Genomic DNA, 240,000 nt, shown 5'->3' on the forward strand with positions numbered 1-240,000 from the left:
TTACAACCGTGGCTGCCTCTGAAACACAGCTTCTGTGTGCTCTCAGGAAACACATCCCAGACGATTTCACCTCAGTGATGCTGGTCTCTTCTTATTCATCACTAATTTCTTAGCTCCAGTCGACCACCAGCCGTTATCCCAGTATCATAAGGTTTCACTTTCGTAGTTATGTATTAATATCTGTGTATTAATATTAATTGCTGGTTCTTCAGCCTCGGCTAACTAGAACCACAGACACTTTTTAGTTGTTTTTATTGAGCTGCATTTTTCTCCACTCCCCTCCCTTCCTCTCCCCTCCCCTTCTACCCTCTTCCATAGTCCTCATTCTCCCAATTTACTCAGGAGATCTTGTCTTTTACTACTTCCCATGTAGATTAGATCCATGTATGTCTCTCTTAGGGTCCTCTCTGTTGTCTAGGTTCTCTGGGATTGTGATTTGTAGGCTGGTTTTCTATGCTCTACGTCTAGAAGCCACTTAGGAGTGAGTACGTATGATATTTGTCTTTCTGGGTCTGGGTTCCCTCACTCAGTGTGATGCAGAACCACAGATTCTTAATTCAAAATAACAAATGGCTGTGGTAGTCTTTAATCTTCGCTCTGAAACTCCACAAGCCAGGCCTCCATGCGCTGCGCTGCTCTCAGAGTTTCTATCTTCCCCGTTCCCACAGAACATCCCACAGAGCTCTTAACTCTCCATGGCTCTCCTAGCCCAAAGTTCCAAAGTCCTCCCACATCCTCCCCAGAACAAGGTCAGGCCTGTCCCAGCAAAACCCCCACACCATGACCGAAAGGCAAGTTGGGGAGCGTGGTAGTTTAAATAGAATTGTCCCCCATCATCTCATAGGGAGTGGCTCTATTAGGAGATGTGGCTTTGTTGGAGTGGGTGTGGTCTTATCAGAGGAAGTGTGTCACTGTGGGGCTGAGTGTTGAGGTTTCCTATGCTCAGGATATTGCCCCAGTGTCTCAGTCAACTCCTGTTGTCTGCAAGATGTACATGACTCCCAGCTACTCCTCCAGTACCACGTCTGTCTGCCTGCTCCCATGCTTCCCGCTATGATAATGGACTGAACCTCTGAAACTGTAAGTAAGCCCCCTCGATACGTTGTTTTACTTATATGAGTTACCATGGTGATGGTGTCTTTTCACAGCAATAGAAACCCTAACTAAGACAGGGAGGAAAGGGTTTATTTGACTTGCACTTCTAGATCAAGTCCATCGTCGGAGGAAGTCAGAACAGGAATTCAAGCAGTCCTGGAACCTGGAGGCAGGAGCGGAGGCAGAGGCCATGGAGGAGAGCTGCTTACTGCTGGCTCAGTTGGCCAGAACCACTAGCCCAAGGATGGCACCACCCACCATGCGCTGGGCCCTCCCCAAATGAGCACTAACTGGGAAAATGCCTTATAGCTGGCTCTCATGGTGGGGGTGTCTCCTCAACTGAGGCTCCTCTCTGGTGACTCTCACTTGCATCAAGTTGACAGAAAACCAGCCAGTACAGAAGTCATGTGAAGGAGAGAATGCCCAGGGAACTCAGTGTAAGAAGTGACAAGAAGAAAGGAGAGAGAGAAGCCGTAGGAAGTGGCAGAGAGGGATTAAGACAAGCATAACCCCCAGAGTCTCTTTGGTAATCTCCCAGAAGTGGCTACACACCCCGCTTCTCTTCCCAACTGTCTCCAGGAACCTACAGAGTTCCGTCCATGGCCGGAACTGGGGCTGGGGAAACCACGGACTGGGCTGTCTCCTGTCACTCCTCCAATGCTTATGCTGCCCCGTGCCAATTTTTCAAATGTTTGAAATGCTCCGCTTTGTCTCCCCCTAGTCCCTCCAGCCTGATTGTTTTCTTTTAAAGCGCTCATTTCTTTCCCATTTCATTTTCTTTCATCTGCAGCCTGCTATTAAGGTTGCTTTCCCCACAGCTATTTTGACACCAAAGCAGCTTAAGCTATTCTCTTAATTAGCTGTGATATATACACAGCGCCCAACAACCCCACACCGTGACCTTCTTTCCACTTATCTCCCTTGGCTCCCCACACAGAAGAGGGAGTGCTCCCTCTACATGCCCTTCTCTTTCTTCCTTCTGGTTCCCACAGCGCCTCCTACCAGATCTTTCTATTCATGGTCAGGACACTGCTGAGCTGCCCAGTGACCACAAAGGCCAGAGCTACACTGCAGAGCAAGGCACTGGCTCCATGAAGGCCCTAGGAGATGATATTCTGCAGTGTTCCTAGGCTGGTGCCTAGCCCAGTTGTCATCAGAGAGGCTTCAGCCAGCAAACAGAAGAAACAGTTGCAGATCCACAGGCAAACATTGGGCCGAGTTTAGGAAAACCTGTGTAAGATGGGGAAAGGATTGTCAGAGCCAGAGGGGTCAAGGACACCACAAGAAAACCCACAGAATCAACTAACCTGGGCTCATAGGGGCTCACAGAGGCTGAGCCAACAACCAGGGAGCCTGTATGGCTCTGATATAGGCCTCTACATATATGTGATAGTTATGAAGCTTGTTCTTCTTGTGGAACCCATAACAGTGGGAGCAGGGGCTGTCCCTGACTCTGTGCCTGCTTTTGGAACTGTATTCCTGGGTTACCTCCAGGCTTCATAGGAGAGGAGGTGCCTTGTCTCACTGTGACTTGATATGCCGTTACTGGTGGATATCCATGGGAGGCCTGCCCTTTTCTGAATAGAAATGGAGGCTGGAGGAGAAAAGGGAGAAGGGCCTGGGGTGGGGGCTATAGTTGCAACATAAAAAAATAACAATAATAAAATACAAAAAAAGTTCATGTTAGAATGCACACAGAGATGTGCAGCAGTCAGGAGCAGTTGTTCCCATTAGAACGTACACAGGGACATTGAGCAGTGGTAAGCAGTGGTCACCGAATTCAAGTTAGGCTTTCTTTGAGAGTTAACAACCTCAGATGAACTAAGAAGCCTCATACACAGGGGACAAAGAACTAAGACAGCAAATGCAAGCCCCAAATCCCAGCTCAATTTAAAAAAAAAAAAAAAAAAGGCGAGCTGGAAGAGTCGACACCTGGCCAGGGGTAGTTGGGAAGATAAGGTTCCCTAACAATGAGCAACTCAGAATTAAGACAAAATTCCACAGTGTGTGTAAGCCATGTGGAGGCAGAGTATTGACCTCATGGAATCTGAGGGTCTTAGATTCTTCCACTGCCTCCTAAAGACACATACACATGTGCGCATGCACACACACACACATACGCGCATGCATGTGCGCACATATGAACACACCAGTAGACCCTTCCACAGGCTGGCCAATTAACTTGGGATTTTTGTAACAGACTGGCACAGCCCAGAATCAGGGAAAAGAAGAAGCAGAAAGAGACAACAAGATGCCACACTGTCTCCATGCCCCACCTCCTTTCTTGGTGGTAACAGAACACAAGAACTCCTCGTTGCCTTATTCCAAGCACCCCCTAACCTAAAACAGCAAGCAGGCAGACAGTGGCTTGGCTTTCCCTGGTGAAAAGGTTGGTTTGGAATCACCTAGGAGACACGCCTCAGTGTGTGTCTGTTAGGGTCCCCAGAGAGGTTGAACTGAGTAGGATAACCCACCCTAAATGATTCACGCCCCCATGGGCCAGGGATCTGGATTAAATTAAAAGGAGAGATAAAGAAAGACAGATGGAGAGAGGCAGACAGACATGGGGGGCAGGAGATGGAGAGAGACAGACAGACTCGTGGGTGGGGAAGAGGGGAGAGAGAGCAGCAGCATCTTTCTCTGCTTCTTGACTGCAGATACAGTGTGACCAGCTGCCTCCACACTTGATGGGCAGATAAGTGTGACCAGCTGTCTGCTGCTCTCCACAGGTGATGGACAGTGCCCTCTGAAACCCCGATAAACTAACTCCTCCTTTGGTTAATTCCTCTCTAGACCCAAACAAACATGAGGGTGCTTCCGAGGCTAACACTGCTACAAGATCTTGCATTGCAGGGGGGTGACACCCGGCTTATTTATGTGGGCCTGCTCGGTGCTCCACAGCGTGCACAAACGTGGTGTCTCACAGCACCACTGGGGACATCAACCCACTGCCCTTTAACATACTGAGGATGTCAGCACGTGGTTCACAGTGTGACCAGAAGTGGCTTGTGGAATTCCTGTCATTTGTCCTAAGAACGGTTTCTGTAGGTGGCGGCTCTGGCCCTGTCTGCTCCTCAAAAGCACCAATTCCCACAGGGAAGCGTCAACTCTCGCCTGGACATCAGAGTACTGGAAATTCACACTCCTCATCCTGGCCCTGATTCTCACGCTCTGCCACACCCTCTGCCCTTTCCAATAGAACTTGGACAATACCCAACTCTCTCCTCAAACATGCTTTGGGCTTTGCTCCAAAGTTACTGATTTAGAAAAACATGTCTTAGATGACTTGTACTCTATCGAGGAAGACAAACATAAAGAAACATTAATAAGTGGCAAGGATTCAAAAAGGAAACAGGTTGAAGTGAAAGGGCGTAGGGGTGAGAAGAGGGTCTCCCGCTTCTGCAGAGGGCTCAGGGAAGGCCTTGCTCGAGGGTCTGAAGAGATGCCAGCTTGATTGCTTGATTGACACCTAGCAGACAACATTCCAGAAAGAGAAAAGCTTGCCTGCATAGGCCCCAGGTGGAAATGTAGTTACAGATTAGCAAGCAAACCAGAAGGCCATGTGCAGAGATGCTGTCAGGAGGGGCAGAAGGTATGTGGAGATGTCATCCAAAGGGACATTGTAGAGTTCAGAGAGCTGGAGACCACATCCGGTAGGGAGATATGAGCCATGCAGCAGACGGGGCTTTAACTCCAGAATGGTGGCAATCAGCGTGAGCTATAAGCAACGGAGAATGACCCGTGGGGAAGTTAGGAGGCTCCGCCAAGAGAAAGCGGACAGTGATGAAGACAGTGATGCTAGTGGATGAGGGAAGAGAAAGCCCGGACCTCACTCTACAGGGAGCCTCACCCTCTACCCTTCTCTCCACTGGTGCCCAGAGCCTTCACTTCGTTCTCCAGCTCGCTCGCTCACTCTCTCTCTCTCTCTCTCTCTCTCTCTCTCTCGCTCTCGCTCTCGCTCTCTCTCTCTCTCTCTCCACTCTATGATTCTGCACTTCTTAAGACAATGAATTCATTTCATGTATGTCTATGGTCCCAGAATCTAACCCAGTGCTTAGGCAGGGAACACATTCCCATAAAATGAACATTTCCATTCTTACAGTGTGTGTTAGATGTTAGAGAGGCGACCACGATGGTCCATGCCCTGGAGAACATAGCCCTGGAAATTTGTGCCACTCTAGGGTAGTTATGAAGTCTGTACTTGCCATTTTGCTGGGGCTCGAATCTAAGTTTCTTGTGTAGACAGGTAGGTAAGAAAACAACATTTCCCTGATGATTGAGCCACAATCCAAAATAAACACTTAATTTTTCTCTTTTTCCTCTCATTTCTGCCCACTCACATAGTTGGGTGTCCACACTGAAAGTCAATAATTAATTATAAGATGAAATCTCTGCCTTCATCAGACTTATGTTTTAGGAGGGAGACGTCAACTATCATAAAATGCAATCAAGGGAAACAAGATACCCATAAAGATAGAAGAAGGAGGCTACATAGTTCCTGAAGCTGTCAATGTAGGATAACATTTAAATCATAAATTTACATAATTTTTTTAATTTAAGAACAAATATCACACGATTATCTCAACAGATATAAAACCTAGACTTGGCAAAATACAACACTGCAAAATTATTTTTTTAAAAAAATTAACAGATTAGGAATAGAAAAAGACTTCCTGAACATAGTAATAAAAAGCCTCTATAAAACAAAACTACTTAGCATCATATTTAATGGTCCAGCAAATGGGTGTTTTCCTCCTAAGGTGAGAAGTAACGGAAGGATGCCCACTCCTGCCAGTTTTGTACAGTATTATATCAGATTGCTAAAGAGGACAGAAAAGGAAACAAGAATAGCCCAGCCTGTGAAGGAAGAGCTGAAACTGTTTGCAGATGGAATGTCTTCTATGTAGAAATCCCTAAGGAGTCCAACACCAGCAACAACAAAAACTAGCAAGCCAGCTCAGCCATGTTACAGAACGTAACAATTCTGTTTCCACATGCTAGTAATAAACAACCCAAAACCTGAAAATTAAGAATACAAGTTCATTTATGGTAGCATCAAAAGAGATAAAAGTGGCATCCAGAAGAATGAAATGCTTAGGGACAAGTTTAATACGTATGAAACTTACACTCTGAAATTTTTATTTGAAAGAAATGAAGACCTAACTCCACCAAAAGGCATGCCCTGTTCATGAATCAGATGGTATTTTTATGATGGTAAGACTTCCCCCAGCCACATACAGATTTTGATGCAATTTCTTCATACTCCCAGCTGGTTTCATTTTAGAAACTGACAGGTTGATCTGAAAAATCCCCCATGTAAATGAAAAACACCCAGAATCTCCTAAGTTCTTGAAGCATGAGAGTCAATTTAGAGGAAACGCTTCCTGATTCCAAAACTTGCCACCAACGTTATCAAGATAAATCATTTATGCCCAAGAATGTGCACATAGTTTGGAAGAGAACTGAGATCCAAAAACAAATCCATACATTCATGGTCAAATAATTCTTGATAAGAATCTAAGACGGCCCAATTGGGGGAAAGCTGTCATTTCAACAGATAGTGTGTCAGTGCTGGGGCACACACTAACCTGTGAGGGTGCAGGCCAAGGAGTGAAATTTGATTCTTCCTCACACCATATGCAAAAATTAAATCAAAAGGATAGAATATCTACACACAAGAGACAGAGACCTATATAACCCTTAGGAGAGAATGCAAGAATAAATAGTCACAATATTGCATTATGACATTAAATGCCATTAAATTATGACATAAAATACACAAGCAATAAAAGAAAAGATCAATTTTGAACTTCCGTAAACTCTTTTGGCTTCAAAGGACGTGAGAGACAACCCATAAAAGGGATTAAGTAGTTGTGAACCTCTTCTCACGCAGAATTTACATTTTAAATATATAAAAATGTGCTAAATTTCTTAAAAACCAGAAAGCGTAATTCCAGAAAGAGCTGAAATCCAGGTGAGTGTGGCGATGCAGATGCCTGAGGGTTTGAGGCCAGCCTGATCTACAGAGCAAGCCCCAGGCCAGCCAGGGCTACAAGGGAGAGCCTGTAAAACAAAGCTGCACAAACAAGCAAAGAAGATCAGCAAACGGCTGACTGACGTGTTACGCGATGACTAGACATGAGGAAAATGGGCGCACAGATGCCGCCTCGCATGGCATCTTGGGCTGAACGACTGTAGTCAAAGAGTCAGCTGATAAATGTCAGAATAGGAGTAAAAGTATCAGGAGATTCATGCTGGCTGTGGCTGACACAGCTACTCTGGAAAATCATCAATAACCTCCTCAGAAGGTCAGATGTAGAGTCATCATTTGGCCTAACAATTCTCTTCCTTAATAGATGCCCAAGAGAAATGTTCATTCGGAGATGTATAGATGGATTTTTAGAGCTTCATTATTCTTAATTTCCAAAATGTAGGACCAACTTATATAGCTATCAACTGACGAAGGAACAAATAACCTGCGGCCTATCTAGTCAACAAAACAGTATTCAGGTTACATCTACACAAAGATGAATCTTGGCAATACTAAGCGGAAGAAACCACACACAAAAGACCATTATATGAAATGTCCAGAAGATGCAAGCATGTGCTGAGTGTTGGTGTCTCTGTTACTATCTATTGCTGTGAAGAGACACCATGCCCAAGGCAACTCTTGCAAAGGAACCATTTAACTGGGGGCTTGTTTACAATTTCAGAGGATTATGAACCACATGGCAGGAAACGTGGCGGCAGGCATAGTGCTGGACCGTAGCTGAGAACTGACATCCTGGTCCACAGGCAACAGGCAGAGTGAGAGAGACACGGGTCCTAGCATGGGCTTTTGAAACCTCAAAGCCCACTCCTAGTGACACACTTCCTCCAACAAAGCCACTTTCTGATCCTTCCCAAATAGTCCCAGTCGCTGTGACTAAGCCTTCAAATATATGAGCCTATGGGGGCCATTCTCATTCAAACCACAAAAGCTAAGAGGCATGGAGTTTCTTCCTGGGTGATTAAAACTTCTAAGACTAACTGTAGTGATTCTTTCTCAGTTCTGGATATACTAAGAAATCATTGAATTGCACACTTTAAATTGACTGATTGTGTTTTATGCAAATTATATTTCAATGAAATTTATTACAAAAACAAAGGAACAAAGGAAGTGAAGAGAGCTAATGGAATCAGAATTCCAAAAGCAGAAGGGAAATTCAGCCAGAGGCAGACTTGAGAGAATAATTCTCCCAATCTTATAAACAGTTTCAATCTACGGGTTCAGGAAACTCAAGCAAACCCAAGAAGGAACAGTGCACAAACAAATGCCCTCGAGTCATGACTTAGTGAAGACACACAAGACCAAAGACAGGACGCAAAACCAGAAAAACCGCCAAAGGGAAATGACCAAGAAAACGAGGGCACAGAGAGCTGAGTGCGGGCGGAATGCCGAGGGCGCAGGGAGCTGAGTGCTGCCGAGGGCGCAGAGAGCTGAGTGTGGACGGAATGCCGAGGCCCACGCACACACCAGAGGCGGCTCCTGGAGTCTATATCTGAAGAACTCGAAACAAATGTAAGAGAGATTTTGGCACTGGAATCAAGGCCTGAATTTTGATGTTGCTGTTTTGTTTGTTTGTTTTTCAAGACAGGGTTTCTCTGTGTATCCCTGGCTGTCCTGGAACTCACTCGTAGACCAGGTTGGCCTTGGACTCACAGAGATCTGCCTGCCTCTGCCTCCCAAGTGCTGAGATTAAAGGCGTGTGACACCACTGCCAGGCTCTAAATTTTTTAAAGATTTATTTTGTGTATATTAGTCTTTCCTTGCATACACAGGAGCCTACAGAGGCCAAAAGAGGGCATCAGATCTTTGGCAACTAAGGTTACAGAGTGTTGTGCCATGTGGGTGCTGGGAACTGAGCCCAGGCCCTCCACAAAAGCAGCCAGTGTCTTTAAACACATGAACATGTGCACATACACACACCTGCACATACACACACATGCACATACACACACCTGCACATACACACACCTGCACATACACACACCTGCACATACACACACATGCACACAGCACACACTCCACACTACACACCCCCACACACCTCATACACACACACGCACTCATACACAGAAGGCTTGTATTCACATGCTTGCCTAGATGAACTCCGGGTCACTAAGTTCTCGTCTGTAGCACAGGGATGTCTGCTGCATCCCCGACAGCATGTGCACTAAAGGTCTTCACTGCCTGCAAGGAACGAGAGAGCTTGATACGAACTCTTTCCCAGCTACCCCGTGACACTGAACAGTTACGGTGTGTTCTGAAGGACAAGGCAGGCTGGGGTGTGTGTACGAAGAAGAGGACGTGGGGTAGGCATATGCGCTGTTTGTCTGAACTGCCTTTGGAGGGATTTATAAGAGATTGGTAATAACCATTACTCTGGGGGAAGACAGAAGTATGTATCTATAAAACAGGGACAGTCTGAAATGTTTAGAACATTTAAAATCTAAACAACAAAAGTTCTAGAGAAAAATATGTTGCAATACACTTTTTTAATTTTGCAGTTTTCATTATCCTAAAGCATCTTTAAAGCATGGCACAATATGAAAACACCATAAAAGAACAAACTGGAAAACGTAAATAGCCAAGCATTTAAGGACTCTGTTTAATATATAAATATATAACTCTACCTTCCATACATTTTAAGTTTTATATGTTTCTATATTTCATATACTCAAAAAAAATAAAGTTATATACTTTTACCCTCTGAGGTTACAGGGTCCTCAAAACACCCCCAGCACTCCCTGCTTTACCAAGCACTGGAACCCGTCAGTTCCTCTGGCTGCAGAGCGTCTCAGCCTGCGGCCCACCCACGCCCACCGCAGGGACTTTTGGGAGGAAGGTCTCGGGGTGGAGCCTGACATTCATGTCACTCCCAGGCTCCTAACACCATGGGGAACATGCCCATCACCCATTCTGGACTCTATGTCTTCTGTTGTGTGACTATCCACAGTTTGGGGGTTCACCCCAAAGTGATGCAGGTGAGAACGTTTTAATCAAACAAACCTGAGCAGCCCCAGGAGGCAGACGACTGTGTGTGGTGCTGCCCCTGGTTCTGGACCAGCTCAGCAAACAGCTTGTGGGGATTGCTGGTAAGGTTTTACCAGCAGCCTCTTTAGGGATTCTAGAAGAACATAAGGGGCTGGAGAGATGGTTCAGTGGTCAAGAACACTGACTGCTCTTCCAGATGGACCTGGGTTCAATTCAGTTCCAGCACCCACGTGGCAGCTCACATCTGTCTGTAACTCCAAGATCTGACACCCTCGCACAGACATATATGCCAGCAGAACACCAATGTACATAAGATAAGAATAAATAAGTTATTTTTAAAAGAAAAGGGGGAAAGGCTGTCGGGGAGAGCACGGGGTGGAAGAAATGAGAAACGGGAGGAGAGAGAGAGAGAGAGAGAGAGAGAGAGAGTCAGGAGCACAGGATGTTACCAAAAAGGAAGAAAGACTTTGTAATTTGATCTTATTGTTTAAACAATGGCTACCCAGAATCCACAGACCATCATGACTACATGAATCCCACGGTTGGGGAGGACGGGAAGAGATGTTCACCGACATGGGAGTCTCTTCGGGGTGGACTGAGGCACCAAGCAGGCAGAGCAGACATGACTGGAATAAGCCCCGGTTTTCCTGGTTTTTCTTGTGTATTTTGATTCAGATTGGGGCTTCTGTGTCACACTTTACATAGCCGCTTGCAGATCCGTGTGAGAGCTCCCTCCAGCTCCAGTGGCTAAGTTATTTTTCTCTTCAGAGGCTGTGGGGCGCTCCCTCTCTGTCACCCCTCTCCCTTGCACAGGCAGCACGCACATATCCCCAAGGCCAGCCCTTCGGGCACGTGCAGCAAAGCTCACCCAAGCACTCAGACTCTGACAGCTAATAAACTGCCAGCTCTCCCCACAGATAACAATTCTTCATAGCTTATTTTCAAAACACTTGAACTCTATAATGTATGCTCAGCCAGCTACAAGGAATTACAGAAAATTGATACACTCTTCAATACCAAGAAGCGGCCATTGTTCTTGGTCTGGTTGTTTATGGGCCGTCGCAGCTGCAGGGCACAGGAGGAGAAGCTGCAAAATTGAGGGCAATGTTCAAGGGGCTTGGAGCGCCAGACAGCTGAGGAGTGCTCTGAGCCGCATAAAGACCGGCCGCAATGTAATCGCCGGCACCAGCATGGAGGTGTCGTGGCTGGAAATGAAGGCCAGATGCAGCATTCTGCGTGGGAGATGAGGCCATTCAATCCACTTTGGCGCCTCTTTTTCTTCTGAAGATAATTTCTCAGATCCCAGAATGTCAGAGCTAAAAGGAGTCAAAATCAAGTTCGTCTTTTCTAATCTTCTCGCTTACAAGCAAACCACAAAAACAATTTTTAAGAAAGACTAAGACCCAGAAAGGTGAGGGAGATGACCGAGGCTGAGGCGCCAGTTTCTGGCCCTAATTCAGGACTTGTTTTGTTTTGGACACCCACACCCCGCTCCCAGTGCTTACTCTAATACCCTGTCTGCTCCAGTTCTACCGGTGTCTGTGTGTCCTTGAATAGACTAACTGCCTTCCTGTGTCCCAGCGACTGAAGAGAGAGGGGTGCTTAATACCTCTGTGTGGCAGTCCATGAAGGAATCAAATGAGGTTCTTGTGGAGTGCCTCGCACCATGCCTGGCTCACGGCATCCTAGTCATGGAAAGCCTTGGCATTGTTGCCAGCGCTACCATCGCTGTATCTCCGCCACCTGTGCAGAGGCTGGGCATTAGAGTCTCGGGATACCCCGGAAAGACAACGTTCTAAAGCAGCTGTGCCCCTTGGAACTTCTGGGGACACTGACCTCGCCGCCCTTAGGACGCGCATGTGTGGAAGCCAACACAAGTACCTCTCCCACACGGACATCAAACACCCGGGAAGGAAACTGAACACTCTCATCATCCGCAAAATCCAGACTGAGTAATGAAGCCATCAGCACACTAAAATTATGCATCTTGCAGTTCCAACCTGCCTGTCGCTTATAATTGCTTTTAAAAAGAAATCCCAATTTTTGCTAATCCTCTAACCTGATTAATGAAGCACAATGAATGTTTTAGGATTAATGAACATGTTCCTATGAAAGAAGAGACAAATTTTACCAAGAATGCCCGGGAGATAAAAGAATGAAGGCCTTTGGAGGAAAAATACTAAAAGACAAGATTAACTGAACACAAGAAAGACGCTGTCTTAAACGGCCGTGTCCCAGGCAGCAGCCTAGCCTGTCCTTTCTCCTGGGGACAAACCAGAGGCTTGACTCCTCTGCAATGCGATCAGCCCTTCGTGCTTCTGAATTGGGATCAGATTGTCACTCTCAGTCATTAAGTCTGGAATTACAGCCAGCCAATTCAAAAGCTCTTGGTTAAAAAGCTCATTACAGGAGTGAGATAGAAGGGGGTGTGCCCAGCTTTTACAGAAATCAGAGGAGGTCAAAAGAGATGAAAACCTGTGGGTGGGAACCAGGCCACCCCACACCCATCATTCCGCATGTACCCTGGGACCCATCTGAAGGCCCATATCAAACTCCCACCCTGACCCTCACTGTTCCTTCTCTGGAGACGTTATTCCTCTAGTAGCAAATCTTCCCATGGGCCCACAAGAGGCCACACAGAGAGAGGGAAGAGGGCATTTGTACCTTGCCATGAATGCATGTGGTTCTACCAAAGCTTCGTACCAGTGAGATCATTGGGTAGGCATTCTGGATTAAAGATGAAGAAATCGGCTCCCCAAGAGCCCTAACATCTGCCCCAAGTGTCTCTTCTCCTCCCAGACACTCATAGTTCCTTGCACACGGCCCAGATTTACCAGCCTGTGGATTCCCGTGGAAAAGGCGGCACCCGGCCAAGGAGTCCCATATGCTGAGTGGGAGCCCCATATACACAACCAGAACAAACATCCTGAGAGCCCCACAGTGTCGCCAGATTTCTGCGCAGCTTCCACAGCCCACTTACCTCAGCCCTCCATTCCTCCTAGAAGGAGCCTACAGTACAGAGAACAAGCCACACGTCAGAGGATTTAGGGATGTGTCTGGCCCCGTTGTTAACTTCCTTTTCCTGACATCAATACCAACAGAGACAGCAGCCACCATCTGGGGACCCCACAGCCTGTGGAGTAGAATCCTTAGGCTCCCCAGGCCCTGCCTCTTGTACTCTGCTCTGGGGTACCACGCTGTCCCAGTTTTGCAGATTAGAGAGCTGGTTGTCAGAGCCCGAGTCTCTGATCTGATGGTCTGTCATGGGTAAGCGACAAGAATCAACTCGGAGCCCTTCCGACCCAACAGCTTGCACTATTAACGGTTTGCCCCAGGACCTGGCGCTGTGCCTGCTGTTCACAACGTGGATGTTGATAAGTTAGTGTGCCCATATGGCACAAGGACAGGAAGCCCTTCAAGGGCAGTGTGGCAGGGCATCCTGAGCTCTGAAAAGAAACGTGTGCCTACAGCCATCCTGCTATAAAGAAGGCAGGTCCTGAACAACTCGCTGGGAAAGGGGCCACCACCCTTGCCAAGAGCAGAAAGTGACAGGAAACACAGGGTGGGGAGAACTTGCTAGTTAATCTGTGGTTTATTTGTTTGTTTGTTTTTGTGAGAGTCAGTTTATCACAGGATGAAATTTTACTTTTCAAAAATTACAAGGAAACACTCCCCAGACAAGCCCTTTCAAAGGAGACTAGGGTAGGGGTCCCAGCCAAGGGACAAACTTCCGTCCATCCTACTTAGCAGACAGCTTTGAAAACCTACTGTGCGCTGTACTGTGTGCCGGTCTCTTTGAGGAAATATTATCCTGGAGACTTCATGCTATAGGAGCGGAGGAACTCCAAAACAACCTTATGCAGCTAACAGCCGCAGCTGCAGCACGAGGGAAAGGTGAACTCATTCCTGTAACAAATTCACATTTAATAAAGCAAATGGAGCCGGGCGGCGGTGGCACACGCCTTTAATTCCACCTTTCAGGAGGCAGAGACAAGAGGATCTCTGAGTTCAAGACCAGCCTGGTCTAAAGAGTGAGCTTCAAGACAGCCAGGGTGGTTACACAGAGAAACCCTGTCTCAAACAAACAAACAAACAAACAAATAAAGCAGCGAGGTGTAGTTTGCTGGGGTCATGGCAGGCCTGACTGGGACTCTTAAGCAGAATCATTAACCACGTGCAGGAATTCACCAAGCCAGCAGAGGGCAGAGGTGTGAAGGTATTGTAGGACATTGTCCTTGACACACTTGCTTACTCCCTTCTCAGTGTCCCCAGCTCCTTTTTCAGGCCACCTAATGCCACAGTGGCCTGATTCTGCTCAGCTCCTGACCCTGGCTAGGGAAACCAACAAGGCTTAGGCAGACTGTTTTCAAGTTAACTCGAACTTTGACCTTGTGTCTCCCTCCAGGGCTACTTCTGGGCTGGGAACTGGCACCCTGGTACCACTGGACTTGGTGGCATCAATCAAGTTAAACCAGGCCACTGGTCCTGAGGTCAGTCCCCACCCCCACCCCCCCACCCCCTCCTCCAGCTCCAGGGTTCTTCCCAGACTGCGCCAAGACAACAATCCAACTGCCTTATTAGCAGCAGCCACTTTTCACCCTGACAAAGTTAAAACTCCAGGGCACAAACTGGGTAAAGCAGCTCCTGTAGCCAGGGTCTGCATCTCATCATAGTGTATGCATAACTGCCTGAAAGCTAGCAGAGCCTCTCGGGCAGGGGCGGGTCTCGCCCAGCTGAGAAAACTTCCCTTCGGAGGAGTGAAGCAGCCCCAGGGCCCCCCTTTCAAAAATGCACAAGTATCTTGGGTTTATTTCAGGGACTAAATGACTCTGAGCAAGAATCTACTTCCTCCTGCTCCCAGTGGGGCCCTGAAGAGTAAAAATGATAGAACAGTTTGCTCCAGCAATCTGAAAAGACTGCAGCAATACACCCCGAAAGCACCCCCAGAGATAAAAGAGGAAGATTAAATAATTCGAAGATAATTTCTTCCATGAAAAGAATAATGTTGCCATCAAAATGAAAACCCTTGTAATAAAACCAAATTATTCTGAGACCATGGGAGTGCTCTGCCTCTCCTGCTCCTGGCAGGCAGCTCTTCTGTGGGACCCAAGCTGAGTTCATCAGCACCCAGTGTATACTGGAGCCCTGGGCCTGCAGGTGCCCCGAATGCCATCTGCGGTCATGACCAGGTAACACAGCGACCTGGTCTGAAATCCAGCGCCAGTCCAGTGGCCCAGCACAGGTGTTTGCTCCAGGGTCCAGAGCTAATATCATGTGCTACAGTTGTGTGCAGGGGTCCGATATTAATAACAACAGAGAACCTGGACAATGACAAGGAGGTCAGAACCAGTCTCTGGGGCCCCAAGGAAATCAGACATCCAGGGTCAAGAACAGCGGTATCGCTTTCTCTTTCTCCCAGCTGGGCTCTGCTCTGGACGGCAGCCCTTTTTCATTTGACCTGCAGTCTACACATAAATAGGACCAGAGGCAAATCTCTGTGTTGTGGGGGCCCAGAGAACAGAGAGCAGGAAAAGACATAGCCAGATTTAGAGAGGTGTGGAGAAAGAGCTCAACCACACGCAGTTAAAATCTGTTAAACCAGGGGCTCCACAGCTAGACGGAACTGAGCAGAGGGGGAATGGCCACACAGAGAAACACAGGTTCTCTTAGCTCAGCAAATCATGAAGGCCGGTGTTTGGGCTTTATTCTTCTCTCTGCCTAAGGGTACCCTTGAGATAACCTGCGCTACCACACAGGCACGTACAGTAGATGTTTTTCTGTTTGTTCGTGGTACTAGGATGGTGTAGGCGGGTCTTCTTTCCATGTGTTGCTTTCATTGGTCAAATAAAAAGACTGCCTTGGCCTTTTGATAGGACGGCAGCTTAGATAGGTGGAGTAGACAGAACAGAATGCTGGGAGAAAGGAGGCAGAGACAGAGAGCCACCCGCCATGAAGCTGCCAGGTCAGACATGCTGAATCTTTCCCAGTAAGCCACGAGCTTGTGGTGACATACAGATTATTAGAAATGGGTTGAATCAAGATGTGAGAAATAGCCAAAAAGAGGCTAGAACTAATGGGCCAGGCAGTGTTTAAATGAATACAGTTTCTGTGTAATTATTTCGGGGTTAAGCTAGCCAAGCAGCAGGAAGCAGCCCACTGCTCCTCATTACAACACTAGGGAACAAATTCAGACATCTACACACAGAAGTAAGTGCTCCACCACTGAGCTACACCACACTGTGTAGAATTTGAAACCCTCAAGAAAAGACAGCCCTAAATGGAACTATTGACTCGGGGCCATCCCCCCAGGGCAAGGTCTGCAGGCAGAAGAAACCAGCAGGTGTGGGCAGCGCCAGGATCCAGAATGCCCGGCTTAGGGGCATCTCTTCCTCTAGGCACAGAGCATAACATCAATTTCCTTGTTTCATGATATTCACTCATTTACAGAACCTCATTGAAGACACCAGTCAGCCCCAGGTTCAAATCCTAATATTGTCATTCACTAGCTGCACAATTATCAGAAGGTCTCCTGACCACTCTGGCCACTTCATCAACTGGGAGGAGGATATGTAACACCCAGTCCTCAAGACCACTGTGGGAGCAAACAAATTAACCCAGATAAATATGTCACCATCCAGAAGAATGACAGCTTTGCAACAGGAATGCAAGAACCAGGGATCGTGAGGTTTGCATATTTAAGTCACATAGCGGGGTTGGCTCTGGTGGACAAGTAAGAAATGTCTTTAAGCCCAAAGACAGCACTCACATCAAATATCTTTGCATAAAGAGGGGGAAGCTTCTAGAATCTCCTTGCAATCTGGGAAGGACAATAATACCTTTTATGTGAAAAAAAAAAAAAAAGCTCGGGGAAAGACAGGTTGGCAGTAAGCCTCCCCGTAATACGCTCATGCTACTTTTCCAGACTTGAAAGCAAACTGCAGATTTTACACCATTCTAGCGAAGGCACAGATTATCTCACTTTTCACACTTTGGACAGCTGTGGCATGCTACCATCCTCTGTCCAGCTCACCAATCAGGAGTACCAGACAAACACACTGTATTATATTTGCCTCAGACAAAGGAACCCCAGGGCTAATGAGTAAAACCAATTCAGTGAATCGGCTTAGTCTCTGAAGCCCATTCTAGCGGAGTGGCGAGGTTTACCTTGTGCCTTGTCCTACAGGAGCCAGTAGCCCAATGGTACAGTTCGTTAGTGGTGTCTGCCTGGGACCCAGGACAGGGTACCAAGGCTCTCTTTGTGCACTTCTGATACTTAGGAGAACCAGTGGTGGTAACCAGTTCTGCTCTGTGGTAAAGAAAGAAGGATGGGGGTCCTGGAGGGAGACGCTGTGGCAGGAGTCGGCCTGTCCAGTGATTAGACTGCTCAGAAGGGAACCGAACTGCAGCATCCATGCACACCTGGGATGTGATGAACGACGCCATAACAAACGAGCTACCTTGGATACAGCCGTCCTGGGGGACTCCTCTGAAACACAGCAGATGCCGCAACAGGTTATGCTAGCGAGAATGAAGCATTGTTAATTGGCAGACTTCCAGAACGTCCCTGTGAGGAAAGGAGAGACCCGATGGGGCTGATGTAAAATAAGGACAGGGACCTGTCAGAGGGAACTGTTAAGAATGCGCCTTGCTCTTGCCAAGGACCTGGGTTCGTTTTCCAGCGTCTGAGATGGTGGCTCACAAGCATCCATATCCGAGAACGGCCTAAGACGATTACTTCAGCTTTTGAATAAGACTAAATTTACCAGAGTGGACTAAAATTGAAGTGTTTTTCCTACCACTTGGCAGCAAGTGGGAGGCTTGTGAGGAAAATCATCACATCTAGAGAGCCCCAGACAGCATTCTGTCCCCTCATACCACTCCACCCCATTTCCATGCCTGCCACACATGCACAACATCTGCAGAATTCTCAAAACCCAGAGAATTGAAAACTACTCTGTTCTCATTCCAAAGGCAAGGCAATGGAGACAGAAAGGCCACGCCCAAAGCCACAACAGCAGGACAGCTGTGGGCTGCACAGATAGACCCCCAGAAGCCGCTGACCAGCTACTCCTCGGTCCTTTCCCCACAAAGCTATCGCTCTCTTCCTCACACTCTGGTACCCTTTGCTTCCCCCCTTTGAACTGTGCCTGGGCACTCAGCCTAGGACAGGTGCAGCTGCTGGGGATGTTGACTCTGACAGACAGGGACATTCTGCGTGGCTGGCACTGATGGCCTCTTTGGCTGAGGGTGACCCCTCAGACCACAGTACATAAGCAAAGTCACTCCATGGGTGGGTTTTTCTAAAGTCTGACAGAACACAGCACAGTGTGTCTTTCTAGGAATTCGTTCTGTCCCCTGCTAAATGACCCCCATTCAAACAACTCCCACCACTCTCCATGTGGAGGAAAATCTGCCAAAGGCAACAAGACAAATTTACCTGGCAACCTTGGGTGTGGGGCACCAGGGAAACACTGACACGGGGCCTTGGGAACAACAAGCCTGGGGAGCAGACGACATTGGTGTCAACAACAGTGTGCTGGCTTCTCCATCACCGACAGCAAAGTGCTTCGTGTGGAGGCTTAGAGGCAAACAGCCATTAGACAGAGTCTCCATCAACCCTGGCTTCCATTTATTGGAATCCATAACTCTCTTCCTGCCATCAAGGGAATGCATTTAGGTGTGGGAACAGTTGACAGGAAACTGAAATATTGATGTCTATGATTCTTTTATAAATAAGATGCCCTCTGATACTAGATTTTTAGTACAAACAAATTGTCAATGCATAAGCAAAAATATGTGTCTGAAAACAAAATTCTGTTAATCCATTAGGTCCCTGCAACCGCAGGAGAGGATTCTTGCCCAAAGTTCCTGGTATTATGGAGCCTTCAGCAAGTGCAATGGGAACCTCTTACTTGAGTGTGACACTTTCTTTTCTTTGTATTTGTGCATGTTATATGTGTGTATGGTGTGGTGTGTGTGTGTACACATGTGTGTGCATATGTGTGTAGTGCATGTGTTTGTGTACATGTAAACATATGTACATGTATGGAGAGGCCTGAAGTTGCTTTTGGGTATCTTCCTAAATTACACTCTTCCCTTAGTTTTTGAGATCTCTCATCAGACCTTAAGCTCTTTGATTTGATAAACTCTGGGAATCCCCTTTTCCCACCACTCCCCAGATCTGGGAATTACAGACGTGAGTTGCCGCACCTGTTTTGTTTTTTGTTTTGTTTTGTTTTGTTTTTTCATGAGGATCCAAACTCAGGTCCTAATGTTTGTGCAGCAGGTACTTTATGGACTGAGCCATCTTCTCTTGCCTCTGGTAACCACTAGTCTACCTTCTGTCTCAATGGCCTTGCCCACTAAGACTTTTCATGTAAACAGAATCATACAATATAGCTTCTTTCACTTAGCACAGTTACAAACTTAACCTATTGCCATAGTCCATTTGTGTAACTATATCCAACACCACATGAGAAGGTTGTGATGGCTATTCTTGGTTGTCAACTTGGCCACATCTGTAATTATTAAAACGCAAGTGGCTGGGTACACCTTTGAGGAATTTCTTTTTTTTTTTTTCTGAAATCATCTCAAGTGGGAAGACCCACTTCTAATCCAGATCTTTTGAGGGGGCAAAATCCACCTTTAATCTGGGCCACACCCTCTGCTAGCAGCCTCTGTAAAGGACACGGGAGAAAGGAGCCTGCTGTCTGCCTGCTTACTCTTGCTCTAGTAGCAAACCCATTTCTTCATTGGCATTGGAGCCTACTTCTTCAGGATTCTGGCATCTACTGCAGACCAGCGGAGACATCCAGCCTCCTGGACTGAGCAGCAACTAGATTCTTGGCCCTTCCATTAGTGAACAACTACTAGATTCTTGGCCCTTCAGTGGGTAAACAGACATTGTTGGGTTAACTGAACCACCCCAACTGGAATCCATTCTAATAAATTCATTCATGTGTGTATGGTCTGTGTGTGTGTGTGTGTGTGTGTATGTGTGTGTGTGTGTGTGTGTGTGTGTGTAACTATATAATCAGTTTTGTTTCTCTACAGAACCCTAACTAGTCCAGATTTGGGAATAGAAGCGGTTCTAGATCAACAAAGTACAATGATGAATTTTTTTTATAGATTTTATTGAGCTCTACATTTTTCTCTGTTCCCCTCCCTTCTTCTCTCCTCCCCTTCAACCCTCTCCCATGGTTCCCATGCTCCCAATTTACTCAGGAGATCTTGTCTTTTTCTACTACCCATGTAGATTAGATCCATGTATGTCTCTATTAGGGTTCTCATTGTTGTCTAGGTTCTCTGGGATTGTGATTTGTGGGCTGGTTTTCTTTGTTTTATGTCTAAAGGCCACTTAGGAGTGAGTGCATATGATAATTGTCTTTCTGGGTCTGGGTTTCCTCCATAGACTTTCCAATTTGACAACCCCTAAAGTTACTGAAATTTCTCCAGTTGCTGAAACCTCTCCTGGGAGCTTGGGGAATACTGAGAGCCCACGGTGGGAACTGTGTTACAGACTTAAGGAGATGGAAGCACTTGATCATCCTGACTCACCAATCGTGAGAGGCCACAGATTCAGTGACTCTGTGTACAGAACTTTCAACAGTTTGTGGGAAAGTGACGGTGTTGGCTGGCTCCTCCAAGCATCTCTAGGCAAACTGACCAAGGAAAAGTTGAGCACCGTGTCAGTATTAACCAGGTTCTAGCATCTCAGAGAGTGGAGAGAGACAATAATTAACTCAGTGATAAAACTGACCAGCTCCAAATGAGCATAAACAGTCTAAAGGGTTTTTGTTGTTTTGTTTTGTTTTGTTTTTTGAGACAAGGTTTCTCTGTGTAGCCCTGGCTGTTCTGGAACTCACTCCATAGATCAGGTTGGCCTTGAACTGAGACATCCACCTGCCTCTGACTGCTGAGTGCTGGGACTAACGATGTGTGCCACCACCACCAGACTCAGACTAAAGCTTTCAAGTATGCCCTAGAAGAGAGTCTTCTCTCCAGCAGTCACAGAGCTCAAGTTTCAGAAAATCAAGCCAAAGTCCTCGTTATAAGGTTGGCTGAATTACAGTAAAAATTCAAATCCTTGCCTTGGGGGTTGTCAGTGGTTAAAGCAGGAGCATTCATTGGTAAAGGAAGGGGTCCTCTAACAGGAGGGGGATGTGGGGCAGGACCCCACTGGAACTGCTAACTTCGAACCCACAGATCCTCCAGGGTTCACCGCAGCTGAGGAAGCAGCCTCTCCATCCTCAGCAAATGCACTCACACCCAACACCTGGAATGTTACGTTTTTTTCATCTTTAACTAAGGGAATTCACCCTTTATTGTCTACTAAATGAGCAATGACTTTTTCTGAAGGCAATGCCAAGCAAGACAGTACTGATGTCCCCTAGGGCCCAGCACTGGTTGCCTCTAGACCTATCACTAGACTTAAGGCCAAGCAGGCTGCTGGGAGAGAGGTAGGAAGCATAGCTCACGAGGAGGTATTCGACACTACTAAAGAGTTTAATGAGTTTGCTAATTCATTCAAGTGGAAGTCTGGGGAATGTGTGTAAAATGGGTTTTAAGGGTGTGAAATAACAGTGGGGGGGGACATAAAACTAGATCGGGCTGAGTTTATTGAGACGGGACCACTAAGTAGAGATTCTAAGTTTAATGTGGAAACTCTCACGGTTTTAAATTTAAAAAAAAAAAAAGTTGGTTTGAAAAAGGGGTTTGTTGAGCATGTATCTAAAGATGGCCTGCCGCAAAGGAGTTGAAGGGCCTGATATCCCTTGGCTCAATGGGATTTTAATGCTCAGGAAAATCGCAACGCTAGAGCGGGCACACTGGGTATACCCTAATCCCCCACTATGGGAAGGCCCAAAAGACACACCCTTCACTAATCCTATAAGATGTAGAGTGGTGAGGGGGCACCAGCACATCTGAAGAGCTTTGTTGTCACCCTCTTTGTGCCAGTCCTTAGGGATGGAGAAACTGATGCTTGGTTGGACGAATTGAATGCAATGGGTTTAATTGGGCCCCAAGCAGCAAGGGCCAGGTAGCAGCACTGAAATCACAAAGGCAAGGTGATCAGAGTTATTGTGATAGGTGCGTAGACAAAGCAATGTCCATAATGGCCTGACCCATAATGGGCAGCACAAGCAAAGTGGTTTTTATAGTGGCAAGACTCGTACAGACCTTTGGTGCTGACTAATCAATCACGGTGTTTCCAGGCATGAAATCGATAAAAAGCCCACTGCGTTTTTTTGTTTGATCTGTATAAGTGGAAAAAGTCTCAAAGAAATAAGAGAAAGGCCACATTGGATCATGGCAAAAGGGAATCTTGGCCTATGAACCAATTTCAAGATGAGCCAGTTTTCAGACCCAGAATGGCCAAGTTCCCTTGAGGAAAGGCCTTGATAAAATCAATACCTAGGGGTTTTGCTGCTCGCCTTTCTCCAGTCCTTCCTCAGAGGTAACTGTTCACTGGAGGAGAGGGAACTCTCAGGCTTTCCAAGGTCTGTTCGATACTGCTTCTGAACTGACACTGATTCTGGGAGATCCCAAGAAACACTGTGGCCCTCCAGTTAAAGTAGGGCCTTACAGAGGCCAGCTGATTAATGAGGTTTTGCTTGAAGTCCAGCTCACAGAAAATCTAGTGTCTCCTCAAACTCATCCTCTCGTTATTTCCCCCATCCCAGAATGTATAATTGGGGTAGACATACTTAGAACTTGGCAGAATTCTCACACTGGTTCCCTGACCTGTGCAGTGTGGGCTATTTATTGTTGGAAAGGTCAAATGGAAGCCTTTAATAGTTGCCTCTGCCAGGGAAAATAGTGAATCAAAACCAGCATCCATCCCTGGAGGAACTGCAGAAATTAGTGCCACCATCAAGGACTTGAAAGATTTAGGGGTGGTGGTTCCCATCACATCTCCCTTTAACTCTCCTATCTGGTCAGAGCATAAGACAGGTGGATTGTGGAGAATGACAGTTGACTATCAAAAACTCAATCAAGCAATGACTCCAATTGCAGCTGCTGTGCCAGAGATGATATCTTTACTTGAGCAGATTAGCACATCTCCTGGTGCATGGTATACAGCTATTGATCTAGCAAGTTCCCTTTTCTTTGGTACCTGTCCCTAAGGACCACCAGAAGCAATTTGCTTTTTGTTTGCAAGGCCAGCATCACACCTTTACAGTTTTACCTTACACATATATTAACTCTCCAGCCCTGTGCCATCTCTTGGTTTGAAGAGATTTTTATCTGATATCTCTCCCACCTAATACCACATTGGTACACTATATTGATGACATTATGCTGATTGAACCAAGTGAGCAGGATGTAGAAATCACTTTGGACTTGTTGGTAACCCTTAAGTGCATCAGAGGTTAGGAAATGAATCCAACCAAAAGTCAAGGGCCTTCTACCTCAGTGACATTCTTAAGAGTCCAGTGGTGTGGGGCACAGAGAGATATTCCTTCTAAGGTGAAGAATAAGTTTTATCACCTGGTCCCTCCCTCCAACAAGAAAGAAGCTCACTCTTTAGCGGACCTGTCTATTCTTGAGAAAGCAGCATCTGGAGAGGACCTTCGCCCGTGTCCTCCCTGGTGGGACAGAAAGGACATGACAGCCTTCAGTCTTTCCATAACAGCCACACTAATGCATCCATGAGGGTGGAGCACAAATTGCCTTCCTGTTGGCCTCACCTCCCACACCTTTGCCTTGGGGCTAAATTTATACTTCTAAGTGTGTGTGTGCATGTACACATGTGTGTGGGACTACATGTGCCTGTACCTGCATGCATGTGCGGAATGAAGCCAGAGGAAGACTCATGCTTCCTCCTTTATCACACTCTGCTTAGTCCCTTCTGATAGGTTGTCTTGCTGAACCTGGAACTCACCATTTTTTAACATAATTTTTTATTGATTCTTTGAGAATTTCACATCATGTACCCCAATTCCACACATTTTCCAGTCCCTCCATATCTGCCCTTCACTGCTCTGATGTTTTCCCACAAATTTTACTAATAATAATAACAAAAATAATAAAAACAACAACAATTAAAAAATCCTGTCCTCCTCTGGGCTGTTGTCTGAGTTTCTGTCCTGCCCAGTTCCCGCAGTCGTTATGTCCCAAAGAAAATCACAGAAGTCTATATAAGTTATAAGCTGATTGGCCCATTAGCTCAGGCTTCTTATTAACTCTTATAACTTATATTAACCCATTATTCTACTATGTGTTAGCCACATGGCTCAGTACCTTTTTTTTCAGTGGGGCAGGTCACATCTTCCTTCTTCAGTGTCTGTACAGGACTGGGGAGGAATGGACTTTCTCCTTCCCAGAATTCTCCTGTTCTCTTTGACCCACCTCTACTTCCTGTCTGGTTGTCCTGCCTATACTTCCTGCCTGGCTACTGGCCAATCAGCATTTATTTAAAACATAATTGACAGAATACAGAATTGTCCCACACCACTGGGTTTTATATTACCGTTCACAGACCAGGCAGCTTTACCAGAGGCCAAGCTGGTCCTAGGAACCCCAGGTAAGGCTGCCCACTGCCCTCCAACACTCCTTAAAACTCATCCAACAAACCCAGAATACATCCCCTCCCCTGTGTTCCAACTCCTGTTGTGGAATAAAATATTTGTTTAACTATGTAAATATGTGTTCCATTTGTTTATTTTGAAGAATAATTGTTTGACTATGCAAGGATATGTTGATTTGTTTAATTATGTAAGCATGTGTTACTTTTGTTGATGCTGCATTTACTTAACTATGTAAAGATGTGTTGTTGTTTCACCTTGCCTGCCTAAGGCACCTAATTAGTCTAATAAAAAGCTTAACAGTCCAGAGCTAGGCAGAGGAGAGATAGTAAGGTCTGGCAGCCAAAGAGAAAAGGAGAAGCAGCCAGGAAGCCCTGGGCCAGACAGGAGGGAAGCAGGATGGGCATTATGTAGATGAGGTAAACGGGACTTGGGCAACACACAGATTACTAGAAATGGGTAATTTTAAGTTTAAAAAAAAAATGCTAGCTAGAAACAAGCCTAAGCTAAGGCCAAACATTCATGATTAATAAGTTCCCATGTCATGATTTGGGGCCTGGAGCTCCAAGAAAGCCAGTTACATATTCCTACAACTTTAGAAGATGACTTGAGGTCAGGCCAGATCTAGGAACCTTAGGCCTCAGAACCCCAGTGAAGACACCCTACTAGATCTAAAGACCTAAGTCACCAAAACCCTTGATCACTTAGGCTAGAAGACCAGAGCAGAAACAGAAACAGAAACCAAGGACCAAACACCCATCCAGCAGAAACAAATGCAGGAGTCAACACCTAGACTTAAAATCATCCCAAACCCAGAAGCCTAAACACCAGTGGAAAAATACAACCAGTAACAGAAAGAGCAAATGGCACCACCAGAACACAGATCTCCTACAACAGCAAGGCAAAACTTTCCAATGCAGATGAAGTAAAAAAAAAAAAAAAACCAACCTTAAAAATAACTTTATGAAGAAGATAGAGATCCTTAAAGAGGAAGTAAAAAAATCCCTTAAAGCAAAAAAATTGAAGAAAATCAATAATTCCCTCAAAGAATGCCAAGAAATCCAAGGTGGGAAAGCACAAACAGGTGAGTGAAATGGTGAAAGACCCAAAAATGGAAATAGAAGCAATAAACACACACACACACACACACACACAAATTGAGGAACTTTTGGAAGTGGAAAATCTGGGTAAGCAAACAGGAACTACAGATGCATGATGTGGGAAGTCCTTCTGTATATGTGTTGCTTTTATTGGTTGATGAATAAAGCTGTTTCAGCCAATGACTTAGCAGAATAAAGTTAGGTGGGAAATCTGGACAGAAAAATAGAGAGAGTAGGCAGAGTCAGGGAGACACCATGTAGTTGCCAAAGGAGATAGACTCCAGAACCTACTGGTAAGCCACAGCCTCATGCTGATACACAGATTAATAGAAATGGGTTAATTTAATATCTAAGACTTAGTTAATAAGACACCTAAGCTAATAGTCCAAGCAGTATTGTAATTAATGTAGTTTCTGTGTGATTATTCGGGTCTGGGCAGCCAAAAACCAATGAGCAGTCTCTGCTTACAAACTGTGTGCCATGGGTCAACTACATCCACATAAAACCTGGGAGAGCTTGGGAAGGAATTCTAGACACAAAAGAACAGAGTTAAGCACAGCTTCTTGGGAGCAGCATTTTCTCGGGTGGGCTCTGTTTGCTAGGGACAAGCACAGAGGCGTGATTCCTTTAAGAGAAGGCTTCCTGACTCAGCATTAGCAGCAAAACTGCATGGCTTCCTGGTTCAAGCTGGTGCAGTTATGGGGCACTTAAATGGGATCCGCGAGCAGCATGTTACAAATTGCTTAATGGTGTTATAGACCCGTTGTATCCCTGGAGCTGGGGCAGTGGGTATGGCTCACAGAGGCAGTAAACATGCCTCTGCCATGTTGGACTGGGCAGAGCAAACAGGTAGGGATTTGGAGCTGGTCCCATTTAGCATTTAAAAAAATAAAAAAGTGCACCTGGCCAGAAAATGATTACAGATACACAATAAATGTTTACAAATGTTTGTTTTCATTTAAAGGGGGATATGATATAGAGATGAATACTTTGCATTGGTATAAGTCATCCCAGGGTCTGGCACATACTGACCAACTCAGCTACCCCCCAGACCCACATTCAGTGGTGGTTGTCGGGGTGGGTTAACTCAAAGCACTGGATGTGGGCCTGGGGGGTAGCTGAGTTGGTCAGTCTGGGTCTCCACTGGGATTGCCGCCCCCCAGGCGAGAGGGGGAAGCCAGCTCTCCTATGCCAACACTATCAGGGTCAGCTCTCCCTAGGCAGTGGTAAGGGGTGGGGCCGGCTCCCTCAGAGCTGGGGTCATCAGGGTCAGGTCTCCCAGGGAGGGTGGCAGTTCAGACTTCACAGTTGGAATGGCTCCAGGTGGTAACACAGACAACGATATCAACACAGACTCCAGCTGTCACAGGTCCACAGACCCAGACATGGCTCTCAGCAGCAGCTTGGGCCTGGACACCAACATGGCCCCAGAGGACAACACAGACCACCAGATCTGCATGGCCCCAGTGGCGTCATGGCCCTTGGACACCAACATGGCCCCAGGAGACAGCACAGACCTCGGGCATCCGTGTGATCTTTGGTGGTAACAAGGGCCACAGATGTTAACACACATCCAGCTGTGGTAGGACCACAGACCCAGACGTGGTCCTCAGAAGCAGCCTGGACCTGGATGTCAACATGGTCCCAGGTGGCATTGTCATGACTCCAGCAGCAACATGACCCTTGGCACCAACATGGCCCCAGGGGGTAGCCCAGACCCCAGGCATCCTCTGGTCTTCAGTAGAAACAGGAGCCACAGACATCAACGCAGACCCTAGCTATGACAGGGCCACGGATCCAGACATGGCCCTCAGGGCTTGCTGTTTTTAAGCTAGGCTGGCAGCCAGCAAGCTCCTGGGATCCTCCTGTCTCCACCCCACCCCATCCCTGCTTCACACTGGAGTTACAGACGTGTGTGGTCATATCTGATTTTTTATGTGGGTGCGTGAACTCAGGTGCTAGTGTTTGCACAGCCCCAGCCCCTGGGGATTGTATTTCCAATACATGCTTTTGCCACACCCAGATCATAGATTGCATCAATGAAATGAAGCATTTCACAATATTATTCAATATGTTTAAAAACAGTTCATATGGCTGGGCAAAAATTGCTTATCTATTCATCAGCTGAAGGGCATGTAGTCTGTTGTTTTTACAACTCTCTTGAGCTATTAAGAAATAATGTTGCATGGGCATGGTGGCCCACCTTTAATCCCAGGGGCATGGTGATGCACACCCTTGATCCCAGGGGCATGGTAGCACACACCTTTAATACCAGAGGCATGGTGGCATACACCTTTAACCCCAGGGACATGGTGGCACACACCTTTAATCCCAGGGGCACGGTGGTGCACACCTTTAATCCCAGCACTCCAGAGGCAGAAAGAGGCAAATCTCGAGGCCAACCTGGTCTGCATAGTGAGCTCCAGGATAATCAGAGCTACACAGAGAGACCCAATCTCAAAAAAAAAAGTAAATAAATATTTAATAAATAAAGTTACTATAAAAGTTCATGTACAAGTTTTTGTTTGTGTGTATGTGTTATTTTCTTAAGCTTTTTTTTTTTATAAGACAAACTCTCACCGTGTGACCCTGGCTGGCCTGTAACTAGATTCCCAGAGCTCCACCTGCCTCTGCCTCCCAGGTGCTGATAATTAAGAAATACACCACCACACCCAGTTTTCTAGACAAGCTTTTGTGTGGTGTGTCTTCTGTCCTTGGAAGCAAGACTGCTGGGCAATATTGTAATTCTACATTTAAGTTTCAAGGAACAGCCTGGCTGGTCCCAGAGAAAACACACCGTGGCTGGGTCCCACTGGCCACAGATGAAGGATCTGCTCTCACAGGCCTTTGTCAGTCCTTCTTACTGTCCTCGGTTGGTCGTAGCTGTTCTGGTGGCAGCAGAGCTTCCTGCTGGGCTTCCTGTCGCATTTACCTGCTGGTTCCTGGTGCAGACCAGGCTTCAGTGTGTGTATTGGTCATTCACATGTTTGCTTTGGGAACGTATCTGCTCGAGTCAGCTGCCCATTTAAAACATCTGGTTATTTATTGTTACACATTACATCTGGTTATTTATTGTTACACATTTTTCATGTTCTCTGATGCTCAGCTCTCATCAAGTATATGATTTGCAGATATTTTTGCCCACTCTGTGAGCTGTTGTTCTCATCTGAAGCCCCCCCCCCCTTTTTGTTCTGAGGTCCAATTTTCTTCTGTGTTTTTTTTTGGGCGAATCTCAGATAGGAAAGGCCCAAGACCTTTGGCCCTAGGATGTTTCTCACTACTGCTGTGTCTTCGCATGTTTCAGGAACACAAACTATTGGTCCCATGTGTCAAAGCAATACTGAAAGGCCACCCAGCTGCACAGCTCCCCGCAGGATGGCTGAGCCTCTCTGCAGCCATGCTGTGGCTCTGCCTCTCAATCTCATTCTCTTCCCCGGAGGCTCTGCCTGGACCTGAGTGGAGCTCTGGGGTGTCAACTTGACTACCTCTAGAAATAACTAGAACCCAAAACACTGGATACACCTGCGAGGGATTTTTTCTTTCTTCATTTTAAAAACCACTTCTGGATCTCTGGATCTTTTGAGGTAGGAAGATTTCTGGGCCATACGTTCTACCAACGGCCTACATAAAGGAGATGGAAGAAGGATGCTCCCTCCCTTTGCCTGCTGGCGCTCACTCTGGCTGGCATGTCCGTTCCTTGACTAGCATTCTTCACCGGCATTAGCGCCTGCTTCTTCGAGATTCTGCTGTACACTGAAGACCAGCTGAGACATCCAGCCAGTCATTGGAGGACCAGCAGCCCACAGCCTGTAAGTCACTCCAGTAACCCCCTCTGCAGCTGGCCATGTTGGAGGGGCAGCAGATGGTAACTGACTTCAGGGGATCGGCCCACTGGGAAACAAAACCCTGATGTGGGAATCTCAGACAGACAAGACCCGAGACCCTTGGCCCCAGGATGTTTCTTGCTACTGCTGCGTCTTTGTATGTTTGCTGCTGCCATTTGTCTTGTGGTCTGAATGGGTGTGGGGAAGATCCCCACTGCCCTTAAAGCAGTACGACCATCACATGGAAATATCTTGTTCTACTGGGCATTTTTACCTGTGGATAACTATGAAAATGATTTCCTCCGAAAGTGTACTGTTTAACTGGAGCAATGATTTTATACAATGATAGTATCAATTTAAATAAGGTTTTGATGATTGAGGATTTTTAATAAATGTAGTAAGAAATTATAATAGAGGTTAGTTTAGTGGGAAAATTAACACAGGCAAAGGTCAGATAAAATGCTGCTCCCACCTCTGGTAAGGCAAAGGCTGCCAAGGATAAACAGTAAAACAAGGAAATGTCGCACAGCGAGAGCACGTGGGCTTCTATGGAGGAGCCGTACAGACTGGGACTTATGCTAGTGATTAAGAAAGACAATTGAGTCCCAGTAGCCCAGCTGGCTTAAATTCTTTTCATCTTAATGTTGAGAGATGTGTTCACAGGTTTCAGGTGAATCATAGCTGAAATAAAACTTTGAAAATAAGGTTAGACTAAGATGTTTTTCTCAAATAGCTTTGAGGTGAAAAACCCAAGAAGACAATCTTAAGTTTTCGAAAGACACATAGCTGAGCAAGGGACTTGTTAGGGTCAGGGAACAAAAACAAAGCAGCCCAATTATTGTCCGCTGACTGCCTTTCTTTCTCCCTAGGAGGGGATGGCGATTAATTCCTTGTGTCCATTTCTGCCCTCAGCTTCCTGATGTAAAACTGCTGATGAGCAGGTGTGCACCCCGAGGATTTAACATAGGGCTGGCTGATTCTTTTCATATATAAAAGTTAGATTTGTGGTTCTTCTAAGATTTCATATAAGGCTACCTTTTCAAATAAGTAATAAAATTATTGGCCCTTTCCTTGTAACTGCAAAATGCAGCCTGCCAGCAAAAGAGCTGACTGAGAAAAATACCTTGTTTACTCACACTCTGTTCATCTATCACAAGTTGCTTGGCCATGAATGCATGGGGTTCTTGGGACAACTTTTCACCTATAAGATGCAAAATGTTCAATCATGTGAGGGATATGGAAAACATGCTGTTTTACTTGCGTTCAATGTAATCATTCATTTAAAAAATAGAATGTAACCACATTGTAATTTGTATATTTCTTGAAATATTTTGCTGGGGTACATAAGCTGTAAGGAAAAAAATAAAGTTAGTTAGAAGGAAAACAAGAATGAGAAAGGAAAAGCACCAGGATAGATGTAGAGGAAAAATAAGGATAAGAATAAAAACAGAAGTCAGAAGGAAATCATCAAGAGTGGTGTGTGTGTGTGTGTGTGTGTGTGTGTGTGTGTGTGTGTGTGTGTGTGTTTTCCTTCATTCTCCTGGTAAAGTCTTAGTTCACCGACTCCATGGGTCCCCGTGAAGCCCTGTGCTACTGCAGGCTGGTACTCGAGGTAATGATAATCCTGTCTATATGTGGGTTCCATCTTTCAGCTCTGTTGCTCTAGAGTGCCCTGACTAACACAAGCTCTTAGGACCTCACCATTAGCCACTCATGTTCCCCACAGCCCTCAGAGAGCACCGCCTGCTGCTGGTTTCACAGCGTACCCTGACATAGCCCTTTTCCAGCTTCCTTTCTCTGCATATCCCCTTAAACCTCAAGAGTCAGCCGGGCTGAACTAGTTCTTATTTCTCGCCTCTCTCTAGCCTTTGTATTTGCCATTTCTTCCTCCTCTCTACTCAGAATTCCACCCTCCTCTTCCCTTAGGACACCCTGCAAACTCCATGGACCGCCCTCCTCCTCCCTTCCCAGCATTCCACCCACCTCTTCTCCAGGACGCCCACCACCGTCATTTGCACACACACACCCTTGCACACACACCCTGCACACTCCCCAACCTCACGCTCATCATGCGGCTTCAATGCCTTATTTACTGCGCTGTCTCCCCAGCTCCACTGAGCCTAGGACAACATAGACTCTGCCATTTAAGTCGCATTTCCAGAGCAGGCACTTCACGGCACATATACATCACAGAAGTAGCCCAGAGAAGGCAGCGACCGACTGCACATTGCTGCTCTTCACGGGCCTTCGGAGTGGCCCAGAGTCTTCAGGCCCGGTGGGAGAGTTCCGCTGGAGTCACACAGATCTCCAGGGTCCTTCATCCACCCAACTCACTTCTCCCCAGAGCTCTGTAGTCTTCCCAGAGGCAGCTGTTTCAGGCAGATTCAGGCAGAAGATGTCACGAGGAGCCACTAGAAACCGAGCCACCTTTGCAGGACGTGTGTGGGGCCTCATTTGGCTGCTTAGAGATGGTTTTATGGGCCTCCTTATCAGAATTTTGCAGCAGCCGCCAGCACCAGGACAGCGGGTCCCTTAGTTAATCATCCTAACAGGAGGCCAGGTCACATTAAAGTGATGGATTCTATAGCTAGAAAATGCATTTGGAATCCCTTGTGGGGCCTCAGCCATGCCCTCTGCCCCCTTATTGCAGACCTAAGCCACCGCAGGAAGAAGGATTGTGGGAAGACCTAGGATGGTGGGAAGGCCCTCGAGGAAACTGAGCATTCATTCCTTGGTGTGGCTCCCTCCCCCGGGGTGACACTGTGCTGAGCTGTCTGCCTAGGGTGCGCTGCTCTTCCGTCCAGGTAGCACGGACATCTTGGTGAGCCAGAATGAGCACCTGCATGTATAATGTCATGTGGCCGTCACTAGAATACTACAGCTTTCAGCTGCCACCATCCTCCCTACAGGATACAAAGCAAAGCCCGACCCCTTCCTCCCTGCTCCCTGTCTGGAGAAGAGACCTCATCTGGGAAGAACGGCGTAGGACAGCACCCTGGTAAGAGGCTGTCCACATCTCTATTGTGACTGGCTTCAGTTTAGCTCGGAGCAGGACGCCCGTCGGGCTACCATGAAATGCAAGGGTGTTCTAGAAGGCTGGAGGACCCATAACTGGAGAAAATTGCCTCCAAGAGGCAAAAACCAAACCTCAGCCACCTCCACTTTCCAGTTGTGACTCAGATTTATGGTGCCGCACAGATGGGTCATTCTTGAGATAAAGGTCCTAGATCTTGCTGCTGACAGGGCCCCTCAATCAGTGCTTCAGGGAAACTTCCAGTGCTGATAAATGAGCTGTCTCCAAGCTCCAGCCTCAGGCCCAGAAGGTCTCCATTGCTCAGGGTTTCTCATTTATCCTGCAAAAGGGACACACTCTCTTGATGCCAAGAAGAGCCAGCGAGATGGCAGAATTGGGGCTCTGAGAAGTCCCCCCGCCTCACCTTCCTGTGCTGCGTCCCTTCAGCCGAGAACACAGGAAACATCATTCTCACTAGTGACAAGGAGCCCAGGATTTACTCGGTGCCCAGACAGAATAACCTTCAGGGAGGATGCCAGAGGCCAAGACAGCAAAGTCCAAGGGGGTCAGTAGAGAGGAAACCACACAGTTTTAAGAGGCAGGTGGCCAGCAAGTCTATTGACAGCGCTAAATGCCTGCCTAATACCAATTCTCTCTCTCTCTCTCTCTCTCTCTCTCTCTCTCTCTCTCTCTCGCCCAGGCTGAACTCTGAGTTTGCCGTCTACCTCACTTGCATGTGCAACAGTGCAAGAGCTATCTGTTGTTACTCCACTGGGGTTTCTAGGGAAGTGTTGTTGGTATAGACCCTGCCCCTTCCACCCCTCGGACTGTTTCTTTTCTATGCCTGTTTTCTAATATGAAAACAGCCATAGGGCATCTACCCTGCAACATGCTAAAAATGGAAAAACGAACCAAAGGATCTGAGAAGTGATAGCAGAATGGAACAACTGTTCCAGCCCCAGAATTGAACCCCTGGGCTTGCGGTTCTACAAGCAAAATAACCCACTCCTTAGTTAAGCCCCTGGAGCGCTGTCGCAAAGAGCCAAGCACAGTCCTGTTTGGTAGTGAAGGCTCTTCTGAGAATCCAAGCAAATGGCGTTGCCTCTCAAAGCTGCATTCCGTTTGTGTAAAGGAGACAACAAAGAATAAACGCCAGTAGCGCATCACACACTGCGCGCAGGCGCCTTGAGGAGCCCTCGGCACTTGTCATCCACCGCATCAAGAATGCAACCACCATATACAGCAAGCAGAGACGGTGCATGCAAGAATACCTATGCCCATTGCCTCACAAGACGTCCGTGAGGATCCAGGGAACCCTGGACTAAATAATGTAACCCCGCTCCTCGAGTGCTTCCAAAGCCCTGTTTCTGAGTTACCCGTCAAGGACTGGATGAAGATGAACGTGTGAATACTTGATCCTTGATCCTAGCCAAGAGGACTGGAAACCATGAGAGGCAAGTCTGGTGAGGGTAGGAACCTCATGCCTACTCAGAAGGAAGAATCACACCACGGCAGGAATGGATAGAGAAGCCAAGCGGGGACACGTGGCAGCCTGCTGCCCTGCTGCCTGGCAAGCAGCCTCTCCAGGAAGCCCGTTTGTGCCCACACATCGGTGAGGTCAAGCATGGTGCTCTAGTCCTGCCCTGCCTCGTATTGGGAGGTGTAGAAAGCTGCATACTTGCCCCAGATGGATATCACTGAGAACAGCCTGTGAAGGGTGTTCACATCACATCACGGCCTCCAGGGTGGGTGATCTCACGGGCTTGAAGGGAGGTGCGGAACTGGAGGAAGCAGTGGACACAGAATTGGGCAGCTCTGCCACAAAAGAGAAACACCAGGGCCACAGGATTTCCTGTCAAATCTGCACTGGTCATGACCCAGAAAGCCACAGGGTGGAAAGGTGTGGGTTCATAGCCATAGAGTACAAATAATCTCATCTGATGCCTTACATTTTATTCACTTAACATGCGTGGGCATTTTGCCTGCATGTATGTATGTGCACTACGCACATGCAGTACCCAAGGAGGCCAAAGGGGGGCGTAAATCCCCTGGGTCTGTAGTTAGAGTCATGAGCCTCCATGTGAGTGCCTAGAATCCAACCCTGGTCCTCTGGAAGAGCACCCAGTGTTTTTAACCACGGAGTCATCTCTCCAGCCCCTTGAAAAAAAAGTTTTAAGAAATCCAAGTGGTTCCAGGTGAAACCAAGTCTTTCCAGACGGCCTCACTGGGCCTCCGGCAAAATTGAAGCCTGGCCAGCCACGGTCCAGAGATAGACAATTTGTCCCCCTTCTGTGTGCCTCACCCCTCCTGCACACCCCCAGCACCTCAGGCTCACACACAGCATACATGGGCATATGTGGGCATACATGGGCATACACAACCATCCTGCAGGAGACTCTGCCTCCTAGTCTGAAGGTTGTGCTGCCACAGCTGCTCCTAGGGCCTGAAGAGTCTGCTTCTCCACCTCAGGGAGCTTTCAGTTTCAGTTTCTCCAAGGTCACCAGCAGGTGTTTCCCCTGTATCTCACAGATTGAGGGCTGACTGAGCAGCAAGAGACTGACCCAAAGGTACCTGACCCCTTTGTAGACATGAGGCTTTGAATGTGTCTCTGCTGCTCCGAAAGCTTTATCTGCATCATCACACTGGTCAATCTCCATGGTTTTAAGAAATGGTTCTAGCTCCCTCTGGTCCCCTTCTCCCTGGCCCTCAGTCCTGCTGGACCTTACCTTAGTTTGGGTTTCTATTGCTGTGAAGAGACACCATGACCACAGCAACCCACATAAAGGAAAACATTCGTTGGAGCTTACAGTTTCAACTGTTTAGTCCATCATCTTCATGGCAGGACATGGTAGCGTGCAGGCAGGCACGGTCCTGGAGAAGGAGCTGAGAGTTCTTCATCTTGATCTGCAGGCAACAGGAAGTGAACTGTGTGCCACACTGGGCATAGATTGAGTATACAAGACCTCAAAGCCTGCCTCCACAGGGACACACTTCCTCCAACAAGGCCACACCTACTTCAAGACCACACCTACTTCAAGGCCACACCTACTTCAACAAGGCTGTACCTCCTAATAGTGTCACTCCCTACAGGCCAAGCATTCAAACACATGAGTCTATGGGGGTCATACTGTTGAAGCAAGCTGCTTGTTGGTTCCCGGCAGTTCAGACCCAAAATAATTACATAGAAACTATATTGTTTACAATACTGTTTAGCCAATAGCCTAAGTATATTTCTGACTAACTCTTACATACTAATTTAACCCATCTCCATTAATCTGTGCATCACCACAAGGTCGTGGCCTACCAACAAGATTTCAGTGTGTCTGTCTCCAGCGGGGCTACATGGCTTCTCTCTGACTCTGCCCTTCTTTCTCCCAGCATTCATTTTAGTTTTCCCCACCTATCTCTATTCCCTGTGCAGGCCCAAGACAATTTTTCTATTAACCAATCGTATTCACATCATACAGAGGGGAATCCAACACCACATACCTATTCAGACCACCACAGTCCCCTTCTCCCATATTTTTAGGGAAGTGATAACTCCTCTCTGGCTCTGTGTGTGTCTCACTCTCTGTTTTGTGTCTTCAGAAAAGGACAAGGAACCCTCATTTTACAAACAAGAAGACAAAGAGGGCATGTGAATTCCAACAAGTAACAAAGCCATGTGCAGGGCCTCCTCCTAGCTGGGGACAGTGGGCAAGAAATCAATGTCTCCCTGGGAGTTTGGAGAAGTTTCTGAGGTCCAGGCATTGATGACCCCCACTTCTCCGAAGAGCACCTACCAAACACAGTCACCAGCCTTGTGACAAAACTCAGCAGGCAGCCTCAGAAGGGTGGGGGAACTGGTTCTCCTCTCAAGGGTCTGACAATTAACCCTTGTGGTGCTGTGAATTAGCAGAGAAATACAAAGTCACCTGCCTCTTCAAAGTAGGCACGGCACACAGTGACTGCACAATAAATGCTAACCTCTGCCTTACGATTCCCCTTCAGACACGTGCATTCCCGTTTGGGCCTCTACCCCCAAGGGACATTAAGTTCCTGTTCATGACTCAGAGGGCTGTGTTGAGACTCAACCTCCTAACTTCCACTCATCCTCAAGGGGTAAAAGAAGGGAGACCAGAGCAGAAGCCAGGAGGAAGGAGTGTGGGGTAGAGGGCCAGCGTCACCCGAGTCCAATTTTCTGGCTTTCCCTCCATCCTTACAGTCTGTCCAAGCGCCAAGGACGCACTGGACCCCGGATGCCTATTTGTTACCTCTTATGAGGCAGAGCCCCTGGCAATCTGAAGAGACCTAGAACCGTGTGGTCTTTTCCCAGAGGGACATTTGCGTCAGCAGGCAGATGGCTATGAGAGATCGCCACCAAGCTAAGCATTCCACACGCCTGGGATACAGTTCAGCTTTCAGGAGTGATGTCAGAACAGTCAGCCACCGCCGCCTCCAGCCCCAGATCCCAGCAACCACCCCGTCATCATCCACACCAACCCTTCTAGAGGGACTGCCTCCTCTAGACCTCTCGAAAGGGCTCCGTGGGCCTGCACTGTGCTGGGGCCAGGTGACAGACGTCAGAGGGTTCGAGGCCTTGTGCAGCAGGTTCTGAAGGGAAACTTCCATCTGATTGTGTGTGGGGAGGAGTCTCCCCTTTATATACTCGAGACAGAAGAAATGTTACGCAGTGAAAATGAAGCCGAGGATGTTTGCGCAGTTCCGCTTTTATTGAAATGCCACGTACAGTTTGGGGAACTGGAATGGGATCCTATTAAAGTAACACATTTGGGGGAATGTTTTTCGGCTTTCGCTGTATTGATCACATGACCAGTGTTCTTTTACAAGATATACAGTCCCTGACATTCATGCAGAAAACAGCAGATCAGACAGACCATGGGCCTGTGCCAGTGTCGGATGATGACTCATGTCAAGCCCAGGCCAGGACATCCACACATACACAGTCTGTGTCTTGAGTTTTCTTTCAAAGAAAGTATTTTACACATCATATACAAATTAAACAAGAAGTCCAACAAAGGTCCTTTATTACCACCAAAAGGAGGGAAATCATTTACAGTCTAATAACCAAAGGCAAGAACAGCACAGGGCCCATTAATCCCTGCAGATGCCACAGCCCCGTGCATTCCTGCCGTGGCTGCCGCTACATCCAGGAGTCACTGAATCCCGTGGTAAAGGCTGCACAGGGCCTCTAAGGCTGTGATTGCCCACACAGAAGAAGCCTCTCTGTCCCCGTATGTTGGAAGTGCGGCTGGATTCTCTGCTTGGTCAGTAGATAAACAATATGACTGAACATGGGGAGTCTAAGCAGTGCAAACACACACATGGGGAAAAACAGCCCTACTGAAACCACCCATGGGACCACTTCCTTGCTTCTATGCATCAGAGCCTTGGACACTCTGTCCAGCTGAATGAGTTTGCTCAGCCTCCCAGCTTGATCCAACCAGGTGCAAACAGGAAGAAGGCAGTTTAAATGGCACCTATCCCAAAAATAATAAATTAAGATTTAAAAAAAGAGAAACAAGAGTCCTAAGACAGATAAATGCACAGAACAGAGTCTGGAATGGAGACAGCTCAGGAAAAAATCAGTGTGAGCATCTGTTAAGCACATTCTTCCCAGAGGTCATGAGGGACCCCCCTTCCTAAGTACAGAGAACGCAAACTTCCCAAAGAGACAGGATCCAGCCACAGAGGCCTCGAGTACTAGAAACCTCCAAAAACCAGGAGACGATAGAGAATAAGCCAGGTCTGCCGGGTCCGGACAGCCTAGGGAATGGCCCAGGGGATGAGGGCCAACCCAGCCCCAACCCTGCAGATTCAAAATCACAAAGAGATAGGAGATATAGACAGACAAGTGCTGAGTCAGGTTGTCCATTAGTCCTAGAAACTGAAAGGCAGAGCCCCATGGCTGTGCCTTGGAGTCCCACGGTCTCCCTGAAACGCTACGAACCTGGAGCTATGGACAGAGGCGTCTGAGAGGCGAGAAACCAAACAAGGAGCGCTACAGGTGCACATTGTCAGGGTGAGCGACACACGGAATAGCATCTCATTATTGTGCACAATAGAAAGCGATTCAAATATCATGAAAAATTATCTATAAAAATATCTACAGTAAAGCTTTAGCTTGAAAAAGCTGCAGCTTCGATTTTACAAAATAAAAAGGCAATCTTTGAAAGGATCTGGCTCAGAGGTATACAAACATTACACAACAGATATCAAAGTGGAACAACTCGAAGAAAGCATCTGAGGGGATATTGCAACTGGTTTGTCATGAGACAGAATTAAGAACTCTTATTGCATAGCAGAAAAATGAGGTCACTTCATTTGCATAATACTGCCATGATTTTAGATGGAGATGCTATTGGGTACTTAGGAGAAGTAGCTTCAGGATTCAGAAACTGACTTCTACGTTGTCCGAATTAGCATCCAAGTGGTGTCTGGGCTGCTTCTGACCTTGGGTCTCGATTCCATTTGGCCACTGCAGTCAGATTTTAGATGGAGCCCTGGCACGGCTGTGCTCACAAGCAGTGGCAGCTGCTCTGACAGGGGGAGGGGGGGAGGGTAACCCGCCACATGACTAACACCGACTTGAAAGTGAATCTGAATTGCCCACCGTGGGGAGACGTCGACCTGATGCCTGAGGATGGAGCAACACGAGTCTCGGGGTGGCATCTGTGGGCAGCTAGGACAGATTGGCTTTTTGGTGATGACGTGCCAGTGTTCTAGTCCCCAGGAGAAAGGACGCCCGAGGGTGAAATGAGCGGAACCCTTAGCAGCTTTGCCTGCAAAAGCAGGGCTCTGCAGGAAGGGAGACTGAAGGTAGGGCCAACGACAGCGGAAACGACAGCGGAAACGCCAGCAGAAACCGCAGCTGACCAGCTTCCATGGAAGGGGGGATTCTCTCCAGGAAGAGACTCACCTTGACCCCTAAATATAAAAGTCTAAGTTCTTGGTGCGAGTGGGGGAGGAGGTGGGGTTACCTTTCACCTGAAATGGAGTGCTGATACAAACAGCAGATTTGACTCTGGTCCCCAACCTTATCTTCACGGCTCGCACCTCAAACAAGTCCCCAGACTTCCCTGGAGAGGGAGAAAGGGGATCAGGGGTGCATTCTACCCCCTTTCTAGGAGGGGGCAGGCAGAACTTCCCGGAAACCAGGACATCTGCCAAGAAACGTTTGCATTCCTTGGGAGACATTTCTTCTGGATCCCCCAAAGCTGGGTCTCCTAGCTACTGACTATCCTAAGGCTACTAACTATCTGGGTGTTGTGCTGCCTAACTTCTGCTTAGCATTAGAAAGGAAGATTTTACTCTTATGAAAGAGCGCACACTAAAGGCTCAGTAAATACGCAGTGGTCACCTCGCTGGAGAAGCTGGCTTCCAAACTCAAAGGGCAGGAGGTGCCATCCCCCTGTGTGTGTGCTTTGAAGAGCCTACTTATAGCAGAAGCCCAACATTTGAGTTCACAAAGTCCCATGGTCTCCTCTACATAGATTCTGACTTCAGGAGGCCAAAACTCCACGCCCTGGGTGTGAGACTGCTCTCTAGACACAAAGTCTCTCCTCCTCTGAGAGCAAAAACTCTGATACAAGCAATTTTCTAGCTTAGGAAGAGTTCAAACGACTTTGAGGTTCTTTGTGTGTAAGGGGAGGGTGGGTGTGTGCAGAGACCAGAGATCAGACTTTGATGTCCGTCCTCAGGAGCCACACAACCTGTTTTGAGATGCACTGTCCCTGGGTTGCTGGTCAGCCTAGGCTGGCTGTCCCCAAGCCTCAGATACCAGCCTTTCTCCGCCTTCCCAGTTTTGAGATTGTAGGTGCATGTTGCTGTACCTGGATTTTTTTTACACCAGTGCTAGAGACCAAACTCATGCTTGTGTAGCAAACGCGTCCCCCCACCCCTTACTGTGTGCTTCCATGCACCTCCAAACACCACCCCAGGGGCTTGACATTACACTCTGAGACATTTTGCTCTGTGGCTGAGCAAAACTTTCCTCAGTTGCTTTCATTTTTAAAATACAGGTGTCTTTGAGGAATATCTCCAGTCCTGGACCCACTACCTTCTCCTCCACAAAGGGGAGAATGAGAAGGGATGTTGGGGAGGCTGAGGAACAGATATGGACCTTGAAGCACGAGAAAGGGAAGACAGATATAAACAGCCCTGACTATTTCACAAAGTGCCGAAGGTCAGATCCAGCCATTCACGTCCCTCTGAGTTACATGTGGTCCCACCTAACACGGGGGCAAGCCTATCTCTGGGTTTAGTGGTAGGGTGACCTTTTACTTATCATCCGCATGAGAACTGATACCATGAATAAGTAAGCCTACATAACAAGCATAATAAATAGGATTGGTGCCCTGTGAACACTCAGAAGCAGGGTCCCTGTCTGAGACCTCTGTGGGTGGGAACAAATCCATACCACTTTGGTTTTTCTGTGTTTTGTTTTGCTTTTTTTTTGTCTGTTTCTCCCCAGTGTTCTATTTAGGGCTTCTCTGAAGAGTTTGTTTCCCTGCTGAAAAGACACAAAATCTTCCAAACCTGGAATCCATGACATCAAAGACTAGGGGCCAAGATGTGAGGACAAAACAGTTCTCATCCACTTCCTGGAGTGAGTGCAGCAGAGGAGGAGTGACTGGTAATGGCCAGAAGAGGCTGCACCCCAGAGGTGCATGGAGGATGCAGGGCAGCTCTGGGGAAGCCCCAGTTCATCCACACGGCTGCAGTAGTCAAGGCATGATCCCAGACGTGGTTGAAGGGCTGCTTTTGCCTAGTTCTGCCTGGACCCCAAAAGGCAGCAGCTTCAGTAGTCGAGGGTCCTCGTGGGACGAGCGCAGAAGACATTGGTAGGTGTTTTAGCATCGTGAAAGATCAGTAGTAAAGAAATCCAGTAGACACTCAGACAGCCCCAGCCCTCACTGAAATGTTCCTACACACACAAACACAAACGCATGGATGCATGTGCACGGGCACACACACACTTCAAGGTTCTCCATTGTCCTGTAGAAACACACACACACTTCAAGGTTCTCGCCATTGTCCTGAAGAAACACACACACGGACACGGACACGCACACACATACACACACACTTCAAGGTTCTCGCCATTGTCCTATAGAAACACACACACGGACACAGACACGCACACACACACACACGCAAAAAGCCCAAGGAGCTTTTGTGGGGCTGTCAGAAACACAGCTGTTTAGGGCAGAAACCAAAGCACCTCGGAGCAGAAGGTGGACCGTCAGTGTCCACACTGAGAGGGACAAGGCTGGCCCACTAAGACAACGAGGGTGGTTCTCAAATCACTGCAGAGCCTCCCAGTTAATCTCATCAGTTGTCATGGTCCCGCCGCTCCGTGCTCCGGTCACAGGTAGTGCCCGCTCCTTCCTCCACCTCCTGGCAGTGGGAGTCTGGGTCACAAAGATCTGTGAATCACAGCCACACCTGACACGGAAGGGAAAGAAAGTCACCATCTACGCTTCTCCGAAGTTAATCAGAGTCCCAGCGGGTCCAGGAATCTGCCATACCCTGTCACAGCCCGTGGAAGGGTCACATGCTATCGCTGCCAGGAGCTGGCTGTTTCCACTCTGACAGCCACATCCTGGTGGGACATTGAATCCATGAGCATGATCTCAAACAGCACATGCCAGCAGACACACCCAACTCCTCTTCCTGACCATGGCACCCAGCTTAATACCCCCCACATCCCCCACTGAGGACCCAGAGACATCTGTTCCAAATCGGTATCATTTCCTGGAGAAGCAATGGCTGATACAGGTCGACTTTGCTACTTTTAGAAATCACTGGGATGAACTATGAAGAACAATACACCAACTCCATGGGAAGAAGGAAAAAGAAACTCCAATCCAAGCCTTGCCCAGAGGCGATCTGTACCGTGGTCTTCAGTGAGTTTCTTCACACCTGCAGGCTACTTCTCACATTGCTCGCTGTCATGGAACTGAGACCCTCATCCAGCGCTCAGTTCCCAACTGGATAAACTTTCCAAACATGCACTGTGTGTCACTGCTTTTGTTAAACTTAACCACACTGAGGTCCTAACTCTGAAAATCCATGTGTCACCCAAGTTTCACCGTAGTCCACTGAGACCATCTGGAAGATATTAGAGGCTGAAGAAGCCAACATCCCTTCTGCACACTGTTCTCCACTATACACACCAGCGAGTGACACACTCGGCCTGCTAGACGGCTTCCCAAATGCCCTGTCGCCTGGTCCTAGCCAATGAGACTGGAAGGCAAGCCTTCTGGGGTGTGACGGCAGCTTGTCCACTTCTGCTGCCTGGGACCACACACCTCCTTCCTGGTGGAAATCAGCACCAGGCAGGGTTCTGGAACCTGCTACTAAATAATAACTCAGAAAGTGTCATGCAAATGGATGGAATTAGAAAACGCTATCCTGAGTGAGGTAACCCAGACCCAAAAGGATGAATATGGTATGTACTCACTCATCGTGGATACTAGCTATAAACAAAGAATATTGAGCCTATAGCTCATAATCCTAGAGTAGCTAAGTAATAAGGTGAACCCTAAGAAAAATATACATACCTGGAAAGTGGAAACAGACAAAATTGAGAGTGTGTGTGTGGTGGGGGGGGGAGAAAGGAGGGCGGAAGGGGAAGAGAAGGGGAGAGGAGAGGGGTGAGAAGAACTTGAGGGAATGAGACAGTTGAGAAGGAGGAAGGACAGAGATGAGAGCAAGGAAAGAGATATCGTGATTGAAGGAGTCATGATAGGGTTAGCAAGAAACCTGGGTCTAGAGAAATTCCCAGGAATCCACAAGGATGACCACAGCTAAGACCCTAAGCAATAGAGGAAAGGGGGCCCAATCTTGACTTGCCCTGTAACCAGACTGATGAGTATCTTAAATATCACCATAGAACCTTCATCCAGCAACTGATGGAAACAGAGGCAGAGACTCACATCAGAGCCCTGGACTGAGGTCCCAAGGTCCAGTTGAAGAGTGGGAGGAATGAGAATATGAGCAAAGAGGTCAAGACCATGATGGTTCACTCACTGAAACAGTCTACCTGAGCTAATGGGAGCTCACCAACTCCAGCCAGACCAGGAAGGAACAAGCATAGGACCAAACTAGTCCCTCTGAATGCGGCTGACAGTTGCATGCCTGGGGCAGACTGAGGGGCCATTGGCAGTGGCACCAAGATTTATCCCTACTGCATGTCCTGGCTTTTTGGAAACCTATTCTCTTTGAATGATACCTTGCTCAGCCTAGATATAGTAGGGAGGGCCTTGGACCTTCCCCAAAGCAATGTGCCTTACCCTCTCTGAGGATTGGATGGGGTGGGGTAGGAGGGTATGTGGAGGGAATGGGAGGAGAAGAGAGAGTGGGAACTTGGATTGATATGTATAATGAAAAAAATAGTTTGTTTTCTTTTAAAAAATAAAAATAAGAAATAAAGTGCCCACAAGTGAACAAGTTTGCTAGAAGGTTTTTTTTTTCCCTGTTCTGTCTTTGGGGGTTTATTTTGTTTTTCAAGACTGAGTTTCTCTGTGTAGTATTAGCTGTCCTAGAACTCACTCTGTAGACCAGGCTGGCCCTCAAGCTCAGAGGCCCATGAAGCACGACTAATAAAAACTCAGAGAGAGAAATTGGGGTTCAATTTGAAGATCCAAAAACCAAAGCCTGGTTTCTATAAGCAACTAGTGTGGCTACTGGTATTAAAGGTGTGTGTCACCACTGCCTGGTCTGTAAGGCTGGCCAGTGGGGTTGATTTACTCTCTGATCTTTAAGCAAGCTTTATTTATTAAAATACAAATGAAATGCCACTACAGGCCCACCTGCCTCTGCTTCCCGAGGGCTGGGATTAAAAGCGTACGCCACCACTGCCTGGCTTGGAGATTTATTTTAACATGCTCCTATAGCTATAAAATACTCTGACTGATGGTGAGGTTAAGGAAACACAAATTAAAGAATAGGAGGACACGCCATCATGGACACTTTGCTTGAGATACCCATTCCCTCTTCATCCCTGGCTAAAGAGCCTGGAGGCAGGCGGAACTTGGCTCCAGACCAAAAGCTACCACCTGGCCTTGGCAGCCTCTCCTGTGTCTCAGACATCTCTCTCACTGAGCAATACCTGCTAAAAAGCAGGCTCTCATGGTGTTTTCATGTAGTGTTTTTCATATGAGCCTATTTTATTAAGAAAGCAATATGCTCTCATTATGGAAAATGCAGAAGAAAAAAGGAGAAACCTTTATTCCCTCAAAGAGAACAACCATCATCTCTTCAGTCCTTTCCAGCTTCTAATAATAATCGGAACGTGCTAACTCGTGGTGGCTCACGCCAGACAGGCTCCATGCCACAAACCATACATACGGTATCATGGTATCACGTTGCAGTCTCTGAAAGGCCCTCGGAGGCCCAATCTAATTTTATCTCCATTTTCCAACTGAGCCAATGGAGGTTCGGTCAGGCTGAATGCGTCGCCCAGAGACCCAAGGCTTGTGGCAGATCTGAGAATTCAACATCCAAGCCCTCCAAGCTCCCTCTCCTCCGGGATAGGACCTGAGCACTGGGCACCCTCGGGCACATACAGTGTGAGTCCTCCTCAAACCCAGCATGTCAAGCACAAGCATTTTCTCCAGACATTAAAAACAAAGGAGGTGGGGATGAGCTGGGAGGAGTTGGGGGAGGGAAAATCAGAATCAGAATATACCTACAGTATGAAAAAAATCTATTTTCAATTTTTAAAAAGAAAAATATACCCACTGAATTCCATACAATATTTAATTATTTCACTAATGTCAATTCATTAAATACTATCATTTTCGGGAGAGGGGGAGATGCTATTATAAGCAATGCCCTGATAAGGTATGTCTGCCTTAATAACACATTCACTTGGTCCATTGGTTTGAGCACAAAATGGCCCGATTGTCTCCTTCCCACCAGTTCTGAGTAGGCAGACAGTGGTGCAAGGCTTTGAAGTATTCAGCAGATCTGTGAAATCCTGATGGGTTCTACTCAGCCCACCCACTTCTCATTAACACAGAGGTGGAGCCGGAGGATCCCACCCACTTCCTCAACCTACAAAACAACCTGTCCCCTCTGTAGTTTCAGAAAGAAAAGGTGCTGATCTTCAAGAGCACGGGGTTGTTCTGGCGTCCAATGCTTCCAATGTCTTAGTGGAGGAAAATGTAACAGGGTGAGAAAGACTTAGAGGAAGGGACGGCGAAAGAGACACATGGCAGAGGGGAAGGGTGACGGAGCCCTTGGCACCCGCAGGACACCTGGACAAGATGAAACAGCTGACAGCTGACCTTTCCCGTGGGAAACAAGAGTAAGAGGAGGGGCACTGGGGCCAAGGTGTACCTGACACGAGATAACGAGTTTTTAATACTTGGAATAATTAGCGGATGGCACACAGTGTGTGCTCGGTAAATAAACATTAAGTCCACATGGAGCTGAATGTTCAGGCCAGACATAAGAAGCTGGGCTTGTATTTCTCCTCTTCAGAGGATCCCTGACCAATAGCAACTCACGGCCCTGCACTGCACTGAACTTGGTACTGCCTCCTACAAGAAAGAGCCTCTACACCAGTCTGCCCCTTCTCCCCCACCCAAGTCTATCCCTTACACGCCAGTCTGCCCATTACCCCCCAGTCTATTACCCCCAGTCTGCCCGTTACCCCCCCAGTCTACCCATCATCCTAGTCTACCCATTACCCTTCAGTCTGCCCATTACCCCCAGTCTATTACTCCCCAGTCTGCCCATTGCTCCCAGTATGCCAATTACTCCCCAGTCTGTCCTTTACCCCCCAGTCTATTACCCCCCGGGTCTACCTATTACCTCCCAGTCTGCCCATTACCCCCCAGTCTATTACTCCCCGGGTCTACCCATTACCCCCCCCCAGTCTACCCATTACTCCCCCAGCCCCTTTACTCAGCCTGAGCAGGGACAGTAGAAGGGGCGTGGCTTAGTTAGAAGTCAGACCTACACTTGAACTCTGACTTTGGTGCATGCTTGTTAGCAATGTGGCTGACCTTTGGTGATCGCTTACAGTCCCACAACTCAGCTGCAAAATTGAGGATGAAGTCCCATTCAGCCCGAGGGCTGTCGGGAAGGTGAGAGGGAACACACACACCGTACCTACTACACTGGCTCACAGCTCAGGGAGGGGTTAGAGTTGGTACAGAACATGGTCCCTGCAGGCTCTCCGGTTAAAGGAGAGGTGCTAGAAGCTCTAGGAGGTGGAGGGAGCGAGTAGCAGGAGGTATGCCACCGAAGGGGTCTCAGATACACACATATACATACACATACACACGCGCATACACACATTCGTCCCTCTCAGGAAGTTGTCACAACAAGAAGATAATACCTAACATCAGAAGTACACAACAGTCGGCGGTGCTGGCGCTTGCCTACAATCGCAGCACAGCCTGGTCTACAAAAGCTAGTTCCGGGACAGGCACCAAAGCTACAGAGAAACCTTGTCTAAAAAAAAAAAAAAAAATGGTGCACAATAAAAGGCAGCTTGTGTGTGAGATTGTGACCAGCCATTCTTACAGCCATTCAGTCCTGAAGCACCCCATTCACAGTTCACGGGAATCCTGTATAAGCATCTGGTGTTTCCCATCTGTGCAGACAGGTCGACCCGACCTAATGTCTAATGAGCAAGAACTGTGTTCTCCCATTCACATGGTGCCAGGCATGGCCAAGGCAGGTCATGGCTCAGGTTCATGGGAAATGACCCCCTGGAATATGACATAAAGTCTTCTGCACGGCTACATCCAGGTTCATGGGGGGAAGTGCTAATTCGCAGCATCTATCCTGGGCACACAGTGAGGATAAAATTGCCTGCAGCCCTGCAGGAGGTACTCCCTTCCCGGCTAAGCCAGCACATCCCCCATGCTCTTCCTGCCCTTGGTGTGGTGGTTCCTGGAACAGGACCCCACTGACCTGCGTAGCTCCTTCCGGTGCTCATGTTGGCTGGCAGCAGCGTCCACTTGTCAGTGACGGGGTTGTAGTATTCCACGGAAGCCAGGTTGCAGGACCCATCATCCCCTCCAACCACATACAGGAGCCCGTTGACTGCACAGACCCCTGGAAACCAAGCAGAAGTCACAGGGTCAGTGGGAGTACCCGAGACCAGGACCCACGGGCAGCTGATGCCCGAGCCCTGCAGCCTCTTTCTCCAGTTTCTGTAGCCCAGCAGAGATGCCACTTGGAGGTCTGAGTCCACTCAATGGAGGACCATGCTGGGCACAGCTACTGGGCTCTGAGTGTCCCCTTTCTATGGAGGCCGCTGCTCTCACTGGGGAGCTTTTATTACTATGTGGTCCTACAGATGCTCCTGCTGTGTCCCCTCCCCCAGCTGCTGCCACATTATAGAGTGAGCATTGTGGGTTCTCCCTGTGGAAACATTATAGAGACATGGCACAGGTCTCCCTGCGGGAACATTGCCTGTGGGTCATGCAGCCCTCCCTGTCAGCCTGAACTAGGGAAGAGACAGGATTCCACACACTCCTATATCTCTGCACCCTCATTCTTCCCAGCTGAGCCACATGTTGCGTCCACCCCATATGCTGCTAGTGGCTGTGCCCATAACCCCTCTTAAGATGAGCGTCTGAATCCACACACATCTGGATTCAACTCAGGCTGAGGCTCCTTTCTCATTCTTATCTCCGAGTGAGCTTGTTTGATGGCAGGGTCTCATGAAGCAGGACAGAGGAGCAGGGAGATGTCATTTGTATTCAAGACCTTAAAACACATAGTCTAGTAGATAGTGTTTGTTTCTGTTTTTGTTTTTTATATAAACACGTTTATTGCTGATGCTGTTAGGAGTAGTAACTAGCAATGTTGATTAAAGATACTCTCAATACCACTGAGAGCATGGAGTGTGCTGCCTTCCTGCCTGGGTGTGCACAGATGCACATGTACAGAAAACGTATAGGTTCTTCCCCTGTCCCAAGATTCTACTTTTGGCTTTTTCTTCTGGAGAAATCACCTTAACTGTGTACATTGACTCAACTACAAGAATCATTTATAGCAACTACAGCATTATGAGTAGCATGGAAAATGAAGTATTCAATAATTAATTGTGTAAATTATGATATAGCCATGTTAAATGAGAGCATGAAGATACAAGATACACTTAGTGCTGTAATTAGACGCTGATGAGGAATGGAAAAGCAAGTTTTAAAGTAGTACTGTGGTAAGATCCATATGTTATTAAACAAATAACATCTATGTGTGAGTGTTTATACATGCCCATGTCTATAACTGAATTCATAGACTGCAGGCAGACTTGCCTTACAGGCTCTGTAATTCCTTGCTCGTGTGGCTGAAGGCCAAATGCCAGCGTGCATCACAACAGGCTCAGGCAGCGAGCCAAGTGGTAATGCCCCTCTGTTTAAGCCTCCGACAAGACAGTCACACTGAGTTTAGCAAACAGGTAACGTGAGAATAAAGGAGCAAGTCTACCTGGCAGCGCCTTCCCGTCAGTCCGGCTGGGTGCGCCAGTGAAGCTGACCTACCCTTTCCCAGAGCAAAGGAGCCCAGAGCAAGGTCAGCACTGCAGGGTACAACTCAAAACAAGGTCGTAGGAGGAAACAGCTTGGCCGGGCTGTCAGGCCCCAGGACACGTGACCCTGAGTGCGCTGGATTGTTCCTATAGGAAGGATTCAAAGGGACACGGGGACAGGGGACACAAGGACGACAGTAAAGGAAGAAGGACACTGGAGGGTTAGGTAGGGTCTGGTTCCCCTGCCGTGAAGGAACTTGGACCCTGTGAAGTACAAGGCCATTTCAGTCTGGCACTGGCCGAGAAACAGCACCACCGTCTGGCTTGGGCCCACACAGCTACAAGGCTACAGGCCTAGCCATCGACAGGGCCCTGGGGAATCTAGGCATCAACCTCCACCAGGGAGAAGGGATGGTTCTGAGTCTCGGGGTGGAGTGGGGGTCCTATGGCCAGCCTTTGGGGTTCAGGTTCTCCCTCCTCCTAATGCTGAGCCTATGGGGCAAATGGCCTCTCTTACGTTCAGGACACAGGCTCAGCTCCAGACTCTAGCAACCCTGCCCCTCTCCCATCATCCAGAGCAATCACCTCCGGGGAGGAAAGCATTGTGGCCCTGAGAGGAGAGGAAAGAAGTCGTGTTACCTGCGTTACGACGGCACATGTTCATGTCTGCCACCTGCTTCCAGGTGTTTGTCCCGGGATCGTAAACCTCGACACTCTTCCTCACCAAGGGCCCGTCGTGTCCCCCGGTGGCATACAGCTGTCCGCTGAGCACCCCAACGCCTGAAAGACAGAGCACATGGTCCCAGACTCGGGCCCGCTAGAAGAACCAGAAACCAAGAGGCCTGGTGTCCAGTGCTGGACAGCCATGACCAGCAGGGTGACTTGGGGGGCAAGTTCTCTCTCCCTGGACCTCAGTCCTAATGTGCAAAACAACACAATGAGATGCTTCCTGGCTCCTTATAAGGCAGGCAGCCTGGAAACACTGAGATCGATTGCCAACGTGACCCCATTTCTGCTTTTACGATGTAAATATGTGTCTGTGTACATATACACGGGGTAACAAAGAAATAAAAGAGTCAAGGATTCCACTAAGATGTGGAAAGTGGCTGTTTCTAGACAGTAAAATGATACCCGTTTCCCCCTTCCACGCCTTGTTTTCCTTCAACATCTTATTATTCCGCCTCGTAGCCACAGAGCAGGGTCACTGAGGTCACCAGTGGGGAGACATGGCTGCCAGCCTGGTCCTTCAGCCCCTCTTCTCCTCGATAGCAGAAGGCATCAGACCTCTCCGGGGGAGGAGCTGCCCAAGATGAGCAGTCCATCGCTAGGAGACAAGGAGACAGAGGCCACAGAGGAGGAAAGGGGCACCTCGTGAGAGCAGCTGACCAGGAGACTGAGACGCCTAGACCTGCACTCTGCCATCCCCTCTGGGTGACCCTTTCTCTCTGCCATTTCTGGAGGGAGGGAGTTGGGATGATTCAGAAGTCCCATGGGGACAGGCTGCATCCCTTCTGCTGGGAACTTTCTGGAAAGCTGGGGCCTTAGTCCCAGAGACACTGGTCAGAAGTCCAAAAGAGTGTCTCAGTGAATGGGATGTGCAGCTAGGTTGTGGATCCAGGGCTGGATCTGGAGAGTACAGACTTCACGAGGCTGAGAACTGCTGATGTCTCGCCCTGACCTGTTCTCCACAGCTGGTTCTCACCAGCTGCTGACGCTGGTGGTCTCTCAGCAGATACTACCTACACAGCAAGATGTCGGATCCAGCCAGTGGTTGTTGATGCAGGTCAGCCAGTGGTTCCCAGCAGTTGCCCTAAACTAGCAGCAGATGGTGCTGCTGAGCCAACAATGGCTGGCATCAGGTTGTGGGATTCAGAAAATCAGTAGGCGCCAAGCTGCTTCGCTTTCCCTTCCGGGGTCAGCAGCGGCTGGCACCTCCAGGACCCTGAAAGGCCCTGTTCCACACCATGTCCATCGCTGCTCACGCTGTCACTGCGGAGGGAGTCAGCGGTCGCCCAGCCATGCCCCAGCAGCTCTCCCACGGCCCTCACCCCTCGGCAGCCTGCTCCTAGACGCCACAGAGAGCCACGCTGGGCCTCGGGCAGCTGACACACAGAGCCTTTGGTCTCTAGATCCTTGGCTCTCACAAGCACCCACCATGACAAGCACACGGGCTCCCAGCCCTAGAGATGACATGTCCCCAACTGTTAGTATAGTGAAGCTTTGACCAAAGGAATCCGGGACAGGCTCCACAGAAAAAGGAATTTGGGGACAGGGCTCCACAGAGCTCCGAACACAAAGCTCATCTCAAGTCAAGGTCACTGCCCTCCCAGAAACAGAAGCAGCAGTTAATGACGTCATCTAGGGCCTCTAGCCAAGGATGGGCCAGGTGACTTCTGCCCCAGACACCTTCTGAGCAACTGGTGGGGAAAAGACATCGCTGTAGGCATGGCCGAAGCTGCAGGGCTCCACCATGGGTTGTATCAGGCCACGGTGTCAAGTTATCCCTGGCTCTACCAGAGGTTGTCTCAGTGCACAATGTCAGGTTGTCCCTGATTCTACCAGGGGTTATCTCAGTACACGGTGTCAGGCTGTCCCTGGTTCTACCAGGGGTTATCTCAGTGCAGGGAGCCAGGCTGTCATCCCTGGCTCCACCATGGGTGGCCTCGGTGCCCTCTGGCGGCCTGTTTCTATATACATAGGCCTTTAGCACTTGCTGTCATGCCCCAAGTCACCATACGGATTTTTAGAAGGTACAAAGAAGGTGCTAGAAGCTATAATTACTAAATGATCAGGAATAGGGGGAAATCACAGGATTTATGAATGGAAATGGTCCTTTGAGAATGAAGGCAGCCCATACATGACATGGCTGGAGTATTAAATGCCAAAGATGAGATCAAGCACACTCAGCTCTAAAGCTCAGGTTTCTGGACTTCATTCATGGGGGGCCAAGTTGTCAGGATTAGCAGAGACAGCTCCCCAAAAGAACTCCAAAAACATGCTTCTAAAATAGAATCATTCAGACTTTCAACTTCACAGCCCAACAATGTGTACACAAAACTCTTTAAAAAAAAAAATGTAAGCAGCCTAATTTTTACAGAATGCTAAGGATGGAGATATGTGAATGACATCATAATCCAGTCTCCAAGAGCAGATGGGGCCGAGGAGAGAATGTGGTTTCTCATCTCAGGAATCATGGGCCTTCCCACCAGCCCCAAACTGAGAATCAGCTCAGTCTCCAGGAGCCCCAGGAATTGTGGCCGAGGCCTTGCTTGCTCCCCCAGACGGTGAGCCTCTGGGACTGTGGAGGAGACAAAGGAGAGAGGAGGGGGCTGTTGCAGCAGCTCCTGAGTCCCTGGACTTCCCCACACGGCAGAAACAGAAAGCCGTTTGTGGAGTCATTTTCTCACCGTGTCGGAGAGGAACAAAGCAAGGGAAAGCAGGGAAAGGGACCTAGGCTTGTCTCCAGCCATAAACGCTGGGATGCTGGCTTTTAACTCCCAAGCTTCAGGCCAGCAAGCTGGGCTCATCAGGGCAGGGGCACCCGCCCTCCCTCCTGGGATGATGCCCACTGGTGGAGGACTAAAAAGCTTCACCCTGGAGAGAGAATTCTAAGCGAAAGTTTCTGATTCTGTACTTGGACAAAGTGATCCAACTCTGAGGTCGAATCAGTATCAGGAGGCCTTTTAGGACTGAGGTAAGGAGTAAGAAGACAAAGGCCTCGGCCGAGTGCACCTTGCCATCCCAGCACGAGGAGGCTGAAGCAGGAGGTTGTAAGCTTGTGGTCAGCCTGGGCTGCAGAGCGAGCTTCAGAGGATAGAGGGGGGATGTTTGTATCATAACAGCACCTGGCTCACAGAGGCCTGGACTCTCCAGAGATGAGGGTCCATGTACAAACAGAAGGGATGCCCTGGTGTGGCCAGGACTATTGGTGAGCTTGAGGTCTGCCTGGGCCATAGAACAGTTGTCTAAAACAAACAAAAACCAGCAGTAATAGAAAGACATATAAGACAGCACCCCTTCTGTACTGACCAAAGAGTCCCTGGGAAAGGCAGATCCCTGTGTGGGCACAGCTGTAGGTGTAGGGGTGGGGTTACCAAAGGAAAAGAGAAGGGGTGTGGGAAAATAAGATGAAGTTCTGTTGTTTGTGTCTAGTCCCAGCCATGAGGAAAGTAGACACTGAATGTACCCCAGTGGTCTCCCGTACCCCCAGGCCCTCACGTACCAGCGCCACTGCGTCGGGTGCTCATGTCTGCCACATATATCCACTCATTGGTGGCTGGGTTGTACTGCTCCACGGTGCTCAGGCACTGCCTGGAAGCCCCATCGTAACCCCCGACAGCATACAGCTTCCCTGGAATAGACAAAGTGACTGAGGATGGTGGCGGTGGCACTGACTTGGAGCAGCGCGGCTCGGCTGGCGCTCCGTGCTTAACCCACTGAGGTACCTTTGCCTCATTCAGAGTTCTCGGAGGACCCAGCTTGTTCTCCAAACACGGGGCGTATCCCCCTCGCATTCCTGCCTTCTATCTGCTCTGGAGCCATGAGATACTCAGAAGCGATGCTGAAGCTCTTTCTAAAAAGGGGCCCAGGTACCCAGCATCACTGCGGTTCAAAGTAGTCTTGCTTGGACTACCAGGCTAAAGCACGCGGCGCTAGAAGCTATAAGGCTCTCAGTCATGATCACACACCCAACTGTCCGGCTCTAGGCTCACAATGACAAGCAAGAAGAATATAGGAGAATATTCTTTCGTGAGAATTCGAGCCTGGCCCTGGTCACACCTCCAGAAACTCTGACTGGTAGCACAGGCAAAAGAAGGGTTCTGTGCACTCCGGGTGAGGAAGCGGGGATCTTTCTCCAGTCACCTCTGTTCCCAGAGCCATATCAGAACCCTGAAGCATCATCAACTACTTGGTTTTTTTTTTTTTTAATGTGCATTGAAGCTTTGCTTGCATCTCTGTGAGAGTGCCAAATACCCTGGAACAGGCAGGGATGAGCTGTCATGTCAGTGCTGGGAACTGAACGCAGGTCCTCTGGAAGATCAGTCAGTGCTCTTAACCACTAAGCCACCTCTCCAGCCCTTACCGACTATTTTTAAATAAAAATAAAATAACATTAAGTTCCTGTGGGAGAGTCATTCCCAGCTGAGGCTGGAGGATAGAAGTGGGGTACAAACAGAAAGGGGAAAATCTGACCTGTGTGAGAACAAGGATTCAGACACATGGGGCTTAAAGTTTATAGTCTTAGATACAATAGGAGATGGGAGAGAGGCCCTACTTCATCTATGGACATCAGATCTACAGGACACCATGACACTAGCTTCAGGGTAAATAAACACAGACATGGGCAAAGCTATTTAGCAGAATTACTCAATCAAGGATTCGGGGGTCAATATATCAGTCCCTAATACGGTGGGTACAACTAAGATTCAAAAATCCATGATTGTGTTGTTAGCTTCTCAGGTCCAAACAATGCCATAGCATCAGGGCTATTGATCCAGCAATTCCACTATCACAGGATCTTTTCTCTCTGCGTCTTTTCAATTGACGTTTTCCAAAAAGATCTCCTCCACAGCCCCTCCCCCACAAAGTCAAAGCTGACAAAGAAATACACTCAGTAACTTCTCCAGAGTGCAGGCCATGGGCACTGCGCTGGCTCTGGTGGTCCCATCTCTATAACACACCATCTATTCTGTTGAGCACATCCGTCTACACTCCAGCCCACACTGTACCTTGTCTTATGAGTGATTCTTCCAGGCAATGAGTAGTAAATTATCCTGCAATTCTTAGGGGTCACTCAGACTGCATAATCTTGGTAGTGAGGTAACAAGACGAGGAGAAAGCCGAATATCAAACCCTTGTGAGGCACAGCCCGCTCCAGCTTCTCCTCCACATTCTCTACACCTGCAGGGCAAGTTACTGAACTGCACTTCCATAAGCAAGCACAGCAGCAAAAGCCCTGGTCCCCAGCAGTATTTTAAATCTCCACCCTCAAGGCACCTCCTCTAAACTTCGACCTGGTCCCAGCTAAAACCAAGGGCCATCCAAGGTCTCTCCTGGAGTGCATTCCCTAGGGCCTGCTATTTTTAACCTCTGGTCAATTGTTTGATGTTCCTGGCTAAAGAACAAGAAGGGGAAGGAGAAGGTGACTGGACAAAGCTCTTGGATCTGGATGGCGGATCAGTTTCTTTCCCATCAAAAGAATGAGACCTTGAGAAGCAGCTCATCCTGGGAGAGGGACAGGATCCTGGCCTTGCCAAGATGGCTATGCTGGGAGGATATATCTTTAAGTGAAAATTTCAAACTACTAACAGTGTACAGGCTGAGAAGTGCGGGGAGAAAAGGCAGTCATCGTCTATGCTAGTCAGTTCTTGTCAGCTTGAAAGAGGGACCCTCAGCTGAAGAATTGCCTCCATCAGATTGGCCTATACCATGTCTGGGGATCATTTTCTTGATGGCAAACTGAGGCAGGAGGGCCCAGCCCACCATGGGTGGTGCCATCCCTAGGAAGGTGGTACTGGGTTTTATAAGAAAGCAGCCTGAGTGTGCCATGGAGAGCAAGCCAGTAAGCAGCACCCCTCCACGGTCTCAGCTTCAGTTCTTGCCTTGGGTTCCTGCTTTGGCTTTCCTTGATGGTGGACTGCGACCTATAAGCCAAATAAACCCTTCCTTTCCCAAGTTGCTTGTGGCCAGTGTTTTAGCAGAGCAAGAGAAAACAAATTAAGACACCACCTCACTGCATATTAGGCTCACGTGTGCATATATGCATGTGTACATATGGGTACCTGTGTATGTGTGTGCATGTATATGTGTGTTGGTGTACATGTATATGTCTTCATGGGTGCATGGTGCGGGAGAATTGTCTGTATTCTGTCAATTATATTTTAAATAAATGCTGATTGGCTGATAGCCAGGTGGGAAAACCAGACAGGAAGTAGAGGTGGGACAATGAGAACAGCTGCCCAGATCACGGAAGAAACAAGATATGACCTGCACTGCTGAGAAAGGTACCGAGCCATGTGGCTAACATATATTAGAATAATGGGCTGGTATACGTTATAAGAGCTTATACGAAGCCTGAGCTAATGGGCCAATCAGTTTATATCTAATGTAGAATCTCTGTGTGATTTTCTTTGGGGCTTACTGGCTGTGGGAACTGAGCAGGACAGAAACCCCATAAGCAGGCCCTCATGTTACAGGTGCAGATGAAGTATCCATGCATATCTGGATGAGCAGACATCAGTGCAGACTAATAAATCTTCTTTGATCCATCATCTCTAACACTTTAAATCAACTCATACTCTCTGCATTGGTACTGAGCTCACAAATGTGCACCCATCAGCATTTGAGGATGGTTTCCTGATCTAGATTAGGAGTCAGAAGACCTGGGTTGAGGCCTGCTCTGCTGTTTAACTGTCATAATACAAGTGCTTCATCGGCCCTCTCCGGGACTGTTTTACCAGTTGAGACCTAATTATGTTCTTCCAAAGGGCTTGGGAGAATAAGGAAGAGAAAGATGTTTTATAGATTTCTGAGTATTGTCTGGTCAGGTCTCAGGTCTCACCACTCCCTAACACCTGAGCCACACCCCACACCAAGTCTATCATGAGACCTGAGATGTGTCAGACCTGAAGAAAATGAGCCTGCCTTTCCTATTGTCCTGTTAGCATGCAACACATGAAGGTGAGCAGGGAATTAACAAGCATAACTAACTCAGACCCTTGCTTTATATGTGCACCCGACTTTATATGTTGACTCTGGGCTCCCTACTTCCTTCCCATCCCCCACTGTTAGCAAAGATACTGACAGGTGTCACTCTCCCTCACCTCTCTGCTTTCTCTCCTGACCTCCTGAAGCCCTTCTTAGCCCTCTTGAGTCTCAGCCCTCCTTGTCTGTTAACTAGAGACAGTGAGACCAAACTCAGACCAGTGACCTGGATAACGGAGCCACAATAGAAGGAGCTTCAAGCACAATGCTGGACTCAGGACAAGGCCCACAGGTTAGGGCAGGACCAACCACCACCCCACCCTCTGCTGCCTCCTTACCCTCCACAACACCCACTCCCACACTGCTCCTCCGTGTGTTCATTGGGGCCACGAAGAACCACTCATTGGTCTTGTAGCTGTAGGCTTCTACTGACGCCAGACCTAGGGAGAAGAGAATCATGAAATTCCTACAGCCATGGGTCTCACCCTGCTGTATGGGGAACAGTGAGACCAGGAAAGGGCCAAGCCGGGACTACAGACTCGATGTTCAGCCTGGTACACCTCTGCCTATCATGTGGCTATGGTAACTCCTCAGGCTATATAAGGTGACCACTGACCACCAAGGTATGACATATCGGGAATCTGGTGACAGCAAGGGGTACATCTGAAGTGCACTATAGATGCACACATTAAAATTACAGAATGGAACCTTCGATCCCAAGTAAATAGCCGAGGATGTCTCAATGAGCACCAGTCCAGATCCTTTTTCCCACGTCTTCTCCCACTTTACAAACTGGATGGCTAAAAACATACCTCCCGAGATCCCCTGCAGCTAGGCATCATTGAGCCCTAAGTAGAAACCTGGTGGGAATTTCTGGGATGGTTTTCTCATTTCTGATACAAGGTGACCCCTTCCTGCTTCTTGCTACCAAGGACACAAATATCCTAGCTGGAGATATAACCACTATGAGGTTATCATGGGGAAAGCCAAGAGGATCTTAGAGAATTTGGCCCCAATATCCATGTGCAGTCAAACCGAGTTGGGAACAGTGGCCCCTGGACTCCGTGTTTCCTCTCTGGATACAACAAAACCCCCTTCACAGCACCATAAGCAAGTCCTGCCGAAATAATCCCCAGTGCCCATCCTAGACCACACTCACTGAAGAGCCTTTTCCCTCCCTGGGGCCAAAGACTATCATGGTAATTTGGGTTGCCATCTTTGGTCATCTGCCTGACCACGTCAGTACAGATAACAATGTCTCTCCAAAGTCACAACCCACTAACAGTTCAGACTGAATGTGTATGGGCGTTCACCTCCATTTCTGTCTGTGCACCACATATGTGCGGGATCCATGGAGGCCAGAAGAGGGCAACTGAGGCATGGTTATACATGGTTGTAAGCTGTCTGCCGCATGGATGCTTGGAAAAGAATCCATGTCCTAGGGAAGAGCAGCTGGGGCTCTCTCCAGACCCCGGGTTGAAATTTTGAAGGGAGATAAAATCTGGGAGGGAGGTGCCCTCTGGGGGGCAATAGAGTGAGGTGTCCTCTGAGGGCAATAGAGTGAGGTGTCCTCTGGGGGGGGCAATAGAAAGAACAGTGGCCAGTCCGGTAACTGTGCCTGCTCAGAGCCAGGTGAATTCCCCTTAAGCCACAGGTTCTTCAACGGCTCAGTAAGGAGCTCAGTCTAGACTCCTGAGGCTCTTCCAATGGGACACTCTCCCTTTCTCTGTCTGATCCTCTGAGGAAACAGGCAACTAGGCATGGGAGAGGTGAGAAGGGGCCCTTCTGACTGTGGACCTCCTCAGAACCCACCATATCACGGAGTAGCTATGGACTCGGTCCATACGAAGGCTTGCTTCTGGAGGACGGCAGTTAAGAGTTTGGATCCTGAAGGCCCTAGAGGCCCACATTTATGCTGAAGTCTTGCCCTTGGGTAGTGGTGCTGTGGAAGTGGGGGGACCATTGGGAGAGGGTCCTTAGCCTCTGGTGGTGACGCTTGAGGCCTTCCTGTTGCTTCCTGGCTAGTGGATGTGAGCAGTTCCATGAGGCCACACTGTACCATGATGAACGGCCTCACCACAGGTCCACACAGGTCTGTGGACTTGAATCTGCTCCGCTGTAAGTCACAAGGTGTCTTTTCTGTGAAGATTACATCAGTATTTCCTGACAGTGAAGGAGAGCTCACTGATTCCAACGGGTTCATGCCTGGGGCATTGCTGCAAATGCCGGAGGCTAGCACAAGAACTGACCCAGCAAAGCCAAACCCGCCCACACTCCCTGGACCTACCGGTGCTGCCGTCAAAGCCTCCCACTGCATAGAGGAGGTCATTGAGCACCGCTGCACCCAGTGTGCTCCTGCGCTCCTGCATGCTGGCAATGGACGTCCACTGGTCCTTCACGCCGTCATATACATCCACCGTCCGCACCCGCAGAGAACCGTTAAAGCCGCCCACAGCATATACGTGGCCAGCCATGAACACCACCCCTGAAACGGGAGAAAACAAAGTGTGAGAGTCAGGAAGGGGGCCGCCTGCCCAAGCTGATGTCTGACGTCAAGGAAGCAGGTGTGCTTACCACCCACTCCCGATGGAAGACCACCTCCGGGCTCTAGGTATCTGCGAGGAACTATGGGACACTGATTTCTTCTCCTATTTGTTTCTCTAACTTTGCCTGGTTTGAGTAAACTCATGAATTGGCTTAAACCCACAAGCATGTAAGAACTGACCTCAGAGTAAACAGTCACAATGTGCTGTGTGCGCCTGCGGGTGGGAGGGGCAGGGACTCTGCAGAAGGAGCCACACAAGTCAGAGAGAAGCTGAGGAGAGGCTGCTTGGAACCCAGGAGTGGGGGGGCTGGGGCCGCTTACCTGCTCGGCATCTCCTGGAAGGAAGCTCAGCTATCTGGTCCCAGCGGCCCTCCTCAAAGTCATAGCACTCCACGCTGCGGATCGCCTTGGGCGCCTGGCCACCAACCACAATCATGACCTCCAGAAAGACAAGCACACGTTAACCAGATCCGCCTAGCACCCACGGGAGTGGGTGACCAATCTGTGGCCTATCCACGCGCTGCCTGCCAGTTTGCAGAGTTACACACAGAAAGATGCGGCCCTAGTCACTGAGGGCGGTTACATAATCACGGAAAGACAGCCAAGCACCACAGATAGGCCTGCACTTTGCAAACACGCCCTCTCTGGATAATGCCACAGTAAGGAATGCATCTAATACAATCTCAGTACGCACAAGAGGGAGGCAGAGGAGCACAAGTTTTACATTGAGACAAACAAATATATTTGAGGTGGGAAGCCCAGATTCTGGGTACATTTTTAGGATACTATATTACTCATAAATTTTTCTGAGTATCTGGACTGCAGAGGGTACCCAGTACCTGCGTAAAGAAAAAAATAACATTTTTTAAGCACTGCTTGGTGGCAGTTATCGAGATAGGTGACTGACAGCTCTGCAAGACAGTGCTCAAAGGGCTTTCGTTTCCCCTCCAAGGGGAAGGGCATAGCTAACACAGCGAGGCACACGAAGTGTGTTGTCATTTGCTTGTCAGTATTATTGACAGATGAGGGATGTAAAGAAGTTCAGAAAACACATATAAACAGCCAGAGGTCACTGTACAAGGGGAGGCAGAGCAGGCAGGGGAACCCACAGCCACCTGACCCAGAGGGGAGGCTGCCATGGCTTCTCCTCCGCATCGACGCTGCCCCCTGCATGCCGCCCTTCATTTGGGAGTCACAGAAACCACTTCAGTGGGTCGTGAGCAGAAAACATCAAATTGAACAGCACAGAAAATACACAGCCAGGGTATTGGTTTATGAAATATTTGTTCTAGTTATACACATTTGGGCATATATTTTGAATAGCAATTCATATGTGTTTCTTTTTTTATCATATGTGTTTCTGCTGCAGGGTGTGGTCAAACCAAAGGAAACCACGTTCTCACCGACCTAATGAGCTGTACTGACTCGCGGCATCCACACTCTCAAGCCATTATTCATGCTATTAAATAAATAAGAATCAAAATGGCAAAGATAACAATAGCCTTGATATTTTGATAAACTTGGGTAAACTCACACTGCCCCCACCATGATAGTACCCCTTCCTGGCATTTCCACACCCTTCTTAAGAGGTGGGGACGAGTGGAAGTCTCCGCTAGCCAACGTATGCCACGGGGTTGAGCACAGCCTGAAGCCTGTCTTGTCCACCTGCCCGTCCTCACACAAACTGCGGGGCCCCACCCTGTTTCCAGTTTAGCAAGTCCAGGATTTGTCTGAGGATCTGTTTGCAAAATGGCCCAGGAGATGCCAAGGCTCTGCTCTATAGAACTCAGGCAGTGAGAAGCATGGTTTTGACCCCTGGCCTGCGGGAATTTCTTAATGGCACGCCGTTAACAATGTCTGCCACGCTTTCTACTTCCTCACGGCGTGTTACTGAAGAGAGCTGGGGTCGTCTATGTGGCCATGTGCATTGACAGGAGTGCAAACCTCAGAGACAGGAAACACCCAGACAACAACCATTACACACTGTCAGGCGTGACACTGATTCCCTGCTGCCCGTGTCATTGGTCACTGCTCATTAGAATTGGTTTACAGGGTCTGTGACCCAAATACAGGTCACAAACTCTTCAAAGCTCAGGAGTCATTGACCTCTAATCCCTTCCAAAGCAAACCAAGAGACACAGGCCTGGCCTCACTGTGGTGCTCCCAGACCAGGACACAGGCCTCACTGTGGTGCTCCCAGACAAGGACACACAGGCCTCACTGTGGTGCTCCCAGACCAGGACACACAGGCCTCACTGTGGTGCTCCCAGACCAGGACACAGGCCTCACTGCGGTGCTCCCAAACCAGGACGCACAGGCCTCACTGCCGTGCTCCTAGACCAGGACACACAGGCCTCACTGTGGTGCTCCCAGACCAGGACACACAGGCCTTACTGCTGAACTCCCAGACCAAGACACACAGGCCTCACTGCTGAACTCCCAGACCAGGGCACACAGGCCTCACTGCTGAACTCCCAGACCAAGACACACAGGCCTCACTGTGGTGCTCCCAGACCAGGACACACAGGCCTCACTGCTGAACTCCCAGACCAGGGCACACAGGCCTCACTGCTGAACTCCCAGACTAGGGCACACAGGCCTCACTGCTGAACTCCCAGACCAAGACACACAGGCCTCACTGCTGAACTCCCAGACCAGGGCACACAGGCCTTACTGCTGAACTCCCAGACCAGGGCACACAGGCCTCACTGTGGTGCTACCAGACCAGGACACACAGGCCTCACTGCTGAACTCCCAGACCAGGGCACACAGGCCTCACTGTGGTGCTCCCAGACCAGGACACACAGGCCTCACTGCTGAACTCCCAGACCAGGGCACACAGACCTTACTGCTGAACTCCCAGATCAAGTCTTCATACCCCTCTCCTGCAAGCCTCAGTTTAGAGTCCTCAGTTTGGAGACAGCAGCACCCTTTGCAGAGAAAAGTTAGATTGTACATCTCTTACCACCACATCTTGTTTAAATGGCAGCCATGGGCAGGTCCATGGGGTTGCAGAGTAGGTAGGGGATGTTAATGTTCATGAATTCAGCTCCTTGGCAAACTCCGGACAAGGTCAACTCCCTCCTCCAGGGCGACTCTAAAGACTATGTGCCCATGAACCTCCCTAAAACGTGCCTTAAGTAGCTAACTGTCGTCTAGGTTAGCCCCAAACTCTTAGACTCAAGCAATCCTCCTGCCTCAGCCTTGTGAAACTGTAGCCACATGCCATCTCATTCTGTCCACAGGATGAGCCTGGGGAAGGATGGGGATGCAGGACTCGTAAGGAGTTGAAGTGCAGGTTCTAGGCTAACAATAATGCTCGCTGACCAGTGTGCAATCCTAAAAACTGCGATGTACTTGAAAGTCTTGCAGGTGCCCGAGGGTCCTGATCCCAGGTGTCAGTTGTCACTATGGTGAAGGTACAGTTCTGCTTACTGGAGATTTCTGGTTGATTGAACATGGGCAAGCTGAATTCCACCATGGCAGGGATGGTTATTAGGCACCTCCCAAGGAGAACACTACCACTATGGAAGGTCAAAGGGTCATTTATTTTAGTGCAGTTTCTTAGCCTGGTTTCTTAGAAGTGAACTGCCAACATAATGAGTTTTAAAATCCATGCGATGCTTGTTCACCCCCACCATCCTGCTTCCAGGAGAATCACAACAGGAATGAACACACTGGAGCAACTGGCAAACAGGACCAAGCTTTCCGGCCCATGTACGGATCAAGACTCTAACCCTGGCCACGGGGAATGTCCACTCAGGTCAGAGGAACTACCTGGGCTGTGCACACTTTCTTCATGGGGTAAGAGTAGAGTGTGTCAAACTCTCTTCCATGACAGGTGAGCTGGGCGGAAGGCAGGCCCAGCCAGTCGGTCCCTCGGGCCAGGGCAGGAAGCAAAGTCTCTCTTACCCTGGTGCGTGGGGCCGCAGGGCTAACACCAAACAATTCATCCGAAGGAAGTGTGTCCAGTAGAGTAGAAGGCTGGTCCATGCAGGTTCCTAAGCAACAGGTGCCCCGGCAAGAGCTGACGGCAAGATGCAGAAGCAATAGGGGTCTGACAGGCGGACAGCGTGAGAGCGAGGCCCAGAGAGACAGAGTAAAAGATTGGAGAGTGGGGGCTGGAAAGATGGCTCAGTGGTTAAGAGCATTGCCTGCTCTTCCAAAGGTCCTGAGTTCAATTCCCAGAAACCACATGGTGGCTCACAACCATCTTTAATGGGGTCTGATGCCCTCTTCTGGCCTGCAGGCAGACACACAGACAGAATATTGTCTACATAATAAATAAATAAATATTTAAAGAAAAAAGATTGGAGAGCCAGTGTGTGTTGGGGTCAGACACATCTCGGCTCAGCTATGAGCCCATCACTAGTCAGCTGTGGACCACAGGCAAGACTTTCCGCCATTATCTGAAAACTGGGCTGTTTCTCTCACAGTGTCTGTAGGCCTGAGGATGTCATGTACATCTTACAAGGCTTAGGGAACAGCCAGCAGCGTTGCTAGGCAAACACTGTGTTTCATTATTGACGCCTGGAGACTTTGCTAAAACGTAGAGACAACTGAAAATGTAGAGAAGAAATACATACGAGCCTTGAGTAAGAGAGGAAGGTATATGGACTCCAGGGGTCGAATGGTGAGGGTTCTCAGAACCCCAGGGTGTTCGATGGGGCATGGAATAAGGTAGAAGAAGGCAGTGCCAGTCGAGGGACGTGGGCCAGGTGTGAGGTCACCCTAGCCACCTGCTGGCAGCCTCTGCTCCTAACAGCTTTTATCTGAAAGCAGAACAGTTCAACTCAGGAGCAGGCTGCCCTCGTCCATCCCGCTGGCTTCTGTGACACTTCTAAAGGGAGGGACAGAGGCGTCTCCGGGAGTCACAGCAAAGTCTCATGCTCAGCACATTTCCAAAGGTCTCCTTTGCACCCTCCTAGAGGCTGATTTTTTTTTTCTGCTGCCATCTGTGGAGTTGGGCAATGCAGGCAGGCTCTAAGACTGAGAGACAGCCTCTGGTTGTCCATAGCAACCCAGCCTCAGGAGTGTGCTGGGCGCCAAAGGTATGGGAGCCAAGAACATGCCATTCGCTCTTCCTGCTGGAGGGTGTCAGGATGATTGCCTGTCCCCAGCTCAGGAACACTCTCCTGTCACCTGCTGCACTATCTCCAGGAGATCTAGTCCTTTCGGGGACAGGAGCTGTCGCTGGGAAGTGCATTCAGAGCCGTCGCTGGGAAGTGCCAGGGAGAGTGCGAATCCCTCTCCATCGCTCCTTTTCTCCAAGTTTGTATATCAGAAGCCTGTCTGAGCTGAAACTCTGACAGCCCAAGCCGAACTGCCTCGGAGGAACCCCGAGTAGCCCAAGGATCTCCTCCTCTGCTTCCTCAGCCATTCGCAAATTCTCTTGCCATCTCAGAGAGACTTCCCAGAGGGCAGAATTCAGGAGTCTGCCCACAGAGGACTAAAAGAGTGTAGGGGCCATGCCAGAGAGCAGTTTGGAGCTGCTCGCCCTCGGTTTAAATCTCAGCCCAACCATCCACTGGTTGTAGTTCACAAAAGGGCAGACATCTTCTGGCCCTTCTGCAAGTCCCCTGCTCCTTGTGTGTGTGCTATCTTAGGGATTTATGTCTATCAAACAAAGTAGCAAGTGCCACGGGAGGCAGCAAGCCAAGGCCTCTGTCTGAAGTATACCCCCTCACTTCCATGTGGTAGAGCCCCCCACTGGAGAAGCCAGCTACCTTGCACCGAGGCCCATGAGGCAAGAAACCAAGTCGGCCAGCGGCTGTGTGAGTGAGGTCTTCCCCAGACGAGCCTTTGGATGGCTGTCACCATGACCTCCGATTTGGCTCTACGAGAGACCAGAACCTGCACATTCCAACTAAGCCCCCCTGGAACACCTGCCCACAGAAGCTGAAAGACAGTCGATATTTGCTGTGTTGAGGCAGCAAGGAATTCGGGAACAGATCCATGGGGAGTCGGCGACGTATCCGAAGAGTCAGCTTTCCCTATCTTCAAAATGGATGGATTACGACTGTGAAAACTCTCTGTGCAGAAACCGGAGCACCTAGCCCAGCACGGAGCACCTAGCCCAGCATGGAGCACCTAGCCCAGCACTCGGCACCTTTGCTCGGGTAACTGAGAGCCCCTGGAGGGCTGTCATCCCTCACGCTGCCAGGGAGAGTCACTCAACCCTACAGAATCTCAGTGCTCTCCACCAGCATCCAGACCCATTACAAAGACCAAATAAGAGAATGAGAGCTTAGCATAAAGCACGGAGAGGCTGCCTAGCAACTGCCATGCAAGCAATGTTCTGTGTCATCATGGACATTTTGTGCGACCAGGACAATGAATGACCCAGAAAGAAGTAAGATATAAAGTACCCATCACCCTGAGCTGCCATCAGAGAATGGGGGCCAGTGTTCAGACATGAGCTCCACAGACAGTCCGCATTAACTCTGAACACTCAGCCTGGGTACCAGCCCAGAAATAAAGAAATTCCACTTATTCTACTCCATGGTACTAGAGCATCTTGGGCATTCCTTTATTATGGCACTTGGATAGCATAATTGTCCTGCACGTTTGTCTCTCCTCCCTTTACCTGGGAGTCTCTTGAAGAGTGGACAGCCACGAGACTGTGCACATCTGCAACCCACCCCCTGCTGGGCCATTGTGGAAGAACACTGAATGAATTGATTTCCACATGACAGCTGACAGCCGAGAGCAGACTGGAGTCTGAGATCTGTTTACTTCATTTAAGTGTCTTCTAGTCTCCTAGGAATGGTGGCTAGGTTCACTCAGGGTTGGACGGTTTTGTGGGCTGTGCTGAATATTCTGCAACGTGGGGTGCACATTCTTACTGCACCTGTGCAAAAACACATGCATGGGCACTGAAGGCAGTGGGAACAAATGAGAGGCGGAAAAAGTGGTCAGTGCTAAATCCCATACCGTGACTGCTTTTTTAAAACAATGTCTATCATTCACAAGAACCTTTGCTATCGGCCACCCTGTGCCAGGATCTGGGCCGTGTGCCCAGGACACCAGCAGATAATGCCTGCTGCACCAAACAGACAGCTTAGAGCAGAGTGCACACTGCAGAAGGGAACCCTAAATAGTTGGCAAAGCCTCAACTTTGGGTGCACACATGCTCCCAAAACCAGTATCCCTGTTCTTTCCAGACAAACGTTCACATCACCAACACAGCCATGAAATATCCTTCCCCATCAACTGTGTTTCCACACATGAGTGATAAACTAACAAAAGTCAGATTTCAGAAGGAAGACATTGTGGTATGAAGGATCAGCACTAAGTCTCCTAAGCACACTGCTTGTGCGAGGCCCTAGGCTACTCCCAGTACTGCCTAAAGAAAGAGAACAAATACCCATAAATAAAACTGACCACAAGCAGGCAAAAGCCATGTGTGGACAAGAGAAAACATCTCTGAGAGAAGTCACTCAGCCAAATAAACAGGGACAGACGTGTGGCAGACTGCCAGACAATTCCTGCATCGACCTAGAGATGGACTCCAACCCCGGTGAAAAGGTGCCGACTCTGAAATTTGCGGACACCACACCCAAGAACAAAACTGAGGCATCAGTCGGACCTAAGGACTTACAGTCCACAAGTGAGGTCACGTGACTCACAAAGAGCATGCAAGATGCAGAGTATAAACCCAGAAACAGGCCAGGTGTACAGCTAAAGGGGCAAGGACTGAGGGGGGAGGGTCCTCCCAACCTGTGGCATGAACATATTCTTATCAGAATAAATGAAACCTGATCATTACTTCATATAATATATTTTTTTGATCCTCCAAGAAAGAGCCATAGATTTAAACGTATAGGTTCCAACTTACAGGGGAAAAAAAGTGTAAGTTTGGGGAAGGTTGTTTGTTTTCAGCTTAAACTCAAAATAAACCACCACGGAAAGAATTTGAAACAGTCGGCACCTGCTATTCAGAGCACACTTTGGGAGACAGTGTGGAGGCCCCACAGAAAGTTAAAAATAGCTCTGACATATGATCCAGCAATCGCACTGCCTCATATATATCCAAGAAGCGTGAAACCAACTTGTCAAGAAGACACTGTCACTGTGATGAGGACTACAGCCTTGTCCGGGGTGGCTAAGCGATGACCTCAGCCTGTCCTCATGAGACAAACAGAAAGAGGGACACAATGTGCGGGATAGAATTCTCATCATTTGCAACATGTTTGAAGTCGGAGGGCCTAGCACTAGCATAACCCAGGCACAGAAGGACAGACAGAAGGACAGCTCTCACCTGCATGCAGAGTCCAAAACAGACAAACTCAGAGACAGAGTTACAGCCATTACAACAGGCAGAGGGGGAGGGAAGGTGGCTAGGGAGCTGTTAATTAAAGGGTACAACGCTTCTGTTACATGTAGAAAGGCTAATTCCAGAGCTCTGTTCTACAGCATGGTGCCCACAGTTAATAAAATGTTACATTGTTGAAAATCAGTAAGGGTAAAATTTAAATGTTCTCGCCCCCCCCCAAAAAATAAGCATATATGGTTATAATACATGTTGGTTTGCTCAGTTTTGCCATTCTATAACGTATACATACTTCAAAATATTTTAAATCACAATGTGTATGATAAACATATACAATTTTTCTTGTCAACTGAAATAGCTAATTTTTATGAATTCTACTCTTCCAAAGATACCACCCAGAAAACAGAAAGACAAGCATGGGCTGGGAGAAAAACCATAAATAGCTTAAAACTTCCAACTAAGAAACTATGCACATACCAAGCCCTGGTGCCTTTAATATAGAAAAGGCCCTTAAGATCTACCAGTAAAAATAAGCAATCTGTTAGAGACAGGGACAAAGGACACAAACAGAGAGTTCCCCCCAAAAGAAATACAAATAATGACACAAAACCGAGATTAATATCACTCAAGATCAAAGAGACACAAACAAAAATACGTCATTTAATAAAGAAATATTTAACACAGATACGTTTGCAATACAAAAACAGAAATTGCTTCAAAGACTATCAGTAGAGAGTTGTGAGGTACACGTGGTACAGACATACAACAAAGCACATGTACCCATTACAGTTCAAATGCCATGCCGGAGGAGACGCAGTTTGTGGCGTTTAGTGGGTGGGGGGAGGCAGAGAAACATAGTTCAGTCCATACGGAAGATCCCACAGACATAAAAATGTATATTTTCAGTTATTCATGAATAAATGATCAGAAATATTTCTGGAAAAAAGAAACTCAGCAGAGCAGTGGCCGCAGTGGAGGAAATCCAGGTGACTTCCACACTCCTCCTAAGTTGTGTGTATTTTTACTAATCTGCAGTAAATTTTTATTTGTGTAATTCAGGAAATATACATTTCTCCATTTAAAAAATACAGGATGGGCCAGCAAGATGGCTCAGTGGGTCAAAGTGCTTGCCACCAACTTTAACAACAGAAGTTCAACCCCAGGGTCCCACATTGTAGAAGGGAGAATGGACTCCCACCAGATGTACACACATACACACACACACACACACACACACACACACGCATGCACACACAGACACAGAGAGGTGGGGGAGGGTTGAAGAGAACGAATAATCGGATATAATAAAATAAGTTTCAGTTTAATGTTTCAACAAAACAAAAGACATTGAGGGACAGTGAGGCAGATGGCCAGAGAGACCAAGTCTCTAAGCCTGTTCTTGCACCTTCTAAGTGGACATGGGGCGGCAGGAGCAGCCAGCAAGCACACGCTCAGGTCTGCACAGGAGTAGGTGTGGTTCAGAGAGCGGATGTGGGGGAGCACGGCCCAGCTCCAACAGGGGGCTACCACACTGGCTGGGCTGACACTTGGACAAGTCATCCAACTTCTGTGAGCCTCAGTTTCCTCTGTAGGACTCAGGCTCTGTAGGGACCAGTGTTCAGGGTTGTGGAGACTTTTACATAAAATACACCCATGACACCTTGGCACAGTTGAAGTCATCTGAGAGGAAGGAACCTCAGTTGAGAAAATGCCTCTATAAGACTGGACTGTAGGCAAGCCTGTAGGACATTCCCTGAATTAGTGATTGGAGGAGGAGAACCCAGCCCATTGTGGGTGATGTCACCCCTGGACCAGTGGCCCTGGGTCCTGGGTGCTATAGGAAGCAGGCTGAGCAAGCCATGAGGAGCAAGCCTGTAAGCAGCTCCCCTCCATGGCTTCTGCATCAGCTCCCACCTCCCAGTCCCTGTCCTGTGTGAGTCCCTGTCCTAACTCCCTTCAGTGAACAGTGCTGTGGAAGTGGAAGTCACACAAACCTCCTCCTCCCCACGCTGGAGTTGGTCATGGCGTTTCATCACAACCATGGTAACCTTGACTAAGACAAGAACTTCATAAAGACTGAGCTGCTTTGTACCAGTTGACATGTTTGTGACATATGAACACACTGTATCTACCATATCCTTCATGGTCCAGAGGGATAGGGGCTGTGGTGGGATGGTGGGGGCTGCCAATCTCAGAGAAGCCAAGTAGTTAGTGTTGGGCAATATTAGCAGCTAGCTGGGTCAGTGTTAGCAGCAGGCAAGAAGGAGAGGCAGGAGTTAGCTGAGAAGAGGAGGAGGAGGACCATGGCACAGTAGGAGTCTAAACACTTTTCCTTGTAACACCCTGCTGTGTAGTCTGTGGCTAAAGTGATTCATTCCTGCCTCCCTCCCCTGCTGGGTGACTGAGACCATCCCCCACCCCACCCCCACTCCCCCACCCACTCCACCCCATCAATATGTTACCATGGTTGGTGGGAAGATTACTGCCAAGCCTGGGGACTCTAGGGACCACCTGGGCCACCTCCCTCATCCCACAGATGAGAAACATGCAGACAAGACAGAGAGAGCACCAAGCACTCAGCACCCCACTGACTACTCTGAACCACAGGATCCCCTAGCACCTTCCTGTCCACAGGTTCTCAGTTCCCCAGCTTCCTGCCCTGCTCCACTGTCTGTCGGTCCTAGCTGCCCTTCATATGGGTTCCGGGAATGAGGAAAGGCATCGGACTGGGGATGCCCTGACTCCCACAGCGCAGCACGCCCGATCCTCTGACTCCCACAGCGCAGCACGCCCGATCCTCTGCTTCTCTTGGAGCAGCACACACAGCGTGACATGGAATGGGGGGGGGGGTGTCCACCTTATTCTCAGATCTCCTGATACCACAGTGGCCACCTTGGGACTCTAAGCAAAGCAAGTTCCTAAGCAAAGCAGAGAGAAGTACCAGCGAATTCAAGAGGAGCCAACAGACTCCATCCCATGGGCCACAAATGCAATCCTGAGCCAGAAAGAACTGCAGAGACCGTGGAAGGCCTCTCCCCCTGGACAGTCCTGAGTATCGGCAGAGGCTGGGCCGGGGCTTACCTTGGGCAGGCTGACTGGGGTCCGGGGCTTGGTCCTGGGGTTCTTGATCAAGAGCCTTTGGTCAAGGGGTAGTAGATGGTACTTCATGGCTTCGATGAGGAAATCCTTACAGGTATTATTATTCTTTATCAGAGCCTCCTCCTCGACTGTCTGGGGATAAGAGTCCACAGGTGACCCTCCAGCATAGTGGGACCACGTGTCCCTAGCCTCTCCCCAGGCTGGGTCATTCCCAACACTCACTCATTCCTTTCTCTACCACACTACCCCAGACGCCAAGAAAGGCCCTCAGAGTCCCACCTCTAATCTCTGTTCTGCCACATAGAATTCCTGATCCTCGGTTTCCTCATCTACAAAACGTGCATGTCATGGGTGCAGACTCAATAGCTTCTATTTGAGGAGCTAGCCCCAAGGAAGACACGGATGAACACGACAAGGTTCCTAACCTGAGCAGCTCAAATGGAGGAAGTGGATTCACTTAGCCCTCAAGCCAGCCATGTACAAAGAAGGCCTGGCCAAGCCTGCCTGGCCCCATCAGCAGTGATGAGTGGACGTATGGCCAGGGCCATCATCTTCTGGCAGCTTTGGAGCTGGCAGGAAAAGCGGATTGAAGAAACAAGGCCCACGCCTCCAGAGACCTCTTTTTCCCAGACGTAACCTGGGTTACTTCTCCTTCCCAGTAGGGGGCAGAACTGGGCTGGGATAAACCATAAAGGGTTAGGACTAAAGAAAGTAGTCGAGGGCACCAATGCTCAGGCAGCTGGTCCCAAAGAGCTGCTTTGGCTTGAGATAGAACCCCCCCCCACCCCGGGGAGCTGGCATTCATGTTCAGCTACAGGACAGGGTGAGAAGTAGGCTTTAGACACACATGGTGATGGTGTACAGAGGTCACCAATGCCACAGAGCTGCACACTTAACAACGATTAGAATGGGGGCTGGAGAGGTGGCTCAGCGGTTAGAGCACTGGCTGCTCTCCCAGAGGACCTGGGTTCCATTCTTAGTACCCACAAGGTGGCTCACAGCTGTCCATAACCCCAGGGAATTCATTGACCTCTTCTGGCCTCCACGAGCACCAGACACACATGGTACACAAACACACATGCAGGCAAAAACATTCATACACATGAAACAGAATTTTTGATAAGAATGATGAAGTTGTGAAGCTTATGCTGTGTATTTTGTCACCGAACAGCAGAGTATCCATTTGAAGGCTGCTCTGAAATGCCTGGGAGAAGCTGAGTAACTGTAACCGAGAAGCCTGAAGGCAGCTCACTGTTGAGTGCTGGGCTGACCTCTTTCCCCGCCTCCTCCTGACCCACCATCAGGTTAAACTACTTTTAAGTTTCAGGGTCAAATAATGTTAGTGAAGCATCCTTTCCTAAAGCTCACCTCATGAGGGCGGATAAAAGTCCCCTTTAAAGGGGTGGGCAGGTAGTGGTCCACATAACCTTTCTCAGGCCATTGCCTCTCCCTTTCTATAACAAACCCGACCTTCTGTGCTAACCGGAAAAGGACGGTGTCTTTGGTAAGGTTCTGATGTGGGGCCTCGGCAGCTTCCTTAGCTCTCTGTGGAAACCGAGTCTGTGCTGGAGGCCACTCCCCCCAGGTAGTTTCCAGGGGACAGTGTGAGGTTGACAGTAACATTGATAACTCGGGCCAACTGGGGGTGGCGTGCGGCCACTAGGTGGCAGCACTGTAGGGGCTTCCAGCACACTTCTAAGTACCTGCAAAGATGTCACACAGAGAGAGCATTTCACTGACCCCTCAGGCCTGAACAACAGGGACGTGTGCACAGCCCTGCACAAGTACCCCTGGAATAAACCGTCCCTGTAGCCCCAGACATCGGTTATCAGCTAGTAGTCACCGAGCACTGTAACGGTCTTACGTGGACCATCTCTTTTTGTCCCCAAACCATCCTATCAGGGCAGCTGTTATTTTGACCAGAGACTGAGGTTCTAGCCATTAAGGGTGGCCGGGAGTGACGCCGGCAGGGTGGTGCTGCTGGCCCACTCAGTCTTCTCTCACACCCTTGTATACGAGCAAGCGCTCCTCGGGAACCGCTGAGGGCTGGCCTACTGCCTCGACAGCCTTAGAGTCACATTCGGAAGGTTTGCAAGAGAATCTAACACCATGTACAAAATAAGTCACCCTGTGTGCAAACGCGACAGAGGCTATCAAAGGTGAAGCTCATGGAAGTGTGTACTTCAGAGCCGTGTGGACGTGAATCTCCATCCTGACTCCCTGGTGCCAGAGACCCCAGATCCATCTCAGTCTCCAAGTTTCAAGGCCCAAAATTGAAAGGAAATAAAAGGGCAGGGCATAACCAAGAGGCCTGTAACCACTGACTCAAAGGGTTGCTACACGGACTAAATGAGAACACTCAAGCGCATCTGAGATTGCTTAATTATTCTTCTTCTTTTGGAGGAAACAGAACTCTGTGCATCTATGAAGAGCCAGTTTTCACAGTCCTTCTTTTGGAGGAAACAGAACTCTGTGCATCTATGAAGAGCCAGTTTTCACAGTCCTGCCCTAGTCCTCAGATTGCCTAAGAGCACAGCAGAGGCAGAATGCGGGGCATCATGAAATGATGCTCCTTTCTCTGTTCTCCCGAGAGAGAACCAGCCCATACGGAGGATGTTACAGGCTCCGTGCTGACCGCCTGCCCGGACCCTCACAGTTGCTTAGTCTTACAACAGCTCTCCACACTTAGCCCAGGGGGTTGCCGCCCTCCATCCACACAGAGACTCAGGACACGCCGCAGGCACGCCACACAACCAGTGTTCCCTCCACTCTCCTCCAACACTGACCACTCAGACACTGACCTGAACTAGGTAATCCGCAGGCACGCCACACAACCAGCATTCCCTCCACTCTCCTCCAACACTGACCACTCAGACACTGACCTGAACTAGGTAATCCCTAGGTAAGAGAGGGAGCCGGACATGCTCCATCAGCTTTGCCATGTGGTCTAAGCGGGTCTCCTTCTCATAATTGATCCATGAAATCACAGCTTCAAACACCTAGGAAGAAAAGAGAAAACTTGCAAAGAGCTGCCTCCATTCAGACACCTGGGAGGAAAACAAAATTGTCAGGCATCCACACAGGCGGTTAGTCCAAGACTTGATGTTTAGGACAAAAGTCAAAAAAGCTGTGAATACTAGCTCGCCTATCAGAGAGCACGCGTGTAGAATGCTAAGCCCGCTACCCCAGGTGTGCAATCATCATGGCTCACACTAAAGTCAGTTCTGACCGTCATTGAAGGGTACAGCTGCACAGTGCAAACTGTAAACTTTGACATGGAAAGAGTCCCAAAAGGACCAGAAGCCTTCAGCTTGGTCTTTCCTCCCTGCATTTATTTCCCAGGTGATACAGAATGATGGCAGTAAGATCGCCCTCTGCCTAATGCTGGCCGTGGTGACGAAAGGGGCACAGAATGCCAGAGAACAGAACACCCTCCTTGGACTTCTCCTTTGAGGAGAGACTTCACTTCTGTGCAAATCAAAGCTGGGAAACCGGGAACGGAAAGGAGAGACTATGATTCGCTTTGCACAGGGGTTGAGTCCAAATTCAAACTCCACGCCATCACGTACACACGGGCGGGCAAAATCCAGTCCTGACGAGGATGAACCAACCAGCAATCTCGAAATGAAGAAGTCCAGCTTTGTGGGAGGGTGGGGATGTGACAAAACCAACAAAAATGAAAATATGCACAAAGTCTTAGGTCAAAAAATAAAACCCACCCCTTCTAGAGTGAAAGTTAAAAGGCTCACTTAAATGGGCAAGAACACGTGTCCAAGTGTCAGCTGCAATACTCTTGTAGTGGGATTTTTAAAAAGAAGGACCTGAAGACCACTGAGGAAACAGTGGGTTTTGCTGTTAAGGAGAATAAAACATGGGCTGGAGAGATGGCTCAGCAGTTAAGAGTGCTTATTCTTGCAAAGGACCCAGGCAGGTTCAATGCTTAGCACCCACCTGGCAGCCCACAGCCCTCCACAACTCTAGCTCCAAGGATCTAATACTCTCTCTATAATTAATCAAATTCTACACTTACTGTGTTTATTTCAATGTTGTGCAAACTCTACCTCAATAGCAAACAGTGTTACTTTCAAAATACAGTAACAGATCTTAGCAGAGTAAATAGAACCAAGAGCGTGTGGATACTGTAGGGAGTACAAGACAGGCTCTTCTGTAAAGAAATCCACTGCCTAGTTAAGTGTGGGAGAATGACAGAATTGAGAAAACTATTTTTGCCGCACCGCCATAGTAACTGACTCAGTAGGTGCTAACATCAAAAGTTGTCTAGAAGCAAGAATTTTATTCTCAGCATTGTGCCACAGGGGACAGTCCTTACCCAGCATGTAGCACTCTCTCTCTGACAGATACAACCTTAGACTGTTGGACTAGAAGTCCAAACATCAGGAAGGAGTTGCTCCAGACACCACTCTCATAACCACAATTGATGCAAAAGCAAGAGGATTTTTATTCTGTCATGACAGGGCCCTTCATGTTCGGGATATGAAGAACATCTGATAGCTGGTACTGTCCATCTTTTAATGCAAAAAGCCACAGACACAAGGGGGGACCCTGTAGGTTGTTCTCCAGCTTATTGGATTGGCCTATTCAAGGGTCACTAGCAGTGATTGGTCTATTCCAGGGCAGGAGAATAGCTGCGTGGTCAGGTGAGATAAGGGGAGCATCTGTGGCCTTCCTGGCCTTGTTCTAGTGACCAAATCAAACATCAGGAACTGAGTCAACATCTGTGGGTTGTCTTTGCCTCAATTCACAGAATGGAGTTATGTTCGAAGATTATTCTCAAGGACACAGGAGGATGAGCAGTCCAGCATGGGACGGGGGGACAACTGTCCCGTTTCCAAGAGAGAGTGAGTATAAGGTTTTGGAAAAATGTCTTAGGGTTGAGGGGGCTTACAAATGCATTTGGAGTCTTTCAAGACAAGGATCAAGGTTATTAAATTTACTACCAGTAACAGAACAAACCTATAGATTTTTTCGTTTTTGTTTGTTTGTTTGCTTGCTTGCTTACTTGCTTACTTTTGTTTTATGAGGCAGGGTCTCTCTGTGCAGTCCTGGCTGTCCCAAGTAGACTAGGCTGACCTCGAGCTACAGAGATCCTCCCACCTCCGACTCCTGAGTGCTGGGATTAAAGGCGTGCACCACCACGCCCAGTCATTAAACCTGTATTTTATTATTATTATTATTTGTGTGTCATTCTCACAATGCAGTAACCACAGAGGCCAGAGGAGGGCATCATCTCGCAGTACTGTAGTTACAGATGGTTATGAGACACCAGCTGGATGCTGGGATTTGAACCTGGGTCCTCTGTAAGAGCAGTCAGTGCTCTTAACCACTGAGCCATCTCTCCAGTTAAGGATTTCATTTTTAAAAACAGATCAGAGCAGAACTAAAGGGCAGCATACATGTGTGGTTGTTTCACTTCTGAATGCAATAATATTATATATCTTAATATATAATATTATATATTAACCATAAACACATGAATATCATAGAAATCCTCCTTGCATGTCTTCAAAAGCATGAACTCAATAGAGGTTTGTCCCTTAGACACAGCAGTGTTTCCTGGTACATAACAGTCACTCACACGCTCTTGTCAGTGAAGGGCCAGATGACTGAGTTCAGAGAAAGCCTATGACGAGGCTGTGACACTTGGCTGGGCTGAAGTGGAAAGCCAGGCTGGGGAGGAGGGGCTGGAATCTTGGTGGGTAGCATAGAGTCAGAGTCTGGCAGAGAAGCCTGGCTTGTTTGGGGGATGTAGTAGGCGTTGCCGTGCTGCCCGGTTTGCACGCTGTCCACACCTCCTCCTTTTCCGTGTTATCTGACTGTGAACTCCTACAGGATTGAGAAGTCTGCTGTCTGACTCCTTCCTCCATTGGGGGTGATACCAAGTGACTGGGTGACAGAGCTTGGCTGAGGAACAGACTATCGGCCTCGGTAGGTAGAGCTGGGTGATGATCACCATTTTCCCCCACCAACCAGCCTAATCTTTGCTTTAAAGGTGAAAACACAAAGGCCACTCATCCAGTGCTGTGATATTTTAGGTTAGCTTTCCTTCGGTTGGACCCGCCTAACCGGCTCTGCTCAGTCGCGCTGTTAGCCTGCTCAGCTGTGAAAACCACAGCCAGTAACAGCACCAACCTCCACAGGGCCTACCCAAGCCCAAACGTCTCTTCCACTTGGGCTTCATGCTTGAAAACAAACAAGCAAGTGGATGTGCAGAGAGCTTCAGCCCTGAGTGGACTGGACGCCATCCCCCGACAGCTCTTCCCACCGAGACCTCAGAGACACCATTCTCCTGACTTCTCGCGACAAGCCAGTGAGAGCCAAGGCTCTTGAGCTCTACAGACTTAGCCAAGCCAGAACTGGAAAGAGGCAGAAGTGTGGTCCCCTCAAACCCACCTGTGATTTCCCATTTGTTTTTCCCATTAGTCCCAGCTGCCTCTCAAGTGTCTACTAGGCCTGGGTTGGCAAAGTACAGCCCACAGGCCAAATCCAGCCTGCACCTGTTTTGCAAATGAAATTTCGCTGGAACAGCGCCACGCTGGCTCAGACTCTCCAGGCTGCTTCCTACACAGCAGCAGAGATGAGAAACAACACAGGCCCTGAAATACCAGAAACTTGTACTCAGGAAAATCTACAGCTATCCCAGGGCTCCAGTCACGGGACAGGGTAACGCTTACTCGCTGACAACATTTCCATGGGTTCCTTTGCTGCTCACACTTGGGGTCTCACTCTCAAAGGAACAGGGTCATTCCCTCACTGGTGTGTGCTGCTGAACCGGTTTCTTGGATGCTATAAGAGCAAAAGAAACGAGGCAAACTTTTTACTGTTCTGGGCCCTCAATCCTTGCACATAAGCCGTCACCTGAGAACACTGGGTAAACGGCCACCCACATCCTGGTCACACAGCTGCCAAGCCTGGCTGGATCTGAACGCCTTGGGTAAAGGGGGCTGGAGGACTGAGCGCTGATGCTAGCTTCCAATGCGCAGCTTGAAAATCAAGATGGGGACTCAACAGCAATAGGTAGGCCAGGACTTCAGAGAAGTGACCCTTGCAACAGGAATCGGAGGCGAAGCTCACTAAACAATGCCAAAGCAAAAGCTAGGCTCCCGCCCATAGACCCAGTTGCTAATCAGGACTGGAGGATTCTGATCAGGGACGTCTTACAGGCATAACCTCATTTAATCCATGCAAAATTTCCAAAGGAGGAGTCACGATTCACGTGTTACAGATGACCAAATAGCCTCAGGGAGTGACAAGTTAGCAGACACCACACTGCCAGGGAGGAGACCCAGATGCAAACTCACTTCAAACCCCAGACCCCTAGTCTGAGCGCTGGGCCAAAGAGGTGCATCTCAGTCGCAGGTAGCTTAGCCCTGTGCCGGCTGCAGAGCTAGAGGCCAGGTCCTTAAGTCTGGGATCCTAACTATAGCCATCCACACTTCCCCGGGACATCAGCCCAGGGGAGGGACGGGGCAAGGGCATTTGACAAGTCTACTGACACACTTTTAAATTGGGTGCTTCTGTATACAAGAATGGTCAGGTTTTGTTTCTTTTCTTAATTTTTTTTAAATATTTTTAATGATTTATTTACTCTTATGTTAGTGCATTGCTCTTTTGTCTACATATATGTCTGTGAGGATGTCAGATCCCTGGAACTGGAGTTACAGGCAGTTGTGAGCTGCCATGTGGGTGCTCAGAATTGAACTTGGGTCCTCTGGAAGAGCAGCCAGTGCTCTTAACTGCTGGGCCATCTCTCCAGCCCTTGATTTTTTTAAATCAAAATATATTTACATCACTTTGCAACTTTCCTTTCCTCCATCCAAACCCTCCCATATTCCCCTCCTACCTCTCAAACTCATGGCCCCTTTTAGTGCGTGCACACACACACACATACATACACATAATACACAATCTACTGTGTCCATTTAGTGTTGCTTGAGTGTGTATGATTTCAGGACTGACCTAAAGCACTGCATAGAATATAGCAGGATTCCCAGGTACCTTACAGAGCTTGCTGACTATATACCACAAGACAGAGAGTGCAAGGGAATGGTTTGGGGAATGTGCTTTTTATGTCTTTGCAAACATCCAACCCTCAGCAGTGAGTTCTTGCCCCCTTCTTAACTCAGTGGCAAAGCCAGTGTGGATAACTGCGGGTGTTGGCAATGTTCCAGATCCCGCAGCTCTCTCAATTGTTCACCTTGCTTTTCTCCGCGTTTTTTTCTCATATGAAGGCGTTATACCACCCTTAGAAGTCACTCTGCCCCATTAGTAGTTCAAGATTAATTTCCTACAAATCAAAACGACTCTGAGATTTCACCTTACATCTGTCAGAAAGGCTAAGATCAAAAGCGTAAGTGATAGCTCACGCTGGCAAGAACGGGAAGCAAGGGGGACGCTCCTCTCCTCTGCTGGTGGGAGTGCGAGCTTGTGCAGCCACTCTGAAAATCAAAATCAATTTTCTCAGAAAACTGGGAATCAATCTACCTCAAGACCCAGTGATATCACTCTTGGGCATATACCCAAAGAACACAGACCTCAGAGTACAGCTGGGATTCCAACAGCTCACCCTAGGCAGGGAAGTTCACTGGCTAGTCACTGTGAAATAATGCCTTCATGGAGATCAAGCCCAGCCTTCCAGCCGCTGCAGCCCGAGTCCCATGCCTTAGCCCAGGTCCTAAGAATTCAGATGGTAGAGCCTTTAACACTAATGCCCCTGGGAGACAGCTGTTTCTCCCAGGAAACAAAGTATCACAATTAGACACTTGAAATGTATAATACAGAGAAAATATAACCTGGAGTGCATGAAAACGTACGTTTTAAGAAACCTAATCAATTTCTTTCTGATCCATGACTGAAATGAAAGCCATTCCCCCCTCAGTGTCCGTTCAGGGCCGCCTGTGAAAAGCCTTCGTTGTCTTAGGGTTTCCACTGTTGAGCTAATATACCACCAAGAGCTTCGGGAAGGGAAGGGTTAATTGCAATTTATGGCTGGTAGTCTAGCATCCAGGGAAGTCAGGGCAGGAGCTCAAGGTAGGACCCCGTAGGGTCGCTGCTTACTGGCTTGCTCCTCATGGCTTGCTTAGTCTGCTCTCTTATAGAACTCATGGCCACCTGCCGAGGGATGGCATCACCCACAGTGAGCTGGGCCCTCCCACATCAATCATCAATCAAGATAATATGCCACGGCCTTGCCCACAGGAAACATGGTGGGGCATTTTCTCAGTGGGGGATATCTCCTGTTGCTCGCTACCTTACTTTTGGAGACAGAATCAATATCTTATTGAACCAGGAACTGCCAGTTTCAGCTAGAACGCTCAGCTAGTGAGTCCCCTGGATCCTCCAGTCTCCCCTCTCCCCAGCACCAGGGTTATAAACACGCACTGGATGCCCGGCCCAGCTCCGACACAAGTGTTTTGGTATCTGAACACACGCCTGGACACGAGCACTTTACCCACTAAGCCGTCTCTCTAGTCTCAAGCAGCAGGAATTTTTAAAACAAAAACCAAATAAAGAAGAGAGAGAGAGAGAGAGATTAATACCTGCCTACCCACTAGTACCCCTGCCCCCACCTCCACCCACTCCCCCCACCTCCATCCCACTCCTCTCCTCCACCCTATCCCCCACTTTCACACGCCTGCTCTCTTCTCTGAAGGAGTACTGAAAGGAGTCCAGTCATCTGGCCTAGGGCAGGTCCAGCCTCAGCCTGCCTCCCTCACTCCTACAGGGAACATCATTTGAGCATCCTCATGGGGTCAAGAACTGGGCACAGCCCTGAGATCACTGTGGTGCCCTTGTCTCTAGGCCACACCCATAAGTCAAACCAGAGTGGGTAGTGGGAGAGCATCCCTGAACGGGCCCTGAGCCATCACCACTAACACTATCAGTGGCCACACTGGGAGTCACAACAGAATTCCTAACCGAAGCCCTGATGGGATCTTCCAGTAAAACGGTATTTTCTGTGCTCTCAGCAATTCCATGCATGGTTCACTCCTTCCAAGAACACCGCTGCAGGGTAAATCCTGCACCGCAGCTACCCACTTGTACTGATGAAAATGCTGAGCCTAGAAAGGTCTCTTCTAGTCTCTTATTCAGCAAATTCCGTGTCTCCCACGAGCCTGCTATCAATCTAGAAAACAGCCCACACCTTGGACACGTGGTGGACACATTCTAACAGAAGTTGCTTGTGTTAGCAATTAGCAGCTCTGAAGAAGTACGCTGTCTCGACCCGGACCATGTTGCATATATTGGTCATTAACAGTAAAGCACCCGTCTCCTCAGCTTCGGACAGGGCAGGTGAAGTTTTTCCAACTTTAATGTCTGAAACCTGGCTGTACTTTATAATACATTCACAAGAACCCTGTGAGCTATAGGCAAAAAAAGTAAGTGTAAAGTATAACTAGCTATCTTAACTGTTTAAGTGCGGATTCAGACAAGCCTAGGTTATGGAATTATGAATCCGGCTAAATTTCAACTTAATATCCCTAATATTACTTCAAATACATTTTTTTAAGAAACCCAACTATGAAACAAAATTGAAAGGAAAAGCTATTGTGTATGCCAGACTCCACTTATCACATCCAATGTAATTACAGGAAGTAGGAGCCACGAAATCTGGGGCACAATTTTCAAAGCACAGAGGATGGCAAACACTTGTCAGAACTTTTTGAGCTATTTAGCTCCCAGCAATCTTTGATCTACTAAGAAAAATAAGACTATGAGTTTTAGGGGCTAGAGAGGTGACTCAATGGTTAAGAGCACCTTCCGCTCTTGCATAAGACCTGGGTTGGTCTCTCAACGTCCACATGGCAGCTCACAACCATCTGTAACCCCAGTTCCAGGGGACCAAATGCCTTCTTCTGACTTCCATAGGCATTGCATGCGCGTGGCACGCAGACATGCCTGTGGATCTATGAGTTTGAGACCAGCCTGGCTTACTCCAGGTCAGCCGGGGCCACACAGTGAGAGACCTTGTCAGAAAAGGGGTGTGGAGGTAGGAGGCTAGTTAATAAGAAAATGTAGCTACTATTTTTTAAAACCTTACTATTTAAAAAAAAATATGGGTCACTGGGCAGGATTCCCAGCCCTCTCTCAACAGGGCGGGAGAGGTAGGAAGGGGTGTGGGGGAGCGAGAGGGGATTGGGAGGAGGGAAGGCAGGGTAAATAATTGAATGGAAAAATAAAAATTAAAAAAAGAAAAAAAGAAAACATATTCCCAAGAGAAAAATAACTTCTGTTTTTGAACCCAAATGATTTGAATTTCAGCCAGTAGTACAGAGATGACACTGGTTTTTATGCCTCTAAAGAGCAAACAGAATAGATTACTTCAGTTCAGTTTTTGTCTTCTGTATAAGAGGAATATGACACATAGGCTTGTATAAATTAAATAAGGAAATGGGAAATGATATTAAAAGAAAATTATACATGGAATGTAAGCCTTAAAAACGCAGCTGGTTTGTTTGGACGCTTTCAGGTGTGCCCTCTCCTTTGCAATTAGCAGAGAGGGCAGTGATTCATACCATGTATGTCACTGGTTAATATGAACTATGCATATTTTAAGGTTATGTCCTCACTTGAAGCTTTGGCATAAATCTTTTAAATAAAATCTCTAAATTAGAAAAAAAATATGGACACGGGAGCTTTACCTGCATGTGCATCTGCCTGCCACGCATGTCCCTGGAGCCTGTAAAGGCCAGAAGAGGACAGCAGATGGTTGTGAGCCACCATGTGGGTACTGGGACCCAAACCCGGGTCCTCAGAAGAAACAACCAGTGCTCTTAACTACGGAGCCCCCACACCCTCCTTTTTGATAAGCCTCGCTCTTCAACACACTAAAGCAATTAAAGGATCGCTAATATTTGTATTAGGAACTTTCCATGTCACTGCGGCCAGATTCCTGAGAAGAAATGACTGAGAGGAGGAGTAACCTAGCTGGCTCGCCGTCCGAGAGTAAGTCTGTCATGGAGGGGAAGGCACAGCAGTAGGAACAGCTAAAGCCACCGTGGCAGGAGCATGGAGCTTCTCGTGGACATCTCCGTGGACCAGGAAGCAGAGGGAAAGGAAGGCTGGCACTCAGCCGGCATTCCCTCCTCCCCACAGAAAGATGCCATCCATACTCAGGGTGTGTCTTCCCGCTCAGCTAATCCTCCCTGGGAAACCCCTCCCAGACACATCCATATACCTGCCTCACTAATGCCCTGGGACTTCTTCTTCTTCTTCTTCTTCTTCTTCTTCTTCTTCTTCTTCTTCTTCTTCTTCTTCTTCTTCTTCTTCTTCTTCTTCCTCTTCCTCTTCCTCTTCCTCTTCCTCTTCCTCCTCCTCCTCCTCCTCCTCCTCCTCCTCCTCCTCCTTCTCCTCCTCCTTCTTTTTTTTTTTTTTTTGGCAAGGCAGGGTTTCTCAGTAGCTAAGGAACCAGTCCTGGAACTAGCTCTGTAGACCAGGCTGACCTCGAACTCACCGAGATCTGCCTGCCTCTGCCTCCTGAGTGCTAGGATTAAAGGCGTGCGCCACTATTACCATCACCAGCCCACCCCTTGCCAACTCAACACCCAAACATATCAGTTTAAACCACAGCTTTCCACCCATGGCCCTGAAAGTCTCCTATCATCCCATTCATAAAGTCAAAGAGTAAACAATCCCAGCCCAAAAGAGAGGAACAGGAGGCTAGGAAAGAAGCAGCAGGGAAAAGACCGACACTTGGGGCCTCTGGCATCACAGCTGACATGAGCAGCCTCTGCCCTGCAACACTGTTGCTGCTACAGCTGTGGCCTCTCTCCAGGGTCAGCTCCACTCGGTACCTGCAGCTTGCCTCAGCCAGCGTCCTGCTTCTGGCGTCTACAGTTGGGGATCCCCATTGCAACCTTCTCAGCTTCCATTCCAAGTCTTCCCCGGTGTTCTCCAAGCTGGGAATCTGATCCTGCTATTGGTGGCCTGGCCTTGGTAGCTTTCTGGAACTTTCTTCACTTTGGTGTCTTGGATGTCTCCAAGACCAGTCTCATGCAAATGATGTCAAAGTCTGCTGCTGGCTCATGGTGGCACCTGGCCCCTTGAACAACAGCCAAGGCTCACTGCACCTCTGTTGCTGAACCTGGGAAATGCCTCTTCAGGTCGCCCTGTCTGATTGGGTTGTCTCGGTTCAGGCATTCTCTTTCTGATGTTGTTTGCTTTCAAACGCATTTTTACTGTCATACCCTGAAGCTTCCAATGGGTGGAGTATTGCTCTTAAGGCAATTTCCTACTGTCCCAATTGCAAAGTGTGGGAGGCGGGTCCTAAATGACACTACTTTTCTACAGTTGGAGCTGCTGTGCCCACACCTGCCTGGTCTGTGCTGTCTACATGTTCAGCTGCACCCATATTCCTTTCTTCACCAAGCTACACATTTTCCACATATTTCCGCTCTCTCTCTCTCTCTCTCTCTCTCTCTCTCACACACACACACACACACACACACACACACACACACACACACACACACTAAATCTAACTAAAAGCAGTGAACTGCAGCCACACCACAGCCTGAATGTTTTGCTGTCCCGGAACTGCCTCCTCCCAACAACTTAATCCATTTCCTATAAACTGAGTCCCACTCCTACGCTCAGGACACAAGCAAAAAGCAGCCAGACTCTTTGCCAGAATGGAACATGAATGCCTTACAACCTGGTTCCTCATGCAGCCCTTTTGCACCCTAAAATGTCAAGAGCACCTTTTTATTGTCTACACTTTCAGCATCAGCCTGGTTTCCTAGATCCCCAAGATCTAGCATGGCCTGCAGGGCATGCTGGGCTAAACTCACAGTGTTCTAGGGGTATGCTAGCCTGAAGCTGTAACCTCTTTCACATCCCCCAGGCTGAGTAGTTTCAAAGCCCCAGCAACCCCAGGGTCAGGTTTAGTCCAAGAATGACAAGTTTTCTTAATATCAATTTTCTGTATTAATTGCTTCCTTCATTAGAAAACAAAATGTCAGACCAGAGTCTATTTAAGAGAAAAGAGGAAAGAGGTTCATTTGGCTACAGTCTCCCGTCATGCTGAGAAGGCTGCTGGTTCCCAGCTCCACAGAACAGGAAGCAGAGAGTGAGGAAGGCTGGCACAGCCTTTTCCACCCCCCTTTGTATTCAGTCTGGAACCCAGCCCACAGGATGATGCCAGCTCATTTTCAGGGTGGATCTTCCTCTCAGCGATTCCTCCCAGGGAAGCCCTCACAGACATGCCCAAGGCATTAACACCCTACGCGTTTCTTAATCTACTCAGTAGACAAATCAACCATCACAATTCACTTTAGGACAAGCGTCCCTAAATCTGAAAGCCCTGACAATTTCCAGGGATGGGTCTTGAGCAGAATTTCATCAATGCAACCATACATATACACATGCAAAACCTGACTTTAGAAAGAGCAATTCCTCCCTAAGTACATGACAGCCACTATAAATTCATGCTTCCCTTGCCACGGGAAAGACGCAGCGGACTCAGGAGCACATTTTAGCTGTCAATCGCCTTAGCCACTCAGCCACCTTGACCTTTAACATTATCATGACTTTGTCATATTGGTTGCATCATCGTTAACAATGGTACCTCAAAATACAGAACTGTGACAATTCCGAGGCCTTAGCGGAAGTACCTGAAAAGGAAGCGGCCCCTGCACTGACACTGAGTATCCTCCGGGCTGATGGACTAGATCTTCGGCGATTAGGGAAAGGCTGAAACGTCACCGATGCAGAACCAAACTAGCTTGGGCCGTCTTAGCCTCTTCGGTTGCCGACTGGAGCTGGAGAGATGACACAGCAGTTAAAAGCATCGGCTGCCCTTCCAGGGGACCGTGGTTCGATTCCCAGCACCCACATGGTAACTCACAACTGTATAACTGCAGCTCTAGTGACTCCATTGCCCTCGCTGGCCTTTGCGGCCATTGCCTGCACACGGTGCACACACAGGAAGGCAAAACATCCCGACACATCAAATACACAAATCTTAAAAACTAAGCAAAACCAGCCACTTTGTGCCCAGCTCTGTGCGTCACCTAACACCCTTGTGACTCTTGAGTAAATTCTTCTGAAACATATAGACGGACCCCGAGTGTCTACCACCCGAAGGCTAAGGCTATTATCCACTAGCCTCTGAGGCCTACAGTACAAGCCCTCCCGCCTTGCTGCAACTGCCAACCTGATGTCCCCACCAATGTATTTGAAAAGTGTGGTGATTTATGGCTTTCTTTGTTTCGTTACTATATATATTTTTAAAGACTTCAATAAATTCCTCTGTTAGAACACAGTATTTGGGGCAACCCAGGTCCGCGTTCCTGGGCCATGGCTGCTCATGTCTGGCTCCGGGAGAAACCTCTTCTTCCTTCTGTGGTCAGAGCTGTGCTCACAAACGTCACTAACTGAGCGCCTGGAGAACAGCACTGGGTTTTCTTCTGTCCCTTCTAGTCCTCACGCCAACTCCCAGAGGAAGGTGCTCTCGGCATAGTTCCCAGGGTCACACAGACGGCAAGCAGAGACTGGGTCCAGAGACTGAATCCCGAGCCCTGGTGGTTTCCAGGGCACAGTGAAGCATCTGCCCTGGTACAGCACCTCCAGGCCTTCCACCCTGCCACAGCAAACAGACTCACTGCGCTTTCTGAGCAGGGCGAGCGTGCATGGATTCTAGAAAGCCAAGCCCCAGAAACAAGTTGGGGAAGAACTGTTTTAAATAAATAAAAGCTTACACACTCTACATCATCGTCCACTGAGGGACGCCAAGGCAGGAACTCAAACAGAGCAGGACCCTGGAGGCAGGAGCTGATACAGAGGCCATGGAGGAGCGCTGTTCACTGGCTTGCTCCCCATGACTTGCTCAGCCTGATTTCTTATAGAACCCAGGACCACCACACCTGGGGTAGCCTCATCCACAACAGGTAGGGCCCTCCCATGTCGATCACTAATTAAAATGCCCTACAGACCTGCCTGCAGCCAGATCTCATGGAGGCATTTTCCCTATTGAGGTTCCCTCCTCTCAGATGACTCTAGCTCGTGACAAGTTGACAGAAACTAGCCAGCACAGTTCATATCCTTCAGTGGTGTCAATCTGGCAGCAAAAATCCATCCAGGAGAGTCAATAGGTTTAGCAAGAATCACAAGTGTCCACCTAGCTTCTGGGGCTGCAGCAGGGAGGAGCCTGCAGCCGGGCTGGAGGCACTGTTCTCTCTGAAGGGGGTGTTTCTATGGTGCTGATGGCATCAGAGGCCCCCGAGCCCAGGGCAGCGTCTACTTTGTTGTATCGTGTACCGGTCACCTGATAGATGTCCGGTGGAGCCCGGGAGTCACAGTTCTAAGCACAGCTGTTCTCAACCAAACTTTCCTCCAGACACACACACACCGTCAGACAAACCACTGCAATATAAACACCTCTGTAAGTGTCTCTCCTTGAACGTTTCCTCAGGAAAGGGCTTGACACTTGAATGCTGAGTGGACTAAGAGGATTTGGGAAGAAAACAATTTGAGACTCTCTGGGGATGAAGAAAATACCTGAGATGCGCTTCCACAGCATTGAGAACTCCGCACTGCATCGTGGGTAAGCCTATCTCAGAGCTAAGCACAACAGAGAGGAGGAGTGTCCTGGGATACAGAAGAACCCACAGACCCCACAGATGGGAAGGGTGGAGATAGCCTTGGCTAACGCTGACTCCCTCCCGGCCACTAACTCAGACATTTTATAGAGTACATCATTCCACTCGTCCCCACAGCCTCCTGGAGGAATGTGTTGATGCCATTGTCCCCAGGGACTGGGGCTGATGCAGACAGTCAAAGCACCGCTCCCAAGATCACACAGCTGATTTGTTAATAAACTAGAGACGCGGTGTGGCCCCTGCTGGCTAACACCTGGGGTTCATGGGATTTTTACTGCCCTAGATGCAAACTCCTGGAGCAAAGAAATTCTTCCTGGTGCAGAAAGAGTCTGATCTGGGATTCTTTTCTAGAACACAGGACAGCAGCAAAGCCTGCACCAGGGCTACATCGAAGGCAGAAAGAACTAAAAGACAGAAGACGGACTTGGTGCTGGGCGTGGCCACCCGAGGGCTGTCATTGTCTCAGCGCCCGGACACTTCTTTACGGGTTCAGAGTGTAGCAGGCATTCCGTTTGTCCGGGTTCAGAAGGATTTTATTTTTAAAGTAAGATTCATGTTTTACCGGAAGGGCACAGTACCTTCTCTTCTGAAGGGACCGTCAGCTTGTCGCTGGATATCAAGAAGGGCACAGTACCTTCTCTTCTGAAGGGACCGTCAGCTTGTCGCTGGATATCAAGCTGCACACCTGGTCCAGACTCAAGCTCAGAAACTCTTCCCCCAGCATCACCTCCGGGAAGTGCTGCTCTGCTCCAAGACAAGAAGTTAGGACAACATTAGACCACGCCCAAGGTCTGTGAGCAACGCCACAGCAGCCAGCGGGAGTAGAGGCTGGAGAAAGCTAGCGGATGGGGAGAGAAAGGGGGGGGGGGACAGGGACGAACAACAGCATCCGGACTATGGAGGGAACTGGACTTTTAACTCAGAAGTGAAGGCACGGCTCGTCCTGTGTTACCTTGTCCTGAACAGCAGGCGAAAGTGGGGCAGAGAGATCTGAGTTTACATTTCGTCCACACTCTGGAGACTGACAGCCTCTCAACAAAGCCTCACTGGGACCTGCTTACATAATGGAGCTCATTTGCTGTCCGGGCACAAGTGCAGTGCCCCCGGCAGCTCAGCCACATAAAAGTGGTTCAGAGTCTCCGGAGTTCTCACAGGACATCAGCATTAGGAAGTCAGGAGGCAGCATGGCTCTTTCTAACCCCAAACCTCGCCGGTCCTATCTCGTGAGTCTCTGTGTGACAGGGATGTCCGGCTTAGTGTTCATCCAGGTAACAAGTTGGCTGCATGAACCCGGGGAACTGTCCACCGCAGCCAGCCTGGGCAGCTGTCAAGAGAAGGACAATCTGGGAACGGCTAAAGCAAGACAAATTCCACAGGCCTGGGGTCCACAGAAGAAAAGCACAGGAGACAGCTGTGGGCCGTCATCCAGAGCGCTGTGTTCACTGAAATGCTACCCACTTCAGAAAGAAGCACCTAGGTGCGGGCCTGGCTTCATCGTTTATGAGTTGTATTCTTGGGCCAATGGCATCGTTTCTGTGGTTTTCATGATGAGAGCCGATGTGGAATTGTTGTGCCAGCGTTTCCCATGTCAGCTTACCCAGACGGCATTTTCCAGTTTAGGCAGCTCCGAGACTCACGAGACCCTCCCATTAGCTCTAGGTCTCCTTCCACTTCTGCTCCCTCACCAACCCCTCACCTCGCTCCTCCTAGACTGGCAATCTCTTGGATAACTAACAGGATGCACCCCCGTTTCCCACTAGAGTTGCCCTGCCCAGTCTGGCAGATCTCTCAAACGAGATTTAGCGTCCTCCAGCCCTAGAAGGCTACTCAAAGACTGGCAAAGCTTTGTAATGCAAAAGAAAATTAGAGCATATGAAATCCCTCTCACGTTTGTTGCCTTCTAAAGAGTTGGAAAAGAATTTATTCGAATCATTAGTATTTTTAATGTGTGTATGTGTGCTTATGTGTATGTGTGCTTGTGTGCTTGTCTGTGTGTATCTGAATGTACGTATGTGTACCATATGCATGCAGGAGAGGTCAGAAGAGGGCATCAGATCCCTGGGACTAGATTTACTGTGAGTCAGTTGTGAGCCGCCATGTGGGTGCTGACGACCCACCCCAGGTCCTCTGCCAGAACAGTAAGTGCTCTGAGCCACTGAGCTACCGAGCCCCTGCTCAAATCATTTCTTACAAAACTTATTTCTAATTTTAGATTGAGAAAATGTCAGGCCTAGCAAGCTCCTAGCGAATTCCTCCCTTCACCTGGGTTACCCAAAAGTTAATACTTTATTCTTAAATAGAGATTTATGAACTTTTTTCTTTCTTTCCTCCTGGGTAGAAGGTAGCGCTGGTCAGCCTGATGACATCACTGTGGGTGTGACTGCCTACCCTGGCGCTCAGCGACGTTACCCAGGACAAACCTGGACGTCAGACTCTTGGTGAAGGGGGCAACTGCCGGTCTTGCTCCTCTGAGTCTTCAACTTTTAGGTTCCAGGGAAGCCTTACAAGGCCACGCAGCTGGCCTCTGGCCACCCACGTTTAGCTCTGGTTGCCAAAACATGACGGACAGAAAACAGAAAAGCGTGAAGAGAACAGGAGGTAAAGAAGCAAGCGTGTGCTGAGAACTCCCTATGGAACCTGAGGCCAGAAGTACCTGGGCTTGTGGGGGTTGGGTCCTGCTGCGTGTTCTTCATGGCTGGGGAAACAAGCCAGGAGTCCCCGCGATCAATGAGGACTGCTGTGGGTTGTCAGCCTAGGTCCCTCCCTGCTGCAGTGGGCTGCTTCTTTACCCTCTGAAAGCCCCCTTAGAAGGCCATCCGCCACGTGGTGTCTGGTGGGGAGGGGCACCAAGGGGAGTGAGGAACAGTGGTTTCTCATCCCAGGCTGGGATTCAGGGACCCAGGAGAAATGCAAAGGATGAGAAAAAAGAGTCCAGGATGAAGGCTAGAACCGCTTGTGGCCACCCCTGCGCCCGAGAGGACTGGACATGATGTCTATGCAAGGCCTTTATACTAACTCTACACAGAGTCTCAGGAGGCAGGTCAGGACAGACCTCTTCCCGACACTGAAGGTGTTTATGTTCAAGATGAAACTGAACTCTCACGGAGCAAGAGATGCACTTGTGCTTACAGACCAAAGAACAACACATGATTCCTGGCAGCAAATGAAGAACGCTGGAAGGATCCAGAGGAAAGTGATTCGTGCCCACGGTAACAGCACCGCATCTCGTGCCAAGATTGGAAGCAACTTTCTTCTAAGGGCCACAGAGCCCGCATGATGCTGCGCCCCTTGAGGCCTTAAAATAAGAAGGGGGAAGAAATAAAGTACACTTGAAAAAGGAAAGGGAAAGGACGGGAAGGGATAGGAGGAGAGGGGAGGGAAGGGGAAGAGGGGAGGGGAGGGGAGAAATCGAAGAAGGGAGAAGGATGGGGAGCAAAGAAGGGGGAATGGGGAGTATCCTATTTCTCTGTTCAGTCTGAGGAGACATTAGCCACAGTCTTCAGCCCAGAGTCCCCTTTCTGTTAGCTACACTTTAGAAACAACGGGCTTAAGAGACATGAGGGTGGTTCAGAGGTTAGAGCACTGACTTCTGCAGAGGACCCAGCACCCACAGGATAGCTCACAACTATCTGCACCTCCAGTTCCAGGGGACTTCACGCCCTCTTCTGGCCACTGTGGGCACTGCCTGCATGTGCTGCACAGATGGACATGCAAGCAAACAGGGTCACAATCTTTTTTTAATTTATAAAAAGAAACACGATTTAAAAAAAAATCAAGAATGATTTGTGGCACCAAACTGAGCTTCCTGGGAAGAAGGGTATCCCCAGAAGACTGTGGACCCAAGTTAATCCCTCTGCATGCCCCCTAGAAGAAAGGCGTCCTCAGAAGACGTGCCCCCGAGAAGCACCCACTCTGCCTCCTGCAGGTGTTTAACAGTTGCTTGATTTTTCTTTGCTTTGTTTTGAATCAGGTATATTTTATATATTTTTTTTATTTTGGTACTTTATATATTGTAGATTTCATTGTTGTTGCTGCTGGTTGTTTTCTGATGTCATTTTGACACAGGTCCTTGCTCTGTATCCCAGGTTGGCCATTCTCTCAATCCGCCTGTCTCAGGTTCCCAAGGGCAGGCAGGCACAGCTACGCCGGCCCCTTTAATGTACTGATGCAGGATGCAACAAAGAGCCTCGGCTAAGAGAAGGCCTCGTGGTCACTTTTTCCAGACTTTGAGCTCACTGTTGATAAAATATAACCAAAACATTTGAACTAGGTCTTACTTGAGGCTCAAAAACAATAATGAATATTAGTCTACACTGGATTCCCTAAGTTTATTGGCCCGTTCCCCATTACAGAGTCCGGCTGCGGACAGTCCGGCTCTGTCAGGGATGCCTCTCCACAGCTGTGGGGCACCCTGTGAGATGGTGGGGTGATGGTCCTGAAAGATCTCAGACATCAAATTTAATTTCACTGAATTCAGCAAACTCTATGGTCATGCGAGCATTCAGTCTTCCAAGGCTACTATTTTCTCAGTTCTTAATAGAACGGCTCATAAAAGAGTTGTGAGCCTTAAAAGAAGCAAATATCTGAAACTTGCATTTACTGAGACCCTCCCAGCACTAGGTCAGCATATGATGTTCCAAACGTGGTTTCTTCAAATATCAAGCAAACCAAGGCGATGCCTACAAACAGGCTTGCTGGCCCCAAACAATCCCAGCCTCAAACTGGGGGCCATGATTGTTAGGTTTGCTTGATCTCTCCTGTTCCCTCTCCTGTTGATTCTAACGTGCTGATTACAGAGGACTCTGGGCTGAGGACTGGGCTGAGTGGTCTCTCAAAGAGGCACCTCCAGTATAAAAACAGCAGAATCGTGGGAAAAAATAGAGAATTGTGCAGAGAACACTGAGCTCAGTCTAGCGGAGCCCCGGGCTCTGTTTCAGCCATCCTGCAACACATGCTACATGTGGCAGACCATGTTGTCAGAGGGAGATGCCACGGCCACAGTCTAGTGGAGCTCCAGGCTCTACTTTATTCATCCAGCCACATGCCACATACGGGGCCCCATGTCATCCGAGGGAAATGCCAAAGAGAGCTAGGTCTTAGAGAGGTACTCATACAGAGATAGAGAGCGTCCTGTGACCCTGGCCCAGCCCAAAAAGGGTGACCCTCCAATAATACATTACAACCTTCATTGTCATTTGTTTCCTATTTCCCTAGAAGGAATAACAGGAAGGAATTAACAGAATCAAGGGTCCTAGCCACCATTATAACGAACCAGCCCTTACTATCAATAACAAACACAGTTTGAATCCCAAGTGCTGGTGATGAAATCATTTGTGTGTGTGTCTGTCCATTTGAATGAGAATTTGTGGACAAGAGAGAGTCTTCATGTAACTTGCAGACTTTCCCCCATGCCAAACAACACATGGTGTTTACTTCAGGGTCGACAGGGCTTTCTCTGGGGGCATGGTTGGCCAGAGAAGGTTGAGTGAGATGTTTCCTAATTCTAGCTAACACTGCACTGGGAAAAAATATATATGTAGCATATATTTATATTACTATATCATATTATATGCAATACACACACACACACACACACACATATATATATATATATATATATATAGAGAGAGAGAGAGAGAGAGAGAGAGAGAGAGAGAGAGAGAATCATTTAATTTTCTCCAAAACCCTAACAAAGTGAATACCAGTCTTTCCACATTAGAGACAGAAGGAACAGAAGAATAAAGCCTGTGTCTCCTACTCAGGTTCACACAACAGTAAATGTGAAGCCAGACTTTGAAAGCAATGCCGTCTGATGACAGGAAAGCACTCTCTGGGGGTGCCTTGGTCTGGAGAGATGGCATGGAGGCGAAGAACACTGACTGCTCTTCCAGAAGGCCTGGTTCAGTTCCCAGCCCCCACATGGCAGCTCACAACTGTTGGGAACTCCAATTCCTGGGATCTGATGCCCTCTTCTGGTCCCCATGGGCACTGCTTTATCATATGAGGTCTTTCCTCTGTGCAGGGTCTGGGGAACCCATGAGGGCAAGCTCCAAATCTGCCTCATCAGAGCTGAGCTCTCAGGACCCAGCCCACTTGGTGTATCTGCAGTTATTGAATGCTCCTGCCATGTTCTTTAGGACGGCTTAGGACTCTGGCTTGGAGCCACCTCCCCAGTGAGCTCCAAGCCCAGCCTTTTCTCTTAATGGGATAAAATTAACCAGATCTTTGCTCTGGACCAACTAAGCTATGAGCTCGGGATAAAGGAACTCATAATCTATCTGTAATGTCTTTGACTTACGGAGGTGACGTGAACCCACAAACTCCAGGACCCGTGAGGAAAGTCCATGAACTGAGCTACTGGACACAGTCTCTGGGAATCCCGGCTGACACCAAAGGGCTTGAGCAGAGTCAAGCACTTGGTGGGGGAAAGGAAACTTTAAAAGAACTGCCTAGGTGCTCCCGACCCTGCCCGCCCCACCCCCCAACCCCGCTCAGTTCCTTATTGTTCTGTTTTTGAAGAGCAGAGGTCAGCTTTCCTGAGTCAGGATTTGACTTTTCAGCCCTACTGCACCTCTGCTCCAAGGAAAAACCGAGGCTTCCACAGGGAAGCAGCAGAGTCCTCCCTGACTTCTTCCCAGAAGAGGCAGAGAGTCACAGGCCCTCAGACTCCAGATATTCTTCTGCCTTTCCACAGAAGGTAGGAAATCTCCATGTAGTCTATGTTCCCTCCAAGTTATACATGTATGCTCCTCTTGCTCTTTCAAGTGTATACACACACACACACACACACACACACACACACACACACACGTATGCACACACACACACACACACACGTGCACACACACTGCCATGGGTTCTTTAAAACTGCCCAGTCATCCATGCTATTGGGGCACTGGGTCTGGGTCACAGCACGTGTTCAGAACAGAAAAGCCCCCACCACCACCATCACCTTCTCCTCTTGCCATGTTGGGTGTAGCCAGTCACAAGAAGGGTCTCATTGGGCCAGGGATTCACTTTTTAAAAAGCTTTGTAAAACTTTTCTGCCCTTGATTTAATTACTTCATTCCACCAAATGACCTAATCAATCAAAACTAGGGGGACATTTCTCTTCATGAGCACATGAAATTAAATGGCTTTTCCATCTTGTGGCTGGAGGGTTTCAGCCCAGCTTTGGCAAGTTGATGTAAACAACATACCGAAAGAATTTTAATTGCCATTGCCTTAATGAGGCCCCATTAAAATCCCCTAAACAGCTCTGCTGATGGCCCAGGCACATGACCCTCTAACTCTCAAACAACAAAGTCCTCATAACCCGGCCCTGACCTCTGAGGTTAAAGATTAAGCAGTCAGCCACAATTATGAGGGATAAGAAACAGGGTGTGCAAAACTCGACCATTTCCAGCCTCCAGCGACCCACAAGGACTGGGGCGCTGTCAGCTGAGGGCAGAGATCTGAGCAGTCAGTTGTAAGTGTAGACCTGCTCTCCTCCCACACAGAGCAAACACGACAGCATGGGGCAAAAGTCGCAGCATATCACCCTGCAAGTAAAACCGGACCCGGAGGAAGCAGGAAAGACTGCCGCAGCTGCAAGAGCCGGGGTCGTTCCAGACAGGAAACCAGACAGACTGCCGATAGAGGTGATGCTTCCCAACACGTGTGCGCACACACGTGCACACACATACGGAGTTCTCCTATCACCTGGAAGGACGGAGACTAATCAGAAAGCAAGAGCTGGCTTCTTTTCTTTTCCTTCTTTTTCTTTTAAAAGGAGAAAAACTTGACAGTGTGTATCTGTCCTCTTTCCGTGTACAGAGAATTGGAAATCACACACACACACTAGGCCAGCACCGCTATACTCGGGCCCACACACACTAGGTCAGCACTGACTGCTCTCCACAGGGCCCAGCACACACTAGGTCAGCACTGACTGCTCTCCACAGGGCCCAGCACACACTAGGTCAGCACTGACTGCTCTCCACAGGGCCCAGCACACACTAGGTCAGCACTGACTGCTCTCCACAGGGCCCAGCACACACTAGGTCAGCACTGACTGCTCTCCACAGGGCCCAGCACACTAGGCCACCACGCTATGCTCTATCTCCAGCCACATCAGTTTAAATGTAAATTTTCTTTGATCCCATTATGCTGACGAGATTATATCCTGCAAAGTACACTCCAAAAGTCTAGGCATAAGAAATGCTTACTTTACCGAAGGCCAACAAGCAGGGTGCATGCAAACAAGGCCTACAACCTAAGTTCAATCCCAAGACCACGCAGGGTCAGAGAAGAAACTGACTCCTGTGTGTTGCACTCTAACCTCTGCATGACCATGGATCCAGGAGCCCCCACCCAAAATAAAATAAATGTAAAAAGATTTAATGCTTCCTGAAGCATATTCTATAAAAGTAAAACTGGAAGCATTAATATCCATCAACAAAATACTAGTCAAGTATGGCATACCCATATCACACATACACACACATACACATCATACACACATACACATCATATAAGCACACACATACACACACACACATTAAAATGAACAGCCTTAAGAATCTAGACATGATTCTAAGTTTTTCTATTAGGTCAAATGAAAGTATAATGGGTAGGGGTTGGTGTGGTGATTCATGAGTCAAGAGCCCCGGGTGCTCTTCCAGAGGACTTGGGTCAGTACCCGGTACCCACACAGTGGCTCACAACTGCTTGTAACTCCAGTTCCAGGAGATCTAATGCCCTCTTCTGGCCTCCATTGGCACCAAGCACACACATGGTACACAGACATACATCCAAACACATAAAAAAAAATAAGATGTTAAAAATTTTAAAGTACAATGTGTGTAGAATGCATCTGTGTCCGTTAAAATACATATCCTTACGTCCTATAGCAATACCCAATATTCTCCCCTGACCCTCTCAGAAAAGGCAGCAGACTGGCGAGCTTTCAAACCTTCACTTCTGGGCAGAAAGGAAGATAGCCTACTTCATATGACAGTATATATCTATTACCAAGTTTAGTGCAATGGTATGGAAATATAACTGTGGATACAGGAAGCTGCCGGAACCTACCAAGAAGGTTTATAACCTTGGGAACACTTTCTATGTGCATGCGTGTTTGCCAGCACGTATGTCAGTGCACCACATGCCTGCCTCGTGCCCTTGAAAGTCAAAGAGAAGGCGGCATCAGATCCCCAGAACTGGAGTTAGAGGTGGCTGAGAGCCACCATGTGGATGCCGGTAACAGAACCCAGGTCCTCTGGAAGAGCAGCCAGTGCACTTAATCACTGAGCCATCTCTCCAGCCCGTGAAACATATATGTCCAATGAGAGAGATCCAAGAGGAGCACACGAAGGCCCTGCCTGGCCTCCCTCTGATGGAACCGCTCGCCGCTCATGGTCATTCAGTCTGTTTTTCTGAAACGGCCGGTGACGGCTTTTGTGTTAAAGCTGAAATAGGAACAAAGTGTTGGGGGGAAAGCAGCATTTGTTGTAAAAGCAAGAGTTTAGAGACAAGCTAGGGGTGGCAGACGAATGGATGCAGAGCCCAGCTGGCTAAAGACTAGGGAGGGGAGAAGAGGAACCCCAGACCCACCTGCCTGTGCTTCCAAATCTTAAAAAAAACCAAACTCCCTGGTGGCTCACGGAGCTACCCTGATCTGCAAACTGGAAGCTGTGGGAGGCAAGAGTTACAAACACTCTGCAATCTCATTCTCGTTTGGGGGTTGGCTGGTTGTTTGCTTTTGTTTTGGTTTTGACATGGGGTTTTATCATGTAGGCCACACTGGCCGTGAACTTACAGTGATCCTCCTGCCTCTACAGGGCTGAATCACAGGTGCAATTAAAAATAGTGAGTGTAGAAAGCAAAACAGTGTGCACAGAGGACACCTGCTAATCACCGGGAGCCCAGAATGTGTTTAACTTTCAATATCATCTACAAAGAACAATTTAACCAAAGGAAATTGGTCTTAAACAAAAAAGATCTATTTCAACCCTAAGCTCAGTTTATGCTACACATGCACACACAAATCATGCACAATCATACACATACATTCACACATACAAATTCACACATACACACTCACATACTCATATACACTCTCTCTCTCACACACACACACTAACACACACTCCCAAGACTCCTCAGACATTTCTCTGCTGGCTATTTCCCACGGGCAAATCAGCCACATTCCACTTGGCAACGAGTGAAACTTGTCTACTGTTAATTGTCTATGCTTTGTCTCCCTAACCAAATCATCACGGCTCTGCCGTAGGAACAACTTCTCAAAACCTCAGCGGGTCCTCCACAGCCCTGGTGGCCAAACCCACCAGCCCTGAGGAAACAAACGCGGGCCGACTGGCCTTACCTGCGTAGGCGTTGGCCTGCTGCAGGAGGTCGGTGCAAGTGTGCACGTCTGCGAATGCGCGGATGCCCAGGCAGTTGGTGGGGTGCAGCTGAGACTGCAGAAAGTCACAGCAGTTCTGCCGAACGTCCATGAGCTGCAGCAAGCTGGCTGCCGGGAGCAGCACCTGCAAGAGAAGGCAATAATCTGAGACTCCGGTCCCACCGCTGGGGCATGTCCCCAGTAACCGCTCTTCCCATATGTGTCTGTGATCATATATATACGCAAGGTTTTCTCACAGCTCTCCACGGCCTTCTCACTGAGTCGTCCAAACTTCCCAGCTTGCTTTGCAAACTTGCTTTCTGTTACTCTGCCCTTAAGGCCACACCCACAAGGGGTCTCAGTACCATCCTAACCTGTAAAGTCTCCCAGGGTGGTCTCCATGCCAGGACTTTAGTAAAATGCAGGTTTAGGTTCGGCAGGAAGGTGGGCTGAACCTATTCATTACTAAGAACTCAAGCGATCTTATACCTGCAGGACCAGGAACCTCACCCAGGGTGACAAAATGTGTACACATGTGCAGCACAAGTATAACACATGTGCAACACATGCAGAGGCTCCGTGTGCTTGGTTACACACTGGCGTAACCCAGAGAATTGTAAATCCTGATGCCTGGTGTCCCGTCTAAAAATCCTGATAGGTAGGTGTGGGCTCTCTGCATGGTTTCTTCTGAGATCAAAACCTTCCATCTTGGGGGAAATCTTGTTTGTTTGTTTTTTTTGTTTGTTTGTTTTTTGTTTTTGTTTTGTTTTGTTTTTTTGAGACAGGGTTTCTCTGTAGCTTTGGAGCCTGTCCTGGAATTAGCTCTTGTAGACCAGGCTGGCCTCGAACTCACAGAGATCCACCTGCTTCTGCCTCCCGAGTGCTGGGATTAAAGGCGTGCACCAATGGGGGAAATCTTGTTGAGCTACTGAAATCGAAAGAGAGGTTAAACCTCCCTCCCCAGGTTTGTCCAAGCAATAAGGACAAAGGAGAGACCCTGTCAGACAAGCTGAGCTGCCTGGAGGAAGAGGGGACCAGCTGAGCTTCCTCTCTGAGCTCTGCGCAAAGGATGCTCTCCCACCTACTGAGCTGACTACACTATGCAGTGAGCTCCAGGTTCCCAGCTTTGTGAGCTGTCACCCATGCTGGGGTGAGCTTTGCTCTTGGAGTCATTTCTGCTGCTGTAAGTTCAGCCTCACCTATATTCCTTTAAGTAACTCCAACAGAACTGACTGGCTTTACCAAGTTAGACTTTGGCGGCATTTGCGCTTTGGTCTGTTGTCAGTTCCTGTTTGGGGTGAATGGGTGTTGGTTTGCTTCTCCCCTGGAACAGCTACACAACAGGTCTGAGTTGGGCATAGCGAGATGTTTAAGGCTCCCTCCCGTGCTTCTGCAGCTAGCCAAGTCTGAGAACCACTTCCCTCCGACCTTCAGCTGTTCTCACTCAGAAAGATACTTGTTGCGCTAGCTCACTAGCTCAACCTAACTGTTGAGAGCCCATGTGCCAGGCACTGGTCAAGGCTCTAAGATTCAGCTGTAAGCAAAACAACCCAATCTTGCTTTTACGGTGCTTATCAACTGACCGAGAGGAGAGCCAAGTTTTCTTTTTAAAAGTCACAGGACACTTGCTTATTCTGCATCATGGAAAACAGGATAGCTCTTGCTTGGGTGTGTGCAAATGTTTTTCCTAGGAACCAGGGGAGACTGGATTGAGCAGGCCTGCTGGGCACCCACTGTCAAGCTTCCCAAGGCTGCCCAAACCTGTTCTCTAGATCATAAAAACAAGATAAAAGGCATACCCCCGCTCCGGACTCTGCTGTCCCACTCACTCTGAAAGAGACAGGTAGCCAAATAATTTACCAAAAAGAAACTTAGGGGAAAACCATAGAGCATTGAAAGATTCTGTAATTTGCAGAGCCCAGCACCAGTTCCTCCCAGCAATTCCCTGTTCCCAGGGAGAGAGGCTGAGCCAGACCAACTTCAGCTGTTCCCATCCACAATGGCTCACCCAGGGAGGCATGGCGGCAGGCAGGCATATCTGCGTGCTTTCTTTATTCTGGGCATCACAGATGTGTGTGTGTGTGTGTGTGTGTGTGTGTGTGTGTGTGTGTGTGTGTGTGTGTGATTGAAATTCTGGATGGATAGACAGATAGACAGACAGACAGACAGATGATAGATAGATAGATAGATAGATAGATAGATAGATAGATAGATAGATAGATAGATAGATAGCTGTAGATAATTTAAATGCTGATCTTCTCCCAGAACATCTTTGCACCCCACATCTAGACTCCCATCACCTCTACATGCTTAGGCCCAAAACAGTGTCCCACTGACCATTCCTGGGCCTTGTCCTTCCACAGGGGTAACCAACTGCCCTGGGTCAACAGGATTGGGGGATAGCACAGGACTGTGCTGTGGAAGGACGACGGTGTCCCATTCATCACCCCCTCCCAAGGGCATCAGTGGCCCACCCCGTACCACAATGTGTTGGACGGACCAGGCAACTCCTCTCCACAGACATCAGCAGCTTCCCCTTCTCCCACCTCACCGCTGCCCTCCCGCCCGCCTCCCGCCCGCTGTGTCCCCAGCAAGGCTGAGGTAAATTAGCACAGTGTCCTTGGTGTTTGCTGGCCCACTGATTAATTCCTGAAGAAAAAGATAAAAATCTCCTTCACCTCAGAGTTTTAAAACGTAGGTGAACCCAGCTACAGGCCAGATCTAACTGCAGGAGCTCCATCGCCACCACACAGCCTCTGTCCACTAAGCAGTCATAAAACTGGAAAACTCAATTAACCTGTGGGCCGCCCAGCCTGGCCATACAGATTCCAAGATCAGATTAGTTTCTGCCTGCCGGTGAGCTGAAGGTCCGTTAGCCATTCTCGCTGAATACACACTGGGAATGAAGGGCTGTACACCAGGTGGCTTCCACAGCACCCCGGCCGTTCCTCCTGCATTGTCTGACATTGTCTGACCCGGCTAGTTTCAGGATAAGTCCTAGGGGACCTCTCAGTTCTAGGCAACCTGGGACATGTATTCATGCTAGGATGGGGTTCCATCTGAACCGGTGACTTTCAAGGTGGCTGAGACTCCTCTCTCTCCCCAGACTGCATTCCCTGCCAAGCCCCAGCGAGACCTCGCCAGACACACAGATTCCGCCCTTCCCTCATTCTCTCCGGAAAGAAAGCACAGTTTAGTGATTAAGTTTCCAAGCTCATGACAAGCAGCTCAAGAAATGTAATAATAAATTATTTCCTGAGCACAAGCCTTGGTTTACCCTCTCAGCACCTAACACCTCTGCGGGCAAGCTACCCACACAGCTTTCAGTCTCCTGACTGTTCAAAAACCCACTTAGCATACAAAAACGAATGAGACTCCCACCTTGCTGTGACCCACTCCCACTTGAGCACCTTGAACTGGCGTCCCACCATGAACAGGGTTACTGATTCCTCTAAAGGCTCCTACACTCTCTGATCTCAGACTCAAAGGCCATTTTCTACACACAGAGAAGGGAAAGTGGAGGTGGTCAGAATATCAGAGGAGAGGATGGAGAGACCAAGAGATTAGCCACTTCCTATGCACTGAGACCCCATCAGACAGGGACACACGCATGCGCGCGCGCACACACACACACACACACACACACACACACACATTCCCAAGGTTAAATATGTGTGAGGTGACTGGTCAGCCCCGTCTTCCACATTTGCAGGACTTGAGTGTTTCCTCATCCCTACTTCCTGAGGCCAGCCCCATTCTCGGTTTTGAAGCAGACTGTGGGGGCAGAACCATCGGACGAACCCCTTGGCCACTGAAGGGACGGAGATGGAGCCCTGGGAAGGGAGTCAGCGGAAACTCCCTATCAGCATGGAAGATTATCCCGGGTCAAAAGTTCCTGCTTGCCTTTCCAGCCTCATTCCTAAAAGACTCTGAATGGCCCATGGTGAGGAGTTTACAGGTTCCCCTCGGGTTGCTGCAAACGGCCAGGTCTCCATTTCTCACATGTTAGGCCTGTCTTGTTTTCTCTCTCCCTCCGATAACATGAAAGCGTGGCAAAGGATATCCCGTCGCAGGCTTTGCTTCCTTTTGGAAAAACAAGAGGAAATGCCCTGCCTCAGAAAGTACCTAGTCCTGGAACAGCATCCAGGGGGTGTGGGAGGGGGCAGGGCCGGAGCACCAGGTGGCACCAAGAGAGCCTCGAAGCTGCACTCTGCACAGGCTGCGGGAGCAATGGTGCCCATTAGAGCCTGCTGAGGGGAAGGGAGAACAGAAAAGCACACACAAGGTGCGGGTGACAGGACAGCCCGGTCATCAGAGTGTCACTTTTAACTCTCCTGTCTCCACGTACTGGCCATGTGGCTGAGGACGACAGCCAGTGTTTCTCAGTCTCAACAGCACAGTGGGCCTGGTCACAGTCGTGCCATAACAGCTTGTGAGAATCAGCCAGGTGGCACGCTCATAGCAGCGAGCGCGGCCCTACACAGAGAGTGCACAGCCGCTGTCGGGTTTGATTATAATTAAACCATGCGGAGCAGAAACCAAGGCTCCAGTCACTTGCTTAAGTTCGGCACAGGCACAAAGGTTAGTCAGAGGGAGCCAGGGTCAGGTCCCCACTCCACTTACTCCCGTGTGGCCCAGGTTACTAAGTGCTTTTGTGCATCAGCTACAAACAGAGCTGGTATTGGTCTCCCATTAGGTGCTAATGAGGATGAAGTAGAGGGACCAGGTCCTAACAGCATTGTGTCAGACAGAACTGTCCTCACCTCCACCTTGGGAGAGTCACATCTCCAAGGGCCAGACTGGGAGGGAGTAAGATTTGGCTCTCAGGGCCATTCAGTCAAGCCCCAGTCCCTGACAGCCGTCCAGGGGCACTCCCAGTCTAGGGGAGGGGAGGGACACACAGACAGAAGAGGCAAGCCAGACAACCTCCTTTCCTTCAGAGTTTGGCCCAAACACTTCCTGAGTGTGGTCTGCCCTGCTTATCCCCATCAGGCAGCAGTGACGACTTCCTCCTGGACGCCTCCACCCGGGCCCCCCATCTGTGTCTGCCCACAGAGCAGCTGTTCCTTGGGGAAGCAGCCTGTCACAGCATCTTCTCTGTAGACACTGTCTGCCTGCATGGGGCAGTAGCTCAGACAACAAAAAAGGTGCTGAGTAGCCGATCAAAGGAAGGTGTACAGCCCAGCACTGAGTAGCCAATCAAATGAAGGTCTATAACCCAGCACTGAGTGGCCAATCAAATGAAGGTCTTCAGCCCAGCACTGAGTGGCCAATCAAATGAAGGTCTATAACCCAGCACTGAGTGGCCAATCAAATGAAGGTCTAGAACCCAGCACTGAGTGCCCGATAAATGAAGGTCTACAGACCTATACAAGGGAGGCAGGCTCTAACAGTCTGCGGCCCTGGGCCTTCTGCATGGTGCTTTCTACCCCTAACCACTGAGAAGATAGCCCAAAGGCCCTTCTCAGAAGAACAGCTGGGGCCTGGTCCAGGCCTCTGTCCATACCAACCATTCTGGGCACACCCCAGGAGGTATCCCAAACTATGCTCCTACTTGGGGGAGTTCCCAGACACATCTAGATCAGATGGGGTTAGCCCCACCCCGGCTCTTTACCATGGCTCCTATCCATGCCTATCTGGCCACCCAGCTACTAGTCCTCAGTCCCCATCAGCACCCGGTAACTTCTGCACGTAAGTGATGATATCACAGTTCTCTGTTCTAGGTACTAATATGCACTGTGTGCCAGGCCTCATTCTAAAGCCCGTGTCAACATTGTCACACAACTCCATCGGATTAAATGTTGTCATCATGCCCATAACGATGAAATACAAACACTGGAAAACAGGGCTCAGAGAGATCAAGTAGAGTTTGGGTCAGAACACAGTGAGTTTATGAAGACCTCTAGAATGGGTGCCCTACATGTCTACTCTGTGGAAGAGACAGAACCTCTAAAATGGGTGCCCTACATGTCTACTCTGTGGAAGAGACAGAACCTCTAAAATGGGTGCCCTACATATCTGCTCTGGAGGAGACGGAACCTCTAGAATGGGTTCTCCACACCTCTGCTCTATGGAGGGGACAGAACCCCTAGAATGGGCACCCTATACCTCCGTTCTGTGGAGGAGACGACCTCTAGAATGGGTGCCCCACACCTCTGCTCTGTGGAGGGGACTGAACTTGACTGCAGGGTGTCAGGGCCGGGGAGTGATAAGGCTCTGGGAAGTGACTGGGAAGCAAAGGGCAGGCACACAGACTGAGTGGCTTCCCCAGCACGCACAGCACGCACAGAAATAAGGGGCCTAGGAACCGGTGGCCAGAGCTGTCTCCCCATTGATCCCATAGACCTCTGCTTCCATGCCTCTGAACTGCGCATCTTCACTCTGTCCTTCTCCCACCCCCTCCTGCCTGGCCAAAGTAGTTTTTAAAAGTAATGACAAGGTCACTTTCTGCAGAGCTCTCTGGCTCTGGTATCTCCTGTCATCCGCCTTAGAATAACGTACCTGTGAGGCAAAGAGAGCAGCACTGGGTAAGATTAGAGCTGTGAAGGTTGCCATCTTACTGATTGATCCCTTATTACTTTTATTTATAAATTAATACCTAATTTCTTAATTAATACCTTAATGATAAACTATTATTTATTACTACCTCCTTGCTGTTATCATATTCCCTGTCAGGAAGCAAGGACCACAACAGAACCTTTTCTAATGATCCAAATTACACATTTTATCGTGTATAAATATATTTTGAGCCAAGCATGGTAGGCACACCTTTAATACCAGCACTTAAGAGGCAGAGGCAGGGGGATCTCTATGGATTCAAGGCCAGGCTGGTTTACACAGGGAGTTTCAGGCCAGCCAAGACAGTGAGATCCATATTTACATGTATGGGTTTATTGTAATCATTATAGTAACTGTATAAGCCAGAAGACCTTCCTGTGGCATAGCAGGCCCCTGCAGGGACAATTCAACATGCCTCACTCTCTCTGCCTACCTGTACCCTGACCCCCCCCAACAGCACCCTTCAGCCTGCCACTCATTCCACAGCCTAAACTTGAAACTTCACCCTAACAAAGGCCCTGCCCCAATCCCTTCCTTCATCCAGTGTCCCTTAGCATCCTCTCGCTGCAAGGGACTGTGCACAGATGTTTGCCTGAGGGATGTCTGTCCTTACCCCTACCCTGCAGACACCACGGGACCAGTGCTGTTATGTCTACAGTGCCCAACAAAGGGTGTGGCAGGTAACAGAAACATTGGGGCTGAGATGAAAGAACAAGCAATTACCAATTCAGTCTCTCAGACAGATCCAGCCTGGAAGTGTCTTTAAGAAGGGAAATAGGCCTCTTGCTCACTAAAGAGGTGTGAGCCTCAAGTACATAAGGTGGCTGTGCAAAAACACAACAACAACCAAAATCTAAAACTAAATAACAACAAGAACAACAAGAAAAATCTTCGAATCAAACATACTCCATTACTCTTGTTAAACAGTAAGAGCAGGAGAACGTATCCTTGTCTGTTTCACCTCGTGATCTGTGGAGGTCAAGAATGCCTCCCAGTTAGTTCCCCAACTGGAGCACAATATGGATGTCCTCTCTTGGGTCCTCTCTGCTTTCACTGACTCCTCTTTCCCAGGCTTCAGATGCCAGGTAGGACTGAGAAAGGGGGAAAGGCACACACAGTATGCCAGACCCGCACTGCCTGAGACTCCAGCCCCATGCTCAGGGCCTTCACATGACCAAAGCTAAAAGATAAGAAACATTAACAGCCTCACACCCTGCTGGGATGAAAGGGCAGCCTGGAGAGAAGGGGTCACCAAGCTTCTGGCTCCCCCTTCATAAGCTAAACACAACATGAGCTAAAAACTGACTCCCGGGTCGGGTTCATGCAAAGGTGTTATGTGGCCCAACGCTGAAAGCACAGCTACTTACACTAGACACGGGCATTTAGGGCCAGCTGGCCCACAGGTTGGCCGTGTGACCTGGGTAAAGTGGCTTAATTCTCTGCAGCTTGGTTTCCTCAATAGTGACCTCTGAGGAGCTGTGAGGGTTAAATGGCAGGATGCAGAAATGATGGGGACTGAGTGTGCGGCACAGGGGTCAGCGGCAGAGATTACCTGCACGTTCTCTTCGGTCACCTCGATTTCTGCCGTGTAGATGTAATCAATCAGCTTACTGAGAGTCTGCCCATCCACATCCTTGATTTCAATCTTCTTGGCTTTACTCTCAGACATGTCACCTAGAGTTCCCAACAAAACAGAAAGGACACAAATTTGGTACCTGTGGCCAATTTGCTTCCTGTGTTGTCCTGGAAACCACCGGAGAGAGTCGGGCACACAGACATCCAGGTCATAATGACCTTGGGTCTCAGACCACTCATAACCAACCGCAGGCATTCTGTGTTCTGCTGCCTGTTTCTGTAGACGAGGCATGGAGCAACACTTCCTGACAGCTGCATCAGGACCAGATAGGCGAGCAAACTCTTCACCGGCCCTGAAGGTGGGTGGGTCTTGGAAGAGGAATTTGCAAATACCCAAACCACCGAGACAACACGAAAAACTAGAGCTTGCTGAGTGGTGCTGACTATGGCCAAATGCTGAAGGAGGCACTTCAAATTCTTGCCTCTTCCAAACTTCACAGAATTGTGTGGTGTTTGCAATATCAGCCTCGTCTTCTAGAGAGAAAAACAAGGCCCAGAAAGGCAGCTCCTTCATCTGAAGGGCCAAGGTGGGTTCAAAGGGAGTCTGACTTGAGAATCCACAGCTTTAAACACCATGCAATCCTAAGTTCCAGAAACACAGAGAAGGAACCACAGACCATTCCTGGGAGCTATAACAAGGCCTCCCAGGAGAGAGCAAATTTATCTGGGGGTGACAGGATGAAGAAATATTCCTGAGACAGCAAAGGTGGAAAGGAGGAGTAGATGTGGGCTAGGCATACAGGAGAAAAGACCCAAGAGGATACTGAATCCAGGGACAGTGAGAGGCTGATGAAGAAGGACGCCAAATAGAAATTCCACACTAGCTCAGAACTGAGTATGATAAAGGGTTATTATTTAGGGGTGGACTCACAGATCACAGTCCTCTGCATGAACAGGGAACAGGAACCGAACCACGCCGCCAGAAGAGAGGTTGGACGTGCGCTTAACATTGGCATATATAGTACAAGAGGCCACGCCCAAGTCGGCAGGTAACTTAAAGGCTACTGGCTAAAGGAATTCCTACAGTAGGCTGGTGTGGTTGGGCATAGGGTGAAGAAGGAAGCTAGAGAGACACACAAGGCCATAGATAGTAGAGTCCTATACATCATGCTAGAGAGGCACACAGGGCCATAGATAGTAGAGCTCTATACATCGTGCTAGAGAGGCACATAGGGCCATAGATAGTAGAGCTCTATGCATCGTGCTAGAGAGGTCCGCATGGCCATAGCTGCTAGAGCCCTATACATGATACAAATGGGCTGCATCCAAAGGGTGATGCCACTGAGAAGTTCTAAACAGAGAATTGCAAGAGTAGATGGAACGTTTTCCTTGAGAATGTCATACATGAGTATTGTATTTACATCAGCTCCACCCTTCCCTCTCCCCCCACAACTCTGAGTCCAGTTAGTGCTGGTCATACGTCTATGTGCTCAGGACTGACCATTCAGGATTAGATAACCTCTCAGGGGGCTTCTCTCTGGAGAAGACTGATTCTCTCTCATCAGTCATTAACTGCCTGTAGCTCTTCACCTAGGGGTGGGGCCCTGATAGATGACATGCCAGCTGGTGTTGTCATTTGGAGGTCTTGCTTCGGTGACTACGGCATTACAGTGTTGTGGGTACAGCTCCGTGTCCTAGGCAGAAGGCACTCTCTCTCTGCAGACTTGTCCTGGTCTTCTGACTCTTACAATCCTTCTGCTTCCTCCTCCCTGATGTTTCTTGAGCCTTGGGAATAGCAGCTGTGTTCTATATGGGTATTCTATGGTCAGTTGTTACCTGCATTTAGACCAGTTGTGGGTTTCTTTGACGGACTCCAGATGGAAATTTCTGAATGAAATTCCAGATACAGGGGTGGGAGAGAGCTGCCCTGGATACGGAAAGAACAGCTGGGAGGCCCTGATAATAACCCAAGGAAGAATATGTAGCCAGGAAGCAAGAGCAATGTAGGTACCACATTCTCAGTCACAAGAGCAGACAATGCCTGTGCTGGCCTGAACCAGTCTCTTCAGCAAGGGTTGGGGACTTCAGGCAACAGAGACAGCAGAAGATCAAAACAGATGTCAATCTGACCACAGGAAAAACAGGCAGAAGCTGGTGTGAGTACACAAAGAGCCTGGTGATTGTTCTCTCTCAAATCCACGCCAGAGCCAGGAAAATCCAGTACAGCGCAGCAGGCAGGCTTCTGCCGCCCACCTCCAGCTACAGGAACACACCACCAGCCTACAGTACCCTATTCTGCCACAGCTCCAGAACTGAATGACTCTAGAACGGGGGAACAGATGTGTTGGGCTTGTCAAATCCTGCCTGCCAGTCTCCTTGTCAGACCAGCTCTGCCAGGAGCCCCTTTCCGTCTTTCCCCTCTCTGGGTACCGGGAAGGCCAATGGCTAGAACATACTGAGTCCTGGCTGGGAACAGCGGTGAGGAAGAAACAGGGGAAGGTGGCAGACTTCTCCTGCCCCGAAGATGGGGGCCCTGATCCTCCTGAGCTTATGCTAAGTCACACAAACAAAACGAGGCAGAGAAATCAGAAGTTAATGTTTCCTCTTCCAAATGGCTTAGAAGTTCACTAATTAGGGTCAAACTGGGAAGTGTATCACAAAAGATGTGAGGTTTAAGAACTTAGGCCTTAGAAATAGGATTCTGAAAGCGTAGCTGGCTGCAAGAACTCAGAGGCACACAGTCAGATCTGGGCTGACCACCCTCCCTCTGGAATCTACATGTGGGAGTCAAGTCAGGATTTTAGAACTTTGGATAAACAAATAGAAACTATTGAAATTGTATGAAAACCTCTGTGTGTGTGTTCACACACCCCTGGGCACAGGGTGGAGTGGAGTTCCACTTTCTGGGACAATAACAGTTTTAGCAGACTCTTTCAGGTTTCTGTGGCCTGCAAAAGGCAAGCAGGCCTCTCTAGACGGGGCTTCCTGAGCTGTGGATATCATCCTGCATGGCGCTCAGAATCAAGCACATGGAGAATCCACATTGTCTCTGACAGTGCTTGCTGGTGTGTGGCCATTCAGCTTTGCTGCAGCCTGAACACATGTATGCACTGAACACTGCACATGCCATCACTGCCACACCAAGAAACTGCCTGAAACACACTGGCTCAGAAAATATATTTTACGGACTGCATTATTTTTATTGTCATATAAGCTATTCAGTACCTATAGAAACATAACCATTCAAAGCTGGAAAACAAAGAATTTTAAGTATTTCCCGGCTGTCATTCCCCAGCATACACTGAAGTAGTGTATCTCTGCACTATGCTGTACTAGAATATGTAGTTTTAAAAATTGCTGTCTGGAGCAAAGGAAACTATAGCAGAGAAAAATATAGAATGGAAGAGAGTGTTCGCTAGCCATGCTTTAGACACAGGGTTAATACCTAGAACACATAATACAAAGAACTAAAGGTGGGGGGAGAGGGCTCAGTGAGTAACGCATTTGCCACATGAAGCAGATGGCCTGAGCCTGGAACCGCAGAATCCACATCAAAGCTGTCCGCCATCCCAGACACCCCTACAGGAGACGGGAGTGGGGATGGGGAACCTCTAGAAGCCGAGGCCAGCCTGAAGGGTTTCTATCCCAAACAAGGCGAAAGGGAGGAAAAAAAAAAAAAAACCCTACAAAATTAAACATACATATACACACCGTGTGAGTCAGTAAATAGGCTGGCTAATAAAGTATTTATCTAAAGTAGAAACAAAAGTGGCCAATGTTTTTAAACTGTTTGATATCATTAACTATCAGGGAAATATGTGTTAAAACTACTTTGAGATTCCATCACAACCCAGTCAGAATAACTGTTACCAGGAAAAGCAGTGACAATAAACGCTTTTGAGGATGTGTGGAAGTGTATCCACAGGTGGTAGAAGTGTGAACTGGTGGAGCCGTTTTGGTAATCGGATTTCCAAAGCATTAAAAACAGAACTGCCTGTTGACCCAACTGTATCAGTCTTGAACACACACCAAACACATTCATGCTCACTGCTGCTCTGTTCACACCGAACACATCCATGTTCACTGCTGCTCTATTCACACCAAACACATCCATGTTCACTGCTGCTCTGTTCACACCAAACACATCCATGTTCACTGCTGCTCTGTTCACACCAAACATATCCATCCATGCTCACTGCTGCTCTATTCACATCAAACACATCCATCCATATTCACTACTGCTCTGTTCACACCAAACACATCCATGCTCACTGTTGCTTTGTTCACACCAAACACATTCATGTTCACCGCTGCTCTGATCACACCGAACACATCCATGTTCACTGCTGCTTTACTAACAATATAAAGGAAATGGAGTTGGTCCAGACATCTACCAACAAACAGACACGTGGAAAATGCAGATGTGGCTCCACATTCACAATGAAATTCTATTCCGATATAAAGCAAAATGAAGTCTACCAGAAAATAATCTACTATGGACAGCAACCCAGGTTCAGAAAGACAAATATTATATATTCTCTCTTAATATGTGTATCTTAGCTTCCCCATTTTTAAAGTTTGTGTGTGTGTTTGTGTATGTTTATTTGTATGTGTGTGTTTGTGTGTATATATGTGTTTGTATGTGTATATGTGTGTTTGTATGTGTATGTGTGTGTTTGTATATGTGTGTTTGTGTGTGTTTGTATGTGTGTTTGTGTGTGTTTGTATGTGTGTTTGTGTATGTTTGTATGTGTGTTTGTGTATGTTTGTATGTGTTTGTGTGTGTATGTATGTTTGTGTGTGTTTGTATGTGTGTTTTTGTGTATGTGTGTATTTGTATGTGTGCGTGTTTGCGTGTGTGTGTATAGAGGTTGGGTATTTGTCATACAACATAAAGGGGCCACCATAAAATGGGGGTGGGGAGAAGTTGAAGACTGAGGCAAGGAAACAGAACCAGGCAGTGTGAAGGAAAGGGGGCTACTGAGTAGAAACATAAAAGCATGGGGCAGGAGGACAGGAGTGGGCAGAAGAAACAAGAACTATTTTGTTTGAAATGCCATAATACTTTGTATACTGATTAAAAATGTGTATCTTTTTAAATTTTCTGATTGAGTTTCTGACCTGAACGTTTCCTCAGGATTAACGCCACCTTCCTGGAGGACTGAGATTAAGGGAATGTGTCACCAAATCCTGTTTGAACTGTGCTGGGGTTGAATTCAAGGCTTCCTGCGTGCTAACACTCTTCCAAATGAGCTACATCCTCAGACCTATGAAGAAATTCTTTGGTATATATACAATTTTATCATGTATTAAAGATGAGAACAGAGTTTTACACTAAAGAGAAGAATGAGCATACAGTTAATCCTGAGTTTTGCAAGAGAAAAACCAGTTCAACAATTTTGAGCCCATTTGAAGTAAGCTTTAATTAGATACTGGCAGGAAGTTGAACTCTGACCAAGTCCACTCCTGGGTTCCCAGGAAATGGCGACGAGTCACATTTTGCAGAGACTTAAAAGGGACAAAACCACAGGGCTACTGTATTTCCCCTCGGATCCAATCAGGGGAACACACACATCCTGACGTACTTCCTGCCCACGTGCCCCCACCTACGTCCAATCAGAGGCAAGCTTACATCCTGACCTATTCCCAGCCCACAACCTCCCACCCACAGGTGATTAAGCACACCCAGTGCAGGTGGGTCAAACACACAGCACAAAGGGAAGATATTCTTACCGGTCCTAACTGCCAAGGGGACTCTCAGCCTACAAGGTCTGTTTTCCCCAGTTTGGTCTCCCGTAAACTCACACTGTGTGGCGTTCTCATTCGTTCTGGTCTCACATTGGAGGCTGGGATTCAGAGTTCAAGGTCATCATCGGCTACACCGTGAGTATCCACAGGCCTCATGGTCTCAAAGAGTAAGCAATAGGGGCTGGAGGGATGGCTCAGAGGTTAAGAGCACTGGATGCTCTTTCCAAAGGTCCCGAGTTCAATTCCCAGCACAACCACCTATAATGAGATCTGGTGCCCTCTTCAGGCAGGCAGGACACTGCATGAATCTTTAAAAAAAAATTAAATCTTTTAAAAGATTCTTTAAAGAAACAAATAAATAAACTTTTAAAAACTCTTTAAAAAATAAAAATAATTTCTTTAAAATAAGGTTTTCTATGATATTAGCAATTAATGTCTGTTTTATATAGCTACTTTACATTTTCAAATGCTTCATGGTCATGAGCAGAAAAGGTTTAAGGAACCCTATGCCAAGAACTTTTTCTTGCTTCTTTGGATAATTGTGAAATTTCAGTAAATAAGAAAATTACACTGTGAAAGCAAACGTCGGGCCTCCCAGCGAGGGTGCCTTCCTAAGTGTGCTCTGCGTAGGGTTCGCAAGGTGGTTCAGGGAGCAAAGGCTCCTGACCCCAAGATTGGCCATGGAGCTCACCTCCAGAGTCCACAGGTAGAGAACCAACTCTCGCAGGTTTCCTCTAGTCTTCGCACACATGCTATGATGTGTGTGTGTGAGCACACACACACACACACACACACAAACCAAATAAATAAACAGATGTTTAAAAAGAAAATTCCCGGGGCTGGAGAGATGTCTCAGAGGAGAGAGAACTGACTGCTGTTCCAGAGGTCCTGAGTTCAAATCCCAGCAACCACATGATGGCTCACACCCATCTGGTACTCAGAACACTATATACATAATAAATAAATTTAAAAAAAAAAGAAAATTCCCTTGTAGTAAACAAAGAGACGTAACTGTAGACACATAACTGTAGAAAATAATCTTGCAATTTTCTAAAATTTTCTAAGTTTACTTATCTTGTGTATGTGTGCGATGCTTGCATGCACATGTGTTGACATGTGTCTGTCATAGCACACATGTAAAGGTCGGAGGACAGTAGCTTCTCTCCTTTTACTAGTGGATTCCAGGGTTCAAACTCCTATCTTCAGGCTTGGCAGCAAGTGCCTTCACCTGCTGAGCCATTTTGCTGGCCCCAATCTTATCATTTTTTTATGGAACCATAGAAATGACTATACCAAATCAAAACTTTAATTTAAATTGGCCCTGAAAAATGGCAGTGATAAGAGCCGCTACTGTGTACTAGGCCCTCTGCTAAATGATCATCCACAGAACGTCATTTCAGCCTTGTCACAGTTTCCAGAGCTGGGCGACATGACTGCCCTTTGGCAAATCACTGAGTTGTCGTCTCAAGAATTGTTTACACACAGATGGAAAGGGCAGGGCTAGGACTTGAAGTTGGCCCAACTCTAGACTTAATCTCGATTCATGTCTAATAATAGACCCATAGCTAATAAATCCCTCCATATTTTGAACCTGAATCTACTCAACAGCTTTGATAAACGAGTTGTAAAACTTAAAACATGGGTTAAAAGTCTAAGGACAAGTTACCATAATAGTTAGCAAGTGAGGACCAAGAGGGCTGAGATCTTGTTCCGCTCCTTCCTCAGCAGCCTCGTCTCATAACAGAGGAGCTGGCGAAACAAACACCTCAGAAGTATCCCGCATGAGCTGCAGTCATTCCTGAGGGAGAGAAGCCATCCAGAGACTGTTCATTCTTGTTTCATTTTGCTTCGTAAGACAGAGTCTCATTATGTAGCCCAGGTTGGCCTTAAATTCATAATCCTCCTGCCTCAGCCTCCCAGGTACCAAGATAACAGAGTGTGCTACCACGTCAAGCTAGTAGCTTGGCCATTCTTGATTCTTCACTTATCTCTAAAAGTTTGACAAAATAGCTCTGGAAAATAGAAATACAAGCCTGGAGCTCTTTCCATCTCAGAGTGCAACCCAAAAAGAGCCTTCTCTGCTGGCTTTTCCCAGCGGGACTTTGCCAGACACCCAGAGAAACTCACTTTACATATCTTTTTGGCTCTATCTCTGATGTCATATGTTGACACTCATGTCCCATGAGGGACAGGTATTTGCTCATTCAGCTAGCACATAGCAAAAGTACAGGCTTGAGCTATAGGACATGTGGTGACCAAGTCATCCTTCTGTCCTGGAGTGAACTTAGGGAAGACAGACAGACCCTCAACACCACAATCACAAAGGGTAGTAAAGCCTAGAAGAAGGGACTCTGCTTAGAAAGACCTTTGGCGGCCAGGAACCCCTGCTCTGGACACTCTACACACATGATGAACACATGAGAGCACAATTTGCTTCCCTGGTCATAGAGTCCACTGTTCCCATTGAACTGGCCTACTTTTAAAAGCCACTGATCCAGAGGCATCATGGCTACTCAGACGGGAAGTGAAAATAAGGGGGAAAGTATTCCAGGAAGAGAGAATAGTGTGCACACACACATACACACACACACACACACACACACACAGTCCAGAAGTGAGGAAGAAAGCGGCCTTGATGGAACCACAAGAAGTTCAGTCTAGGACCAGTGAGGGGGATCAGCAGAAAAAGCGCTGACAATACCAGCCTGACAGCCTGGCTCCAGCCCTGCCACCCATGACAGAAGGAGAGAACCAACTTCCCAAACTGTCCTCCCCACATGTTCTGTGGAGCACACACACACACACACACTCATAACAAGAACAATAATGAGTTTTAGTCTAGCTAAAGCATACACGCACAGGGAATACTGAGAGAGCTAGAGAGGCTTGCAGGATGCACGGGCTAGGCTGCCTGGGTGCTCACAGACAGCATTGAGGCGTTCAGCCCTGTGTGGAGGGAGCAGAAAGCCACCCTTGCAGGTTTGAAGTCGCTGAGGGATGCATCACTGTAGCTACACCAGGTCAAGTGGTTTGAGGATGAAGAAAGAGTCTGGAAGATGGCTACCAATGAGAAAGTCCCTGCAGCAAACAGGGGAAAGAGTCTGGTGTCCCGCATTAAACGGTTTGACCTTGAAGTCTTCAGGCTCCACGTTTGGACTTTGAACTCAGTCCTCTCTCAGAACCACAGAAAGGCCCAAAGAACAGTTTCACAGCCCCTCAGACTTGAGCCCACATTCCAGATTCTACAAGCAAACTAAATGTGTACATGTCCTGCTTGACAGGTGAAAAACGGCCCAGCAGGACCAGGTGGGCAGAGACTCTACCAAGCAAGGAAGAGAAAAATCTTTAATTATCATACAATATTCAAGAAGTCTAGAAAAATCACTGGCCCATCTTCCAGACAAGTCCAATCCTATTATTAAGCAGAAAAAGGGTTGATGATGAGAAAGAAATGGTAGATTCACAGCAGGTCTCTGAAGAGCACGCTCTTAGAGGGAAGGAGTCCTTACACTGTAGAATTCCTCTTTCTCCTGTCTTGAGTGATCTCTGCTGTAGTTTAGTCCTGTGCTCTAGGCAGAAAGAAAACAGGAAGATGCTTACCCCTTACTCAATGATCCCTCACAAGAGTTAAGATGGTGTTTTTAACCCTCACCCAAGTTCTAAGACCTGCCTTGCCTATTCAGTAAACAACCTCAGGTCAAAGGCTCACTTCAGTTGTTAGCTTCACACGGCAAAAATAAATATCCTATCTGCTTCTTGAATCCTAGCTAATCCTCCGGCAGTTGGTGGCCTGAGCCATTTTACTGCCAAAGTCTACTTTCCATCTCCTGGGAAATAAGGATATTTCCTGTCCTGCCTTTATTCCTAGGCTGGGTAAGAATCAAAGGAGGTGATTGCAATGCGGAGGCTGAGACTCGGAATTCAGTAGCGCCATAGAGAGGAAGATCACCCCAACAACCAGATTCCCCGGAGCCCCATCCCTACTCTACCTGCCTAGTTAATAACAGATGGAAATACCTGGGTAGCCATACAGATCCTCACATTCTCCCTCACCACCCTTAAACACCACCACCACCACCATCACCATCAATGACACACTAGGATCCAAAGAATGGAACCAGGTTATTCCAAAGGTTTTATTTGGGTTGAAAACCCAAATATGTTTTGTTTTAGCCATTAGGTAAGAACTAAGACCCTGAGCTCACACAATCCTTAGGTCTCAGTTCCTTTGATACCGTAAAATAAGGTGTTGGGCACCAAAGACACTCCACTTGGAACTTGTTTTCTTCTTGGCAAAACTGGCCTTTAGGCAAAGAACTGCCCATGCCTTGACCACTGACAAAAATGCATGGTGTCCGGACTGAACAAGCAGGATAAGAGAAAAAAGACTGTCAAACCTTGCCGGGACAGGGTAAGATGGTTCTGAAAATTTTCCTGCCTCTGAAAATGGTCTGTCAGTTACTCTAGGCCTTAGCCAAAGTTGATTGCCCCAATGTTGCAAATAAGACTTTGGGTGATTGCCCAGGTAGCCAGTTGTCTCTGTCATTTGTTGCACATTTTTGAAGTTGCTTGATTGCATTTCCTGCTTACTCAAGTAATATTATTTCTTTTCTCAGGTCTTTGATGGAGTTAAAGACTAAATAATCATAGTTACTTTCCTCTCATAACTTAGCCAAGCCATTTCTAACATAAGACTTAGACTCCTTAAGATATGGTAACTATTTAAACATTTAGCATCTATTTCTTGTTTGATATTGTTTATGCTGGTTGTAATTCTAAGTTTTATACTTGATATTTGTTCTTATTGTATATAGTTTTGTTTTAGACTTAGAACTCTTTTATTTTAGATAAAAAGGGGAGGTACTGTGGGAGTTCCTTCAGCCAATAGCTTTTAAGATACTGGCTCACTCTGGTCATGGCCACATGTACTATATATACAGATGTAAAAGCATGCACAGCCCCTTGACTGCTGGATTTGGTTCCTGTTCCCCACTTGTGAAGAGGACTGCTGATCTGTGAATCTGCCCCTAAATAAAGAGACCTTTATTATACTCCATTCTGAGCTAGTGTGGGACTACTTTATTATAATCAAGAACAATAAGGCTTGTTTTTAATATATCTAGATGACATGTACAACAAAGACCTCTGAATAAAAACAACAGAACACAGAACACAGGTTAAAGGGCATAATAAAAAAGAGAGCAGGGAACTAGAGAGGTGACGTGCAAAGAACCCAAGTTCACTTCCCCTATCCACACTGTGCAGCCTACAACTGCCTGTACTCAGACTCCAGGGACCCACTCCTATGGCCTCTGTGGGCACCTGAATTCATGTGCGCATATCACACATAGACATGTAATTTGAAAAATAATAATGAATAAATTTCTTTTTAAAGAGAGAAAGAAAAGCTGGCCAGACTGCCAGTTCATGACAACTTTGTGGCCCTGAAGTAGGTGGAATGCACGAGAAAGTCTTAGGCATCCCACATCCACAACCAAAGAATGGGCAACCCATAGCCCCGCGGCCTCTCCACTCAATTTATGCTAAAAGCAGTAGAAGCAATTAAGCTTCTTGCTTACTCCAGACCTTTCTGCAGGCAGGAGGGATGTAGATACTCTAGCAAGCACTCAGACCTTTAATTTACATGTCTCCCTTGCTACTGTGGTGTGGGTAGGACATGGTCAGGGGTGTGGATTCACATTCGGAGCCACCACGGGATGAAACCCAGCGGCACTCAAGCCTGACTGCAAGGCCTCAGTCCCACTCCTCAGTTAAAAGGAGGCCGCTTGCTCTTTCTTTTCCTCTGAACTTGAACATGCTGAGAGAAATAGACTCCAAAGAAGCCACCTGGGCCTTTTCCTGGTGAATTTATACATTTTAAAGCCAAATCTGACAAGTAAGAACATTTTGCCACATGTGGGGATTTTTTTTTTAACCACTACCAGGTTTTAAGCAGAGCCAAGAGGTCTCACACATACAAGACCTATGTGGTGCCAATAGGAGCGCGGGCTGGGACAAGTGAAGGTCTGAATGACATCTCAACAAAGGCAAAGAGAGGAAAATCAGAAAAGCGTGAACAAACAAATAATAAAAACTATGGGCAGTAGAGCATTCAGGTGCACGTCCTTCCCAGTTGCACTCAGAGATAAGTGTTTATACAAAACACTTGAGTCTCCTGGGTCTTCAACATGAGCGTGGCTGGGCTGAAGCGATGGCCCAGTAGCTAAGAGCATCTGTGCCCAGCACCCACATGGTGGCTCACAACAATCCATAACTCTAGTCCCAAGGGATGTAAAGCTCCCTTCTACCTCTACAGGCACCAGGCACGCCATACATACATGCCGGTCAAGCACCCATTTACATAAAAGAAAACAAATGGATCTAATAGTGGATTTCTTTTAACACGCATGGCCTTTAGTCAAGCACTTCCTGTCATAGGACTCTACTCTGAGGAAATGGTTACAGGTGTAAGCAGCAGCTAAGATGCAGGTTCCCATGGAAACATCATTTGTAACAGAAAATGCTGCGAAGAACTATAATCTCTAACATATAAGGGAATGAATTTTCAGTTAGGATGGAATTTTATGAAGCTATGAAATCAGGAAACAGACATGACTTCACAGGCAGAGGAACATGTGAAGGATGGATGCTAAGTGCCGTTAATGTCTGAGCACCTGTCTACGGTGGGTGGAGCTCATTAAGCAGACACAGGCTTTTTACATCATAAAGTTGATGACTGACAAGCATCCTCAGCGGTTAGGGAAGCGTTGAGGGGGCCACGATACTGAAGAGAAGCGTAAGGTACCGGGCGTGGGTGGCAAAGGGATCTGAGTAAGTCTGGAGGAGCCACGCGAGACTCCACTAAGGCACTGATGCGTGAGTCATAATGAAGGATGGAGAGGAGCTGGGCAGAATGGAAGGGGAAAAGAAAATATTCCAGATTAACAGCAACTTTTAAATACATTTTATTAAAGCATGGCTATCCAAGTATATGTGAACCCACTTATTTTGAAAGCTGTGCTGCATATGTACATGTCTATAAATAGAACATCGGAAAGAATGGTCACCTAAATGCAGTAGTACACGGGTTTATTTTAATTTTTTTACTTTATGTTTGTTCCCATTCTCTGATCTTTATATCTGTAATCAATGCGTGTGGAAGGTATTTGGATGGGTAGGAGGAAGGGTGAATAAAAGATGAGGGGATGGACGGTCACCGGGGCATGAGGAGGGCTTGAGCAGGGAGATTTGTTCCTCTTGGTTCTCTCCTCCCTTCAGGTACTGCCGAGATCTGTCCTAGGAGCACACGCGCCCACAACTGTGTCTGCTCTCTAAGACATTTCTGCTACCCACAGGCCTGTTTGTTGGAGCCAAAAGTTTAATTCATTATATTTCTGAGCCGATTCCTCTGTCAGTGCTGAACTAACAAAACCATGCATACAAAGAGTGCCTGGCTAGGCTGCATATTGAAACTGTGGCCGAATAACTATTGGAGAGAGATAAATTCTTCCAAAATGACTAGTTGCAGGTGAAGGAAAGAGGCGGAAGGAAATAAGGCTCTTATGGCTAAAGTTTGAGGCCACTCTAAAGAGAGGACAGTGAGAGCCCCAGGTGGTGAGCACAGCTGCTCTGAAGGGAGGACGGTGAGAGCCCCAGGTGGTGAGCACAGCTGCTCTGAAGGGAGGACGGTGAGAGCCCCAGGTGGTGAGCACAGCTGCTCTGAAGGGAGGACGGTGAGAGCCCCAGGTGGTGAGCACAGCTCCTCTGAAGGGAGGACGGTGAGAGCCCCAGGTGGTGAGCACAGCTCCTCTGAAGGGAGGATGGTGAGAGCCCCAGGTGGTGAGCACAGCTCCTCTGAAGGGAGGATGGTGAGAGCCCCAGGTGGTGAGCACAGCTGCTCTGAAGGGAGGTGGTGAGCACAGTTGGTTTCCCAGGCTATATGATAAAAACCCTGCCCTGACTCAAGTGGCACAGGACACCTGGCCAACTTCAGCAGGTACACAATTCCAAACTGAGACCAACCCCTTCGTGCAATGAGCCAGGGGATGCACACACGGGGGATTCTTGCAGAACAATACCAAGGCCCTGCCAACAACCCTGTCACTCCTGCCCAGCTGAGCACCACAGTAGGGTAAACGAGACGCGACAGAGGGAAAAGGTTTGCGTTCACCACTCCGCAAGCTCAGGCTCCCTTCCTCCCTGCACTCGTCCACTGTCTTCTGTGGGCAGGGTGGACCCAACGCTGACAAGACGGGTCTCTCCAACACCTAAAGCCACTCATTAACAAAATACTTGTGCCCTGCTATGAGCATTTAAGATAGGGTGACAAGCAGGTCAAACAAGAGTCCCATCTTCACAAGAAATGAGGAGACAGGTTTAAAAAAAAACAGATGGCTATAGTTTAGTCTTTAAAAAAATAGTTATGACATAGGATGGAAAGAGCCTTGGTGTGGAGCTAAGACGATAACAAGGGCTTTTCCTGAGGGATCCGTGTGCAGGATGAGAAGCACCAGTTACATGAGGTCAGCGCACAAGTGTCGCGGACACCAGGCACCGGCCAGGTAGATATAAGAGCATAGGTGTCACACCCAGAGCAAGCCCAGGCCACTTAGGAAGCATGTGGCAGGGACACCCGAGCAGGCTGGTGTCTCACAAGCCCAGATGGCTCCCTCCGACAGCGGTCATCAGAATGCTGCACGTATACGGTCATCGCAGACAGGCAGCTCAGCCTATGGGATTCAGGGACTCAGCCCAGTTGTAACTATATGAGATCCTTAGGCAAGCTGTTCCCTGCAAACTTGGCAAAGGTGCTGGAGTTATGGCAGACCCTGGTTGTTCCTCTACCATCACATCTCCAGATGTCCACACCTTTAGAGAGATTACAGGAGAACCCTGATTCATGCCTGGGAGAAATGACCAGAACAGTCCCTGTGGGGTAGCACGGGGCCAGGAGTGAAGAAGCCAAGCCCTTCCCACTGGATGTTCTCTGCCTTGGCCCTCAGCAGGCCCAGCAGACAGCCAGAGGTCTACACTGCGGATGCACATTCCCCCACGGCTGTGATGCTGATGCTCGAGACTCATGAGTCCTTTGATTCTATCTTTGTTCCCGGTGGGGGCCCAAAGATTACATGTCCTGTTGGCCTGGCTGAGGCTGAGGCCCCCTCAAGTTCTCCATACACAAAGCTCAGAACATGGACACTCTTCAAAGCTGGTTGCACGACTCGGTCTCTCCTCCCTCCCCTCGTCCTGCTCCCCCACCTCCTGCAGCCACCCTCAGCCTTCTCCTTTGGTTGCTGCGTGCCCTCGCCATACCTGTGAACATTGCACAGAAGTAAGGGCTGCAGGCCGCCAGGACCACACGGTGGGCTTCTATCTCCACGTCTTCTGCCACAATCATCACGTCACACAGCAGCTGCTTACTGTAAGACACCAGTGAGGTGACAGAAAAGGTCACAGCATGGACACCCACCCCTGTCCCACCCAGCTCACACGCTGTCAGTATAGAGGGCGGGCACAGAGACTGTCTCTGTCTTAACACAGGCAGGGAGGAGGGCTCAATGATGTTGTCTCAGTGAGATGCCCAACACTGACCTCTTGGCCTCCACACATGTGCACACATGTGAACACACACACCAGAATCTTGCAACTGTCTTCTTAGGTGGCTGTCACCAACGTCCCACCATTAACTTATAAACGGGCTCAACATATTTAATCTTGTACCCTGGACACTAGGCTGCATACCTGTCACATAATAGATCCTACACTGTTTCAAACAAACAAATATATGGAATTAATCAATCAACAGGATGGGTAATTGAGAACTGGGCTTGGTGGCGCAAGCCTGCAATCCCAGCTACTCAGGAGACTGAGGCAGGAGGATCTCATGTTCAAGGCTACGGAGTAAGTTCAAGGCTAGCCTAGGCAATTTAATAAGACCCTGTCTCAAAACAAAAGGTAAAATAGGCCTTGGGGTATAAGCAGTGGAGGTGAACCTGCCTAGTGTATGTAACATTCTGGGTTCAGTGGAGCTGGATCCCCAACACCTCAAAAAAGGCCCAAAAAAAGGATATTTGAGCACCTTAGGGTACCACAGGACCTAGCCAATCCCAGGCCTTCTCCATCAGCCTTCCAGGTCCTTACCTCACCTTTCACTATTGTCACAGACAGCATTTGCTGAGTGAGGGACTGCCAACCACTGGTCTAAGTGCTCCCTGCAGCCTGACACCATTTCATTTAATTCTCTCTACAACGAGCTCACTGAAGTGAGGCTAATTGTAATGCCTGCATCCTGCAACGAGGGAACAGAGGCCCAGAGAAACCAATAAGTTCCTCAAAGGCCCACAAGAAAGTAGAGATGGGATTCGAAGGCACGTAACTGAATACCCAAGCTCCTTCTGTGGTACCCTGATCATCACTAGCCTCTTCCTTAAAGTGCTAGCAACGGTGAGAAGCAAGGAAGACAAGAGCATCTCAGTTTGCTCATGGGCAAGGAAGGCAAGCTCATCTCAGCTTGCCCATGTCCGGCTTCTGTCTGAGGATGCCGGATCAATGAGTCTGTCGTGGCTGCCAGATGGAAGAGAAGTTGAGCAGCTGCTGTCTCTGGGGCAGCACACTTAGTCATTGCCAATACCAATGCACTGGGTTTGTTTCTCTCAGAGAAACAGAACCATAAAGCCTGAGCCCACAGGATCTGCAGACGCTCTCCCCGGCCTTGGATAGCATTTGGCCTCTGAAGCTCAAAGAAGGGAAGAGATGCCCAAATCAGAAGGCTGAACCCTGAATACAGTTCTCTAGACTAAATACACTGCTTTCTCCGAAGTATCCCCAGGCTTCACCACTGGCTGGTACTTAGAGCCAGAAAAGACAAGGAATGGAGTGCCGGTGGTGGGGCTTCTGGGATGGGTAAGACCTTTGGGAACTAAGAAGTCAAGGCCATTGGACCTCACTCTACAGCAGGCGGCACCAACGGGAACAGAACTGACTCTGCCTTAAGTAGCCACAAGAACACGAGCAAACAAGCCTGCACCGTTTCCTTGACTGCATTAGCTGGCAAAAACACTGCGCGGCCCAGTTTTGAGATCACTCTTATCTAAAAATTCTGAGCAAGAACCAAGCCCCCAAAAGAATACACTAACATAAAAACAGCTATTTGTGATGGTATCTCAATTGTCAAAGGCCCGGGATGCCCTGGGACATGGCTGTAGGCATGCCTATGGAGGATTATCTTGGTTGGCTTAACTGAGATGGGAAAACCTGTTCTCTGTGAGCAGTGCCATTCCCTAGGCTGGGATTCTGGCCTGCATATACAGGAAGAAAGGAGCTGAGCACCATCATCCATGGTTCCTCACTCTTGACCGAGAACACAATGTAACCATCTGCCTCAAGTTCCTGGGGCTGCGACCTCCCACACACACACACACACACACACACACACACACACACACACGCATTGATGGGCAAAGCCTCAGACTGAACCCAAATGGACCTGCTGTCCTTTAGCTGCTCTTGCCAGGCATTTATCACAGCACAGAAACAGTGGCTCAGGCAGCTGTACAGATCCACAGAAAAGAGTCAGAAGGCCATAAAAACGGGCTTTTCTACTGTTTAATTATTTTATGACATTTATGATCAATTAACTTATGAGAGGGTGCATGTTCGTGTATATGTACATGCATGTACAGGTGCACACACATGTGTGCACATGCATGTGGAGGCCTAAGGTCGATGTCAGGTGTCTTTTTCATTTTCCACCTCATTTTTCAAGTTTGTTACATTTCATATTTTGCTGGGGTGGGGGGGCACACCAAGGCAAGTGTATGTACATTTGAAGGTCATTCCATGGCAAGCATATGTGTGCATGTGAAGGTCATACCATGGTAAGCATGTGCGTATGTGTGAGGGTCATGCCACAGCAAGCATGTGTGTATTGTGTGAAGATCATGTCATAGCAAGCATGTGTGTTTATGTGATCATGCCATAGTGAGCATGTGTGTACACATGAAAGTCATGCCGTGGCAAACATGTGTGTGTAAAGGTCATGTCATGGCAAGCATGTGCGTGCGTGTGAAGGTCATGCCATGGCAAGCATGTGCGTGCATGTGAAGGTAATGCCATGGCAATCATGCACGTGCACGTGAAGGTCAAAGAACAACTGACTGGAATCAGTTCTTTCCCACCACCGCATGAGCTGCTACCCACTGAGACATCTTGTGAGCTCTCCGCCTCGTTTCTGAGACAGGGTCCCTTACTGAAGCTGAAACTCAGCTCCGATTGGCTAAGCTGCCTTGCTCCAGGGTCTGTCTGCCTATCTCTGTCTCCCACCCCCGCCCTTGGCACTGAGTCTACAGACAGAAGCTGCTTCCTGGCATCTTCCTGGTGCTGAACTCAGTTCCCTGTGCAGGGCAAGCCCGTTACCCGGTGTCCCGTCTCGCCAGACCTCTCATCGGCCTTTCGTAAGTTGCCCTGACCAGTCGGCTGTGAAACAGTAGCAGTAGCCTGGAGAGAAGCTGGAGTGGAGCGGAGTGGATCGTTCCCTTGCACTGTGCACAAAAGTTACTTCTAAGTGAACCAAATATCTAAGTGTAAGAGTCGAAATATCAACCTAATGAAGGAAGACGCAGGGAAGTCAGGCTTCAGATAAACAATGGCCTTAAAGCTATCACACCAATGGCGGGTGGTGGTGGCGCATGCCTTTAATCCCAGCACTAGGAAGGCAGAGACAGGTGGATCTCTGTGAGTGTGAGAACTAGTTCCAGGACAGCCAGAACTGTAACACAGAGAAACCCTGTCTAAAAAAAAAAAAAAAGCTATGACACCAAAAACATCAATAGTACAAGAAAAAGAAAAGGATGCTGCTAATTAGGTGTCCGTGTTTAAAGCATTTGCAGTTTCAGGACATCATTGAGAAGCACGGATTTCCAACTCATAGAATGAATCTTTTTTGGCAAAACATTTATATGAAAACAGACCTATATCTAGAATATAAACCAACTCAAACTTACACCTAAATAACCAACAGAAAAATATCCTAATTTTAAAATGGAGACAAGGGATTTCAAAACGTATCTTCCTAAATAAGACATTGAAACAGCCACTGGTCACAGGACACAAAGCTCACAACAGTCACAGAATTTCAGAGTCCTCGGATATCACCTCACACCCAGACAAACGAAACCACATCTAATAACAAATATCACCAAGGAACCAGGGAATTTGGAAAAGAGCAATCGCTCTCCTGCATCCACACCCGAGAAGTGAAGACACACACCACACAGACACGGGCACTAGGAGGCAGACAGCAAGCAGCGCTCACTACACACAAAGGTCAGATGTGTGGCGGGCCCGAGGGAAACACCATTGTCCAAATGGAATAGAGTGCTGATATGCGCTGGGGCGTGGATGAACTGCCAAGACAGTGCGGCCTCACACTCCCGGAATCCCAGCACTCTGGAGATGGAGGCAAGAGGTCCAGAAACTTGAGTTTAGCCTGGGCTACAAGAGTCAAAAACCTAAAAATCGGACTGGTAGATGGCTTAGTGGGTAAAGTGCTTACCTTACAAGCAGGCCCTCAGTCCCCCAAACCCACATCACAAAATTAAAAAAGAAAAAGACTAGGTGTGGGGGACACACATTTGTAATCCCAAGCAAATCTCTCTGGGGCCCACTGGCCAGCTAGCCTGGTCTACTAGGTGAATTCCAGGTCACTGGGACCCTGTCTCTAAAAGAGCTGAATGGCTCCTGAGGAAGGACAACCTGAAGTTGTCTTTTGACCTCTAAATGCAAATACATACATACGCATGTGCACCTTACACACTTGCACCCACACATACATGCACACATGCAAGTAATAGTCATTTTACAAGAGGGCATAGAACAATCTGTAACCATGCAGTGGGTGGTGTAAACCACCAAGGGGCCCAGGTACAGTTCACTGAAAGGATGCAACCCTTAGCAAGGCCAACCAACCTTCAGCAGAGAGAGAGAGAATTCTAAACACTGGCTGGTGCCTCCACGCTTCCCACTCCCATCTCTCAGGCCTGGTCAAGGTGTGCATCTCCAGAAAGGACTAGTCTCCGGTACCCGCTCTAGGTCAGGAGCCAGAGTCCCTCCCGGGAGCTCTGCCACCCAAAAGCACCACAGTCAGAACCACACACTGAAATGCAAAGGAGGGGCAAGGCTGAGTGGTTGCCACGGCAACAGCTCCTTCTCTACCACAGAAGTAAAAAGAATAGGAAACTCAGGAGTTGTGTGATTCATAAATTGCAAAGAGCATGTGTGCAAAAGTGAGGGAGGGGAAAGCAGAGACAGTGGGAGATGTGAGCCCAGGCTCCTGGGTACTCCGGAGCAGTCCTTAGTGCCGTCTCAGCAGAGTGAAGTCTGCCTATCAGCTCGCCACTGAAGTCCTATTAAAGTCACCCGGATCAATAGCACAGGGATGCAGGCCCCATCTATAACACAGTGATGCGGGTCCTTCTGCCTGCCTTACCCATCAACCCTACTTTTTTAAGATGGTCTTCGAATACCTTGGGGCTTGATATTGCCTCTCAGTACCGGAAGAACAGAAGCTCCCCTGAGGGCCAAGGCTTTGATTCTCTTACCCACTGCCCGACATCTGCAGCCCAACACAGTGGCTGCTGTTGTCAAACTAACCGTGACAGAACAATGATGGGCCAGACCTCAGCAGTAGCTAAGGCCTTGTCACCATGGTCTTCCAGGCTGTTGAATTGACTCTCTTTCCAGGAATTGATCCTAATAGAAGTAATTGTCATGGTGCATGCATATTTAACAACCACAAGAGGTGTGCTAGTATTATTCTGAGCGTCACTTACTAACTCTTAACAATCCAGCAAGAGTGAGCACGTCACTCACCAACCAGTAACAATGTAGCAAGAGTGGTGTTATTAGCCGCCCTTCATGGCTGACAAAAGGGAGATCAGGGAGATTAAGTTGCCCCGGGCCACGTGGTTAGTACGGGCTAGAACCAGTACCGGAACCAAGTCTGTGTTTGTGAGAGGGACACACCAAAGGAAAGCCAACCACTGAGAGTGGATTTTCCCATGCAGCATGAGGAACGGTGACATCCATCAGCAGGGGATTGACTTTTTTTATAAAATGCCAAAAGTGGGAAGCCGCCCATCCATGTGATTCATGCTAGAGACAGTGAAGTAGGAAAAAAATGTTCAATGATAGAACAAGGAGAGAAATCAATCTGTAAGTATGCCAAAGAAGAGAAGGCTAAGCCCCAAAGCACTATCTATAGGTCATTAACAAAATTATGACTTTTTAAAACATTTAACCTTTATTCTTATTTTATGTATGTGGGTGTTTTGGCTGGATGTACATCTGTGCAGTATGCATGCAGTGAGTGTCTGTTGCAGCCAAAAGAGGGTGTCAGACCCTTGAAACTGGAACTACAAATGATTGTGAGCTTGGATTTGAACTCTGGTCCTCTGCAAGAGCAGCCAACACTCTAAACCACTGAGCCACCTCTATTGGTGATTTTTTGATCATCGACCTTCTCTAAATGTTCTGCTGCAATAGCTACAGCGCAGAAAGGAAGACAGAGGGCAGGCGCAACTCATGCCTACACCCAAACTAAAAGTTTCAAATATAAACAGAATGTGGTCCATTTGAACAAAGCAGAAAGAGGACAGACAAGTATTCATTTAAACCTCAGCAGAATACTGTGGTTCTCACACCGATGTTTTCCCAAACGCTAACACGAGTCTAAGTCTCAAGCACATATGGGAGTCTTTAGTCAGCCACAGCAGAGCCTTCAATATGCCTACGTGCATTCTCAAGGCCAATCGAGTTTCAGTACAAGACTCTGTTTTCCCATAGTGTCTAGAAGGAGCTAGTGTTCCTCAGACGTCAGCAGTGCCAAGCCCTAAAAGGTGAAGGAACAGTACGACTCCTGGGCAGAGTTAGACCCAAGTCAAGCAGACGCTTTTGGAGAAAGACTTGAAATACAGGAACCAGCAGGTACACCAGGGTGAATTCTAAATCTAAAAGGAAAGGGTGTCGTAGCTGGGGGTGAGGAGGGAGAATCTGCTCAGCAAACTCAGGTCTGGGGAGAAAACCCACTCTTGGATAACTGACATAATCTGTGCCCTGAGGGGCTAACTGTGGAGTTCCAACAGTGTCTAGGAAAGACCACAAAGATTCTTCAGTGATAGAAGATCTGGGTCTGTGTGCATGGCCTCCATCCTAGCACCTACGTTCCCAGACTTTCCAGGGAATCTGGCGGGAGGCCTAAACAAATTGAACAATATGTCATGTGTTGCTTAATTTAATTGTGTGTGTGTGTGTGTGTGTGTATACATGTGCGCGTGCTAAATACTGGCCATGCAAAAAGGAGAACTGAGAAAACCAACAGAGAATGAGAACCTCGGGACTGGTGAGGTGGCTCACTGGGTTACGGAGCTTGCCATGTAACCCTGACAACCTGAGCTCAGTCCCCAGAGCCCAGCTAAAGGCGAAAGGAGAGAACTGGCTGAGAGTTGTCCTCTGCCTCCCAAATGCACACTGTGACACCAATACACCCACACACAGACACACATATACACACAGATGCACACTGTAGCACAAACATGTTCCTGCACACAGACACACACAGATGCACGCTGTGACACACACAGACAATGATAGTAAAGTTCAAAAGATTTCCTAAAGGAATCAAATAGAGCGTCTGTTTAAAGACGGTCTATCCCCCACGCGGCACCCACTTCTCAGCCATGGGCCGCTTTTTCTGCCTAGAGGTCTCCTCCCTGCCCCCACCACCCTTTGTGTCTTGAACTCTTCCTTGGCCTTCAACACTCAGGTCAAGAGTCTCCTGCATGCCCAAAGTTCATTCTCATGCTTGTTTCTGCTCCACCCTTTAGAAAACAAATCTAAGTGTGTGCACCTGCGGCTGTCAGGCCTGGTACATCCTACATCCGAGCATGCCTGCTCTAAGAGGCTCTTTTCACACTCCTGACCTCGTGGCTCCTACCCACTCCTCCCAGGGCCTGGGCAGTAGCTGAGACAGGAGGAAATGCTCCCCATTGGCTTTGTACCAGAGAACACGTTCAGTGCCCAGAACCCATATCGCAAAATGCTTGCCAAACATGTACACTGGCCTTACAAACAGCCCCCATGCCCTCACCACATGGCTTGGGGGATCAGAGGCACTTTCACCTCACATCTTTACAAAGTAGACATACGTTTCAGGAGAGGTGCATTCTGCCACTTGTGTGGCGGCCTTCCCAAGCTGAACTGTCCGAGAGATGAGAGGGGGGGAGCTAACCAGTGTGTGCCGTCTGCTGTCTCATCTGCCTGTGTGTCAGTGCGCAGTCACCCCATTGTCAGCTCCCAGGCTTAGCCACAGACCTGCTCTACCCACAAATGAACGCCCCCGGTGATTAATCACTGAAATGTAGGTATTGGATAATTATAAAGGGGGAGGCTTCAGTCTCGGAATCTGAAGCGGGAGCAGAACGAGAGTGGGCCACGAAGCTGGAACTCAGCAGGTGGTGTGCCCCAATGTCTGATCTCAGCCCCTAGTGGAGCTCACCCTTCGGGTTCCATCTGAAAGGGCACAGGGAGGGTAGGAAAATACCTTCGAAGCTCATTCATGACCTTGAAGGCCTTTCCCATGTGGGCAGGGTTGACAGTGACTGTTCTCCGGCTCTCCTCCTCATCCTGGGCCTGCACCGTGGACTGAGGGCTCAGCTTGACGCTGTGAGCAGAAGACGGAGGGAAAGAGAGGTCACGTATTAGCAAGCACAGTTGTCTATCCCCCACGAGTCAACAGACGTGAGCCACCCACGAGGGGCGACTCTGTCAGCCTGTTGTCGTCACCCAAGATGGCAGTGGAGAAATACTGCAGCATTTCTGCAGGACCTTCCAGAGCACGGCGCTTTTCTCTGGAGGAAGCTGGGCTCCAGATCAGATTCTCCCACCAGGCACTGCGACTTTGTGAGAAGTCTTTATTCTCCATTCTGCCCTCTCTCCCTCCCAGAAAAGGAGCTGGTGTAAGCGTTCTAACACTTACTATGGATACGTGGATCCACTTAGCAATTAATGGGGACTAATATATGACAGGTATTATATTTCAGTTTGTGAGAAACACGATGGTAAACAAAGGCCCGTCCCTCCCAACACAAAATTCCGAGTTCAGTGAGGAGGAAAACCAAGTAACAGCCAAGCATCATATTTTGTAAAGATTGATTTATTCATGTATTTTGTGTACGAGTACTCTGTCTTCATGCACACCAGAAGAAGGAATATGATTCCATTACAGATGGCTGTGAGCCACCATGTGGGTGCTGGAAATTGGACTCAGGACCTCTGGAAGAGCAGTCAAGTGCTCTTAGCTGCTGAGCCATCTCTCCAGGCCCCAAACACCATATTTTAAGCATTTCAACTCCATAGGAACTACAGAAGCACAAAGGACCAATTCAGTGATGCCAGGGTAGAAAACAACTCCTGAAAGTAAAGGCCTGGCAGCGGAACTTAGGGATGCCAGGAACTTAAAAAGGCAGACAGCATCCCGGACAATGGGAACAACAGGCACGACCAAAGGGGAAAAGATCAAGTGTGTTCAAAGCGTCCATGGTTCATGGAAACAAGGCCACAGGAGGCAATGTTAGTTGGGGAAATTGTCCTCCTGGACCAGAGGAGGGCAGGAATGGGTTAAACAGGAAACAAATGATCACACCTATAATCTAGAAAACCCACAATGGCTCAAGTTTAGAGAACAGGGATTCACAAGCGAAAACTTTTGGGAAACCATAATTCTATTGGAGGATAGGCAGTGTGGCTGGAGAGATGGCTCAACTGTTAAGAGCACTGGCTGCTCTTCCAGAGGACGTGAGTTCAATTCCCAGCATCCACATGGTGGCCACAACTGTCTATAACTGCAGTTCTAAAGGATCAGAGCCCTCGTTTGGCTTCCGCAAGCATGCACAGCGCACAGACATGCGTGCAGGCAAAATTCCCATCTACATAAAGCAAAGTAAAAGTAAGAATTTTGAAAAGAAAACTAGGAACCTGAAGTTGATATGGGAACCACAGACTGTAAGGCCTGTGTAAACAGGCACGACCTAATAACCCATTGTCTCAACACTGTTTGCACGAAAATCAAGGTATAAAACTTTTGAGTATGTTGCAATGTCCTGGGAGTAAGAAGAGGGAATTACAAGATGACTAAGGGAAGGGTCTCTCCTCAGACAGGAGCTCCAGAGTCAAACCCAGAACCTTGGAGGGAACTGCTTAGGCCAGACTCCACTCTGCGAGTGGGAAAACAGAAATGTTCTCCTTTGTGCGGAGCTGGGAGCCTACAGTTATCCGGCCCCCCGACCTTGAAGGTGGTCCTTAGACTTCCCCCATCAAGCATCCCCCATCTGCTGCTGCCTCCCTCGCCTTGCAAACTGCTGAAGACAGAGATGCTCTATAAGAGGGTGTACCGAAGTTCTGGGAGTCTTAGAGGTACTCGTCACTACCTGAAATCCCAGACCCACGGTTTGTCTGACCCCCCACCTTGGGCTCCTACCTTCCTGGCTTTCCTGACCTCCCCCTCCCTTCACTTGAACCCGACCATGAGCTTGGGGCTGTTTGAAGTCCTTGCACAAGGAAATCAACTCAACAGAGGAAGATAAATATGGAAATACATAAAGTCAATTAGAAATATATATTCAAGCAAGCTTTAAAAAAATTCCAAAAGACTGGAGAAATGGCTCTATGGTTAAGGCTGCTCCTTCAGAGGACAGGAGTTTGAGTCCCTGAACCTATGTGGCAGCTGCCTATAACTTCAGTCTCAGGAGATCTGACATTCTCTTCTGGACTCTGCCAGTATCAGGCATGCATGTGGTATAGGGACGCATGCACACAGATGATGTGGGGGTCCTTCTGTATATGTGTTGCTTTTATTGGTTAATTAATAAAGCTGTTTCGGATAATGGCTTAGCAGAGTAAAGTCGGGTGAGAAATTTGAACAGAGATATAGAGAGAGTAGGCGGAGTCAGGGAGATGCCATGTAGCTGCCAAAGGAGAGAGACATGAGGGAAACTTACAGGTAGGCCACAGCCTCATGGCAGTACACAGATTAATAAAAATGGGTTGATTTAGGATGTAAGAGTTAGTTAATAAGAAGCCTGAGATAATAGGCTAAATAATGTTGTAAATAATATAGTTTCTGTGTGATTATTCAGGTCTAAGTAGTCAGGAAATGAACAAGCAGTCTCTTTTTATACACTCGCACACACACACACACACACACATATCTATATTAAAATATATAATTATAATTATATAATCTAATATATAATATATATATATATTAGAATATCAAGCCAGAAAATGTGGCCAGAGAGAGGAAGCAGCCGCAAAGATTAAAAGTTTGCATCCCAAGGTCAGAAGGTAAAAAGTGCAATCTTTTACTTTTGATACATAAGCTCTTCGTCTATTAGCTACTGAGTTTTATAACACAACATCAAAAGGAAATTCAAATTTTCCAATGAGTTCTACTTACTGATCCTTATTTTTCCCATTCCCTGTCATGCCACCACAGTTCACAAGATCTGTTTCTGTCTCTCTAGCCAATTGCATGAGCTCAGATTACACAAATACATTATTTCTGTAGCTTCATGATGTCTGATTTCTGACAGGCTAAGTCCTCAAGCCTTTGGCTGTTCTTGAGAAATCACCTTGTATGTCCCATCTAGTCCTTTATTCTTTCTACAACCCAGCTTCTCAAGTTCCAGGGGACACCCTGGCAGGCCTTTGATAGAGACCTCATTATAGGTCAATTTAGGTTGAACCAACATTTCTTTTAAGTTATTTCTCCCTACCCATGAACATGGGCTATCTTCTGTTTGTTTAAGCCCTTTAAATGTTTTTATTTATTTATTTTATTTATTTATTTATGTGCATGTGTGTCTACCTGAATGTACATATGTGTATTACATGCATGCAGGAGCCAACAGAGGCCAGAAGCGGATTTCAGTCCCCAGAACGAGAAATTCACAGGTGCATGGGTGACATTATAAAGGACCAATGGAGCTGGAAAGACGGCTCCGTGGTTAAGAGCGTTTACTGCTCTTGCGGAGGCCTGGAATTCAGTCCCTGGCACTCACATGGCCTCTCATAACCGACTGCAAGACTATCTGAAGATCTTATACACACATCATGCTCAATGTATATTGAAGTTTTTCTTATTATTTTATGATAGAAATTGTTCTTTATAGGTGGGTAGTGGTGGCACACATCTTTAGTCCTGGTACTCAGGAGGCAGAGGTAGGCGAATCTCAGAGTTCAAGGCCAGCCTGGTCTACAGAGTGAGCTGAAGGATAGCCAGGACTATACAGAGAAACCTTGTCTCAAAAAGAAAGAAGGAAGGAAGGAAGGAGGGAAGGAGGGAGGGAGGGAGGGAGGGAGGGAGAGAGAGAGAGAGGAAAGGGAGGAAGAAAGGAAGGAAGGACAGAGAAAGACAGAGAGAATGTTCCTTTTAGAGTATATTTGCTGATTGTTGCAATTTATGAAATATAATTACATTTACAAATTGATTTTCTAGCCAGCAGCCATACCAAATGATCTCATTGTATCAAATCATTTGCCATTGATTCAATTAAATGTTATTTATAGATAAGCTTTATATTATTAGTGTATAATGCCAGAGATGATATTCCCATTCTCTCTCTCTGTCTTTCTGTCTGTCTGTCTATGTATTGTGAGAACTCCTTCAGCCAAAAGCCTTTAAGATACCAGCCCACTTGGGGGCATGGCCTCTTATACTATAAAGGCGGATGAAAAGCTTGCGAGACCTCTCTTGGCTGCTGGATTTGGGTCCTATTCCTGGCTCACTCAGAGGACTGTGGATCTGTGAGTCTACCCCTAAATAAAGAACCCTTTATTATACTCCATTCTAAGCTAATGTGGGACTACTTTATTATAATCATCTACATCTCTATGTGTGCGTGCATGCGTGTGTGTGTGTGTGCGTGCATGCGTGTGTGTGTGTGTATGTGCGTGTGTGTGTATGTGTATGTGTGTGTGTCTGTGTGTGTGTATGTGTGTGTGTGTGTATGTGTGTGTGTGTGTATGTGTGTGTGTATGTGTGTGTGTGTGCGTGTGTGTGTGTGTGTGTGTGCGTGCGTGTGTGTGTGTGTGTGTGTGTGTGTGTATGTATGATTCTCCTGCCTCAACTTCCTGAGTAGCTGGGAGAACAGGCCTGGGCCACAAAGCCTAGTGTCTACTTTTTAAAATTATTTTAGGATTATGAGTAGGGCATTTTGTCTGCGTGTACATCTGTGTACTACAAGCTTGTACCTGGTGCCTGTGGAGACCAGAAGAGGGTATCTCAGCCCCCAGAACTGAACTTACATGTTTGTGAATCAACACACAGGGTGCTGAAATCAAAACCCAGATTCTCTAGAAGAGCAGCCAGGGCTTTTAATTACTGAGCCATTTCTCCAGCCCCTTGAGTTTTTTTTAACCAGGTTGAATACATAATTCTAACCATCTTTGTGCATCTCCTTACGGAAAGAAGTTTGGTGCTGGCTAAGATGATAAACTAATGCCAAAGAGAGAGCGATCACGAATTCCTGCCGGGGTCCTGATTTCAAAGATGTCCTCATGTTCCCCATCGCATGTGCTTATCACGGGATTTACTACATGCATTTTATGGAGTTAAGGAAACTCCCAAGTTGGGTGTGGTGGCAATTGTCCATAATCCCACCATATACCCAAACAAGAAGATTGTGAGTTCAAAGTCAGCCTGGACTAGATAGGGAGACCCTGTGTCAAAAGTGGAAGGAAGAGGAGAGGACAGTGATGATGGGGGAGAACAGTGGAGAGGGCGGGAGCGGAGGGGGAAGGAGCGGAGGAGAGAGGAGGATTCTCTTCTGTTGTTATTTAGTCTTTTAAATCATATTTATACTGCATTTTACCAAATAACCTTTCATATATAATAAAATGATGATATATAGATTTTCAGTGTGGAAAAGCCAGGATCAGAAGAGCTAATATGGATCAAATCCAGGAACCACTGAAGGTCCTAGGCAGGGAACTCATAAGTTAGAGCTCAGGGCAGCCGCTAGCTCCACTTCACAAGTGTGCAAAAGGTAGACCGAACGGGCGTGTTGGGGGAACCGACACACCCTCTGTGGTGACTCTGCCACTGCTCTTTTGCTTTCCAGCCTTCCGGAATGGTCCAGTAATAATCCATGTGCCTGCTAACGCCACACTGTTTACAAAGGGGCCTCCAATATGAGCTGCCCATAAAGTCTGACACAGCATTAACTAGCACGAGGCCTCCCTGAAAGGACAAGGACGTGCAAATGTGCCCTGCCCACCCCCAGGTGAGTCTGCTTCTTTTTGTTCCAGGCTTTCATGTGTGCTGTTAAGTCACTAGTGTGAGGTTTCTCCATAATCAATTTGAGGACTGAAATCAGTAAAATAGGAACAAAAAAAAAAAAAAGACACAGAAGAAACATTGCCAAAATCTTTTTATGAGGCTACAGTTACCCTTACACCCAAACCACACAAAGACTCATCTAAGAAAGAGAATTACAGACCAATCTCCCTCATGAACATTGATGCTAAAATACTGGCAAACCGAATCGAAGAACACATCCAAAAAAAAAAAAAATCATCCACCATGATCAAGTGGGCTTCATTCCAGAGATGCAAGGATGGCTCAATATATGAAAATTTGTCAATATAATTCACCATATAAATAAGCTTTTAAAAAAACATATAATCATCTCATTAGATGCTGAAAAAGCCTTTGGCAAAACCCAACACCCCTTCATGATAAAGGTCTTGGAGAGATCAGGGATACAAGAAATGTATCTAAAATAAAAGCAATATACAGAAAGCCAACAGTCAGCATCAAATTAAATGAAGAGAAACTCAAAGCGATTCCACTAAATCAGGAACAAGGCAAGGCTGTCCACTCTTTTCAAATCAATTCAATATAGTACTCGAAGTTCTATAAGGAATAAGACAACAAAAGGAGATCAAGGGAATACAAATTGGAAAAGAAGAAGTCAAACTTTCACTATTTGCAAATGATATGATAGTATTCGTAAGTGACCCAAAAATTCTGCCAAGGAACCCCTACAGCTGATAAATACCTTCAGCAATTTGGCAGGATACAAAATCAACTCAAAAACATCAGTAGCCCTCCTATATACATATGATAAGAGGGCTGAGAAAGAAATCAGGAAAACATCTGATATTATTATAGCCACAAATAATATAAAATATCTTAGGTGATGCCAACCAAAGAAGTAAAAGATCTATATGATAAGAACTTCAAGTCTTTGAAGAAAGAAATTGAAGAAGATATCAGAAAATGGAAAGATCTCCCATGCTTTTGGATATGTAGGATCAGAATAATAAAAATGGCAATCTTAACAAAAGCAATCTACAGATTCAATGCCGTCCCCATCAATATCCCAACACAATTCTTCACAAACCTCAAAAGAACAATATTCAACTTCATACGGAAAGACAAAAAACCCAGGGTAGCCCAAACAATCCTATACAATAAAGGAACTTTTGGAGGCATCACCATCCCTGACTTCAAGTTCGACTATAGAGCTACAGTACTGAAAATCACTTGGTATTGGCATAAAAACAGATAGGTGGACCAATGAAATTGAATCAAAGACCATGATATTAATCCACACACCTATGAACACCTGATTTTTGATAAAGAAGCTAAAATTATACAATGGAAAAAAGAAAGCATCTTAAACTAATGATGCTGGCATGACTGGATATCAACATGTAGAATAATGCAAATAGATCCATATCTATCCCCATACACAAAACTCAAGTTCAAATGGATCAAAGACCTCAACATAAATTCATCCACACTGAACATCATAGAAGAGAAAATGGAAAGAAGCTTTGAATACATGGTCACAGGAGATCACTTTCTAAATGTAATACCAGTAGCACAGACACTGAGAAAAACAGTGTAGTATGTAGTCACTCATAAGTAGATATTAGACACAAAGCAAAGAATAACCAGCCTATAATACATGACCTCAGGGAGGTTGGTAACAAGAAAAACCCTAAGAGAGACATACATGGGATTACTCTTGAAAAAAAAATGGGTTGTGGTGTGGGGGGAGAAGGGAGGGCAGAAGGGGAGGTGAGAAGGGGAGGGAAAAGGAGAACATGAGGGAACAGGATGGTTGAGATGGGGGAAGGACAGAGAGGGAGAGCAAGAAAAGAGATATCTTGATTGAGAGAGCCATTGTGGAGCTGGTGTGAAACCTGGCACCAGGAAATTCCCAGGAATTCACAAGTATGACCCCAGCTAAGACCCTAAGCAATGGTGGGGAGGGTGAACTGGTCTTCTCCCCATAATCAGATTGATGGCTGCCTTGCTTATCATCATAGAGCCTTCATCCAGGAACTGATGGAAGCAGATGCGGAGATCCACAGCCAAGCACTGGGCCAAGCTCCTGGAGTCCAGCCATAGAGAGGGAGGAGCAATAAGATGAGCAAAGAGGTCAAGACCATGATGGGGAAACCCACAGAAGCAGCTGACCTGAGCCAGTGGGAGCTCACTGACTCTAGACTGATAGTGGAAGAACCTGCATAGGACTGAACTAGGCCCTGTGAATGTGAGTGATGGTTGTGTGGCTTGGGCAGTCTGTGGGGCCACTGGCAGTGGGACCAGGATTTATCCCTAGTGCATGAACTGTCCTTTTGGAACCCATTCCCTATGGAGGGATACCTTGCTCAATCTAGATATATTAGAGAGGGCCTTGGTCCTGCCTCAAAGTGATGTGTCAGGCTTTGTTGGTTCCCCATGGGAAGCCTTACCATCTCTGAGGAGTGGATCAGGAGATGGAGTGGAGGGAACGTGGTGGAAGCAAGGGAGGAGCGAGAGGAGGGAAGGAAGTGGGAACAGGGATAGGTATGTAAATGAGAAAAGATCATTTTTTAAAAAGTAATTAATTAATTTAAAAAAAAGAGTATGCTGTGGGACAATGGTTTTACCCTGTAAAGATTTGTTTCTTGTATTTGTTTAATAAAATGCTGATTGGCCAGTAGCCAGGCAGGAAGTATAAGCAGGGTGACCAGAACAGGAGAATTCTGGGAAGAGAAAAGGCTCCGTCTGCAGTCGTCACCCAGACACAGAGGATGCAGATGAGAATGCCTCGCTGAAAAAGGTACCAAGCCACATGGCTGACACAGACAAGAATTATGGGTTAATGCAGGATGTAAGCGTTAATAAGGAGCCTGAGCTAATAGGTCAATCCGTTTATGATTAACGTAGACCTCTGTGTGTTTCTTTGGGACAAACAGCTGCGGGACCAGGTGGGACAGAAACCACAGCCAACAAGAGTAAATCAGGTCACTGACGATGAATGTACTCAGAAGGAAGAGTCACCCATGCCACTTGCTGCATGAGCTCCAACAGACTCAGAACACACCAAATTAGTCCACTTGAGCAAATACCTGGGGATCTGACCAACAATTAATTTCACCCATTAGCCTGTTTGCTATTCAGCTTACATGTGTGAGTCAACACTGACGCCCTGCAGTGAACAATTCCTTCTGCCCAAGAATGCCAAGAACTGGAGCTACAGAGATGGCTCAGAGCGAAGAGTGCTTGTTACTCTTCCAGAGGACCGGGATTGTGTTCCCAGCACACATCAGAGAGCTCACAACCGCCTGCCATGCTAGCTCCAGGGAATTTGATGCTCTCATCCGGTTTCCATGAAAGCAGAATACATATATGCATATATACACACATGCACACATGCAAACATGCACACACATAAATAAGAAAATAAAAATAAATCTTAAAAAAAAAGAAAAGAAAAACAGGCTAGGACCACATCAAGAGCTCACGGGAAGGAGTGTCACAAGCTGGCTCCCCGTATCTGTTTCTCCCAGGTGTCTGATGCCTCCATTCAAAAAGTCAGACTAAGATAGCCGAGCCTCAGACTGGGACAAACACAGATGCCCCTTCTTTCCTGAGCTGTTCGCTTGGTGTTTGGTGTTGTTTTGGACCATGACGCTGTCAGCCCACCTGACACCCCCACTTAGACGGTCCTCTTCTCAAGGCTTCCTCCAAACCACACACCACAGCCAAGCTGCTCTCCCGAAAGGTGAGTGGGGTACCGTCCTAGCCTCGCCATCCCGGGGCTCTTCCCAGTGCCAGCTGGTCTATGTATTTACCAGCCATGTGAGATCATGTCTCAAAAACGCCTAGGGCGAAATAAATCTCAAAAATCTTCAACGTAAAGTCACAATTCCTGCCTAGCATTCAGGTACCCCACAAACACACCAACCTGAGCCGAACCTGAACCACCAGCCTGACCTTACTTACTCAAACACTTAACTTCCTTCCCTTTCCCAGTATCACAACCTGCGAGTCTGTCCCATGAGGACCCCCTCAGCTTCGCATCCTCTAGGCAGCCCCTGGAATACTTCAGCCCCAACTGTTCTCTGCTTCCTAAATCCTTATTGTATTCCTAGCCTGTGACCCAACCGGTACATAGATCATGACTGTGTTTAAGTATTTTTCATTCACTTATCTAGCCAACATATTGGCAGGCAAGGACCGTGTGTCTGTGGACTGTCTGTTGTAACAAGGCCTCAAGCATTAGTAAGCCCCCAAACCTTAGCACAACTGACTCCATGATGGAAGTACCATTCAGGTCACGAAACTCAGCATGTAGACAGCACCACCTGCCAAAGTGGAAACAAAGGCCTCATCCATCAAAGCCCATAGTTGTGGAAAGTCTCTAAATATACTAACTTTGTTTTTTGGCTTCTGTAGCTAGTTCTGCTTCTGAGTAACTGCTCTCATTAACCAAAGTATTGACAACCCATGCTTTAAAGCTCACCCTGAGAGAGGTTCAGGGTTACACTGGGATCCCGAAGAGCCAGTGTACTCTCCAGCTGACTAATAAAGGCTTCCTATTGGATGAAATTCTTGTCTGAGCAGTCTGCTCTGGTGGGTCCCCACAACACTGTAAGACCGGCAACTCAGCGCACCCAGCACGGGATCGTGATGCAGCAGGCCCTTGTTGTATGTTATGGCTGGTTCTGAGCTGAAAACCTTCACCTGTCTTTACAAGAGCTGGACAATAAATCAGATGGGACTACAAGGTGTGACTATATCTCTCTGCCAACTGCAGATACCGACAGCAGAGCAGGCCTCAGGGTCGAACTAGGAACGAATACACAGAAGCCAACATTAAAATGTACATAAAAGACACACACTCACCAGGCAGTGGTGGTGCACGCCTTTAACCCCAGCACTCGGGAGGCAGAGGCAGGCGGATCTCCGTGAGTTCGAGGCCAGCCTGGTCTACAAAGTGAGTTCAGGACAGCTAAGGCTGTTACACAGAGAAACCTGTCTTGAAAAAACAGACAAATAAAAAAAAGGTATGCCCTGACTACACCTCTCTGTAGTCCGCCACTTCCCCTGCCCTCTAAATCCCAAATCCCATAGCAATGTCTTACCTTCTCCCCTACTGAAATTTCACGAAAGTGAATCCACACATATCCCAAATTGCCCCTCTCAAGCTAGTTCTTTCTGTATTCTCTATCACACAAGTCATAACCAGCAGGAACACTGCAAGCCCCTTGAGGACCCCCAGCCACCAAGTTCCGCCCACAGAGCACTCTAACTGCCTTAACTGCTTGGCACAGACCCAGTCCTATGGAGAAAAAAGCCCAAGCTCTGGACCTGAAATCCTACCAATCCCTACCCTGGAAAGTTCCACCCCCAAGAAACTCTGCATAAAATCTGTCTGCTGCTCAGTCCTCTGCTGCTTCTCCCCTGAGCAGAGGTGGCCACCCACCTGGGGTTTTCCCTCCCAATACATCGCTCGTGTGACATTTGCTGTGTAGTATGACTTTGAGGTATCCCTTGGTTCCTGGCTGCAAGGACATCCTTCCCTTCAGAACTGTATATTGGGGACGCCTCCCCACACACACATTCCTGAGCAGAGCTGTAACACTTACAAACACACTGATCCCAGACAGAAACGAGGGCATTGTCCTCGATGGCCTGCTTCAGCGCACCCTCGTCACATACAGCCGCAAGTCTACTCCCTGTCCTCCATGTCTGCTAGCCATCTTTTGCTGGTCGCTATGACTACAACCTTCCTTCCGCCTCATTTATGGCCTCACTTATCACCATCACCTCCTCCACAACGTCAGCACGGTCAAGGCATTTCGGCTTGAAGTCTCTTCCCGAGTCCTCACAGGATTCAGCATGAACCTCAGAGAACTGTCATGGTCTCTCATAACCCCATCATTGACCCGGAGACTCTTTTTGATCACAGAACTAACATACTTGCAACAACCAAAATACTCGATGCTCTTTGGTTTGGTGAAGTGTGTCTACACCACCACCTTGTCTCTCCCGGGTGTAGCTCAGTCCCAGGTCCTCACAAGTCTACCCAGAAGCCTCTCCTACCACCCTCCATCATCCGCTTCCCCATTCTCTTCCATGTTCCCATTGTACTCCGACCTTCTCTATGCTGTCTCCTGAAGAGCTCTTGTCTGTCCCCCGCACAGTGTATGCTGTTCAGTGGCTACAGAGTGGCCGGGGAAGGCGCCCAGACTGATGGCGATTATTTATTCTTCCCGTGTTATAAACTGTCGCTCCATGAGAGATCTGTCTCTTGGGATTTGGAGACAGGTATGTGCTCCTAGTGCACAGGTGTGGAGCCGTCTCCTGAGAAACACAGCAGACCTAAATGCAAAGGCTTCAATGAGAGTAATATTGGGAGCTGTGAGTTCTGAACATTTTAATATGATTTATTTATGTTATCTGATTTTAGCTAAATTGAATAACTGAACCACAAAATTCCTAAAAGTTTAGTAAAAGTGGCTGTGGCAAGTTTGACTCTGTGAGACTTTCAGCTCCATGTGAACCAAGATGTCACCTCAGTTCCATCTTCTTAACATGCAGCACATGACAGGTGCTCAACAGCGAGCCTTGGACAGGTGCTCAATAGTGAGCCTTGGACGGGTGCTCAACAGCGAGCCTTGGACGGGTGCTCAACAACGAGCCTTGGACGGGTGCTCAACAGCAAGCCTTGGATGGGTGTTCAACAGCTTGGACAGGCATCAACAGTGAGCCTTGGACAGGTGCTCAACAGTGAGCCTTGGACGGGTGCTCAACAGCGAGCCTTGGACAGGTGCTCAGCAACAAGCCTTGGGCAAATGAAGGCTACGTGGGCTGAAACTACCAACAGCTGTGTTCTTCCTGACTCCCCCCGCTCTAAAACTAAGCCTGGCTCTATCTCCTTTCATCTGATGCTCCCCCATCACTTTGGGGAGGAGGCACAGCCCAGACCCCTACATACAATGCAAAAGCAGGAAGACTGGGGGAGAGAAAAGGCCAGCAAAAGAGGGACAAGCAGATAAGTCAGTGCATACCTTGTGAGTCTTTGGTTCCCTTGTGGGGAAAAGCCAGGCAATGAGCCCAAAGGAAATCTAGGAGGCAGGTAGAAGGAGTCCCTCCAAGCAAACTATCAAGCAGGGGGTTAGAGCCCTAGAGAGCAAGGACCTCCAAACCACGGACAGCATGGAGGATCTCCCAGGGGATAAGGAGTCTGAGGTGAGGCAGCCAAAGCTTGTAGATTAACGATTCCCCTCCACAAATATTCACACAACAGAGCTCAAAAGCCTTGGCTCATGCCAGGCCTCATACATGGGGCCCAAGAATGTTATAGTCAAGCTAGCAATGAGCCAATAAAGATAGGCAAAGTTGCCTAAGGAAGGCAGAGCTACACTAAGGAAGGTCCAGCAGGACCAGACTCCATTCACTAAATTCTCTCAGCAAAGAAAGATCCTTTGGAAGGAACAAACCAAAAACTAGAAATTAGCTATAGGTCCACCTCATCTCACACTATATGGAAAAGAAGGGTACTCATGATATCACTTGGTTAAGCCATGAGACCTTAGATAAACTACATATCTAGAAAGTAACCCAGTCCTAAAGTTCGAGATAAAAATTACCACATTTTGGTGTGGAATATTTTGATCACACTCTGACACTTCTGAGATTGCCAGTAAAGTTTACTTTGAATCAGAGGATGGAGCTAGATACGAGCTGACCAAAATTAGCCATAGAGGTTTTGGAAGACGGAGGGCAGACAGAGAGACACAGGAAGTGGTAGGGAGGAGCTTAGAAGGATTCCCCACCCTTTTGGGTTGAGGAAGGAGAGAAAGAAGAGGTCACCAGTCGTTTCTCTGCCACTTCTCTAACCATTCAGGTCCTTACCCTGAGTTTTTATTGATAAAGGATAATTAGATAAACACTTCAAAATTTCGATGTCTACTTCTTGGTTGATGAGGAACTTGGCACTTGAGTACATCCAGCCACCAGAATCTAGACCTTAATAAACCCTGTTGTCCAGTAACAGCATTTACACACAAGCCACATACTCTTCCGGCAGGACCACCTTGGACTCTAGCATCAGATGCTGCTAGGAAACAGTCCACAGAGTCACACACTAGAGACGCCTCAGAAAGCTCTGAGTCCCAGGGGACAGACAATCACGGTCAGCATTTACTGGAAGTTGACTACACTAAAGGGTCTCACATCCATTATTTAGGTTTTTTTTTTCCATTATTTAGTTTTATCTTCAGAACAATAGTATGAAGCAGGAACTACTATCTCCTGAGGCGCTGAGATAGAATTTGTCCAGACAGTCCTACATAATACTAACTTTCCTGAACTTAGCAGCCCTTCACGCCAGCTAGCCACGATTCATGAATGCTGTTCGTAGCTGCTGCTACGACCCCCTCCTCCCTGACCAACTTCAAGAACAGGTGTTACTAATCACATTCCTGAAGGCCTAATTCACGACTTTCCTTAAAATCTGGATGAAAGACAAGTTATATCAAGATATTTGTACCTGTAGAATTAGCCAAGGAAGAGATACACTCACTCCCTGCCATGGGGTTTTCTGAAAGCTAAGCTTGTAGGAGGCTTGAACGGAGAGCTGAACTCTGTATACGCCAATATGACAGAGGCCCTGGTGCGAATTCACACATAAAAGGGAAAGTAGGGAGCTGGAGAGATGGCCCAATGGTTAAGAGCACTGGTTACTCTTCCAGAGGACCCAGGTTCCATTCCCAGCACCCACAGGGTTGGCTCACAATCTCAATAATGCCAGTTGCAGGAGATGTGATGGCCTCTCTGACCTCCAAGGGCAACAAGGATGTACTTGGAAGCAAAGACATGCACACACACACACACACACACACACACACACACACACTGAAAATAAGCAAGCTGTTTTTTCAAAAGGGAAAGACAGCCTAAGCTCTTCACAAATCATAGAAAGTCACATTCCAGCCTGAGATTCACTGAACTTACATAACAAGAGAAAAATCTTAGAACAAAGCATGTTCAAACTATTTTTTACATAGCTTCTCACTGGTCTGTTCAATCTAACCTACTTTAGGGTTCATCTAGAATTTTTTTTAAAAAATAGGTCATTTCCATAGTGGGATAGTATCAAATAAAACAGTCGGTTTGGAACGCACACAGAAAAAATGTTCTTGCCTGGATATGCCTCAACAATCTATCAAAGAAACTCTAAAAAGCCAAATCTTGATCTGGAAAAAAAATAAAATAAAATGTCCGCCTTTGCTGATTTTGTATCCTTTCCACTTTAAAGAAATAAAAGTTCCATCTCCAGAGGGAACTTAACTTCCGTTATTACCATCATGATGATGTGCAGGGTCTCAGGAGGTATGGGAAGACAGACATGACTCTTAGGGCCAGGGAGAGGACGAAGGGTCTGGGCCAGAGGAACTGAAGTAGAGAACAAGGCTGTGTTGCTGGCGTGCGCCCTGCGCTGTCTCACCAGCGTTACCGTTGATGCAGCCGTCAGCCTTTGGAAGAGCGGCTTTCCAGCTGTCTCCGCGGTATCCACAGTACCCCTCTCTCCACTGCTGTCAAGAGCAAACACCCAACCAACACCTTCCTCTCAGGAGCTCCTAAGGCACAACAGCAGGCTCCTGTCACTAAGAGCCAGCCAAGAAGACCGTTCCTAAGGACACGTCACAGGTGGTCACAGGGGGTCACGGCAGAGCTGTGTCTGAAAGCCTTCTCAGGCAGGAGCGCCTACCTTCCCATGACAAAACCATACAGCTTTAAGAAGAATGAGCAACCAGCTTCTCCTTGCGACATCTCTACTAAAGAATGCTCTTCTCTGCAACCACTGAAGATCTCTGTTTGGACCTTCAGGATGTGTGTGTGTGTGTGTGTCTGTCTGTGCCTGTGTGTGTGTATATGTCTCTGTGTGTGTGTGTGTGTGTGTGTGTGTGTGTGTGTGTGTGTGTGTTGTCTCTCTGTCTGTGTGTGTATATGTCTGTGCCTGCCTCTTTCTCCCTGTGTGTCTGTGCCTATGTATGTATATGTCTTTGTGTGTGTCTATCTGTTTGTATATGTCTATGTCTCTGTGTGTGGTGTCTGTGTGCATCTGTGTCTGTCTCATTCTCTGTGTTACTGTCTGTCTGTGTGCCTATGTATATGTCTGTGTGTGTGTGTGTCTGTCTGTCTGTCTCTTTATATCTCTGTATATGTCTATGTGTGTGTATCTGGTCTATCTGTCTCTGTCTGTGTGTCTGTATATGTCTGAGTCTGTGTATATGGTGTCTGTGTGTCTGTGTGTGTCTCTTTATCTCTGTGTCTGTCTGTGCCTATGTATGTATACGTCTATGTGTGTGTCTATGTGTCTCTCTATGTGTCTGTATATGTCTATGTCTGTGTGTGTGGTGTCTGTGTGTCTGTGTGTATTTGCGTGTCTCTATGTGTATGTGTGTGTGTTTGTCGGTGTGTCTATGTGTGTATTTGTGTATCTGTCTGTGTATGTGTAACATACACAACAAACTTTATCTTCTATCACGGAGCACATGGCATTGTCACACAGCTGTCCCCACTCCCCATCTCTACAGCTCACCTCCCCATTTGAAATCCCACACCTGCAAGGCAATCCCTACTCCCCTTCCTCTACCCCCTGACAACCACTTCACTTTCTGTTGCTATGAACTGAGTTTATCTTGGAAGTGGAAAATTTATTTTAATTCATCCATAGGGTTGATTTTCAAATCTAAAATAAAAACCCAACAGCAAGGGCAACTGCCATTGTAGTGTTTGAGAGAAGTGGGAGAGGAAGGAACAAAGGAGGGGAGAGGACAAGTCACCAAGAGCTGGAGCCCTTAGTGGATCAGAACCTCCATCACCTTTCTCCACTCACCAAGCCTTGGTGATCACCCATAGAGGAAGATTTAGCACCAGCAGACCTAGCAGGGAGCTGACGAGCTCGGGACGTAGCAAAGGAAGTGCAACTCCATGGGCTCTTCTTGAGGTCTTCACCTGACCTAGGAATGCCCAGCTCATGCCCACTGGGGCATCTATGTGCCACATGGCAACTGGAAACAGAGGTAAAAATAGATGTTGGCAAAACCTTAAAACATAAAATAAAACACAAGCAAGGTGAAGGCCTGTGAAGCACTCACTGTGGAGAGATCGCTTAAGTAAGGAGATGCCTGCTACGCTTTCCCTCTGTGCTCCTGTGAGAACGGTCCCACATAATCTGCTCTGGGTAGTTGATACAGGAAAATCCTAACGGCTTTGTTAGCGTCTCAGGGCGCAGCAAGCAACAGAGGGTCCAGGGATAGCAGTAGCCATACTCTAAGGACTTACTCCAACCAGAAAAAACAAAAGACAGAGCTCAGTACTGTACACAAGCTGCCCCGTTTAATCTTCACAACAACCCACGAAAAACGGTGTTATTGTTCCCTTACATATAAAAAATAGCTCAGTAAAAATACAATGCACACAAGGTCATACGGCTTGTGAAACACTTCACTTGGAGTCTGTGTTACTCCCAAGCCCACACTTTAAATTAATAGCGTTTCAAGGTAAAAAGTATTTTCTTACCCTCATGGCAAGGAAAGAAAATTATTCATAGAAATCTTTTGGCTGAAATGTTTCAATGCTTAAAAATAGCCCCAATTACGTTCAAGCAGGTTAAATGTGGAACAAGCATGAGACACGGAATGCCTCCAGTCCCTGGAGGTCGGACTCGTGACCTGGGCCAATCACTCAGCTTTCACCCTTGGCTTCCAGGAAACTTACAAACCCGAGCTGCCTCCACCTCTTCTTCGTGTCAGGGCATTGCGAGTGGAGCTGGGAATCAGTCTGATAGCCAAGGAAGTTCAATCTTTTCTCCCACCTTTTTAGTTACCAGAGTTCCTCACAAAAGTCACCAGCTAAGGTCAAGATGCAGAGACTGAGAGAAAAAGGGGATGTCTACATGGTAACCCCTCCCTCCTCAGGCCCATGGGTCTTTGTGGAAGAGGGGGAGGAAAGGGTGCAAGACTCAATGATGGTGGAGGACTTCAAGGAAACTGTGTTTTACAAGGTATCAGGGCAACTGCACACGGGAACTCACGGTAGTTATGACAGCAGACACAAGATCCGTGTAAGCTCAAGACATACAAACTCCCAATGTCCATAGTTGAGGAGATGCCAGCATCTGATGGCTGCTGGGAGGGGGAGAGTCAGGCATCCTTAGTGGTATAATACCTGGTATACTGACCACACTCCAGGGCAGGCCTCACAACCAGTAGTGGTCAGGAAACACAAACTGGTCTCGGATGGCTGGGGAGTGGGGAGTGGTAAAGGAGAGGAGGTGAGTCGTGTGGGGGTGCGGGGGGCTGTAATAGAGAGAGGGAGGAGCAAGAAGCTGAACGGCTTAAGAAGGTGAGGTTGGGGGGCTGGAGAGATGGCTCAGTGGTTAAGGGCGCTGCTTGCTCTTCCAAAGGTCCTGAGTTCGATTCCCAGCAACCACATGGTGGCTCACAACCATCTGTAATGAGATCTGGTGCCCTCTTCTGGCCTGCAGGCACACATGCAGAATACTAAGAATACTGTATACATAAATAAATAAATAAATCTTTAAAAAAAAAAAAAAAAAAAAAGAAGGTGAGGTTGGATCGAGGAGGAGTTGGGGAAAGGGAGAAAGTGATCAAAATACACTGTAAGAAATTCTCAAACCATTAATAAGACTTGTTATATTATCAGTTAGAAACTCACTACCCAACACCTGTCACTGGCAGAGCTATGTCAGTGACAACTATTAAGGAGGAAGTACAAAGACGCCATCCTTAAATGTGAGGACGTGGCTCCAGGTTTGGGGACTTGTCATTTATGTGAACCAGAAGCACAAAAAGACGTGCTGGGCCTCTCATCCGGGTCTAAGATACAAGCAAGAAGTGTGGCCAGGTAAAGTGTTACACGCCTCTAACCCCAACACTTCGGGGGGAATCAACAGGTGGATCTCTGTGAGTTCAAGGCCAACCTGGTCTACAGGAGTTCTAAGACAACCAGGGATGCTAAAGAGACCCTGTCTCAACCCCTCACACCACCCGAAAAGCTGAAAAAGCGGTTTGTAGGTTTGTCTGTAAGAACGTCTGTGAGGACTTAGACAGGAGGAGAAGAGTTGTCAATAAGAGCTCTGGGAACAGGGCTCTGTGGATGGGGACCAGAGAGGGAGCGGCCATGGAAACCTCCAACAGAACTCTTGGTGGGAAATGGGTGTGCTTTGCAAAGAGACAGGAGACAAATCGAAGCAGGCTTTTTTGTTTGGCAGGTAGGGACCTTGTTTTAGGTCCCCACAAGAGGGACAAAAAGTAATGACCTGGGCAGCCTGGTGAATGTTGGACATTCTCAGCTGGGATTTCTTGACTATGCGCAGCCTCCGAAAGACAAGCGCAAATGAGTACTCAGCCATAGGCATCAGCTCCCCTCACTGACCAGCACGAACTGGGGACGCAATCGCTGTCCCCAAATGCTCAGTGGGCAACAGTCTCGCGCCCACCTTAGCCCAGATACGCTATGGGTCATGCAAGCAGACACAGTGCAGAACCTCACACCTCCAACACATGACTCCTTCCTCTGCTAGCCACAGACCGATGAGAGAGGGCAAGGACACTGTCCACCTCTGCCCCGAGGCCTCTGGATGTCCCACTGTTGTGAAAGTATGAGGCAGAAAACAAAGTCTCAAAAGTCCTAGGTTCGTGGTTCTCATCCTGAGGGTCACGACCCTTTGGGGAGGTCAAATGACCCTTTCACGGGTGGTGAATATCAGACATCCTACATATCAGATGTTTACATTACGATTCATAACAGTAGCGAAATTACAGTTATGAAGTAGCAATGAAAATAATCTTCGGTTGGAGGTCACTACAACATGAGGAACTGTTAACGGGTCACCGCGTTAGCAAGGCTGAGCCACTGGCCCAGACTTCCTGTGAGTGTGGACGAAGAGGTGCTGGTCTCTACGGCTTTTTCAGACTGGAGAATGAAAGGAACCACAGACGCTGTCACCCGGCAGAGTCAGGACACGCTGTGCCCTCATCAAGGGGCTCTCCAAAGGTACCCCAAGGGTGTCGGCACTGATTGAGTGGTTCCCAGGGGACCAGCAACTCACAACTTGGAGGAAAAGTCTTCCGGCTCTCCCTGCCGTCTTCTCTCCTCAAGGAAAATGGCAAAGCCTGTTTTCTGCACCAACCCACGGATGAGGAGGTGGCAGAGCTCAGACTTCTGATCCATACTCTGTCAGATCCGGCCCTGCACTGTGGGAGGCTCAGTTCCTCAAAGTAAAACTGAACAAGCTCCCTCTTGCCAGGAGATGAACCCTGGTCAGCCTGTTCCTGCTCAATACAAGCACCTGAATGTCTTCTGTTGGCTCCTACTTTGTGGAAAGTCTGTGGGTTGCTCTAAGACAGACCTCACAGCATCTCTCAAACTTTTAGACACAGACAACACCGGTTGTGTGCAAATGTCACTTGTCTGGGTTTCCTCCACCCCTCCCGGCACACAAGCCAGTGTCCATGAACATACACTCACAGACTCATTTTTTGAGGAAAGCCATCCGCTTGGCATGGTTCCTGACGATTCAACTACTTCGGTGTGACTGAGGCAAGTGTCCCGCTCCAAGACCAACCCTGCGGTGACTTCAAAACACCCCACCGAAGAAAGGCACCCTGGGGAGAGGGAACGCCTCCCCGAGGCAGCCTGAAAAGGGCAATCCTGATTCCAGTCGTGCTGAAACTATTCCCAACACCAGCCCAGGAAGTTCCTTCTTTCGGCGTGCTTAGCAGCTCAGCAAACCCAGACTTGCCTTGGCAGGCGCCGGGTCTCTCTGTATCTCTGAGCCCTGGAAGGGGTAGGTTTCCAAAGGGACTTTCCTGTCCTCACTCTGTTTGGGGATCCCGCAGCGATCAGGATTGGCAACCCTGCCTGACGGATGCAAAAATGCCGGTGCTGACACCTTAGGCTCCCGTTTGCGTACACATGCATACTACACACACCACGCTTACACGTACGTACCTTTCGCCCTCCATTGTGGGAGGCCCGGCGGGGTTAGTAGCCGCCAAACTGTGCGTGCACCCAGGAGCTAGCGCTGCTCTCGGGGTTCTCCCAGCAGCCCGGTGAGGGATTCTGATCAGCAACAGTGATTCAGCATGGCTGCAACGGAGACCTCCTCCCTCCCGGTCCTCCTTCCTCTGACTTACTCGCGGCAGCTTCTACCGCAGAAGCGACAGAGGTAGAAAATGTCTTACCCAGAGCTCCCTGCAGCCCTTTCAGCTGCTAAAAGCAGCAACCCACTCGCTCCCCCTCCCCCGCAGGCTGGCTTCTCCTCTGTCTCCTAGGAACAGCCACAGCTTCGGCGGCGGCTACCCAAGGGCTATGCCACCTTTCCAACTGCTTCCTCATCTGCTCAGGCATCCCCAGCCCTAGCGACTAGCCCACCCCACGGTCTCCTGCCTCCTCTGCCGTTGCAAAGCACGGGAGGAATTCTCACTAACAGAGAAAAGCTGACCCCTCCTTCTCTCCTCCTCCTAGGCTGTGTGAGTCTGTGGGCCTGGCCGCATCGCTGGAATGAGGAGGCCCCTCTGTGGCCTGCGGTGGAGTTTACCCACCTGGGGAAATTCACTTGTAACATCGGCTCTGCCTAATTTCCCTCACCAAATCCACAGTAGTTCCGAGAGGCGACAGTGAGACAAGCGGGATTGGGGCCGGTGGGTGTTATAGAACTGAAGCGATTAAGAATAATTATACAAGGGAACTGGAGCAAGATGCTCTTTGTTGTTGTGGGGGGCGGGGTTACAACTGAAACAAGCCCCTTGTACTACAAAAAACGTCAAAGATCATTGCCACGCTGTCGTCCTGGGTCACGCTGAAAGGCCACCATAAAGCTGAAACACCGCCAACTGTAGCTCCAGCTCACAGGTCTACTACCGAGCTGTTGGCCCTACTTGGAGTGGTTCCTCCAGCCTCGGTCCTTGAATCTTTATAGAAGGGCAATAGATCACAGGTCTTCTAAAAACCTTCTCTACGTGATACCAATGACATCGGTGACCTCCAAAATAACTCCAACTGTTCATCTCCCCTGATGAACATCTCGGGTGCTCTTTGTTGGCATGCCTAGTTTCTCAGGCTAACAGAATCTTGTGGAAAGCCAGAAACTAGCTGTGTCTCCTAGACATAACCAACAAACTCAGAGATAACTGGGTCAATTAGTGATAAAAATCGCTCAGCAGCTTCCCCGATGGTGCAGAGAACACAGGTGTGTGTGTCCCTGTTCTAGGATGCCTCACCCACCGACACACCACAGGCCGAGTGTGTGGCCTTCAGCTCAGTCCTCTTCCCCTGCTCCTGGTGGATACTCAATCTCATTCACGAGACAATCCCTCTTGTCTTTGGGAATGTCCCACTTCCTTCTCAGTATGCCCTGGACATCTGCTTAACAGGGAACTTTTCCTGGGTTCTCACGTTTGTTCGGAACTTCTAGGGGGATACAATAATGCGTGTGAAAATATAAGAGACACTCACGTGTGTTACTGTTCTAGTTCTGACCTGTGACGCTCATGTGTGTTACTGTTCTAGTTCTGACCTGTGATGCTCATGTGTGTTACTGTTCTAGTTCTGACCTGAGACGTTCACATGTGTTACTGTTCTAGTTCTGACCTGTGATGCTCACGTGTGTTACTGTTCTAGTTCTGACCTGAGGCGCTCATGTGTGTTACTGTTCTAGTTCTGACCAGACGCTCATGTGTGTTACCGTTATTGCTCTGATCTGTTAAACTTCTTCAGTGCTGCACAGACCTCAATTCATCAAGCAAGCGGGAACACAGGTACAGAAACGAGATGGATTAATGACTTGAACTTGACATAACATTCTAACCTCAAACTAAGGTGAGTCTCAAAGTTTATCTCCCGACCTCCCAGTGTCCTCTTAGCTGGGAGCACTACCCAAAGTCATTTTCCCTCAGATGAGAGGAGCCCTGAGTGACAGCTCACACCCAACGGCCCGGTATCTCCGTTTTTTCACAGCCAAACCCCTATCTTTCTCCCGCCACTTCCCTTCCTCTTCTAATCAGCTCCGTGCTTCTGTTCCAGATATTTCCTCTGGCCGTCAATCACGGGGACCACGGAAGCTGAACATCACAAATAAGGAAGTGAGATCCCAGAATCCGTGCCAGAGCACGTACGGGCGTAGGAAGTCAACTGCATGAGCCACCAGAGGGATGCAAAGCTGACTTCCCTGTGCATGCCTTCATTCATGTCTTCACCACACAGGAAAGAGGAAGGGGAAAACCAGTCTGAAAAGGAAATACTTAAGGTTTAAACTTATTCACGTCCAAAATGAATTATTAGAGCCAATATAAAGCCCCAAGTGGTTTCCTTGCAAGCTGCTCTTGCCACACTAGAGTGGTCTGGGTGTATCAGAGCCAGACCATGCCTGCCTTCCCCGCCACCCATTACCCAGGAGCCAGGGTGGAGAAGGCCATCCACGAAAGCCGTCTACCAATGCTAAGGGCAGAGCTGAGCCAAGAGCCGGGCCACAGCCTGATCTCCTCAGGATAGGCTAATCCTTCTGACAGAACTCAGACGAAAGACTGCTTCAATCTAGCAAGGAGAAGCAAAAGGACCCAAGTGGTGCCTGCCTGGAGGAAAATCCCGGTCGTGAACTGTCCCGGAGTATAGAAATAGAAGAGACACTCACCACATGTTACTGTTATAGTTTTGACCTGTTAAATGTCTTCACTGTGGCACAGACCTCAAGCAAAGATGGAACACGGGTTCCTCCCATGACTCAGGCTACCTCCCCAGTCAGCCAAGCACACCTGGTGACCCCAGGCCTTCACCCCAAAGCAATTTATGCAGTCAGCATTTCCAGCCGCAAGGCTGTCCATCAGCTTCATTCAGAATCCTCTGGCTCCCAGCTGGCTTGAGAAGAATCAGTGTTGAAAGAAAAACTTCCTTTTTAGGTCTTGATTTGGTCTAGAAAGCTCTCTCTCCTGAGTTCTCCCTCAGCACAGGGAGCCAGGACGTCGTCTGAAGACACTTAGGCCAGCCATGCCTTCCCATAAGGCCCCTTTCCCTCTTTTCTGGCTCCCACAGTGCTTTGCTCTCTTACTCGGCAGGGGCTGTAGCACAGCACTATCTCACGTCACACTGTGCATCTGAACCATCTACCTAGCTCATTAGAGCATAAGCATTGGGGGTCAAAGGCACAAAAGGACTTTTAAGGAGATGAAAATATTCCTTGTCGTGACGGCTTAGGGGGTGCCGGAGAAATAGCTCTGTGGTTAAAAGCATGTATTGCTCTTGCCAAGGACCTGAATTCTGTTCCCAACACCCATGTCAGGAGGCTCACAGCCACCTGGGGCTCCAGCTCCAAGGGTGCTTGCATTCACCCATGCACTTATGCAAACACAGTCCTACACATTTTTATATAATTAAAAATAAAATCTTGTTTTAAAAAGAGACTACTGCATTTTAAAAATTATACACTTAGAAAGGGAACGTCTACCTAAGTCTGTGTTACAGAAAAAATACTGGACAATTAGGTTCTTCCTCACACCTGTGACAGAGCTCAGGATGAGGAATTTCACAAACCCCGTAGGTGACTAAAAAGCACAGCTGGATGAGAAGACCGCCAGACTTTGATATGCTAACAGGGCACGGTGCAAATGTGCTCACCAGATAGACAACCCCATTCACGTTGCTTTAGGAGCATCATTGTTCCCTTCTAAAATAAGGGGCTAATATCACTAGTTATGTCTGAGAATTCTTAGTTTAAATACAGACGTGAGCAGGCAGCAGAAAAACTGGCCTATGACAAGTATCTAGAAGCCACCAGTGGCACCCAGTCCCACGGTCTTCCTCAAGGTTATTAAACAACCTTGACCCCCTGATCTTGGAACCAAGGAAAAAGTTAGTCAGGTTGAGAGGGCGTTTGTGGAGTTATCGTCCGCTCCCAGTGCCACAGCTGCTAACAGGTCATCAAGGACTGGCCAAGACTGGGGCTAGGGGTAGAGCCCACCTGCCTGTCTGCCTCCCAAAGTCCCGACAGACTCTGTGCCACTTGCTGAATGAACTCTAACTATTTAAAGTGCTCTGGAAAAGCAGGAGGAAACTGAGAAAAAACCTAGGTCCCCCAACAGTCCAGCAGATCACTACCTGGTCCAGGGGGACACTTGCCTTCCATCCCTTCCGCTCTGAGGACAGAGAACGCGTGTCCCAGATCAGTCTTCTAAGCATGACCACGCATAGATCACTCCTGAGATCTGTGCTCCACCTCACGATGCTCGCATCTCCTCTGCCTCCAATTAACATCGCAGTAAGCAACCGCAACAGCTCCCGCTCCCTCTGTATTCGCTCAGAGCCGGGCGACAGGCTCCACATCGCTGACTCACTTGTATCCCTTGTTTATTTTTATCCCCTCCAAGGCAGTGGTTGTCAACCTATGGGGGAGGGTACACATATCAGATATCTGTATATCAGATATTTGCATCGCAATTCATAAGAGTATCAAAATTATAGTTATGAAGTAGCAACAAAATCATTTTATGGTTGGAGGTCACCACAGCCTGAGGAATTGGACGAAAGCATTAGAAAGGTGGAGAGCCCCTGGGCTAAGGGTTGTTGTAAACACGAGAGGACTGAGGTTCTGAAGTAAAGAACTTGACCAAGGCCTGACCAAGGGTGCCTGGCCCAGACAACTGTCAACCTCACTTCTGATTTAGGAACCCCTAAATCAGGAGACACCCAAAGCTTCCAAAGCCCTCCAGGAACGGAAGCAGCCTCTACACACCTAAGGGATTTCCAATGCTCAAGTTTTTCCCAGGAACGCTCTCCTTTCCCAGGTCTGCAGCCCACAACTGGCGCCCTCTGCTGGTAAACCTGTGTATCTCTCCTAGCAAAAGTGAAACCGCTTTTCACGGGTCAGCTGTCTAGAAAGAAAAGGAAAAGCCTGCTTCAGTCACAGACAGATTAGAGAATGACCATTAAGTTCAGCTTTGATGGTGTTGGCCTTTTGTCTACTGCTCCCACCTCACCTTTCAGTTCTTTTCTGGATACAAAGAAAGCCTAACTGTTCTGCATAAAAAGGTTAACTATGAACGACACATTCTCCACCACCAATCTAGCACACCGCAATGTATGTGTGTGCCAAGGTAGGATGCGCACACCCAGGAGCTAGAGATTGCTCTTCTGTAGCACTAACGGCGAACTCCATAGCCTTGCACAGGGTGGGTGGACACCAACCAGCGGTCTACATGGGCCAAGAGCACTACTGGTGTAGCCTCCAGAGCACGGGATGACTGGTGTATGCCACATGCCCAGCTAGGCACCGAGGGTGCACACATTTGAAATAATGTAAAACCCCACATGCAGCTGAGCATGGTAATAGAGGGCTATACTCTCAGGTCCTGCCGGCCTCAACCAGAGTTCGAGGTCAACCTGAATAACTTAGTAAAACTGTCTCAGAAAGGAAAGTTAAAAAGTAAGCCTGGGGATATGTAACTCAGGGGATGAGCGCTTGCCTGGCATGCGTGGGACCCTTGGTTCAACCCCCGGTGCAAAGGAGTGGGAAGCTGGAGAATGTCTCTGGTCACTTGATAGCTTATACTTCAGCCAAGATCCACTGAACTCTGCAATGGGCTACAACGGGGCTATAGCATAAAGTTCTGTAAACCTAGCATGACTAGAAAACCCAAACAGGCTGGCCGACAGGGTTGTACACATAAAGGCAGTACCTGAGGCACTCGAGACATGCCCGTCAGAAGTCAGCTTGGAGAAAGTGGAAACAAGAAGTAGAACTAGCATTTGGATCTTATTAAGTTTGTGGCAGGGTTTTGTTGTCGTTACTCTTACGGCTCAGTAGTTATGAGCACTGGCTACTTTTACAGAGGACCAGAGTCCAATTCCCAGCAGCCAGATGGTGGCTCACACCCATCTGCAATGGGATCTGGTGCCCTCTTCTGGCCTGCAGGCAGTCAGGCAGAACAGTGTACGCATAATAAATAAATCTTTTTTAAAAATTAGACTTTATTTTGCTTTTTATTTTGACTTTCTTGATTTACTCATATATATGTATCTATATGCACATGTGAATGCAGATCTGTTCTGACCACAGAGGTCAGAGGTTATCAAATCCCCTGGACCTGGAGTTATAGGTGGTTGGTTGTGAGCCAATATGTTGAACATTGGAAAACAAACTCTCTGGTTCTCGATTCTCTACAAGAGCAATATGTATTCTTTACTACCAAGCTGTCTCTCCAGGCTCCAATCTTGTTTCTTTAAAGCAGATCTCCATATGTGCAGCCCAGGCAACTCTCTAATGCACAATATTCTTGCTTCGAGAATTCTGGGTCTGTGACATTTCCAAACACCCCAGAGAGTGTTTGGAGAAAGATCTCCCTGGGGCACGGGTGGCTGACTTGTGAGCACTTGCCCCACAGTGTTAATTACACACACACACACACACACACACACACACCTGTGTCAGAGAGCCCCAAGCCCAACTTTTACCTGCTGAACTCATAGTTGAAGTTCACTGTAATGACACGATTAAGTATATGCTCCCAAAAGGAAAGCAGGGGGGTGTGTTGCACTGGTCCACAGCCCTGGTACAGTAAACACCTTTGTAAGTTAAAGAATGGGGGGACAACTCCCTAAGTTCAAGTGCCTGGATAAAAGTCAAGATGACAAATAGGCTATCTGAATGGATGGCACCATCAGGTGAGATATGCAGTTTCCTTGGCTGAAAACCATATGGCTATGAAAGAGATAGTCTGCTATACTTTAATCCAACTAGTTCCAAATGCTAGCCTCATGAACTATCATCAAAAACAGTTATATCAAAAGAATAGAAATTCTGTCAAAGTCAAAAAGCAGCTTTTAAAATTCAGATCATGCCATTCCTCTACTCAAAACCCTCAAATTGCTAGGCAGACCGCCTGTAACCTCAGTACTCAGGAGGCAGAGGAAGGAGACCTAGGCTAATCAGCTAGTACCCCACCTGCCAGGCTACACACCAGGTGAGACCCTGTCTCAAAAACAAAACAAAAAAAACCCTCAAGTGACTTTCTACTCATTTGCTCAGAGGTGTTTTAGGTTGCTTCACTGTTGCTGTGATAAATAAAATTAAATTAAATTTAAAAAGGCAAAAAAAAAAAACCCTGACTTGGGGGAATAAAGAGCTTACTTGGCCTACAGGTTACTTCAGACAGAAACTGAAGCTATAGAGGAACACTGCTTACTGGCTAGCTTCCTGTTCAGGGTGTTTGTTCTCCATCTGTCCAGGCCACCAGCGACAGTGGGCTGGACCTTTCCCATATCAACATCAATCAAGACAGCCACACAGATTTATACACAGGCTGATCTAATGGAGGCAATTCCCCCAACGGAGGCACCCTGTCCAGGCGTGTCGAGTTGACAACCAAATTAACCACCTACAGTGGCCTACAGTGGCCTACCAGTCCCAAAACAGGATCTGGTGCTCTCTCACCTCAACGGGCACTCCTTTGCTCCTTTTTCCTCAACTGCAGAAACTGAAGGTAAAAATGAACCGCAGCCACGGTGCACCAGATCACAGCTGACACTACTAATCCCAGCCCATGCAGTGCTTTCCCAACTATCTTGCTACTTTCAAAGTCACATAACTTTCTCTTACAAAAGAAATTCCAAACATATACAGCAAAATTGACTTTCCTTTTCATCAGGAACTGGTGAAACAAATGAAAAACCTCTTCCTAGTAAAACGAGTCAAAATGAAAGCCAGAATAAGCTGTGGACCAGAGACTGCAGCTTGACAGGGTACCTCAAACTATGAATTACACTGCGGAATGCTTTCTTAATCTATGGTGATTGTCATTTTTTTTAGACTTATTTTGTATGTATGAGCATTTTGCCGGTGTACACGTGTGTATGTACACGTATGTGTGCATACATGTGTGCACCGTGTGCAGGCCTGTGCCCTTTGGAGGTCAGAAGAGGGCTAGGACTAGAATTACAGCTATGAGCTGCCATGTGGGTGCTGAGAACCTCGGCACCACCAAGTGCTCTCAGCTGCTGAGCCCATTCTCCAGGCCCTACGTCATTTTTTCACTAAAAATCTCAGGTGACTGCTATTTCCAAAACTGAATGTGTGCCACAGCTGGTTTTGCTATTATTAGTGCTTGGCAAAAATAATAAAATTTAAATGGCTCTTTATTCAAAGGGTCTTTATGGCCTCATATTCAAAAGGGATGACATAAGGAACCCAATACCCATGCTTTGCATTTCAGCTCAGCAGTCGGAATGTCCTTTGTGGCTCGTCGTCCTAATCCCAATTCTGACTAGTTCAAACACCTGTCACGTTTTCCTGTGACAGTCACTACTGCTCACAGTTCCAACTCAATGCTGGTACTGTCATAATTGTTTAAATTCTCATCAACTTGACAAAATTGTGGGTACCTTAGGCGAAAAGGCTGGCCCCTTATCAGCTTAGAACTCATCAGTTTTTCTGGTGAGTGTATCATAAAAATGAATCTCAGGGTCTCTCAAAGACTTATTACCAAGAATGATTTGAAACCCATATTAAATCATAAGGGACCTAATCAACTGCATAGTCTAGAAAATAAACTGACTTTCCAGGTTAAATAGCAAACTGAAGTTATATCTCAATCTAGAAATCCATTTTTGGAGATATTCACCTCTGACCCAGAGCAAACCTCACCCAGCACTTCCCAATTCCTTATTTTCTCCAACTTCTTGAGAATGCCTCATTCATGATCAAAGTATTCAGTAAATCATTTATAATTCAAGCAAAAGCGACTGGAATGCTACGCCCTCAACTTTAAGTAGGGTAATACAAAAAAGTAGTGTTCACTGCTATGAGGTCAGAACTCACTGTGTAACCCCGTAAGACGAGCAGCTGAGCAAGTTAGGTGTTTTTTTCAAAGCTGTATGATTCCTGACTCCTATTTTCAATCCTTCATATTAAGCAAATTGCTTACCAGCTTGTAGCCAGCAGTGGACAACAGCATCTCTTCATGGAGTGACTGAGGACAGAAATGAACAACACACACCAACACTTACCTGCTTCTTAGGCTCTCGGGGAATTTTTTATGGGTGGGTGGGGGGAGACAAGCTTATCTCATTTTTAAGAGAGCAGGAAAAAGGCATGCCTCAAGCTCGTGTGCATCGGACGAGGAAAAATTGTCCCGCTAAACTCCTTAGTCTTGGCTGCTTCTTCCAAAAAGGGGGAAGAGCACATGTCCATAATCCTAGCACTAGGTGGGGCAGGATGCCCAAAACAATCAAGGCCAGCCAGGAATACTTCGCCAATTCCAAGCCAACTAGGGACACACAGCAGAAGGTGAAGGGAGGGGGAGGACAAGGAGGCCAAAATGAGGCTGGTGGAGCTCTTCCCTTCACTGACTGAAGTGGGGCAAACTTTCAAGTGTGAACGTCCCACAGGTAACACCTACACACTAGCTAAAGACAGGTGATGCACAGACCAACCCACACCCCAAAGTACACCTCCAACCACCAGACACGTCCAAATCCACCTAAAATAAAATGCAAGTGATCCAATTTAGGGTGTGAACAAACAGGAGACAAATCAACTGACTCTCACTTTTGGTCCTGAGCAAGGAATCCTAAATTCCAAACTCTCAGGCATCCTTCATCCCTTAATCTCGTTCCTAAAACTAAGATCCTGTACTAGGGTATTATAACCATGAGTACATTCAGACTCACAGCACTCTGTGAACGTAAATCATTTTTCGGCTTTAAAGATTTGAAATTCTGGGGTCTAGAGAGCTCAGCTTTTGAAGAGGACCCACATCTGGCAACTCACCATCACCCGTAACCCAACTCCAGCGGGTTATCTTCTTCTGGAGCTGCATACACCCACACATACATGGGTCTTTTTAAAAACAGACAAAAAAAAAAAGCTTTAAATTATTAGCATCCTTAAAGACCTTCCAAGTCCATCAAGATGGCTCAGATGGTAAAAGCACTCACGCGCAGCCAGTCTGATCCCCAACCCACCCATTCGGTAAGAGCATACATGCACAAAACGTCCTCCACAGGTAGCGCTCTGTGAACGGCAGGCTTACATGCACACTCACACAAAATAAACGTAAAGATCTCACAAACTAATGGCTACTTTAGAATTTACAGATTCTGAAATACAAGGAATTGGGGCAATTTCATCTTCGAAGCTGGATTCTATTCAAACATGAAGTGTAACTACCACCTCCTGCCAACTAGCTTCAAGTCCTCCCTTCAGATTCTCACAGGGGACTCGAACAGCTGTTCACCCATTCTAGAGCTCCCCATGCAGCCAGGGAAACACAGGGAGTGCTTAAAACTGTTTCCCTTTTCCTGGCCTACTATTCAACTAGATTTCTAAGGGTGAGCAGTGAGAGACATCGAGCTGTTAGTGGACCCTGAGTCGTGGGTTCTTTTCCAACAGCAAATTTGTCCTCCACTACTTTTGTCACCCTTTCCAAGGTAAAAAATGTCAACTTTGTGTGACAATCTTCCACAATTCCTACCAGCTAACTCAGAATCTTTTCACCAAATATAAGCAAGCATAGAGATAGCACGTATCAATAGCTTTAAATCCTTTCCTGTATCTTAAAGGCACACAAACATACCCCCGCAAAAAAAAAAAAAAAAAAGCTGCATTAAATCTTCCAAGTAGTCTTATGAATGAAAAGTTCAAGCAGAAATTTACAGGCAGTATAGCTAAGCGAGCAAAGAATTTCATTCCATTATTTTACTTCCATGTGCAGACCCTTACCCATTAGAGGTGCTAAATATTTGAACCAAGCATCAGCCATCACTCATTAGGTAACTGAGCAAACTAGCAAACTAGTCTACCATCCACATCCCTTTTTTTACCTAAGAGCCTTGGTAATTACAGATCTTAGAAACTACACCATGACAAAATGTAGGGAGGGCTCTCAACGTTGAAATATTACCACCATACATAAGGCTTTGGGTTTTCAAACTCTGAGTCACAAAAGCTTACCATTCCATTAAACCCAGAAAGTTAACTGGTACTGAACCCACCCACCAGATTATACATACTCTCACTCAATCATGTAAAGAATTGAATTCTTTATTTGTGATATCCATAAACGTTGCTATTCTATGTTTCTATCCAGGAAGGCAATTTTCTCCTATTATCAGGTTTTTTTTCTTGTTTTTTCTTGTTTATAAACAACAACTTGAACTCTATTGCATGAAGGGCTACAAATACACGTTAACCAAGCAGAATACATATATTTTGTTTTACAACTTGCACCTAAAACCCCAGTACACATAGCTGCTTCAGTAGCTATCAGAGCAGTTTGGGGCTACTGCCCGAGCTATGCATAGCAGTTTACATTTCAAATCTCATGTAGAAAGAGACTGATAAGGGCTGTTGACTACATTCCTGTGAAGCCCATCTCAGTTACACGGAAATGTGGAACTTTCAAGTCTGCAGATTTCTGATGGCAAACTGCTAAATCTGATGAAATTGTCCTCAACAAATCATTTCTTTAACCAACTGTCTTGCAGCTATACTGCCACTCAACCAGTAGATGGTGCTACACAGGTTGGACTTAAAAGGACAAAGTTCAGATCTAGGGGAAAAAAACATTTTTAAACCTGCTCCGGAGGAAAAAAAAAATCACCTAGTGTTCGGGTAAACATAACCCTTACCCTTATTTGTAACCATTCATTACAGACAAACCAATAAGGATGAAAGTAGGCCATCTAAAAAAGTTTTAAACAGTTTTATATGAATGAGAACACATGCTTAAACACAAAACTATTTTTTTTAAAACTACACAGTACATATTCTGAAGTAAATTCTCATAGAAAGAGGTGACCAACCATGTCAAGAGGATAAGCTTACTCGCTTATTACAAGGCGATGGATGGATGCACAGAAATCTAAACAGCCACATCCACCACTTCAAAAAGTTTTGACTCTAAGGGGTAAATTCAACACATCACTAGCTGGGCAACGGTAAGGAAAAAAATAACCCACAAGACCTCTTAAGTTTCTCAAAGTACACATCAAAAACTAACAAAAAATATCCTTGAAAACGGTAAGGGGTGGATCCTAGGAAAAAAAATGTTAGACATGTACGGTCAAACACAATGATTTATTAAAAATAAAACGTAAAAATGATTTTTTTTACATATGCTTCCAAATTCCAGGCATGGGATCCAAGTAGGTTTCATAGAAAACGCTGTAGCCAGGTATCAAGTCCTTACAACAAAGTAAACTACCCCCCGCCCAACCCCCACCCAGGTTTTGCTACAGAATCAGCAAGTTCACTCCCTCCCACCCCCCCAAAAAAACACAAATTAAAACAAGACATTTTTGCTAGTATAAAAACGACCAAGGTCCAAGTAATAATAAAAAAATAGAGTCCATCAATGACTGTAACACAAAAATGTGTGTGTGGGGCCGAGTCCACCTTCAGGGGGAGACAGGCAGGCAGAGGGGGGGTATCCCCCCCGGGTAAGCGGCTCCCCCGAGGGCACCTGGGGCGGGCGCGGAGGGGAGAAGCGCCGCCGCCGCCGCCCGGCATCCGGAAGCCGGCTTTTAGAACGAGCCTCCGCCGTAGCCGCCGCCGCCGTAGCCGCCTCTGTACGGTCCACTGTTGCTGCGGCCGCCCCAGCTGCCGCCGCCGCCGCCGCCGCTCTTCATCGGCCCGTACGAGGACTGGTGCTGGCTGTAGCTGCCGAAGCCGCCGAAGCCGTTGCCGTAGTCGCTGCCGCCGTACGAGCCGCCGCCGCCGCCGCCCCCGTAGGCGCCGTAGCCCCCGTAACCGCCGTAGCTGTTGTAGCCTCCGCCGCCGCCCTTGGCCAGCCCGTTCTGGTCTCGGCCTCCGCCACCGCCGCCGCGGCCTCGGCCGCCGCCGCGCCCGCCCCGCGCCGCCCGCGCGCCCCCGCCGCCCGCGTGGATATCTTCCTTGGGCACCGCCTTCTTCACCTCCACGCGGTGGCCCTGGATCGGGTGGAACTTGACCACCGCCGCCTTGTCGGCCGCGTCGTGGCTCTGAAAGTAGACGAAGCCGAAGCCGCGCTTCTTGCCCGACTGCTTGTCGGCGATGATCTCCGCCTTCTCCACGGCGCCGAACTGCGAGAAGTGCTCGATCAGGTCGCCCTCCGCCACGTCGCCCTTGAGGCCGCCCACGAACAGCTTCTTCACCTTGGCGTGCGCGCCGGGCCGCGCCGAATCCTCCCGCGACACGGCGCGCTTCAGCTCCACCGTGTTGCCGTCCACCGCGTGCGGCGACGCGGCCATGGCGGCGTCCGCCTCCTCCACGTTCGAGTAGGTGACGAAGCCGAAGCAGCGGGAGCGCTTCGTCTGGGGGTTCACCACCACCACGCAGTCCGTCAGCGTCCCGAAGGCCTCGAAGTGGCCGCGCAGCCCCGACTCGCTCGTCTGCACATTCAGGCCGCCGATAAAGAGCTTACAGAGCTGCGAGTTCTCCATGTCGGCCACCCGGGCCCTGCCCCCGCCCTGCGCGCTCCGCGGCGTCGCCGTCGCCGTTAGCGGTCGCCGAGGCCTCTGCCGTCAGAGCCCGGGCCCGGCCGCCGCCGCCGTCGCCGCCGCCGCCGCTGCCGGCGGGGAGAGGGGCGGGAGGGGGAGGGAAGGGGCGCGCTGGCGGCCCGAGGGCGAGCCGAGGACGCTGGAACCCCACCAGGGTAGCCGCGGCCGCCACCTCCGCTCCCCTGCCAGGGCACCACACAAAGAGGCCGCTGAAGGCGCGCGCACCCTCCCCGCGCGGCGCGTCACGCGCGACGTCGGGCCGCCGGCCAATCGGCTGCGCGCTCGCCTTCGTCCCGCCCCCCGCGCCGCAGCGCCGCTCTAGGCCGCGGCCGCCCCGCCCTCCGCGGCCTTGTCCGAGCCTCGCGCCGCGGGGCGTCCGCCGGGCCTTCCGCCTCCGCGCTCGCGGTCGGCGCGGGGCCTCACGGCCCCGGAGCAGGCCCGCCCGAGCCCTCGGCGCGCAGCCGCCGAGCGTTTCCTCTCGGCCGCGCGGCTGTTCCCGCAGCCTTGCCTCCCTCCCCTCGCCGGAAGCCCCGGCCCGACTCCGCAGTGGCCTTCGCGCCAGCCCCTTGAGGGACGTGCCCGGCCAGCCAATCACCGCCGGGCTCTCGGACCCGCTTCCGTCTGCCGCGGGACGGGCGCGCTCCTCTTACGCGCTGGCCCGGCGCCGCCTGTGCTGAGCCCGCTGTGTCGCCGCTCGCACGTCTCGTCCTCGCGCGCCCTCGCGGCGCTGCTGGCCGTTCCCAACGGATCTGCCCTGGGTCCCCGCGCGGGCTTTTTGAAACCTTGACTGTTGGGACGGGCCCGCGCCTGGCGTCGGCTCCCCTCCCGGGGCGCAAAGATGGAGGGCCGAGGCCTGCCCCGAAGGCGGTTACTGGCCGTTTATGGTGGGCTGGTGGCCCGGTTACACTAGCGTGACTCAGGCCCCGTGCCGGGGTGCTCGCTCAAGCGAGCCCGTGTGAAGTAACGACGCCAAAAGCCCTTCAGACCCGGGGACCCAGATAGGACCCGAGCCCCAGCCCGCGGTGGCCTTAGCGATGCTCTACCCTCTCCCCCTGCAGCTGGCTCCCGCAGACGTGCTCCGTGCATGCCAGCCGGTGTTCGTTTGTTTAATCTGCCCCATCTACGTGCTGCTCGCTCAAGTTTTTGCGCCGGGCTCCATGTAGCCCCGGCTGACCTCGAACTCGCGGGACATTAGCCTCCCAAGCATATTCAGTGAAGAAGTTGAACATTTTTGTTCCATGCTCATCGCCACACCCCCGTTTGGGAATTAAGCCCAATTTCACTAGAGCCTAAGCTGTGTTCCCAACGCTCACGTTCCCCTCAGTATCCTCCCCTTCGCCCCTACGTCGATGCACCCCTGCCTGTCTCCACTGCGCTGCCAGCTCCATAAAGATGGACAGCTTCTAGCATATTACCCGTGTAACTCGATAAACTCACTGTGCTTGGTGTCTACAGACAAGATCTACAAGGAAAATGTGCTTAAGTAATGAAATATTTAAAGATATTGCCCTAAATTTGCATGCCAGGGTTTGATAGAGATGGGGGGAGTGGGCATGACAGCGTTTGGAAACAGGAAGACTAAAACATTGACATAACAGAAGTAGGAAGTCCAAGGGAAGGAGCTATTTTGGTGTCAGATCCTGTAACTCACGGTGGGTGCTGGTACTCAAACCCAGGGCCTCTGCAAGAGAGCAGCCAGTACTCTTCTGAGTCATCTCTCCTTCCCCGGGTCTCTGTTTTTATGACATTACTGATGACTCTCTCCCTTCCCTGCCAAGCCTTAACATTCCCCCACCCCTATTTTTTTACTATTATTATTATTATTGTTTTTCGAGACAGGGTTTCTCAGTGTAGCCCTGGCTGTCTTGGAACTCATTCTGTAAACCAGGTTGACCTCACACAGAGATCCGCCTGCCTCTGCCTCCCACGTGCTGGGATTAAAGGCGAGCACCACTACCCACCGGTTAGCCAGGTTCATCTTTTGACTATTGGATTGGAACTATCCACTAGAGTCTGGTGGGGTCACCAGTGGGTACACAAGGCAACAGTTCTCTCTGCTTGAATCTGTCCGTGGCAAATAGGTCAAAAGTGAGACCAGGAACCCGTGAGACCCTGTGCCATCCATGCCTAGCTGATGATGGGCCCGTTCTTGTACAGACTTCTTAGAGGCCTCCATAGCTGCTGTCAGTGTGTAGCTTTGTTGGCTATGTCAGAAGATGGCATTTCACTGTCCCTTCTATCTTCTGGCTCTTAAGTCCCCACACACAGTGTTCCCTGAGCCTCAGAGGGCATTATGCCAGACTTTATTACAGGTCTCAGTAAACGCTAGAAGACCCGCAACTATTGCCTCCTACACCAGAAGGGCAGTACTTGCCATTGTAAGCGGGATGCTCAGGTTCACATGGTGTGTCGGCTGAGAGACACCCCTGTGTGTCACCTCAGTAAAGTTTCTCTCGTGATCTTTCCTTACTCAGTTCTAGTAGTGCAGCCGACCTGGTAACAGGATGAAGGGGGTAGCAGGCAGCAACGACACCTGAGCAGATAGCGGGGGCTTGTGTTTGAGAGCGAGCCTGCCAGTTGCTCGCAGCTGAAGCTGGGGCTTGTTAGGGAGTGCCCAGGGCATTGCGGGAGGGGCCGCAGCAGAGTAGGTTGGGAAATGAAAAAGAGAGAGTGCTGGCTCTGGTCACCTGAAGAACTCCATAGTACTGTCAAGCCTTTAGGGACAAGGGTCTGGAACTCCCAGGCCCACAGTTGTAACACTGGCTACTGTCACATGCTGAGGGATACCAACCTCCTTGGCCCATGAAAGGTGTAGCACTTAAGTGGCTTAAAAGGTCCCAGCATCTGAGGCCTGCAAGGGGACAGACGCTAGAGGGCGCCACCCACTGAGGCTCCCACTTGCATGTTGCCCAGACTTCTCAGAAACCCACAGTTCCTGTACTGTGTGATGGAAAAGGACCCTCCAGCCGGCTAATTGGCCACAGCTGGTAGAGATGGTCGACCAGCAGCAACCCTTATGTGAAAGCTGGGCTTCACACCCTAGTAACCAAAGCTGGAGCTGAACACCAGGAGACAAACTCAGAATATCAAGGAGCTGATATTGACCAGATTGTCTAACGCTGCAGTCCTAAATGACAGAAGATGATTCCCTGGTCTCTACTTGTCAGGAAGATGTCCACTGGAGTCTTAATGCCTTAGACCAGTGGTTCCCAACTCATGGGTCATAACCCCTTTAGGGTTGCCTAAGACCATCAGAAAACACAGATACTTACATTACAGTTCATAACTGTGGCAAAATTACAGCTATGAAGACACAACAAAAATAATTGTATGGTTGGGGTCCCGACGACATGAATTGTATTAAAGAGCCACAGCATCAGGAAAGTTGGGAACCACCGCCTTATCTTTCTGAGTCTTTACAAGGATCATGAAAAGTTCTGTTGGACAATTTCCTCTGGGAAAAAGCCTTCCACCTCTGAGGGAAGACCTTAAGACACAGGTGAAGCTTTCTGACCTGCAGGGAAGCCCCTTAAACTCAGGAAGTCCCTGAAACCCACTCCATCCACCAGGTTCCCCAACATTTCTGCCACACCCCAGGATATATGAGCAGTGAGTGCTGCTGAGAGAAGAGACCAGCGGAACTGCCCCAGGAAGACAGTCTCCAGAACTGCCTGCACCTACATGTTATGTGCTCCGGGTTCCTGGCTTCCCTGAGCTGTCTCCCGTTCTGGGGTGGCCATTTGGTGAGGCAGGTGTCTTTGAGGCAAATCTGCTTCTACCAGTAACCCTAATAAAACGCACCGATTCACAAAGTTGAACCCCGATAATATTCTGAATTTGGTCTGTTGTTGGTTCCTTGTGCAGGGTGTGGAGATGTCTTCTCAGGGGTAGCATCACGTGACACATATCATATGCCAGTCTTTTCTCTGCCACCACATTAAGCTGGCCAAGCTCCATCATCATCATCTGTACCATCCTGCTTTCTTGTACATAAAGGGTTAAGCCAAAGAGTTACAATAGACATAGAATCAACCATGCCCACATCTTCATGAATCCCTTTGCTTTAAATATTTAAGAATCCAAGGAAGAGATTGTCACTTTGATATCATTAATGTGCCTAGCTAACTGCATCTGAGGATAATTGTGGTGTTTCTGTCAATCATTAGCATAAACAACAGCAGTCCCATAAGGTTTTACCCCCTAGCGACACTGGAGCTGTCAAGTGTTAATTAGTGTGAGTAATTCCGTGGTGTTTGCACACTGACATCACCTAATGAAGCACTTCTTGGAAAGTTACACATCCCTGTGGCTTAGCGATGCATGACTGTAGGTGCAGAGGAAACACCTACTGCTTGACCCCAGTTTGAATCTTTGTATTCGATAAAGGAAAAATCAAAACACAGAGTATCAACCTCGGTGTCTTGTTTGTGAGAGGCAGAAGCCCTTTCCTCTATCTCTAGATTCCCAGAGAGTCAAAGCCAATTCCTAAGCTCATGTCACACCCGGCACAGTTTGCCTCTGCCACCTCTGTTGCTGCATGGTGTCTCCAGAATCAGATAGTGTCCCATAAATGGACAGCTTTGCCCAAAGGACACGAAGAGATTGTGAGATCACCTGCTATATTGGTTAATCTTATTTATTTTTTCAGACAGGGCCTCTTTACGCAGTCCTAACTATCCTGGAACTCTCTACATAAATCAGGCCTTGAACTCACAGAGACCTGTCTGCCTCTGCTTCCCCAGATCTGCTAGGATTTAAGGTGTACACCACCACACCCAGTTATGGTGATTAATCTTTATCATGAACTTGACTGGATTTAGAATGACCTAGGTAAAACTAGGTCATCTAGTCTGTGAGGAAGTTTCTAGAAAAAAAGCTAACCAAGGAGTGAACTAACACTTTATTAGAGGGCAACACCCACTCAGGGAATGTGGATTGAATGATCCAGGCTAGCACCAGCTGAGCCCCAGCTTTCGTCCCAACTCTCTCCTTCCTGACTGCAGAGAGCCTGTTGCCAGCTGTCTCTCACTCTCCCTCCCGCCATGACAGACTAGATCCCTTCAAACCATGAGCCAAAATGCATTCCCTCGTTGTGTTGCTTCTGTGTTCTGTCACAGCCATAATTAACTAACACAGCTACTGCAAATCTTCCAGTCTGAGAATCGCTTTACAGCAAGCACTGTGGACATGAGAACTGAACGACTGCTTCGTTTGGTGAATGGACCACACTGATGTAGTTGGGGATTTTTGCTCTTGATTCTCATGTCAGCTTTAAGAGTCAAAACCCTAAGCATGGGGCATGGAAATGCAGGAAATGTTCAAGGTGTTGGAGGGTATCAGAACCCAGTGAAAAGCTTTGCCTCTCTCCTGGCTCCTCCAGGCTGCGTCCAATTTGAGCCAGTTGTGGGGAAAGATAGGTAAGGTCATAATTTGGACTATAACCTGATAGGGCTAGAATATCCTTATGAAAGTGTTGGACTCTAGTGTCCAAACCGAGGAGTCGCCCCCAGAGACCACCTCATATACCACAGCCGATGCAAAAGCATGAGGATTTTATTAATTCTGTCATGACAGGGTCCCTCAGCATTCGGGAAGCCGAGAGACCTTGAATAGCTGGAACAGTCTACTTTTAAAGGAGAAGGCCCCATAGAAACAAGAGGGGTTGTTCCTTGACCATTATGATTGGCTTATTTGAAAAGAGCTAATACCAATAATTGGCTGGAGAGCTATTGTCAGATCAGATGCGATAAGAGGTCATTTTGACCCCGTTTCCCAGGGGACTGAGTCAAAACATACGTGTATGGGTAATTGTTCAGGAACTGAGTACGTGCATGTGTAGCTGTTAGGTCCTTGGTTCCCAGGGGAGGAGGGGAAACATTGAGGCACAGAGGTTGAGAGGCAAAAATGGCTTCAGAATTGGCTTAAAGTCTTACAAAAGGAGAGATGTTGAGATCTCACTCTACACTGGCAAGAAAAGAGGCCATGTGAGAACCCAGGGAAAGGTGGCCGTCTACAAACTCAGAAGAGGGTTCACCAAAACCAACTTGCACTGTCTCCATCTTGCACTTCTAGCCTCCAAAACTGTGAGAAAATTAATTTCTGTGTAAGTCCCATTCTGCAGGACTTCACGCAGCATATGAGCCGGGCAGCGGTGGCGCATGCCTCTAATCTCAGCACTCGGGAGGCAGAGGCAGGTGGATCTCTGAGTTTCAAGGCCAGCCTGATCTACAGAAGTGGGTTTCTTCTGCTGGTTGCCCCCCTATTCTCCTACCCTGAGGCTTTCCTTCTTTTTGTTTCATTTTGCTTTGGTTTTGGTTTTTCGAGACAGGGTTTCTCGGTAGCTTTGGAGCCTGTCCTGGAACTAGCTCTTGTAGACCAGGCTGGCCTCGAACTCACAGAGATCCACCTGCCTCTGCCTCCTGAGTGCTGGGATTAAAGGCGTGTGCCACCACCACCCGGCTCTGATCTTGTCCTTTTATTTCTTCCCTTTACCTCTTTCCTTCTTCTCTATCTCTTAGTTTTCTACACACACACAAAAAAATGATCTCACAACCATGAGTTACATATTTTTTAATATTTATTTATTTACTTATTATATATACAATATTCTATCTGCAGGCCAGAAGAGGGCACCAGACCTCATTACAGATAGTTGTGAGCCACCATGTGGTTGCTGGGAATTGAACTCAGGACCTTTGGAAGAGTAGGCAATGCTCTTAACCGCTGAGCCATCTCTCCAGCCTGGCAATTCTTTTATTATTGATTAGCACAGTTTCTAGCAAACCAGCGTCTTCCAGCCAGCCTCTTTTGTACTGGCATGTAGAGAACCGCATGATGCCATGCCTTACAGGTGCGCTGATTCCCACCTTCCACCTTTCCAACGGTGAATGCTCTCAGATGGGTAACAACTCCATATATGGCTAATGCTAAGATCTGGCTTGCTTCCGCATTTCTGGACCTATCTGTGTCTCCCACATGGCTTGCTGGGGTTGGCTATCCAGAGGTTATTTAAGCTGCGGGCTGGCTCTGCCTGGGGCGAGAGGTTGAGAAGGAGCAAGAGGTAACGAGAGATAGTGAGAGGGTGAGAGGATTCTGAATAAACCGCAGTTAAGAAGAATCCGGTGTTGCATCTTCATTGCTGATAAGGCGGATGCGACACTGGCAGGCAGCTGTCTGTTTCCACGTAGCAGATTCCCATCCCATTTCAGCTCTACAAAACCTCAAACAGTGGACAGATGGTCATCTGTTTTCCTTTACACCCAATAGGGTCATTTAATTTCCTTTTACAACTTTGTTTTTTCAAGGTGAATACTGGGGTCTGTGGTTAATTCTGTAAGTTACATGACCAAGGAACTCAGGCGTAACCCTGGGTGTAGGGACATAATTGTTTTTTTTTTAAGATTTATTTATTTATTATGTATACAGTTTTCTGTCTGCATGTATGCCACCAGACCAGAAGAGGACACCAGATCTCACCATAGATGGTTATGAGCCACCATGTGGTTGCTGGGAACTGAACTCAGGACCTCTGGAAGAGCAGGCAGTGCTCCTAACCTCTGAGTCATCTCTCCAGCCCCCATAATTGTTTTTTTTTTTATGTTGCTGTTGTTTTTTAAATTATCAGCCTGTTTCCCCAAGCAGAATTCATAGGTCTATAATACATGAAACTTTCTTGTTCTTATTTTCCATCTTCTTCAAATCTCACATCTAACAAAGGGAAGGTGACCTTTAGCCTACTTTTGCCTTTTTTCTATCTCTTATTGAAGCAATTGTCAGAATGACTTAAACCATGTCCCTAATCATCTTTACTAACTGTCCTAACCACTTGTATCTTTGAGGCTAACTCAAAGTCCAATTAAATCATAGATCTAACTGATCATCATTGCTCTAATAAAAATCATCTTCATTATGATCAGTAAGTGAACTGTCCAGTGAGGAGTAGAATCTTCCCAAGAAACAACCACACTACTAGACACAGTGGGATCTCTTCATATAGTAACCACACCGTGCCAAACACTGCAGAACAGGGCAGCAGCCTGCAGGAGGAAGCACAGCGAAGCTAGGGGCTTTCTGGGAACAATCCCCGCTCCCAGGCTTTGGTGTTCCAGGGATTAGCTTTGTTATTTGTTGAACTGAACTCCATAAGCTCCATTGCTGACTGCAGCTTCTCTGACATGACCACCAACGCTTAGAGACTGAATCTATGTATACATAAAGAGGATCTAATAGAATGTGACCACCAACACTTAGAGCCTGAATATATGTATACATAAAGAGGATCTATTAGAATTGCTTACAGGCTGTGGTTTAGCTAGTCCAACAATGACTGTCTACCAATAAAAGGTCCAAGAATCCAGGAGTTGCTCAGTCCGTGAGGCTGAATGTCTCAGCTGGTCTTCAGCATGTGACGGAATCTCAAAGAAGCAGGCTCTAAAGCCCGTGAAGGAATGGACTCACCAGCAAGAATGAGAATAAACAAAGAAAGAAAGCATCCTTCTTCTATATCTTTTATATAGACTACCAGCAGGAGATGTGGCCCAGATTTAAAAAAAACTAATAATTTTGGTCATTCTGATGGTTGTACAGATGACTCTCAATAAGCCCTTCATTCTCATTTCCCAGAAATCTAATTATTACATCAAGTATTTTTCCATGTGCCTATTGGTCATTCTTCTATCATCTCATGGAAAATATCAAAGTCTTTATCTATTTCATTTGTTTGTTTTTTTGTTTTTGGTTTTTGAGACAGGTTTCTCTGTGTAGTCCTGGCTGTCCTGGAACTAGCTCTTGTAGACCAGGCTGGCGTCAAACTCAGAGATCCGCCTGCCTCTGCCTCCCGAGTGCTGGGATTAAAGGCATGCACTGCCACTGCCCAGTTTGGTGCCTTATTCTTTAACATGAACACACAGCTGGGGATTGCCAGACATTGGAAGAAATCTAGAATATGAGACCGAAATCACACAGGAAGCACATGGTAACACACAGGAAATAAAAACACCTGCAGGGAAACTATTTCTAATTTTTTCTTTGATTCTTTCGATAATATAATTGTAAGGAGCTGTCCGGATATCGCCATTACAAGATGGTGCTGGCGGTCCTGCAGCTTGGAGGTAAACAAATCCTTTTTTGGTATTGCCGTTGGGGCTGAGCGCCCTTTGCTTGTACATGCGCAATTGAGCCTTGCCCCTGGCCAATCCCGAGGCTTCGGGCATCAGCAGACTGGTATTCACCAATCAGGGCAGTACCCGAGTTCCTCCACCCTTTATAAGCAGATGCCGCTTGACTTTCTTTCTCTCTTGCTCTCTCTCTCTCTCTCTTACTTTTTCTCTCTCTTCTTGCTCTTCTTTGTTTCTTGCTCTCTCTCGCTTCCCGCTCTCCCTTCAACCAAGAGGCTCCAATAAAGTGTGATGTGAGAAGAATCCTTGACTTCGTGGTCATTCTTCCTTGCTGGTCAAGGGACGCGCCACATATAATGACATCATTTCTGCTATCCCTTCCCTCCCTCCAACCTCCCCACGCGCCCCTCACTCTGACAAATCATGGCCTCCTTTTCTCACTCACTGTCACTGCATGCAGTATAGGAATGAGCACATGTGCATACACATGTATGTTCCTAACCATAGCCTGCTCAGGCTGTATAGTGTTCTTGTGTGGATGTTTCCAGGGCAACCACCCGATAACAAATAACCAGTTGGCATGCTCTTCCCTGGGAAGACAACTTCTACCTCTCAGCATCCTCTGATGCCTGCAGTTCTCTGTGTAGGGCTGAGGTCTGATGAGTTAGGGAAACTCTTCTGAAAATCTGAAAACAGGAACTGGAGAGGTAGTGGTTGAGAGCACTGGCTGCTCTTCCAGAGGACCCAGGTTCAATTCCCATCAACCACATGGTAGCTCACATTTGTTTCAGGGGATTTGACAAAGGCACACATGCAGGCAAAATGCCAATGTACATAAAAGTTTTTGAAAAATTTAAAAAAAACAACAACAACAATTGAAAACAGGAACCGGCAAGATGGCTCAGGGAGTAAAGGTGCTTACTTCCAAGCCTGACAACCCACGGATGGAAGGAAGGAACCGGCACCCTCAAACTGTGGCATGTGCAAACTCCCATCCCCAAATAAATGTTCTAAACAATAAAAACCTGAAAGCAAATCAGTAGTGTAGGGCCCTGTCTCCCCTGTTCCTCGAGGCCGAAGCACAGGATGCAAGAATTGTTTATGCTAACCATCTTAGCTTCCCCTGCTCATTCTGGCAGTCGGAGGGAATTAGTTCAAAGCCTTGTTTCTGTCATTGCTATGATAATTTCACCTGCTAAGAAGGTCCTCACAGGCTCCCTAAATCTCCTCCTATCTGTCTGTCAGGGTTCCCAGCTCGATACCCCCTACATGGAGGCTCAGGCCACTGGCGCCAACGGTCAACACCCCTCTTCTCACTCCCAGGTGGGAGGGGGCTCTCGTCCTCTTGCCTCCAAGTATATAAGTCTATGTGTGCTGAATAAAGTTGACATTTACCCTTTGGGCAAAAGATCCGGTCGGTCTCTCTGTGTGTCGTGTGTCTGTTTTCAACTCCTAGGATATTGATCCAGACTCGCGGTGCGGTATGAGAAGCGCGCCTTGTATCAGAGAGTGGGTTTCGCAGATAAGCGCGGGACACAGTAGGAAGAAAAAGAGAGGGAGAGAGGAAGGGAAGAATAGAGAAGGGAAGAATGAGAGAGACAAAAAAAGAGAGACGGACAGACAGACGGGAGACAGCAGCAAGTGGAAATTCCTGGGGTGAACCTGAGGGAAGATCACGGGCTGAGCCCACGTCCGCATGGAACAGAACACCTCGTGAGGTCACAGCATAAGGGCTTTTCACATACCTCAGTCCAGCACCCTCTTTCTGGTTACCATGGTAACAGCTTCTGGGGAAGTGAGTAGCCACTGTGCGTCTCAGCACTGTCACACATGGAATGTGCTTTTATGGGGTCGGCAACACACCTCTGCAGGCAGGGTGTTGTCCCGCGCACAATCAATAAAGAACCTGAGGCACAAAAAGACATTCACCATACAGCTTCAGAGTGGTCAGTGACATCCAGAGCAGAGCTGGCTGTCCAGATTCTGGCCTCTTGAGCACCTCCTGCTGCCTCCTGAGTAGGAGGTGGGAGACAGGGAGCTAGATGCCAGCTGCCAGCCAGGTTTGACTGGAGGATGAGGAAGCTGATAAGGTACAGTGGCCATGGAATGAGTAGGGGGAGATTCCAGGACTGCCCAAGAAAGACAAGGAAAGGGCTGGAGACATGACTCAGTGGTTAAGAGCACCACCTGCTCTTCCAGAGGTCCTGAGTTCAATTCCCAGGACCGTAATGAGATCTGGTGCCCTCTTCTGGCCTGCAGGAAGAGTATTGAGAATACTGTATACATAATAAATAAACAAATCTTAATATATATAAAAGAAAGACAAGGATATCCAAAGACTTCTGATATCCAAAACTGGCCTTGAGGCCCCAAGCCTGTGAAACTGTTCTGGGGGAGCTAACTACCGTGCTCCCCAGAAGACAAGCTCTCACAGTGACAGGGCCAGGGCTCGACCTTGTTCATTGACACCTGTCCATACAGCTCGTGTGGATTTCTCCAGGCCCATGGACTGTGGTAATGACACTTGGTGACTTACCTGTAAATCACCTGTAAATTCTGGTTCTTAATTGGTTTAATTCATTTTATATGTGTGTGGGGGGTTGCCTGCACATTTTGCCAGAAGAGGGTTCTGATCCCCTGGAACTGGAGTTATCGCTGGTTGAGAACCAATGTGTGGGTTCCCTGGTCCTCTGGAAGAGTGTCCATTGCTCTTAACTGCTGAGCCACCTCTCCAGGCCATACCTGTGAATTTTTTTTTCTTTCTTGTTTGGTCAGGGGTTGGTTTTTTGAGACAAGGTTCCTCTGTGCATCCCTGGCCATCTGAAAACTTGCTTGAACTCAGAGATTTCCACACGGCAGCTCACAACTGTCTGTGATTCCAGTTCCGCGAGATCCAACACCCTCACACAGACATATATGAAGGCAAACACCAATACATATAAAATAAATTTTAAAAAAAGTAAAAAAATAAAAATAAAAGCTCACCCTGAGAAAGGCTTGGTGTTACGCTGGGCTCCCGAACACCTAGTGTAGCTGGCCAGCTAATAAAGACTCTCTGCTGGCTTAAACCCGTGCCGTCTTTGGGGGATCCCCCACAATACATATTTAGGAAGAATCCTCTGAACCTTGGTTCTGACTGGTTCTTGACTGGTTACTGCAGATCACTTTGTCCAATACCTCACCGTCCCTCACACGGAGGTGGCTGTACCGCTTTTCAAACTCCAATTCGTCCTTCTGAGGCCCAGAAACTCTTGGCAAAGGGGCACCGTCCATGTCCACACTGCACTGCAAAGCTACTCCACTGAGGGCTGGCTGCATTTCTGGCCACTCAAAGGGGCTAGTCCTGGTCCCTGCTCCTCAGGGAGCCTTCCTTTGTCTAACAAACCACTCTTCCCAGTAGAGGCTTCACAGGGCCTGAACTTTTATCTCTTTCCCTATTTCTCTGGGGAAATCCCCCCCCCTGCTGTCACCCCACCCCCCACCCCGCACAGTCAATTTAACAAGCTGAAGTTGTCAAAAATCAAAAAGCAGATACATGAGCTGCTGTCTTTTGCTTTGGCTCTGCTGAACAAAGGCCACACAAAAGAAAGCAGTAGACAGGGCTTCCTAGAATACCGCAGAGGAAATGGTGGGAACAAAAGGCAAATTAAAATTTTCAGAAAATTAATATTTCAGGCAGTAGTGGTCCACACCTTTAATCCCAGAACACGGAAGGCAGAGGCAGGTGGATCTGTGAGTTCAAGGCCAGCCTGGTCTACAGATATGAGACAGTTAGGGATACACAGAGAAACCTTGCCTTGAAAAACTAAAAAGAAAAAAAAAATGAAAACCTGCAGCCGAGGAAAAGGCTAAGTAGGTAGGATCCACATTGGGCTCCCAGAACTGTACCCATATAGAGTGGTTCACAGCTACATTCCAGTTTCAGGGACTCAGCGCCCTCTTCTGGTCTATACATGCACTGCACTCATGTGCACATACCTCCCCACACATGCACAAACATAATTAAAAGTAAATATTTATGCTGGATGGTGATGGTACATGCCTTTAATCCCAGTACTTGGGGGGGCAGAGGCAGGTAGATCTCAGTGAGTTCGGGGCCAGTCCGGTCTACCAAGAGAGCCATCTAGGACAGCCATCCTGTCTAGGACAGCCAGGACTGTTACACAGAGAACCCCTGTCTCGAAAAACAAAAACAAATTATAAAAATTAAAATGAATGGCTTCTATGTGAATCTAGACAGTTGGACAGATGCAAGAAAATCGGTAGCAGTCTCCTTCAGTAGTGTGGGGAAGAGGGGAGGATGCTGGAAACCAAGCTTAGGGAAGAAGACATGAAAAATAATGATGAGTTCAAACACACTGGGATGGCAGGGGCATAGGAATTTGCTGATGATCTTGATGAGGGTGTAAGACATAGAATGGTCAAGGCTAGCTCACTGGGGTCAGATGACCAACCACAGGGAAAGCAGGTTCGTTGTCTACAGTTTGGGAGGCTCAGAGAGGAGAGCAGCATACTTATGGATTTTGTTTTGTTAATATTAAGTCTCTAATTAGACAATCTAAGAGTTAAGTAAGCAAATGGATATATGGAGATCAGGGATAAAGATCTATTGGGTAAAGAGCTAATTACACATAGTACTTAAACACACAAGATAACATCACATAGCAAAAGCCTGTAATAGGGAAGCTGTCTCAAGACAAAACCTGGGGTCATTCCAACATTTAGAACCTGAGGAAAAGAAATGGAGGAGGAAGACTGCAGAGATGGCTCAGTGGTTAAGAGCAATGGCAGCTCTTCCAGAGGTTCTGAGTTCAATTCCCAGCACCTACACAATGACTCACTGCTTCTATAATCTGATGCCCTCTTCTGGCATGCAGGTGTACCTGCAGAAAGAGCGCCAGATGTGCATAAAAGAAATAAATATTAAAAGAAGAAATGGAGGAGGAATAGGAGGAGAAAAGGGGAGAAGGGGAAGAAGAGGAGGAAGTAAAAATACACACAGGGGCTAAGAAAGAGCGGCAGTTGAGACAGAAGGCGAACTAGGGGAGAGTTATTACTTAGAAGTCAATACGAGGCAGGGTCTCAAGAACGAAGGATGCAAATGTGACTGGCGAGATGGTGCGCAGGTAAGAGCACTGGCTGCTCCTGCAGAAGACTCAGGTTTGGTTCCCAGAATTCACGTAACAGCTCACAACCCTCTGACTCCAGATTCGCTGGACCCAGTGCCCTCGATGACCTCGGCAAACACTGCACGCATGTGGTGCGCCTACAGACATGCAGGATAAATACTCACACACATAACCAAGATTGTTAGGGTGAAAATGACAGCAGCAAATGTTAGTGGTGTCTTGGAGAAATTAGAAGGCTCATGCATTGTTTGGTGGGCACGTAAGTGATACAGCCTTTTTGTAAGACATTTTGATATTTTTTTCAAATCTAGAAGTACCCTAAGATCCGGAGCCATCGGGGGAGATGGCTCAGAAGTGAAGGACACTGGCTGCTCTTCCAGAGGACCTGAGTTCAATTTCCAGCAACCACATGGTGGCTCACAACCATCTGTAATGAGATCTGGTGCCCTCTTCTGCCATGCAGGCATACAGGCATATAGGCAGACAGAACACTGTATACATAATTAATTTTTAAAAAATCTGGCACCCCTTCTGGCCTCTGAGGGACCCAGGCACACAAGTGGGGCGCACACACTTAGACAACACACACACACACACACACCACTTTTAAGAAGAAACTTGTTCGGAAGACTGATTTTACCTCTCAGACTCAGTGACAAAGCTTTGCTCCTTGGTGACTCGTTCATGTGTCTCCAGCACCTGTTCACGGTTGTCCTTAGAGCGGCTCTGGCTGGTGGGCGCTGTGGTGAAGCCTGCGGACTAAGGGAGAGTTCGAAAGCCCAGACTGTCCTGCTTGTTCTCAGGAAGAAATTCACGTGGATGGACCGCAGCTCACTCCCAACTCTCACGCGCACCTGTTTTCATTGCCAACATTAATGGGAGCCGCAGCTCCCACTTCTAACTAGCCATTAACACAAGTCCTTGCAGGGAAGGACAGCCTCCTGGGTGGGGGTCTTTACTGAGCCTGCCTGACTGGTTCCCTCTGGGAGAGTCAGCGAGGCACCGGTGTGCGCCGAGCATTGTCCCAGCTGGGTTTAGTGAGAACCCCCCCCCCCCCCCCGCGCAGAGTTCTGTCACGTCCCGCACAAGACAGCCACTGGCGCAGATTCACTGCTTGCACGGGTGGAAGGGGTCCAGAGGAACTGGCTTTCAGGAAAGTGGGGACAGGAGAGACCTGCGGTCAGAGACTGAAATAGAAGAGAGAGCGGGAAGGAGGGAATGAGGGAGGGGCGGGAGAAGAAGAGGGGAGGCAGAGAGGGAGGGAAAGCAGAGAGGGGAGAGAGAGAAAGAGATCTCCCTGCCTCCACGTCCTTGTCTTTCATTGTTGTCTTTATTAGTAAAATGTGTCTGTCACTGTCCACGCGTCCCCGGTGGTCTTCTGGCTGCAGAGTACCAGCCCCTGGAAATGCCAGCATCTGCTCTCTGGCTGCACCACCCAATGGTTGGCACCTGAGCCGACGGGGGCGTGGCCGGTGACGGCAGGGACAGGGCGGGGCCTGTCCCGGAAGCGGGTGCCGAGGACCGAAGAACTGGGAGATGGAGGCACCCGCGGTGCTGCTGGTGATGGGTGTGAGCGGCTCCGGGAAGTAGGTCGCGGAGGCCGCAGGCGGGCGGGAACTGGGAGGCGGTGGGGCGCCCTGAGCCCTGGGAGCCCTGCCTTTGCCGCCCCTGCTGAGGTCCCCTGCTCTCCTGCCCCGCTAGCCTCTCCTCAAGGGTCACCACCGACGAAAGCCGAGGTCCTGTTGGTGGTGCCTAGCAGCCGGGGAATGAAGGTCAGGCGTAGGGAGGCTGCAGAGCGGAAAGTTGTTACAGGAAAGACGCAGCCCGCTACAGCTTTCAGCTTCAGCCTTACATACCCTGGACCTCGGGCATCTTGCCGAGCAAGTGGGAGGGTGCAAAGTCCCAAACCAAGTGGTGAACCTTGTCCTGGGTCTGGAAAGCTTTGTCTGGTTGGGCGGATGGTTTCCCTCCTGGGTGAGTTTCCGGATTTTTCTGAATAGACATTGAAAAGTGAAGATAACCCTGCAAGGTATCGTATTCCTTGATCGTGTTCCTGCTTAAGTTGGAATGTTCATATGGAACGTGCCAGGACGCTACAAACTATGCAGTTTTTTGCCAGCCCGGTGCAGTCAGTTTAGAAGTAAGCCAGCAGTAGGCATTTCGTTTGATAGACACCGGACTGCACCGGTGTAAACCAAAGACACCAAACTGCAACACGCAACTACAGGCAACAAAATATTTGTTAACTAGTGAACCAGAGTGTCGTAGCCACACGTTCGGGCGCCCTCTGACCTTCAGTCAAGGTGGGGCGACCCACTTCTGTGGGCTGCCCCCACACCAAAGTCTTTTAAGGGTTACTGTGTCCTATCAGGAACTTTCCAAACGGTAAGGCAAGGTAGCTCTTTAAAATGAAAAATTTATTTTTATTGCGTGTGTGTGTGTGAGGGGGCGGGCCCGCACCTGCACACAAAGGAGTGCAGGTGTCTGCAGACGCATCTTATCCTCTGCAGCTGGGCTCCAGGTGGCAGTGAGCCAATCCACGTCGGTTCTGGGAACTGATCTCCAGTGCTCTGCAAGAGCAGGATGCACTCTTAACCAGTGAGACCTCTCTCCAGCCCCAGAAGGTAGCTTTAGGCTTCCAAAATTACTGTTTTATCCCCGCAGCAGGCATTCTAATTTATTAATTATTTAGCAGTATTTAATTTGAGCTAGGATTTTTGATATGCAGCCGAGGCTGGCCTTTCAAAGGCAGCGATCTGCCTCGGTTTTCTAGGTACTGAGATCACAGGCACAGTCGGCCATTCTCTGCTTCAAAAATCAAGACTCAGAACTGAAAGTGAAATGAAGCAGAGCCCAGGGCCTAGGTGTGGAGTGCTTGACTGTCCTGCCATGGGGGAACTGTGGGTGTGACTGGTGTGTGTGTGTGTGTGTGTGTGTGTGTGTGTGTGTGTGTATGTACTTGACTGTCCTGCCCTGGGGGAGCTGTAGGTGTGATTCCATGGCTGTCAAGCCCTGGGTTCAGTTCCAGCACCATAAAGCAAACAAATCCCTGCTGTTGTATAATTGGGAAACCTGTTCTCTCTGTTCATTGTCTCTTCCCCTTTAGAGACCCTTTCTATCTCTCCCAGAACAGCACCTATCCCATAATAAGTGCTTATGTTGTAGTAAAGCCATCTCAGCTTCTGCTAGAATAAACTTAAATCTCGATTTCTTTAGTCCTTCCCTCTCCCGCACTGGCAAACTGTCTTCTAAAGTGTCATTTAGCTCAACCTGCTGGGAGAGAGACATCTGGGCACTGAAGTTGGGTTGTAAGCTTAAATCCAGTCATTGCTTATGAGCCCCACGCTGCACCTTGTTCCTGCAGTCGTCCGGGTCCTCTAGTTTAGATCTGGATGGAGCAGGGACAATGGATTTTTCCTTTCATAATGTAGCTCTTCTTTTAGACTATAGTTGGTGGCTAACATTTATTCATAATCTAGCTTGATTGTAAGTATGATTTTTTTTTTCTGTGCAAAACTCTGGTTTGGTCAGGTGTGGTGGCACTTACCTTTAATCCCAGCACATCATAGTGGTCTCATCTTTGTCTTTTGGGAACTACTAGGTGATACATATTCAAGAAAAATTGTGACTAGAAAGATAGCTCAGTGCTTAAGAGCACTGGCTGCTCTTGTAGAAGACCTGGGTTCGATCCTAGCACTCACATGGTGGCTCCATGGGCACCGCACATGTGGTGCACTGTGGCATGAATCTAACTGGTCTGAATAATAAAAACCTGGAGTCGGATATTAGGGGTGAAAGCTGAGCGATCAGAGAAGCAGAGCCGCAGCCATTAGTTCTTACCTCTTCTAAATCTTCAGACCGAATGGGATAGCCTGTCTCTACAAGTCCTCAGACTGAATCCTGAGCGCCTGCCATCTATTCCCCTCTCTGCCCAGCCATTTCACTTCCCATCTCCACCTCCCTAGTGCTGGGATTAAAGGTGTGAGCCACCACTGCCTGGCCTCTGTGGCTAACTATGTGGCTAGCTCTGCACTCTGATCTTCAGGCAGGCTTTATTTGTTAAAGCACAAACAAAATATCACCACAGCTCACTAATTTACATGGAAACACAGCATCAACACAGCGCACTAACTTACATAAAAACAAAATATCCATATGCATAAAATAAAGTTCTTTTAATTGGCTGAAGAAAGTAGAGGCGAATAGACACCTTGTGCGGTTCAGTTCCCCTGCACAAACTGAGGACTTGAGAAACCCAGTTAGCTACAAGGATAATCAGAGCAGGAAGAGCGCTGGGGCCCAGATCTCCCCTTTTGAGGCCCCAGCCCTCACGCATGCTCTGTGGGACACCCTGTCTTAACCATTGGCCTTGACCATGCTTGAGTCACTGACCTTGTCTTTTAGGTCTGTCTTTTATGTGTATGGATTGTTGTTTTATTATTTTTGACTGCCTGTATGAGTACCACATGGGTGCAGTGTGTGAGGGAGCCAGAAGAGGGCACCAGATCCCCTGCAACTGGAGTTGCAGATGCAGGGAACCAAACCCAGGGCTGCTGGAAGAGCGGCCAGTGCTCTAACTGATAAGCCACCTCTCCAGCCCCTTCTGCGTATCTAGTAAATTAGCAATGCTTTGATTCATTTATAGCCCCCGAACTTTATACAGTGCTGCAGGAGATTAAATTTTATTAACACCCCTCTCGCTGGGTGTATCAAACACATTTCAGGACAGGCCCCCGAGTAGTTGGCCAACACAAAACAAAATAGTATTTTTTTAAATAAATAAAACCAACTCTTTTGAATCTCTGATAAAACTTCTATTTTATCCATTCAGTATTCTCTCTCAAAAGATGAACATCTACCTAATAGATAAAGCAATGATTCCCTGTTGTCATTTTGTGGGTTTTTTGAGTCAGCATCTCGGTGTGCCATCCAAACTGGCCTAGAACCAACTATCTTCCTGCCTCCATGTCTCATGTCCTGAATCACAGGTCTGTGCTGTGCCACCACAAGTAGCTGTGACACGCTGATTAGTGAGACAAAACCTTGTTGTTGTTAGTTCTTGTTTATTTGTTTTGTGGGGCGGCAAGTGCTAGGATTGCGGGCATGTACACCTGGCTCAGTGGTCTAATTAGATCTGATACACTGCTTTCGGGTACACATCTTAGGACTTCAGGGTTAAGGGCATCTCTGCTTTAGGACCAACAGGAACCTGCATTTTAATGTGACAGCTGTTCGTCTCTCAAAACAGCTGGCACATGTGTTGGGCAGTGATGTAGGAGGTTCTTCTGTATATGTGTTGCTTTTTATTGGTTAATAAATAAACTGCCTTGGCCTGTTGATAGGGCGGAGTAGAATTGGGCGGGGGAAACTATACTGAAAGCTAGGAGAAAGAAGGCAGAGTCAGGAGAAGCCACGTAGCTCCGTAACCCCGTCAGAGACAGAATCTGGACAGAATCTTGCTGGTTAGCCACAGCTACATGGCAATACACAGATTAATGGAGATGGGTTAATTTAAAATACAAGAGTTAGCCAGAGGAGGCTGGAAAGATGGCTCAGTGGTTAAGAGTACTGACTGCTCTTCCAGAGGACCCAGGTTCAATTCCCAGCTCCCACATGGCAGCTCACAACTGTCTGAAGATTCATTTGCAGGGGATCTGACACCTTCACATCAATGCACATAAAATAAAGTTAAATAAACCATAAAAAAAGAGTTAGCCAGAAATACACTTAAGCTATTGGCCAAACAGTATTGCAAATAATATAGTTTCTTTGTGGTTATTTCGAGGCTGAGCAGCCAGGAACAAACAAGTGGCCTCCTACAACAGGGCAGAAATGGAGACATCTCTGTTCTTTCCGCAGATCTACCGTGGGCAAACTGCTGGCCTCCAAGGTAATGTCCCTCATCCACTGTTTCCTCCCTTTCTTATGAACTATGGTTTGATGCCTTTGCATGGCAATCCAGGATTCTTCTTGGTAATGGTAAGTGACAGGGGCAGCCTCAGAGCAGCGACTTCTTCCCTCCTTCCTTCCTTCAAGATTTATTCGTTTTATGTATATGGGTGCTCTATCTGCATGTACACCTGCAGACCAGAAGAGGGCATCCAATCTCTCCACAGATGGTTGTGAACCACCATGTGGTTGCTGGAAATTGAACTCAGGATCTCTGGAAGAGCAGTCAGTGCTTGTAACCCCAGAGCCATCTCTCCAGCACCCAGACCAGTGATTTTTATACCTGCCTGCCAGTAAGCTCCCCGTGACTGAACCGTGGGCCTTGCTGATGCTATGTATACTCTTCCTTCATTCCTAAAGCTGGGATGGAAATTCTACGATGCTGATGATTACCACTCCGAAGAGAATCGGATGAAGATGGGGAGAGGGGTACCACTGAGCGACCAGGTAACGTTGGCTATGGGTGTCCAAGATCTCTGTATCATGCATCCTTCTTTATTAGCTCGGAGCCTGAACTTTCCCATGAACTCGGCCCCAGGAGTGAGCTACCTTCTGCCCTATCTCATGCATAGCCAGCCACAGTTTGTTGCAGGATTTTAATCTCTAATCCCCAAGTGGGCTGAGGCTTCTCCCTTGCATTCATACAGGGAAGTTAATGCCTCCCAGGCCCTCATCTCCCCCACACCATCCAAGTTCTGGTGAACTCCAAGGCCACAGCAACCGTGCAAATGTGTGAGCAGGTGTGATCAAGTGTGGCTGGGTGTCTTAATTACTTTTCTATTGCTGGGTTAAAACACCATGACCGAAGCATTTTATAAAAACACTTAATTGGGCTTAGAGTTTCAGAGGGTTAGAGTCCATGATGGTGGAGCAAAGGCAAGACAGCGGGAACAGCTGAGATTTTCAATAATTGATCTGAAACAAGAGGCAGAGAGCACATCGGGAATGTGCACATCGTTTAAAACCGCAAAGCCTGCCCCCAGTGACACTTCCTCCAGGGAGGCCACACCTCTTAATCTTCCCCCCAAAGTTCCATCAGCTGGGGTAGGAACTAAGTACCCAGACACCTGCGCCTATGGAGGCGGGGCTCACTCAGGCCACTGCACCAGGCACCATGTCTGAGACCCTTTGGGCCTTCAGTGATCTCAAGTTTGTCAAGTCTCTTTAAGAAGTGTTAGGTGCTCTTCTGTCTCCAGCAGGAGCCTCTCAGCTAGTCCCTGCCATGGTCATGTTCCTCCTCATGGGGCTCTTGTGTCCGCTGTCCCACCGAGCTCCTCCTCCCAATATCTCAGCTCCTAGGCCACTCCTCGGGGATGCCAACTCAAAGGCCATCCCTTCCTTTCGAGCTGAAGGTCTTGATAATCCACCAAAGGCAGGCTTCCCCGGAATTAAATTTCAGTTGTTGAAAAGGGTATGGCGGTTGTGTGGTGTGGCGGTTGTGTGGTGTGGCACAGGGATGACACTGGTTCAGAATCTCAGGCAAGAGGGGAGACCTTTCTTGGATGGCACTGGGACTTCAAGGCTGGCCTTCTGCTCCCCACACCTGGGAGCTGCTTTAGAGAATATACCTGAGAGGCTGGAGAAGTGGCTTCGTGCTTAGGAGCACTGGTGGCTCTCTCAGAGGTTTGGGTTCCGTTCCCAGCACCCACATGGCAGCTCACAGGTGCCACTAACTCCAGTTCCAGGGGATTCCCCTGCCCTCTTCTAGCTCCTGTGGTCACTGCATGTACTCAGCATGCTATATACACACAGGCAAAACACTCACATAAAACAAAATCATACTTGAAGAAATATACCCCAAAGTTAAAATTAAAAAGCTTAATAATACCATCACTTTGTTCATTCCCATCAGTGCTTGAATGTGGTAGGCAACCCTGGCTAACCAAGGCACTACAAGAGCCAATTTGAAAGACAAGTTCAAGTGGTATATTAAGAAGTTAACTCGGTGGGGCAGTGGTGGCACACACCTTTAACCTCAGCACTTCAGAGACAGAGGCAGGAGGATCTCTGAGTTCAAGGCCAGCCTGCACTATAGAGCCAGGCTACACAGAGAGACCCTGTTGGGGGCGGTCAGCTCAAGGGTAAGTAGAAAGCTGCAGATGCACCTAGATGAAGGTTCTGATTAGGTGTACCGGGAGGATATATTAGCTACAGTAAGAGGTGTGTGAGCACCACAGCCAGGGGAGACATTCACACAGCAGGGAGGCTGCGGGGGGTATAAAGGATGTAGCTTAAGGGGACTTACACTATTATGAAAGAGCCACTGACACCAGAGCCAAGGAATGGTTTCTGTGGTTGTAGGGCCTTGGGCATGGCCCTCAGCTTGGCCATGCCCAGTTCCCACAACCACTAAGGTCCCTCTGGAGCTAACATTTGTGACTTATGGTACCATTGTTTCTTACCTGGGAAAGTTTCTAATTCTTGTTCTAATTTTAGGACAGGATTCCATGGCTCTGCAGCTTGCACGACATATTAGTAAGGTAAGAAATCATCTGCCCCTGGTATAATCCAGTAAGTTAAAAAAAAAATCAATGTTGAAATTACAACTGGCTGCACCCATGCCAAAGACATGGGTAAACCAGGTCCTCAGTCAGCTCTGCCCTCTGAACAGCTCGGAAGGGAGAAACTGACGACGCCTGGAGCCCAAGATCATTCAGATCTCCTGTAAAACCTCCACTAAGGCTGAACGCACTCAGGGCTCATTTCCTAGTAACACTTCGCATTGGCAGAGACCACTCCGCCACCTAGAACTGACACAAATTCTAGTACCCCCATTCTGCAGCCCTCATCTTTTTTTCCCTCTGGGGGTGGGATGCATCTTGTTCCTTTTATTTTGGAAACAGAGATGTGGCCTTGGGACAGCAAGTCATTCTAGCCTGTTCAGCCCTGAAGAAAATGTACAGAGATATCTTGATACAGGGAAGAAGTGATGAGCCCCTGAAAAGCAACGAGACCGCAAAGGAAAGGCTGGCCAGTCAACAGCTCTTGGTGGTCTATCTCTGTGGCTCGTTTGAGATCATTTCCAGACGACTGTCCCAACGAAAAGGACATTTTATGCCGCCCGAGTTACTGCAGTCCCAGTTCAGTATTCTGGAGCCTCCATCAGCTCCTGAAAACTTCATCCAGGTCAGCGTGAATCAAAGTCTCTCGGAGATCGTCGATGCCATTCTGGAAGCTCTGCCAATGAAGTAATCACTCCACACCTGTGGGGTCGCGCACGCTCTAGTTCCAAGCTCGCCAGTGTATTCTAGGTTCCTCATTGAGAACAGACTGCAGTACATGGAGCACCGTTTGCCTGTATGGACGGGAGTCTGTGGTGTGCCACAGCTGTGCCAGGAGGGGAAAGGATGTACAATGCAACCAGATGGTCAGTGGAAATTGTGCAATCAATGCTAGAAATTATTCCCGTTTAAAAGAACAGTGCCTTGTGCTTGTGTTTGCACAAATGGAGGAAATCTGCTACCCTGGAGGCCCACTGGAATTGGTCTCGGCAATAGAGACCTGAACTCAGAGCAGCCACTCACTGCTGGCATTTCATGCCATGCTGCTCTTGGTTTTCAAGCAGGGTTTCTCCGTGTAACAGCTCCAGCTGTCCTGGAACTCACTCTGTAGAGCACCCTGAAGCTCACCGAGATCCGCCTGCCTCTGCTCCCCCAGTGCTGGGATTAAAGACGTGCACCACCACCACCCCGCTGCTGACTGTTTTTAAATATTTAGATTAGCATACAAAATCATAGACTTCACTTTCCTTTATTATTTATATCTTCCTTTATTATTACTGTGATTATTTTTTCTTTTGGGCCTCACTGTGTAGCCCTGGTTGGCCTTAAACTCAGAGATCTACCTGCTTCTGCCTCCCCAGTGCTGGGATTAAAGGTGTGCGTTACCATAACTGGCTTCATCTTCATACAAACGTCATTATGTCCTATAATCTGCCATTAATTACGCTTTGCTTTAATTCATCCCCCTTCACAGCCTCCCCTACCCTTGTCCCCTGCTCCTCCCTGGCAGGTTCCCTTCCTTTCCCTTCCTGCATCCTGCATTCATGGTTTCTCTTTAAGATCTCTTCCTGCCTGCTTGGTGTACACATCATATATGTATATGAAATTTTAAGTTTAGGTCCTGCTTGGGAGAGAATATGAGCCTTTTTACAACTACATAAAATTCCATTGTATACGAACATCACATTTAAAACTTTTTTTTTCTTTTTTTAAAAAAGCTGTGTAGACATGTACACCAGGCTGGTCTAGAATTCACAGAGATCTGGCTGCCTCCTGAGTGCTGAAGTTAAAGGTGCGCACCACAACTGCCGGGCATACCCCATTTCTTTAACTGTTAATTTTTTGAGTGTCTCTCTATGTAGTCCTGGCTGTCTTGGAGCCCCCTACATTGACCAAGCTGACCTCAGACTCAGGGAGCTGAGATTAAAGGTGTGTGCAACCATACCCATGAGGGATTTTTTTTTTCAGTTGATAGGATGGGGAAGACCCATCCTATCGGGAGCTGCTAGGTCCTGGCCTCAGCACTCTCTCAGGGTTCAGAATAGGACTTCTATGACAAGCGAAGACTGGGCTTGGAAAATGGACCTGAGGGGTAAAACAAACTGACTTAGGCTTGTTTTTCCTGAAAGTTTATTCCTTAGGGGAAGATGAGAATAAGGGCTAAGGGCAAGACGTAAGGGATAAGGGGAAGGGAAAAGAAGCGTAGGAGTATAAGGTATAAAAAGGGTAAGAGTAAGGAGTGATCCACAAAGCTTTCCGTTTATATAGGCAGACACATTAACAATCCCGCAGGCAGTAACAACAGTGTCAAGCATGCATTTTCAGTCATCAGAGACTGGTGGATCTGGTAAGCAGGCACCCTATGTCTCAGCGGGGCTTCTGGCCTGTGGGCTTGATTTGCATCAGCATCTAGCTGGTTGACTTTAAAGGAATCTCTTCTGGGGACCCTGCTTTTGACTCCAGCAGGGTGCTCAGTGAGAATTTTTCTCTCTGAAGCTAGTTTTAGCAACTCTGGCCTTTTTCCTGTATAAACAATTTCCTGGGCTATGATCCTATGTTAGTTGAAACCAAGGTAATACAGAATATTAGCCTGTTAAGTCAGAGCAGAAGACCAGTAGATTACACCTTCTGAGTCTCCTGTATGAGGCTCCTCTCTTATCAGTGAGTACTATCAATGAGAAAGCTTGTGGGTGACTATTTTTATGTAGATTTTGGCTGAGAATAAGGACTTGACTTTCAAATCTTGACTTCATGGTGTGGGGGAGGGAACCGGTTGACCTACAGGAAAACTCAGGTTTATACACTGCTGGGATACTACACAAGGGAGAAATGCCATGATTTCACAAGAGTTTTACAGAATTGATAGTGACTTATCCAAAGGAGATGTTCCGCAGCTTTGCAGAAAGTGGTTCTCCAGGTGGAGTGCACATATATACTTACCGTGGACAGTCCCGTAGATCAGCCAGCTGTATACTTACTGTGTAACACCTGGGGCTCCCCACCCCAATGTGGGCAGCTCCACCCTATGGGCTTGGGTCCCACTCTAAATAAAAAGCACTTGCGTTGAGCAGCAGGCTTCACTCCATGCTTCCTGACTGAATGCAATGTCACCAGTCACTACAGGCTCAAGCTGCCATGCTGGCCTCACCCGCCAACTGTGAAGTCACATGAGCCCACCCTTATTTTCCCAAGGTGCTGCTTGCCAGGTGCTTGGTCACAGCAGCAGGGAGAATGGCCGCACCTGGCACTCCTGTGGCCTTTCTGCTCTGCCACTTTGCCAAGTAATTTGGGACATGTCCTCCCTGGTGTCAGAACATGGTCCAATGTTCATATTCCTGCCAGATGAGGCCAAGAGTTCCTCACATGGGCCAGGCATGGTGGTGCTCACCTTTAATCTTAGCAGTCCAGGGGCAGCTGAATCTGTTAGTTCAAGGCCAGCCTGGCCTACTTGCTTAGTTCCAGGAAGGCTCCAAAGCTACAGAGAGCCTGTTTCAAACAAACAAACCAAATAATAAAAGCATGAGTTCCCTACACTGAGAAGTAGAGGAAGGAACTGTGAACCGGCTGTACGTACTGGGCCGCAGCTACGATAAGTCCTCTGGGAGCCTGGAGGAAAAGACCTGGTAGGAAACTTGGGACTTGGTCTAGATCTGCTGAACGACATAGTCCTTGGTAGATGGTTTCTGTGCCCAACTCCCTCCCCATGACAGATCTGAAAACACCCTAGATAAGTCTCATACCACATCACCACAGATGTGCCACGGCTGGACCTGAGACTGTTATGGGACCAGAAAATGAAGAGAAAGACAGTGGGTTCCCAACCCCCAATGCAGCTTAGCATCGATGTCTCAGGGCTGCAGACATGGCTCAGTGTAGAACACTCACTGAGCATGTGCCAAGCTTCGGTTCTGATCCCCAGTGCTACAAACCTGCCCATCAAGCATGCTAAGCCATTGCAACCAGGCTGTTCAGGCAGCTGACCCGAGAGCCTGATCCAGAACCCCAGGCAAGGTCTGGCCAATCAGACCCCATTTGGATATATAGTTTATGTAGACCACCACCTGGATGGAAGCTGGCAGGTTCCAACCAAGCAAAAAACCCACTGGACAGTTCAGGCAAATCTACAAAACTCCAGGTGAGAAGCCGCCTCCGCTATGATGCTTCTGGCTGGTGACCCGGTGAGAGCTGCAGAGTAACTGTCACTCGGCCAGGACCAAAGGGAGAGCAGAGCACAGAAAGGGGTGCAGTGAACTGGTCGTAGAATACAGGATAGGCTGGGCAGTGGTGGCAGCACTCAGGGAGGCAGACAGGTGGATCTCGGTGAGTTCGAGGTCAGTCTGGTTTCCCGACTGCTCAGACCTCAATGCTCACAGAAACTAGATTAATTACAACACTGTAGGGCCAATGACTCAGGCATATTTCTAGCTAGCTCTTATGTCTTGAATTAACCTTTGTTTGTTTGTTTGTTTTTTTAAAGTTTCTCTGTGTAGTTTTGGTGACTGTTCTGGAATTAGCTCTTGTCCCGACCAGGCCGGCCTTGAACTCCACCTGCTTCTGCCTCCCAAAGGCGTGCACCACCACTGCCTGGCAAATTAACCTATTTTTGTATTGTAATGAGGCTGTGGTTTACTGGAAAGGTCGTGGTGGGGGGCATAAGCAGCTACGTTGTGTCTGCCTGACTCCATCTTCTCCTGCCTGGCTTTATTTTGGCTGTCCAGGCTGGAACTGTCCTACCCAGAAAAGACCACACTTCTGACAGTCCTTGAACCTGACTAGCAGGGAACCTTTGGAGACTCAGTCAATTTTGTCACCTCCCCGCCCCTTATATGTCAGAGTGAGATACAGTCAGCCCCCATCCTGAGACCCAGGGACTGGGGCCAGAAAGCAAGCAGCAATCAGGGATCTTGGGGACTCCCTGCCATTTGGTTGCCATGGAGATAGCCAGCAAGGCATAGAAAGGGGGAGGGCCAGATGTAGACACAGTGAGAGGCTGGAACACATTGGAGAGGGGCCTGGACTATAGAACACAGTGCTCACCCACTTCTATGGTGGGGGACAAGCCTTTAGCTTGCACATTACCATGGAAACAAAGCTCTGAGCACAGTCTAGGACTGCACAGGTCTCCAGCCTCCTCCCCCACAGAGCAGCTTGCTGCTGGGTAAGAGCCTAAACCAACACTTCAGCTGGGACATGTACTACCTCCAGGTGAACAAAGCGGTGGACAAGGGTGCTCTGGGGGGATGGGAACCTGAACAGTCACAGGTGACTGAGCCCACAGGAGCCAGCAGCAGCTCCTGAGGCACAAAAACTGCAAAGTTCCACAATTCATTCAGCATTGACCCTGGCCGCTTAACACTGACAGCCCAGACCTCAGCCCAGTGGGAACCAAGAGAAACTGCAGTGAAGCATCTACAAATGGAGACTCCCCTAGAGGGCTGGGGGAAGGTGAGGACCCGGGAGGAGCTCCCACATTCAACTCTCTCTTACACACATACACTCTCTCTCAACATTTTACCTTTTTATATTTTACTACTGTCTTTTTATTAATTTTTATTTTGTTCTTAACACTCCAATAGCTGAATTCAATGATATTTAATCCCAGCACTCAGGAGGCAGAGGCAGAGGCAGGTGAGTTTGAGGCCAGCCTGGTCTACACTGCAAGTTGCAGGTCACTCAGTCAGCTACAAAGTGAGATCCTATCTCAATAAAAAGGAAGGGGCTGGGGGAGGTGCGAAGGATGTCTTGTGCACTGTCCTCCTACACAGCCCGGCTCCCCTTTGGTCGGTGTAAGACAGGCTTGCATTTTACTGCTATAGTTGAGGGACAGAGAGCAAAGAACGTCTGACTGAGAATTATTCAGTGAGTACAAGCTCCTCCAGAAAATTGGTACTCAGCCTGTGGGGTGAGACCTTTGGGAGTCAACCACTTTCACAGATGGTTAGGTTTACTGCATATCACATATTTACATTCAGATTCTTAACAGTAGCAGAATTATAGTTATGAAGTAGCATTGAAAATAATTATATGGTTGGGGTCACCACAGCATGAGGAACTGTGTTAAAGGTCGCAGTATTAGGAAGGTTGAGAACCACTGCTCGAGGAAAAGACAGCATATGACATCACTTCTGTACCCACCCAGATGTCAGAGAAGGAAGAAGAAATATAAAACAAAGCCAAATTCTGAAATCCAGAGGAAAAGAATGCAGTAATAATAGAAAAAGCTAATTGATTATAAAAAGGTCAAGCAACCACTGAGGTAGCACAAACTGAGCCCAGGCAGGACAGGAGTGGGAGAGCATGCAGAGAACCCAGGACGGCGAGCGAGCTGCTAGAACAGCTTCTCACAGCAATGTTCACCGGACAAAGCATTAAAAATGGCCAAGCAAGGGGGCTGGAGAGATGGCTCAGAGGTTAAGAGCATCGCCTGCTCTTCCAAAGGTCCTGAGTTCAATTCCCAGCAACCACACGGTGGCTCACAACCATCTGTGATGAGGTCTGGTGCCCTCTTCTGACCTGCAGGCATACACACAGACAGAATATTGTATACATAATAAATAAATAAATATTTAAAAAAAATGCCAAGCAAAGGGGTGCCTAGCATCAGTAAAGGGGATATCTAACAAGATTAGGAAAGGCTGTTAAGCAACAGTCTTAGTACTGGGCTTACCAAATTTAATATCACTCTATGAAAGAATATACAATATGCAGTTATTTCCCTGTCTTATAACCACATTTTTGGCCATGAAATTTTGTAACACACTTTTTAGTCATCTGTGTCATACTTTGCTAATTGTTTTGTATACTAACAGTCTCCGGTTACTCACTAGTCATTTCTGTCTTTTGTTTTCTGCTCTGTGGTATAATGCTTTTGTTTAAAATGCCAAAAGACCAGCAGATAGGATAAGAAAAAGAGGGAGTATTTGTGTTCCTCTTTCGCAGAGGGTCAGCCTGCTGGACAGACTGGACAGGGGGGTCAGTGTAAACCCTTTCTTAGGGAGCACGGTGCTAGACTGACTACCAGATATGACCCGAAGAATCAGAAACGTTCAAGGTCTCTGCTGAAAGTGAGCTAAAAGTCATAAGAATAGAAAAACAAGGCATAAAGCTAAAACTGAAGTATCCTAATGAAGTACTGAGAGAGTGGACCCATCAGTGCTTGTCACCACAGGCTGGTGGACGATATGCTGCCTGTGAAACAGCCAATGGCTGATCACAACTCCAAACTAAAAGGACCTCTGAATACTCAAAGGTCGACTGTAGACACTTTAAAATAGAATTGGCATTAATGTTTTTAAGATGTGTGGCAAAAAAACATCTACAGTGGAGAGATTCATAAAAAATGTGAATACTGAAGATGTTTTAGACAATAGCAACGAGCAAGGCTGTTGAGAATCAGGTCAGTATGATAAATAACCAGACCAGCTTAAGAGTAACAGTTATTTTAAGGGGGAAACTCACGCTACAAGAGTGGGAGGTCCGATGTCCTATCTGTCCAGCGGGCACTGTGCAGAGAGAGCGCGCACCTGTTTCCTCCCAGTTTTTCTATCTGGGCCCCAGGTAGCCATACCCTAACTAGATGTGATTGGTTGATAGTTTCCCCATCATGAGGCTCCAGGTGTTCATTCCTTTCATTCACACAGGCTGCGGTAAAAGATGGCTCTAACTGTGATGAAGATAATGTGCACAACACGGCAAAACTGCCTCTAGACAGCACCTGCAACCGCATGATGGGCTGACTGAAGGGCTAGGCTGTGTGCATTCATACCAGAAGTCAAGTCAATTTATCAAACAGACTTCTGGGACAGAAAAAAAAAGTTGTTAATGAGGCAGAGGACTCTGGGAGAAATGTTTGAAAATGAAAACACCAGTCAGTCACATCTCCAGAAGACCCGCTTCCCAGTTCCTGGGCTGCCTTTGATGTTTCCCACCTGAATAACAATACAAGGAACTTTAAGAGTTTAATCAGAAGCAGTACTGCAGCTGGGAGCGGAAGGTTTGCTGTTGACCTGGGGATTCTGGCCTGGGGGTGTGGTTTTCTCCCACTGTATTGCTGTGTCTGTCATATTTTCACTACTTATGTGTGACTGGGTGTAAGGAAATGGCTGTTCACTGGTGGCATATATATTCAGCCAGTTATGGTGATGTCACACAACCAGACTGTCCACATTGGGAGGAGAAATAGTGACACGCTTGCTTTCTGGTGAGCCAGTGGATACAAACTTTGTTCCATCCACAAAGTGATTTAAAATACCGTGTATAAGGTGGGCATAAAACATTAATGGATTTTATATCTAGACTTGGGGCATACTCCTTAGATATCTCATTAGCACATCTACTCTAAAACCCAAAACAACTGAAACTTTTGGCTCAGAGCATTTCAGACAGAGATGATTTCAACATAATGTGACTCTGGCTGGCTGTAGTGGAAGCTGTCCCCCCCCCCCCCCCCCACACCATTACCTGTGAACTTCAGGAGCAGGGTCAGTTCTTGGCACACTTGTAACAGATGGACTGTGCTCTGGGATGTTTCTGCTGTCTTGTCCCATCACCCTGTAACAATGTCAATCAATCCCCATAGGCTGGTGGATGACTGTGAGTTCGAGGACAGCCAGAGATACATGGTAAGGCCCTGTATAATAATAATCTCGTTCATTACTATGGTTAAACCAAACTTGAAATCCAAGATTTGGGTATTTTTTTCCTCTTTAGTCTTTTCATACACAGGATCTCACTGTATATCCAGACTGGCCTCAAACTTTGGATCTCCCCCATTTACAGACATGCACAACCCCACTTGGCTTGAGATTAGAAATCCTGAACAGACAGATCCAGCCACCATTTGCCTGACTATTTGTTATCTGGTAACTTTGGTTTAGAGTTTCAGTTTCACCCCCTCTACTCTTCACTCCAATTGTTCTCAAGAACTTGGTGTAAGACCCACCTCTGCCTGCACTGTCTTCTCTTGGCCCTTCTGCTCTGCTGCCTCACACGGGTCAGACCTGCTCAGAGCTGAGAGCATCTAACCTGCTGGTCGGCTCGCTGTCAACACTGTACTTGCAGGACAGGGTGGCCCATGCCTATGATGATAATACTCGGGAGCCTTATTCAGGAGGAGGGCCGGGTTCATTCAGTCTGGGTACACACACACATATATGCATTTCAGAATAGCCGGTCTACAGAGTGAGACCCTCCTGTACAAACCGCTGTTATGCCCCCCTAAAGAAATACCCAACTTCTCATAAAATTCAGGATAAATCACGTCAAATAGGCTTTACATTAAGATGTGTTGAGAAAAAAAAGACATCTTTCTACAAAAGAGGCAAGACAAACCAGTGTAAAAGCTGGAAATTTATTGTTATTTTGTGATTAATAAATCAAGCTGGTATGACACTGCCCCTCGTGTGGTGCCATTCACCAGTACAGAAGTCTTTAAACCAGATAGACCGAGGCATAAGGCAGAGAGCAGAGACATGAACACTGTCCTTGCCAGCCTCTTCCAGTCCCACCTCCACCCTGTCCTCTGTACACGCTTTCTGCTTGGGGAAAGTGTCAAACAGTGCGCAGTCTGGGGCAACCTGGTCTCTCAACCTTTTAATAGCAAGCAACTTATACAAGTTATGAAATTCATCTTCTCTTTCCCTTGATTTTATTCATCTGAACTCATCTGAGATTATTTGAACATTATAATTTTGGATAACTGTACAAGAGAATACAATGACCTAAGAGAATACTGAACCAGAGCCAGCTGCATATATCACTGACCCTAAAGCTGTATTTTAATTGGTCCCGAAGGAATGTATCACCTCAACAGTGTGAGAGTTAGGCAAACAGAACTTCTTTGGGGAGGAAGAAAGAGGCTATAGGACAGCCAAACTTACTCAAAACTGTTAAAACGGCTCTTTGTTTTCCACCAGACTGACACTACTATATGCATAGAATCTTCACAGAATCTTGGCTGCCAGTATTACTTAATTCAGACTGGCCCAATCCAGAATAGATTCTGTCTCACCCCTCCCCCACCCCCTTCTCCGAGGCCCTGAACAGCACGACATTCAACTATTTCATAATAGAACTAGGCAAACACTTCAGAAACAAGTGGCTCACTAATCATTTTAAATCCAGGTACTGCCTATGAATGAGAAAGCTGATAAACCCAAAAAATAGCTCTACTTCTATATGGCAACTAAAACGGAAACATCAGCACTTTCAGTGAAAGCAGCATTTCAATCAAATGCAATGCTGCTCGGACACCCACGGGGAGCAGAAGCCCCGGCAAATGCACTGGAGTATGTTACAGTGCTCCTTCAGTCTGCACAAAATAAAGGTAATTTACAGCCATTATGTAAATGTTGAAATATTGTTACATTATATTGTCTGTACAATTAAATGTCCCTAAAGCGATAACCAGAATCAGTTTTCTTTATTGTCCACACACCTGACTAAATGGCACTTCTGCTGAAAGATGTTTATCAAAGGTGCTGTAAGATTCTACACAATTGAGAACCCTTGTCTTACGCTTCTGGTTACAGGGATTTTGCTTAGATGACCTAAAAATGTGCACTAGTTTGTGCTGCACACACATAAGCAAACTGTCAGCAGTATAAACCTTACAGCGTTGTTAGCAAAAGTACATGCCAAAGTCACAGTTAGCAATATTGTACCACAAATCATGGAGCGCAATGATCTGCTTTGTAATGCCTTTATTCTACATAAATTACTACCATGGGGTTATGTTTAAAAAGCAAGTTAGTTGGACAGATGCAGGACAAAAATTTGTTCACCCAATTAGAAAAGGTGATATTTTAAAAAAATTACAATGAATGCCAAGTGTTTGATGCATGCAGCAGCCTTAACTGAAAACATTGATTCCCACTGTTCCAAAGATACAGACACCCGCATATCCTACTGCACTCCACCTCAGATGCGTCCTATTGGTTTCCTTTATAACAGCACAGAATTCCAATGAAATAAAGCAGGTTATTTTAAAGATTTAAGAGCCGTTATCAAAAATAAATTACATTTTTTTTCAGGATACAGAAATGCTGCTATGACGGCTGGGAGCCCAGTAACCTTTCAATGGCTGCATTGATATCGCCCCCTGTTGCTATTAGTGCTTGCAAGTTTGCTTCACGGTTCAAAAATCCCATGGCACTGAGCTGTTCCAGTTGTTGCTGGAATCTGACTTCTGGACTCTGCAGCTGTTGAAGAGATCAAAGAAGCACATTCTAAGGAGAGGCAGTCTATGCTAACCCAAGCCACTGCTCAAACACTTCAACTGCTTTTTAAACAACGCATGTTGGTCTGTCGAGCTCTCTTTAAATCGTTACGTGTGCCCTGAGATACATACACCATATCTGGCTATTAAAGAGAATGAACTTACTGAACTAAAATATACAAGACCATCTACAATTATTTTATAAAGAAAGAGGGCATTTCCAAGTGTTAGTCTACAATTTATCCTTACATATATATGTGCATATTTACTTCAAATGAGAAAAATATGATTTAAATAATTTAGCTATAATTTTAAATATCTATCATATTTAAAAGTTGTTTAGCGTTTTATTTTAGAATAGTGTATTCCTAAACAATCATGACAAATAGACTATGTAATTCTGCCTTTTAAAAAAAACTTACAGACTGGAGGTGAGTGCTTGGGGCCTTGGATTTGAATCACTAGGCCCTCTTTCTCCCCATATCCCACAAAGAGTAAAACTGGCTTAATAAATCCCCCAGCTTAATAAATCCCATCACTGTAGAGGCTTGTAACAAGCAGGAACTCTTCTTAAAGCCCATGCCCAGACAGCTGATGGTTTCTCTGTATTGATACTGAATGTGCTTCAATTATACCACTAACTAGCCTGGTTGTAATAATGTGCTATATGTGCACCATGTGCATGTCCGATGCTCACAAAAGTTAGAAGTTAGAAGAGCCCCGAGACTGAATTACAGATGGCTGCGACCCACCATGTGGGTGCTGGGGATTGGATCTGGGTCCTCTGGAAGAACAGCCAGTGCTCTTAACCACTGAACAAGCCATTTCTCCAGGGTCCCTTGCTGGCAAATTCTTAGTAAAGACAATACATGTTCATAGATGCGAGACTAAGGAGTCCACACACTTAAGTTGCAACAGGAAGTGTTGGGGTAGGGGACAAGCTAGAATAGGAAGCCTAGAAACAGTTGTTCTGAAATACTGACAATATTTTTAGGTTTTCTCTGATAAACCCTTATAAAACCTATTTCAAATGACTTTGAAGAAAGTATTTCAAAACTTACACTTTATAAGGCTATTTCTAAATACTATGGCATTAGATTGAAGCATTCTTTTCTTTGGTATCTGATACAGCAGCAAAATTAACAATTTCTGTAATGCATGAGTATCTTTAGATGTGATATCCTTGAATAGTACTTTTCAGACACTAAATGGCTGCTACTTTCTTTTTGCCTTTTTTGAAAATTCTATACTTAGGTTAGGAACACAGAATCTGTAAAGAAAAGCATTGTCACCTGAGGATTCACCCCAGCAAGAGCTTGCAGCATTTGCTGGATAAACTGCTGGTGGCCTGGCTCAGTAGCGCCCCCTGTGGGGCTCGTGTTTTCATTAGGTGCAGAGCTAGGTGCGTTGTTTCCTGATGAGCCTCCAGAATTGCCTGCTGACCCCAAGCTAGGAGCAAACCTAGGGACAGCACACACAGAAGGGATGGAGTCAGTTACATCTGAACATGATACTGGCTAAGTTATTTTCTTAAAAGTAAGTAGATATATAACTTTGAAAACTGACCAAGAAATAACTCAACAGCCAAAATAAAATGTCAAATGATATTAATTCTATAATTCACACAGAAATGAACCATCATGTGCTTTCAAGTCTCTCCCAAATAAGCCTACCCTGGGATGAGGCCGGGGGCTTCTGTTGCCAATGTCTGCAAGCCCTGCTGGATCTGCAACAACGCCTGCATGGCTCTAGGGTTTGACATTGCTGACAGTGTGTCAGGGTTCTGCATCTAAGGAAGAAGGAAAAGCAGTGGTTACCAAAGCATTAAAAGCATGATAGGTACATTTTTCCAACTTAGCTATATTTTTGAAGAAAACCTAAAACCTTACTCCCAGATAGCAGTACTCCATATTTCTTCCCAAAATACACACAAACTCTCCTCTTTGACAGCAAATTCCACACACAGGTCATTACCTGACTCAGTTGCAAGCCTACCATAAAGGCCGTTTTCAGAATGAAGACAATTAAGAGCAATCCCAGAAGTCACATTTTCCCCTTCTCCAACAGGAAAAAAAATTAAAAAAAATAGCTATTTCTTAGCAACTCCAAATGTACAATGTATTGGATGGCGGCAATATGGTGGAAGCCGTGTGCATCTTCTGACCACGCGCTGTCTGCTGCTAACCTAACAATGCTGCCAGTCTGCCATCTCAGACAATTGCTCCAAAGTTGAACCAACAGTGTCCTGAGTGTAGCTTCCTCACTTTCAGATACCCACGCCCGACCAAGGAGAGGGCACTGAGCCCACTGCAGCAGACCGAGGACAACACTGACCATGGAGAACGACTGGCTGGACTGACCACCATTTCAGCCAGACAGCAACCCCGAGAACTTCCAGCTTCAAAAGCACCAACACCACTTTTATGTCTTGAAATAATACTGTGACAATCTTGGGCACTACCTTCTTTTTAAACCTCCTTGCTGTGACAACACTGATACTTTAGCCTTCCTATTTCTGGCTCTGAGGACATGAGGTCTACTCCTTGGAGAACAAGCACTCTACTAATTCGGAAGAGACTGAGACACTACAACAAAACCCAACCTGTGATGTCAGAGAGGGCAGCTCACTCAGAACTAGTCCAAACTCTAGTGGAAGCACTTCAAGGGTAGGAAGGGGAAGGAAATGGCCCATGATATTAAGGAAGTATTCCGCATCCTAAAACCTCATGGTCTAAGCACGTCAGGAGTGATACAGGCTGGGAAGACCAGGCTCAGGGTTTGCATGTGTGCAGCACCACAGGCCTCTGCACTGCCCCATCAGCAGGAAGGAGGACACGTTCATCATCAAACCTCTCAAGCAGATCATTACAAAGACAGCAGCATCTTTTCTTACTCACTTGTTGGAGGAAAGTTGGGAGCTGTTGTCTCATTTGTTCTTGAAGCTGAGGATTTCCAGCAAATAGGGGATTATTCAGCATCATCTATGGGGCAAGTGTTCAAACAATTTTAACTGGAAATATCTGAAACAAGTAATGTACCTGGTTTAATATTCTACCTTCCTCCAAATGCCTAAATTGGCACTGAAAAGGGAGGAAGGGAGAACATAAATAAAAAAAGGAGCAGGAAGTTCTATCCATAAGGAGCTGGGGGAGGAGGGGAGAAGGAAGAAGGCAGGTAGGAAGGAAAGAAGGAAGGAAGAAAGGCAGCTTCTCTTTGACCAACAGTGGTGGATGATGGATGTCATGCTGGGCCCTAAAAAATAAAAGCAATTGTTTTGTAGCCTTTTCCTTGAACAAAGGTAAACTTCTGCCTTTGGGGGAAAATCTGGGAGTCCTGGGTTCTCAGGAAGACAATGCTTTGGCTACACTACAGAATAAAAGAACATTAATATGTAAAAACTTAAATATGGCTTGCTTAGAAACCTCACCACACAAACAGCAAGCACAGAGAAATCAGATCTTGCCACTACTAACAGTTGATATTAGGTCCAGAATAACCATGAAACAGCAACCAACTGCCAGAGAAATGGAGCTGCTAGATGAAAACCAGCCCAGACTAGCACCATCAGTCCTCTGGGGAGGTGTAAAACACCCAAGACCCAAAGATGTAAATGAGAACACCAAGATTAATGTCTCAATTCCACCTCACTAGCAGCACAGGTAGAAAAGTGGGATTCCTCCAAACCTTCAAAGTATGAGCAATTGAACGTGACGTGACTGCCTGAAGGTAACATCATCATACAGTCAGCAAACCAGAGACTGCTAAGTTCAAAGGAGACAGATTGAGTACCTCTTTCCAATGAGTGACTGATAGCCTGTTTTCCTGTCCAAAGTCTAGGGAGGAAATGAACTTTGCCCTCAATTAGGTAACCATACTGAAGAACAACTGTATGAAAATCCTGTTTAAAAAAAAAAAAAACCACGTTCTCTCCTCCCCCCTTCAAAGTGATTATTTAATTTCTACATCATCAAAACAGAAAACAGTTACTGTTTCTGGACAGAGCTTCAGAGTGAGCAGCACACGAAGTGGGAGCTGCTCCCAGCCAGGGATGCCTCTTTATTCTTCACACAAACACTGCTTTACTGTGGGCTATTATCCAGTTATCATATTCCCCCTTTATTTAGATTATTCAACTAGTCTAGAAAAAGCTTGTGACAGAAAAATCATCTTTTTATTTATTATTTCAACTAACTTACCTGAACCTTCATACATACAACAATTAAGTTTTTACATTTAAAATATTTTAAGAATTTAAGTTTCAAAAGACCAACTATAAACTTTAACCATCTGATGCCAGAGCACACTGTCATGGTTTCAGAGTAGTCGCTAATGACAGACACCACCTAGCATTGCCAGAGATTTGCTTTAAAGTTAGAAAACAAGTGTGTAAAGCAGCCAAGTCCTTTATAAACAAACTTACATGGAATATGCTTACTTAAGATGAATTTTAAGGATAAGATACACACTCAGTGTTATAACTAAACACACACTTGAAAACACAGGAAAGGGTCACTTCACACATTCCCACATCTTAGCTACCTACGTGACAAAAGTGGCTGAGGATACGTTAGCATCAAGCATTTTAAACAAATTTACAAGATCAGCTTTCATAAAAATAAATCCATATTTTAAGATAAAAGTTATCTAAAAGCATTATTCTTTAATTATTTGTTGTTATGTAAGTTATCATTGAGGCGCCTACCTCAAGGATACCTGCTATATATATCCTTGTGCCAATGTGGTTTCAGAATTTTGAAAATAAAAACCATTTCATCTAGTATAAAAAAACAAGAAGCCTTTAGAGGTTAACGAGAGGACTATAAGGGAAGCACCCTAAATTCCTATCACAGCAGTAACCTCTATGACGACCAGACTACTTCACGACCTCCACAGTTGTTAGGTCCAGAGGTTGGTGCTGCTCTAGGTGGTACAGGATTATCTATCACCAGGAAGCTGACACCCAAACAACAGACAGGAGGAGGAGGAGTGTTGGGGGAGCAAATTCTCTAAAAGCTTCAGTGTTTTGTTTTTATTTTTTTTAAAAAGCATATCTCATCAACAAATAGCAGACATGAGGTTGTTCCAAGTATATAGGAAACAAAAGTCCCCAAAGCTGGCGATGCGGGTCTCCATCTCTAGTGTGCTGGGAGAGCACAAAACAAATGTGCCAAGAGCAGACTACTCAGTTCCCAGGACTCTTAAACACAATTCCACGCTCACCTGTGCGGCAAGGTCAGGGTTCTGGCTTAGTGACTGCATCATGCTTCTCATGTACGGGGCAGACAGCATGTTCTGCATAAGCTGTGGGTTCTCAGTGATTTGCTGCAACAAGCTTTGCATTCCTGGTGTGTTGAACATACTAGCTAAAATTTTATTTAAAAAACAAACAAAAACCAGATTAAAACATATTATTAATATTTTAAAACAGTGTATATTGTACTTAAATTTTAGCTACTTAAAGAGGCATATGACCATTTCCTTAGCAACAGGTTCACTTTATGCAATTTGGTTGCCCATGGTCAACCATAGCCCCAAAATACGAAATGACAATGTTTACAAGTAACAGTTAAGTTTTCAAAAGCATGAGAAAATGCAGTCCCCCTACTCCATCCTGTCCTCCAGTAGACCCATGCCTAGCAAGGCTGTAACCTGGTCAGGCCCACCCTTATTTTACTTGACGACTCGCAGCCCAGGGCTCTGGCGGGGCACTGTGGAGCACCAGAGTGAAGACAACACTGAAGGAAGACAACGCCGGCACAACGCTAACTCAACTATTTAGTTCTTCACTTCCACTCTGGTTTTGAACTACTGTCCCTTTACCTGGCTTAAAACATTTTACTGTTTCCACTTATCTTTCTAATCTAGTCTAAGTTGTGTGTCTGTGATGTACCTATATTATCAAGCTTCAAGTTAGCTTTCCACATTTCAAAGTTCAAAAAATATCTTAAGAGAGATTGGCAAACTAAAGCTGACAGGACCAGTCTGGCTTTCACAACCTATTTTTTATATGGCCCACAAAGTGAATTATTTTTACATTTTTAAATGATTAAGAGGAAAACTTCTAGTGAAGACAAATATTTGCAGAACTGTGGAAGCTAATGAAATCCGTGCGCAGTGACGGTCAGCTGTCATTTTGCAGGAACACTCGTTCCACCGACTCTACTGCTGGGTGCTGTGACACTAGAAGGCAGGGGACACCTAGCGGACTGTGTCACAGCTGCTGCTTATGGCTTTGCAATGTGCCACAAGAAACCTCTCCAGCATCCTGCTTTTCTTAATTACAAGAAGTAAAATAAGCTGTTAATATCACCGGTTTGAGGCACAGTAGAGTACGGATTACTTTACCAAATGAAATGGCTGTTCCATATCAAAGACTACAACACACACAGACATTATCAGACAAACACACCATAATATTCCAGTCAAGCACGAAAACACTCAGAGGCCAATGAAGACTGGAACGTTCTAAGCTGGTCTGTGATATATAATGAGACCCAGTCTCACAAAAATGAAACAGCAGGATTGAGAAGATGGCTCAGCAGTTAGGAGTTGGACCCTATTTCAGAGGACCCAGGCTCAAGTCCCAGGACAGCTCACAACCATCCACAATTTCAGTGCTAGATGCAAAGCCCTCTTCTGCCCCCCGAGACATTGCATGCACATGGTACGGACATATATGCAGGTAAAACACCCATACACATAAATTAATCTTTAAAAAAAGATATTTAAAAACAAAACAGCCCTACCTCAAACCAACATCCTGTATTCACAGGAGAACAGAGACCAGAAAAATAACAAAATGAACATGAAGTGTCTCAGCAGAACTACAGTTTTTCAAACATGCTGTAACCAGTTACATTTTCAGAGGCATGTCAGGAAAGGACGGTCATGTACCAGCAGTAACTAATTCACAGTTAATTATATCTAAATTGTATAGGCGCATGTGTTTGAAGAAAGTAAACACAACCTTTTGGGTTGTTTTTCCCAGAATTAAGAACAGTAGACCCAACACCAATATTAAGTTAACATACAGGGGCAATGATTCTGAGTAATATTTTCTTGGCTCTTAAAGGTCAAGACATTACTTATAGTGCCCTGTCTTAGGTAATTTAGGGAATCACAAACTTTGAACTAAGAAAGAAATTTAACTCCTGAGCTAAATATGGCTCACTGGTTAAGAGCATTTGTGGCTCTTGGCAGATATCTCAGGTTCAATCCCTAGCACCCACATGAAGACTCACAACCATCTGTATGTAACCCTAGGTCCTGGGAACCCAATGGGCATGGACACAGTGCACAACTTCCATATATATAAAGTAAAATCTTAAAAACACAAACTTCTCGGTCTTTTATGAACTGCTCATGGAAGACTATTTTTTTAAACACATCAAGTAGAATCTAGTGTTTGAGGCCAGCCTGTGCTGCACTTAGTACTTCTTAAAAACAAACAAAACAGCAAAGTGAGAAAACACTACCTCACTGAGACCTAAAGCAGAATCTGCTCAAGTAAGATATATCTGACATTGCTAAAAGGGTTTGGTCAGGCCAATCCAGAGGTCTTATAAAAGTGTATTTAAGGCCTGGCTTATTCACTATAGGCAAGTCCTGAGAAACTATTAGATTCCTGCTGCTGAACAGTAGACATCAATGATGACCATCATCACTCCTACAAAACTCGTCAGCTCAAGTCTACCTTGTCAGAAACAGCTCAGTATCCTTATGCGCCAAAGCATGGTATCTTGGCAGAAGTACAGCAATATTTTATTAGCTCATGGATGAGATTCATCTTTTTCTAAATGAAAAAGTCAATGTCATGAAACCCTTAATATTTTTAGAAATCAGCTTTTCCCAGAAACTGCAGTTTCTCCATGGACTCAGCATGCTAACTCACTCTCACCGTAACGAACTAATTTGTTGTTGTTTTGAGACAGGGTTTCTCTGTGTATCCCTGACTGTCCTAAACTAGCTCTGGAAGACAGGCTGGTCTCGAACAAAAAACCTCAAACCATTTGGTAGGTCCATCCAAAAATAAGCCAAGTAGAGAGTCAAAAAAGTTCAACATCCTCTGGCATCAGGGAAATGCAAATGGAAACTGCTTTGCACTCCAGCTAAAAGCTTAAAAAAAACACTAGCGAGGAAGGATAGGGAGGGGAAGAGGAGACCTCAGTCACTGCACATGGGATAAACTTGTGCAGCCTGTGGAAATCAGAGTGGAGGATCCTAAAAAACTGAAAAGAGAACCACCACATGACCCAGCTACACATTTTTTGGTACAGATCTGAAGGACTCTTAAGAAACATATTATGCTACAACAGCCAGGCTAAAGAGCCAGTCTAAATGTCTACCGACAGACAGACATAGAATATGTGAAATATATATGCAATGCAAGTTTATGCGACTGTAAAGAAAACTACAACCTTCAGGAATATGTATGGGAGCCACTAGAAACCCTTATGCTACGTGAAACAAGGCAGACATAGATATACTTTCTCTCACACAGAGAACTAGATATATATGGCTGTTTAACCCATGGGACTAGAAAGGAGATCAAACCGAGGTGGGAGTATAGCTGAATACACACAATAAAAAAGGCACAAGTTGGGATTAACTGGGAAGATGGACATGGGGAGGACAGAAGGAAGAGAACAAGTAATAACTCGCATAATAACTCACAGGCACAAAGCTGCCACTGTGGGACCCAATGCTTTTTATTTACTTTTATTTCATTTGTATTTTGCCTGCAATTATGTTTGTGTGAGAATGTCAGATCTTGGAGTTAGAGACAATTATTAGCTGCCATGTGGGTGCTAGGAATATGAACCCAGGTCTTCTGGAAGATCAGTCAGTGTTCTTAACCACTGAGCCATCCCTCCAGTCCTTTTTTTGGTTTTTAGAGACAGGGTTTCTCTGTGTAGCCCTGGCTGTAATGGAACTAATAGAGATCCACCTACCTCTGTCTCCCAAGTGCTGGGATTAATGCCTGGCAACCCAGTGTTTTCTATGTTAATCTAAAAATAATAGAGTCTCCCCACCTCAGTCTCTCAAGTACTGCCCTGAGCCTGGCTGCAAAACCCTGCTAGTAAACCCATCTGGCAGTTGCTCTACTTCAGCGCAGATGAACCTGGCCTTTGGACAGATATTTGAGAATCCACAGGTATTGATCACAAGACCAACAAAAAAAATTTCTCTTGACACTATCTCATTAGGATGTGTGATACAAAACTGCTTTAGAAATCTTCAGTAACACTCCTACTGACAATGCACAATTAACCATCATGTATGTAAAGTTTCCTAAGAAAAAAACCAAAATCTTTGACATAACAATGGGAATGAACTCAGGAAGGAAGCATCTACTTAAAAGATTCACAAATGCCAGGTGGTGGTGGCGCACACACCCAGCACTCAGGAGGCAAAGACAGGCGGATCTCTATGAGATTGAAGACAGCCAGGACTGTTACACAGAAAAACTATGTCTTGAAACAAACAAAAAAAGATTCACAAACAAAAGCAAACCAGAGACCTGAACACCTCAATCCCCAGATTCCAGCCTTCACAAAACATGACTGGTCTGAAAACCAGACACAAACACCAACCGTACCGAAAACCAGACACATACACCAACTGTACTGAAAACTTGGTTCAAAAAGCATAGAGCAAAAGGATCCCACCAAGAGCAATTACCTAAGGGTATAAAAGTAAAGACCAATCTTTTCAGAGTAATAGGGACATAACCTTATCTCCAACTATGTCAACATTGGAGCCTTGGTTCACACACATCATCCACACACTCATTTCAACTCAGCAGACATCACAGAGTTCAAAAGTCCATTCCAGTTTCTGCTAAGAACCTACACATAGTGCTTTCACCTTATCTGGGAATCTCAACTTTGTTTTCCAAGTTCCATGCCTAATTTTTATAGCTCTACATCTCTACAAAGAATAGAAAAACTAGGCTTGAAAAAAAAAAGACCACGTGGTAATGAAGTCTTCTACCTCTAGAAGAAAATACTTTCCAGCAAAACAAATCAGAGACATACACAGTACAAATGGATTTCAAACTGAGTGCAAACTGACACAGAAGAACCACACACCGTATGGCAGTCTATTTCTATGAACTGAAGATTGCTTGCTGACAGCCTCAGAGAAAGGATGGATGAAGCATGGAAATGTTTGAGTTAGTGTGACATCTACACCTGCACTTTCCATGCTATATCTAGTATCTAACAACAACAGTATAATCACGGTAATAATGAGGGCAATTTGTTTTACTTCTTCATCAGAAAGTGGTATGTGCCTTATTTTACTATTTTGTTAGTCACTCAGCCATTATTTCATGTCCTGGGTTACTCAAATGACTTCAGAATCAAGTTCTTTTCATTAACCCCCCACTATATTAGTACTTTCACCTAACTGACATAAGACAATTCACAAGAGGAAATGAGTGTGGCTCATGGTCTTGAAGATACCAGTCCACAACAGTGTGGAAATTGCGGCAAAGCATGACACAGTTTATACCATGGCAGCCAAGAAGCAGAGAAGGGGCATCCTAGGATTCACTTCTAGTAACCTACCCATCTCCTAAAGATTCTAATACCTTCCAAAATAGTGTCAGCAGTTGAGGCTTTAACACATGAACCTGTGAGGGGCATTTCATTCCTAACCATAGTACCCAATATATGTTCTTTGAATAGTAGCCAGGATAACTTCATTATCAACCTAAAATCTTAGTCCTCTGTTTAAAATTTTCCCAGGAACAAGATCTGGAGATCTCTTGGGTGACCACATATTAATCATTTCACAATAAACACACAAGTCTGAGCAGCGATTAAGAGAGAGAGCACACTGCTCCTGTAGAGAACCTGGGTTTAAGTTCCAGCACCCACACGATGGCTTGCAACCACCTGTCACTCGAGCTCTAGAGGACCCAACACCCTTTTCTGATAATTACTTAAGACAAATGTTATACCCCACAGGTATCTACAATGTAAAAATTCTATCCCTCAAACAATCCCAAAGCTTGCAACCCAGAGTCCCCACAAAGGGATGCGCACGAAGGTAGACAGTAGACCAACAGTTTGATTATCAATGTAAGGCACACATACCTCCTGCTCCAGGCACCAAGCCTGGCCCCGAGGTGCTCTGCCCAGTAGGGGTACTGGTAGCACCCCCAGCAGAGCCGCTCACAGCACTAGTGGTGCTACCAGAGGCTGGTGAACTCTGGGAAGTCTGCGGAGCCCATGGGTTAGGCAGAGGATCCCTATTTTCGGTTCGAGAAGGCTGACTCCCTTCACCTGAGGAATTATTGCTCACTAAGGAAGCAAATGGATTACCACCAAACTGAAAGAAAAGAAAGAACAGTAACAGCCATGGAGCTATTTTCAACAAAGCAGTGTCTATAAAGTGGCACCCTCAATCACAGACTATTTGTGCTAGACAGGAACAACTCTTAGGCCCGAGCCTTGGAAGAAACAGATTACCTGCTCTTGCGCAGCATTCAGCATAGGCTCCTGAATATCTGTATACATGCGTCGTAAAGCATTGTAGCCCCCAGGAATACTTTCTAGGTTGCTCAAGGCTCGGTCCTGGTTTCTCATCATTTCCTGCATCATTGCTGGATTTCTGGCAAGTTCCAACGTCTAAGAAAGAAATCTCTGTTTTAGAAAAGGCAATGAAATAGCAAGGAATTCCTTCAGTATTTAAAACTAGCTAAAGTTTATAAGAAGATCCCACCAGGCGCCAGGAAAGAAAGATGTGAGGTAACAAGCCACAAGCCCATGAGCTTTGTGATAAAATATAAGATAATAGAAATGTGTTAATTTAAGATGTAAGAGTTAGCTAGGATTACACCCGAGCCATCGGCCGGCCAAGCAGTGTTACAATTAATATAAGTTTCTGTGTGATTACTTGGGACTGGGCAGCCAGGAAATGAAAGCACAATCTCCAGTTACAAGGTTTTGTTGACTTCCCTTAAACAATGGTTGGAATTCTCTTTAACTTTGCAGTATATATATAAGGCAATCTCTAGAACCACAGAAAGTAACATATAAACACACACACACACACAGAGATTTTTTTTTTTTTTAGTTAAGAGAGAGAAATATTTCTCTACATACTTGTCTCATTATATCCGGATTATTAAGCATATGACTAATCTCTGGATTTCTCTGTATCAACTGCTGCATCTGTGGATTGGCCATAATCAACTGCCGCATCAGGTCAGGGTTTGAGAGCATGCTCTGGACGAAGGGATTTTCCATGATCTGGACCATCATTTCAGGGTTGGACAAAAGCTGGCGTTGCATTTGGCTCTGTAGTTCAGAGAAGTTGGTGGTATTTAAACCCAAGCTACTCAGACCTGCAAGTCCTCCAAGTCCACCTTAGAGGAAAAGAGGGGAAAACAAAAATGAAAATCAGAAGCTTGTGCTAAAACATGAAGAATTATTAACTCATTAATGTATAAGAAACCTTTTAAAATAACTTCTCTCACTCATTTTTATGATATTAGGTTATACTTACTAGTATACTATTCAGCTTTAATTCCTATGCTATGGCTTAGATATGAAGTGTTGCCCCAAAGCCTTGGTCCTCAGCTGGTGACACTGATGAAGGTGACTGTGGTGCTAATGAGTCCGTAGCTCAATGAACTGTGCGGAGCAGTACATTTGAAGGGACCTCCTGCTGCTACGGATAGAGGACTTCTATATCTGTTATAAAGACACACTTGTACTCCACATTGGAGAGAGCAATCTGCAGAACACTTGGTAACAACACAAGCACACACTGCTAACAGTCTGTCCCAAGCTAACTTTACCCACCGCAGACCAGACGCCTTAGTTAATACAGCACTGATAGCAAGCAGACACTAATTATTCTCAGAATTTCAGGAACTGTCTGAACCCAGGAGACACAGACACTCCCAGCCTGAGCTCTCCCACCCCATATCCTCTGCTGATGAAGACAGGCTGCGGCCTCCTCAGATTACCAGCTCTGAAATAAAGCACAACTTAGACTCAATCTGCCTCTTTTCATTCACCTTTGTGGTGACAGGCAGCAGCCCGGGGCTGTGGCTACACTGCGAGGGAAGCAATGCTCTGCTGCACCCCCTGCCACACCACAGGCCTTAATGCAGCAGCAGTCCATCAGCTGAAACTATGTGCAAAAATCTCCCCTCAGCTAAACTGCTTCTTTCCGGTTGTTTATCACAGTGGGTCCCTACTCCCCCACCCCAAATACAACCTACAATCAAAATTAGCCAGATTTTCAACTTTGATATTTAGCAGAACTAACTAGGCATATTTTTTAACTTATCTATTTGTCCCTTCTTGATCCCTCACAGGGTTCCTAAAAGCCTAGGCATTTTGAGTGCCTTTTGTTTTATATCAGTCCCTGTAATTGCTCCACTGAGCTGAAAAGACCCCTGGATAATCCCAGGATGATGGAGTAGTCATCAGGAAATCTAATGGATTACGGTGGAACTTCCAGCCCTACCAACCAGACACAGAAGGAGAAAAGTTTCTATTTATTGGTTATTAGTATTGTGCGTTTGTTATACAGCAATCTATGCCACATTCTAAAACTTGTGTATCATATACTGGCACACTATAATCGAGTTACCCAAAAATTCGCAAGAAAAGGGCAAAAAGGTGTATGATCCCTAATATCCTAATATATGAAAATGGTACCTAAGGAAAACTTCAAAGCACTATACTAGCTATAGCCTTTGGGGCTGATACTGACATTTAAGCAATTCTTCTATTTAGTCCAACTTTTATTACTTTCAGAACATTTTCCCTCAACAAAATCTCAACATGGGCAACTGAATAAAGAATAGCAGTGTGGGGCTAGAGAAGCCCAGTGTGTAGTGCTTGTATAGCAGGCAGGAGAGGAAGACAAACGGGGGAGGTGACAGGGAAGGGAGGCAGAAGGAAAGGAATATGGTTTGGGCTGAAGTAATAGATTATTATTTTTTATTTTATGTGTGAGTGTTTTGCCTGCATGTATGTACATGCACCAATGCATGCCTAGTGTCCACAGGGGTCAAGAGAGGGTATCAGATCCTCTAGAACTGGAGTTAAGGATGGGTGTGAGCCACGGTGTGGGCTCTAAGAACTGAACCTGGGTCCTCTGCCAAGAGCAAACAGTGAGCTCTCTCTTAAACTACTGAGCTATCTCTCCAGCCCCAGGACAGTTTCAAAGTAACGAATGCAGTTACAGAGTGATTTTGTATGCCAATAATCTCCACCCCAGGAAAACCCATGGAAAGAGCAGAGTTCAAGGCTAACTCAGCTACATTTACAAAACCTTCTCAAACAAAACACAAGACAAAAAGATAACATATAACTAGTGTAATCCACCCAATACCTTTCCTGTACAAATGAAAACATTATTCACTTGACCATAGTTTATCATCCTTAACTATATCCTCATATGCAATTGTGTGGTAGTCAGATTACTAGGTATGCCTAGGCTACATCGCTTTCATTACAAAACAGGTGTGTCATTTACTAAATATAAATGTAAGCTAATCAAACATATTTGTATCCCAAGCTACTTTCTTAACACAATTATAGAACTTACTATAAAAATTTTTAAAAATTTTTTTAAAGTGACTTATGTTTTATCCTGTCATTTTATCTAAAGCTACCCTTGGAAGAGAACTTTTTACCCCTCATCCCTACTTAAAAAACAAAAAGCAAACAAACAAAATAACCCCAGCAAAACAACACTTACCTAAGCCAAAAGGGTTGTTAGCAGCAGGACCAGATGTGGGATTATTGTTAGGAGATGATGAGTTGGTAGCATTGCTTCCAGTGGTGTTTGTTTGCTGAGCTGAAGGATCTTGTGGCCTAGTGAAAATAATTAAATCAAAATGCAGAATGCAGAACTCATTGTTTTTAAAAGAAATTCTAAAATTCCAATAGCCAGAAACAAAGGGCAAGTTCTCATAAACAGAACTGTTATCAACACCCTGCCTGAAACAATGACTGAGCATTAGGAACAAATAACGCAACAGTAACTTTATAAAATGACTATTGTCTCTCCTCTCTCAATCACAGTGACACTGTGAGAAAGAGCCAACAAGTCACCTCATAGAAGACAATCACAATCACTAACATCCACAAGCTCAATACTTAACCCATTTTCTAGTCCACAGGGCTAGGGGCACTTTAACTCAGTCCATGACACCATTAAAAGAAGAAGAAAAAAAAAAACTTAAGCCACTTTAAGGGACTGGAGCATTTGCTGTTCTTCTAGAGGACAGAGTTCAGTTCCCAGCACTGACGTCAGGTGACTCCAGAGGGTCTGATGAGTTCAAAGGCAGGCACTCATGTGTGCACACAGACAAGCACACTAGTGTAAAAATAAAACAAAATTGCAAGAAGATGGCGCTTAGGATGGTCAGGTGACAAGGGAGGGAGTCTGTGAAGGGCTAGTTCTGATATCATTCAGGCAAGAGTTGAGATCCTGTCCTATGCCTCCCTTTGGCTGTCAGGCTACCGACACAATGGTCCAAGGAGCTGGAGTTCTGGTGTTAACTACAGGGAGAACCTGGCTCCTGGAATGTAATTTTATCAGAGTTTGATAACTGGATAGAATATCTTGTAGGAGAGACAGAAGCCAAGACAAGAGGACCTCACTTTTACCCTGACTGTTTAGGTATGTCTACCTCTCATCCTCTATTTAATCCTAACCTTTCGTCAGGACCCTGAGAAGTGGGTGGGGAGGCCGTCAGTGGATTTCCCTCTCCCACTGTCAGCACTACTTGTCTGTCTAACTGGACTACTAAGGATGAGAGATGGAACCAGCTTGTTGAGAGGCCAGGCTCAGCATCTGACACTAACAATCCAGCTGTCATCATTGCTTAGCACTTCCAAGAAGAGCAGGACTACTAGAGAAGCCTCCCACCTGACGCCAGGTAAGACTGGGTCTCACCACTTCATTTGTTGATTCAAAGGTCTATTTCCACTTCAGCATCTCAGAAATCATAATCTGCCTTATACTTGCTTGGCAAACCGGCATTCATCACCACGTATGCCTTTGTGTGCTCTGTGTACCACAGTTACCTGCATGTGTCCTCAATAAAGCTGCATCATGGTCATGTGAGAAGTTATCAAGGACACAGAAAAGAACAGGAAGAACTATTTCCTTATCAGTTCTCTGGGGAACAGCAGCATAAAAGCCTGCCTAAGTTCCTAGAGCAAATGTAAGCGCTTGAAAAACATGCTTCACTATAGTGCTTTAAACTGCAGTCTGTAGCAATGGGAGAGTCAGAAGACAGTGAGGCACACCTACAGTCCCAGCATCCAGGAGTGAGTTCATGTTCAGCCTAGATTGACTGATACCTGTTTCAGGAGGAAAGCTAGTTATGCGCTTTCAGGACTCAAGGACGCCAAGGCCACAGGACAACAGACTCAAGCACAGCTAGTCATGGCTAGCCTCAAAGTTATTAAATGTGAAAAATGTCTTAGGAGGCTTTATACATTTACTCGACAACATTATCTTGGGTATTTGTATAGCAGAATACAAATTTTTATGTAATAAAACTCCATATTCAAGTAAGTCTGATGAAGCAAATGATGAAACAAAAATTTACAAGATATTCAGAGTGACAATAATATAAAAATAATAGTTTCTCTCAAAAATTGATCACACAATAAATAAATTACAAGTGGTCTATAGTCTGCTATCACCAAAATCATGTCTAAAATTTTCCTTAAAGCAAAGAGAACAGCTAAAAAACAAATTGTTGCTTAACTCAAAAAATTTCCACATAATGCCAGCTGAATTTTCTAAAGTAATAAATGAGGGGCTGCCCTGAATTTGTACCCCAACCCTCTCCATAAAAACGTTTATCAGCCAGGCGGTGATGGAGTACATGCCTTTAATCCCAGCACTCTGGAGGCAGAGGCAGACTGAGTTCAAGGCCAGCCTGGTCTGCAGAGCTAGTTCCAGGACAGGCTCCAAAGCTACAGAGAACACTGTCTGTTCTGTAGGAAACAAAAGTTTCCCTAACGAACATGCCAGAAGTAGTACTGCATGGAGTCACACTGCTGTTTTCACCTAAACATTCTGTTATCAACAGAAACAACAACAACAACAACAAAAAAACCACTTTAACCAGTTAAACACTATGATAAGGAAAATCCCCTAAAGCTGATACTGGCTATTTAAGAAGACATACCTGTTCTGTGTTTTGATGACAAGGTGAACAGTAAGTCCATCGTGAATTCCATGCTGGCTCAAGGTATCTTGATCTTTTAAAATTTTTCCAGCAAATATCAACACAAGTTGGTCAGTATGAGATTTGAAACGTTTAGAGATTTCTTCTTTGAACTGAGTGAGATAAAATAACATATACATTTTTAATACCAGGTGTTTGCACAGCACCATCCCAACTGGAGAGGCCCCAGCACTCTGACATCACAAACACCCCATCTCCATCTTAGTATCCAACACCCATCTCTAACATAAAGGACTTACTCCAGGTGTGTTAGAGACGTGGTCAATGCACCCTAAGATGGAGGCATGGTGTTTTCTTCATAGGCTAACAGGACCAAATTTAGCTGAGGATCACAAGTTCTTGCTAAACTTATCCTGTTTCCTGGACCTCCACCTCCAGTCCCCTTTTTAGTTTCAATACACACAGCGCCCAGCTCATACTCTCCCCGTCACTGTTACTGACTATCCTAACCACATCTTCCATTCACACTTATTAACAAGCAAGCAGTTCCACAGAAAGGCAAAGACTAAATAGTAAAATATTTTTGGGAGAGAATCAAACTATAAACAGAGAAAGCACAAAGAACAGTTGACAAATGCTTTCCAGAACAGAAAAGCAAAAAAAGGATTAGAAAGAAATCAGAAGAGCAGAGAACTGCTTGCTAGAGAACATAAGAGTCTGAAGACGCAGGTAAAGAAGGTACTACAGAGAAAAGCTTACTCACACTGAAGTCTCTAGTGAGATAACCAGAGTACACAAGCTTTTCTTCAAACCAGAAAGCCGCAGAGGCTGGGAATTCACTAACAGACTACCCAGAGCAGCACAGTTCAAGTCTACAGAAGAAATACTGCTCCGAACTCCCACTGCATGGTAGTAGGTTTCAATCCAGCACTACTACAGAGAGGATGATTTGCCACAAGTCCATGAATCCACAGAGAAGGGCTGAGCGTCCTGTATCTGAAAGGCTTCTGGAAGCAGCTAGGTCATCTCTATTATCAGTAAGGACCTACTCCAAAATATTCCAAATCTTTAAAACTGTTCCAAAATAACCTAAGATTCTGAGTGCCCCATTGTCACTAAAAGGTCTCTGATTTCAGACCACTTCAGACAGGAAAGTTCAACCACCTGTGACCCGAGGCTTAGAAGAAGCTCCAGGATCAGGGAATGTAAGTCAGGGCTACAGACAAATCACACGGCCACATGCTATCAACCAGAGAAGCATAAAAATTCACAGTACTCTACACCTTCCTGTATAGATGACACTCCCCAACCCACGTCCTAACACTGTATGTGACTGTAGTGTTCTGTTTGGTTGGTTTGGTTCTGAGACAGGACATGTCACTCTGGAGTAGAAGGTGACTCAAACTACCAGCCACCTTCCCAGCCACCCTCCCTGCCACCCTCCCAGCCCGGCCTCCCAAGTCTTGGCATCAAGGCTTCAGGACTTCACCCAACAGCCTGGATTTTACAACCTACCTTCTCAACTCATGCACACAACCAAACTTCTTAAAAAGGCCAAGAAATCATGAAGATGCACAAACTGTACCACAGTAAATACTGTGGAACTCCCTCATCAGAACCCCCCCCATTTGAAACTAAATGATATATAATCTCTTTTGTCGTTGTTGGTTTTTTGAGACAAGGTCTCTCTACATAGTCCAAGCTGCTCTAGAACTCATATTATGTAGGTAGACCAGGCTAGCCTCAATCTCACATTAATCTGACAGCCTCTGCAGGCAATTAAAGGTGTGCGCCACCACACCTGGCTACGTGATATATAATCTTTTCAACTAAGCAATTTCCAACTGACTTAAAAAACAAAACAAAGAAACAACAACAAAAAAGCCGGGCGGTGGTGGCACACGCCTTTAGTCCCAGCACTTGGAAGGCAGAGGCAGGGGAATCTCTGTGAGTTTGAGGCCAGCCTGGTCTACAAAGGGAATTCCAAGACAATTAATGCTACACAGTTAGACTCTGTCTCCAAGCACATATATCTGACATACCTACCATGTAATTTGACCACTTAAGTATATAATTCAAAGACTTTGAGTATATTCAGAAACAGACTGCAATGATGACAAGAGTCAATTTCAGAACACCCTCATTATGCCCCAAAGAAATCTGGACCCTTCAAGCTATCACTTCCCCATAAACTCATCAGTTCCAAGGCCATTTCCCAAAAAGCCCTAATTTACTTTCTGTACATTTTACTCTTTATAAGCTTGCGATCATTCAATCCCATACATAACCTACTCAACCATATAGTAGGTGGTCCTTGGTATTGACATCTTACACTTGATACTGTATTTTAAAGATATTGCACACCAAGGCTCCCAGAAAGAAAAGCACAACTATACTTACTAATTATAGACATTGAGACTATTGCAGATAATAATTAATTATTTTGAGGTTTTAGACTCTTTGAAAGCTATTCACTGCCCACTTTTGTTTCTGACCCAATGCCATCGAATCAAAAATCTTTAAAATGTATTAATAAGCCACTAGCTCATCCAGTCCAAAAACTAAGAAACCATTATACAGCATCTGAAACCTATAGCAATTTCCTCTTTGCTGTATCCACCTACCTCTGATCTCCACCAATGCGTCTGACAGAAATACTGTCATCAGAGATGAAACCTCTTGTAACTACCTTAACAGCAGAACACACCTTTCAAGCTACCTCCCTGTAACGTCCCTGTGTTATTGTCAACTCACATTTGGTACAAGAATAAACTCACTCCCTTGGAAGTGACATGTGTGCTTTGCACCAACAATTTATTCATGGAGCATATGTCTGTACTTCATTCATCTCTATAGTCAAGGCTGGAAAGGCATTTTAACAGCATTACCTCGCAACAAAACTGAGCAAACTAAGAATTAAAAAAAATAAATAAATCTTAGACCAGACAGGAGACCCACAAAATAATGGCAAGCACATACTTAACTACAAACCAATGGATGGTTCCCTATAAAGTCAGCAACAAAGTGGAGTGTGTCAACTGGGGGCACCTGGTCTTCAGAGTCCCTGCTGGAGCAAGAGTTGGAAGGAGGGAAAGAAGGAAATGAGCAGGGAGCTCTTATCTGTCCCCCGCCATTTAAAAGCACAACTGGATGCAATTTAAATACATCTTTCAAGAAATTAGAAGATGAGCCAAGCAGTGGTGGCACAAGCCTTTAGTTCTAGCACTCAGGAGGCAGAGGCATGTGGATCTCTTGAGTTGTGAATTTGAGGCCAGCCTGCTTTATAGAGCAAGTTCCAGGACAGACAGAGAAACCCTGTCTGTTGGTGGTGGTGGTGGGGGAGTGAAGAAAGAGAAGAAAATAGAAGATGAACAACAGACAAGGTAAAAATATTTGCAAAAGGCATATTTTGATAAAGTTATTTATTGCCTAAATATACAAAGAGCTCACAAAACTTGACAATAACCTACTTTTAAAATGGTTTGTCAAAACAGGAACTTCAGAGATCTACAGATGACAAGTCAGCATGAAAAATGCTCCCCACCACACCTGGATGATCTAAAACCAAAGAGAGAAGCAATAGATATGCACTAAAACAGTCAAAATTCAGAATACCAACACTACCAAAAGATGGCAAGGATAGGGAGCAGCAGAAGAGTCAAGGTGGGAATGCAGAGAGAAGAGCCACCGCAGAAGATGGCCTAGCTGTTTCTCAGGAAACCAAACACACAGTATGAAGTTCTTTCTATTTACCCCAAAGAACCGAAAGCTATTTACACTAAAACCTTCATGTAGATCTACAAAGGCTTCACTCATAATTGCCAAATTTGGAACCAAGATGACTCTTCAGTAGATAAACTGTGGTGCATTCAGATGATACAATAATCAGCAGTAAAAGAAGTGAGTTCTTGGGTCATGAAATGTATGTAAATGGATGTTACAAAGCAAAAAGCCGGCAAAGGCGCCTACTATCTGACTCTGGCTCCCTGACCAAGCCCAGGACCCATCCATCACCTAGGTTCCAACTACTTGAACTGAATTATAAACTGTTTTTTCAAAGAACAGAGAACTAGCGACCTAGAGTTTTATATTCACTAAAAATTCCTCAAAATTAAACTGAAATGTAAAAGCAAACAGAACAGCCCACAGGATCTTTGTCGCACTCCCAGAAACAAAGAATGGGACACCTAGCAGGAAATGTAACCTGTTTTTTCAGGCACAAGAAAAGGACCCTGGGTGAAGGAACAAAAATGAAAAACTGTACAGACAACTCTTAAAGTCAAATTTACAAAGCCCTTATAAACCTTGGGTCATTCATCAAGGACCAAGAGAAGGAACAGGAAATCCAGGGTACACAGAGTTCAAGAGTTCTAGGATCTGTGCATTATTCTAGAAGTAGCAAGTACTTCCTGATTTGAACAATTTATAAAATTCATGGTGAAATCTACAAAGGACATAAAAACAATGTACATTTATCAACCCAATGGAGGAGGCAAATGGAATACTTCAAAATACTTCATCCGAAAAGGGAAAGAGGAAAAAAAAGGAAGTGCACAGAACAGGCAGGATAAATGAAAACCAAATGTACCTGGGACCACACAGTGGACTGTGTATGAAGATTGACCACCAGACTGCATTTTAAAATCCAGTTTCTTCATACTGCCAAAGAGACTTTTAGGGCTGAGGATACAGTTCATCAGTTGGCAGAGCACTTGCCTAGCACACAGGTGGTCCTGGATGGATCCTCAGCATTACCCAGTGGGGTTTGGAGGGAACGGGATGGTAACATGGACATGTTCAGCAGATGTGGGACACACCCTTTATGCTCAGCACTTGAGAGGTAGAGGTGGACAGATCTCTCTAAGATGGTGGCTAGTCTGGTCTTAGAAAAACTCTGTCTCAAAAACAATACAAGTGACCTACCCACTTCCACAATAAGCATCTTTTGAAGAAGCACATTTAACAAAATAGGCCTGACACCAGGTCACATTTTATTGAAACATTTCAAGAATTGAAATCTTATGACATATGTACTTCAATGACATTCAATTAAACACTACAAGAAAGATAATGCCTCCTGAATGGAACAAAAAGATTTAACCAGCTCTCTCTCTCTCTCTCTCTCTCTCTCTCTCTCTCTCTCTCTCTCTCTCACACACACACACACACACACACACACACACACACACACACGATAAACTAGGCTATCATAAAGTGTGAAAAAAAGTCATAGATAAAACAGCCTCCACACCGATAACCAGCAGAGGGGGCTGGAGAGACGGCTTGGTTATGAAGATCATCCAACTCTCTCTGGTAGAGGACCTGAATTTGGTTCCTCATGACCAACAGGACCATTCACAACCATCTGTAACTTTAGTTCCAGATGATATCACACTCTGTCCCGGCTTCCATCATCGTCAGCATGTACATGGTGTACAAGCACATGTGCAGGCAAAACATTCATACACATAAAATAAAAAGAATAAATCTTTAGCACAAACTCAAATTCCATAAAAGTGTCCTACAAATTAGCAAGAAACACAATCCAAATGAAGAATGATGAAAGGGAGCCCTCCACGGCAGAAGGTGTTCTTCCTTGTCCACAATCTGAGACTATCACTAAACGACACAGGGTTTGCAGAGTACGTGCTGTAACTGGACACCACATAAACTTCAGGGAGTCGGTTTCATAAACACATTTCATTTTAAGTACTGGATTTGATTACCAAGACCTCACAGTTCCACTATTCATGGTTTTAACATTCAAGGAAGTTTCAAACACTATTGAAGCATGAATTCTAATTGGTCTTAAAAATAAAAACTTGGAGTCAGCTATTGGGGTGAAAGCTGAGGATCAGAGAAGCAGAGCAGTCAGCCACTGGAGTTCTTCTAGCAATGCTCAGACCCAAGGGGTGGTCCTGATCCTGTCCTCAGACTGAATCTTTAAACTGCCCTGAGCTCCTGTCTCCTTCTGCCTTGTACTGATTGCTCTCCAGGCCCAGCCCACATCACTCCTGTCTGTCCCCACCTAGTGCTGGGATTAAAGGCATGGATCCTAAGTGCTGGGATCCCCTTTGTTTGAGCCCTATTTCTCTTCTAGACTGATTCGATCTCTTGTAGCCCAGGGTGGCCTTGAACTCACAGAGAGCCATCTGCTTCTGTTGCCTGAGTCCAGGGATTAAAGGTGTTTGCCACCACTGCCGGCTTCTACGGCTAACTAGTGGCTTAGTTCCATACTCTAGATCACAAACAAAATCACACACTAGTCAATGCATTAACCAAACAGTGAAAACTAAAATATGCCTCAACTGCACATTTATTCAGCAGAATATGGTATTCAAGAACAAATGCCTTGCGTTATCATGGCTATCTCAATAGAAATCAATTACAAATGAAAATAAACTCTGGTAATCAAAAAAGTCACAGGGTTGGCCAAGCGGTGGTGGCAAACCTTTAATCCCAGCACTTAGGAGGGAGAGGTAGGCGGATCTCTGTAAATTCGAGGCCAGCCTGGTCTATAAGAGCGAGTTCCAGGACAGGCTCCAAAACAATAGAGAAACCCTGTCTTGAAAAACAAAAACTAAAAAATAAATAAAAAGGTAACAAGGCAGTTAATAGCATCAACATAATGTTGGAAAGTCTTGAGAAAAATGCATTATGTTTGGACTGCCTGCAACAATCAAGCAGGACCTGTTACTAGCAACATTTGTAAAAAGCTGGTGTTAGGGAGGAAAGAGCTAGTGAAGGGTGACTGCCAGCTGCTGTGCTCAATGGCTACAAGCTTCAAAAGAGAATAGGTCCTGAAAAAGGACAGTGCTGATGGCTGCAGAACAGCTGAATTTACTGTCACTCAATTATTCACTTGACAGACAGGAAAGATAGTAAAAATGGGCTCAGAGATGCTAAATGGCTGAGAGTGTAGTGCTATGGTAAAGAACCCCTATTAGGTGCTCACAACTACCTGTAACTCCGATTCTAGGGACTCCAACAGCTCTGGTCCCCTCACTCATGTGCACACGCTACATACCTACCCACATGCATACATGTGCACAAATATATCTGCACAATTTAAAATTTTTAAAAATCTAAAATCTTTTTAATTTAGTAAATTTAAAAGGTTCAGCTTTATTGCTTGCTAACAAAATTACATTTGTTCCTTACACTGTTCTTTTAAAGAACTATTTATTTCTACCTTATGTGTATGATGTTTCACCTACATGTATATCTGTGTATCACATGTGCACCCAATGCCTGTAGAGACCAGAAGAGGGTGGATCCTTTGAGACTAGTCACCATGTGGTTGTTAGGGATCTAATCCCGGTCCTCTGCAAGAGCAGCAGATAAGAGTTCTAAACAGGTAAAGCCCCTTGAGATCCCTTCAGCCATTTCTACTAGGTAAGATTTCCAGGGTACACTCTAACAAGCTGCAGAAGCTTGCAGTTTCTGTGAAGGGCTACTGAACACAATCAAAATATCACAACAGGCCACAAAAAGTCTATTTTGTTTCTAGAGGCCAGACCTGTTCATTGTGAAAGTAGGCAGCATTACACAGTACAAAAACAGACAGGAACTGTCCTGCCATAGTTGCTGATCTCTGCCTAAGGAACCCATCTAAGTAATAGCTTCTTAATTTTTAGGAATTTCTGAAACAGTTTAATACTGGTGGCTTTAAATCTACCATTATGAGAATATTTACCACATACAAAAAAGTGTAAACACTCCAAATCTGTGCTGTTTTTCCTGGAGAACTGATTGACAATCATTTACCAACTTAACATGGACTCTGCAGAAAAAAAAAAATTCTCAACGCATCTGAAAATTTATCAGTGGTCAGTGAGATGACTCAGCAAGTGCTTACAGTCAGGCAGGATGGCCTGAGCTCCATCAACAGGACTGACATGGCAGATAAAGGACAGAAGCCGTTCCCAAGGGTTGTCCTCTGACTTCCATATTACATGCCCTGTCCTGGTACACATGCCCACACATACAAAAGACAAATATAATAAAACAGCTATTACCAGTTACAACCCATCTTTGATCAAAACCAGTGAATACTAAATTCATTTCTATGAGCCTGAGATCTCTCCCACTGAGAACTGAAGAGACAGAGAGACAGCTTAGAAGTGGCAAACATCACTATCTATACTAGGAGCCATTCCACAGCCAAAGACCCAACTTCTCAGAGTTTTCCTGATTAGCACATGCTAAGACATGCACACACACATGCAAAATAAGATTTTTGGTTTTTATTTGTTATTGTTTTGGTTTTTCAAGACCAAAATCAAAACCAAACCTTCTTTCCATATTACAACAGTCTTCATAAAGACAGCTGTAATTTCCTAGTAGAGAAAGTTGCACCAGGGGGTGAGAGATGGCTGGTGTTGAGAACAAGGGTTGTTTTACAGGGGACTTGGGTTCTTAGCACCCACACAGTGGCTCACAAACATCTGTAACTCCAGTTTCAGAAGATCTAACACTCTTTATGGCCTCCACAGGCCATCAACATACATGCAGGCAAAACACCCATCCATACATTTTTTTAAAAAAGCTTTTTTTTGGACTGTTTTAAATTGTTTTTATATTCACACTGTTGTGGGAAGGAAGACACACAGAACAAAACACACAAGTGGAGGTCAGAGGACAACTTCTGAGAGTTGTTCTCTCCATCCACCATGAGAAGCTGGGAATCACCTGACAACTCGCCATCTAGCCAGTCAATTTGCAAAATCATTAACAGATGACAGCTGGTTTTTTCTGTGTGTTGCAAATATCCCATAATCTCAAAATCTGCAAAAAATAATTTGTGATACTTAAAAAAAAAAAAACCCACAACATCTCTAGCCAATCAGCGATGGCACACACCTTTAATCCCAGCACTTGGGGGCAAAGGCAGGCGGACCTCTGAGAGTTCCAGGCCACCTCCAGAAGAGAGTTCCAGGACAGCCAGGGCTACAGAGAGACCCTGCCTCAAAAAGCAAAAAACAAAAACAGAAAAAACCAAAACCAAACAATAACAAAACCCCACAACATCTCAAAATGGCTATGTCACGGCCATTCTAAAAGGGTATTAGTAATAATAAATATCTTAGTGACACTCAACAGTCACTAGATCAGTTATCAAAGAGACAATAGCAAGTGTCAATGAAAAACTAGTAATTGAAACAGCCAGTTTAGAAAATACTTTGGCAATTACCCAGAGAGTTAAACAGCTACCATGTGATCCAGCAATTCTACTTCTAGGTCGACACCCAAGAAAAATGAAACCATATGTATACAAAAAAAAAAAGCACAGGAATCATAAGTGTTCAGAGGCATTATTCATAACAAAAACCAGAAACTTACATGTCCAATAGGTGATGAAGAAATAAAATGTGGTACACATTCATATGAGCCACACATATGAAATACCCAGGGCAGTTCTGAGATAGTTCAGAAGGTAAAGGTATTTGCCATTACATCTGGTACTGACAGCATGACTTCAATCCTTATGACCCACAAATTACTTTCTGATCACCCCACAAATACACACATGAATAATAAACAAATGCTTTTTTAAAAAGCACTGCTAGACTACAATTCGGATGATCTATGAAAATACTCTAAAGTAGACACAGCACAAAACCATAATCCCAGTACTAGGAAGGCTGAGGCAGAAGACAGCAAATTGAAGGCCAACCCGTGCTCTACAGGGAGAACTTGCTTTAAAAACTAGTAAAAGGTTTGTCTGAGGTGTGGGGTGTGGGTGACATAAGCCCATGACTGTTCTTTAAAAAAACAAAAAAAGTCAATTAGCCAGGTGGTGGTGGCACTCACCTTTATCCCAGCACTTGGGAGGCAGAGAGAGACAAGTGGATCTAGTGAGTTCGAGCCGGCCTGGTCTACAAAGCAAGTTCTAGGACAGCCAGGATGGTTAAACAGAGAAATCCTGCCTTAAAAACAAAACAAAGCAAAACAAAAGGACGTCAATTACAGCTTAAAGAAGTCAACTGAACTTGGTCTCTGAAATCTTAAACTATGCTGTTAAAGTTAAGCCATCTCTGCTAATTAGAATCATTACATCAGTTCTTTACAATTCATTAGGGATCGCAAAACACTAATTTCAGGGACATATATCCTGTGATACTGGTTCAGTCCAGCCTTCTGGATAAGATGCTTTCCAGAAAAATTCAACAGAAGCCACAGAAATGATTTCAAACATTCAAGCAGACACACTGGGAAGTAGGGACTGAGAACAGCACCGCGGTAGAGCATACAGCACAAGGGGCTCTGGGTTCAATCCCCAGCACCAAAAAGAAGTCAGATTCACACTGACATATTATTTAGTACAGTATGTGCAAAATATTATTTTAACACATAGTACCTCTAAGATCTACTAATGTTTTTGAAAAACACTACATTCCCCAAACCTGGGTGATATCTTCTAGCTACAGTATACCTTAACTCAGAGCAGCTTCTTCTCTTCTACAGGCTCAACACCCACATGTGGCTCTCAGCATCAAGATGAGCATGGGGTTCTACAGGCATGGACGGTTTAATGTCAGTGTTACCCGTGAGGACCGAGAAGTACTGTCATGTCCCTCATCAAAGAAGGGCCCACATTCAAAAGTTATGCTCCGTTCTCTATACCCTCCCCCACCTTCTCTATCTTGCCTTTTGACAAAGAATTCTGGAATTCTCAAAGCTGCCTGTAAGAGCTCATAAGTAGCAAAAAAAGTCTCATTCATAAAAGTCAGGACACATTTGCCTTTTTCAAAACTATATGTGATAAAGACCCCTTATTAATGAAACCACTGTGGAACAGAAATTGTTCCAGTTACTTGCAAATAGCAAATTATACATTACACAATTGATTCTAGCTACTCCCTGAAAAAAAAAGTTTTTGCTCTAATTTGGGTTAATTTCAGGCTTCATTTATTTATATATAAATATATATATGTAAATATATATAACAAATAATATTTATTAAATGCCAACTGTACATAACACTGCATAAAAATCTTGTCTCTACTTGTCAGTTACACACAAAAAGAAATCAAGAGTTAAACTGGGTCTGGTGGTGCATGCCTTTAATTCCAGCACTTGGGAGGCAGAGGCAGGTAAAACTATGTGAGTTTAGGCCAGCTTGGTCTACAAAGAGAGTTCAGGATAACCGGGACAGTTACACAGAGAAACCCAATGTGTGTGTGCTTGGGGAGGGGTATTAAATTACCAACTTAACTTACAAATTACCAAGGAGGCTTATGATAACTCATCTAATTAATCATAACATATTTATATAAATACTATTTTAGTATAATGTGTTAAATCACCTACACTACACAGATACACTGAGATTTTAAATAGATGGCTCAGTGGGTTAAGCACTTCACACAAACCCTGAGAACCATGTAATGCCAGACTCGCATCAAAGTTCTCATACAGTGAGCTACCACAGACAAGAAATCCCCAAGAGAGGGCTCACAGTTAGCCTTGATCATGAAACAACAACCCTATCACAAAGCAAGGGGGAAGGCAAGGATGGATACCTGTGTTGTCCTCTATCCTCCACACTCATGAGACTCTGGATAGTCCCCTCCCTCTCTTTCACACACAGAGCACACAGATTTTAAGATGGACTCTTTTGCATAATGAAACCCATTACTCTGTATGCTAGCACATTTTTTTAAAAATGTGATTTGCCAGGCAGGAGGCAGTGGTGGCACACACCTTTAATCCTGGCACTCCAGAGCAGAGGCAGGCAGATCTCTTGAGAATTTGAGGCCAGTCTAGTCTACAGAGTGATTTTCAGGACAGCCAAGGCTATAAAGAGAAACCCTGCTCTGAAACAAAAACAAGCAAGCAAAGAAACAAACTCAAACAAAAAATGTGATTTGCCTAACAGCATAAGCTTTTTATATTATTCTTTTCCTTCTTCCCCCTCACAGGTTAAGAATTTTCAGAATCAAATACTTCCCAGCGCCAGCCTGCCATTTCAGAGGATGTGGGGGTGCACTGGGGATTCAACCAGGGCCTCCTGTATCTGAACCACATGCTCCAACACTGAACTATAACTCCAACCCCATTTACAATTACTACTAAGCATTTTTAAAGGAAACCCTACTGCCACCAAATATCACTCACTGACAAGCTTTAGTCGATAGAAGCATCAAACCTAGTTCCAAAGGTAGATCTTTTCCTGGCCTGCAAACAGAATTGTACAAATAGTCTCTGAAATCTGCTTTATCTTTTTCTTGTATACGTTTCTAAGTGTACTCTCCTCACTCAGCAGTTCAATGTGTTTCAGTTTGCCGTGCAGGGGCAAGCAAGCTTTCAACTTTTATCATATTTTCTGTTTCCACAGAAAACAGACAAGACTTTAAACATTAAGCAATATCAGAATAATTTACTTTAGGAAAGCTTTACTTTACCCATTAAAGTCATTTTTAGTTACAGCATAGTAAAATATAAACTTCTATGGAATTTAAAATTTTAGTGTCACATTACAAAAAATTCTTAGATGTTTGTATAAATAATTTTTTTCTTTTATAAGATATTATTTCTAATGTCCTGAAATAAAATGTGGAAGCTGTCAGGATGATGGTAATCTAAACTGGGAGTCTCAGAAAGACTCAAGAGCTTCATAATTTAATATCGCTACACAGTCATAAAAAAAACAAAAAACAAAAAACTGCTTATAGCAATTATTAGCAAGGACACAGGGAAACAGAAACACACACCCATATGCTGTTGACTGGTTTTTTTTTTTTTGTTTTTTTTTTTTACAAAACTAAATAGAACTGGCCAGGTGTGGTGGTGCAGGCCTTTTTAACCCCAGCATTTGGGAGGCAGAGGAAGGGGCAGATGAATCTGTGAGTTCGAAGCCAGCCTGGTCTACAAAGTGGAGTTCCAAATTGAGCTCCAAATTGAGGACATCTGGGGCTACATGATGAAACCCTGACTTTAAAAACAAAACACAACAACCACAAGCAGGGCGCTTTAATCCCAGCACTAGCGAGGAAGAAGCGGGAGGATCTCTGTGAGCTCGAAGCCAGCCTCATCTACAGAGTTACAGAGTTGTAACAGCCAGGGCTGTTACACAGAGAAACTGTCTGGAAAAACCAACCAAACAAACAAATAAAACCCACAACAAAACAAAAGCCAAAAACTAAACAGAACTATCCCAATGCAGATAAATCATAGTCTCAAAATGACTTGTAGGAGACTGTTCCCAGCAGACAGATCCTGAGTAGCAGACTGTGGCATATTCATGGTGTGGACAACCACAGAGCAGGTAAGAACTGAGTTGGGGACATGGTTCAGGGGCATACTGGAGCCTGTGCCTAGATGTAAATCTCAGGGGCGGGAGGACTGCACACATTCACAAGGATGAATCTCAAAAATATGCTGAGGAAAGGAAAAGAAAAAAGCCTTACCCAAAAGATTGCATTATATACATACAGCTCTGTTGATGTGAACTTCTGGACAGGAAACTCAGTCTCTGGGGGAAAGGAATTCCCACAGGTGGGACAAAAAGTGACTTGAAAATAAAAGGTGAGGCAACAGCGTCTCGTCAACTCTAACAGGCTACACCTAGTTGTGCGTTTGGCTGACACATGTGTAGATGGGTTGTGAAAACTGGCAAAGGCAACCATGTGCATCTCACGGAACCTCCAAGTTAAGTGGAATAAGATTTTCAACACAGTTGTTCTCGAGTTACTAACACGCACACTGCTTATGTGCCTCTAAGGTAAAAGAGATCTTGACAACTTTAAAGTGTATTTTAGAACTAAGAGACGCATAGGACAGCGAATGCGGGAAAATGTCAACCGTGGGTGAGGCACACACATGCTGGGAAACACAAAGATGGCCAACTTTTTAGCTGCGTTGACAAACAAGGAACGATGATTCAGTCAACAAGAGTCTCTCTCAGCTGATGCCACACGTCCTCCCGCTTCACAAAACACGACTTCACCTTTGGAACTAGATAACCGTTCCGAGACCTTAAAGGTACATGCCCGTGGTTAATTGCGTCTTCGCACAAAACTGCTCACAGTGTTGGAGACTGTCAACAATTCAAGGGCTCTAGAAGATGTTGAAAAGATAAATTTGATGAATTCTACCAAGGCTCTTAATTAGTTGCAAATTTTGTTTTCCTGGACAGCGTTTAAAGCAATTATCTGTTTTATAAGCTTTCCCATCAACACCAATTTTGTTTTCTTGCGTTCGGTTGCAACTACTGATACCCAGTCAGGTAACACTCCCGGCCCCGAAAATCAAACAAAAACCTATCCAATGGCTGGCAGCTAAGTGATGACGAACGGATTGAAACAGAAACAGTAAGTCGCCTATGAATCAAAGTCATTTACTTTTCTCCTTCAGGCGTGAGCTATTACAATGTGATTGAAAACAATTCCCACGTCACAATTTTTATATAAAAGGCTGAAAGGTGGAAAAAGACTTCAGTACTCAAAACCCAGAACTAAACCTCCACGTGCTTCTCACCCCCAAATCTCTCCGATTGGCAAGCAGGTAAAACAATGACCCCCCGCCCCCTACCCAGCCTGGCCAAAGGACGAGCGCCGCCCGCACCCTGCCTCCTCGCAGCGCTCGGTTCCTTTGTGAGAAGTGGGGTCCCGAGGCCCGGGGCTCGGCGGCCGCGGCGCAGCCCAGCCCAGGCCGCGCGACACCCCCCCCCCCAGGCCCCGCAGAGCTCACGCAGCCGAAGCCGGCGAGGCCGCCGCCCGACCCGGCCCGGCCGCCCTTCCCACTCCGCCGGCGACGCGGCGGCCGCCGGGCCCGGGGCCTCCTCACCTGCTGGACCGAGCTGTTCTCGGGCACAGCGAATTCCTCCTTCTCTTTCGGCGTCTTCACCGTGACCTTCATGATCTTGGGCTCTGCGGGGCCGCCGTCGGCCGCGCTGTCCGGAGCGCCCGGGGGGCCCCCGCTCTCCGCGCTCTCGGCCATGGCGGTGACTCAGGCGACCGGGACACTGAGAGGCTGCGGCCGGGTCGGCGGGGGTGCGACAGGTTGCGGGGGTCGCCGAGGGCGTGGAGACGCGAGCTGCGAGTTGCAGGCCCCGGGTCAGGCGATCGGCTGCCGTGTGGACGCGGACACTCTCGGCGTCGCCGTCGCCGTCGCCGTCGCCGCCACCGCCGCTTCCTCCTCCCGCACCTCCCCCACGCCCGTCGCCGGCGCCGCGCGGGGCACGCTGGGTAACGCGCTGGCCGCCGCGCCGACTCCTGGCGGCCAGGGCGCGAGGCACGCCGGGAAGCGCCTTGGCGAAGGAGCCGAGTCATCGTCGCCGGGCTCGGCGTGGCTTTCTCGGCTGGTGGGCGAAGCGCGGCCTCCTCCGGTGCGGAAGGAGCGCTGGGGCGCGGCGGGAGAGCGCATCTCAGCTCGCATCTCCGGCTCTTCGTTAGAAGAGATTAACCCGGGTTTCTGGAAGGGACCGTAAGGGTGCACGGAGATGACGTCACGGCCAGCGAACTTGCTAGAAACGGCCTGGCTCTGGCGCTCACTGTCCCGGGATCCTCCAGATCGGGGCCCCGGGGACAAAGGCCTGCAAAGTAGCGTGGCGTTTGCCTGGGTGGGAGGGGCTGGGTTTGTCCTAAGTCCCTGCAGGGAAGGGGCTTCAGTGTAACTGGGACCGCCGGCGCCATCGCCGGCATTCATTGTTTGAGTGTGGCCAGAGCTTTCCTCCCTGCAGCCAAACCGGTTTGGTCGGAAGATAGAGCCGCCCTTGTCTGTCTTCTGTGGGGCAGAAACAGGATGCCCAGGACGGTCCTCCCTGTGGGCAGGATTTAGCCTAGCTGAAAATGTGCCTTTAGTAGACCGTCCAATTACGTTATAGTATCGCTCAGGCGTGAGGTGGCTTCAGGTTGAAAAAGTATTTTCAGTGTAGGTACAAATAAGTATGAGTCCCACGGCATTTATTCTTAAAGATAACTTGTAATACATCCTGGCACTTTATATGAATCAACATTACACAAATGTGAACTCTGACAGCATACTGTGACCCAAATATGCAAAGACATTCCATAGTTTTGCTCTTGGGCCATCGAACCCTGTTCTATGATTAACTACTGTTGCATAAACACTTCTTAGCAGAGTCCTTTGAAATCTGGGTCAGAGTTTCGAAGGTATAAATTGCAATACAGGTATCATTTGATATCACTTAAACGTGTGCCAGCATTGTTCTGTAACAGGAAGAAGTTACAAGGCTTATGTCTAGGTGTGAGAAGATTATTACTTCTCGGAGTAGAAAGTTCCACCGTTGGGCAAGCAAGCATTTTGGAATTTTCTCCCGTATATTTTAAGTCATCTCTCTTCCCAATCTCACTAGTTCCCTGTTCCTGTCTGTTTTTCCTTCATGCTGTATTCTTCCTGTGTATTCTCCCTAGGTTGCCTCTCATGCCTACAATGTCCTCGCTTCCCCTTTCTTTATTCTCATATCCCCTGGAAGTCTTCATTCACTCCCTTGCCCGTTAGGAACCGAATTCTTGTGCTCTAACAAATCCACTGTAGATAACCTCTAACAGTGTATATATGGAATAGCCCTGTAAGTGTGTGTGTGTGTGTGTGTGTGTGTGTGTGTGTGTATGTGTTTCGAGGTGGTTTCTCTGTGTTGCACTGACTGTCCTTGAACTCACTCTGTAGACCAGACTGGCCTCGAACTCACAGAGATCCACCTGCCTCTGCCTCCTGAGTGCTGGGATCAAAGGCGAGTGCCATCACCACCCAGCCAATATTGATTCCTAAAAATTTCTAATATAACATGTTGTGAATACTGTCCTCCCAGCCAAGCAAGCAGCTGCCACCTTGGGGAGTTCAGCTGCATTCTTTTGGAAAAGGTTGATCCTATCTGGCCTTGACTGTCATGGAGTGGTATCTAGCCTTTCCCAACGAACTACTTTTTTTGCAGTGCTACCCTAATTGCACACGGCCCCAAGGAAGATAAATAGGCCCTGAAGAAACTTATAGGAGGGGACTCCATCTCTGTGACTAGGTGAAGGTGCTCATCACTGCTACATAAAGGCTTTCCAGGGGCACCTGCATCCACGTAAGGAGCCCCCCACCTGTGCTCCGTAAGGAAGTTCAGTAAACTCACGGCTTCTCCCAAGTGAATTTTGGTGGAATCATTTCATTGTTGTTGAGACCTTGGAAGGGGTAGCCATTGCTTATGTTGTCCGCTGGGAAGGAATTTTAGCAACATGGCACAATTTATGAAGTATTTAGTGTACTCTTCATTGCTTTACTCAAAAGATAAGTACAGCCAGACATGAGCCTCACTGATGCCTTAGGTGTATAATAATCAGGTCGACAATCAAAATAACCACCACAGTCAATATAGGGTGTCATTATTGCCCACCACCATGATGTTAAAGTGACAGAATCATAAATTACAAAGGACTGTTGTCAATATGGACAGGGATCTGTAAACTTCTCCAAGGATAGGGGTCCAATGGGCCATACAATCTCTGTTTAAAATATCCAGTGGGAGACTCATTGTTCATCTAGATGTCTATTTGACTCTCTGGGGGGGGGGCTTTTATTAAGTGGTTGATCTGGAGGTAATTATAAGAATATATTCCAGGGTTGGCGAGTTGGCCCAACAGCTAAGTGCTCTGACTGCTCTTCTAGAGGACCCGGGTTCAATTCCCAGCACCCACATGGCAGCTCACAACTGTCTGTAACTCCAGGTTCAGGGGATCTGATGTCAATGCATATAAAATAAAGTTAAATAAAAAAATTAAGAAAAATAAAGAAGAATACATTCCAATTGTTCTACATTTACTTGAGTATAATTAATTCCGAAATACTGAACCAAGGATAGATGGATAGCATTTCCCAGTTTCCTTGCAAACGATCAATTTAAATTGCCAGCTTGAGGTCACTTGGTCATAAAACACCTGGAATTAGACCATTCAGCTCTCAACAAGCTAGTTTAAGCAGCTCCAGCTATATAGTGGCTCATGGCTTTAGTCCCAGCTCGTGGGAGGCAGAGGCAGGCAGATCTCTGATTTCAAGGCCAGTCTGGTCTACAGAGGGAGTTCTAGAAGAGCTAGGGCTACACTGAAAAACCTAGTGTTAGGGGAGAATTCCTTGACAGCATGAGTTAACCAACAAGAATTTAGAGCACCATTTAAGAAGTTTATTCTAAGCCTGTGTGTAAGAATATAGTTTAAATGCAATATCATACATTTGTCGAATAAGGAGGTTAAAGTAACACACACTCTCTACATTACTCCCTGTGCCAGTTTTATATAAATGACACAAACTAGAATCATCAGAGAGGAAAGAGCCTCAATTGAGAAAATGCCTCCCTGAGATCAAGCTGTAGGCAAGCCCCTGGGAGTTTATTTACATGTTCTTAATTAGTGATTGATGTGGGAAGGCCCAACCCATTGTGGGTGGGGCTACCCATGAGAGGGTGGTTCTAGGTTCTATAAGAAAGCAGGCAGGCAGTGGTAGAGCTTGTTAAGGCAGCCTGGTCTACAAGAGCTAGTTTCCAGGACAGACTCTAAAGCTACATAGAAACTCTTTCTCAAAAAAACAAAAAGAAAGCAGGCTGAGCAAGCCATGAGGAACAAATCAGTAAGCTGCACCCCTTCATGGCCTCTGCATTAGCTTCTGCCTCTTTGAGTTCCTGTTCTGACTTCCTTTGATGATGAACAGAGATATGTAAGCCAGATAAACCCTTTCTGTCCCAACTTTTTTTTGGTCATAATGTTTCATCACAGCAATAGAAACACCAACAAGGACATTTCCTTATAGTACAATCTGCATAAAATAAATCCCAAGAACTTTATTAGAGGCAGGAAGAGCTAAAGTTCCAGACCATCTTCAGCTACAGTTTGAGGCCTACCTAAGGGGGAGGGGGGAAGAAATGCCACTTTATGAAAGTCTATTTGGTTCCACATCTGTGTGATACTCAGAATGAATCTTGCTGTGGTCTTCCCAGTCTGTAGTGTTGCCAAGACCCTTACAAACTTACATTTAATTTCAGTTGTATTTCATGATCTTGTGGGTTTTTTGTTTATTTTGTTTTTGTTTTTGTTTTTCTTATCTAGCTGGAATTTACTTGAGATTGGGGAACAGGCCTAAGGATATCCCAGTGCACCTTCTGTGGCATCGTCTGTTAAGCACAGTGCTGCTGATTATGGGAACACACCTCCCAGTGCTGCCCATCTCACAGAAGTGGCCTGACTGGTTCCCCTGGGAAATGGAACACAGTGTAACTGCTCTGGCACATAGGCTCTGGCTACAGTCTTATTGGTTTTCAAAATTGCAAGCCCAATAATTTCTTTGCAGATGACAGATTTAGCCCAAACGGTTGGATTTAAAATGTGTTTCCTGAGCTCCTCTAATGTAAAGTTTTTGCTGCTATGTATTATGGATACCACAAGCAAATAAGCTGTATGGAAATGGTAGATTTTCTGCAGTAACAAATTTTCAAACTGTTTCATGAAGTAAATCTAGGATAATAAAGTATCTTAGGAAAAACAGGTCTTCAGGACTGAAATCAGGTCTGTAGGGAAAGGCTTTTAGCTCTGCAGCTGTCGGAAAAATCCATCCCTTCCTTGCTTTTCCAGTTTCTAGAGATACCCACGTCCTGTGACTTGCTGCTACATCATTTAATCTCTACTTCAGCGGTCACTTTCTGCTCTGTTTGCCTTTTCTCGTCATGAGGACATTTGGTCCACCCAGATATGCAGGCCTCCTTTGCATGCAACAATGTAGCCAAGAATTCTGTCTTCTAGACTGACAGGTGTTGTAGAACAGTTTCCTCTGAGACTGAAACATTCTATCCTGCAGGGAAACTTAATTAGGAAGATAAACAACTCAAAATAGCTTCAGACCAGATTCTCAAGGTCCCCTCCCTGCCAGAGTAAGCAATAGGAAAAGAGTTGGAATGAAGACTCTAGGACAAGCCCAGCTGCCCGGAGGACAGGTACACCAACTGAGGCACACAGGAAGAGCACTGCAACCTGATGACTTGCCTGTATTCTGTGCAGTGAGCTTCACCCACGCTCGAGTGGGCTTTGCTGATGCTGCTGTCTTTGAGTCATTGCTGCTGCTATGAGTAACCCCTCACACACATTGCTGTAAGTAATCCCAATAAAACTCATTGACTTACCAGACTGGACTTTGGTGGTATTTCTACTTTGGTCTGTCCTGGGATCCCTTTGGGTTGAGTAGAAGTATGTATTGTGTCCCCCAGGAAAAGTTTTGTCACACAACAACACGCAAGCAGGAGGATCCCTTAGAAAATTGTACTTCAAATATCTGCAGTCTTGACTGCCGGTAAGCTTTCCTATGAGTGTGACAGTCCTCTGGTCACTGATCAATCTGAACTCCAGATTCTGGGCCAAACCACTTAAATTTGTTTTACTCTGCATTAATAAGACTGCTGTTCTCAAGACTGTTAGCAAGACAAGAGCAGCCTGCAGAATTCCCCACCATTTTCTCCAGTACTCCAGCCCCAGGCTATCTGAACACATAACATCAGGCTCTACTTTGGTACTTCTTAATTATTGTATCTGTGTTAATTTTTCCACTTGACTACTTTTCCAGTCCAGGTACTGGATGTATCAGAATTTTTACATCCTTTGTTGTGGCCTGCAAGGAGGAAATCCTATTGGTCACAATAACAATGTGTTGCAGTCAACTTGAATACTCTCCAGGCTAATGTGACACCATTGATCATTCTTGCTAAAATAAGGCCAAATTTTGTTCCATTTTTTTTCCCAATTGGATGCTCCTAGTGTAGCAATAACACATACAACAGTCACATAAACAGCCATCCCTCTGAGAACTCCCGGAAGTGGCCCCACCAGTCTCAGCTTTTGGTGGTTTTCTCACTTATCAGAGATATGTTGAACTCTGAGGCTCTTATGATGAGTCCAAGTCACGGTGTTTTCCAGAGTGGGATGTTACTGCTAATTTTTGTATAATACAGTACTGGTGATGTATGTAGTACCCCTGGAAAGAAAATGTTAGTAATTACTAGAGGCCAAAATTGTGACCTGCATCAATTGGAAGCAGGACCTCCAAGATGGTTGATAGCTACACCTTAGTTGAATATTAAGTCTAACTCTTGTTTATGGAGAAACTGTCTAAGAGCAATCAATTCAAAATATGAGATCTGTGCCCCACAGAAAGTAGCAATTCTTCTATCCTACAGAATGGCTGGTAAAGGGTAAACAGGGGCGCAGTGGAGAGAGACTCCAGAGTGTGCACAGGTGTTTTGCAGGAGTCCCTGCTGTCTTACTCTATAATTATACTTAGTGGGCAGGACGCGAGGCCTAGCCCTCATTCTCTGAGTGACAGTCAGTCTCACAAAACTTGCTGTAGTTTGTTCTCACAGGTGGAGAAAACTGATTATTGTTGACTGTGGCTAGAACTGTCTGATGAGGACAGCCAACCTGGCCAGTTCAGGAGAACCTCCTCAGAAAGCTTCCCTGTCTTAGTTAGGGTTTGTATTGCTGTGAAGAGACAGCATGACACAGAAACTCAGCGGCTTTCCTTTAGTCCCAGAGGTGAATCCCATAGGCCCTTTCTTCTAGCCTAAATCCCAGAACCACATAGCCAAAGCTGCCAAGTTCTGCTGCTTACTAGGGCAAGAACATGGCCCCCATGTTCAATTGCATCTTCAACATCTGTTTTCCATGGTTTCCTTCACTGCCTAAACTTGGCTATTCTGGAACTTGTTCTGTAGACTATGCTGGTCTCCACTCAGAGATCTGTCTGCCTCTGCCTCTGGAGTACTAGAATTAAAGGTGTGCACCATCACACCTAGCTCTCAGCTTTTCTTTTTCCTCCTCCTCCTCCTTCTTTTTGTTGGTTTTTCAAGATAAGGTTTCTCTGTGTAATAGCCCTGACTGTCCTAGAACTAGCTCTTGTAGACTAGGCTGGCCTTGAATTTACAGAGATCTTCCTGTCTCTGCCTCCCCAGTGCTGGGATTAAAAGCATGTGCCACCACCTCTGGCCCAGGTTTTCTTTAGTTCCTTTTCACAAGTTGGAAATTTAGCTGGGTAAGACCTTGCCCTGAGATCACCACTCCCTTTATTTCATTTCTTAATCTGTTTATCTCCTTGAACACAAGATTTAACTCTATTCCACTTCCTGGTGCCCCTTTCCCAGTCTGTACACTTTGCATTTTTATTAGCTCAACTTGCGCCTTTTTATTATCAATCTTCATGAGAGGTAACACTAATAACCACTAGACTGTTTAGAATTAACAGACTTTTAACAACAGAATTCTCTGCCAACAGAATTAACAGACTTTTCAGAGAAGGAAAAACAGCTACTTTCTTCCCCAAAATATCACAAGACCAGTCTCTAGACCACATACTAACATTCTTCTCTGAAACCTCTTGATCCCCACAGTTCAAATAACTCTTAGCACCACTGGCTTCCACTGGCATGGCCCATTAATTACTGCTTTCCTAACCCAAAGCACCAAAGTCCAAATTCCTTCAAACAAAACCATGGTCAGGTGTATCACAGTGATATCCCAGTCCTGGCACCAACTTTTGTCTTAGAGTTTCTATTGCTGTGAAGAGACATCATCAACATGGCAACTCTTATAAAGCAAAGCAAAATGTTTAACTGGGCTGTCTTACATTTTCAGAGATTCTTTCCAGTATCATCATGGTGGGGAACATGGCAGTATGTAGGTAGACCTGATTCTGGTTACATCTTGATCAGAAGGCAACAGGAAGTGGACTAAGTGACACCATGACTATGGTAACTCTTATAAAGGAAAACATTTTTCATTGGGGTGACTCACTGACATTTTCAGAAGTTCAATCCATTATCATCACGCAGGGAGTAGAGCAGGGTGCAAGCAGACATAGTGCTGGAGAAGTAGTTGCTTCATGTTGATTTGCAGGCAACAGGAAGTAGGCTGAGGCACAGGCATTGGGCACACATGAGAACTCAAAGCCCACCCCCGACAGTGACATCCTCCAACAAGGCCATACCTACCCCAACAAAGTCACACCTCCTAATAGTGCTACTCCCTATGAGCTTCTGGGGACCAATTACATTCAATCCACCACAACTAACAATTATTGATTTTCAAAGTAAATCTCCAGTTTCCTATACCATCTCTTTTGTCCTTATTATTACCCTCTAAGAAATGGCCAAGAAGAGGCTATTCTTTTCTGGGGACAGCCATACTTAGTGACAAGACTATCTAGTAAAGTGTGTGGAGTAAAAATGATGATGATAGAGTGTGAAGTGATTTTGATCTGAGATGATTTTTATATATATTCCAATACTCGACTATACCACATACCAGTGATTGATGGAGAGTACAGATGATCACTAAGCACCTTGGCCATCGGCACACTGGGGAGTGAGTGACCTTTGCAATGGAAGAGTCTCCAACTGTAAAAACTCACCAAGTAACCATGTGATTAAAATCAACTGACTGGAATGGACTAGAAATACCATAGACTGAACAAATATCAACCACAGAAGAAACCATCTGTATCCCTAAGGGACTGCCAGAGACCTCTGGCAATCAATAGAGTAAGGGCATGATCTCATTCACTGAGATAAATGTGTGAGGTTTCATCAGGAGCCACAGTGTGGCCTGTAAGACAGTCACTGCAGCAGATACACTGATTGCTCTATGATCAGTCTGTGATGATGAAGGGTATTGTACCTAGTACATCAATGCCCACAGGCAGTAATTGTGACTGTTGGCAGTGCATCAGAAACTTGACATACCACTCAAATTCTTCAGAAAATATAGCTAGTCTTTTTCTGTTCTGCCTGCCAGCTCCCAAATACCCACACAGAGACTTGTTCATTCTGAAAGCTCAGCTGCCAGTTTAGGAATAATCACATTTACCATGTCCAGTCAATTTGCATTTGGAAAATTTAAGAAAATACCCCATTATGTATTCTGTCTTAGTCCAGAGTTTTATATTGAAACCATTTTGTCATAATTTGTGTGAGCATCCTAAAAATGTCATTTTAGACCGTAAAATATCTTTTTAAATAAACAAGCTTTCATGTTTTTCAACCTTATAAATGTTACATCTCTTATGTAAGTTTCTTTTCTGAATTTGGAAAAAAGGAAGACTGTAAAACTATAACTATCTAGTTCTCAATCTCCATCAGAGACCCAGGAAGGATGAAATATTACTTGAGTAAACATGAAGTGCAGAGAAAGCAACTTCTGAAACTATAGAAGTAACAAAGCTACCTGGCTGCCTGGACAGCCACCCATGGTTCCTCTGTAATGTTGGGGCGTTCATCTCAGCCTACAGGCCTAGAATATCTGATAGACTTTTCTGTGCAGCAGGAATTTTTGAAGGATTGTCCCACCTTGTCTTGACAAAGTTCGGTAGTCACTTTCTTTTGTGTCCTGCTTATCCAATTAGGACAGCATACTGTCAGCAGTGAAGGTGAGAGCAGTTTCTTGACCAAATGACTAGCTTTTCACACACACACACACACACACACACACACACACACACACACACACAGAATTCACATGGACTTTCTTCAATGTCCATCTTTTTAAAAAGTAGATTGGTGCTGTCAGTAGGTGTGTCTCATTGTCATAAATAGCCTTATGTTATTTAAACATCTTAAATGCCATATTCTGTATATTTCTGAAGCATTTGAAGACTGTCTATCTAAAATATAACTGTTTGACCTTGAAAACATACCTAACATGATAAGTTTCTTATAGGTGACTAACCTGCATTTCTTTATTTTTTAAAGTAATTTTATTAAATTATAAAAGTTTCCATTTACACCCCTCTTCCCAACACCCTCCCACTCCCCCCCTCCCTCTCCTCCTCCCTCTTTGTCCCTAAGGGCAGTCAAGGCCTGCATTTCTTTATATCCTAAATAATGACTTTTAATAATGACTTTCAAGGACAAGAAATTTGCATTACATTATTAAATGAGCTGCATTGGTACAATACCTTAAATCCGAGTAGAAATGTATATACAAAAATAATCTTTGGATTAATATATAAAAATCCATAGCAATATAAAAATTTATTAGTAGTGGTTGTTCAAAAGTATACTCAACAATCTACCCTTTTTATCTCATCATTTTTATACTATATCCTCATTTTTTTCTTTTCATAAAGAGATCCCTGAATTTAATCTCCTTTGTTCAGTTTTTTTTCTAACCAGGACCAATAACAATTTGTAACCAAGCCCTCTAAACAATGATAAACATCCATAGACCACAGAATGACCAAAATCTACTTATCCCATCTATTGGGAATGTAGGATTATGTTCTTTAGACTGCTTCCTGTTGTCTGAGGGTACTGTAATCTTTGGGAGACCCTGAGAAAAATAGGATAAGGGTCAAATACTAGCTAGAATAATCTATAAAGTTGGGCCATCTCAGCATCTCAGATGAAGTTCTGGATGCAGAACTCTGAGGAAACTGCAGC

At 46.9% G+C, this 240,000-nt stretch overlaps 4 protein-coding genes and 2 long non-coding RNA genes across 12 annotated transcripts; 2 read left to right on the forward strand and 4 right to left on the reverse strand.

The window, feature by feature from the left end:
- Positions 1–9,614: 9,614 nt before the first annotated feature.
- Positions 9,615–13,473, reverse strand: LOC125408901 (uncharacterized). Its single transcript, XR_015005230.2, has 2 exons — positions 13,113–13,473; positions 9,615–11,448 (listed from the first exon to the last, which is right to left on the reverse strand). It is a non-coding gene; the product is annotated as an uncharacterized LOC125408901 (long non-coding RNA).
- Positions 13,474–37,288: 23,815 nt separating this feature from the next.
- On the reverse strand, positions 37,289–150,452 carry Klhl3 (kelch like family member 3). 3 transcript variants are annotated; one of them, XM_087896635.1, is made up of 15 exons: positions 149,983–150,452; positions 129,193–129,312; positions 120,909–121,015; positions 105,826–105,947; positions 97,698–97,860; positions 87,966–88,075; positions 73,598–73,714; positions 70,698–70,847; positions 59,666–59,783; positions 59,087–59,284; positions 57,138–57,239; positions 53,318–53,446; positions 49,735–49,875; positions 47,532–47,675; positions 37,289–42,044 (listed from the first exon to the last, which is right to left on the reverse strand). In XM_087896635.1, the coding sequence occupies exons 1-15, from the start codon at positions 149,994–149,996 to the stop codon at positions 42,016–42,018; spliced, it is 1,764 nt and encodes a 587-aa protein (XP_087752761.1). In that variant the 5' UTR covers positions 149,997–150,452; the 3' UTR covers positions 37,289–42,015. The 3 variants fall into 3 exon arrangements, with proteins under 3 accessions (XP_087752761.1, XP_087752762.1, XP_087752763.1); XM_087896636.1 differs by lacking the exon at positions 149,983–150,452 and adding an exon at positions 140,076–140,169; XM_087896637.1 differs by lacking the exon at positions 120,909–121,015.
- Positions 150,376–153,426, forward strand: LOC146892106 (uncharacterized). The gene is made up of 2 exons (XR_015005231.2): positions 150,376–150,674; positions 151,691–153,426. It is a non-coding gene; the product is annotated as an uncharacterized LOC146892106 (long non-coding RNA).
- An 8,896-nt stretch (positions 153,427–162,322) lies between these two features.
- On the reverse strand, positions 162,323–163,579 carry Hnrnpa0 (heterogeneous nuclear ribonucleoprotein A0). The gene has a single exon (XM_085699618.2). The coding sequence runs from the start codon at positions 163,435–163,437 to the stop codon at positions 162,541–162,543; it is 897 nt and encodes a 298-aa protein (XP_085555744.2). The 5' UTR covers positions 163,438–163,579; the 3' UTR covers positions 162,323–162,540.
- A 15,648-nt stretch (positions 163,580–179,227) lies between these two features.
- Idnk (IDNK gluconokinase) lies at positions 179,228–197,317 on the forward strand. Of its 4 annotated transcripts, none has more exons than XM_085699623.2 (5): positions 179,228–179,325; positions 183,599–183,629; positions 184,049–184,135; positions 186,125–186,168; positions 194,768–197,317. In XM_085699623.2, the coding sequence occupies exons 1-5, from the start codon at positions 179,276–179,278 to the stop codon at positions 195,063–195,065; spliced, it is 510 nt and encodes a 169-aa protein (XP_085555749.1). In that variant the 5' UTR covers positions 179,228–179,275; the 3' UTR covers positions 195,066–197,317. The 4 variants fall into 4 exon arrangements, with proteins under 4 accessions (XP_085555749.1, XP_048303654.1, XP_048303655.1 ...); XM_048447697.2 differs by lacking the exon at positions 194,768–197,317 and adding an exon at positions 186,532–187,580; XM_048447698.2 differs by lacking the exons at positions 186,125–186,168; positions 194,768–197,317 and adding an exon at positions 186,532–186,751.
- Ubqln1 (ubiquilin 1) lies at positions 195,525–229,698 on the reverse strand. 2 transcript variants are annotated; one of them, XM_085699619.2, is made up of 11 exons: positions 229,377–229,698; positions 214,587–214,738; positions 212,135–212,250; positions 209,518–209,780; positions 208,882–209,040; positions 208,507–208,741; positions 202,625–202,767; positions 200,302–200,385; positions 199,078–199,193; positions 198,697–198,865; positions 195,525–197,387 (listed from the first exon to the last, which is right to left on the reverse strand). In XM_085699619.2, the coding sequence occupies exons 1-11, from the start codon at positions 229,527–229,529 to the stop codon at positions 197,235–197,237; spliced, it is 1,743 nt and encodes a 580-aa protein (XP_085555745.1). In that variant the 5' UTR covers positions 229,530–229,698; the 3' UTR covers positions 195,525–197,234. The 2 variants fall into 2 exon arrangements, with proteins under 2 accessions (XP_085555745.1, XP_085555746.1); XM_085699620.2 differs by lacking the exon at positions 200,302–200,385.
- Positions 229,699–240,000: the final 10,302 nt, after the last annotated feature.

Source organism: Myodes glareolus, chromosome 14, assembly GCF_982192425.1.
Source record: "Myodes glareolus chromosome 14, mMyoGla1.1, whole genome shotgun sequence".
Lineage (NCBI taxonomy): Eukaryota > Metazoa > Chordata > Mammalia > Rodentia > Cricetidae > Myodes > Myodes glareolus.

Excerpts from the sequence above, each read along its gene's own strand:
- Klhl3 (XM_087896635.1), bottom strand. Across the intron at positions 70,848-73,597 it reads CTAGGGATTACCTAGTTCAG|ACAGTCGAGGAGGAGGCTCT; the intron begins GTCAGTGTCTGA and ends TCTTATCCCCAG. Across the intron at positions 59,784-70,697 it reads CCCCAGTCAGCCTGCCCAAG|GTCATGATTGTGGTTGGTGG; the intron begins GTAAGCCCCGGC and ends GTCTTTCTGGAG.
- Ubqln1 (XM_085699619.2), bottom strand. The coding sequence starts at position 229,529 with ATGGCCGAGAGCGCGGAGAGCGGGGGCCCCCCGGGCGCTCCGGACAGC. Across the intron at positions 208,742-208,881 it reads TGAATGCTGCGCAAGAGCAG|TTTGGTGGTAATCCATTTGC; the intron begins GTAATCTGTTTC and ends CTTTTCTTTCAG. Across the intron at positions 202,768-208,506 it reads CTTGGTGCCTGGAGCAGGAG|CTAGTATGTTCAACACACCA; the intron begins GTATGTGTGCCT and ends ATAAAATTTTAG.
- Idnk (XM_048447697.2), top strand. The coding sequence starts at position 179,276 with ATGGAGGCACCCGCGGTGCTGCTGGTGATGGGTGTGAGCGGCTCCGGG. Across the intron at positions 179,326-183,598 it reads GGTGTGAGCGGCTCCGGGAA|ATCTACCGTGGGCAAACTGC; the intron begins GTAGGTCGCGGA and ends TTCTTTCCGCAG. Across the intron at positions 186,169-186,531 it reads TTGCACGACATATTAGTAAG|AGATGTGGCCTTGGGACAGC; the intron begins GTAAGAAATCAT and ends TTTTGGAAACAG.
- Hnrnpa0 (XM_085699618.2), bottom strand. The coding sequence starts at position 163,437 with ATGGAGAACTCGCAGCTCTGTAAGCTCTTTATCGGCGGCCTGAATGTG.